Source organism: Hippocampus guttulatus, chromosome 7 (assembly GCF_054856545.1).
Source record: "Hippocampus guttulatus isolate MCC_2025c chromosome 7, RoL_Hgut_1.0, whole genome shotgun sequence".
Classification (NCBI taxonomy): Eukaryota; Metazoa; Chordata; class Actinopteri; order Syngnathiformes; family Syngnathidae; genus Hippocampus; species Hippocampus guttulatus.
Genome location: NC_141267.1, coordinates 13496469 through 13782306, shown reverse-complemented (window position 1 = coordinate 13782306; position 285838 = coordinate 13496469). Strand labels below are relative to the sequence as shown.

The 285838-nt window shown below is 41.7% G+C and overlaps 10 protein-coding genes, 1 long non-coding RNA gene and 5 other non-coding genes across 31 annotated transcripts; 2 read left to right on the top strand and 14 right to left on the bottom strand.

Moving 5' to 3' along the window:
* Positions 1-1291: 1291 nt before the first annotated feature.
* On the bottom strand, positions 1292-25001 carry eps15 (epidermal growth factor receptor pathway substrate 15). Of its 6 annotated transcripts, none has more exons than XM_086115417.1 (25): positions 24907-25001; positions 21964-22005; positions 21160-21249; positions 21028-21075; positions 20852-20947; positions 20676-20738; positions 20420-20545; positions 20074-20133; positions 19240-19470; positions 18868-19013; positions 17862-18018; positions 16801-16883; positions 15263-15335; positions 13439-13600; positions 12350-12547; positions 11861-12250; positions 11709-11789; positions 10727-10892; positions 10600-10644; positions 9716-10113; positions 9577-9646; positions 9422-9492; positions 8441-8576; positions 7911-8163; positions 1292-2373 (listed from the first exon to the last, which is right to left on the bottom strand). In XM_086115417.1, the coding sequence occupies exons 1-25, from the start codon at positions 24931-24933 to the stop codon at positions 2352-2354; spliced, it is 3234 nt and encodes a 1077-aa protein (XP_085971543.1). In that variant the 5' UTR covers positions 24934-25001; the 3' UTR covers positions 1292-2351. The 6 variants fall into 6 exon arrangements, with proteins under 6 accessions (XP_085971543.1, XP_085971539.1, XP_085971541.1 ...); XM_086115413.1 differs by having other exon boundaries at positions 7958-8163; XM_086115415.1 differs by having other exon boundaries at positions 7958-8163; positions 9577-9643.
* Positions 25002-25406: 405 nt separating this feature from the next.
* On the bottom strand, positions 25407-31216 carry LOC147202365 (calreticulin-like). Its single transcript, XM_086116024.1, has 9 exons — positions 30970-31216; positions 30122-30223; positions 29649-29852; positions 29474-29568; positions 28052-28261; positions 27869-27982; positions 27390-27533; positions 26542-26634; positions 25407-26456 (listed from the first exon to the last, which is right to left on the bottom strand). Exons 1-9 carry the CDS (start codon positions 31061-31063, stop codon positions 26241-26243), a joined length of 1272 nt encoding a protein of 423 aa, XP_085972150.1. The 5' UTR covers positions 31064-31216; the 3' UTR covers positions 25407-26240.
* A 776-nt stretch (positions 31217-31992) lies between these two features.
* On the bottom strand, positions 31993-40557 carry tor3a (torsin family 3, member A). Of its 3 annotated transcripts, none has more exons than XM_086115982.1 (15): positions 40074-40557; positions 39857-39897; positions 39010-39047; positions 38810-38889; positions 38621-38636; positions 38402-38447; positions 37936-37985; positions 37715-37766; positions 37509-37537; positions 36414-37318; positions 36223-36345; positions 35243-35508; positions 34641-34816; positions 34015-34139; positions 31993-33745 (listed from the first exon to the last, which is right to left on the bottom strand). In XM_086115982.1, the coding sequence occupies exons 10-15, from the start codon at positions 36586-36588 to the stop codon at positions 33498-33500; spliced, it is 1113 nt and encodes a 370-aa protein (XP_085972108.1). In that variant the 5' UTR covers positions 36589-37318; positions 37509-37537; positions 37715-37766; positions 37936-37985; positions 38402-38447; positions 38621-38636; positions 38810-38889; positions 39010-39047; positions 39857-39897; positions 40074-40557; the 3' UTR covers positions 31993-33497. The 3 variants fall into 3 exon arrangements, with proteins under 3 accessions (XP_085972108.1, XP_085972107.1, XP_085972106.1); XM_086115981.1 differs by having other exon boundaries at positions 37936-37988; positions 38810-38832; XM_086115980.1 differs by having other exon boundaries at positions 38810-38832; positions 40074-40555.
* Positions 38515-38588, bottom strand: LOC147202364 (small nucleolar RNA snR60/Z15/Z230/Z193/J17). Its single transcript, XR_015101521.1, has one exon. It is a non-coding gene; the product is annotated as a small nucleolar RNA snR60/Z15/Z230/Z193/J17 (small nucleolar RNA).
* Positions 38896-38976, bottom strand: LOC147202363 (small nucleolar RNA SNORD79). Its single transcript, XR_015101495.1, has one exon. It is a non-coding gene; the product is annotated as a small nucleolar RNA SNORD79 (small nucleolar RNA).
* Positions 39962-40031, bottom strand: LOC147202362 (small nucleolar RNA SNORD75). Its single transcript, XR_015101522.1, has one exon. It is a non-coding gene; the product is annotated as a small nucleolar RNA SNORD75 (small nucleolar RNA).
* Positions 40225-40305, bottom strand: LOC147202361 (small nucleolar RNA SNORD74). The gene has a single exon (XR_015101520.1). It is a non-coding gene; the product is annotated as a small nucleolar RNA SNORD74 (small nucleolar RNA).
* Positions 40558-41226: 669 nt separating the features above from the next.
* trnas-aga (transfer RNA serine (anticodon AGA)) lies at positions 41227-41308 on the bottom strand. The gene has a single exon. It is a non-coding gene; the product is annotated as a tRNA-Ser (tRNA).
* Positions 41309-43901: 2593 nt separating this feature from the next.
* Positions 43902-73506, bottom strand: osbpl9 (oxysterol binding protein-like 9). 4 transcript variants are annotated; one of them, XM_086115531.1, is made up of 24 exons: positions 73386-73506; positions 72378-72428; positions 69186-69264; positions 62066-62142; positions 57328-57423; positions 55089-55136; positions 54579-54608; positions 54440-54490; positions 54031-54069; positions 51565-51658; positions 50761-50865; positions 49945-50104; positions 49724-49836; positions 49522-49640; positions 49314-49399; positions 48348-48528; positions 48166-48274; positions 47807-47917; positions 47666-47729; positions 47454-47594; positions 47280-47358; positions 45204-45295; positions 44967-45102; positions 43902-44824 (listed from the first exon to the last, which is right to left on the bottom strand). In XM_086115531.1, the coding sequence occupies exons 1-24, from the start codon at positions 73494-73496 to the stop codon at positions 44750-44752; spliced, it is 2247 nt and encodes a 748-aa protein (XP_085971657.1). In that variant the 5' UTR covers positions 73497-73506; the 3' UTR covers positions 43902-44749. The 4 variants fall into 4 exon arrangements, with proteins under 4 accessions (XP_085971657.1, XP_085971658.1, XP_085971660.1 ...); XM_086115532.1 differs by lacking the exon at positions 54031-54069; XM_086115534.1 differs by lacking the exons at positions 62066-62142; positions 69186-69264; positions 72378-72428; positions 73386-73506 and adding an exon at positions 60082-60585.
* Positions 73507-73799: 293 nt separating this feature from the next.
* Positions 73800-100544, bottom strand: abl2 (c-abl oncogene 2, non-receptor tyrosine kinase). Of its 3 annotated transcripts, none has more exons than XM_086115925.1 (11): positions 99942-100544; positions 86600-86764; positions 82832-83127; positions 82208-82480; positions 81877-81961; positions 81624-81801; positions 81361-81545; positions 81122-81274; positions 80924-81013; positions 80548-80724; positions 73800-78365 (listed from the first exon to the last, which is right to left on the bottom strand). In XM_086115925.1, the coding sequence occupies exons 1-11, from the start codon at positions 100156-100158 to the stop codon at positions 76564-76566; spliced, it is 3621 nt and encodes a 1206-aa protein (XP_085972051.1). In that variant the 5' UTR covers positions 100159-100544; the 3' UTR covers positions 73800-76563. The 3 variants fall into 3 exon arrangements, with proteins under 3 accessions (XP_085972051.1, XP_085972052.1, XP_085972054.1); XM_086115926.1 differs by having other exon boundaries at positions 86600-86761; XM_086115928.1 differs by lacking the exon at positions 99942-100544 and adding an exon at positions 86933-87142.
* Positions 100545-102607: 2063 nt separating this feature from the next.
* soat1 (sterol O-acyltransferase 1) lies at positions 102608-109371 on the bottom strand. The gene is made up of 16 exons (XM_086116703.1): positions 109249-109371; positions 108746-108900; positions 107663-107721; positions 107188-107336; positions 107038-107097; positions 106844-106951; positions 106457-106742; positions 106270-106348; positions 105889-105973; positions 105762-105807; positions 105538-105667; positions 105330-105427; positions 105142-105240; positions 104027-104162; positions 103788-103933; positions 102608-103686 (listed from the first exon to the last, which is right to left on the bottom strand). The coding sequence occupies exons 2-16, from the start codon at positions 108897-108899 to the stop codon at positions 103621-103623; spliced, it is 1701 nt and encodes a 566-aa protein (XP_085972829.1). The 5' UTR covers position 108900; positions 109249-109371; the 3' UTR covers positions 102608-103620.
* Positions 109372-110673: 1302 nt separating this feature from the next.
* Positions 110674-119474, bottom strand: LOC147202355 (uncharacterized). Its single transcript, XM_086115730.1, has 28 exons — positions 119428-119474; positions 119279-119332; positions 119042-119095; positions 118874-118957; positions 118134-118187; positions 117979-118069; positions 117583-117633; positions 117115-117168; positions 116972-117025; positions 116550-116657; positions 116407-116460; positions 116072-116125; positions 115926-115979; positions 115796-115849; positions 115634-115687; positions 115463-115516; positions 115321-115374; positions 115185-115238; positions 115049-115102; positions 114926-114979; positions 113997-114014; positions 113699-113761; positions 113455-113604; positions 112895-113039; positions 112694-112800; positions 111627-111710; positions 111348-111545; positions 110674-111037 (listed from the first exon to the last, which is right to left on the bottom strand). Exons 1-28 carry the CDS (start codon positions 119472-119474, stop codon positions 110885-110887), a joined length of 2109 nt encoding a protein of 702 aa, XP_085971856.1. The 3' UTR covers positions 110674-110884.
* A 16028-nt stretch (positions 119475-135502) lies between these two features.
* Positions 135503-225733, bottom strand: cacna1ea (calcium channel, voltage-dependent, R type, alpha 1E subunit a). Its single transcript, XM_086114792.1, has 48 exons — positions 225674-225733; positions 217304-217795; positions 196475-196744; positions 189707-189812; positions 189486-189625; positions 175367-175470; positions 174718-174876; positions 173117-173307; positions 171902-172005; positions 171474-171589; positions 171279-171332; positions 168184-168276; positions 167882-168091; positions 166788-166900; positions 166597-166709; positions 166392-166523; positions 166152-166221; positions 165931-166048; positions 165698-165765; positions 165349-165440; positions 160499-161368; positions 160046-160257; positions 159848-159959; positions 159018-159147; positions 158582-158641; positions 157192-157298; positions 156984-156995; positions 156149-156245; positions 155772-155932; positions 154687-154824; positions 153345-153546; positions 152686-152850; positions 151514-151636; positions 151352-151432; positions 150939-151124; positions 149273-149364; positions 148609-148783; positions 148402-148529; positions 145173-145269; positions 143264-143369; positions 142422-142529; positions 142235-142335; positions 141863-141969; positions 141604-141766; positions 141231-141359; positions 140744-140891; positions 140285-140454; positions 135503-139349 (listed from the first exon to the last, which is right to left on the bottom strand). The coding sequence occupies exons 2-48, from the start codon at positions 217789-217791 to the stop codon at positions 138846-138848; spliced, it is 7425 nt and encodes a 2474-aa protein (XP_085970918.1). The 5' UTR covers positions 217792-217795; positions 225674-225733; the 3' UTR covers positions 135503-138845.
* A 1212-nt stretch (positions 225734-226945) lies between these two features.
* Positions 226946-253327, top strand: cep350 (centrosomal protein 350). 3 transcript variants are annotated; one of them, XM_086115511.1, is made up of 39 exons: positions 226946-227273; positions 230452-230537; positions 230635-230678; positions 230887-230995; positions 231141-231291; positions 231839-232461; positions 232564-232677; positions 232762-232869; positions 233295-233411; positions 234713-235452; positions 235578-235696; positions 236508-237481; positions 237602-237737; positions 237996-238117; positions 238195-238328; positions 238652-238796; positions 238973-239136; positions 239266-239376; positions 239493-239567; positions 239687-239805; positions 240066-240137; positions 240227-240441; positions 240544-240734; positions 240952-241230; positions 241336-241485; positions 241578-241738; positions 242892-243014; positions 244517-244755; positions 245245-245435; positions 245591-245726; positions 246214-246374; positions 246466-246599; positions 246680-246732; positions 246815-247001; positions 247080-248454; positions 249194-249730; positions 250314-250460; positions 250550-250672; positions 251091-253327. In XM_086115511.1, exons 2-39 carry the CDS (start codon positions 230456-230458, stop codon positions 251244-251246), a joined length of 8817 nt encoding a protein of 2938 aa, XP_085971637.1. In that variant the 5' UTR covers positions 226946-227273; positions 230452-230455; the 3' UTR covers positions 251247-253327. The 3 variants fall into 3 exon arrangements, with proteins under 3 accessions (XP_085971637.1, XP_085971636.1, XP_085971638.1); XM_086115510.1 differs by having other exon boundaries at positions 246815-248454; XM_086115512.1 differs by lacking the exon at positions 242892-243014 and having other exon boundaries at positions 246815-248454.
* Positions 250668-260465, bottom strand: LOC147202352 (uncharacterized). Its single transcript, XR_015101366.1, has 2 exons — positions 259987-260465; positions 250668-251306 (listed from the first exon to the last, which is right to left on the bottom strand). It is a non-coding gene; the product is annotated as an uncharacterized LOC147202352 (long non-coding RNA).
* On the top strand, positions 257627-285408 carry qsox1 (quiescin Q6 sulfhydryl oxidase 1). Of its 2 annotated transcripts, XM_086115515.1 has the most exons (14): positions 257627-258039; positions 260785-260885; positions 262371-262419; positions 262980-263082; positions 263191-263281; positions 263387-263532; positions 267154-267288; positions 267356-267485; positions 273495-273617; positions 274799-274937; positions 277274-277450; positions 282838-282999; positions 283223-283414; positions 283528-283907. In XM_086115515.1, the coding sequence occupies exons 1-14, from the start codon at positions 257751-257753 to the stop codon at positions 283746-283748; spliced, it is 2058 nt and encodes a 685-aa protein (XP_085971641.1). In that variant the 5' UTR covers positions 257627-257750; the 3' UTR covers positions 283749-283907. The 2 variants fall into 2 exon arrangements, with proteins under 2 accessions (XP_085971641.1, XP_085971639.1); XM_086115513.1 differs by having other exon boundaries at positions 283223-285408.
* Positions 285409-285838: the final 430 nt, after the last annotated feature.

Here is a 285838-nt window from a genome sequence, read left to right as displayed (position 1 = left end):
ATAAATGTGGGCGGAACAGCCTGGCTTGTGCGCTGCTCTATTTACACAAATTACAAGTGAGCTGTGACGGGGAGTCACCACATGTAAAGCGGAAATTACAAGTGTTCGATCAGTCTAGAAATAGCAAGAGGTGAAAGGCAGGAGAGGAAGAGGCTTTATTTTCCTCTTCTCATCCCGAAAATCATCCTCGAAATCACACGCGAGTACACAATTCAAATAATATCTACAACGCCTGGGGGATAAATTACTGGATGGCTATTCATTGATCATGTTTATCAATAATAATTTGCAGGGGCTGAATGCAAAGTGGATTCACTACAAGTGTTTAGTTCAGAGGTGTCAAACTCATTATATTGCTTAATCTCAACATTATTTATTACACATGACATTTGGGTAGAGATTTTAGAAAGGATCATGGAAGTTGACACACATGATTTGCTTTTGCGGGCCACATAAAATGATGTGGCGGGCCGGATCTGTCCCCCGGGCCTTGAGTTTGACACCTGTGGTTTAGTTACTCAGATGCAGAGAGGCTGTTTTATTGGACACCAGACCTTGATTTTGTAAAAAAAAAAAAAAAAAAAGCTCCCAGCGATGGGGAAGCCTTTTCTTTTTAGTCCTCAGAGGAACATGAACAGCTGTGATGCAAGAATTGAAGACATTTTTTTTCCTTCTGAGTAGTGTAAGATTTTTTTTTCTAGATGCGAGCCATTGTTCAGCTTTCTCATATAACTGTCAGCTATCTTAATGCTAACAATTTAAAAACCATAACAAATCGCATTGGTATCACAGTGTCATAACCTTTTATGCCACGGATATTTGAACACAATGTGAACATATGTGCACACACTCCCAAGGCATATATTCTTTATCCTCTGTGATGAAAGACTAATATTACCACACCTTACTGAAGAGTTGTCATCGCCTCCATTTATATCGGTATGTCTGTATGATACTGCCCGCAGGTGGGCAGTGTCTATAATAAGAGCATCACAATGTCCATCGTATTATGGCAAAAACAGCTATGTCATAACGGTACTTTTTTTTATGAAGAATAATATAGGATCATTTTTTTTCTTTTTAGGAATCACATTACACATTGTTTTTCTTTTTGTGATGCTGGAATTAACTGATGATATTCCCACAGATTTAAATAAAGAAGAATTATTTGACCTGCAAGTGTTTAGAACTCACCTCAAAGCAGCACTGTATTTATCATGACAGTAGACGGTGGGTGATGTAGGTGTGTGCGCTGCCACTCAGACACTGAGTCACTAATGAGGGAAGGAGATAACTTGGAAGGGTTGTGTACATTTAATGATCTATGCATTCATTTGTTCCATTTTGCTGTACAAAGTTAGGAAAGCAGCGTTCAAGTGGAGTCTGTCATGGCGTTTGAGTAAAGACAGACGCAGTGGGGCTTTGAGAGCACAGCCCAACTGTCGCTAAACCAAACCTTGACGGTGCACCCTTAACTGACATCTTTATAAAATTAAAAAAAAAATAAACTAAATCAAAATTCAAGTTATGACAGTCTTTAAAAAGATGCTGCAAAACAACGATATAGTTTCTCAAATGTTACATTTAGTTTACATCTGCAAATATAGAGACTCCTGTTGAATCTTAATGCTCGCTTCATATCACAATTATTTGGATGCCGTTTGTTTTATGCTTTTCTCAGATAAACCATGCTGGGCTTACAGCCCGGATGTGGTTTAATATATATATATTTTTTTAGTAAGAACCTGGCATGCACTTCACATCTGCTTGTTGTCGTCGGGTTTGGGCGGGGGGCGGGGCTAGGGGGAAGGAGATAAAAATCACATTCAGTCATGATGGCTTCTACATTCCAGTTGGATGACTTTGACACATTTTTTACTGCTAATATTCTTCACAAAACGAGCAAAAGAGCTGTTCTGAAATGGACTGTAGTGCGTTAGGTTAGTGGATAAAGCTCTAGAAGTGTGAGTGCAGGTTTAGAATAAGTTACATTCTGGAGTAAGTCATAAAGGGACATAACTCTCAAAATCACTGTTTTCCCCGTTCATCCTCACAACAGGATGGAAAAGACAGTCCGGAGGACAACATTGCTTTAGTCCAAGAACATGCTGAATTAGTCCTACGGGGTCCCCAAGATGCTTTGGTTCTGAAACAGGCCACATGTGGCTGTGCCGGGCCGGGGTGAGGGAAAAGTGGAGGAGTGGGGTGTGATAGCCGAGGGGGAGAAGCCCCTCAGGAGAGTTCAGATTTGCTGAGAGCGATGGCCAACTCCAGGTCCTCTTGTTCTTGCTGGGTGAGCCTGGCCAGACGCTCTTTCTCCTCGCGCTCGCTCTCGCGTTTTGCCCACTCGATCATGTCGTCTTCCGTTGGGTACTGACACAAAAGACACACATAGTATGTTAACAGGATTGTGACCTGTGACTGAAATGTTGGTTGACGCCACAAAAAATAAAATAAAAAATGGTGCCGCCACCATGATCTACAGTAGTACTCCGATTTACAGGATTAATTCATTCTGTGAGCATGTGAATGGAAATGCCATTAATCTGTTGTCGCCTCCCTCCAAAAACAACAGACATTTTTATAAGGTGTTTATTAAGAAGGAAAAATGCACAGTTTGCCCATCATGATTAAATCATTGCGACTACTTCTGGCGTACACGACTTGGATTCCGCAGGACTATAATAGTATATATAGTCTATATATAATAGGACTATATAGTCAGGAAGACACAATCGAAGACGACTTTCACAACTACTGTAGGTGACTCAAATTGCAGTAATATTTAGGGCCCGACCGATTAATCAACCAACGTTGTCTCTTTTAAAGTTGCAAATTTATACTTTGTAATGAATGTACAAAATTTATACTTTGTAATGAATGGGGTATCCCCATTTGTACACCCGACGTTAAACTACATTTGATCCATCCAGACATCATCACACGATTGTCGCGGGTGTGCTGGATACCATCCCAACTGACTTTGGAGTAGATACAGGCGGCCCGTTTCTTCAAAAAAAGCCTAAATCGGAGCATTCGTATCTCAAGGCACCAAATCAGTTTTTTTTTAACACTGGAAAATAGCTCTCACAATGTAAAATCATTTTAAAAATACATCTATAAAAACACAACACTTAAAAGACAATGTAAAAAGAAAAAAGGGTTGATTGATATTACGACCAAGTCACACACACAAACATGCTGATCACTGGTGTGTTGTGTGCCTTTGGGTGTGACAAAAAGTCAATGTCATCAGTAGGATGGAGGCAAAGTCTGGGTCTCCGTTTAGCACACGGTTAGTTCCGTGTTAGCGTCTTTATTTTGTATTTGTGTGTTTGACTGTCCTATTCAATAAACGGCTCAAAGTGTATTGGGAAAGGTCGCTAAAAGTGACTCCGCTTGGTACCACCATCCTATAAAGTGTGTGAAATTCTTGTAACCTTGTGGTTGAACCTGCCTGCATCAAAATCCCTCATCACCTCTGCTGCTCACAGCACCCATATTTGCATGATCCTGATGCTGACTAAGATCACGTGACCTATTTGTGAGGACTACGCACTTTTCTAAAGCGATGTATGACAAAAATGCATGTATAAAAGATCCACATTAGTAACCCAACAACAAAGGGTTTTAAGCAAACAACTAAATATTCTCACACTGTTTCAAAAAAATAAAAAAATCCAGTGCAAAGAGGTCTCGCATAAAAAATACCATTCAAGGACGGCACAAAACAGCTGAACAAGAAACCAAGAACTTATTTTGTACATTTTTTCTCACAAATCAAGTCACTCACATTTTTAATATTCTTGTGGTGCTATATTTGTCTGTATATTATTCCATATCGACAAAAAAATAAAATAATTAGGCGTACTCACATTGTAGTATAGGCCACTAGAAGACCTGGCGGAAGTGGAACAAAAACGTGTCTGCCATCTAGTGGTGACTGGTAATATTACAATTTAAAACGACAGTTGACCCCTGCATTTTCATAGTGTGTAACCTACAGATTTGCATATTCATGGATTTTTTCATATTTTGGATATGTATGTTTTCATATTTTGTGTGTATCATATGTGAGAAAAGGACAACAGTTTTCAACAGTTAAGGCATTGAAAAAAAAATCCAAAACAGAAAATGACGATGGAGGATGAAAACAAATCATGCAAATCAACTTAAGTGAATTTAAGAGGATGAGGATAAGGCGTGACCACATAGCATGTGATCAGTGTACCAGTAGATTAAAGTAGGATCAAAATTGGGATGACGTTCCCTAATACCGTATTCCTTACAGAGAGTACTTCATGTTTAGTTGAAGTAAGGCGTGTTATTGCAGTAGGCCTTACTTTGAATAGAGGCCTTTCAGGGTGGAGAAACAATAACGTCTGGAAATGTCAGAAGGTCCAATTAACCTGTGTCCCCACCTGTTGCCGCCCAGATTTCACAGGGACTATACAAACAGGTACATTTCATTTGAACTTCTCTCAACTTTTGAATGCAAATATCCAACAATTCCAAGTGTCAGTGCTTAATGCACAACGTGCCGTTCTCTGAAAAGGAGCTGAATATTCACAAATGGGGCGGCCCGGTAGTCCAGTGGTTAGCACGTCGACCTCACAGTGCAGAGGTACGGGGTTCAATTCCAGCTCAGACCTCCCTGTGTGGAGTTTGCATGTTCTCCCCGGGCCTGCGTGGGTTTTCTCCGAGTGCTCCGGTTTCCTCCCACATTCCAAAAAGACATGGATGGCAGGCTGATTGGATGCTCTAAATTGTCCCTAGGTGTGAGTGTGAGTGTGGATGGTTGTTCGTCTCTGTGTGCCCTGCGATTGGCTGGCAACCGGTTCAGGGTGTCCCCCGCCTACTGCCCGAAGACGGCTGGGATAGGCTCCAGCACCCCCCGCGACCCTAGTGAGGATCAAGCGGTTCGGAAAATGGATGGATGGATATTCACAAATGTTTGATCCACGAAATCTTGCAAGGCCGTCCACTTTTATGCCTTTCTGTGACTCTTACAGTCTTCTCTGTTGCAACGTGCTCTTAGCCCGTGGCCTCTTCCACTGCTTGAAGCCTCGCTGTAGCAAGATAGCGTTGCTCACTTGTTACATGTCACCTTTCGGTCTCATGTCAAAATGTGAGCAGCACAATCAAGAGTTTAATACTTCTTTCCTGACTAATTCTTAATTAACACCTGTTGCAAATTCAGCTCCTTTTTACAGAACAGCAAGTTGTGCAAAAAGACCTTTGAACAGTTGTAACGTGCATTCTCAACCCAAATTAGGCACACCTGTATAGGTTACAGTGCATTTTAGGTTAATTGGGATATTTTACTATAAAGCCCAGTAGATTGCAGTTTAAAAAGGAGACCGAAAGGATTTCAAAATATTTGTGTTTCTTCCCCAAAATATCCTGTTGCCATGTCATGCTATTTGTATTTTTATTTGCGTGCCCACACGCGCCCCTCGATGGAAACGTGGCTGTGTCATAAAGGGAAGGACAGCTTCCGAGAGGTGCCATCTGTCTGTCACCATCAAAGTGTATTCTGGGGTGAGGCGTTGATTTAAATGAATGATAATTGAGGGATGGCATTTATTACAATGGAAGATATTTACATGTCTATTTGATTTAGTGTTGTAAAAGAGGCCCTAACCTCTCTATACTTCAATGCTATACACGTTTTTCCTTAAATAACAGCCGCTGCTTTAATCAAAGCCATTCGCCAATTAATAACCAGTTTCATTTAATGAGCACCACACCTCAAATAGCAACATTAAAATGTTTCATAAGCATTTCCTGTATTTTGTGATGGCGGCACAACTGATAATTCAACTTTCCATTATTTCAAGTGGATGGTGGGAGTGGGGTGGGGTTGGGGGGGATTGGAAGTCAACCACTATCACAGAATGGATTGCGATCAACTTTCAGGGGATTGCAATGTACTTGCTTTGAACGACATAAATTCTGTATGAAAATGAATGCATGTGGCACTGTCACGGTGGAGTTTAACACACTTAAATAAATAGATTGGAAAGTTTGGCTGACAGTCATGTTGCAAAAGCTCATGCGGTTACATGCAGATAGAAGCACAGAAGTCAAAGAGGGCGCCCTTGATTTCACTCTTTATTTAAAGTTTTCGATATAAGGACATGGACACAGACACACACGCACACACACACGAAAAGCACTACCTACATAACACACACACACGAAAAGCACTAGCTAGATAAGGAAAGGTGTGCAGGCATCATGCGGGTATGTGATCTGCGAAGGAGTGGCAGTAATGAAATCATGCATCCCACATTGCATTGCTACAATAGGACCTTTTTATCAATTTAAAGCAGTGCCATCAAAACTTTGTAAAATGTATTTCACTGCACTGCTGGAAATATGACATGTGCTGTACCGCAGACTCAAGAGGAATTAAAAATTGCATGATCAGTTGGGGTGAAGCTGTGAATTAAAATTAAGTTTGGATGAGACTTGCGATGGCGAATGAGAGCCAGACAAGCAACCTCAAATTCCTCCTCCCCGTCCTCCATCATCCGTCCATTCACTGCCCAGCATTCGTGCGACTGACTGGCATATGTAACAAAGCGTGCAAGACGTGTAGCATTGGTCCGTGGCCTCAACACTATTAGAAGCAATGAACTACATTCGCAACCTAAATTGTAATGTTTGTTCTCATGATTTTGAATTGTTTCTCTTCCTGTGCAGTACTTGTATGTGAGATTTGTTTTTGTCCAATCAGATTTGCTGCTTGGTCAATCTGATCTGCCCCAGGCCTTTCGAATCAGTAGTGTTGGTTAATGCAATTCAAACGACAGCGCTGCTTTGAGATGCAAGTTACCTAACTTATGAGATTTTCCCGACCCCTGTAGACATTTGGCCGATTTTTGACTTGCGATATCGGTGCTGTATGGTGGCCGTGAACTCAATTCAACTCATTTCACAATAAACAGCAGCGTGGCAATATTTCATCAGAAAAGAAGTTCCAAAAGGTTTAATGCCACCCGCAGTTGAAGTTTACTGTCAAACTGAATTCAAAGAGAACTTGGGGATTGAAAACAAGCAAACTACGGTGCCTTCAGATAGCATTAAGCTAGCGAGGGCGTAACAAATGGAAAATGCCATTGACATGTTAATGGTGAGCATCGACAGTTTTACACAAATGGTGGAACAACACATGTAGTCAGATAACTCTGGTCAACAGCAAATTTTAATGAGGCTTTAATGTGATCCTAATGTCTTCTCTTTTTCTAACATCAGGTTTTTGAGATATTTTAAATCTTTGTTTGTCAGCTAAGTGGCCCTCAATAACGTCATTATTTTTCTGTCCAATGACTGGTCAATTAACTTTGATCACAACAACGCCTCTGTAGCGATCAGAACCTATTCGCACCTTGAATAATCAGCATCTCATGTGAGTATGATGCATTTATTTAAATGTTTTAGTCAAGCTATGAGATAAATACCAACTCTGAATTGCTCCAGATGATGTGCCATACGTAGTATAGGTGCGTGCTGTTATATTGCGTTGAGTAATATTAATGGTTTCTATAGTCGTGTTGTGTTGGTTTTAATAGGTTGATTAAGTGGGGTAAATCACCGCTGAACGCCCGGGTACCCAAAGTATATTGTACAGTGTGTCATCACATCCTTAAATACAGGCGCGTCCAAACAAAACATGAATAATAATTTAACGCATTAATCTTTATCTCCCCCCCACTCAGCCCCACCCCCCAAAAAAATTCCACCACATTTATGATTAAGGAAAATCAAAGTATATGTAAGGAATGTGTCCACACAGTTTCCTGAAAGTGTTGATCGGTTTCTTGTGGCAATGGATGGAGGGATTGAGAGAAAAGCACTGACGAAAGAAGGTGTATGTGTGTGTGTGTGTGTGTGTGTGTGCCTACTGAGAGTCAGGTGGCGGTGAGGGAGAGGATGAGGAGGTGATGCTCACTTTGTCAAAGCTGGCAAATCGGTCAGCTTCCTGAACATGTTGACGAGGAGGGGAAGAGGGGGCGAAGGGGTCGGCTGCGGGATCCTTAGCAGGCAGGGAGGAGGAGGAGGAAGAGGAGGAAAACTCTCCCGAAGTTTGCGTAGGGAAGTGGCCACGTCGGTGGAAGGAGTCTGCGGACTCGGTTCTGGAGAGGGAGGCTCTCTTACCTGCGATAACCAAGCGAGTGCGTATTTTAGATGGTCACGCAGGCATGCTAAAGCTGCTTTCCCACAAGGGCTGACTGATTTTGTCATATAATTGTGACAATGAGATTTTTTTCCGATTCAATATGGAACTGTTTATCAAGGTCCTCTTACCATGCATTTTTTTGTACACACACGAGCAATAAATTAATCTGAATTCCAACAAACAATCCACTACATAGCGTTCCTCACTTCTGATTGAGCTGCTTGAAAATTGCATCATCAACAACTCTGTACTGACCTGGAGGTGGAGGTGGCGGTCTAGTGGGCGTACCCGTTTTGGGAGGCAGGGCTGGGGGAACTTCCGTGTTGGCGGGCTGGCTGTCGACCTGGAACAAGTTCTTATTGTTGATGCCGAACTGATCGGCGCCGTTTGACTGCAACATTCGTGAAAATGCATACAGAGAGCAACGTTAGGAGTTTAAATGATTCATTTTCTGGAATAGTCACACTCACTGTTCTCAGTTTCACTATGTTTTGGTTTCATTTCATGAACCAGTTGTATTTTTGGATTCTTCTCGATGTGAATCTCTGTTCAACATTGAGCTGAAAGAACACTCACTCACCATTTCTTAACCCTCTTTATTTAAACCAACAGTTGCTTCGAGAGCCCAAAAAAATACAACTGGTTCATGAAGCAAATTTGAAGCTTCACTTTCCCATCACTAGTAATTTTTATTTTTTTTAACACCCATCCATTTTCTAATCCACTTATCCTCACGAGGGTCCTGGGCATGCTGGAGCCTATCCCAGCCGTCTTCAGGCAGTAGGCGGAAGACGCCCTGGAGTGGTTGCCAGCCGATTAAACAAAGTAAATTAATAATAAATTAAATATTAAATAAAAAATACATTTATTATGTGAATAGATTTGACTTTTGTTCCTCATTTATTTTTTGGTTGTTCATCCAAGTTTTATTTAAAGTTTTGAAACCAATGTATAATCATGTTTATTAATCGTGATTTCAAGACCAATCAAACCAATAATGATTATTCGTTTTTCCATATTTGCTGAACGCTGTGGTGTAATTTACAGGCAGTAGAGACAGAACAATACAGTGGTAGAACATCGTGGCTGGCTGCGAGCTTGTGTACCATAATAAAAGAGACATAATGCGAAGTCATAGACAACAACAGTGTATCCACATCCCACTGGACATCAACTACTGTAAATTTTCTCCCAAAAATTTTGAGGCACAATCACGATGCTGAAAAAAAATATTACCTTCGTCAGGGCACTGAAGTCAGCAAAGCCCCCTCCAAATGATTCATTCCCAAACACAGCAGCAAACGGATCTTTAAACAAAGAGCACAATAAACATTTGTAACCTATTAGGTGTTTGGTATCCCCACGAGAAAACAGCATAGAAAAAGTCCTACCCGGGTCCGAGTTGGCGCTCACTGTGGTACCACCTGGAGCGAAAGGGTCATTGGCTGCTGCGAGGTCCTTCTAAGAAAAATAAATGTTAAATTAATCTAACATGAGTTTGTGTCTTTCAATGTCTTACAGTGGACTCACCAATGCCAGACCAGCGGTGGGCGGAGAGGTGCTAAACGGATCTTTGCCTGTGTACTGAGAACCAAATGGATCTGAATCACCAGTGGCGTTAATCGAGTGAGGGAACGGGTCTGATTGAGCTGTGTCTTTGCCCGTAGAGCTGAAGGGATCTGCGGCTGGTGCGGCTGGATTCGTAGGCCGGGAGGTGAAAGGGTCTGGTTCTGTCGCCGTTGCTGAGGCAGGATCGTTGCGCTTGGCCGCAAACAGGTCTGGCTCTGGCGCATCAGCGGTGTTCCCAAACGGGTCCGTGGAGCCACAAAAAGGGTCGTCTGAGGAAAGATGGCTGCTGGCGGTTTGCGTGAAGAAATTGTCTGTCGCAAAAGGGTCTGACCCTATGAAAGGATCTCCCCCAAATGGATCTGGGGGGGGGGGGGGGGGGGGGGGGCAAAACAAAACATAAAATTCTCTGGAATACGATGCAAGTTAATGCTGGAATTTTTTTAAAGACAATTTAATTTTTTTGGAGAACTAAAGCAAATCCCAGAAGGGGGAAAAATTCTAAAGAGCAAAACATGTTTTGATTAATGTCTTTGTTATTTGCATTTTCTTTTTATTGAAGCACCCAGGGTCCTTGAAAATTACCAGCATTTCGGCAAGAGCATAGTAACTAACACGAGATCAATCCATTTATTTTCTACAGCGCTTGTCATCAGCATCAGTCTTTATGCTAGTTTGACGGTTAAGAATGTTAAAATGCTGCCGGTACAGTTTATGAAGGATTTATGATGGCCACAGGAACAAATGAATTCACTTCACATCATTTCTTACAGAACCATCGACATGGAAGAGAACGTGTTAAACTTCGGAGATTCCAATGCATTTGGTATTTGCTTTCTACAACTTACCAGCAGTGTCCACTTTTCCAAAGAGGTCATCTTTAAACGGATCATCTATCAAATAAATGTCACATTTTCAAAGCTTCGGCATCAGAAGATAACAGACGACACATGGCATAGATCTGATGGGGCTCACGTTCTGTAAATGGATCTGCGTGGAAGAAATCCATCTCGGGCAGAGATGGCTGGCTGGTTTGGGCCGGCATAGCGCGTGGAGGAAGCGCTTGAGCTGGTAATAAGGATGGAATGACTTCTGACGAGGCTGCAGCTTCCTGTTTAACCTCTGGGTCTGGTGATGACACCTGCCGAAAAGTGTTGGCTTTGAGTCACTTTGGACAAATTCACGATTCACAACTTCGAAATCGTGATAACCAAAATGGTCCAGCATCACACTTCGTTCCCTTCCTGTTAAATTGTCTTTCGTTCCTAGATAACTTTAATGAATCAAGGGCGCCCTCTGCTGGCTAAAATACATTTGACTTCAACTGCTTTCAAGCGCTCGCACGACTTCACATGACAATACATCACAGCCGATGCTGGGATAGGATTGGAAAAAAAAATCTGTGCATTAGCGGACTTGCGCATACTGAAGTGTATGCGGAGGTACACTGCATTTTGTATTTTATTAATTCATGGGTTAGTGTCATCAAATTCCACAGGTGTGATGCAATGTCAAACAATTAATACCCTATAAATCAATCCATCATCATTATTATTGAATGGGGCGGCCCGGTGTCCAATGGTTAGCGCGTCGACCTCACAGTGCAGAGGTACGGGGTTCAATTCCAGCTCAGACCTCCCTGTGTGGAGTTTGCATGTTCTCCCCGGGCCTTCGAGGGTTTTCTCCGGGTACTCCGGTTTCCTCCCGCATTCCAAAAACATGCATGGCAGGCTGATTGAATACTTTAAATTGTCCCTAGGTGTGAGTATGAGCTTGGTTGTTGGTTGTTCGTCTCTGTGTGCCCTGCGATTGGCTGGCAACCGGTTCAGGGTGTCCCTCCGCCTACTGCCCCAAAGACGGCTGGGATGGGCTCCAGCACCCCCCGCGACCCTTGTGAGGATTAAGCGGATCGGAAAATGAATGAATGAATGAATATTATTGAATGAGAAGCCTTGACCTTAGGTGGGCTTGTTTTAGGTGACGCCACAGCATCATCTTGGGCTTTCGAGGACACATCAGGTGAAGGGTTATTGTGTTCCTGGAGAAGTCACAGAGGAAGGTGTGTTATGTCAACATTCAGACTGTTTAATTATCCTTATTGTTACCTACATTCACAGTTTTCTCCTGTGGCTTGGGACGCGTCGACAGAATTGTGTACTTGTCAGAGGGGGCCAAGCTACTATAGAGGTCATCCAAAGCATCAGACTTCAGTTTTTCCTCTTCTGGAGTCTCGGGGCGCTCTTCCTCCTTCTCCTCCTTCAATCCTTTCTCTGTTTGTTCTGAGAGTTCTTTTTGGAGGTGTGAGGGAGCAGCTGGTTCATCTTCCGCTTGCTCTTTAGGTTGGTCCTCCTGGAAGGGGTCCCTGTGGTAGAGCTCTGGCGTGGGCCCTGCCGATCCGTTGACCATGACAGGAGAGTCGTCTTCCAAAGCTCTCTTCCAGCTTAGCTGGGCTGCCATCGACCTCTCCTCCACCTGAAGGTCATTCATTCTGTGTTGGACCTGAACAGCAGTGCGGATAGAACCTTAAAAGTGAAGCGCAGTACGGCTAAAGCGACAATTAATACACTAGTGAAACAGGTTGGGACGTTTTAATCTGACCTGAGCAACTTGTGTGAAGGAGTCGCGCACAGACTCCTGCAGAGGTGTGAGTTGCTCCTGTGCGGCTTGCACTTTGTCCTGCAGTTTCCTGCTCTCCTCCTGCAGAGCTAGAAGCTCCTCTCGAGCCTGGACCAGGTCCTCCTCGTACTGACATATCCTTTGCTCCTGCTCCTCGTGCTCCGACTGCAGCGATGTAATCTGACGGAGAGTAAATTTGGGTCAATGATTAACTCATTCACTCCCAAAGACGTTTTTAAACGTCTTTTCAGACTTGGTCTAGAATTGGCTGGTACTGAATGAGTTAAAGACAAAAAATAAATCCGTCTGCTTTCGTGAAGGATGACAGAAATTAGAGAATAATTACTATAGAGAGGCTGAAAACAGAGGATATGAAAAATTAATTAATGGTTCTGAACAATTATTCAGTTTGAAAAATGTGCACAGAAATAAAATACCCCGCTCCCCTCGACCTTTGAAAAAACTGTTACTGCAGGCTAACAAATTTTAAAATATTTGTATTTTTATTATTGGGTGAGATAAAATACACTTCTTGCATTGTGTTTGGTTTTTGTTGCTGGATTAACAATGGCCATTTTTAATACAACATACAGGCACATCTCAATAATATATTATAACATATTCAATTTGGTAGCTCAATGAAAAAGCTGAAATTATTATACATATACATTAAATTTGTGAAAATAACTGATTTGTCAAAGTGAATTTTGTTTGTTATATTAACATTTGTTGGGATGGTGAAGTTTGATAATCAGAAAAAGTGTCATCAGTCATGAAATATTTCACTCTGTGTGTAGTGAAACCTTCCAGTCATTAAATGTACAATGACATTCACATTTTGAAAAAAACTGAAATATAGTGAGTTAGATATTCAAATTTCTGAAGATGTCCCTTTAATGATGATAAATTAAAGGCCAAATCGACAATCATATAAATGTACTCCTACCTTTGATTACAATATATAATTAAAATATGCTCATAACATGTATACGCCAACAACAAGTGTTTGTAATAATCTTTTGTAACCTGCTGGTTTTCAAGGAGGTGACAAAAGCCTTCTGCCAAACCCACCAGTTGGCTCTCTTGGCTGGTCTGCTGGCGAATGTGGGCCAGCTGCTCCTCCAGTGAGCCTTTCTGTTGGTCCAGCTCCTCCAAAGCCTCCTGGACCTTCTGACGCTGAGTCTGAAGCTGCTGTAGCGCCTCACTTTCTCTTGCGACCTCACCCTGCAGGTCCTGTGGAAATCATGGTGCTGTCATTATGGAACTAAATCGGCAACTCAAACTTGGGAAAAGTTTTTTTTTTTTAAGCTGTTTAAGGGAACAAATGTAAAATATGGTGGACTTGTTACACATAACCAGATTTCGTGCTCAGTATGTAACCATAATGCTACTAATTCTGCATTCCCCTGCCATGCTACCAGCAAAATATCATGGCTTAAGAGAAGGCAAACCGCTCATATATTGACAGTTAAACTTCACTTGACACTTGTGACTCATCTGCAGAGCGGAAATAGCAACGGGGGCTTTCACAGGAACGTTCACAAATTTTCATGATACAAATCTATTAGAAATCAAGATGTTAACCCTTACATTGCAGCTGAACTCATGGGTGTGTGTGTGGGGGGGGGTTGACAGAAAAAAACTAATTATACAAAGCTGAAATAGACAGTTTTACAGATTCGACATAATTTTACAGGTCTGAAATGAATTGTTGCATAGTAACTCTGTTTTATGTCCTTGAATGAGCATAAAAATGGCAACAGCTTCTCATTCATAAATCATCTGAACAAAAATAAGGTATTTTCAATGCCAGTGAAGAGAATACAAATATGGAACTGGATTTACACACCGAGTAACTCCAACAGTTTACATCATCTCAGTAACTGTTCATGTAAATATCATTATGAGGGCAATGGTTACAAAAGTCAAAAGCCCCATATGCTGAGCTAATTTATACCTGGCAATATTTTTATTTTAGGTCTGGCTATGGTCTGAGCAGAAAAACAGTGAATATGTGATGGGGGTTTTTTTAGCCCTGGAGAACCCACAGGGTCAAATTTGGCCCCTATAAATTCTGCTACTCAATTGCTACCCTTAAATCCCAAAGGGTCAAATTTGGCCCTAATCCTAAAAGCGTTGAATATTTGAAAAAACATATATTTTGGTGTTCAGTGAACATATTGCAGTCATTTAATGTATAATTCATAATTTTCCAAAGAAGAAAAGGGTTCTTGGGTTCTGCAGGGTTAATGGCAAAAGCGAGGATAGGTTCCCCAAAACAGCGAATATGTGAGGCTTTTATTTTAATAGCAAAAGCGAGTATAGGTTCCCCCAATACAGCGAATATGCAGGGTTTCGCAGACATGTTTCCAGAAATGAGAATTTCAGTTAACATCCAAATGTAGCTTCACTAGAAAGAAATGACAGTGAGCTGAAAGTTATGTGGGAGTGTGTGCAGGTATCAGGTCAATAATGACTGTGTAGAAATAGATACAGTGCAGTGAAAAAGCCAAGCAAGCAATCTAAGTTCCACATCAATACAAGAGTCCCTTGAGAATACTCCCACATTTTTCACTGACAGGCAACTGACAGACTGGCCCTTTAAGGCACTATCGCCCAAAATAGGGCTCCATCTGAGGCGTGAAACATTCCGACACACCCACACAAGGACACCAGCCTCTTCGACTCCGTTGTTGTTCATCAAACATCTGAGGTAGCTCGTGCTATTTCAGTATTTCTTATTTCAACAAAAGCAGTCACATTAAATATTGACTGTCCTGCCTAGAATGCTATCCTAAAAAGGCACGTGGCAAAAACAAGTATTGCATGTTCCAACAATTGCGATGTCAAAACCAACATTTAAAATTAAACAGTTGGTCAATAAATCGGTTTTACCTGGACCTCGTTGCTGCGCTCACTGATGGCTGCCTCTTTCTCCTTGATCTCGTCTTCCACCGTGGCTTTCTCCCTGCGGTCCCAGCACAACAGATAGGAACATTGAGCCAATGAGGACAAAGAAGGTATGATTTCAAGACTGCAACGCCACAGCCAACTCTCAGTTCGGTGTTCAGCCGCAACCCCCTGCTCTTCCTGGACAACCATGACCTTTGATTTAAATGGAAATGCGAATCAAATAAGGACAAGGCTCGGACGCCACGATGAAGCGGAGAAAGCGAGCTTGCGCTTGATCTGTCAAGTATGTGGGAGATGAGAGGTGAGAAGCAGAAGAATGGCATGAGGGAGGAGGAGTGGAAGGACCAACCTACATCCTACTCTTTTCGCCTCAAAATCTGTAACGGAGTTTTATTAAGGCAATTCTAAGTGCATTTTATTTTAATAGCTTGTGGCAAAAGTTGGTAAATTAGGCATTATGTACTGCACAATTTCATAAAATCCAATACAAGATCGACATCGAGAATTGATTGAGAGGTATTCATTCAACAACACATTTACAATCTGAACAAAGACAACCTTACATCATCTGCACGTCCATTAAACTTGCATCTGAGCATGTTTGTGTGTATATGCAGACAGGACATCACGCAACGCTGCCAATAAATTATTTTATCTTCTGTCATCTGACTCACCCTAAGATGTCTGAAATGCTTGACTTTAGTCCCGCAAAGTGAGATTAGTTTTTCATAAAACAAAGTTAGGACAGTGTCGACGTTTATCCTCAGACTGTCAGCTGTTTCTGTTATTTTGATATTGAACTTAATGCAGCTTCAATCAAATGAGTATTAATATCTTGGTAAAGACATTATTATTATCATTATAATTTTTTTGTAGATCCCATTCGTCTTTCATTTGTAGAGCATATATCAGTGTCTCTCACATGAGAACAGTTTCCACCAGTAGACCTACAGTACATATCCATCCTCTTCATCGCACTGCTGCAGGAAGTTACTTAAGTGCGTCCTCTTCTTGAGAGATAAGTGAGGGAGGCTCCTTCCCCGCATACTCATGAAAAGGGACGCAGCATTAAGTCATTTCTTGAAATTGATCAGCTGGAATCTACTAAGAAAAGCACACACCTCTTGCTATTCATGATTACAATATAGTTGGTCCAGCTTTCCACACGGGGGTATGGAGGCAGTGTGGTGAAGACAGACGTGGAAGTAGCAAAGTCCTTTGAATATTGTATCTTGAATTTGTAGCATTCAAGTGGTGGGGCCCAAAGAGGCGGAAGCCTCTGCTTACTTCATTAGTAAATCATTCTCGTCAGTTCAGAGTGTGTGGATCAATTCATGGAAAACACTGCACTCTGGTGGTCAGAGCAGATCATGCCATCATAGAAACAAACGTACTACACTTGAGGCGCCATATTTCCATCTTGAAAAATAACAGTATGACATGATGATTACCGAACAACTTAGGACTGAAATGTTTGAATAGCATCACTCGCATGACTTTTACTATCATACAAATCGTACCTTTGTAGTTCAACAATTTCGTTACTGAGAGAGTCCAGCTCCTTGATGGCAGAGAAGTCAGCTGCCAGGTTGGCCAAATTGTTCTGGAGCAAAGGAAGCACAGAGATGAGTTAATTGGAGGTAAGGAGCCAGCAGATGTGAACATGGGTCTGAATATTAGATAGCAACGAGCAAGTTACGTAACGGCACAAAAACACAAAATGAACAACTACACTGATGAGGTCACTGGTGAAGAAAAGTTGCACATGATAAAAACACGAATGTATGCAGTGGTCCTGTAATGGGCATCTAACCAGATGTGGAGCTAAAAAAACAATAGGAACAGAAACTTCAACACTTGTACTAAATGTATATTGACTAATAACGGTGAAAAAGAAAGTGAGGTGACTAATACGGAGGAATGAAATGGACAGCGTAAACTCACTCGGGGAGGCGGTTCCATCCGCATAAGAAGGGGGCAGAGTAAAAATGTGAAGTGCAGAAAGAGAGGGACAAAAAAAAAACTGTTGCAATGACAGCAAAGGAAAAACAAGCCAAAAAGTTTAAAGAAGTTTAAAAAAAGTTTAAGCAAAGCAGGAGAAATAGTGAAGAATGTACCCTTTTAGAAAAAGGATCCAAATAGGAACATCACTGAGCAGCACAAACAGGCACTCAGTTCTGACTCTCAAATGTTAAAAAATGTCATTCTGTAATTCTGTCAACAAAGGCTGATTTTTTTTTTGTCAAACAACTCCAAGCTAAACTAGTTTGTTGACAGGTGATCACAATTTGCACCATTTTGTGGTCAAAAATGGATGGGAGGGCTTTTAATTGATTGGCGAAATCACTGTTGAAGGCCCATATTGGAAACCCGGATTCGCATAGTCGCAGATTTTCTTTGTTCTTTTCAATTAAAAGAAAAAAGAAAAATCCAATAACAACATTCAATGGCCGTCAATCATATGCGGACTTTTGCTATTCACGGACCGACCCGGTCTCCATCTCCAAACAGCAGGGCTAAACTGTATGCTATTACATGAATGGAAACCAACGAATTGTGAAGTGAAATAGGCAAATCACACCTGTTTGATGTTAAGTCTGTCAGAGGGAGGGATCATCTCCGGGGAAAGGCTCTGCGGAGGCTCCAGACCTCTTGTCAACTTCTGATTGATCAGATGTAATGCCAGGGCGAACTGCTCTCGAGTCAGTTTTCCAATGTCGCCAATGTCACAGAGCTCCCTGAGGGAAGGACGGCGCGCAGGTTACACAACAGACTAACGATCAACGCCCACGGGTACGGCAGATCACAATTGTGTTCGACGATTATAACAGGAGCCAACAGAGCAGACAGACGCAGCAGGACAGAAAGTAATTAGGGAAAACCTATAAGCCCTGTATTTTTCCGGACCTCGACAGGCAACAGTGTCAGTTTTCCATCCAGGGACATTTGATTTCCCTTAAAAAAAAAAAAGACTAAAAAGGCTAATACGAAGGGGCATGGCCTGCTCAGCTTTAATTTGATCACGAGCCCCGTAAACATGTGGTGTGTTAATGTAGATGGGGGTTTTTTTCTAAAGTTGGTGAATTAAAATATATTCATTGATTAAATTATTATGTATTCATTTATCTAAAAAAATAATTTGTAACACAAAGATCTAATAAGTTATTTTATTGGATTTTGCACCATGTGAGGTTTTTAACTTCATCTACGAATGAGGGAAAATTCTTGTAGTGGACCAACATGCAGGCGCCCCACGTTCCCTTGAGCATTAACGTTTGCCCACCCTTGGTCTACACTAACACTTAAACTTACTTAAAATATGCTTCTCTATGTTACCCGGCTCTTCTTAACTCATTCATTCCCAAAGACATATTTATGTCTTTTCAGACTTCACACATTCAATCCCATGTTTTTCTTTTTTCCTAGCTTTTTTCCCCCCCAAGACTGAAAGTCTTTTTTTTTTTTTTTAAACGGGTCTGAAAATGGCTGGTACTGAATTAAGAGTGGTTGCTACTATACAATTTTTAGGAGCAATAGAGTTCACAACAGGTGAGGATCCAAATTGAAACAAGTTATTAGTTTCTTACCAGATGCGTGCCAGGGTAGCAGAAGGCAGCCCCGTTTTGAGAAAAATATCTCTGACTTCGGCTCCAGACACCAGGCCATCCATGTCTCCGTCTGTCTTGCTGAAGAGTTCGTCATATTTGGCTTTGTCCGCCGGCGACACCACCCACTAAGCAGATGCCAAAAAGTGCATTCAAGGAAAACGGCAACTCAAATGATACAAGCCAGAGTCGAACTATCTCATGCATGCTCAAACCGTAACATGATTTACCTTCACATTCCCTTTGGTCTTGCTCTTTTGAAAAACACACTGCGCTATCCAGTTTGAAATCATTTTAAAACGCTTGACACAAAATTAAGCTGTAATCGGCAGGATGGACCGGTAGCGTACTCACAGGGGCGGCTGCTGGCGTCGGGGCAGGAGCCGGGGTGGGTTTAGGGGGGTGGGGCATGGCCTTAGAGCCAGCATGGGAGGCGCGACTGTCTTTGATGGAGGGGGGCGAGGGTAACAAGGGCATCACGGGAGGCACCGAGGGTTTTTTTCTTTTGGAGGGTGGAACCAGGGGAGGCGGGAGAGACATGGGAACAGTTTCTCCTTCCAGGGCTCTGTACACCAGATACATGGCCTGACCGGGCAGGTTGACAATAAAATGCATAAAATATGGTGAGAATTATTGTTCCAACGTTTGAAGTTCTCACACTTGCAGTAAAATAGTCTACAGATATGGATTTTCACAACCTGTAAGCCGTTCAAAACAAAATCTCATATTCAAGATAACAGAACGTAACGACTTTAAATAGTGGTACAGACAAACTATAAACAGATGATTGAAAAATGCCGCTCACAATCACGCCGTTTTAATTAGCTGCGTTTCTGTTTCACAAACCCGCCAGTCTTAGAGAGTGCTTCTAAGACTGACATCGTGGGCAGGCTCCCGAAACAGAAGTCTTGTTTCACTGGTGTTATTTCACAATTTCTTCGACTGTATTTGAAAATAGACTCGCTGAACTGCTTTTCATCATTCCGCAGTAATGACAATAATGAACAACCTTAAAGTTCTCAGTGTGAGATAATTTGACGCAACCGCCACTGGACTTAAGCGACGAGCCCTCCCACAGTGTCCATAAAAACACAGCATTATTACCTAAACAGTTTAAACTGCTCCAATTGGATGTCTGATTGTATATCGACCAGATTCACAGTAGTGTTTGCTATCCTCACTTCTTACCACAGAGAATTCATCTTTGTCCAACATGCCGTCTCTGTCGATGTCACTGAGCTCCCACACCTTCAAAACAAAAATCATAAACATCATTACAAACTTGTGTAGAATGTTAACCGACACATTCATTTTGTCACTTCCTCAAAAATATCACGCCACCCTTAACTTAAGTAATAAGAACACAACCTTTTTACTTGCTTCAGCATAGTGGTGCATTTGCTGATGTTGATGACGCGACTCATCAAATTATTACAAGTAAATTGGAAAACTCGCTCAATTTCCAAAAGCGCATTTCCCAAGTGGAATTCCTTGCTTTACAATAAGTTAAAACAGCGCAGCTAGCAGCTCATACCCGGCCCAAAATGTCGACTGGCAGTTTGGAGTTGAGCAGGACAGGCTTGACTTTGTCTCCTGTTAGCATCCCTCCGACCGGACCAAGGCTGTCAAAGATGGAGTCAAACTTCAATTTCTCTTCAGGCTGAAAGAACAACAACATGGAAATAAATAAATTTTACATACAAATTGTATGTTTTGTGTATTATACACGAAGTATAGTGGTGACATATTGCAGCTGTTTTCTTTTCTTGGTAAGGAATTATAGCGAATACCTTGACGACCCAGGCAAGATCAGTGGTTAAGGCCCCTGCTAACAGCGGGCTGCTTGTGTCCTGCTGGGAACCAATTCAACTAGCTTCATTATTTCATGTAGGAAGAATAATAATGACTTCAAAAGTGAATGTAGGCACATGTATCGGATCAGTGATTTGTGACGTAGCCGACTTACAAATTTGGGGGGTGGAACAGCCACATTAAGGCTCTTGAGTGCCACCTCCAGGCCATTTTGAGCACAAGCCACCAGGCGTAGCGCGATGAAAAATTGCTGTGGAGATAACATCAAATTACAGTCGATCATTTTGTCAAAAAACTAAAACAAATGCATACATTCTAATGGCCTTCTACCTGTTTGTTGAGAGAACCCTTCCGTTCCGAGTCAGACAGATCCCAAATCTGCGGAGGACATTTATTATTCACCAACAACGCACGGGTAGGCAAAGAGCATCATTTAACAGGTCGGGTTCAGGCTTGGCTTACCTTGCCCAGAACCACGTCTGCCAGGCCCGACCGCTTCAGGAACAGAGCTGCGTCAGCTGCTGCCACTCTCCCGCTGCCTCTGGGATCCACCTGCAGGAAGGCACGCAAAGCCAAAGATATAATCCATTAGAGATAAATCATAGTTGTAACATTCTGCATGAGCCAAATTGTTTTGGTCCACAACAGTCACCAAAAGCGAATGCAGTTGTTTAAAAAAAAAAAAAAAAAAAATGTTGAGAATGTGGGAGCCTCAGGCATTTAAAACAAGACTGACAAATAAAACCAAAGCTCCATTCTCAGTCGTAGAACAGCATCAGTAAGCAGCCTTTCATGATGGCCACAGCCCTCTGCCCACTGTCATAGTGGGCAGAGGGCCGCATAATTATTTCATAGTCTGACTTGCTGTACAGGAAGTAAGAAGTGAAACATGATTCTATTATATGAAGCTAATGTACTTCAGCAACATGCTCCCACCAGCCACAACATTAGGTCCAGAATATGCGCACAATCGAATGAGCTCAATACTAATGCAAAAAATGATTCAAAGCGGTATCCTTTTGTTGTGGTTGTACAACATACTGAGAGTTGCTTCCAGGTGTGGTGTTTTCAGCAACTGCAATAACATGAATGTTGTTTAATTAATACCTCCATTCGATTGTGCAGGTGTACCTAGTGAAGTCTCAGTTGAGTGTATAACATTTGATAATCCCAATTCAATCGATAGATTGTAGATGGGTGATTTTTATTTTTTATTTTGTGCTCTTCATAAAATAGGACTTTGACACTGATAATGTATGCTCATACCTGCCGATAGTATTTGTCGTAAATGGGATTTCCACTGGAGAGCTGTTGAGGAAGAACAACAAACATTTATTGAAGGACTGCATTGATGGACACCCATTTTAAAATCTCTTGCAAAAAACAAAACAAAACAAACTTTTTCCTTTAAAACAATCAGACATTTAAAGTGTAGGGTAAAAACAAAACAGGCTTAGTGTCACCCTCTTGAACGACGTGTTCTTTACCGTAATTGCTTCATGAATTAATTCGTAACTATTCTAGTCATCAAGGGGTCAATCCAACGAGATATTTGGATTTTTGAAGAAACCAAAGGCTCTGCTAGACTTGTTTTGTGAAGAATGAAGACATTCTCGTCAATGCATGCACTTTTAAAAGGCTACGGGTCAGGAAGCCGCGGCGAAAGAGTAAGTTGGCGATGCGGCATGTCTTCCGCCGCCACTGCCCCCAGGCTAAGGGTAAGAACTTTATATGTTAATAGATAAATTGATGTATAAAAAGGTGTAGTTTCCTTATTACCTAACAACAGCATAATGGATCAATGATTTGCAAGAACGCAAAATAACACAACTGAGGATATACTGTATGTCATATCCTCCCAAAACTAGTCACTTTCCTCTTTTTCATGGCTGACCATCCACAGCTGGGGCAAAGAGGAAGTCGGCACTTCCTTCTTCATATACCCGATGTGTTGATGTTCTCTTAAGAGGAGCAGGTGCAGCGAAGAACAACACAGCGGCTTGCGTAATGAGCGCCTTGCACAACTTGCCAAAATCACTCCAGTAAAGCAAAGATCTTCTGGATCTCTCAGTGGCGTTTGGTTGACCACTTAACATTTAACGTTAGCAACTCTCAATTGACAGCCGAATAACTGGGCACTCACACTTCACTATGGCCAAGCCTGTTTTTTCACACAATAGTGTGCCTGGAACTAATTGTGGCTGCAAACAGAGTCATCATTGTACGAGTTTGTCCACTTGATCTTGACTGAGCTGTCAATTATGTCGACACCTCCAGAATACTTCACATGACATCGTCATATTGAGCTGAACAGTTTTGAAAAATAATAATTTTGTGCAACGCGACCACAGTCTGAACGGACAGGTTACATAGAGCCAACCTACAGTATATCTCATCAAAAATATTTCCTCCAAGAGAGCTTGGGAGGTTGATGGACAATTGTCTGTGAATCTGCAATGTTGTTTTGAGTTTATATTTGATTTGAACTTAATCCCACTTGAAACATGAAGCATACAGTTTTGTGGCGATAGCGGTAATTCAGCCACACAAACGGTTCATTTATTATGCGTGGCAATAAAGTGAAGTCATCTTTAATAGACGTCTCCAAGAGATGATGACATCGAAAAACCTCAATTCCCCAAAATATTTCTGGCTCCTCCCGCATCGATCCTCTGTAGATATGAGATGATGAAAAGATACGGCCCTACAAGCTGGACCAATTTTAGTTGTGTTGGGAGTGACGCGGTTTCTTCTTCTGCGCATCAGGGTCACTTTAGGGATACTATGTAATGTGAATGATTACACACAAAAAACAAATAAATAACATAAATCTGAATCGGATTTCAATTAAAAAAATACTAATTGAGCATTACGTTTTTGGACGGCATGTAAAACTCATCTGAAATTGTGAATGAAAATATAACATATTGTACATGTATTTTCAGAGACTATTAAAAAAAAACAATAGAAGTGCTTGACTTGCATAAACAGGCCCATGACTTTGCAACTATAGGAAAATGTGGGACACACGGTGACAAAAATTGAGAATCACCGGTCTAGTAAAACCCTTGCTTTAATTCACTGCGATTAACTGGATTAACCTGCAAAAAAAATGTTCCTCAATTTTAGAAAGTTGCACATCAAATGAAGTAAAAAATAAAGGCTGCCAACCAAAATGAAGCACGGGTTTTTAATTTCCCAAACTGCATCTTTTGAATTTAAAAAAATGCATTTTACTACTTTCCACTGTCAATTTGAATACGATTAACTGTTCAGCCCTAACTTTTAACATACTTGGTCTGTAAAGGTGATTCTGATCATTGTAGTTTGTAATATTTCTTGGGAAATAACTGATCATGCATCTTGTTATTTTGTATTTTGTTTTAAATCAAATTACTCACCAGTTACTGTGTAGTGGACACACAGTCAGTTTGTTTGCTGGCTACCCAGACGACAACATTGCCCGAGCTGTCGCAGCAATGAACCCACTCAAGTGGCATGCACTCGGCTCCTTTGTGTTGTTAGAGGCAACAGCGGCTCGGGTAGCACCTCGTGGTGACACCCGCAACAAGACTTTTTGACAGCTTGGTCGCCAAAGCCCACTCAAATGTCACAAGGGTGGCGTTTACTCCTAATCGCAACGATAAACGACGGTGTGCTAAGAGAGGCTCGAAAGTGGAACTCCAACAATTATCGACCCACGTTGTCGTCTTTGCACTTCCATAACGCAAGCAGACTTAATTGTCCAGAAAATGACAGTCCAAAACAGCCCCCAGCACTGCCACACATGTCACGTTCACGCCACTTCAAGCACCAGTCAATAAATACGCAGTGAAAACAAGGCCCTGGTGTGTCACAACGGGCACTTTCCAACACAATTAAAAAGGAAGCTTCTCAAGAAGACGCCGATTCTCGCAAATGTCATAAAGCGGATCCAAAGCACTGCATTCAAACTAGCTGGGAGCTAGCAAGCTAGCTAGCTAGCCTCGCCCTTACGCAGTCCCCGAAGAGACTAGGCACAAACTTTTCCCAGTCACAAGCAAAGCACTGTAAACTTCCCCCCGAAAAAAAAGAGCAAAAGAATCGAAACGGGACAGCGATTTAGTGCGCCCGAGTCCTCTGCAGATACCGAAGGGTTTCCGAGCGGAGAAGACGGCGGACACGAAGCGCTGGCTGCCGTCACAAGTAGAGTTCGGACGAGAGTGTTACCTGGGTCAGAGTCAGAGAGGCGGCCATAGTCTTTCTGCTTCCCACTGCTGCCTTCACGCAGCGCTGCTGCCCTCTCAGGCTCGCACACACGCGGGCCGTGCGAAATCCTGGAAGTGGACTTTCACTACGACTGGAATTGTTAGACGCGTCATCGCTCTTTCGGGTTTTGACTTTTTTGTTGCTTTGACTCATACACTTCCATCCTAAAATTCACCAGCATTATGTCAATTTAAAGTAGACATTGTAAATACAGGATTTCGAGTGCTCCTTCAAGTTTTTTATCCTTTAAAAATGCCAGTACTGTATCTTATTTGGTTAAACTTAGGTGTGTAGACTTTGCATCCACTGTAGGTGAGACCTGCAGTTGACTGCGAACATTCCAGTCAGCTGTTCAATTTTCTCCAGGTCCAACTTATTTCCTTTGGTTTTCCCATGGGATTTTCAGAATATTTGCAAAGGTATAAATGAGTTTCAAAAAGAAAAAATATATATATAAGGACTCAAGGTGTGGTTGTTTTTATTGGACAGAACATAGTTTTTCATTTGCACTCAAACGACAAATCCCCTCACTTAAATTACCAGCAGTATTAGTACAAAATGTTTTTTACAAAAAGGATCAGCGCTCGGCTGCAGTGTGCATCCGGGATGAGGAGAGTTGACTGCATACACCAAACAATGACTAAACCTAACATGAACAGAAGCTTTCCTGATGCTGGAGTGCTTCAGAAAACGATTTAGAAACTAGTCATATGTGCACAAATGTGGTCATAACTGTACAGTGCAAACGTATGCAAGGGATTTCCTCACAAGTTTAACATCCCAACTGGGAACTACATCATCAGACTTTTAAGGTCGTATCTTCCCTTGTTTGATGTGATGAACCTTTGAGCAAGCGCTTGAAATTTGGGATTGACAAAAACAATTAAAAATAAAGACAGCATCACGAGACAAACAAAACACATGAGGTAACACAAACTTTTTTTTTTTTTTACAAAAACTAGATTTGTCATGTGTCACCAACAACCCAGATTTTGGCAAAATCAGTCTAGTCCTTAACATACACATTTGTTTTGTATAAACTGCAAATAAAAATTTTAAAAAATTAAAATGTGGTTTTCTAGTCTGGACATTCACTGCGACATCTTCATTTCTAATCATATTTCTATTATAATCATCACAGTTTATAATTGTCATTGTTATTATGGTATAGTAATAATAATGATAGTTTTAACCCTCTCGGTCTTTGTAAACAAAACAAAACTCCTCCCACTGGGTGAGTCGTCTCCTGTGGTTTGACAGTCTGCTCTTTAAGCTGCTCCTTGCTTTTCAACTCTTTACAACTCATCCTTCATGGGGGACTCCGTGTCGTCTTCTTCCTCCTCCTCTTCTTCATTTTCATCCTCGCCATCTTCCTCCTCCTCCTCATCATCATCATCTTTTTCTTCCTCTTCGTCATCGTCCTTTGCCTCATCTCTCCTTTGCTTGTCCTCTTCCTCGCGCAGCTTTCGCTCCTCCTCGTCTTGACTATCCTTCATCTTCTTTTCGGCCTCCTGGTTGGGAATTTAAAATAAATACTATTGGGGGCGGAAAGGGGGAGGGAGCAGGGATGATAAACGGGAAACATTTTTTAGATACCTTGGTTTTGCCCCATGTGTCATCGCCAACTTCCTCAGCGAGTTTCGGGTCATTGGTGATCAGGAAATTGTCAAAGATGGTGCCGGACTTGACCTACAACATACAAACGCAATGTTAATGATTACAGATATTATTCAAAGCAGTAAGCATCACCATCATCACTTAAAAAAAAATTGTAACCAAGATTTTAGTGTTTTATTCTAACATTTGGACACACCATGATTTCTCCTTGTATTTGTGCAAGGATAAAAAAAAATCTTGTCAGGGTGAAAATTTGTTCAGTTTCTAAATCTTCGTATCAGATGTAGTAAACTTAATTTTTTTCCCCCAAAGGATTGGTCATTCTTTTCATCTGGCATGGGTTTTTGTTTTCAAAATTTTTTTTTTGCATACTAAAATTATTTTCAGACTCCTCGGCTGCAGTTTACATTCTCAACTTTTTAAAGTTATTATTGAGCCAACTGGTTGCCAAGAGAACCAACCAAACAAAATGATGTGGGCATCTACACAAAAAATATTGCACCTTTCTATTAAAAAAATATGAACACTGTTTACCAATTCAATACTTATTGGTAGTGACTAATAGTGTAATTCATATTTACTAATTGTTTATACATTTCATTCGCCTCCTAGCATGACTCCCCAAGTCCTTTTTAACTTTGTCAAAACATTGACGTGCCTGACGATAAACTTAAGTGATTTGTTTCAGTGATGGATCATACTTAATTTTTTTCCTCAATAAAGGTTCACGTCTTTGCCACAAAATAAAAACTACATATTTTTTAAAAAGTCAGATTTCAAATGAAATTGTCAAGTGTCATAGTCGACAGCTATGCATGGTGCATTACCTGCCACAGGTCCAGTCCAATCACGCCAATGCTGTCGTATTTGTAGATCTCAGAATCGGCAGTGTACTCTGGGTTGTCGATTTCGGGATGGATCCACTTTCCCTTGTAGGCGGGGTTGCTGATCTCTTTGGGCTTCCACTCACCCTGTTTAACACAGCACACACTGTTTAATTCACCACACAAAAAACAATTTTCTCCTCTTGCTGCATTGGCACCTGGAGGGCTGCAGCTATCGAATATTTTAAAAATTGTTATTCTACCGATGGCCCTAAAGATGTATTTGGCATGATCAAACAAAGCGCGTCTGTGAGGCAGAGGTACCCTTGTTGCCCACTTGGATTTACCATCCTCATGCTCCTTACGATCACATTTGGGACTTTTAGTGGGTGTGGCTTTAAAAGGCAGTGCCTGAGCTGGTGAGTGATGTGGGAGTCAGTGAATGATTGTTTCAGCCCTAATTACAGCTGCGATTCATGTACCTTGTATTCAGGGTTAGTAATCATAGGAGGCTCCCACTCTCCGTCCATCTCATCGTCCCAGTCATCCGGCTTCTTGGCGTCGGGGTCGGGAATGTTCTCGGCCTTGTCCCAGTCCTGTCAAATAGATTCTGACATAAGTCAAATTCCTCCCAGAGCTCATCCAAGTGGCAAGCCCGCACTCGCCTCTGGCTTGGTATCGTCAGGGTCAGGAATCTTCTCCCGGTCGTCCCAGTCCTCTGGTTTCTTGGCTTCGGGGTCCTTAATCTTCTTTGGGGGCAGGAAGTCCCAGTCGTCCTCCAAAGTGCCGGACTCCACCTTTTTGTTGTCGATCTTCACCTCGTACGTGTTGTCGGGGTTGACGATCAGGGTGTACAAGTGGGTAAACTCGTCATCCTGACGGGCAGAAAAAGATCAATGTGAGATAAAGTATACAATGGCATTGAAGGGAACATGGAGCCACTAATAGACAACTACAACAAATGAACCTCTCTCTTCAATTCATCGCTTTTCTAAAGCGCTTGGCCTCATTGGGTTCGTGGGTGAGCCAATCTCGGCGGACTGTGGGCAGGGTCCACCCTGGACTGGTCGCAAGCTCATCAAGGCAGAGTGAACTTACACAACCAGTAGGGGGCCCCCAAGAGTAATGAACAGGCAACCAAACCTTTTGGAAGTGTTGAGGAACAACGTATGGTCAATGTTTGAATGGAGGCAAGTTGATTAATTTTTTTAAACATAAGCAGGTGTACATTAGCTTTAAGTCCTAATTATTCCAATTCATAATTTTTTTTCTACGCCATTTCTATCCCCTTGTTTCAGGCACCTTTGATGAGCTACATCATTAAGTATTTAAGTGGTCGGTTAACATTTTATTTAAATGCTCAATTTTGGGCATCTTATTTTTAATAATCAATAATTGTACATTTTCTTGTGTGGCAGGTTCTTTGTGGCACTTTTTTTAGGCTTAGATGATATTCACTATCCCACTTACAATTTTATCACCTGAAATTATGTTGGAGATAGTCCGTGTGTGCGTGTGTGTGCTTTACACATTTCTTACTTTTACATGAGATGTCTGTATTAGGTTATTACAGTTAAAGAAAAGCAAACATGATAACGAAAGCTAAAAGTGAAAAAACATTTTCATAATATAAGAGTTTTACTTTGGATCATGAACAAACAAATCAGTGCTAAAGGTTACAGCTGAAATCAATCATGAGTATCTTAAAAGTATTCTATTATAAATATCTATTATATACTGTATGTATATAACAAAAGGTATTATAAAATCAAGTGCCTTGGAGTGCCGTGGAATACTTCAAGAGTCACCGATCTCAAAGTCCACTTGAGAAGTTTGCATTTTGGCAGCAAGGGAAGGAACGCATGCAAATAAAGCCTTGAATTTGAGTTTGTTGACAATAATGGAAACAAGAACATTTCAAGTCCATACTACAGCAGAATTTAGAACTTCAACACGATACAATGTAGATCTAATCAGTTGCAATTGTAATAGTTTTACAATTGAAATGAGTTGCAGATGTTTGTAGTTGCTACTTTCGCAAGATTTAGAGAAAGACCAAAGTGTTACACAACCAGTCGATGACTCACCTTGCATCGGATGTCTTTGTTAACCAAATGGTTCTTGCCCTTGTAGTTGAAGATGACGTGAACTTTCTTTGTGCCGGGTCCGCAAATATCAGGACCTACACACAGAAGTCTGAAATTCAACGCACTCATCTGTGAGGCACCCAACCTGAGGAAGTCCCTGACGAGCCCATCGTACCAAACATGAGATTGTAGACCGAGTCCCCGTGCATGTCCTCCTGCTTGAGGTCTGAGGGAAACACTTTGACGTAGCCGCCGCCGCAGTCGATGCTCTGCTCGTGCTTGACAGTGAACTGGACGACGAGGGGCTGGCCTTTGTTGCTGAAGTCGTCGAAGCGGGACGACAGCGCGTAGAAGCGGGCGTCCTGGCTTGTCTGCAAACCTGTTTTCATCAGATTGTGTCAAACGGCCTTGCATGTTGTATGCTAAGTCTTTTTGGAAAACAAGACAAAACACTAAACAAGAGTGGATGACTGAGAATCTACATAGAAAAAGAAGTAAGAGTTCTCAGCAAGCACATTTTTTTTAATATACTGTGACATTGTTTGGCTTCTTTGTTAAGTAGTCATACCTGTATCGGACTGAAAAAAAAAATGGTATCGAACATCCATTCATCACCCAGCCCTAAATTGACATGAGAAATCCACTCACCTTTGTCCTTCTCTGCATCCCCATAGAATTTGCCTGCTGTCAGGACAAACTGGCCATAGTCTGTTTTATGCTTGGACTCCTCCCAGCGACTCTTCCAGGCATCTACACACACACACACACACACACACACAGTTCACATTTTTTGAGATGGGACACATTCTGTCAAGGCCTACAGTCAGTTGTATTTAACTTAAAGTAAATTTGCATTTAATTTTTGGATTTTTAAAAAAACTATTCAGGTATAGTTCAATTTCATGCCACTTTTATGTGCAATACATTTTAATCAATTCATTTTGTTTAGTATATATTTTTTTCATATATTCAGGGGAAGTGTTACTGTTCTAACTGAGCATACTGTCACAGTGGCTTACAACAATCCTAATACGTATACTTAACACTTAATAGACAGTCAATGCATTTAAATGTTCGCCATGATGCTGGTACTTGGGAGAGGTATATGTGTGTATATAGATAGATAGATTTATTTTAAGGTTGGGAGGTGGCACAGCCAATGACCAGGGTAGGGAAGTAAAGGAGGGGGAGGGGAAACGCACTGTGATTTGACCATACGTGGGGGGAGGGTGGTTGTCAAATAAATTTGTGGCTGACACACACAAAACGTATGCAAAATTAAGCAAAACAGGAGGATTCTTTTAGAATATGAGGCCAAAAAAAATCACAATATGAAAACTATACAAAATTAGCGTATGGTAGGCTAATGGAGGTCCCATATGGCCATGCACTGATAAAACCTTATGAACACACTATAGTCAACTTGCATACAACGAAGATGGATAGCACATAATCAATAGATCAATGCAGTTAGATTTATCGGAAAATCAGCTCACCCCCGTCTTCAAATTGCTCTCGGAAATAGACAGTGGACTCGGCCAGGACATAGGCGGCCGACATGGCCAAAAATAGCAGCGACAAGGCAGTCATCGTGAGGAGAACCACTCCGTCAAACGAACTCTAAAACTAACACGAATTGTTGATATCAAATTTCTGCTCTTGTTCGACGCCGTTCCGCAGTGCCCAAGAGTCCGTCGGTGCCGCGCCGTTTCACTGGAATCAAGTAGGCTCGCCTCTCGGCTGGAAACAGATGTCTCAATCTGATTGGCTGTCAGCGCCGGAGCTTGGCCAGGAAGTCAGAGTCCTCTCGGCCAATCAAAACAGTGAAAACGCTGACAAGGTAAAGTTTAGCCAATGGACGAAGACCACGCGTTCGCTTGATACACACCCAAAGGAAGAGTGATGCGTTTGTGATACATTCATGGCGAAGAGTGATGCGTTCGATGCACAGCATTAAGTCACAATTAGAATATCAACTTTAAATGACGACGAAATCGTCATTACTGTTCTGTTCATCAAGTGTTTCTTATGTCACTGAATCTGGTCCTACACGAAATACAGCGGGCGTCCTCTGAAGTGTTTCAAAGTAAAATGTACTTAGTTGGACCTCATTCAGCATCATTTGTCACCTAAATTGCTTTGATATTGGCCTACAGATCATCTGTTTTCTGTCCCTCTACCTTTCTCTTGATAACACCTCAAACATTTTCTGTGAGGTTGACTGACTTTCATGGCTATTAAAGCAGATATTGGTAGTTTTGTAGGCAGGTGCCAAATCACAAAAAAACAAAATCAGTCTCTAAAAGGGTTGATGTTGATTCCTGGGAAATACCTTTGTCAACGGTAGACTTGATAGAAGACAATATTTAGGATTTCAATTTTTTTGAGCATCCACTTGTAAGTGCATTCATATTTACTAACACTATATTGCATAATAAACCTACTCGGTGTAAAAGTTAACACACCTCCCAGGATCTCAAAATCTCAAGTGTGTAGTGACCACAATTCTCACATTTAATTATGAGGACAAAGCACTGAGCATTTATTATTTCTTCATTTGGGTTTGGGGCATAACAGAAACAATGGGAGGTTTTCTTTTCATATTCGTACCGAGATGTGAAATTTAAAAATTCCAACAGCAAAATCACATGACAATAAAACATATGACCTAAACTTAACATATTCAGCACTTATAAATACATCAAAACAAAACACGTGGTAGAATTTCTCTTACCTTAGTAATTAAAAAGTATTTTTAAGTAATCATGAAAACATATTTTGATACAATGTATTTCAGTACATGAATTGCTTTTCAATATTACGCTCCATATTGCCCTTTAATATTACCAACCACAATACGTACGACACATAAATCGACAAAGAAAGTCAAATATACAGTAGCAACACTTTAAACCTGACCACATAAGTAGAATGCAATATAAAGATAAGTGGAGGGTGGTTAAACATTGTACTGTGCAAAAAACTCTCATTGAATACTAGTGACTCAAACGAAAATAAATCAACACATCCAGACTCCCACCAAGCTGAAATTGGTTTTGTGAAGGTATTTTCTTATACAATGTCACAATGAGGAGAGTGGAAAAAGAGCATTAAAAAAAAAGTGTCCCCATACTTTTTCCACAGTCTGAACAGTCGGGGAAATAATTACTTGATCCCTTTTGAAATTGTAAATTAGCTCCCTTACAAAGAAAATAATCTCCTGTGTTAAGCATCAACTATAATCGTTGTGCCAAATTAATCCGAGCAGATAGTGTATTGTTACTGAGAAGAAAAAAAATTAATTACCTTTCAGAGTTTTCCCCTTCAACATTTGCTTTAGCGCAGTTAAGGAGTTGAATCCATTTTTACCGGTCTTTCTTTACACAAGTCTAATGATGCTCCAATGTAAATTTCAAGCTTGGGGGGGGGGGGGGGGGGGACAGCTTCACTGATGCACAACCACCAGTAGATGGTAGCGATTGCCATTTTAGATGAGATCAACCAAGTTTCAGTCAACAGATGGAAATGGTTGCATTGTTAAACCTTTCTTCATTCTACTGTTTACAAAAGCACAAACATAAGGCGGACTCAAATTTTTTTTTTTCACGGTGAAAGGAGTGTCAATTATTTCATTTGGTAGATTCAGTGTGCATGTAATAATTGAACACATCATGTGGGTCTTCAAAAACTGGTGAATGGTTACTTGCCTTTCCATTCAATTGCAACATGAAAACTTTTACCTCCCTCTATGTGAGTAGGACTTTTTTTTCTTCGTAAGCAAACCTTTGATAATGATTTCCCCCACTGTTGTCAACCGCGTGGTGTTCGTGTCAAGCGAGCATCTGTAACAAAGAGCCGCGCACTCCTTCGCTCCCGCACGACTGATGCGACGGCCCTTTGTTCATCCCGCTCATGCAGGAAGTGCTCTTGGTAACCGTGCACAAGTAACCTGGAATTGCGTGTTTCGTACCCATAAGGGCGTGCACCGCACATCTACTCCAGACGTGTCTCTCTCTCATTTCTTCTAAGGAAGAAAGAAGTTGATCCGCTGAGGGATGGACTTGCATCCCTGGGCCGAGAACAGTCTCTCCTCCTTGGGAATGTAGAGCATGGCCTTGGCCACCTCATCCAGCGTGGCCTCGTCGGTCTCCAGGCCTCGCGCGCCGAAGGCGTCCTTCGCGCACAGCTTGATGTGACGGTACTCCAGAGGTAGGAAGGGCACGAAGAAGTCGATCAGGTGACTGGACATCAGCTCGCTATTCGAAAAACCGCCTGGAAGCAGAAAGAAATAAGGTCCATAAAATTCATTCAACAGTAACAAAAAAAATCAAAAAAAAATCAAAAAAAAAATCTGCAAGCATAACGAATTCTCAAATGATCAAACTTTTGACGCCTTGGGAAATTACCAGATTCCCCTTTGTGGTTCAAACGGTACACCTTGCTTAAGAAAGGTTAGGAAACACTGTTGACTGAGGCCAATAGGCACTGAACATGGATCACAAAATGCCCTTTATACAGTAAAAAGTGTCAGAAGCTCATACCTTGAGCTTCCATTGTTTCGGCTCGTAGTCGGTGTTCCAAATCCTCCATCCCGATGTCTTCTCGGTTCTGACCAGAGTGCCAAAAGTCCAATGCGACATCGTTGATCGCTGCTCCTCCGATATTACTACACATACACGGGCGAAAGCTTGGGTTAGCAATCAAGATTCATTACAGTCTTGACATTGGACAAAGGAAAAAAAATCCTTAGTCTTATGTTATTGATATTGTGACAGGAAGTTAAAAATGCCTTGCGCAATTACGGCTACCAAGATGCTACTTAATACGTTGCGTGTCCACTTAAGACTTTATGAACAGATTATATTTCTGTTCATCATTTCCAATGTGAAAAATGTGTCTATTGGGTTCATCATAAGCAATAAATGTGTCCACCAAGGAGTCATGTTGGTTGATTTGCAGTGTTAATAACATGAAGGAATAGAAATACTGTATTTTATAAATATAACTGAATTTTGTGCAGATTTGGATTACATATTAACCCCAAATCATTTAAATGAATGCAACAAACATTATAGGACTCAATACAATAGGCGGAGCTTTGCCCACTGCTGCTCTATGGAATGCCATTCTTGAAACGTGAAATGCTGAACCTGGAAGGCGATCCAACCTGAGGAAGAGGAAGATGGCCTTTCGGTAGTTGACCCCGTCCACGTTGTCGTAGTGGGCCATGTATGGTTTGATGGCGTCGATGAGGCCCGGGTGCAGTTTCTCGGCCTCATCGAAGATGAACAGAGTCTGGGAACATCGGAGGACGGTGTCCCGGATGGCGTCTTTCAGCTGACCCTAGAAAGTAGGGGTTGAATGACTTTTGGGAGTTGAGTCAACTTTGATAAACAATGTTTTTCCCAAGGTATCAATTTCACTGTTCCACGCGATGGTTGAAGTCAGTCGAAGCTTCATTTGGAGTAAAAGCTACAGAATCATGATCTTCGCGAGTGAGAGTTCAGTAAAAATGCTCATCTGAATTTGGACTTTCCACTTCTCCTGTGTAGTAATAGTTACCCAGTATCATTCTGAAATGTAGCACAGCGATTGTGTAACATTTGTGAACACTGGATGCCCCCCCGCCCCCCATAAAAAAACAAAAAAGTGTTTGATTTTGATGATTCCCGTTCATAGTGTTGTCATTCAACTTAGATAAAAGCTCGAACTGGCCAGTGACTTGGCCAATATGTTCTTGGCGGCGAGCCCTCACCTCTTGCATCTCACCTTGTACGTGTCCACCATCCTGGCGTGGTGAAAGTGAAACGGGGCGATGAACAGGCGGACACACTCGCTCTTCACCCCGTCACGATAAAGATTATCAGCAACCATCCGGGCCACAAAGTTCTTCCCGGTACCCGACCAGCCGTGGAAGGAGAGCGTGAGGGGCTTGTTGGACTCTGGGTGGTTGATGAAACCCTGGATTGCTTTCAGAACCACAGACTGGGCCAGGTGCTGCCCATGCAACTTGTTCTGGAGATCATGAGCCAAACCTACAAAAAGGGACACGACTTAATTTGAACTCCTTCATCTGGTCCTTAATTCATTGTTAAAAACGAAAATAAGGACTAAACTCCAGAACATAGAAACATGTGCACAACCTGACTTAATATTCTCCATTTTAATAAACCATACAAAATTTGAGATATGTTAAATGCATTTCAAGTGTGGAATTCTTAAATATATCAACCCTAAATAAAATATAGACGTACACATATCTTAGGTTAAATGTATTTAAAGACTTTGTACAATGAAGACAAGGCCTCCACACGCTTAATCAATTATAAAAATGACCAATTTGACAATCCGTTGTTTAATCGTTGCGCCACTCGACTGCACCGAACTGTGTCAAGGCCAAGTCACAAACACCAAAATGCCTCGTAATGAATGAACGGTGAGAATTTAATTTTTTTTTTACATTTTACTTCATGATATTACGGTGTGGTTAAAGTAAATACAGCGTGGCATTTCCCATATCCTACTTGAACGTTTTTGGGGGTTGCCGAAAGATTAGCAACACCACAGAACAATTTACAGTAATTGAGCTTGTCATCTTTTACCGGCGGACGTTTCGCAGATAAAAACGGTCGTAAACCGAGGAGCACATGATCATAAACGGTGCTTGAACGGAGAAAATATATATTGCATCTGGTCACAATGACACGCCACCTTTCAAATCAAGGAGTTTGACAATTGTAATGCACTACCAGTGATGTTGTTGGTCACCCTGCAGTCTCCAGACTCGCAGCACTGACCCAGGTTGCAGTACCAGCGGTACAGCAGTTCCGTGTAATCCTGGGGGAAACCGGCCCAAAAGTCCCTGGTAGGAACTGCCCATGCAAAATGTCAAGTCATTACAAAACAAAATAACATGTTCGTTGTCTGCTTCACGTCCTACCTTGCTGCGTCGCATCATCCTGGTGAGGCTGACACTCGCCCTCCCAAATGTTGCAGTAAATGTAGTTAAAATAGTACAAGGACGTGTTGGACAGCGTGTCCAGGTGGAAGAAGTGAGCGTGTGCGGGAGCGGCCAGCACAAGAAGCGGCAGGAGAGACACAAAGCGGGCAAACATGAGTGAAGAGGTCGGTCAAGCGCCGTTACTAGATTGCCTCCAATGAGAATGTAGCTCAGCTAGCTCGCTGCTCGGCTACTTCTACCGCACAGTGCTCGATTTACACACCGGAAGTAACCGACACGAAGAAGCCCCGCCTGCCTGCAACTATTTTTTACGTCAATACAAGCAGCGCTTTCCAATAAAGCACAGCATAACTGACGTCATGCAGCGACACGACCGCTTTGTACTTCACTTTACCTGGCAATGTGTATGTATTAATCACATGTTGGTTTTGTTTTCCGACTTGTTCAATAAAGATTCAAAAAACTTCACCTGGCAGACATTTGTGGGCATCTTTCCTGACATCAAGTGAAAAGATGCGCGAATATTTGAATTAAATCAAAATATTTCCAATTCGGACTCAATATGAAATAAACAAGACAAAACTCAATGTGAACGTCTTTTAATAACGTCAAACATCACAAGAGAAATTACAAAATAAAGTCTGTAGCCTCAGGTGACTTAAAAAACAAGTCTTGTGCTTTCACGTGTTTGAGTTTAACTTGCCACATGGTCCAAACAGGACGTGCAACCTCAAGATTCTAGTACGTTTGTTGCTTTTGCCAAGGTATCCTTGAGCACCGCCTCATCTCGAATGAGTTCAAGTGTCCCCTTACTGCCCCATCATTAATGAAAGCCACTTGTGGTCCTCCCACGTCTATGAAGATGCACACTTCCTCTTTAATTCCTACAGGAATAAATAAAACCATGAACCATCACTTTGCATAAACATTTACACACACAAAAAAAGCAGTTTACTGGCCACAAGTCAGAAAATATGGAACGGTATTGGATATAATCAGAGTTCATTTGGCAGAATCGATTCATCATGTGTAGGGCCTGTTTGTTTCGGTGATGAGGATTGAAAAGAAACCTACCGAGGTCAGCCAGTCAACTTGCAGTTATGCTGTAGATGGGAGGGAGAAATGCTTATTACATGCGAGTAGTAGTTTTGCTCAGTGTACAAAAGCCGGGTCACTCAGCAACGGATATCCACATTTTATTTCAGGTCAGACATTTGTTGGGACATCACTGAACCCTCTCTCCATTGGGTATTTTTATAAACCATTTGTTACTTCCTCACCTTCAATTCATCCACTTGATGGAGGGATCTACATGCAAGGTAGGCTCCGCTCCTGAGGGGGGGGGGGGGGGGGAGATTCAGTCAAAACACATCCAAGTGTTTCCAAAGATGTTAGCAAGCTGACCTTTCAGTTAGAGCTAATGACTCCATGATTTAAATGTCAGCAGCATTTTTATCATCACAGGTCAGTTGAGAAAAAATTAGTCCAAATTTTGATTTACCTGAAGCGATGACTTTTGCAGAATGCAGTAAACTCTCTTTCCTCAGCAATCTGCTTCAGAAGATTGAATTAGAACCTCCCTTTTCATTTAAAAATAAATAAAAGTGAAACTCAATCTGGGTCAGAAATGTGTTCGTCTCCTCAACTGGATCAGAGACCTGATTCACATTCATCATGCCCGACAGATTACGGCCCCATTCACAACCACCATTGCTCGTAGATAACCAAAATAGCGTTTTCACTTCTTTTGTGGTGTTGGCGTAATGTCATTCATTAGCTTATTAACATTCTGAAACTGGTGTCAACATGGACCATTGAGTCATAATTTCTTCTCATCTTTAATGATAAAGTACATTTTTTTTGTAAAAACATGTTCTGTAAAATTCCACTATTCTAAAATGTGTCGATTACTCAAGATCTGTGCAATGTCATGTTTTAATGGGCCTCCAAGTGCACTTTTAACATACCATATGCAAGTGAACGCGCAATTCTTTCAGCATAGCTTCATGATGCCTGGATGAGAGAAAAGGGAACAAATTCAACAGTGCCCCTTACATTTTTATGTGAACAATTTATTCAAGCCACACATCAGATAGGAGCGAAAAGTAGTCATCACTGATTATCCGCTGAACTATGAAGTCATCATTGTGCTAAATATAGTAGATAAAATATTCAAGTTGACATACCGTGCAGTCTTTTAACCTAAAAAAAGGGAAAATCAAAATTATAATCTCATTTTGCATTTGTGCCTGAGATGTTGCGCAGGCCAACATGTCAGATAGGGGCGAATAGTTATCTTCACAGATTATCTGTTGAACTATGAACTCATCATTTTAGTCAGCCAAAAGGTCATTAAAAAAATGCTAAAATCTTACCCCAATATAAACCAGGACGACACCTGCAATCAAATGACAAGACTAAGCACCAGGTAGCAGATGGCAGGGAAAGCAGCCAACTAAAACACCGAATCAGACAAAAGGTCATCTTTCACTATTTTTCAGAGAGATTCCCATTATGTTTTTCAAAGTCATCATCTACAGCTTGCTTTCCAGAAAAAAAATTCCAATAGTTTTACCTCCGATGTCAGTCAGGTGAATCACACCCAAAGTGGAGCTGTACAGGAAGAGAAGGAAAAAAAGTTGAGTACATAATCCTTTTCATACTTTCTTTAAAGCAATCGTTTGGCAGTGCCTCAGATGTCAACTTGGTGGGTTGGCTTTATCGTCATCCATCTTGTCAAGAGTAGCAAATAAATGTCATCATGGCAACAAAAGGAAACGCTTTTCTGCGGCATAGCTAATGTGCATCTGAAGCAGGGGTGGGCAAAGCAAGACTGGGGTCGACATGCAGCCTTATACATTCTTAATTTCACCCATGGAGCATTTACATTAGCTGCTGCACTTATGAATTTTCTCTCAAATCTGTTCAAATTCTCCTGCCAACAAACTCAGTGGTCAAATCCCGTGCAAGTAAAAGTGTAATATAGGATGAGCACACTGACGCCTCTCGTTATACATGGGGTAGAGAAAAGCGGGCTATATTATCTTAAAATCGTAAAATATGAAATCAAATTGTATCAAATATACAAGGCTAATTTTCACAGCGGCATCACAACTTGAGTTTAAAAAGTCAATTGCAGTAATTGAGTCAAACATTTGCCCACCCCTAACATACAGAGGACCCCACTACTCGCAGGATATATGGACTGGGTTGGCTTGTGAGTAGTGAAAATCTGCATATAAATTCTGTCCATTGAAACGCATTGGTGAGAAAATCCTTTACACTGATGAACTTTAAATATGTGGTTACCACAGAAAGAAAAAGGGAGCTGATGTGATATTCCCGAGTGTGCAGGGGTCCACTGTAATTTGAGTCAGAGCGCACCTTAGAGAAGCTTAAAAAAAAGAAAAGCCAGTACTGACCATCTTTAACGATTCCCGTCTTTGATGCGGCCTCCAAAACCCTGCAAGTAAAGTGGACTTTAGTAATGCTATCCACACCAAGTATTTTTGACCTCTTTGTCCTTTAGTCTCAGACAATTGTTCGTCAGAAATCACTTCTGATCACTACTCTTACATTTGAATGTCTTCATAGACTAAAAAGTCAACATACTGCAAGTGTTAAGGAAAAGTCACATACGCTTCAGTTCAGTTGCTTGCCGCATCTTGGGAGCCGTGAAACTGTAAAAATGAAAAACGCTTGTCAGATAGGAAATCGACTCAGAACAAACGTTAGCTTTAGCAAATGGGCTAACACAAAGCTAAAGTGTAGCTTCGCTCGCGGATGCGTCCCCACGCTGTCAGGGTAGTTGGCGTTTCTTCACATCCATTCAGATGTCCCTACCAACACTTTATCATCATATAGCAATGGGACGAAGTAAAACGAAGTCACATTTACGGGAGGTCGATAGGGGTTACCCAAAAGCGGCTGTTACATTTGCCTATAGCACGTGGTGCAGGCCTTGCAAAGTGCGCCACTTTAAACCAACATCAACCCGTTCCGCATTAAATAGTTCAACTTTAGACGAAAAGAACGAATATGATCGATTAACAACGACAAAAATGTTAACCGATCGAAATTTGAAAGCCTTTTCGACAATTCGTTGTGCGAGGACGAAGCTTACCAAAGTGAAGCGGAGGAATGAGACCGTGCAGCGGGTGAAGGGACAATTTATACGAAAAAATATTTTCCCATCAGCCCGTGCGGTACAACGTGGGCTGATGGGAAAATGGCAGCGGTAGCATTTGGCAACTTTTGTGACTAAACTAGCAACTTTTATTTCCCCAAAAGAACCAAGCAATGAATGTACCTATTTTAGTGTCGCACGGACTAATGGGAAATGGTCGGAGTGAGAAACATGAAATGCCATCCAAGATATTTTGTCGGCCAATTTTCAGACTACGAGCAACATTTTAAACGTTTTAATTATTTTTCTTAACACAAAAAAAAAAACTAGCAACAAAACTATGCTATCTGTGCTAAAATCGATGCACGATAACTACATGTGTCATTTCGGTCCCACCAGTGGTGAGAATGGCTGCTTTCTACATGAAAGTACCAATGGATATATTTAGTGAATTTTTCAACATTTCCGGTCAAAAACTCGACACTTGTCTATGTGTTTCATCTTTTAACAATCATTACCTTTGACTCCATCACCAAAATACCCGGTGGATTGTGGATGTTTTTTTTCCAAACACGTGCAGTCGAAAGGCAGTAAGGCAAATAGTTTGATGAAGACTGTTTAAATCGTTTCATGACTATGACGTCTTTGTCGTTGCTTCAAAAAAGACGTTGTCGGCAGGATTCGAACCTGCGCGGGGAGACCCCAATGGATTTCTAGTCCATCGCCTTAACCACTCGGCCACGACAACTGCGTTTCCATGTGAAAGGATATTCTAACTCAGAGATACAGATATTACTAGAAGGCGTACCGGATTTCTCAAAATTGCATTATTGATCATCAAGTAATTGCTTTTAAATGGTCTGCTGGAATTCACTGCTTGTTTTAGATCTGAGTGTGAAATCTGCTCATTGCAGAGGCGTATTCCAGAGCGATACAGGCCCACCACCACCCTAAAAATCCCGGGAAGTGGTCTTCATCAAACTATTTGCCTTACTGCCTTTCGACTGCACGTGTTTGGAAAAAAAAGTATCATATTTGCTTGATGTATTTTTTTTTCACGAGTAATAAATTTAAGGTGAGGACATTGCCCTTGGACCCTTCGATTTCTTCTGTCATTAAAGGCCTGAGCAGTGATTCGAATGCAGGGAGTCTTGAATTAGTGATGGGAATTCCGGCTCCTTTTAGAGAGCCGGCTCTTTTGGCTCGGCTCCCTAAAAAGAGCCGGCTCTTTCGGCTCCCAAATGGCTCCTTAGTTTTTTTGTTGCTTAAATTAATTTACTACCAAAAATAACGTAATATTATGCGTAAAATGAATTACCAATGCAAAAAATAGACAGTATATCAAATATTTATTATTTATATGGCTTTATGTATATTCTTCTGAACATACTCAACATGGAGTGCTACAAAAATAAAAACAAAGTACAAAGATCCATATCAAAACAAGGTCAACAAAAAGTTCCAATCTCCGAATGTGTATATTTATAAGCTTTTAACTATTTACAGTAAAACAACATAAGTAAGCTTTGAATACCACACAACAAATTATAAGTTAAAATTTGTAAAACAAAAAGAAGAAAGCAGCACCGAGGTAAAAGTTTTAACTTGTCTTTCACGAAGATTGGCATGAAGAAAAACCAAGTGCCTCAGCTTTGAGGGGTTGATCCTGTTTCTCCTCTCTGTTAATATTTGCCCTGTTTTGGAGAAGATTCTCTCTGAGGGGACAGATGTTGCGACAACACACAGCCAACACAAAATGGCTGAAAATCACTTGCAATCATTTTACCCAGTTCCTCGTCAATTGTGTTCTGTTTTGCTGGTTTATAGCTTTTTGCATAAAGTGGCTCATAGAGTTCTGGATTGTACATCTAGGCAGTTGTGACATTGCAGCAGCACCAACAGTTGCAGACACACTAGCACCTTCATTAATAGCCGGTTCCCTTGCTTGTCTTTTCTCTTCAAATTGTACTGATGGGTGGACTTTTCTGATGTGTCTGTGCAGGTTATTTGTGGAGCCTGATCGATGGGATATTTTAACCTTGCACAGTCTACACGCTGCCTTTGAACTATCAATTAAATTGAAATGAGTCCAAATTTCACTGCGTTTCCTATCCATTTTCTCACCTTTCCGCTTTCCACCGTGTTGTTTTTTTCGCTAACTAACTCTCTCGTCTCCTCGTTTGTCTTGTTTGCGTGCTGCTCAGTGTGCTGCTGTGTCTCTTCTCTAACCCCTTCCCCTTCTCTAAACTGCAGCGTGTGTGTGTGTGTAAAACCCTCCCCTTCCTCTTCTACCACGGATCTTGACCAATCACGTGCGGCTTTAACCGAAGGGGGGGGGAAAACAGGAGAAAAAAAAAGTCGGCTCCTATTCGGACCGGCTCCCAATGAGAAGCCGGCTCCCATCGTTCACTTCAAAGAGCTGGCTCTTGAGAGCCGGCTCGTTCGCGAACGACACATCACTATCTTGAATGTAATACCGACGTGCTTGTGACAGTCGAACAACTGTTATCAGCACACTGAATGAATTTTTAATTCACATTGTTTGATCGGTGAAAACGTGCAAGGATGTCAGCTTCTTTGCCTTTCTGTGGCGGTTTCCAAATTCACAGGCTGCATCCATTGAAGGCTGAATCTTCGGCCGCATGGCGTCACTTCCAGCGCGACTTTGACTCAAAATCTTAACATTTATTGAACCTGTCCAATTTCGCTACGCTTTATGCGGTCCACAGAGGCGACATGAGGACCCTTTGAAGGTATCGAAGGAACCAGCCTGCAAATTCTCTCCAGAATTTTGGAAACCACCTATGGTCGAGTTGTGCCGGAAGTGATGCCATGCGACCGAAAATGGCACCATTGAAGCACGCAGCTTATGAAATTTAGACACAAGTTCACATGTAAAGGTTAAAGTACCCCATTGGGCAACATCTCTTAACTTTTGAGTGTATATGATATTCCACTTTTGAGACTGTAATTCTCAAGTACTTTATAGTCTGTAAATTAGGGAAATCAGTCAAAGAAACAAGACTACTACTAATGTTCTTTAGCATATCCAAGTGGAATTTATTTTTGTATCTCATCCATCGCGTTTTGATCCAACGTCGACGTCACTGTAACTAAAGGGAAAAAACATTTGAGGTGAAGAGTAGAATATCCCTCAGTGTTCACAACTTAGTAAGAAAAAAACCCCTAAATGAACTGCAGCAGCACTACAAAAAAACAGCAGCGATGTTCTCATCTTTTTTTGGGGCTGTTTACAACTCCCCTTAGCAAGGTAATGCATACAGAACAGAACATCGTCATTATGGACAAAGAGGTCCAGTAGAGGAACAAAAAGCCACATGATCATTTGTTCATTTAATGCCTTCAGGTTACATAGAATCATATTCATAGGATTGTTCTATGTTCTTTCGACAAACATTGCTGATAACCTTTGGATTGCATTCATATATTTCTATCAGTGTGTTCCGATGCTATGGCTTGTATGGACTTTAACTGTGTCCTGCAATGAAGAAACGGACCAAACTAACTTGAAATGAGAGCAGAACATCAAACGTGACCATTGGATGTTTCCTTTAAAGTTTCATTATGCTAAAATATTTTACACTATTGCCAGAAAGAAAAATAAAAAAAGAATATATGCATCATATGTATATCTATATTTATATATAAACAACAGTTATAACTAGTTGCAGGCAAGCAGAGAGTATCTTCCCCGCCCAGTTAAGGTTCAACCATTCCACTAACAACATCATTCTTAATCACCACCACCATCATCCTCATAAGGCTGCCAGACTCTTGGAGGGGGCTTTCTTTCTTCAACCAGATTCCCTGAGATGTTCAGCTCTGTTTTATATGTGGAAAGGTTATTATTAGATTTCAACAACCCTGATGAAGGGAGTGGCCTGGCTGAGAACTGGGACCGCACCTGTTAAGGAGTCAAGCTTTACAAGTCGCCTGGGTGCATCTTAGGTACTTTCTGTTTAATTTCATTCGTTCCCATCATTTTACAGTCGGATGCAAAGCTGCATACACAATGCCATCGGCGGTCAGTCAGTCCAAGGCTCGGTGAACAAGTGGTCTTTGCTAAAGAGTTCTTATGAAGACTCTGCAGTGTGCGTTCAATCATAATGCATCTAGTGCGGGGTGGGGGTGGGGGGGTCCTGGGACGGGGGTATGTGTGTTGCTCCTCTCAGGGTCGAGGAGAGGCTAGTCTCTTTAAAAGTGGCTCGTCATACACCCAGCACTCTCCGTCCTCGTGGAATAGCTGCAGACACACAGAGAAGCAACACATTGTGGCAAATGAATCCATTGGCAAGTTCCCTTCCCCAAGAGTGAATCAAAGAAATAAATCCAAACGGCCATCGCTAAATGCAGCCCTGGTAGGTTAAAATGTCCGTCGGGCTCACCCTGGTCTCCCACTGCTGCTCGTTCTCCTTCCTCTCCCTGGCTTCCACTCTCTGTTTCTCCTCCAGCCGATGTTTGGCTTCTGTTGCAGCGTCGATGTCTTTGAGCTTCAGGTTGAGGGTCACGTCTCTCCAAAGTCTGTCGGGTGGGAGGGGGAGCAAAGTGATCATTTGTCTTTTTTTTCCCCCCTATGAGAGTTTTGTCACATACAAGACCGCCAAAAGGGTGAAATGTCCCACCTTCGAGACTCGTACGTTAGCTGATCTTCCAGTTTCCTGACTTTCTTCTTAATGATGCCCATCCTCTTAGTGTCAATGAATGATGTGTTCTCCTGCAATATATTTAATATTTCGGGATTCATTTTTGCTTTTCTGCTTGTCATTTGAATAAGAAATATAAAGTGACAATACAATTTGCCATTGCTTCTGATATTGTGTGCGAATATCAAAACGTTGAATTCCCTTTCGATGAGAGGAATATGTTCCGGACCCGCCAGCAACAGCTGAAAAGCAGCTATTTATAGAGCCCATATTAACAGTTTAAATACCTGAACCCTCCCACACAATTTAAACACACTCTCAGAGTAAACGGTAGTAAACATAGACCAGAGAGTTACATAGATTCAAATCACATTAGGGGTGTTCACGCGGCAAGATTTGGTCCGGTGCTACGCCGGGGCTGCCCCAGTAGAGCGTTCACACGTGCAAATTAGCTCCGGCGTAGCCCCTGAAAACAGCTTACACCGGACCAAATTTGATCCACCTCAGGGAGGTGGTTTAAAAATTTGCTCCGGAGCAAATGCTCGTTTGCGAAGCAGCACCGATGTAAATTTGCACGTGTGAACGCAACTGGGTTAAATTTGCTCCACAGCAAATGCTTGTGAAGAGTACGTATGGCGAGAATGCGTTGCTTTCGCGCTCTGTCGGTGTTAGAGTAATCTATGAGCAAAATTGTATCGTGTTTAAAGTTTCATTTATTTGGGCACATCGAAGCGTTTGGGTGCGTATCCAGCACCCCCAAATGCCTGCACACAAAGGCGCCGGCCATCTGGCCGGGGGACTGTTGAAGTCCACAATTAGCACGTCAATACAGGTGGACAACCACAGGGGAGAAGGCGACACTCGGTCACAAAAGGGGAATGAATAATTCGGGAACAGCGGTTGAGCAACAAAAGACGAGTTGAGAACACCCGTCGCGCCCAGACGACATTGACCATCCGCAAAGTCTACAACATGCTAATTCGATGTAGACCAGACAGAAAAGGCGCCAATGTACTGGTGGTTCAAGTTTGAAAAACAGGTAACCAATCACTACCGAGGAGCCGGACCGGGGGTGCGGCATGCAAACATCGGGGGCAGTGTTTTTCTTGTATTTTGCATATGTTACAATAAAATGTCGAACTCGTGGTGGCGGGACTCGGAGTGTGATCGCGGAGCAACTAACCGTCGTTCGCTCTCAGAGATCCGCTTCCGCCGATATTGAAGACAATTTTCCTGTGTGCCGAGTCATTTCTTTAACTTTGTCCGAGAAAATCTCTGACAGTCAGACTTCCGTCATGTGTTTTTTTTAATAACGACACAAGACTTGGCTGGTAACATCTTTCCTTTTGTAGGAGACTGGACTGTCTCGGAGTTGTTTGTGTAGTTTGTTCCTTTGTTTTGTGTTCACAACCCCCCGCCCCCCATATAATTTATTTTGTGATTTCCTCTCTTGATTTTCTGTTTGGCGGATTAGTGTTTGCTTTTCTGAGTGTCATTGAAGTCATCGTTGATTTACGTTTTCGTGGGCGGTCACTCTCGAGCAGAAGGCAAGGAGACCGAGAAGGAGAATGACGTGCCTGTCCAGTAGTCGCTTGAGTTGTGTATACGTTTAAAAAAGACCCAACACGACAGCTCATTTGTTTTCTGTCATTTTGCTCCGCTGCAGAAACTGCCGTGTGAACGTGGGGCTGCACCGACGCTGTGCCGGTGCTGTCACACTCAGCGGCTTTATACGTGTGAACGCTCCACACAATTTGCTGCGGTGCAAAATATATCGCAACAAAATACATCGGTGCAGCGCCGGAGCAAATGTGTGCCGTGTGAACACCCCTATTGGATTCAAATCCATTGAGCAACGATAGCTGCTCTTAGACGTCGGAATAAGAATAAAACATTTTCGGCTACAGTGGACAACGGTTCCGCGTTGAACAAGTCCGAAATCAAAGCTACAAAATCACAAACATTAGCCTAAGGGTGAAAACCTGTCTCTCAGCAGCGGGAAAAGAAATGTATTTTGACATGAGTAGTCTTGTGAAAACCTGAGGGAGAACTCACTCCTGTGGCCCACTTGGCAAACATCACTCCGTTCCATTCGCCTTCAATGGAGCAGAAAGACTTCTTATCATTTGGTGCACTGCGATAGACGATCAACAATACAGGTGATGATGCCATCCCCAAAAAATGCCAAGGGGCTTTTGAAGTCTGTAAATGAATCAGGGTTGTTCTTACAAAATCTCTGCTGTGATTCTGTGCTTCTTGCCTCCGTAGAAGGGTTTGGTGTGGAACACGATGTTGGCGCTGTAGCCTGATTTGGAGCATGAGATGTTGCACTCCCCGCCCAACTCCACCCAGGGCACGGTCAAAATGGACCTGCACAAACGGCTCAGGTCAGTCAAACGTGCGTGGACGACACAACCGCGGGGAAATGGCAAAGCACGCACCTGCCATATCCATTGGGGAAGTTGAGGATGTAATGTTCATCGTGCTCTAAACATGACACGCAGCCTGCACGGAGAATGTCACCAATTCAGTACAAAATAAGACAACATGAATGGGGAAAGTGTATGAAAAGTCAAACGTACCTTGTCCAATATTATAAACGCCTATCGACATGCCAAGGAACTTCGACTTGGTCCAGATGTGAGCATTGAATTGGATTTTCTTACTTAAACATTCTGCGTAGAATGCAGAAACTGCAAAAAGAGGAGACGAAGACATTTAACAATTTGGAAATTTTGTTCTCCAATTATCATAAGTCTGATTGCAAATTGACAAAATTACTTTACTCGCAAAGAATTACACCCTTTTTAAAAAAAAAAAAAACTTGAGTTGTGCAACAGACTCAGTTGTTTCCATATGGTGATAATCACCCCCCTCCTCTCACCCCCTGAAGTTTTAGATGACGTTCTACTGTATTTGGCGATTGAAGACTACCACTCACTGGGTGGATGATGAGAGACCTGCTCTGCCACAAAAGACACATTGTTGGGTGAAGACCATGGAACCGGACCATCTGATATTGTGTCCTGCACAGGAGCAGGGGAAGATGACTGAAAACAGAAGACGGCACATGATATAGACTGTATAGGAGCCTCAAAGAAAGAGACAGAGAGCTTAGCTCACCACGTTCGTGGAGGGCTCCTCAGTCTTGCAAGGCAGATCCCAGTGACAGAAGAAGACCTCTCCCAGAATGGGGTTATAAGGCTTCTTGGCCACCGAGCCTTTCCTGCCCGCGTGGAAGGCTGACAGGTACCATTTGACCACTTGAACCATGCGCTCACGGGGATCCGGCTGCTCTGCGATACTGCAGGTATTCAAAGGATTGCATGACTGTGCATACACAGAAACCAACTTTGGCAACAAGAGGTACAGTTCGGTGAAATTCAGCTCAGTCGGCAGACTTTATGCCATTGCTAGTCCACCCAAGCGTTAGTTGTGTTTCAACCTATGAAATGACCTGTCTTGCTCCGCCGTTTAGGTACTATACTGCGGCTCGTGCACCAATGGCCACGGAGTTGGATGCTGAAGATGCAAATGGTTTTAAACTTGGTTTAACCTCCGCTCTCCCGTAAAAAAAGCATTGTCTAATAGTGTTCAACTTTTAAAAAAAAAATTGTCACCCATTCTATAATTGTGTTTTGTTCTAAAAAGTGCGTAGCTTGGTTGAAATTTTCCTGAGTCGTGATGTTTGTGGAATTGGTGTTTTACAGCCCCAAAAGAACTGACATCATTTGAAATCTAAATATCTGGTTAATGTACTCAAACAAAATTAAATAGGCTTCATGTTGAATAAGATTTATTTCCGAAAATTCCCACAAAATGTATTTTAGCAAGAATGTGATCATTCTTAATCCATGTCACAGAAATGTCACTAAGACACTTCGGAACTGTTTTAAATTGACATAATGCGTGCGTCTCCTTTCCACACATCACTTTAAATTTTGAGAAATGATGTCAAATATTTGATGAAACGCAGTACTCGACACAGAAAATGCAAATTGCGCACTGAACCGAACACTGTACCGTACTGTTAGAAGGAATCAGTACATGAGAAGCACAACAGCTATGGCAGAGTTAAAGGACAGTTACCTTACAAATAAGTCGGGATGTGCAAAGAAGTCGGCATACATTTCTAACAAAGATCTCCTTTCTAGGATGAAGGTAGGCAGGACCACCTGGGGATTAGGATGGAAACAAACTGCGGCTCAGAAGCAAATCCAAACAGCCCACTGATGTTAGTTGTGAGTTCAAAAGCTCACAGCACGGATTGGCGAGGAGAGAAAACCATTGCCATTACCTTGGTGAGATCCATGCCCAGACGGACTTGCGAGAGCAGGTGCATGATGACGCTTTTGTGCTCCTCCACGGACTCGCCTTCACCATCATCGTCACGGTCGTCGTGGCTGTCAAACGGATCTGAGCACAACAGTCTCTCTGTAAAGTAGCTGTCTGAAAATTACAAAAATCAAAACCAATTGTTTGTTTTTATCTTTTTTAACCTGGTTCTGTGGTGCCATTTGACATGGTCGAGTTGAGTGATTCTGTTGTGTCTGGTCTCTTCAATGCCGTTTCTTCATTGCTGATGGGTGAGGCAGCTGCGGGTCCCGAGGGACTGAGAGCATTGAGACGGTAACGTTGGGAGAAATGAGGCCAGGGATAAGTACACAGTTCAGTGAAGTGTGGGACGTTGCTGTGACATGAATTTGTAGCAGCCACTCACTTCATACAGTGTTTGGGGGAAGTTGTGTTCTGGTAGAACTCGTCTGCGTCATAGAACTCATCCTCGCTGGAGGAATACGAGAAGTCTGGCACCGAGTGCGAGGGGAGGGGGATGAGAGATGGGGAGGTGACGCCGCTGTTGGGGCCTGATGGGCCGCTCCCTGACACAAGGATAATAATAATGCATTTTATTTAAAAGCGCCTTTCATGCCACCCAAGGACACTGTACAGACAATAAGAAAATACAATGTAAAAATTAGTAAACGAGATATTATATAAAAACAGGACATAAAATCTAAGTGTTAGCACGCAGGCTAGACATAACACAATGTCATCACGCATACTGTGACATTAAGCAGTCTTCTGGCAAAGCGTATAGATGACGGCTCTTTCTAGCATGCAGCCTTCTACAGAACAGGATGCAATTTAGGGCAGGGTGATATGGCCTAACCCCCCCCCCCCCTCCAAAAACACACACACATAAGATGGATGCATCATTAACTACATCAGCACCTCCTATATTTTGTTGTTGTTCTTCTTCCTTTCATGATTTTGCTGCTGTGAATTGGGAATTTCTCCATTGCGAGACGAATAAAGGATTTCTTATACAGTATATAGCTGCAAAAAATAAATAAATAGAAAAAAACCCTATTTGGAATAGATCGACCTGAGGGAAAAAAATAGAGAATTGAATTGATAAAATTGAAATTAATTGATCACAGTGATTAACTGCCGATCAACTACTCAAAAATGAACACAGCAGGGTTTGCACGTTTGGATTATTTCACTCATGCAAAAATATGTAGTAATGGTTCACCTGCGCTATTGGGAGTTGGAGTCTGCAAACTGCCCATCACGGTGACGACAGGACCAACAGGTAAGGTCGAAGGTCGCTGGTCCGATTTACACACCTGAGAAGTATCTTTTGTGCCGAAACAAAAATACAGATGAAGAGGAAAGGACACATGATAGCTTCCAAGAAGCTGTGATATGATGTAGAAACAATCAATCATATAGAAAGAAACTGCAGTCTATTTTAGTCTAGTCACACAAGTATCTGTATCGGCTGTTGAGTATCTTTGCCACCTCTTAGTCATTATTGGTGCCATTCATTCTCACCAGTGCCACTGTGCGCCAATTTATCATTCTTACTATGAACCTAATTTTAAGTGAATGCCATACTGTACTACGTTTTCTCAACCAGGAAACTTATAATTTGACAGAGAGTAAACTTATTGGTTGTTAACTCATTCACTCCCAAAGACGTTTTTAAACGTCTTTTCAGACTTTGTGTTTTTCCTGAAGAAGTATTTACGGTACTATATTTTGTTTGGCAAAGGTGGAGGGTTTTATTTCATCTTTAATCTTTCGAGGAGAAATCAGAGAGCCAGCATGTAATCTCCACGCTCATGAATCAGCAAGTGCATTCACTGAAATAAATGGTGTGTTGAATTGACTCCATTTTATTTCGTTAAGTGGTTGCGCACTTGAAAATAATCTGGTTACAGATGATTCAATTTCATAAAACTCCGACAAAATAAAATGGAGTAAATTCTATGCACCATTTTTTTTTTAAGTTGTAGGAAGGTGTGTATGCGAACAGGTCCGGCAGCTACTGTACCTGTGGGGAGAGTGGTCTGTGTTGGCATCGTGGTGTTGGCTACAGGAGTGTCCAAAGGAGGCTGGTAGATCCCATCCACAGGGTTGATGGTGCTCTAAGGGAAAATTGATTGGCCATCAATCTCATATCAAGTATGGACATCTGCCTGACATCAGCAACATTCACTCATGGTACTGCTGTTACACACTCAAAATGTTCATGACCACATATCCCGGGGTACTCGTGACTGGTCGATATTAATATCTATAACCACATATGGCTGCAGGCAAAGCCTCACTGAAAGAATATTTTTCACCCTCCACTGGGTACCAACTAGAGGTCAGCCTCATGGTAGACCCAAGTTGCAACAAAATGTGTGAACTCCAATATGGAACCCACCCCCTTGCAAGAGCAGATCAATTTCCTTTCGCTCCACTTCCCGGAATGACAGACATGAACAGATTTCATGAATCAATATGCAAACAGCAGCAGCACAATTACAGAGTACCTTTTGAACTCCGAACAACCCTCTGTATTAAAACAGATAATTGACAAACGCCTAAAATCAGTTAAAGTTGACACCCCTGCGGTGAGAACCAGCCGGGGGCAGTGTCTCTTGTGCTGGACAGCCATCAGCAGGGATGCCACCCCGAAGATGATAGGAGCCCTGAAAATGTGTTAGCCTCTCATTTGTTAGCCCCCCAAAAAAGTACAACACAAAGAGTTTAAAAAAATAAAAAAATACAGACAATGATATAATTTGCAGCCATTCTGCTTAATACTATCACTGCCCCCCCAAAAAAGAAAAAAGTATCCATGATTTGTTATCTTCTTTCCAGAAAATTTGTATACATTTTGAGTTCTTTTTCACTTTTAAACCTTTTTGAACATAAATGAATAATGAAAAAAAATAGCTGTACAGCACACCTCAATAAATGCTTGTGACAAGTTTTATCACATTTATTTTGTCATTAACTATGTAATCTAATGCTTGGCCTCCTGTGTATCTGTCTCAAAATCTTGAGGTGATTTTGCATTGGTGTTCACCATCATGATTGGCCCGTTGGAAAACAAAAGAAATATGATGCGGCCGTCATAAGAAAATGCCCCTGGCTTAGTGGGTCAAGCACAATTACAAATGTTAGTGTCCCAAAAATTGTGAATGCTTAGACCCAAACATTCGTCCTTATATTAATGTGTATCGAAAATATTTGTGAGAAGGCTTGAGTATACCACTCACACTCATGCTACCGTGTGTCGAAATCAAAGTGAAACAGTTGAGAGTAATTGTCACTGTGTCAAAATTACTCAGTGGTGAAGGTGTCAAGAGTCTGTATTGTAGGAATGCTAGGAGTGAAGCATTCAAAGCAGCGGGAGTTTTTTGTTTTTTCCCTCTCAGGCATTTATAATGAGCGTCAATTATACACGGATTTTCACTATTCCCACAAACAGCGGGGCAACGATATATTGTAATTTGACGGTGACATAAAGACATTAATGGAATATAGAGAGTGCAGAGACTGGCATATAACATTGAAAGAGAAAGTAGCAATAACGCGTGTCCAATCGACCATATGTGCACATTAGAGGGAGATCTCACAGATGTTCAAATGATTATAAAGGCGTGAAGGTATATTTAGTGCACAGCTTATGAAAAGAAAAAAAAAATTAAACATGCTCATCATTTAGAGACAGAACACACTGTGCTATTTATCGATAAATCTTTATTCTACGTAATGTCTTGGAGATTAAGTGGGATGTCGGCTCTTCCGGGACTCCAGCATCAAGATACACATCAAGTACACGTGGTGATTTGTTTTTAGTGCACGTGACCGTTGTTGGGAGCGGCGAATGTTTGGTAAAAAGATTTTTGGTTGTGTTCCAGGAAAATTCCACATCCATGAGCTTTATTTGACATGCATGCGGGGGGGCGGGGTGTAGTTAACCCCTCCTTAAATAACAGACATTCAAATTTTATCTGCCTGATAACGTGTGAGTTATAGAAAATGATAATTACATTTTACACTAAGTATGGATAGATAAACTGCTCCAAGGATGGCCGCCGAGCTATTAGTGCCAGATGGGTCAATAAGCAGGCAGCGTGCGGAGGATAAATCAATGGTGCATTTGTTGATTCCAGCGCAGTGCAGCCTTCCCGTAGTGGGTCCCGCACACAATGCATGCAAACACGTCATGGACAAACAATGCACATTTTTCCTTTTTCCTAACACACGATAGAGAATAGTTCCCAAACAGTAGTAATAAAGACTAAATCACAGATAAAATCAAGGAAATGATTTCAAAAGATCAGAGGAAATAGTGGCAGATGTGAGGAAAGGGACCGAGATAGAAACAAATCTCCTTAATGACGGCATGCACTAACAGATTGCGTCGTATCCACTTTCCTACAGTGTGGTGAATTCAAGTGGAAAAAGAAAGTTAGCAGTAGGTTTGATTTCAATCCTCACAGAGAACGTCAAAACTTACTATCAGTCCGTTTGCGTGTTGCTGTTCGTTACTTTGGTCCTTAAAATTTTAAGAAGACAATGTTAGACTACTGACGTAGATTTCATGTCATTTAGCAATTTGCCACATGATGCAATCTTTTCATCACATCACAAAATACGTAAGTACAGAGTAGATGGAATCATTGTAGTTTATCTAATGTTTTTTTTCCTCCCCACTTTAAAAGGTTGATGTGATGAAATGATTACTTAGGTTATAGTCTCAATGCCCGCTGACCCAAGTGGCAACCTAAAGCTGTTAACTACCCCAGAAATACACACAGATGTGGTCACATGATGATTACAGGGAACTGTCACACCCAAGCAGCAACAACACCCCAAAAAAAAAAAAAAAAAAAAAAAGCGAGCAGGTAGCAAGGTATCACACTTACCTTGGCAATTTGCAGCAGAACAATACAGTGCTTGATGGACTCTACCATACTCTGGGGGGAAAAAAAAGCCAGCGTAACAAGGAAATTAGTAAGCAAGAACTGAAATACAGGAAGGAAAGTGTGTTAAGTTTGGACTTACACAAGTAGTCTCCTTCAAATTTTCAATTTTCTGAAAGACAATATGTGAAATGCTATAAAATCCAACATGAAGAAAATAGTAAAAAAAGAAAAAAAAGAAAAAAAAGAAAAAGGATTTTATTTTCTGTGTGACCTTGGGAGTTTTGGGGGGGGGATGTTGACTGCCGATGTGCTCCGCTGACTGCTCGTGAAACGTGCTTAACATTCACATGGTGAGCAATTCCAGTGATAACCGGCCTTAATTCATCAAATAAAAAGTATTTGCCTTCGGGTTAAATCGTACCAAACTGGACAGCAAGCAAACTTGACTGCATGCCGATTTTGTCCGCACACATTCATAAGCTGTTTTGAGCAGCTCTTTGTTCCTTTGGCTTTTTGCTTTTTCAAATGAACCTTTTTGAAATGGAAAAAAACATCTCTCTTTCTTGTACATTCGTGGTCAGACTGCGTTCTGTGATTGTGGCCAGAAAAAAGAGAGCAGATAAAAAGGAGAGCATTTGCTGGTACTCACCCTGCGAGACTCATCCTCTTTGCAGTCCTTGATCTTCTCATCAAAAAGCTGGGAGAACGACAAAAATCACAATGAATTCACTGGCTGCATTTTGTGCTACTGCAACATGCTTCTCGGAGATTCTACTCATATTGCTTCAGCAATATATTTTTATTTTAAATGCCTACACTATTCCAGACTTTGAAGCCTATAAAAGGCGAGCAACCTTATCTTAATGGAGACTGTCATGCAGAACTATGTCGTTTGAACCGATGCCATGAATAAAATCAGGACATAGTGTGAGACCTCAGGTCGGCGAGCATCAAAGTATTAACTCTTTGTTTGTGTTTTGAATTTCCTTTCCTTTTATTTTTTGACAGTACGGAGATGTGTTGTTCAAGAATATTAATCAGATGTTAAGTGAAGTACCGTATTTTCACGACTATAAGGCGCCATTAAAAGTCTAAAATTTTCTCCAAAATGGACAGGACGCCTTATGATGCGGGGCGTCTTGTCTATGCGCTGAGTTCCAAAACCTGACTGACAGCCGACACGCTGTTTATATAGAGAAAAGGCGGAAGTGACTGTAGACAGGCATGCGGCAAAGAAGTCGGCCAATCAGTGAAGGGTGGGCGTGTATATATAATATATGGAGAGAAAGAGAGAGAAAAGGCAGACGTGAGTGACAGGCATGCGGGGAAGCAGGCCGCCAATGAGTGAAGGGTGGGCGTGTAAGTGGATGCTAAAGCGACGCTACAAGCAGGTACCAACACCTGTATAGAGTGTGGCTATGTGCATTGTTGCAAAACAACTTCGGTTTTGGTTTCTAAGAACCCCCGAAAATAAATTCTACAAAGAGACACGCCTACGAAGCTCAGTTCAAACTTCAAGCCATCGGTTATGCTTTTGGCATGCGTGCCCATCTCACAGCAGCGGTGAAAAACCAAGTCAAGCAAATGAACTCTGAGCTTGCCGTTATTACCGGAGGCTTGACTAAAGAACTCCAACCGCTGGACATCGGCATCAACCGGGCGTTCAAAGTAAAGTTGCGAGCGGCATGGGAACAATGAATGATCGATGGCAAACACAACTTTACAAAGAGTGAGAGGCAGCGCCGGGCGAGTTACGCCACCATTTGCGAATGGATTGTGGCTGCTTGGACGAACGTGTCTGCTTGCACTGTTGTTCGAGTTTTTGGCAAAGCCGGCATCATTTCTGTGCAATGAGAGTGACTGACAACGAGAGGGAACACGGCGTTTTTGATGGATTACCGGTACTTGCACAATTGTTCGATTCTGATACAGAGGATGAGGACTTTGATGGATTTCTGGGTGATGATTGATCGAAAAACGTGAGTACATTGTACGATGGCTAAATAAAATACAACGGAACTCCGTTTTGCTTCGTTGCCTTTCTAAAAACGTGTTTTTAGCTTGTATCTGTATGTCTTGGCATGCTACCGTATGCTACAAGCTAACGTGTTTTTAGCGTGCGCGCATGCATGCCGTATGTTTAAGCTGCCGTATGTTTTACCACTTTAAAATCGCGCCCAATAATACAGTGCGTTTTGTCTATGTGTAAAATACAGAAATAGCACCCATTAATGAGACTGCGCCCAACCATACGGTGCGTCGAATGGTCGTGAAAATACGGTACATTCAAAGCATTCTGACTGTAGTGTTTGTATGTGCATTATCTGTTATAATCTGTTGGACTATATTTTACACAATAGGACAGAAAGAATCACTTGGAATGGCGCTTTTGACTTTTCCTATTTTTTTGCTTTTGTTTTCAGGTCTTAACATGGTCATGGTCATTTTTATAACAGTTAGGAAAGTTGACATGATTTATAACATTTCCAGTCCAGTTTTATGATTTCCACAGCTATATCCTTGAATCCTTTTTTTGCCATGGCATTATGTCCAGTGGGGAAAAATTGACGATACCGAGCCAAATGTAGAAAACCTCATATTGTCATAGATAATGAGAATTTAAATGTGAGTTCTGTCAGTTTTTTTTGAACAGCGATTCATATTCATAGTCCTGTAAAAACTGTATCTTGTTTAGAGCTGTCACTATAGAATATTTTTAGAATGAATTATTTTATATATCTGTTTGGTTTTCGTACGATTCAATTCGTACGATCAAGGTTCCACTATAGAGACAAAAAGTATGGTAGCAACTCAAACGGCTAAGTGTGATATACTGCATGTAAGCGAGGTCAGCTCTGTGTGTTCCAAGAGGGTATTTGCTGTTCTACCTTTAACTGGTCAATCAGAATCTGTAGATAGGCATCGGCTTCTGTAAGTTTTCTGTCAAAGTCTTGGACACTCGGTACAAATCCCGTCTCCGTCTCCTGTGTTTGGAAAAAGGACATTTAAAAAAAAGGTTAGCAGATTATTAGGACAATCCAACCAAAAGTCTACACAAACATCAACAGTTTGGGAGAATCTTCCAGTAACACACCACACCGGTTTTCATACAAACACCTTTGTTTGCAGCCTTGCCTGTGCAACAGACCAGCAGGTCTGTCTGGGATCAGAGCATTCAGGTTCTCAGAAATACAATCAAGGCAACCAAGACAGGGCAGCTGAAAGTGTGTATGTGCGCCCGCAAATTGACCGCGCTGCACATAATTGTTGGTTGATTAAAAACAGACTTAATCCAGGCACAGAGCAATCCAGTTAGGGACAATTGAATTACATAATGCCCATTAGAAGGTCATCACAAGATGAATGGCAGAGAGGGATGAACTGGGGCATCTGTCTTGCTTTCCTTGAAGTACAGTGGAAACTCTGGAAAGTCAACCTGCAAAGTGGTCGAAATTTGCAGTGTTAGCAAAATGCTCTGGGAAAATATGCCCCAAAATCCAAAGGAGATTAATCCATCACCGCGCGTGGCATCAGGTCAGCAGCAGCCGCCAGAACGGAAACGGTGAGTGTAAGGAGGAAAAGTGTGATTATAACCATTAAAACAGAAAGGTTACTAAGTGCCTGGCTGCTCAGTGTTCTGACTAATTCATTGAACTAAACATATGTTAACATAAAAGGCATGGAGCTGAAAGCATAATGACATACATGAAAATAAGGGGACGCCAATGGCAAAATCACTTTTTCTTTCATTTTTATTCCTTTTAATTTATTTTATTTTTTACTTAGACTAACTTATAAGTTGAGCAGCATCACAAAACAGCGTGTGCTAGCCTTTGGAAGTTCCACTCTTACCAGAAAAACTCAGCTGACACAAAAAGAGGAAAAAGTGCAGATTAATGTGCACAAATAAGACTTCCCTAAAAAAAACTACACGCGCACGCGCGACCACACACACACACACACACACACACACACACACACACACACACACACACACAATTGCCTCAAACAACAGAGAAAATATATTAAAATCCAGGCAGATCATTTCGCAAGAAGAACAGCAGATGTTGGGTCTGCTGAGCAGCCGGCCACACATTGCACAGCAGCACTCACATGGAATCCAATCACGTAATCAAACCTTTGCGGCCGATACGCCTGCTCTGATTTTGTTCTGTCGCTCAGTGCTGGCGTGTCGTGGACCTGCAGGGCTTTTTCCTCCTGCTAAAGTGCATCTCACGGGGACGTGAAGAAAAGCCATGAGCAGCCAAACGCCGCCCTTGTCATCTATTTAAAAGTAAAAAGTGCACTCTCTTTATAGGGAACAAAGTCTGTGCTAGCTCAGCTTCCATCAAGCCTGCGGCGAACTGGCCAAACTTCCTCAAAGGGGGGCAAAGGTGGTTTCACTGTCAACATGACGGGAAAAAGTAGGTGGCTGCATTGGAGCCTGAACAAAAAGAAATGCACATCAACACTACTGAGGTCAATTTACGTGATTAAATGCATTGAACACTGTCATAATATAAAGCGCTGTACTTATCCAAACTGCGCAATCATTTTGACGAGCGAAACAAATATGCGGCGGCACGGTGGAGGAGTTTTGCACATCCACCAAACAGTTCTGAGGTTGGGGGTTAGAATCTGGACTCGGGCACTCTTGTAGGGAGTTTACATGTTCTCCTCGTGCTTGCATGGGTTTTCTATGGGTGCTCTGGCTTCCTCACAAATTCCAAAACATGCATTCGCGCCTGAGGACTCGAAAGGGGTGTTCACACAGCAACTTTTACTCCGGTGTAGCACCGGGGCTACCCCCGTAGAGTGTTCACACATACAAAGTTATACCGGCGTGGCCCCTGAAAACAGCTTAAACCGGAGCAAATTTAACCCTGCTCAGGAAGTGGTTTAAAACTTTACTGCGGAGTAGTAGTATAGTTTTCGATTGCACCTTCCCTTTAAGTTGTTTTTGGAATTTGTAAATTGTTCATTCTTCACATTCAAAGAAAAATTCCATTTTAAATCTTGTAAATGTTTGAAGCCTAAAATGTGGCAAAAGGTCAAAAAGTGGGGCTATTCCAAAGTGAATGGAATTGTGATTAATCGTCCTGCTTTTTTGCCCAATAAGAAAAATAGCCCTCAAGTATTTTATTAAAAACAAACAGATAATAGAAAGTAATGAATTAATCAGCGAGTGCGTCGTGATTTTCTGCATTCATTCCTCTTAGTGTGCATGGTTAAAAGATACCAATGGTTAAAAGACACCCCAAATTTGGCCGAGAAACAGCTCATATATCGGTCACAAGTCAAGTATACAATTACAAAGCTGCTGTTTTAGACTGTAAACACGATTCTGCAGACACGTCACATGCTCACACCATCACGTTTTCTTAATATAACATGCACCGGCATGCCCCTGCACTCCCCCTTACTTCACGGAAGATGTCGTCAAATCTGTGAGTGCTGGTGCCACATTCACATTGGGAAAGACTTCACACACAAAAACAAACTCACACCACCAGACTTGACAAACAACACTGCTCTCACACCCTGCCCCTTTTGTGTTTATCTTTCCATGTTTGTCCCAACACCGCACTGCAAACGTTTTAAGTTGTTGCTGTGATGCAGAAATGTTTTTGTGTGTTACTTACAGGGTTCCGCCCTCCAATAGACATGTTTAAACTACGCAGATTTAGTCCATCGGGCCATGTAAACCTGACACGGGATTTTTCTTCTGCCTCTTGTTATGCACCGTCATTTCCCTCCTCCGACAGCAAACAAGGCTCTGGTCCAAGTTGGTGCTCTTTCTCACTCTTGCCTCCTCCCGCTCTTTCTTAAAGGAACAATAAACTCTTGGGCTGCACCGCAATACGACAATATTCACTGCAGCAACCTTCAGAGCGAGTCAGCCAGGCAGCCACAGTTGATCCTGTCTTATCTTCTATCAGCAGGGCGTTTAGTATGAGACAGAGTTAATCCGCGACCCTCTCCTGGCAGGAAAGGCGCACTTCCTTTCACGTAGGCAGTGGAGAAAACACACGAAAGGAGCAGCAAACACTGACAGGGGCAAGTATCACTAATGTTTGCTCCTATTGGCTGAGGCAGCCGGGGCAGATGTTTGGTTGGACCAGCAAGCAGCTCCGAGATTGGAAAGAGTGCATCACATGACGCTATGACAACAGCATAGGCCTGTGTGTGCGTGTGTGTCTGTATGTGTATATACTGAGCAATGCACTTAAGCTCATCAGAAGGCTTTACACCTCAATGGGCGTTGGTGGTGGTGGTGAAGAGCAAATAAAGAAGAAGAAGAAAAAAAAAGGGAAGCATTAACAATGGAACCTCTTAATGATATGATGGAATAAAAATACAATTAGGTTTTAGGGAGGAGAAAGAAAACTAATCTTGGTCATACAACATCAACCAACCAACCAACAAACAAATAAATGCATAAATAAAACATTTGCTGGTCCTGCATGCTTTAAACAAATTCAAACGTATTAAGTGAAACAAACTATTCCTTAGTGCTTGTCCTTGTGCACACAACACTCCAAATAAGAGTCAAACAGTGCTTGTTTCAAGATACTCGAGTTACTCCCAGTTGATGTCTACTGTAAAACTGACACACAAAACACCGCCAAAAATTAAACCATGACTATTCAAACACTCAAACCATATAATTCCTTCTAAGAAAAGTCCACCAAAAGTCCACTAAGCTTCCTGTGCCATTTTAGATTCCTCCACATTGTTTCTTTGTTTTTAAGAGTACACAGACAAGTCTGACTGATGTTAAGCTAAAACCTCTTCTGTCCAAATTTGTTGACCAATCTGGTTAAGAACACAATGTGCTCATCGCAAAAGCTGCTCATTGGGAGCAGAGCGGAGGGGTTCAGAGTAGGCATAGACGGCAACAATGTAATTAAAGCCTGCCGCACAAGGAGTGCATCATTTCTGATGGCTTGACTTCATAAATCACACTTTAACATTCTGAAACGTCATAAAAGTGTAAAGATTAAAAAAAAAAAATTACAAGGTAAATACATTGTTATACATTGCACTGGGCCCACATCATTACAGTACCTCTGATGACGCATGATGGACACAAGGAAATGTAGAAGACTACCGCTTGTGCTTGGTTACTTCTCATTCACACTATACCAGACTTTGCAGTGTACATTCTGTTCTTGACTGCCGCAGTCTCTCTTAGTCATAAATTCAATTATGGAAAAAAAAAAAAAAACAATTCTGACACACCAGACTTTCTGTGTGGTGGTCGTGACAGTCCTTGACTATGTCACACTACACAAGGTAACGACGTTTGTTTTACAACTCATGACTCAAAGAATTGGCCACGACAGTGATCGTTTGCCTGCGACATGTCTGTCGGGTTCAAATCCGGCAACAATCGTGTAGTCTGAGCTCAGCATAAGACTGAGATCCTCCCACAACCTGCAGGATACGTGCATCATCTTTTCCAGTGGAAAATTGTAAAATACCAACAGGGAGAAATAAGAAATTTGCATTAGGAGGCATTAAAACCAAAACCCCGCAGCTAAATGGGTCTTATTGTGTCGGAATTAAAAGGATTAAAAACACACACTGACAAATATTTATAAAAACACATGCATGGTTTCCTACCCGGAGTTGGAGGGTGTGCCGCAGGATCGTTCCCTCTAAGGCGTGGATCCACTTCTCTCGCTCGTCTGCATCTCTGGCTGCGGCCACAAGCATACAGACACGCCCTGTGAGCTATATTTCTTACATGGATTTATCAGTAGACATTACATATTTGGACATTGAAAACATGCAGTCTGTGATAAAACAATCTAAGTAGACATTTTTAGGATGGCGTTTAAATTATGCACTGCAAGACAATCTGCACTGTGATGTCACATGCTTGAAATGTTTACATTTGGGTGAAATAGAGCAAGACAAAGCTACACCTTCATTGCACACACACACACGCACACACACACCACCCTCAAACAGGCTGACATTGAACATTGACCCAAAACAACCCGATAACATGGGCATGGCTTGTGGTACCAGAGGCACCGGGAGTGCTCAACACCGTCATTTAAATTCATGAGAAGAGACCATCCAACATAATCAGGTGCTTTAATGTGGACTATTTCAATTTGAAATGAGTAATTAAATGAATTTTAATCATGAATTCAATTTTGGCTTCTCAAGAGCAAAAACATTATAATTGAAGAAAAACAATGAATCTGCGGAATGACGTGGCACGTTTGCAAGTTCCCAAGGTTGTGGAAGTGCCCTGAATACACCAAGTTGTTTGTGTTTTGATGAACGGGTAGGTGGCTAATGAAGGTCGTTTTGAGCAGTTGATTTTTAGAAGTTGAATGAATAAAGTTTTGAAATCAATGAATAATAATGTTATTGTGAGTTCAACATCGATCAAAACAACTGTGGTTATTGTCTACGCCCGCCGATAATCGCTCAGTCCTAGTTTGTGGAAATGTTTCGAACAGGAATAAAGAATTTCACACTGAATTTACCTTTTCAACACAAATTTGTGCCGCTTCACTGGACTGCTCTGAGAATTAAGAAATAAAACATTTTGGAACCCCCCCCCCCAAAGAAAAACAGGTAGACATTTTAGATGAAACACTCAACCTACCGGTGTATGAGTACTAACCATTGCAGAAATCTAAAAAAATATATTTTGGCCATTGCTAATGCTAATAATTTAGGTTTGCTGTGGCATGTACCAGACATCAGGTAATGGTCTAATCCATTTGATATCAGCAATCGTAACACTAAGACGGCGCATCACCTGATGGATTGATGAGTTAAGACAGGCTGAACAGTGCCAAGAAGCTTTTGAACAAACGAAATAGACAGCTTAGGCTCAGGCCAACCCATTCAGAGAGCCCCTCGCTTCTCCCTCAGCCTAAATAGACTCTCCAGAGGAAGAGGTTACTGAGGCTAATGTTATTTAGCTCCATTCTCCATACATTTTGCCAGAGAATACAAGCTTTGACTAGCACATTTTTGGATTTCTTTTCTCCTGAAGAAAGGAATAGTGCAATCATGTTAATGTGCTCAGACACATTATGTCTTCAAAAACCAGACAGATGCATGAAAGGTTTACTTTTTAATGCACAGAACGGAAACAAGATGAAGGGGAATAAAACCAAGAGCATCAAACTAGTGTGGAAATTCTTTTTTTCTTAAATTCTTTAATCAAATATGAAATTAGACTGAAAAAGTTCCGAACCAACTTTGACCCAATGATTTGTGTAGCGTTGGTATTTTAGCAGCAACAATTGGTTATAATGAAGACAATAAATGTATTAATTCTTCATCACCACAGGCCAAATGTGGCTTCGCTGTGTAATGTTCTCACTACGCACACTTAATGGCAGACACTTCGAACTTCAAAAAAAGCATACTTTTGTAATGCCTCATGTATCCATCCATCCATCCATCCATCATCTACCGCTTATCCGGGGCCGGGTCGCGGGGGCAACAGCTTTAGCAGGGAAGCCCAGACTTCCCTCTCCCTAGCTACTTCTTCCAGCTCTCCCCGGGGGATCCCGAGACGTTCCCAGGCCAGCTGGGTGACATAGTCTCTCCAGCGTGTCCTGGGTCTTCTTCGGGGTCTCCTCCCGGTGGGACATGCCCGGAACACCTCACCAGGGAGGCGCTCAGGAGGCATCCGAATCAGATGCCCAAGCCACCTCATCTGGCTCCTCTCGATGTGGAGGAGAAGCGGCTCGACTCCGAGCCCCTCCCGGATGACCGAGCTTCTCACCTTATCTCTAAGGGAGAGCCTGGACACCCTGCGGAGAAAACTCATTTCGGCCGCTTGTAACCGGGATCTCGTTCTTTCGGTCACGACCCATAGCTCGTGACCATAGATGAGGGTTGGAACGTAGATCGACCGGTAAATTGAGAGCTTCGCCCTTTGGCTCAGCTCCTTCTTCACCACGACAGACCGATACAACGTCCGCATCACAGCAGACGCTGCACCGATCAGCTTTTTAACCACATCGGTGACTTCAACCACAGAGATAGGAGAGCCCACCTCAGAGTCCCCAGGCTCTTCCCACGCTCTGGTTTTTGCCTCGGCGACCACCGAAGCTGCGTTCTGCTTGGCCAGTCGATACCCGTCAGCTGCCTCTGGGGTCCCACAGGCCATAAAGGCTCGATAGGACTCCTTCTTCAGCTTGACGGCATCCCTTACTGCTGGTGTCCACCAGCGAGTACGGGGGTTGCCGCCACGACAGGCACCAACCACCTTACGGCCACAACTCAGATTGGCCGCCTCAACAATAGAGGCACGGAACATGGTCCACTCAGGCTCAATGTCCCCCGCCTCCCCCGGAACATGGGAAAAGCTCTGTCGGAGGTGGGAGTTCAAACTCCTTCTGACAGGGGATTCCGCCAGACGCTCCCAACAAACCCTCACAATACGTTTGGGTCTGCCAGGACGGACCGGCATCTTCCCCCACCATCGGAGCCTACTCACCACCAGGTGGTGATCAGTTGACAGCTCCGCCCCTCTCTTCACCCGAGTGTCCAGAACATGCGGCCGCAAATCCGATGATACAACTACAAAGTCGATCATTGAACTGCGGCCTAGGGTGTCCTGGTGCCAAGTGCACATATGGACACCCTTATGCTTGAACAAGGTGTTCGTTATGGACAATCCGTGGCGAGCACAGAAGTCCAATAACAAAACACCACTCGAGTTCTGATCGGGGGGGCCGTTCCTCCCAATCACGCCCCTCCAGGTCTCACTGTCATTGCCCACGTGAGCATTGAAGTCCCCCAGCAGAACAAGGGAGTCCCCAGCAGGAGTACTCTCCAGCACACCCTCCAAGGACTCCAAAAAGGGTGGGTATGCTGAGCTGCTGTTTGGTGCATATGCACAAACAACAGTCAGGACCCGTCCACCCACCCGAAGGCGCAGGGAGGCAACCCTCTCGTCTACCGGTGTGAACCCCAATGTACAGGCACTGAGCCGGGGGGCAATGAGTTTGCCCACACCTGCTCTGCGCTTCTCACCGTGAGCAACTCCAGAGTGGAAGAGAGTCCAACCCCTCTCGAGAGAACTGGTACCAGAACCCAGGCTGTGTGTGGAGGCAAGTCCGACTATATCCAGTCGGAAATTCTCTGCCTCACACACCAGCTCGGGCTCCTTCCCTGCCAGAGAGGTGACATTCCATGTCCCAAGAGCTAGCTTCTGCAGCCGAGGATCGGACCGCCAGGGTCCCCGCCTTTGTCTGCCGCCCAGCTCACATTGCACCCGACCCCTTTGGCCCCTCTCATGGGTGGTGAGCCCATGGGAAGGGGGACCCACGTTGCCTCTTCGGGCTGTGCCCGACCGGGCCCCATGGGTGTAGGCCCGGCCACCAGGCGCTTGCCAACGAGCCCCACCTCCAGGCCTGGCTCCAGAGGGGGGCCCCGGTGAACCGCGTCCGGGCAAGGGAAACCTTGGTCCATATATTTTTCTCATCATAAGGGTCTTTGAGCCGTGCTTTGTCTGGCCCCTCACCTAGAACCTGTTTGCCATGGGAGACCCTGCCAGGGGCATAAAGCCCCAGACAGCTTAGCTCCTAGGATCATTGGGACACACAAACCCCTCCAACACGGTAAGGTGACGACTCACGGAAGGGGTGATTAGACTGAAAAAGTTCTGAACCAACTTTGACCCAATGATTTGTGTAGCGTTGGTATTTTAGCAGGAACAATTGGTTATAATGAAGACGATAAATGTATTAATTCTTCATCACCACAGGCCAAATGTGGCTTCGCTGTGTAATGTTCTCACTATGCACACTTAATGGCAGACACTTCGAACTTCAAAAAAAGCATACTTTTGTAATGCCTCATGTATTTAAGAGGAAAAATGTAAACTTCAAAAAGTAAAATAAATCTCGTCTTCAGCAAAACACATGAATTGGAGCGATTTCTATGTAAAGAGGTCAGGCTATTGAACTTAACGTTTCCGTTTCAAATGCTTAGCATCTGCTGTCCCCCATCTGTCCAAAATGCATCTGAATTATTCGTCCCGCCCTTTTCTTTCCTCATCCCTCCATCTTTCCAGCGGCTGATGTTTGTGTGCATGCTCCAGGGGGACGGCGTACCTATCAACACTGCCAAGACCCACACTGTGCTGCAATGACAATGCAGCATAGTGGGATGAATATAAATGCCGATCACATGTGTTCATTTGGGCTGAACGGCTCATGGGTAACTACCAGACAAAATGCTGGGGGGTGTTATTGAAAATTGAGCCCATGTGGGTCATATCAAGACACGGCACGGAACAGTCAGGAGGAGTGCTCTTGCGTCTGACAAAAGTGGACAGTGAAGACAGGAAGGATGGCGACGGTAGATAACAGGAGGTGAATGAGAGTGGAGGAAAAGGGGATGCTAAAAGGCTCTCAGGTAACTCAGACACCGCCAGCAGAGAGGGGCTGGTTAATAATGGATGCTCCTCTAAATAAAAGCACAGTAGAGACGGAGACACAATCGAAGCTGGCACAGCAGCTGAATAACAACTACACTTCTGCTTATAAACTGGATCGTCCCACAGGAGGCATCGTGCATTAATCCCAGAAAAAAAAAACCTAGTTAGCTAAAGAACAATTTGACAGGGGTCTGTGTGAGGAAAAAAATAAAACACACAGCCCTATATTCATAGTACTGAGGATTCAGAGGGACTGACAATCCAGCACCCTAGGACCAGGATCATTTTACTGCGACAGAAGAATCTCCTCGGCACAACATCCTGTGCATCACATCTCCTAGCTAAAAGCCTCTCTTAATGTACAACATATATCTCATGCTTATTTTCCACTCATTTCCCCAACAACAGCACATGGGATGGCCTAGTCAGTTTGGACATCAAATACCCGCCATCATCCAAACTAGGGGATGGATGTTGGAAAATAAATCATTTCACAGAAGTTGTCTTCATTTTGGGAATGTTATTATAAAAAGGGGGACGTACTGAGGAGAATCATATTGATTGCAGGAGTTGAACACAACTCAAAGGCGAAGTCAAATCTAAAATGTTATTTACAATAATATGTTCAATGAGCCCTCATGAGTTGAAACATGGCATTCTGACTAATCTTGTGTTTGCGGAGTATAACTTAAACAGCAAAATCCACTTGTTTTTATTCATCTCAGGGGGCTGGCTATTTTGCCACATGCTGTTGAAAGAAAATGATACCACAGTGCCTAAGGGCTCTGCTTGTGAATGTCACATGACCAAACCCAGAATATAGGTGAGCCATGACGGTCGTTACCCAAGCCCTTCGGCACTGTGAAGTCCTTTTCAGTTGACAGCAAGTGGCAAAATGGCCGCCTGGTGGGATGGATTAAAACAAGTGGATATTTCTGCTTATTTCATATTCCGAAAATGCAAAATTAATCAGAATGCACCGTTTTGGCTCGTGGGGGGTGCAAAGCACATACTGTAAAAATTACTCTTAACTTTACTTACTTAATGAATAGAGAAGATCAGTTAAGATTCTGAGATGAGTTATCATACCCTGACTTCAAACATATTTGTGCACAATTACTTCAGTCCTGAAAATGTCTCCACCAAATAAAATAAAACAGAGCATTGTCATACTTTCTCAATTAGCCAACAATAAGTGGATGTGTAAGACTGCACATAGCCCATTCACTATCACACCGGACTAAACAAATCTACCTTGCAAAGCACAAAAATACCCTTGAGCTGCTGCAACAAAACCAATACGCCTAAGCGACACAGGACACACCGCTCTGCCTGAACTATAAATCCCTGATGACACGTAATCAAAATCCTCTTCCTCTCCGTCTTAGTTGTTGACATGCATGTGGACCAAGCCAGGGGCGGTTTTCTCCTTACCCTTCCGTTTGTAGAACCACAGCATACAGCTTCGAAAAACAGACATGGGAGAGGGCATGGAGGATGTGAGAGGGGCAGGGGGCCCATGGACTGTGGCGGGTGGCTGCTGGTGATGAAATGGGAGGTGAGGTGGTAGGCAGTGAGAAGAATAAATGTACACCAGTGGAGGGATGCAAGAACGGATGCAAAGGAAACGGGACTGCTGCTAGCTCAAAACCTGGTGGGGTGCTGTAAGAAAAAGTGCCTGCGGTGCACTGGCTCGAGAAGAGGGAAAGGTTGGCACGGCTAGGATGTGGTTGCCGAGGGGTGATGCCGTTGCTGGGAGCAATTCCTGTCCCGATGGTCAGACAAACTGTGTTTTGTTTTTTTTAACGCTGCCAGGAGCGGCAGGCTTCTAGTGAAGGACGAGTAGAGGCGGCAGCCAGCGAAGACCTGAGCTCAGCTTCTAGCTCAGCAGTATTCCCTTATTAGTCCCAGAGGCGCAGCTGCACCACACACAAGCAGCAATCTTCGCACTCAGGAGTGCTGAGGAAAACAGATTGCTCCCTTGTTTCTGTTCCCGGAATCTACGCAGTGGGCAGCGGAACAAATCTCCTTCATCCAACTTCATGAGGCAAGGCCATGTTCCACTGGACGGGAGAAAAGCTTCAAATTGCTTACAGCACGCTTTGACTGTGCACGCTTCCTGGCATTCGACAAGACTGATCCAAGTCTTTCATAAGACGGGGAGGGAAAGGGAGCAAGAGTGAGAGAGACTGATGGGGCAAGCGAGCAAATGAACAGCAGCAATGGAGAGTGTAGGTGGGGGGGGGGGGGGGTAACCACAGAGAAAGAGAGCCGGCAATGGAAAAAGATGGCCAAATTAAAAGAGAGTCAGCTCACCTTGGAAATGGAAAGTCTTCTGGTCCACTGTAATGGTGAATGTGCTGTCGTCCTCGTCATCGATGCCGATCACAGCGCCCTGGGCAAGAGGAAAGAGTGAGCGAGCGTGAGAGAGACACGACCCACTTCACTTTCCTTTCCTCTCCTTTAGAAATTACCTTTCCTCCTATCTCAACTGCTTCAAAAAAAGCTCATCCCCTCCTGCCATATCTTTCTCCCTCACACGCACAAAATCCTTGTGCCCTTTGGAGTGACGGAGGGAGGAAAAAGTATGAAGAGGAGGGGGTGGGATTTTGGAAAGCAGGAGGAGGAGAAAGGCGGGGAGAGGAGGAGAGGAACAGACACACAAGGGACAGGCAGCCAACAGATTAAAAGGACTGCAGAGGAACAAAACTGCTGGCAACCTAACTGGGTGTGTGACTCACAGCTGCTTACTGCACAAACCAAGGAAGGGGCCGTAAATCGGCAAATCCTGACGGCTGGACATCAACTGAGGAGTTTAGCGTTTCATATTTATGTTAGCATGTTTCCTACCAAGTAAAAAATAAAAAACGACGACAGATTTTCACAAAACTGGGTCAAAGGCATGGCATGGCCTCAAGAAGAAACCATTACATTCTGATATGGCTTCAGGAATCTCAAGATACATTACTGTCAAGTCTTTCCCTTTAGATGTTACGCAGTTTGCAACCGCCCTTTAATGCACATTACTGCCTCCTACAGAATTGGAGTTGAATATTAATGACCATCCATAAAAATACAACTTCCAAGGTCCCGGTGGCTGTTGGGAAAAGTGGGTGTGTTTAGTCTGCCGGGGCGGTATAGGGGTGGCTTCTCACTTTATGATGTAGAAAAGTAAGGACCGAGTCGTTTTCTTGGACTGAGAGGGGCTGGTGTTTAGAAAGCAAGAATGAGCAGGATGGGTGAACGGAGAAAAACACCACTCTTAAGAGTGTTCTTAGTGACGAATTAGCATTTTAACATGGCTAAAAGATCAACAAAGTTGATTTTGTATGTGGGAGGTTGGGAGGGGTATTTTAAAGCCTCGAGGCAACACGTAAATCCAAAGGCACATACGAGTAGCCAGCAGGCCTGCCTGTTCTAACTGCTCATCAGGGGTGGTAAACAGGATATAGGAGTGTTATAAAAGTGATCATTTTAAAAAGGAATACTTTCAGGGATTTATGTAAAATAAAGTGCTGCAGATTCACATTTGTTTCCTACCTTGTGAAATCATTGATGATAATTGTGAGCAACCATTAAAACGATCAGTGTCGTCCTACGGGCATTTAAGGTAATTTCAGATACCCGTATAAAACTGGTAGCCAATTGCATTACTTAATACCCGAGAAGTAGCTCTTAGTTTAAAAACAGACTGGTGACCTCTGCTCTACATGCTGCTTTCTAACAAATATTTTGACAGGCTTTAAATAGTTCCCCCACACCCACAACAAAGATTATTTATAGTTACACAGAAATAACCAAAATTACTACAAATTAATCACAGAAGACAAATAAAGATAGTCTTATTAACATGTGTATAAATGAAATACACTTGGTAGCATTTATAGTGGATGTTAAAAAAAAAAAGAAGCAATGTTACAAATGATGGAAAAGATTAAAATACATCAGAGACGAAGCAAAACAATTCCATATTTGTAAAAACATGTAGTCTTACCTGTTACTCATGCAATGGAATGGAATAATATTTACTAGCTCCATTACGGTTGACCCAGTACAAACAGTCGGCACATAAGGAATGTTCCTAACCATAAAGGACCAAATCGTAAATTTGGATCAATAAATGACTGCAGGGCACAAAGTGTTTGACTTGGTTAATCATTTATTGAAGGGCAATAATGTAGTACTCTGAACTATAACCTCTTCACATCAATGGTTTGTTTAGGTTGTTGCTTGTGTGTGTGTGTGTGTGTGTTCGCGACTTTACATTCAAACAAGTGTAGCGTTCAAAGATATAACTGGACGAGACTGGCTTCCCCAAACTGGCATGAAACGTGCAAAGCAGTGTAAATTGGTTGAACAAAGAAGTCGCTGTTATATTCTTGTTAAGGTTATGTGGCAGGACAAAAAACTGCTACGCACTCAGGCGAAGGCGGTGTTTTGCAATGCTTGAACTGTGGGTGAATTTTTGTAAACTATGTGCATATCATGTTACAAAGCTCCACGTGCTGGAATGCACGTTTAATCACTACCTCAATGTCGCGAACTTTAGATCACTTTTATTTTAAGATTACATAATGATAATTGGCCAGCTTTAACATACTGCCATCTAGTGGCGGAATAACAGGCACAACAAAACCTTGAGGCTATCAAATTGGACAAAGTTGTCTCCTCATTCATTGCCATACCTGTCAACTTTTCGGAGCGCCAACCTGTATAAACTACCAAAAAAATCCTTATAAAGAGCAAAAAATCCTTATAACATACCAAAAAATTTAAATGTCAAAATAACGGCAACCCCCCCCACGAAATTTTCAATGATATTTATTGTAGATCTCCATAATACAATGTCTGGTTAATGTCTAATCATCATTCTACTTAGTGGCATTACTGTGTTCAGAGGTGTATTCCTGCGTTACTTTTTTCACCAACTCCAAATGCTGACCTATCGGCTCGAAGTTACAGCATCCATTCATATTTACTTTGGAAATGAAAGCATTCGAGTAGCCTAGCACTATTCTGGGCAAAAGCAAATGGAACTACCTGTTGGGGGGGGGGGGGGGGAATTGTCAGAATCCGTATGATTTGTGCGATACGGCCATATAGTAAGATGCACCACAAAATCCGTATGAACTATGGCTAAACCGTATGAGTTGACAGGTATGCATTACCCAGGGGCGTATTTAGTCATTTGGGGGGATACTGCCTGGCTGCTGCCGTCACCTAACTATAATGTAGCGAAATGTTCTACCAACAAGGCGACATAGTTTCAGGGAGTATAAAAACATGATGATTGAATATATTGGTTATAATATTACAAACAAGTTACATCTCATATCTGTTGAAAATCATGGATGTTTGTGAGGACACCCTGTGCCTGTAGTTTTCCCCCTCTTGTACCAGTGACTTCTTTTTCAAGGAACACGACAACAATTTAATTGAAACGTTTTGGGATTGAAGGTCCTTTTATGCAAAGTGTGGAATTTATGCCATTCACATTGAGAAACTTACCCGAAGTCGTACACAGCCTCTTCTGGACCCTCTCATCATCTTGTCCTTTGACTGAAAACAAATAGAACAAGCCTGTATTTACAAAACAGGGTTACCATAATCCATGCATAACCATTTCCTGGGGTTGAATTCCAAGCAAAACTGGATTTAAACGGCAATGATGCGTTCATAAAGAATACCGCAAACAAACACAGATAGTCTGTGAACAATTTGAGGTCTTCATGACTTTCTCATGATTCCTGGCATGACAGAGCTCACAGGAGGCACGGTTTCTGTCAAGAAACCACAAGTAAAATGTCTGTCTTTCTTGATGGATTTCTGCATGATGCACCACTACATGCACACCTACCAGGAATAGTATGGATTCAGATTAAACTTCACAAAGAGTTTCGAGAGAATCCCAGCTCGTCAACAAGCATGCTTCTGTGTGATTAATTGTTGATAATAACATTTACGTACCACACATAGGCACCTTTGATATTATTGTAGTACTCAGCTGGGAGCTGGGACTGTTTGCCAATGTGCGGGCTCGTCATCGTCATTGTCATGTTATTTATACTAAGCAAACAAGTAACATTTGCTATCGACTCCTCCCACTGTGTCTCTCATTTTTAGTTCAATTAGTAAACTGAGTACTGTCACACATTTATAAATAGTATTAAAAATGAACACAATTCTTTGTCGCTGAAGCCCCAAAACATTGAAAATCATTTGCAGCATCGCTTCTGTGTTAAAGATGTTGTCGATTTGAGCTTTTGCTAACAATGTAGCTAAGCGGAAGTATTGAGGAAATGATGCCACCGGATTGGCCAATTGGACTTTACTCAGCATCGTAATTGGTCCATGTGACGATCAGTCACCAAGCAGACTCGCCTGTTGTTGCCTGCGACTCCCCAACTCCTGACTAACACCAAAGGCCCTCATCACAACCAGCGTCAACTTCTACCATATAGCCGCCCACCCCCAGCGAGACGTTTCAGGGTCACAAACGGGAGAGAATTTACGTACCGTGTAGTAGGACAGCAGTCCGGCATTGTAGTCTAACACAAACCAGCGGTACTGCCAACCTTTCATGACGTTGGTCCACTTGCTCAGTGGCCCTTCCATGATAGACGCCATCTTTACAACACTGACGACTGGGAGGAGTCGGATATCCTTTGCAGTGACGTCGCGAGAAAGCGTTGTTCCAATCAATAAAGTTAATGAAACGTGGTTTTGCGCTTAGATTCATGTATTTTATTTTTTTATTGAAACGAGATATACCTGAGTATAATGCGTTTTATTTTTTATTGAAACGAGATATACCTGAGTATAATGCGTTTTATTTCAATATAAAAATTAGCCCTCATTAAAAATATATATTATTTAAACAGTGCTAAGCAACTGACATGAAAAGACCAATAAATGAACAGTGATACAATATTCATCAATATCTTTATTATTTACAATAGACTTAACACTGATAAGCAAAACTTCACAGTAATATATGTGAGCTTTAAATTAAAAAAACACCAAATATATATTTTGTACATTGAAAAAAAAACTATTTAACATTTGTCTTTTTTTTTTTTAATCCATGTGTAGGTTCACGTATTATGGCGTGTCTGACAGTGAACGTTGGCTTTCATTGCACTTGAAACACTTTGGTATAATGATGAGCTGTAGCTATATGTGTGTGTAAAAATAAAAAAACATGAGAACAACGAAGGCAAGTGCAGGAAAGATGATGCAGATGGAGCATAGTGAGGACACTTTGTGGTCAATTCAACATTGTTTTAGCTATAAGATGAAGAAAAACATGACCTCAAATTATTTTTTGACCCTGTTGCTCCCAATAAATTTCAAGGGTGGTGGCAATTTTATTTCGATCTTTGAACACACTATGTCACAGAGATGCACTAAATAGATAAGAAAATAGATCACCAAGAGAGAAATGACAGACAATAAGTTAAGCAGCTCGGGTAAGTCTTAAATGTGTAATTCAACAGAAATTTGGCACATGAATGTTTTTATGAGGCTGTAGATTCTTGAAAGAAATTTGCTCACATAAAAGGCACCAAGAGTCACAGAAAAATGACATTTTGCTTGATATTTGAGACTCACAGTATGTGTAAAGGTATGTGTTATGGACCTACAGTGTTTCAATGCAAATATTAGACTTTTACATACATGTGCCAACGATTTACTGTGTGAGGCCTTATCCAGTGTACATTAAGCTGTGAGCCTAAATGAACAACATGATCTCTGTGTTCGCGTGCATAAATGTACAATTCTTGCAGCTTGTGCTCAATAAAACAGAGCATCTCGGACTACAAATACGGGTCAGTGATTAATTGGGAAAGAATAAATTAATAAAACAGCACCTTAAGCGATGACATGTTCATTCTGAAGAATATTCAATGACTTCAGAACTGAATACGACATTCAGAAAGCAGTTGGATAGGCCTCAGTCTAAGACAGGGGTGAGAAACCTTTGTCCTATTAGGGCCAATTTATTTATTTTTAACTCTGTAGTTTTGTTTTTAGAACTGCTTAGCAGGCCGGATCAAATGTTCTCACGAGCCGTAGATCCCCCACCCTTGCTGTAAAACATCATCTGTGACTACAACATAAACCGTTTTCTGGATATGAAATAAAACAAAAAAGAATACCCCCCCCTGAAAAAAAACTGTGCTTTTAATTAAAAAAAATAATTTAAAATTCAAGTTCATATAGACATTCTAGAAATCATTTTCTTTAAATCAAATGTACAAATTGCTCATGTGCTGAAGACGGACTGCAGATTAGTCTATAAGAGTTAGTACTGTATGATTAGTGTGATGAACACTCAGTGTGTTTGAACTGGATTTCATAAATTGCTGACATGTGAGGAACTGAGACCACAGAGGCTACAAGGAGCCCTGCACTGTCAAGAACACACAAGGACACTTCGAAGGAAAGCTGTCCGAAGTGGCCTAGTGCGCTACCCTGTGCTCCTCTCGAGGATAAAATATGGTGCGAAAGGACATCCAAAGATCAATATTGAAATGCTTTTGAGGACGTGCTAGGAGTGAAATTCATTAATTTCAAATGCAAAAAACATTCAATTTCTTTTGAATATTGTGGGGAAATAAGAGTAAAATATTTAATTCCAAAATATTTGTATTTTCCGTTCCCGGATTAAAAAACAAAACAAAACGTTTAACCACTAAAAAAGGCTGTGGTTGATGCCACCACAATGTATTTAAAAAAAAACAAACAAACAAAAACAATGTGGTCTCCCTACCTGGTGGTGAAGTAGGTAAATTACAGTTATGAAATTGATTTGTACTTATAATTTCATGCATATTAAAAAAGGTGATATTTATGTCCCATACTGAAATCCCAAGTCTGTTCGAAAGTAGGGATAGGTAAAATCATTGCTTTACAGTAATAGTCCCTGTGAATTGAAAATATGTCTAAATTTGACACATCACAGAGAAGGGTGTTAACAATTGCAGCTAAATTTGAATGAATCTTAAATATTGTGAGGGAAAAAAAAGCCACTGCCTCTGTACTCTGCTTTGAAAACTACAGTGAGTTAATTGATCCCGTAGTCATTGAAAGGAAATTTAGTCAAATGCACATCCCTATTATAAAACACAGTGATCATGTTTTAAGTCAAACAACCTAAAATCTTGGCGATGTTGCCTATCTGTTGTAAAATGGCTTTCAAGAATTAGTTATGGTCCCTCAGATGCTACACATCGTGCAAAATGCTCCTAGAAACACATTGCACCCGACCCACAAGTCACACACTCATGAAACGCTGAGCTCGACAGGGGCAAACGACTGTCTGCTTGTCAGTAAGGCTGAGCACAATCGACACACTTAGCACACAAGCGGAGTGGGCTTCGACTTCAGCGACACACGCTTGACATTCATTTCATGATTATGGCCGGCGCGAGGCAAACATTTCACGTTTCGGACTTGAACCACGTTTGGTTTGGCATCACGGTAGTCCGTATATGTACAGGTCAGACTGAGCCGAAAGGAAAAGCCCACACTGGCATTTTATGAAACAACTGTTTGTAAACAATTAACAAAAAAAAAAAAAGATTATATTTTGTAGTGATTTCTCTGAGGTACTTTACACATTGTTCTCATATCCAAACGGTTAAAGAGATCTGAGAGAGAATTTTGATGTGGTTGTGACGGTTAGTGTCGGCTACCTCTGGACTACGTCGCTAATCTCTTTAATGCAACTGTGCAGGGTGTCTAGTACGCTGTTCGAGCCCACGCAACTCAGCCCTCCACCACCCGTGGACGAGGCCCTCAACTCGTGCAGGCTGAGCTCCAGTTTCCCCACCGCCTCACGGAAGGCAAACTTGTTCCTCATCTGAGGGATGCAGTCCACATAACCTGAGCAGTAGTCCAGCAGCTGGTGGCCAGCATCCAGCACTTGGCTGCTGGATGGGCTTTCGGAGCTGGTGTGGAGGACACTGCTCAGGCACTCTGCGCATTCCAGCAGGGCCTCGCGGCTGGCCCGCTCAGGCGGGACCCTCTCCGACGGCTGTCTGGTTCGCCGTAGTGCCACTTTGGAGCCAGCTGTGGAGTGTGAGGAGGAGGAGGCTGTGCTGGGTGCCCCGTTGGCCATTTTAGTGGACGTTGTGGAGGATGCAGGAGGCACTTGTGGTGGTGGCACTGACGGTCTGATTGTAGTCACTCCTCCTGACAACCGCCCCGACCTGTGGCCTTTTAATGTGTCTCCGTTGACTTCGACCGCTGAGGCTCCTACCTGTTCCTCTCCCTCGCCGCTGTAGGAATGTTGCATGCCACGTAAGGTCGGCGGAGGAGGCGGCGCGCACTTGGGTTTGACGAGCCGCGGCCTGTCCCGGTCGGCCTGGTGCTCGGACAGCAGTTTGAAGCGGTTCCCCTGAGAGTCCAGCCCGACGAGGTGCACGTCGCCGGGGCTGTTCTTCAACGTGGGGGAAATGAGAACCGGAACTTTGTGGTTGTGTGTTTGTGCACCTGCTGCGCACGATGATGCCGCTGAACTAGAAGTCTTAGAGGGGGATGACCAGCTTTGCTGCCTTTCCAATCCTGCCCCGCCGTCTTCTCTCCCCTCCCTCACCCGGGACACGGTGTCCGATTCACCTACTTCCCCCGTGACCACGGGCGCCCTCCCTCCTGTAGCAGTGTTCCGGGGTAGTAGCTTGGCTTTGGGCCTTTCCCTGATCTGCGCAGTGCCCTCATCCATCCTCCTGAGCAGAGGTTCATGGGGACGTGAAGCCCCATTTTCTGGCTGGGAGGTGGTTGAAGCAGTCCTCTCCAGAGGGGTTTTAGCACTGCGGTTCCTGGGTAAAGTCAAGGCAATACGCTCCAGGTCCGGCAACCCGGTTGACATTGAGGAGGTAGAATTGGACCTCGGTAAGGGTTTAGGCCCCCCAACCATGTTTCCACCATCCCCTGAGCAGACTGCCTTTCCTGTCCGCAGCCCGAGGGTCTTTTTGATAAGCCTGGGGGTAAAAAAGCCGGCGAGTCCTCCCCAGCTGCTGCCGCTTGTTATCTGTGAAGCAAGTCCTGCGCCAGAGGGTTTCTGTCCAAATGTAGCCCCACAGCAGCGCGACTGAGTCTGGGCGGGTTCGCCTTGGGAGTGAGAAGGGGAAGCAGAAAAGCCCCCTAAACTGTCCGACTGCGGGAGCGGAGGCGGGGGGCTGAAATCAGCAGTGGGCTCATATTTCTTGTGCGGCTGTGTTTCCATCTCTCGAAAGGAGCTGCTCCTTTTGGGAGGTGTCGGAAGGTTTTGCTGATGCAGGGAGGACGGAGAGGAGGAGGAGGAAGATGATGACGACGACTTCTTCTTGATGAAGGAGCTGAAGAAGCCAGTCTTGCGATCACGCGTGAACGCACCTGTGTCCAGTGCGTCCTCTAAAAGACTCCCAGGAGATTTATCACGGGGCTGCTGTTTTCTGGGGAGTGCTGGGGAACTGCTTGTACGTCCATCGCTTCCTAATAAAGACGTCCAGCCTAAAGAAGAACAAAAGAGGGAATTATTAGAATACTCAACATAAAAAATAACTACTTAACTCATTCACTCCCAAAGACGTTTTTAAACGTCTTTTCAGACTTGGTCTAGAATTGGCTGGTACTGAATGAGTTAAGGACAATTTCTGAATGACCACAAACCAGGGTACCCCAAAATGTTTCAGTTCAAGACCCATATTTAAATGTTGATACGTCCAAGGGCTGACCCGTTTTCCACAGGATGAGTCCTCATTAGGGTCAGAGGTGATTTGAAGCCTCTCCCTGGTGACTTTGGGCAAAAAGTGGTATAGAATGCTGGACTGATCGCCAGCCAACTACATTGGTAGGTGTCGAGACAAACAACTACTTACACTCACAATTTAGTCTTAACTTAACGTGCTTCTTTTTAGTATGGGAAGAACATGCAAACTCCACATAGAAAGGAGCAGACGTGCAAACCATTAGGCAAAGGAAATTATGTGCCAAATGACCCATATACAAGGTTGACCAAATAAAAATGTACTCTCAGTTTGGGAGCATGCTTAAGACTTTGAGCCTTGCTAGTTTCCCAACTTGACCCAAAAGAACTTCAATATGGTATGGAAAGTTGAATCCGCACATGCACGTTCAAACCATTTTACTGGATTTGGACTGAAGTTACACATGTTCAAGATGGCGTCAACTCGCATGTTATAAATGCCTTACAGGGCTTGTAAAAAGTTTGGCGACACCTCTATGGTATGGGAAGGTGTGCCAAACATATTTGATTAGTACTATACAAATACACACATACCCTTCCTATCCCGTGTCAAATGTATTATGCAGAATGAAACGTCCAAGACCGTTTTCTTTTGTGGATTTGTAAACTGTACTGCATGCTCACAGATATAAATGGCATTTAAGAGGAACTTGGTTTTTGTTTATCATTTTAGAAAGATTAATACTTTGTGCTTTGATGAACTTGAAGCGGGTCAATGAAGGACTTAGGGTGAAGCACAAAAAGACAACCACACGCTTGTTTGAGTCACAGACAAGCACACAAGACCAACATTTTATTATGTGAAAAAGAAAAAAAAATCTCTTTTCAGTCAAGAAAAGAGAAGGAACATTTGTGAGATTTCTACTCAGTAACAAGATCTAACTTGATTTGAAAAAGCAGTCATATTACAAGAGAATAAAAAAGAATCATACTCTATCAAAGAACAATAATGGGTGGAGTGAAAATGAAAATACTCTGAAGTGAGACAATTTGGAGATAAATGTGTCACGTGAAAACTGATTTAACAATTAGAAATATGTATCAGGGGAGTTCTCCAATTGAGGATTAGTGCTAAAATGGTTTGTGGTAATTCTGGAAGTGTATGATTCAGCAAAAGTAAATTGGATTGGGTCAGTGTAATTATTCAAAGGACATGCTCAGCTATCCAGAATAATGGCTGTATCTGGTGTCTGTTCCTGTGAAATAGAAGACTTTTATGGCGGGCAGATGCATTCCCTCGCATTTTTCTTTCATGTTAAACTGAGTACCACGTGAGGTGTTATAAAATGTTTCCCTTCGACAAGTTTTGTTTGGGCAGCATAGTGATGAGTGGTTAGCACGTACGCCTCAGTTGAGAGGTTATAGGTTTGAATCTCTGCTCAGATGTTCATCAGTGGACGTTGCATGTTCTCTCCGTGCTTGCATGGGTTCAATGAAGATTAAATTGCCTGTAGATGCGACTGTGAGTGCAAATCGTTGACCTTACGTGCCCTCTGACTGCTGGTGACCAGTCCAGCACATACCAAGTCAGGTGGGATAGGCTGCAGCTCACCCATGACTCTCATGAGGACAAACGCTATATAAAATGAATGGATGGATGTTTTGTGACACATTTGCATGATTACGTTCATGTGACTCCTATTACTTGGAAGTTTGACAGTAAAGCGAATTCTCCATCACTAAATAGGTTATTTAATTTTATTTGCACTGCACGACACGTGACCTGCCTAAAATATACAGAATTAGGAATGGACAGACACTTGCGTCGGAGTCAATCGGTGAGAAAAATGACCGCCCTTCGCCTCAGGCGGCGGGCTTGGCGACGCTGCAGTTGACTCTTGGCATCAAGGTGGCCTGGGACACCTGCGGGCTTGTAATGTGATGCACCCGATCGCTTGACAGCGAGGCAAGCGAATCTAGCTGTACCTGAGGGAACATGCGTGCCCTGGTCTGGCCTCCCGTCGAGCCCTCCTTCGATGTTTTCCTTGTTTTCTGTGTGCTTGTGGATTGTGCGGGATTTGGAGGGCAACAGGGGCGTGTCGAAAGAATGCAGAGGACCGCCATGACCGGAGGATGCTGTCTTACACAGCTCCTCCGCGACCTCTGCAAAAAAGAAATAAAAATTAAAAAATGGGTAAGATACACCGCCAACACCGATACAATACAACTTTTGAAGTGAAGGACCCCAGAAGTTGCATGACAGAATTTTCTGCAGAAAAAGAGCCTTAAAAACACCTGAGATTGAATGTATACTTTAGTAGCCTTGAAAATGTCTCTTAAATGTTTCCTTATGGTACGCTACCTTCTGAGATGCTGGAGTCATGGAACATTGTCTCAAAGGCTTGGTGGATTTCTGCGAACGATGGCCGGTCAAATGGACTCCACTGCCAGCCTAGCAGAAACAAAAATCATGAACGTGAGTTAAAGTTCAGGTTCAAATAGTGGTCACAATGACTTCATCATCATCTGAAGGAAATGTGTTTTAAAGAAATCTACTTACATGCCCTCATGAGTTCATAGACCTTTGGCGGGCATCCCTCTGGCTGTTCCATGCGGTACCCCTTCTCTAGAAGATCATAAACCTGAGACAGATCAATGCCTGGGTACGGAGACATGCCATAGGTGGCAATTTCCCACAGGAGGACCCCAAACGCTGTAAGACAACCACAGTGTAGATCATCAGCCATGTGTGCACGAGTGTAGTTGGAAGATAGAAATGAATATGTGCACAGTACTCACCCCATACATCAGACTTGATGGAGAAGGTGTTGTATGCTAGACTCTCTGGCGCAGTCCACTTGATGGGGAACTTGGCCCCAGCGTGTGCAGTGTAGGTGTCACCAGTCATCAACCTGCTCAGACCGAAGTCTGCTACTTTCACCACATGATTTTCACCCACCAGGCAGTTCCTTGCCGCGAGGTCCCTGATAGGAGAAACATGTGAAACTTGGGAATATTTTATTTGATTTTAAACAGTTTTGCACTGAGTGTTTGCTTCTCACCTGTGGATGAAGTTCTTTTTCTCTAAGTACTCCATTGCTGAGGAGATCTGCGTAGCCATGTAGAGCAGAACCACAGCATTCACTTCCTCCTTGTCGCAATCTCTCAAGTAGTCCAGAAGGTTGCCGTGAGGCATGTACTCCGTCACAATATAAAACGGAGGCTCCAACGTACACACGCCTGCGAGAGAGTCAGCTTTATAATCATTTTTAAGTGAGGGGAAATTCAAATGACAAAAATGGATAAAATACTGACCTAGAAGCTGAACCAGGTTGGGATGTTTGACCTCCTTCATGACAGCAGCCTCTTTTAAAAATTCCTCTACTTCCATAGTGTCCTCCTGTCATTAAAGAAGCGGGAAATAAATATTAATGTGATTATCAGAAGAGTGAATATCATAAAAATGTTCAGTGTAAATGATTATCATAAAAAAGAATGGCTTGAGCAAAGTCAGATAATTTAGGTGTATTACCACACCCTACCGGCAGGTGGTGACCTACAACCATATTACTGCTCAGGCGCCTTCATTAGCAGATAATGATGAAATTGAAATAAAAGTTTTGTATTTTTTGAGGGGATGCCACACCTTGAGTGTTTTGACAGCGACTGTGAGGTTGTACTTCTTCCACATGCCCACGTACACCTCACCATACTGGCCACCCCCGAGCTTGTGCTTCATGGTAATGTCGGTGCGCTCCATCTCCCACTTGTCGTGGATGGGTGACACGCCGTACACGGTGGGCTTGTTGCACTTGGGTGCTGGGTAATGTAGTGTAGTGACCAGGCCGTCGGCTACAGTGGAGTGGTGATGGACCAGCTCGGCCAGGGTGGCGAAGCGGCTCTCGGATGTCACATACACCTTGAAGGAGGAGGAGGAGGAAGGTGAGCGGGAGCCATGAGCAATTAAAACTACATTTCAAGAGAAGTGGAACAGTCCTGCAGTGAAACAAACAGGAGTTTGTCATATTTGTATTTTTTTAATACCGAACTTCATGTTGATGTTTACATTTTTGCTCTTGGAATGACGGCCTTGTTTTTCATAATAAATAAGAAACCAATTTGTTAAAATGTGTAAACCGTTAACCTTACAAGACTTAATGATGGTGAAAGTTTGACATCTATAAAGGATTCATTCCATTACCATTAATGGAAAATTACAATCCAAATCTGAACAACTCAAAATCACTAAGCACAAGCTGTCTAATGCTACCTTTCCATCTGAGGAAGTGTTGATCCGGTAGTGGTAGACTCTCCCCTCGTAGCGAAGGGAAATAGACAGCTGTCCCGGACTGCTCTCGCTTTCTCGGACAAGGAAGCTGCCATTGATGAGGGATGAAAGCAGGTACTCGGCGGCACTTCGCGACACAGGCCCATGGTACCAGCTGTGCTTCTCCAGGCTGTTTACAGGTGTGATGTAGTTGGAAGGGACCCAACCCTGGCCATTCTTGGAGCGAACCTCGCTCCACTCTCCATTTTGGTTATAGCCGAGCACACGCAGTTTCTCGCCTAGGCAACACAGACATGGAACTGCTCAAACATCTGTCGTTCGCCATGCCAATGAGTGAACAGCTTTGAGCAAGGATTGTTGTGCTTCTTGAAAATTGTCAGGCGTTATGAATAATGAGCAAAATTGTGACGAGTTTCTCATCACAACTTTGTGTCTCACCATAAAAAACAAACAAACAAAAAAATGAAAAAAATAATTTAAAGTATATAACCATTCAACAACAAAAATCACAAACTCAAAACTTGACCAGAATTACTTTGGGCCTTACTCCAGAAGAAATTTGAGATGGGAGGAGAACAAACAAATAAATGCAGACATAATGAAAGCATAATCTCTGAGTAAAGTAATAAATGGTGGGAAAAATAGGTCAAAATGACTTTGAATCCACCAGCCTAATCCTATAACTTCCCTTAAAATACTCAAGATGAGGAATCGGGATTAGACAGCCAGTAGACTAAATCTAATTACAAAACAATAAAATAAAAAAAGAAAATAAAAAAAAGAAAACAACGGTCTCAGAGACTCAACATGGACTCTTGTCATCAGGTAAGAATGTTGGTGAGGATGCTTTGGTGACAACACAAACAAACTGGGCGGTACGGACAGATTATGAGTTTTACTGAACTACATCAAAAGCCGTGCAACAATAATAAGAGCGAAGCTGCCATGCAGGCGCCGGGCAAAAGCAGACATGTCGTGACTTGGTGTCTCGTCTCCGTCTGTCTCTTGATGTCAGAGCGGTACAACGTGAGGGAGTGGAAAGGCGGACGATTTTCTCGAAACCAGAGGAGGGAGTGATTCAATAATCCGACATAGAGTTACTGCACCTCTTCACTGGAGATTATTTTGCAATCAAATTGTGGTCGGCTGTAGTTATTTAGTGAGCAGAAAATAAATTACGTAAACAGCTCAACCTATGTACGAAAATAAGAATCATGACATTCCGAAGAGCCCGAGTGTAAATCAATTTAGCGTAATGCCAAATTTCCCCATCTTTGGCCTTGGAACATTTGAATTTTATCGTAACACATGATTTTGCCGTTTCATGGTATTGCCGATAAGGTAAAGCAAAATGTGAAAAAACACCTCCCTCCAGAGTACATAATGCGGTGTAGCTCATCACCACTGCAAGGATGTCATTTGAGTTCATTGCCATTCTTTTTGAAAGAGGTCCATCCCCTAAGATAGTTCCTCCAATTATTAAACAGAACCTCAGCGTCCGCTGCGGGCCGGGTCCACTGTCCAGTGAGTCACAGTGAAAATGACGCATCATTTACACACTGTAAAGCTAGGCGTCCGGGAAATGGCGGTTGCAGCCAAGGAACAATTAAGATTGTGATGATCAGTGAAAAGAAGCTAAACAGACTTGCTGGGAATCTGTTCTTGTTCAGGTTACTGGGCCTGCATAAGCACACGCAACAATCTAAGGATTTTGTAAAAAATACAGCGTAGACCACTGTCACTATACGCACAAAACTGACTGTTAGCCAGTCTGCCAACTGACTGTTAGCCAGTCTGCCATTCTCTATTTTCCTCTGCAGGACTGGAAATAGTGACTGTATCCTTGCCTTTGGAGTGGCGAAGAGGAGATAATGACTGTGAGCAGCTAATTCCTGCTTGTGGTCAACTCCTCCTGGCTCAACGTAACCCACCTGTTGATGTAAAATTCCATATCGTCACAGAAGTAGAGGCATAATGCGGTCTTTTCTACAGGAAAGAATTTTAGACTTTTTTTTTTTTTTTGCTCGAAACCAAAATCTTTTCAAAAGTCTTCTCACAAGAGTGGATCTGTCATCGCTTCAAAGTAGGAACCAACTCCGTATTTTGTTACATTTTCCCTACCCATAGGTGTGTCATAGCCAGGTGTCCCAACGATTCTTTTCACCTATAGCTTTATTGACACACAACATTCCGATGGTATAACTGTAAACTGCGCACGAAACTGTTTGATAATCTGCCAATCAGCGGCATGGCCTGAAGCGTATTCGACTCAAGACTTACTTCCATGTTAGGAAATCACTGTGCCCTTCTGTCGCAACACACCTGCGTCCATAGAAGGTGTGGGAGGCATGTGTTGATACAGCAACACATCACGTAGCAACAATCCTTTTTGACGATGCAGACATGAATATACAGTATATTCTCTCGGACATGTAATGGCTGAATTTTGCAGCTGTAGGTGAACTCTAAAGCATAAATTCTGACTTATATAGAATGTAACACTCAGAGATTTGTCATCGGGGTATTCATTCAACAATGTTTCTTATTGTGGCTGCAGTTTACGTTGTAGAACTCGACTGCTACATAATTTCCAAATCAAATAAAATGCTTGCTCAAATAATCTAAATGAAATAACTAGGTTTAAAGGAGACCTATATATTTTTGTCTAAGATTCAAAACAGTTCCCACTCAGTTGCATTTCTGCAACACGTTTTCGGCTCACGATTCCAAAGATCTGTAAATATACATTTAAAAAAAAAAAAATCGGTCATAAAATATTGAGTATTCATCCATCCATCCATCTTCTACACTGCTTATCCTCACTAGGGTCGCCAATCTCAACTGACTTTGAGCCAGAGGCAAATTACACCCTGGACTGGTTGCCAGCTAATCACAGGGTACACGTTGGACCACAGGTGTTAAACTCAAGGCACAGGGGCCAGATTTGGCCCGCCACATAATGGTAAGTGGCTCGCAAAAGCAAATCAAAGATGTCAACTTTCATGTTGCTTGCTAATATCTCCTCCACAATTTCCAATTCTCATTAGTAATAAATAAGAGTGATACCGTAAGCATTTTCCTGTTACCAAACCCCTTCTTACTGTAACTTGACAATTGGTGAATAAACCATTATTCTTGACTTCTTCACATGGTTTCAGTCATAACGGCCTTCCAAAGAAAACGAACTAAAATCAGGCTCGCCACAAAAATGAGTTTGACACCTCTGCTTTAGACAAACAACCACTTGCAATCATATTCACGCCTTAGGAAAATTTACAGTCTACAATTAAACTAGGAAGCTTGTTTTTTCCCCCCAGAGTACACGGACAAAACCCATGCAAGCACAGTGAGAACATGCAAATGAATCTCCAACCTCACTACTGTGAGGTGGATGTTCTAACCACTTGTCGTTATGCTGCCCCATTTGAATATGTTGTTGGAGTTCTGATCACATATTTTTCAACATGAAGTCGAATCAATTTAGTTTGCCTCGGACATGTGCTGTGGATACCGTATTCATATTTCAAAGTAAGTCCATCTTATGTGATATAAGCTGAAACTACCGATGCAAACTGAAGCACTGTTATCTTTGTACACAGCTTTTGTTTTGGATCTTACATGAGAGTGCAGCTGGTAATAATAACATCTGTGTTATAAATAACTTATTGTATTCTCATTATTAGATTATGACTGACATTTGATTGGAATACTATCAAATTCATCGTAAATCATGATTTCAAAAGTGTTTACCTTTAGTGATGCTGAGCGTGTTGTCTCCACTGGCCACAAAGTCATAAAGTGCAACAAACAGGTTGGGGTCACTCTCAGCCGCCCCCAATAGGTTCTCCTTGGAGCTCCAGCGTACCGCTTCTGTCAGGGCCGCAGAATCTAGCCCAAATGGCCTGTGGAGAGCTTCTGGGGGGAAAAAAAATGACCAGAGAGAAAGAGAGACAAAAAGAAGGGAAATAATGAGTCTGGTGATATTAAACATCAAGCATGAGGGCTGGCTGCTGAAGCTGCACATGCATGCAAACACATGACGACTCTAAACTGGTTCCTGATCAAGCTGCCCTTGTCATCTACCTGGTTGTCCAGGCTCTGGACTCTGCCTCACACCCGTGCTGAGTTTCTGGCCACTAAGGGCCACCCATTCTTCCTCAAAACTGTTTGCCTGCAGGCACCTCAAAACCATTACTTTAGCAAAACGACTCTTGTACTGTACACCTTTCAGATCAGGTATGATGCAGGGTAGGACCCTGCGCGTCTTTAAAGAGTGCAAAGAGGGAGGGGCTCCAGAATAAGGATGAGAGTGACGCTACCTGACCAGGGCGCAGTGATAGCGTGTACCTAAAAACAACACCCACACCCACAGAGACCGACTTGCGATTGATGAAACAGAACATGAGTAGCAGATGAACAACGCTCAGCAGCTGCTGCCAAAATCACTGCGTGTCTGGACAGCTGCTGCAGGAGTGGGAGAGGAGGGTGTTGAAATTGGGCGACTGACAACAGAGAATCTCAGCACTGTATCTTACGCCTATGAATTGTACCGGTCATTTGATTTTGGGTTCGTACTTGTATTCATTTTGGCAGAAATTTGCTACTGACAGCAACACAACAACGTCCAAACTAGGATTTATTGAATGATGAGACAGATGACAATATTTGCCAGAATGAAATTCTGATAGACAAGTGATTGAAAGATTGATTAAAAAAAAAAAATACAATAACCTATTTTTTGAGTCCTTATGCACTTACAACAGTAAAGATGTGAATTACGGGTACAATGTGACTGTTTTGCATTATTTTGTCCTTTATTATTAGTCTACAAATTACACGCTGCATGAATAACGGCTGGACAAAGGGCTCAAAAGTGAACCAAATATGGAAATATACACATCGCAATGAATCATCTTTTATGTTCACTGTGCCAAAACACACCCAATATGCCCACCTCTGTTCTGGACCAGAATGCACTGCAGTGTGGCACTGGCTGTGGCACGGCTCAGCCACAATTCCCAGTACATCCTCTGCCGTGGTGTGGTTCTTTAGCAGCCCTGAAAGCTGTGGGCTTCTTGATTTGGCTCAAAGTAGCTGATCCTAGCATTGAGGGTGAAATGTTGAAAAAAACGAGTTCACCATCTCAAAGAGAGACAGACCCCCACGTAGTTTATCCACCAAAACGTCAGAAGCAAGAATCCAAAACCCATTTTGATACATGTGGAGAGCAGAAAGAGCCATGACTGATGCCCCCTGCGATGAACCACGCCGTGAGGGATGGCACAAATGGCGTGGGAGGGAGAGAGGATCGTAGACATATGCTTAAGTGGAGGTGGGGGTCCTGGGACTTAGGCAGAGAGTGTATCGTGAAGTAAGAAAGCCGAGAGCTGGGCTATGTGTGTGAACAGGAGTGTGTGGAGTGGAGTGTGAGGTCCGGACTACAGCTGCAGTCAACAGCAGATGGCTGGTCCTGTCCTCCTGGGAACGAATGAGTGAGAGTGTGTGTGTCTGTGTGTATGCGCCCGCCCGTGCGTGTGTGTGTGTGTGTCTGCAACTGCAAGCGACGCTGGGCCAACTGTCATAGCTGCTCTTCTTACATCGCTGAATATCACACTCTCTTTGAGGAATGTTTTTTTTTTTTTTAATGAGATTAATGCTGCACATATTCATAGGGCCGGTCCTAATATGAATTCCAATCCTCACTTTCAGCGTGGAAATAAAAAGAACACTTACTGATGAGTTCCAATCTGCCAAAAACAGTACAAAATTACATGAAATCATTCAAATAATTTAAATGCTTCATGTGACAGATATACAATATCACAGGTTTCTTTTCCATATGTCCCAACAATGAATGTCGTGCGTCGTAAGACGACCGTGACTGTGTGTGTCTATGTCGTTAACAAAGCACTGTGCACTCTGAAGAAACGCTTTGTGTCCAGCATACCAAAAGTTGGTCTTTGGAAGTCGGCACGCCAAGTCTGCTCAACACCGACTGAGACACCCGGAACAGAGGTGACCCGGATCCCGTGGCACACATTCGTGCCATAGATATGACGCATTTTGTGACACCATCTATTTGGCTCTCCAGGGACTCCGGCCTCGACGCAGCAGCTGCTTGTACAAAGTATGACCAATTACAGATTTGTGCATCTCTATATGATTATCATTTAGTTGGCCCATGTATTTTGTTGAGGAAAAAAAATTAATAAACTAGAAATGATTGGTTGTAGACTGTACGCCACTCTGCACCTTTCAATTGTTTTGTAACACTATGTATTTCCTGGTGCCGGTAATTTGACATCCTGATCATATACAGTATATCCCGACATGGAATTCTTGGCAACTTTCTGGGATATGACTCATAAAATTAAAATAAAACAAATAGCCAGTGGCCAAATACCACTGAAAATATCCGGTAGTATAAGCACTTTTCAAGAATCAAAATAAATACAACAAAGCGCTGCAAGTCACATCTAAGTATGCTTAGCATTTATCCATGAAAGGGGTTCATAATGAACTGTTTCAGAGGCTACACAAGAGGCTTTCAGAACAAGCTGACAAGCTTGTTCTGAAAGCCTGACTCTGACGTCTCAGTCTGACCATTTGGGGCACCATGTAAACGGAGTACACAGATAAGAGATAAGTTGTTAAGAGACAAAGAAGAATACACCGGTAGTTACATGGCTGGATTCTTTTCACAAGTAGATAAATGGATGCCATGCTGGCTCCGTGTGCTGAGCTGTAAATTAAGTGAATGAAAGCAAATCCCAATCAACGCTGGCATATTACTTACTAGAGTAAAAGAAACGGAAGCAATCTCTCAATAGAAACTGTCATGCATCTCTTCATGTCTTTTAGATTTGATATTGATTCTCGTTATATGGCATAGCTCGAAAGTATATGCATCATAAAAGCTTTTTAAAGACAAAACAAATCCTTTTCAGATAAAATTCGACCAAGTTGAAGAAGTCTAGCATGCATGCATGCATGCAAATATATAAAAATACCTTTTAATATTGATACCAGCTTGGCAGCCATCATCAGCCAGCTACAGTAAGTCTCGCTTCGTGAGCAAAATTTAATGTGTTCTGACTTTGCCCATGGGAATCAGTTTAATAGTTTTGCTTAACAAATTTCTAAAGTGTAACTAACTACTGTAATCGGCAAAGAGTTAACGCAACACAGAGTGCCCCTTGCCTCACACTTTTTCAAGGAAATAACAATAAAGTAATAGAATGTATCCTAAACCCATGGCTATGGGGATAAGTGATTATTTTTTAGCTACAAGTGAACAAAACACACACTCCACAACGCACATCGTGCTGTAGACAAAAGATGGCTGCCTGCCTGTCTGAAGCCGATACAATCATCCTCACATGCACAAGACATTACATAAACTAGATTTAGCTCAATGTGATCCCATGGCAGACAAAGACAAAAAAAAAGTAGTCTGATTGTTACAAGCAGAAGAGGATAAAGGATAAGCGTGAGTGCAGCGATTCAAGTCAAAATAAAACCCTTCTACTTTCTTTTCGGGACGGAGGTCACAGACACTTTGCTGATCACACAATACAAAAGAATCTCAAAATTTGAAAGTGGAGAATCAGAACAACGTGGAAGTTGCAAATTAAGCAAATTATGTTTGAATGTGGAGGTTCCAACAAAGAATACCCTGCAATACACGATTTCAGCAGCTTCAAATTTTTGGGGGGGGGGTTTGTTTTTGTTTTGTAGCCCTCCCGACTGACCAGAATCTGTTGTATCAACTATAACCTCACAAAAACGTCGTCTCCGTCCTCTACCATCAAGAGAGGCAGTCTACTCGCGACAGGTCATGAACACCAATAAACTCCGAGTGGCTCATCGTGAACTGGGGGGAATATTTGGCGCGGACAGCAACAGAGTGGAATTTTTCAATCAATTTTTACAAGTGCCCATGTATGCGCTCGTCTTGTGTCCACAGTTGAGTCATGTCCATGGAGTTCCGTACGTCTCCCTCAACCAGACTTGCACCTTTCACACATCCTGGTGTTGAAACAGATTTGAGCAAACGGATTTGAGCAATTGGTCTTGCCTGGACACACCTGTGAGTGTAATCGGTTCAGATTTCTATTCAGTTGAGATGTCATGGCGGGGGGAAACCCTCGTGCTGTGGACCAAAGGGTCCTCTAGGATGAATCGATAAATTATGCCTGGTGAGTGAGGTGCGAGGGTAGTGTGCTTAAGAGTTACTTTTATGATGTTCACTTGGAGTCAGGACAGTGTGAATGCGTAAGTGATGCCAGCTCACGCTGTGCATAAGTAAGTTATTGCATGAAAAATGGATCATGGTTTAACTGCCGCAGCGCTACATCATTGGCAAATATGACAGGGATGTAAGCAACATTGTACTTGACACTGAGCATATGTAAAATGGAATTTGAATCACCCCATTTAAAAAAAAAAAAAAAATCAATTTTCATCGCTAACTACCGACTTTGCCAAGTCTAGACAGTAAAGGTGCAGAAGAGTCCACATACTAAAAATTATATTTAAGACAGCAATCAGAGAGCTGCACAATGCAAACTACACAGAGACAGTAAAATACTACAGAATATCATTCTGTTTATCAGCTCAAGAGGATAATAGCAATTCACATTCAAAAATAAATAAATAAAACCTAATTTATGGTACGCTGGATTGCTGTTTAAATTCTTATGAATCCAAGATATGTGTGGCAAGTCGATGGATTGACTTTTAGATAAGATAAGAAAGCCTTTATTAGTCTCGCAAAGGAGAAATTCCCAATTCACACAAGATTGTTCCACAAAATAGAGCTGGATTGGTTATTAAAGCAAAAGCTTTCCAGTGACGTTGACTCAACTTGAAATTGATCTGTTTGCCAAATGGGGACAGCAATGCACAGTGACCTTGCTATTGGCCCACTAATACATAAGTCAGCGCAGAGACATTAGGAAAAAGTCAGACCACTCGTCTATGTCACTGGATAATCATGTGACAAGAGATCTGAAGTGTGCCACAACGATGAAAAAAGGCTTGACATCAATACTCGAACATCCAGTAGAGTAGACAGACACACGGCCGCAGATGAACACGGGTCTTATGAGCTACATGGCATTTTCAGACTACCAAGTTTTATGACTATGGATACATATTTTTCCCCAAAATATGATGGGACTCAGAAATCTATAACTTTGGAAGTGTTCTGCATTAGAATGTCTACAGTAGCAATTCTTATAGACATAATATACAGTCGTACTGAATTTTCCACACGAATGCAAATCAACTTAAGGGAGCACATTACAAGGCACGATTTACTGGAAACTCTCCAGAAACGCACACACACACACACACACACACACACACACACACACACACACACACACACACACACACACACACACACACACACACACACACACACACACACACACACACACACACACAACTTCTGGTGTGAAAAATGGAGCATGTCTGTATCAATGCGGATATGGATGTTCAGAGTAAGTGTGTGTCGATTCCAAGCCAATTCCGCACCCTGCAACCCAGAAGATAAAGCGGCAATGATAATGCCCACAACAGGCGACTGACCCTGAAAGCCAATCAATGTTTAACAGGCTTGGCAGCAGGACTTCCCCTCTCTGACACTATCTATTTTTTTTCCCCCACGCAGCACCATCACAGCTAAGCCTTGTAGCGAAACTGCTACTTAAATACAAGCCACTACAGCAATTTGGTTGGACCGCTCCCCAAAGTTGAAAACATTTTGTGTTCTTAGGATGACAGATGCATGGAATGGTTTTACCATCTGTACAGCCAACCATGCGCCGTTCTAATTAATCCCCTCTCTTTAATGATATAAGCTGCGAGAGAGTCGAGGCCAAGGACTAAAAGACTGTGGGTTTTTTGAGGAACTAAAGAAGCTTGGCTGGTAGCCGATGCAAAAGCTCAAGGCAGCAATGCAGTATTCAGTGACAAGAATATTCCATTAAAAATATATATGTATATATTTTTTTCATATCTGGCAAATTATAATTTCGATGCAAAATAGTATTAATTTCTGCGAGTGTTCCATATTTGTGGATGACTCGACAACACAAAAACAAAACAAACAAACAAAAATCAAGCAGATAGCACATGCTTTGGTGTTGACAAAAAATGAGGTGAAGCGAAAACCGGTTGATATTTCAATGTTCATGCATTTCAAAAACACACTATTAATGTCAATAAAGGGGTGTTCACACGGCAAGATTTGGTCCGGTGCTACGCCGGGGCTGCCCCAGTAGAGCGTTCACACGTGCAAATTAGCTCCGGCGTAGCCCCGGAAAACAGCTTACACCGGACCAAATTTGATCCACCTCAGGGAGGTGGTTTAAAAATTTGCTCCGGAGCTAATGCTCGTTTGCGAAGCAGCACCGGTGTAAATTTGCACGTGTGAACGCAACTGGGTTAAATTTGCTCCAGAGCAAATGCTTGTGAAGCCTACCAACGGTGAAAATGCGTTGCTTTCGTGCTCTGTCGGACTTCTGTCATGTGTTTGTTTAATAACGACACAAGACTTGGCTGGTAACATCTTTCCTTTTGTAGGAGACTGGACTGTCTCGGAGTTGTTTGTGTAGTTTGTTCCTTTGTTGTGTGTTCACAACCCCCCGCCCCCCATATAATTTATTTTGTGATTTCCTCTCTTGATTTTCTGCTTGGCGCATTACGTGTTTGCTTTTCTGAGTGTCATTGAAGTCATCGCTGATTTACGTTTTCGGGGGCGGTCACTCTCGAGCAGAAGGCACGGAGACCGAGAAGGAGAAGGACGTGCCTGTCCAGTAGTCGCTTGAGTTGTGTATACGTTTTAAAAAGAACCAACACCACAGCTCATTTGTTTTCTGTCATTTTGCTCCGCTGCAGAAACTGCCGTGTGAACGCAAGTGGGGCTGCACCGACGCTGTGCCGGTGCAGACACCCTCAGCGGCTTTGTACGTGTGAACGCTCCACACAATTTGCTGCGGTGCTAAATATATCGCAACAAAATACATCGGTGCAGCGCCGGAGCAAATATGTGCCGTGTGAACACCCCTTAATATGCAAAAGCTATACAATAACTATCACATCAACATACTCATCTGATCATAGGTCAAGTAACAGCTAATTTTATTACATGGGGTCACGCCTCACCTTACTTTTTATGGCCAATAGAAGTTTTTTTCTCCAATTTATTTAGTTTTTAAAATTCATGTTCTATTGGGTGTCTGGTCACAGGTAAAAATACAAATGGCCCCATAAATTCCTTTCTCATTATGAACTACTTTAGCTTTTTTTAATGAATCAAGATATCTTTTATTACTTATTATAATTATCTCTTTTCTTACTTATTATAACATAATCGTCAGTTTTTTGCTTTTGGTAAGTGGTGACATGCTTGCGCTGATGAAATGGCAAGTTGTGTTGTGATCATCCCTTTACAGAAGCCGCCCCCAAAGGGCATGTTTGTTCGGTTTGACATTGCATCATTAAAGAAAGAAAGTCATTTTCAAAAAATAATAATAATAATAAATTGCACCCGCCACTGGCTTCTCTCACCTGGTTGTGAGCAAAGCAACAGTCACGGTCTGCCAAGTATTTCATACATCACATCAGAAGCTGGCACAGATTTTACTGTGGTCTCTCAGTATCTGATTCGGACACCGTGGCTCTGTGATGAAGCACACACCATGATGACAACATTACACTTGACTGGGTTCAGCAAGTGGATGAATTTCACGTGTTCTGTGACTGAGATTTTCCAACACTGTACCCATCAAAACTTTTAACCTCCCACAAACACACTCACCGACATTCTTACCTACATCATGTAAGAAAGCCATTTTTTTCCCCCCCTCAAGAGGAGGTGTGGCCATGGCTCCTCCTGGTGGATAATGGCAGTCACGACTCGCTAGACCTAACTGACCAACTCGTTTTGGACAAATCTGGTTCATAAAGGCTTTATCATGTTCCAGTAGCTAAATATAGGCTATCTCACACATTGTGTTGTGGCTGCTGTGTGACTTGCTCTGGTTGGCAAGGCTTTAACACACAGTCAAAGGGAAAGTGAATTTGTCTCTAATCCAATTTTACCCTTGATGCAAATCGGCTTAAATCCATGGATGCCTGATCCAGGCATTCTAGTCTGGGCAGGGGATAAAGCCGCTATATTTCTACATATCAGTCTCTAATTCTATGCTCATTTAAGTTAGCGTGAACAACAGAGAAGTTGCAACAAATGATTTAGTGACTTTTCAATTGCTGGCGTACAAATCTCAGAGCACTCCAACCCCTTAAAGGTGAATTTAAATAATCAGGTAAATTAAATAAATTCCAAAAATGTGTCGAAGCAAATGATTCATGTGTCACAGGTCACATGACTAATATAACCAAGCCCCCAAACAGAGTTACTCCGCCCATGATTTGCTATGTAGGCCGGAAGAAGTTCTGCTATTTTCAAGTGACGGCTGGGTTACACAGAAAACCCTATTGACAGAGAAGTTACAGGGGGCTACATATTCCTTTAAATAAACACTATTTTGAAAAGCACCATAACCAGCTAAATATTTGATCAATGCACAAAACGGGCTGAGCTGACATGTTTTGGGGCAATTTGGGCATATTTAAAAAAAAAAAATACATCGTCTGTCAAAGTGATTACCGGTAGTTCCATTGGTCGGGGAACAACATAAAGGTTTACATTAAAAAAGTACTTCATAAATAAGGGACTGTGTTCTTTGTGACAATGCCGTCATGTCTATTGGTGTTGCTATGTTGTAAATCTGGGGCAGCATGGGTGCCCGCGGGTAGCAGAGTTTTGGAACAATATTTGATGAAATAAAACACATTTTCATCGCAAGCAGAATATTTTATGGCAGGGGTGTCAAACTAATTTTTGTCGCAGGCCACATTGTAGTTAAGGTTTCCCTTGGAGGGTCGTTATAAATTTTGGGAAACCATATAAATGTTTAATCACCTCCATATATTACATACACAGCGCACAACAAATTGATGGATAACGAGTTTAAAAATCAGAAGTCAAGAATAATGACTCTTATTGTGGATTACATATGACAATTTGAAATTTTGGCTCAGACTTCAGCAACCATCATGGAACTAGACATGTTTGATATGCTTTCACGAGCCACATAAAATGATGTGGCGGGCCGGATCTGGCCCCCGGGCCTTGAATTTGAAACTTGTACTTTATGGCATTATCAAGTACAGGTAGAGGGTGTTGGTGAGTACTTGTAAGTACTTGTACTTGTTCTTGGTGTGCACATGATCAGCGCATCCTGAGTAATATGTATGCCAGGACAGTAGTTCATTGGCATTGACGATCAATGATGAAACAGTCTTGTGACACGTTTTGAACACAAATGCTAGAACAGCGATGTGCTCCGCCTGCTATTGTTGAGTTTACACGGATATGGTAACACTGTTGTTAAAATAAATCAATAAATAAGTGTCAATTCAACATACATTTTCAAACACAGGCCAAGACAATACCATCCTATATTGGAGAATGGCAGCTTTTACAGCTAGTGCAAAGGGGCTTAGGCTTGGAGACACTGAGCCTCAGCAAGTCTCCACAAGTTCAGGATGCAAACGAAGAATCATGGGTTAATGGGTTTGTTAACACAAGACCTAAAAATCAGGCAGGGCTAGACAAGTGGAGGCGTCAATACAGCCACTGATGCCGTAATACTGCACCTCGACCAATACAGCAAAAGGTGAGAGTCCCTTTGTATCAGCACTTTGGTGTTCCATTCCATTAATTGAGCCTCTCTTTCTATTTGTGGTACTCTTTTCTGTCTGGTGGAGCCGATGAAGTCTTGTTGGGAAACAGAGCTGCTGAATTAATAATGCTCCGAGAGGGACTGCTGCACACCTGAGTTAGAGAGAGGAAATGACTCACCTTGTCATGAATGGATTAAGGGGGGGGGGGGGGGGGGGATTCCCACGTATGCTACAGCCATTAAAAAATCATTGTCATTATTATTATCGTTGTTGAGCTTGTTTTAAATTATGTTTAACGGGAACTGCTTATGCTCACAGAGAAGGCATTAATGGAGTCGGTCATTCATGACGGGTGAGCGAACACTAATCTGTTATGAAATAGTGGACTTTTTCAGCAAGATCAAAGAAAAGCTCAGCAAAACTTAAAAGAAAAAAAAATACACTGAGACCAGACAAGTTTTCAACACACTATTGTTGACGTCATGTTACTGGTCACGTTTGGGCAGTCATTCTGATTACACGCTGCAGTCTGCAAGATTGGTCGACTTCCATGTTGACGATGGATGGGAAAAACTGTTGGGGGTTTTTTTGGGATGGTTTTAAGGACAACATACAGCACTGACTGTTGCGCCAATCTGCTTTGTTACATTGCCTTACCAAGTAACACACCATTCTGCTATTTAGTCAGTCAGAGCTGCCTACCTATTGAAATTCACTTCCAAATTCACTTCGCTTTTATTAAGTGTACAATTATTCCAACTCTTGTCTTTTACACACTCTTTGCTCCCATCTCACGCTTACTATTGGTGAGTCTGCTGGAACGGAAAAATAATCACAGCAAAACACCTCTGACATAGCAAACAACGCGTGATAAATACGATAAAATAAAACCTTGCAATGCATTGAAGCCGCCGAAAGTGAACCGCGACATAGCGAGGGACTTGGCCACAACGTTTCTCAGCAATTTCATGCAAATTCTGAGTTGTTTTTCATTATAATACTGCCAGGCCACTAACCGTAAAAACCCCAAATAGAAAAATCGAAATCTGACAATCACCAAATAACTATACCTATATAATTTTGTTTCATTGAATCTACGAAATCACTGACTGACACTCCACGCAGTCCAAAGGGCAGTGATTAAAAAAAAAAAAAAAACCCAAAACAAAAACAAAAACCCAGCTTCTTTCACAAAGACTTACAATCCTTCATCACTGGCACCGCATTTTGATGAGAAAGAGAGCACTATGATAGCCAGCGGAAGACTTTGCTCCTCATTCTTTCTTAAGAGCCCTTGTTCTATAATTGTGAGCTTTGAAGAAAAAAAATCCTCTGCAGAGTGGCAGGCAGTATATGACTCCTATAAACACGACACTCTTGTCTCTCAGTATGAAGAAGCAGAACACTTGAATGTGTCTCCTGCTCTCAGTAATGTCTGTGCTTCTTGGGCTTAGCTTTAACCCAGCCAGGGACGGGAAATCCTATCCATTCCCCAAAGGCCCCATTGTCTTTATGTCCTTGTCCACTGCAGGACTGGGAGCAACTTTGGCGTACAAATGTGGCATGCCGTGCATGTATTGTCATAGCAAAAGTAAAAGCTGAAAAACAAGATGACAACATCGAAACTACCTAGCAGGCATCCTGTCATCTCCATGACATACTGTAAGTCTGAGCTACTATATAAAAGTGTCACTCTTTTGGAGAAGTATCAAGCATTAATAGATGTGGTAGCTGTGCAAAGTACCAACGTCATTACTTAACATATTCCAAGTTAATCAAAGAAGAAAACATATGTCCTTGTTGAGGATGAGATGACAGTTACTGTATTCAACCAAACATGCCCTGTAAAAATAAGAACCAAACTTCATTGTCATGCATACTGTACAATACCTCAGCATACGTTAAAACCTCAGTCCAGCAATCATCCAACAATTAATTTTGCACATTTGGTACTTTTCCCTTGTTTATCGAGGACATTTTTTTCCAAAAGAATAGTTGTTACCGCGCATTTTGGACATAACATTTTGGTGAAAGATGGAGCTTCACTTCAGGCCGCTGTCATCGTTGCTCATCTCCAGGCACTGGGTTGTGCTGGAATTAATATTTTAAGATTAGCAGCAAGCAGGGTAGCCAAAGCTACCTGTTATTCTCATCCACAACCAGCTCATCTTCTCATATAGGGACCCATGCGAACATACAAAAACTGTGTTGTTTTGTTGGCCGGATATTTCGCTGCAAGAGAGTCGAAAGTGCTCTTTGTAAATTGGCCAGTTGTAAGACAAGATGCGAAAAGCAGGGGATTCATGATTAGTCGACTACAAGATTTAGAACGTTGATTTAGATTCGTGAAGTCGATTAATTGGTTCAATACTGAGTGGGCGGGATGTCCGAAGGTGTCCCACGCCTCAGTGGTGTCTCAATGTTACATGCTATGGTTCACAAAGAGTCTTGGAATGATTTAAATTCCTGGCCTGAGATTCCACTATCACCATGTGAAAATGTAATAAAATGGCTAATTTGAAAATAATACAGTCCACTCAAGCCAGTTAATCGCTGCAAACTCATCTTCATAGCCCACAAATACTTTTCAGCATTTAGTTTATCTTTTAAAACTCATCTAATTCATGACATTAAAGGAAAGCGGTCATCCTACTAATCTCCCGTAAAAGGAGGACAGATGTTAAGATATTGCAAAAACAATTACTTTGGGGTAATCTTGAGTGCATGAGCGTAATCTTGTAACGACAGAAGGTGACCTAAATTATTCAGCGCCGGATCAAACGATGCATTCAGATTGCTGAGTGTGCTGTAACAGTAGACGCGAAGAGACAGGATGCAAGTGAGCATGACAAAACCACTCGTTATTGTAGCGCCATCCTCGCGGTGGCTCCTATGCGGAGTTAATGGGGTGGAAGCGCTCGCTGTTCAACCTCCGGAGGCGAGGATCACTGTTTACCGAAGCGACTATCAGACGATGGCATCTGAGAGGGAAATCATAAACAATCGAAGCCGAAAGCTACAAAAATTGGGCTTCCTCAATAATACTGTGCCTCCTTTTGGCATCGTCAGGTCACATGCGGCATATGCGTAAAATTAACACTCACGGTGTTATCTTATGCCTATGCATCCTTGCGAGATCCTCTCCAGTAATGACATTATAAAATCGGAGGAACAATAGGAAAGGAACAAGACCGAGTATAAAGAGTGAAGGCTTGCTTAAGATTTCCGCTAACGTCAAACTAGCACGTCCCTGCTTAGCCAATGCTACGAAGCTGCAACAAATATTAAACCAAGTCTACACACTGCTTCTAACAAACACTTGTTAGAGACTTACCTGAATGCTTGGTGAATATATTGATCGACGGGTCAGGCACGTTGATCGCAGTGGTCCTACCCGGCGGTGTGCCGGTGTTACTGCCGGGCTCTCGGGGTCTCCTCCCGGCGACGCTCCCCCGGTTCCCCTTTCCTTGGTTTGCTTGGGACGCGTGGGGCTGTGGCGGCTGCAGTCCGGTCGATGTGCCCTCACCGACGCGGCCTACCTGCTGTCCCATCCCGGTAGTTTGTCGTAAGGACGTTCGGGACCAAGCGAGCAAACCCCAGTGCGCCTCTGGCTCACATTCCCCTGCGCTGGAGGAGCCTGCGTGCCGAATAGCGTTCCTCAATACCCCTCCTCCTCCTTACGCTTCTCGCCGCTAACTATCCCGTATTAGCTGGCTTGGCTAAACAGTTAGCTGATGTTAGCAGCAATCACAGAAATCCACAATTTCCCGGGTTCTAAACAAAAAAACAACTACCCCTGCGGCGTGACAGCGAGCGTCTTTACACCGGAGAAACAGACGTCGTCCGGGCAGACGATGAGCGAGCGAGTTTTGCTTAAATGCGGAGCTTATTTCAAAACGCTGTCGCCGTGGTCCGTCTGCTGCGCGCCCCCTCTGACGCCGCCATCTTTACCGCAGAACAGAAGATGTGTTGCACAAGGCGGCAGGGGGTTGGCTAGGTTGGCTCTTGCCGTCCAACACATCTCCGGTACTTCTAGCGTGGGCCGACAGGCCCAAACATCACCCCCTACAGCCGGGTTCTGACAGTCGTCGTGTCACCCCAGAACCTAAAACTTTGCCCATGGTAACGCAAGAAGTTCAATTACGCTTGGCTCTCTGCAACTTTTCACTTTAATTATTGAAATGTGTTCCGTGGAAGCATTGGGTCGTGCGTAATAAATGCTCATTTGTGCGCACGAGTGAGTTCCCCCCAATGCAATTTCTGTGGCTCACGTATTAGAGATCAATATCTATGTAAAAATCAAACAATGTCGAAGACATTATATGGGTATAACTTCAAACCAATTGGATTTATAGGCTAATTAAAAATACAGAAACATGCTACACATGAAATGTCAAAATTACAACATTAAAACATTCACGATAGTGATTTTCCCTCTTCAACTGTTAAATGTTGTGATTCCGGCACCATTATTGAGCCAAGCTTCTTTTTCGAAAAATATCACGGCATACCTTCCAAAAATGTCATAAATATTATGAATACTGAAAAAAATGTAACCCCTCAATCTACCTTAGTATTTATACTCAATGTTAAATGTTAGAAGGTTAAGTGAACGATGGTAAAGTGGAGGTGGGAATGCCATCTAATGGAAGAGTATGTAATTGTTCTGCATATCACAATACGTCACTGTCATAGATAGATGAATAGATTGTAATTTTTGGACAAACTAAGTGAAATTGTATAATTTCCCGCGGCAACTCTGATGATCTCTCACAGCACACGAGTGTGCCATGACACCCTGGTTGGGAATCACTATTTTAAAAACATTGTCCAAGATACTGCATTTTGTTCCAACAAAAGAAACTTTGAAAGTTTCAGCAAATTAAGAGATTGTGGACATTTTCACATTTGTGGTAAATGGCCTTTCACTTGTGTCGTACTTTTCCATCGACAAGACACTCAAAGCGCTTCACTCAACACTGACGCGGGATCAAGAGAAATTGAGGACTCAGTAACTTGCTCAAGGACACTTTGACATGGTCTCAAGAGCCGAAGATTGAACACACAAACTCTTCCTCAGGAGAGGGGATGCTCATTCTATCACTAAGTCATGCCGCCCCACTGTGGTAATAGTTTGGAATTGCCATTCCAACAAGACTACACTCCATGCACAAAGGTCCATGAAGACATGGGTGAGAGTATGGTGTGGGAGAACTTTATAAGCATGCGCAGAGTTCTGACCTTAACCCGATAGAGACCAGAGACTCAGCCAGGCGTTCGCGTCCAATATCAATGTGACTCCTCATTAATGCGATTCTGCAAGAATGACCACGAATTCCAATAAACACTCCCAAACCTTGTGGAAAGCCTTGCATGAAGAGGTGGCGCCGTTATAGCTACAAAGGAAGGACCATGGATCAAGAATGGAATGTCGCAGCTCATATGCGAGTCAAGACCAACACTTCGCAATTTCGTATACAGTATTCGAAAACTAGGTGAAGCACTTTGTTTGTCCACGCTTTGAAAAGTGCTATATAAATAATATAAATGTACTCACTACACAGGTAAACAATGAGTGTAAACACGTATTTTGTTTGTTTTTTCCAGAAAAGTTCAAATAATAAAGAATGGATCTGTGAAAACGGAGACGTGCAAAACACATGGCACAATTATCTAATACAGGTGGGGTGGGGGGGGGGGGTATTTTGTAAACAAAAGTAATAATGTGTTGATCCTGTCAAAACGTTCTGGATCTCGGCTGTTCCTGAAAAATTACACAATGTGTAAATGATCGCGTTTGGTTGAAATTGGATGATTGTCAATGATTTCAATGTGGATGTCTAAAATGTAGTTAAATTAAGCGAAATAGGAACCAATGTTCACTGTCATATGGATATGCATTAATATAAACTTTGCATCCTGTTCAGACAATATTTTTCCGAGTGTGTTAAAGAAAAATAAAAATCACGTGAAAAAAATACATAGGTATTCATGAACACAGCGGATACAAATCTTTAATACAGCGACACCCTGTGTTCAAATAAAGCTCGGCAAGGTTTGCATTGCTATTTTTCAAACTTACAGATGAATAGATCTAATTATTTACAGTCACATACATCCTTCCTGCATTGAAATCCATTACGATTAGCAACATTAAACATGAAACAAATGATTGTATCACGTTGATAAGAAATGTCCACTCCGATGGTAAATTCTCAAATTAAAGCACAGAATTTACCAACATGGAACAACACCATGCCGGCATTCAAAGAACTCATTCTATACATTTGCCCTTAGTACTGAGTTACCATCAATATTATTCAAGTGTTTAAACATTTTACACAGACTGCGGCCACATAGCTGAAAGAATTGCATATAATTCGTTCAAGTACAGTATGTTGAGGATAAAATCTCATTTTGGCCCCCCCAAAAAAAAAAAATTCTCAATCATGCACAGTATCTGGCCAAGCCAGTTCAAGTTATATAGAATACATAGTTGACACAGAATATATTATCTTGAGATTTCTTTTTATAATATGCCATTTGAATGATCGAAGAGCCCAACTACCTTGAAATGCGAAATACCAAAGAAATTAAATGACCTTTATGATTCGGATGCAATTGCTGGCTTTGTTAAGTATTAACTATTACTTCATGTGTGAATGATTTGTACATGATGACTGGCCACATTGATGACTGGTCCTCTAATATTGACACAAGATGTAACCTCACAGTAGATCAAGTCAAAAGGATTGGGAAATTCATGTGTAAAATAGCGCGTGCATAAGATATACCTGTATATATATTTTTTGAAGACAGAAAATATAAGTAAGGCACCTGTTCGCATGGGGAATAAAGACATGTTGAATCTTTTCCATACATTCTTATGACAATTCAGTAGTAACATTAGTGCAATACACAAAGAAAAACAGCAGACACCAAAACCTAGGACAGTAACAGAAAGGATAGTCGATGAGATCACATGTCACAGTTGCAGTCCAGGTCACAGCCAGTTAATTGGTCATCACACTTTTCTGGCAGGTCCATGACCGAGGCTGCAGTAACTCTCGCAGGAAGGGCTGAAGCAAAAATAAAATCTTAACAATGTGCATTTTTTGTCAAAGCAATTATAGAAAACATGATTGGAGAAAAAACCCCCACATTACTAGTCAGGCAATACCTCTTTTAGAGGGCAGTAGCGCTGGGCATACCACTCCTGGGAGTACAAACAGATGATTACGCCGTGTCCCAAGAAGAGGGAAGTCCACATGATTATATTCCAGATGGGACCTTTCCTTTGATCATGGAGGATGAAGTTAAACATCACTGCCAAAAAGTGAATAGAATTGATCAATTTTTAAAGTGTTTCATAAAAAATACAGAAGAAAACAGGAAGCTGAAGGTGTACTGGTGTCTCACTTCCAAAGCACATAAACAGACAGAAGAGGACTGGATAGAAGAAGCCGAAGCAGATTGCAAGGATATACTCGTGGACAACTGCAGACAATGTAAACACAAACAGCATGGCTGCTGTTCGGAAACGCTTCTGGGAGATCTGGAATTATAAGAGACAAGTCAGAAACATTAGTGACAAGCTGGTTTGACTGCATCCACGTGGAATTACAGTGGATATAAAAACTCTACACTCCCACTGCTGTTCAAATGCCAGGGTTTTTTGTGACATCCAACAAGTAGACCAAGATATATAATTTCAAAAGTTTTCCACCATTACATGTGACCTACAGTATAACCTGTACAACACAACTAAGAAAAAAAAAGTATTTTGAGAGAGGAATTAACAGTAAACTCAAATGAGTGGTTTGCAAAAGTGTGCACACCCTCTTGAAGCCGGATGTGACTGTATTCAGACCAATCACAATCAAAACCATATTAACTGTGAGTAAGCACACACCCGCCACTATTTAAAGTGTGATTGATTAACCCCAAATACATTAAAGATGTTCCAAGTCTGCTCTTTTTGCTTTCGACCAGAAGCCTGACAGTTTTATGCGAACACTGACTGTTATTTTGAACAGGTTAGAATTCCTTCCTCCCTATCTACGGCACCAGTCCCATCTGAAATTCATTTGGTGATGAGCAATATTGTGTTTGTCCGAAACATACCTTTTGGAATTATGGCCAAAAAGTTCAACATTGTTTTTATCAGACCGTAACACATCTTCCCATGTACATAGGCCTACAGTGAAGCATGGTGGTAGCTGCATCATGCTTAAACAAGCTAGAAGTAATTATGAGCAGTTCCAAATAGCAGTCAGTGTTATTACATTTAATGTTTCAAAGCTTGAATATTAGTTTGTTTTAACAATTGTATGACTGCTAAAATATAACTGCTGTTATGTTATTGAGAATTTGCCATCAAGGTTTAATGGTTTTAACAGTGATTTTTTTATCTACATGAGGGAAATTGCAGGGTGACCAGAACTACGAGCAAACTTTAAAGGTTCTCACTGTGCACATAAAGCAGTTAAGTACAAAGATGGTTAAAAAGAAAAAAGTCACGCAGATCCACTCACCCAAAGGAAGTCCCGGTACACGTAGTGAAACAGCCAGTCATGAACGACGACATTCCAAGTACGGTAGTAGTTGGCAAAAGATGTTGAGTTCCACCAGTCCTAGGAGGTGGAATTAAAATGAATTCGTCCGACCAGTTACCGCATACACAGGAACTTCATTTCAGGAGCGTGAGCGGAAAGTGCGGCACCTTATAGAACATCCTATCGCCAAAGTGAAGCATCTCTGCAAATGCATTCAACCAACAGTGGAGGAAGGCAAAGAAACCCAAGAAAAGAACCAACACTCCTGTAAAAATCAACAAAAGAAAGTATGCATTGAATGTAGCGAAGGAAACACAATTGCGGCTAACTGGATAACGGAAAAGCTTACTCTGAATAATGAGTGTGTGATCTTACCAGGGAGGATGGAGTTAAACACGCCAAGGACCATGGCCCTCAGGTCAAAAAACTGAAGGCTGATGCTGCGGAACTGAGGGATGCAGAGCCGCACAAACACATAGTACGCATAAAACAGACAGCCTAGTACCTGTGAGGAGAAAAAACAATTTGGAATGGTAAGATAAATAGGCAGACGTGTACTATTAGAGCCAGACAGTGAAAGTTCAAAGACGGACCGGTACCTGGAGTAACTTTGTGGCCACATAGCCCCATCTGATTATTGGGCTCCTGCGTTCAAAAAATATGAGAGTTAATTCAGTTGTTCCATCTTCAGTTCTTCTGATATTAAAAAAATGATGCTGTGTTCACCTTGGATATTTATCTCTGTAGATAAGCGTAGGGGCAAACAAAAAGTAGAGATATTGAGAAGCATGAGGCACAACAGGGGTTGGGCCTGTACACGACAGAAGAGACTTATTAAAAACACACACACAGAAAATATCATTATGTTATATACTCAACTCGTATACTTAAACAATCCATTCCTAATTGGGAAAAATTAGAGGTTGACCAATTTAGGCAGTACACCGATCAGTGTGATGCAGTATACAAATGTCCTACACTTCAATAAACATCACTTGGTGAATAACAACAGTGTGAAAATTGAGCATGAAAATTGAGCATGATTAAAGTTTTTTAATACAGCTCATGCATTGGCTCCCATTAATACTGTATGGGGAAGGAACTTACTGGACTTGTCTTTAGCCCAGGCCAGAACTCTTGGGACATTCTCTCTTATAAAAGAGTGGGCTTTCATCATGAGTCTCACCTGGAATGTGCAATGGGCACAGCAATTTCTGTCATTCCATCCCAATTAACATTCCATTTTCAAAAGTAGCTACATTCGATTTGGAACGTTCCAAGACATGAAGAATACCTGCTCCAAGATGACGATGAAGCACGAGGCCGGCGGCAAACTGTTGACCACAACCACATATGTGGGTAAAAAACCAAGGCCCAAAGCTTGATAGAGAAGGAACGCGGAGCCAAACAGAAAACTGTAAAGCCTGCGGTGACCGGAAGAGCCAGACTGACTCTGCGTCCACAGCTTGAACAGGGGATAGGGAACCACTAAAACTGAAAGGAACATAAAGAGCCACGTGCACACCACCAGTGGGAACTGCCCAAATGCGTAGACCAGCAGGTCAAAATCTAGCACCAGTCTGGAGAGATAAAGCAGACAGGACAATCTAATTTATTACAAAAGTCAAGCAAAAATGGCATTATCTGTTATGTGAATGGTCAAACCCGTCTCGAATATTACCTGCCTTCATCGATGAAATCAACCACCAATGTACTGAGGATGAAAAGAACGAGCAGGGCAATAAACATGTGGTAGATAGTCCGGATGTGGTTCACCTCAAAGAGCTCACTGTAGGGGGAGAAATAACAGACTTGCGACTGGAACCACTTGATCGCAAGACACAAGTGTCAGGCGGTGAAGATTTCTTTGCTTACTCAAGAAGGGACCTGCGGTTGACAAACTGCTTGCCCTCGCCGTGAGGAGGTCGGAAATGCCTGGAGGAACACATGGCCAAACTAGTAACACGTTTTTTTTTTTTTTTTTGTGCTAAAACGTGAGCGTTGGCATGTACTCTTTGCACATACCCAAGTCTACTTCTCTCCCTGTCTGACAGAGGGGGTGAGAAGACAGCAGGCAGGGGTGCAGCCTCTACTCTAGTCGACTCCTCAATAAGACTGTCCATGAAGTCACTGACCTGGTTGTCAAATTCGTGCATCAGGTCCTTCTTCAGGCACTGAGGAGTGTCAAAAGCACAGACTAAGTCACTATCACTGATAAATAAACAAATCCTTTTACTAAAGTCACTGCTTACAATTCCGCCTAAGTTAGACATTACAGGGAAAAAGTTAAGCAATGTAGAAACATCATGGATGCAGATAGATTAGAAATGAGCATTGGTCAATTGCAGAAATTGTTTCGAGAGACACAAAGCTTCTCTGTGAGGACAGAACTATGATAAACGTTGAAGGAAACTTGACCACACGTTTTGATTTCCTGAGCAACTCATTCAAATGAGCACGATGAAGCTTCCCCTTAAAACAAATGACTTGCACTTCTAACCTCTGCTTTCCTTTTCAGTTGTAGCTTCTTGCTGATCATTTGCGCCACCTCAATTTTCCCTAAAATTAGAAAAGACACAGCATCCACATATTATGTGTATGTAGTGTGGTGCAATGGACAACGAGTATTTGTTTATTTGCGAATTGTAGCCGAAAAATAATTCTCTAATCCGAGTAATTCATCCAAAAAATGCACCGCCAAATGGCAAGTGGGTTAGAGAATGGGCTGAAACATAATAAATTTTAATAAATAAATGTTACTTTGAACTACAGTTGCGATTACATACACAAACAGACAGAGATGAGTTGAAAGAGTTCTTTATAATTTACAGTGTCAAAATTAAAGCGGTTTTACATTTTTTTCCCCCCTTGTATCCTGGGGCGATCTCTGCATTTTGACACAAAGTGATTAATTTACATGTTAAGAGATAACACAACCACGGTTTTGAAGCTTGCATTGTGGGAGATAAAAATTCTGGAAAATAACTTATGTTAAAGGCATATGCAAGTCTAGCATTATTTCTTCCGCTCACAAGTGAACAATCAAGTTATATTGTCAAACACTATAAAACATCATATCCAAAATCCCAGCACCTTTTAAACCTTGAAAACATTAAACCTTAAAATTCAAGCATTGTACACCGTTTTGGACACTTGAAGGGATGAGAACTGGATGAGTGGAAATCCCTTTCACACCATCCTGACTACAAATGTCTGACAAAGTGCAATTACATCCCCCGTATTCTATAGCACTTGTCGTTCTGAGGTGGAGCCTATTCCACCTAACTTTGGGCTGACAAACATCGTGTGCAAACGATGTCATCATTTCCCTTTCCACCTCATAAGGGCGTAGTGTTGATTCATGATTTTTAAGAAAAGTTCCGACATTTTCAAGTGCTCATTTTAGATAGGGACAATAGTTCACTCTCTTAAGCGTTTGTACAGCTGGGAATTTGCTCTTTAATCCCCTGCTGAATTTTCAGGTGTGAACACTCGAGTTAACATTGTGTGTGAACGCCCGATCAAACTTTTAAATTCATCAGGAGTTCAAAAGATGGTTACATTTCCTCAAAGTAATTCGTACCACTGCTGCTGATGTGATTGTCTCCAATGGACTGATTCTGATCATCTCCTAGGCTACACTGGCCATTCACTGGGCTATCCGGGTCAGAGAATGTGGGCATTTGGGCAAGGTTTCGGTGGCGGGAGCGCACACTGCTGTCATCACCATTCTCCATCCTAGAAAGCACAACAATACAAACAAACTTTTGTTTTCGAATCACAACTCACTATTGACTATGGACAAGAATCCGAAGGATTCGGAATGACGCGCAAAACGAGCCCAGTAAGACAAGTGAATCAGTTGCACATGACACTTGGACCGACAGCTAGCGGTTCAGTTAGCAAATGTAAAGCCAGTGAGCTGCCAGTCGTCTCACAGATATTGAAACACAAATTCCCCTCCCTTCACTGTCCTGCAAACGCTATGTCGTGCTCCAAGTGAGAGCTACACAACTTAGCCAAACTATTGTAGTCCAACAACAGGTTCAAACTCAACATTGATAGAAAAACGAATAAAACGCTCACGTGATACCGGGTCGGAAAATTACACTCCTGCGACTCCACGGAACTTCCCGTCTGCTGGACGCGTCTCTACGAATGACAACAACGTGGGCATTGAGCGACACTGCACACTTTCATTATTGCGTCAACAGTGAGCCGAAGATGACCGGTGAGCTCGACGCTCATTGGCTGACCCTCTCTCCTCCCGTTACGTCATCAAAAAAGGCGTCTTGTTCAGAATTCGTTATAAATAGCGGTGAGAAGTAAGGAAATACACATTCTCCGTTACTGTACAAGATTTAGAAGTAAATTTTGCTGGTGCTGTAGGCTACGGGGACAGGTGTTTTACTCCAGTATTTATTTCATCTATTTTTTTTAACTTTCACACCAGACACTAAATAATTCCGAGGATAGTAATTGTAAATGTGTACTGTTGTCAATAAAGGTTAAAAAGTAAAGTTTTTGTAAGTAATGTTAATACTGGCCTCTCCTCAGGCTTTGTATGGTTTTTTTCCTTAACAGTGTGGAGATGCGGTAAATAATGAGATGAGGAGACAAAGGCAAGTTGTGATTCAACACACAAAACCGTTTACAGAGCAAGCAGCAAGCAACTCTCCTTCAAGCCTTTCAGTTCTGTCATTTCTTTGAACCAGCCACTTCCCTTCAAGTTACAAGTTCGAAAAAAGACTACAGGAGCTTATTTCAGTTCCTGTCATGAGCTTGGAGACCAGTTGGAATGATATTTGAAAAGAAGCATTGCAGTTGCTGTTATGTTAAGCATGTCAAACATGATTAGATAAAAGACACAAGAGCACGTCTACAAAAACTGTGAGCATCTTTGTTATTTTGTGCCAAAATTTCCCCAGTGGCATTTTTCTGGTCAGTGATGATCACGATGAGGGGGATCAAGAATGATGTTGCATGCCAAATTCTATAATGAGCATATCTCCCCACGCAGTTTTACCTCGGAGTGGTCGAGTTTTAACTTGATTGTAAAAACTTAGGACCCAACGTGAATGAAGGCCTGTACAGCAGCCTGAATGCAACTATTTTATTCCAAAACCATTTGTATTTTAAACACTTTTGTCTTTTCCTAAATATGTTTTATACAGGTACTATCATCCGAACATCATACATGTACTTTTGTACATGTTAAAACAAAAACCTGTGTTTTGTTGATGGTGAAAACTCATTATCCTTCCAAACATGCTCAGTGAATATTAGTACTCGGGCCTCAGAATAATTCAGTTTAAAATAATATCAATCTTTGCGACTTGATTTTATAATGAGGTTTCAAGGTAACATTTCATTCTGGTCTTGCGTACAAAAAAAAAACAATACATACAAACATACAAACTTACTAAACATTCAATGCAATTTGAATATTTTGTAAGAGCTCTAATATTTCCACTCATATCAATATCATTTCAATAAATATCCACAAAATAAAGTAATACAATACAATACATCCTGATTTATATTGCGCTTTCACAACAGCTGCAGCTGTAACAAAGCGCTTCACAAAACAGTTAACAAAGTAGAATAATGAAAAAAGCAGTGCTCATGTACATTGTCGAGACTCCATACATTCGTTCTATAGCTATTTACAAGTGTTTTATTAAACACACACATGCATACAGCATGCACACACAGTCATTCGTCACAAGAAGCACAGGGGCCCCAAGTCGGCGCTGATCTCAGGGATGTGCGCCCAAGGTGATGTCGTCTCGATCCCCAGATCTCTGATCGGAAGTAACTCCATATCACCTCGATGTAGCTCTGTGCTGCCCCAAACCTTCACAACCATCTCCACCTGCAAGCCGACACGAGAGAGCATGAAACATCAAGTTTGATTTCGTGACACTAGTGGTGTCCAAATGATTCCATTAATCAACAACTAATCGATTGTCAAATTAATCGACAACTATTTTAATCATTGAAAAATCATTTCTAGCCACTGTTTGACTTAAAATTGTCCAGATCCTCTGATTTCAGTATCTCATCGGCATTCTTGGATTTCTGGAATCCTTTACGAAAGCAGACTGATTGTCTCTTGAGTTTAAGTTTATTTTATATATTAGTGACATGACATCCCTAAGTGATTGTTGGGAAGAAATCAATACCGCATGTCCTTGTGTGAACACCGTGGTGTGGTTTGAATGTATGTCTTTGCTGGAGTCTCCAAGTAAGTGGACAAAGTCGCTTGTGCCATTCTTCGAAGAGTTGTTGGATGTCCATCTGAGCGTCACACGCTGGAAAGATGTGTGGCTGTGTAATCGTAGAAACCTCAGCTGAACAACATCCACGCCAAGGTAATCAAACTATGGAGCATTCAACACATTCACATTAGCTCCGGGATAGATGCTCAAGTTCCTTTTTTAGTGCACAAAGGTCAGACTTACCTTGTCGGCACCGCTTTGCTGGCTAAACCACTGGATTTGTGATGTTCCTGACTGGCGCTCTTCTAAATTCCATCTGAATGCCATCTACACAGCAAAACATATCTATATTTTTTGCAGATATCTTTTTTTTTTTTTTACATGGTTCAGTTCACCAAGAGGTAGAAATTGACATCACACAACAATGGTGGCACCCATAGAGATGGTCTGAAAGACTGAAAATTCTATACAAACTATATTCAGCTGTCATTATTGCTCATTGGAAATTAAAAAAAAAATCACCATTCGACACAATCAATTCCTCTTTGAGAATGATGTGTGTATATATGGGTGAATTATTTTTGCATACAGTTAGGCAGTAAAATGTAGCTTCTTGTGGTTGTCAGCCATGTATTTGTTTACTGATGGCTGTAACAGTTAGAAGTCAGAGTTGTACGATCAAATAAGGTATTTCTAATTTCCCAGTTGTTTCAAATGCAGCATTACAACGATCCATCCATCTTTTCATATTGGTTGCCCTTATTTGGATCACAGGTGAGCTGGAGTAAATCCTCACTTTTTTTTCTCTCGCTTTTACACCTGCGTACAATTTAGAGTCTCCAATTAACATACATGGTTTGTTAATTGTGGATTTTTTTTTTTTAGCAGGACAAAGCGATTCAAGCCTCGAACGTACTACTATCCTCCCATGCTGTCAGCATTCCAACTATATAAAGTGAAAATGGAAGAAAAAATGGAATTTGGCTCCTCTTTGCGGCTACAACGCATTCCACTAGTTCTTTATGATGTATTTAAATGCATCTGCGGGAATTTATGCCCAATGATAAACTGAAGAGAGAGCCTGACTATCACACAATGTCGGTTCTGGTTTATTTCAAAGGTGTTGAGTGGGCTGATATCGGTGCTATCCAAGCATCCTTTCATGGACCTTGCAGACTGAGCCACAGTCGTGCTGGAGCAGAACCATAACCCATGATTGATGAAGTAATTCCCAGGATAATGCACATTTATCCTGCATCCTGAGTGATAATGACCATTACCAGGAGTTAGTGACATAATGAAAGTTTTACCTGCGAATGCAATGGGTCGATGCAAGTGGTTCCTCCTGCTGTGAAATTGCAAAACACCCTCAAAGCGTCATAGGGACAACCTTGGTTGGGGTCCATGTAAAAGTAACCTGAAAGATAATGGCCTTGAAAGTTTGCCCATCACTTACTAGCAGTCCAGCGAGCCGCCATGCAATATGATTAAAAGCCTGCTTGAGCTCTCACCATCATTGAAATGTGGGTGTATGAGACCCAGCTCATAACAAGAGGTGCCAGGGTCGTCTTTTGTGCCTTGGGGCCAGCTGAAAAACTCATCATCTGCCTCATCATCCAGATAGAATTTTATGTCAGGCTTCACTGGATTTGGCTCCTACATAGGAATCCATTATTTAGTCAAGTCAGATGATGTTGAAGATGATGGAGATGATGATGATGATGAACATTCACTCAGACAGTGCAGTAACTTCAGGTGTACAACTTGAATAGTAGTGGTTGTATATGTAGTCGTGGTGGAATTAAAAGTCGAGTAAATGAGAAAAGCTCCTCCCCAGCTGCTTTGCTGCACTGTTTAAGAGTTCCTGTCTATCTTGGCCATGTGGTCTATGGTCACTGTTTGTTTTATGAGGGAATATAAATTGAAGTTAATACGTGATGCTATTAATTCAGCATTGTGAACCACACACAGCCCACTCTACTCCACTGCAGTCAGGCATAATAAAATGACACTCACAAATAATGCAAATAATGTTCATAGGGGAAAAGTAAAATCTTATACAGGTACCTACTTTTTGTTGTCCTTCCTGTATCTGGAGTGCTGACTTGTGTCTCCTTTCAGGCTCTTCGTTGAATTTTCTTAAGTTTTCTTCGACTCTTTCAGCTTGTGTGTCCTCAGATTTTGAATGAGATCTACTTTTGCCCGGTAAACCTGTTTTTCCCTGACAGTGGAAATGACAGTAAAAGCCCTAAAATTGAAAAGTACCATTCACAGCTTCTCATATAGAATTGTTTTTTAAAATCTCCAAGTCTTACTGGGGGTCCTTGTTTGCCCTTTATGCCCTTTGTTCCACTGGTGCCTTGGATACCTTTCATTCCCTGGAAAGGGGCAAAAGCCAGGTGATCATTATGCTGGGGTAAAATGATATTTTTACTGGCTGCCCAGTTCATATTAGCAAGATTGATCACAACTGCTAATCTAATGGTGCATTACATTAGCCAAACAAAGTGGAACATGTTATAATTATGATCCTCCCCTAAAGACTATGATGGAATGAATTGTTCGACGCTGACCTGAACAGGACAAAAAAAATAAAAAATCACAAACCCTCACCTTCTTTCCAATTTGGCCCTACAGGAAGACCGAACAGGATTAAATGCAAATATGTCAAGTTGCTATTTCCAAGAAAAAAACTTTGCACTTTAAAATAAGGGTGCCCTCATTAAAGGCTCACACTCGAGTTATTAACTGATTTCTCTAAATGTATTTAATTAAAAACAACGCTCCCTTTCGACAGTCATAAAGGAAGGGAATCAAACTTGTGCTTGAATACATTTGCCAAATAGTTAGAAAACGTGTTTATTTCAAGTTGCTCATGAATGATTTGTAAACAGTTGAGTCAGACAAACCCTTTCATTGTATTTATTCAATTATTTATACATTCATTCATTTATTCATTTGTTTAATGTATGTTAGACTGTATCCTGGTTTTCAATCTGTTTGAGTATTTTCGACAGTTTTGGTAGTGCTTTTGTTATTTTTACATTTTCAGAGTTTATTGAGCCCATGAGATGTTTATGCAATTTTCCTCACGAATGATGATGTTTCCTGGCAGTTTTTTATCCTATGTCTTGTTTGCACTCTATTCCACACATGTCAAACTCAAGGCCCCGGGGGCCAGATCTGGCCCGCCACATCATTTTATGTGGCCCGCGAAAACAAATCAAAGATGTCAACTTTCATGATGCTTCCTAACATTGCAACCAAAATTTCAAATTCTTATGCGTAAGAAATAAGAGTAACACTGTAAGCATTTTCTTGTTATCAAACCCCTCATTTCAGTATCTTAAACAGTAGGTGAATAAACCGTTATTTTTGACTTCTTTATATGGTTTCAGTCATAATGACCCTCCAAAGGAAACTAACTAAAATCTGGACCGCAACAAAAATGAGTTTGACACCCCTGCTCTATTCTATCTACTACATTTAAGGTCACCCTTATTGTAAAGTGGGAACACAAAGTCCTTTGAAACATAACTTACAGAGTGCCCAGGGGGCCCTTTACGTCCAGGTGGACCACGAGGTCCAGTATCCCCCTGTGAAAATCAACCCGCTCACGAGTCATACAGAAAACTAACATGAACTAAAATAGAATAAAAATGTACCTGCTTCCCTTTATGCCCTGTGACACCTTTTGTACCTTGCAGACCAAAATTCCCCTAAAATGATGACAGATCAAGTCAACATCCTCACTCTATTCAATCTAAAAGTTGATGTTCTGCTTAAAATGATTTAAGCCACCTTTATCCCCGCTGGACCAACTGGACCCAGAAACCCTCTCTCACCCTGGAGACCCTGTGAGTGAGCATAAAATGGATAGGTGGGGCTGAAAATTGCTCTTTTGACAACCAATTATAGGTTAGTTGAATAAATCTACCTTGGGACCTCTTATTCCTATATTACCCTTTTCTCCTGTCAGTCCAGGGATACCCTGGATCAAAAACAGTTTTTGTACAGAACATGTATTTATGTTATGGTAACACTGACATCAAAATCACAGTTTGAAATAATTCCTCTACCCTCGGCCCCATCGGTGTGGGAGGTCCTCTTTCTCCTGCCGGTCCAGTTTCGCCCTAAAGGAGTGATTTAGACGTGGTATACTTATGGGAGTATTTTGTTTCGTGCCTGTCCCCTATTCTGTTACGGCCCATTTAATTCCATCTACAAACGCCACTGTTGACAGTGCTTACCTTAATGCCTTGTTGTCCAGTGTTTCCTCTCAGACCAGGCGGTCCAGGTGTTCCCTGAGATAGTAAAGATGAAATTTATATTTTTCATGAAAAATGTTTGCCCCCCCCCCCCCAAAAAAAAGAGGTCAAAAGTAACACAGTGTTGTGTTTACTATGTTTTACCTGTTTACCAGGCCTACCCGGTGGTCCAGGTTCTCCTTTTGGGCCAGTATTTCCCTTTGGAGATTACTTTAATTCAGTTTTTGGAAAATTATTGAATATTACATTTAATAGAATGACATATTTTGCTTACTGGATAACCTTCATTACCCTGAACTCCGTGTAATCCGTCCAAACCATCCAAACCCTGAAGATAAGACAGTCACCAGCAGTGTGCATCTGTTTATTTGCTTTGATTTGTACATAATGTTTGTATGTATTGCATTTACGGATACTTGCAGGTATTCCACGTCCCCCCACAGGTCCTCGGTCACCTGGAGGGCCTTCAGCTCCCTAGTAAAAAAAAAAAAAAACACCTCGTTAGATGACACATTCAAGAACAATCGAAGTTTCTTCTTCATTCTTTCACGCATGATTTAATTCTCATTTAAACATTTTTTAAAGAGAATTTCAGGAAGAATTCAAGGACAAAGCATTTCATGATGTATTCATAAAAACAGGGCAGACAGTACAAATTGCTTTGACTAGAGTTATGATGATTAGTTTAAAAAAAAGAAAAACTTGCCATCATTTTTTGTTATTAATTTTCTTTATTAGTATGCTGTCTGACTCACGGTTTTTCCAGGCGCTCCTTTGTTACCCTTATTACCAGGTTGACCTGACAATCCCTTTGTAAAGAAAACATTCACATTATGGCGCACAACAGCTCAACAAATCAATTAGATGTACTGGAACACGAGCATTGTCATTTTCTCACAGTTGTCCCGTGAATTCCTTTATGTCCAAGGGGACCAGGAGGACCAGCGGGTCCAGGCCGACCTTTAGAACCAGTAGGGCCAATAAAGCCAAGCCTACCTAGCCTACCCTGAAAATAAAAAACAATCAAACAAAAAAAAAAACACACACAAAAAACCCCACAGTTGTGCTCTTTGTATGTATGTAACATATGATTATCAGTTGATATATTATGTGAACTCAAATATCTCACCATTGTGCCCTTAGTTCCTGGTTCTCCTTTCGCGCCCGTTTCACCCTTTATTCCCTGTGTAATTCACGAGGTTGTTTACCAAAAAAAAAAAAAAATGCAAGTGCGTCACTGTAGTCAGAGTAAGTCACTACCGGTAATCAATAAAGTATGCTTGTCCAGAGTGATGTGTGCATCACATTGTGAAACCTCACCATGTGTCCTTTAACGCCCGGAGGACCAAGCTGACCCCGCTTTCCACTGCTACCCTGATTAGCATAAAAACATTCAAAACAAAATAGAATCAGACACCAGCTGATTATCCACATAATATTTTGCAACAAATGTTGTATTTCACCTTTGGTCCAGTATTCCCAGCATTGCCATCAGAGCCCATCTTGCCTGGAAAACCCTAACATACAACAGCAACAACAAAAATCGAAAAAAAAAATAGGTCTCAAATATTGATAATCAATTAAAATGGTAAAAAAATGGTACACACTGCAGGTGAGTAAATAAACATCTCCAACCATTTGAACGTCTCAGGAAAAACGAGACCTGAACTTTTTCTTCCGGAAAAATACATTGAATACTTAATAGATATTGCACGGCAACATTTATGGTGGTAATGTGACTCAAAGAAAAACAAATGAACTGCTTCCAGTTGGTATATTAGAATTGGAGAAACCAGAGTGCGTGAGGAACAGTTTACAATAGTTCAACATTGCTCACGATGACAAACTCAGCTGATAGTAGATGACGTAAAACACTGTTCAATTGTGGGCAGGCACACAGAGTGAAACATTCAAACTTATCTAAGCCTTACCGGTGTTGATGGACCAATAAGGCCAAGGAGTCCGATGCGACCACGGGAGCCCTGAAATGAGAGGATGTAAAGTTGAAGTTGAAAAAGTAATCCAGCTCACATCATTCCTAACGTAGGTTTTTGATGCAGCTTTGTACAAGGCTTCAAATGTCACCGACCTTCATGACTGCTTTTCATTCATACTGCCTGAGCATATGAATTGTGAATATTTTGTAGAAAGTTGTACAAAAAGTGATTCATGCATGTGCAAAATAGTCCTAAATAAGCAGATTTTTGCAGATTTCTCGCTTAGCTTTAAACTGAACCAAGACTCAGGGACAAAGTATTGTGAAACAGGACTGGAAACACTGAATATGCCAACATAAAACACGACACTAACTGTGTGTCCCTGAAGACCCTTCTGCCCTTTGCTTCCGGGTTTTCCAGTGTCCCCGCCTGGTCCAAACTGTCCAAGCATTCCTTGGAGACCACTTTGGCCTGGTGCACCCTGAAAAACCACTTTCATTACAAACATAATAGTCTCAACCCAAACCTCCAAAGACTATACTAACCATGAGTCCAGGAGATCCCTGTTTGCCTCTGTACCCCTGTGCCCCAGTATGCCCCTGTGAGATGGGACACAAAAGAGAGCAGACAGAGCCAGTGGTGATTACTGAAATAAAAAACAATATGGGGCAATATCATTGCGGTTTGTAGAACTGAAAGGTATACAACACTGTTTTATTCAATTATTTTTTTATTGGGCTATGTGTCTGATTGTGTGGAGCCTGTGCATGAAGTAGTACTGGTCAGTACTTTCTCAATGCCGATTGGCTGTTGCCAACAACTTGAATAGGGCTGGCCCGGCCTGAAATAATGAGGGCATGATGACTGATGAATTGATGTGGCCACCAATATATGCTAGCTATTAATTTATTTAGAGTTTGCTATTCTCACCTGCATTCATTGTGTTAAGTACAGTTGCTAAATGACCATTGTTGCTCGGTCTCATTGGCAGATTCAGAAAACATTTGGAAATATGTTTTAGCTTTTGGATTTGGATTCCACCCCCCCTTAACTTTTACCATCTTACTTTTATATGCTGCTACTGTAAAACGGAATGTTCCAATTGTGAGACTATTTTATTACATTCTATGAAAAAAGAAAACATAAATACAGTAACAATTCTGCCCTACATGGTTATGGATACTACATTTTATGTTCACTGGTGAGAATATTTTAACTCCCACTAATGAAACATCAAGCATTTGAGATGTGTTTTAATAACCTGTTTTCCTTGACGGCCCTTTACTCCTTCAGGACCTCGGGCACCTTGGTCACCTGCAGCCCCCTTTGGACCTTTCTGACCAGGGGGGCCCTTGCTTCCTTTATCACCCTAAAATAAATATCATCAACATACTTGTGTATGTGCATGCAATAGATTAATCTGCACACATTTATTTACAGCACATGAACTCACTGATGTGCCGTTTTGTCCAGGTGATCCCTCAGCCCCTCTATGTCCAGGTGGACCCTAAGAGGAAGGTTCGGATTGAAGACCACTTTGACAAAAGATACAGGCCACTCAGACCTATACCGTCAGCTAAAGCTTATGGACTAGAACTACAGATTTATTAGTAACCTTTCCCATTGAAATTGGGAGAGAGGATAATTATTAGCCACACAACTGAAAACAACACAGTCATAATCTATCTACCTCCTCACCATCGAGCCCGGCAGGTCCTTCTTCTCCGACAATTCCTTTAGTTCCCTAAAGAAATATAAAAATACCACAGTGAACCCCCCACAAAAAAAGGTATGTATTTACTGTTATAATATACAAGCACAATCAGCAGAAAAGTCTACCTTGCCACCTTTGACTCCAGGTGGGCCAATTGATCCTTGAGGTCCATCTTTACCCTTAACATAAAAGAATAAAACATCACTCTGCTTCCTGCCTCCTAGATTTTTACTGTATGTTTGAAATGGAATGCTTCTACTTATGAAATTTTTCTTTTTCACATTTTTCTGGCATTTCCTTTTTCATAGATGTTAATAGAGAGGCGACAATTGAATGCACAGTAGACATTTAACAAATGGTACTATAGTGCACTGAACCATTGGTTTTAATGAAATAAAAAAACATTTGAACTATTAAAATGCAAATGTATCACCAGTTTTTAAAATGCTCAGTGAAATTCTAATGTCAAGTGTAAAAAAACAGACTTACAGGATAGCCTATGACACCAGTGGGGCCAACAGCTCCTCGCGACCCCTGTTCACCTGGATGGCCTCGTGGACCAACCTCACCCCATGGTCCAATGTTACCCTGTGTACCCTGCGATTAGAGGAAAACCCAAAAGGATTTATTGTTATTGTTACACAGTATACTGTATGATTTTCTACATACAAGTGGAAATTATTGCATTTAATTAAAAAAAAACAATATATCCATAGAATTAAATATTTTAAGTAAAAGAAAATAAATGTAAATAAGACACACCACAGAGAAGTGTGTTGTTACAAAGTGCCAAATTAGAATGAATACAGAATTTCTTTTTTTATGAATAGTTGGTGATTATCATACTGCAGGTCCTGTGTGTCCTCGTGGTCCTGCCATGCCCATCTTGCCCTGAAAGATATTGGGATGTGATGTTCATGAAGACGCAGCAAAGACAATGTCTTACATGATGTAATTGTTTTTTTCAAAAATAAAGTTGAAAAAATAAAAAATGGAAAATACACATGATAAAACTACAGTATACTGCTAATACATTTGAAAATAACACTATATAGATGCTTACTGAAGGACCAGGTTTCCCTCTTGGCCCCTTTTCACCTCTCTTGCCCTTCCCAACAAAGAAAAAAAAGCATTGAAATGAAGCATAATGTCAACTCAATCACGATACGGAGAAATAAAATCTAAATGCAGTGAACTTGGTTTGAATTACCTTGTCTCCTTCCATCCCTACTCGTCCCTTAAGTCCTTGTTTCCCTTTCGTCCCCTAGAACAATATTTTCAACAAAATGTAACATCGTCTCCCTTTCAAACCAATTTGTTATTTAGGATCCCAAGTAGTGTAGTTTCTCACTCTCTTTCCCACTGTCCCGGGTATTCCATTCAGTCCTGTACTTCCAGCTTCTCCCTGGAAATAAATATTGCATGCTTACATAGCCGGGATGGTGAAATGTGAATGTAAAAATTGCACATTACTGTACTCACATTCATCCCTACAGGTCCCTGTGGGCCACTTGCTCCTGTCTTCCCTGAAAATCCCTGGCAAATGTTAGCATGGATTAAGACTATTTTCACATTCGTTGTGAACATTCATTTCATGGTTTGGCACACTGCTCTTAATTTCAGGACAATAAACTCACTTTTGGACCTGGAGATCCAGTGTCTCCGGTTATCCCGTTTGTACCAACAGCTCCCTAAGGGAAATAAATCTTGTCATTGATTATTATAAGACCAATTCAATGGAAAGCAATCCAAATGCGACTGGTTTTACCATGGCTCCATCAATTCCATCTTGTCCTCCAGCTCCCGAATAACCTCGTAAACCCTAACAAGGGAAACCAATCCTTTCTTAAGAGGAAATTAGAAGACTTCATTCTAATCATAAACTCTTGTCAATTGTCACCAAGATTACCTTGAGGCCTTTTGGCCCACTTTGACCTGGTACTCCTGGCCTTCCCTGGACAGAAATGTTACACATGCATGAATTAATTAAAAAAAAAAAAATCCAACATTCATGTCATATTATATTGGTTTTGTTAATTGAAGTCCATAAGCATTTATAACTATTATGAAATGCATACTGTAAATAATCTAATAAAGTATATGATGCAGATTTATAATTCTATTATTTATACATATTTTTATTATACAGTATTTTATATGATCATATATCAAGAAAGCTTTAAATAATGTAGAAAAAATATCGCTTTGTAATTAAATAAAATCTCTCCGAAATTGGAATAAATCTAATCCCTCAAAGCAGGATACAATTTTATTATTATTATTTTAATTTTCTGCCATTTTCCAATACACCGTACAACCTCTGGTATGCTTATGACTCGAAATGCCTTGCAGCACAAAAAACTACAAAAAGCACGCTGGGCTGAATGGATCAATGGGATCAGGATGAGGGTCGCCTAAATTAAATTTTCAATGTGTGGCTGTTTTTAAGGAAACAATTTTTCTTCAAGAGGAAACAAAGGTCTGCAGTACGGATCAAGGGATCTTTTTTTTTTGTAGCTAATGCTAATGTGATGAAAGATGAGTAAAAGTCGATTAGTGATATTGATATTTTTAGTGTAGTACAGTGGTCCCCAACCTTTTTACACCACTGGTTTCACGTAAATGTGGTGATGCCGTTGCGGGTTATTTAAGAATAGAAAATGTCATTAGCACAGAGTTGTTGGCCAATTGCAGGGCACATATAGTGTCAGAGAAAAACAACAAATCAGATTCACATGCACGCATGTGGACAGTTTAGTGTCTTTAACCTAACATGCATGTTTGTTTTGAAAGAATTGCATTTTGACAAAATCATTGTTTTAAGTGTGCGAGTGAAGCTCGGAATAAGAAGTTGAGACACATAAGAACCTTAATACCAGGTTCTCCTTCATGCCCTTGTTCTCCAGATTTTCCTGTCTGTCCCTGCAAGAAAATAGAACCAAAACAACCAAATATAACTTCTATTTGACAATAAAGAAATGCCTGAAGAAAAACAATGCTTTGCGGTGTGTTGTACTCACAGAAAAGCCAGGCATTCCTGAAAATCCTGAGCGACCCTCTCGACCCTTTGAGAAACATTCACATGATTTATTGTTCCATATTTATTGAGAAGTTCAACTGTTGTCCTTTTGTGGCCAGAAATGATTGGGGAACAACGAAACAGGGACGTATCAATTCAAAACAATTATATAAAGCAGAGCTGTTTACATTCATCATTATTTAACTGTATAATTTTGCTCAAACTACATTCAACTAAGTCATTTAAGGCATCCATTGTTCGTGCAATTCCCTCAGTTGCATTGCTGTCAAATAAATGTCACACAAAAATTGGCTGTCTTTCATACAAACATGATTAATATTTCAGCTGACTTATTCATTGTCCAACCTTGTCTCCTCGTGTTCCAGGAGTTCCCTGAATGCCCGTAGGCCCCCTATCTCCCTGCAAATACACACATTAGCTTAATTAAGGTCATGCAAAACATGTCCATGAAGTCATGAGTTGCACAACTTCCCTCAACAGACCTTCGACCCATCCTTGCCTTGCTTGCCTTCCTCTCCCATGATACCATCAATTCCCTGGAGAAAAAAACTGATTGTTTTAGAGTTTCTAACTCGAACATTGCACAATTTCATCTGTCAGTTTATACCCACGCTGGGTCCATCAAGTCCTGCTGGTCCCGTTGGCCCTCCAATTCCCTCAAGTCCCATTGGGCCCCGACGTCCCTTATATCCCGGTTTACCCGGAGGCCCTGGTGGCCCCTGCGCAAAAACAGAACAAAAGATGTTGAACATTTATCAAGCTTGTCAGTCAATTAACTCATTCATTCCCAAAGACGTTTTTAAACGTCTTTTCAGACTTGGTCCAGAATTGGCTGGTACTGAATGAGTTAAGGAATTACTGGAATAGTAAAACAGGAATCCAGGATCTGAAACAATAACCTACCACGTCTCCCTTAAATCCTGGATCACCTCGTTGACCACGCGTGGCTTTATTTCCCTGGATAATTCCCAACACACACAAAAAACGAGAGACAAAAAAAAAGGGTGGTTCTTTTTAGCAAAACACAAAAACATTAAAACAGAACATGAAAATGACATAACTTTAAACATTTTAGTCAATAGTGAAATTGCTTTAAATAATCTTACGGGATCACCTGAGGGTCCAGGCAATCCTGCATTCCCATTGGCTCCCTGAAATAAATGACGTGAAAACCACAGTTGTCTTAAAACGAATGAATGAATTAAAGTTTATTTAACTGTCTTGTTATCTTACATAAAGACCATCAGGTCCAGGTTCCCCAATGTCTCCTTCATCTCCAGGACCACCCTAAAAAAAGCACAGTGACTCATACTGTACGTATATGGTGACTGGAAATTAATTATCACAGTTTGGGTTGCTATACTCACAGGGTCTCCCTTTGGACCTGGAGGTCCAACAGGTCCGGGGTTCCCCTGGGGAAAAAAATTTTACTTTAAAAATTAATTAAAATAAAAGACAAAAAGTGCCACGGTATAACTTAAAATAAAGACGCCTCACATGGATTGTCTGTAATTCAAAAACCCAAAGTTAGAAACATAATATTGAATTACATGTTCCGTTGATGTACAGCGGAACCACTAAATTTGAATGCTCTTGAAGTTTCACAAACCTGAGTTTTCCTACTGATATTTTCGTAGATGAACACATTTAGAAAGGGGCGTTTGCGCTGTTGTGGGAGTGTATGTAGCCGACTTGCTTCCCAGCCAATCATTCCATTTAAAGTCAGGAGGTGTGTCTTTGAGATTGTGGAAGGGGAAATAGATTCACTGGAATCCATGCGGAAGATCAAAATGCGCAAGTTGACCGGAGCGATCACATAAAATCGCTACTGTGAAGTGGACCCTTCGAGACTGCAAAGATCGGTAATGTCTGTGTGAAAACAACCGCGCCCAAAGCCGCATATCTGCGTTGGTCGCAAGGAGTGTTTTAAAAATATCGTGCAGTAGTAATGTATTCTTTTTCGGCTGGTTTATTCTTTTCATACTTGTATGACGGTTAAAACCACTGCTATTTTAGTCCCTGGGATGAGCAAGATTTGACAATGCGTGTATATTGCCTCGACACTTTGAGCCATCCTTCCATCCTTCAAAGTACCAAAATTTGAGAATCATGGGAAAAGACTGCTGCTGAGAGGATTCACTGTAAGTCCAAATCAGTGTACTGAATATGGTTGTACATCTTAGTTTTACCTGAGGTCCACGTATTCCAGGAAATCCAACTGTTCCGACAGGGCCAGGCTCCCCCTAAAGACAAAACATTGAGCGATAGGTGAGTTCTATGTGCTGTTGTTTGACAGGATTAAGAATCTATTAACAAAATGTTCATTTTGGTTCATCACCTGTGGTCCAACTGCTCCTCTAAGATCAATTTCACCTTGTTGACCCTGAAAACAAACAGTCACCTCATGAATATCTGACCAATCATTTCTGTTTTCTGACTAATATTAAGACTTCTGGTTGTGAACTTACAGGAGGTCCCTTTACTCCTGGGACACCTTTTCCACCTCTTGGGCCCATTTTGCCCTATGAAGTCACATTATCTCATAGTTATTAATAGAGGACAGTCTATTTAACACTATGTTAAATGCAGAAGAAGAACTTAATTCCCACTTCATTTTTTTACATACGTACACGTGGGCCTGGTGGTCCGCCAAAGCCTATTGCACCAGTCGGTCCCTGGAAACATTCAAAAGCATATTTTTTTCCTGATCATGTACTGTATAAAATACAGAACAACTGTTATTATAAATGCACTTCTGCGAAAGGAAAAAAAATGCAATTCACACAAACACTAAAAAAAACATAAAATAAAAGCAACAAAACAGAGAGTAAAAACCGCAGCCAATCCAGTCATTGGCAATATCCACCCATCCATTTTCCAATACGCGTATCCTCACAAGGGTCGCGGGGGGTGCTGGAGCCTATCCCAGCTGTCTTCGGGCAGTAGGCGGGGAACACCCTGAACCGGTTGCCAGCCAATCACAGGGCACACAGACGAACAACCATCCACGCTCACACTCACACCTGGGGACAATTCAGAGTGTTCAATCAGCCTGCCATGCATGTTTTTGAAATGTGGGAGGAAACCGGAGTACCCGGAGAAAACCCACGCAGGCCCGAGGAGAACATGCAAACTCCACACAGGGAGGCCAGAGCTGGGACCTCTGCACTGTGAGGTCGACGCGCTAACTACTGGCCCACCGGGCCGCCGTCATTGGCAATACATGTTTGAAAAGTTCACTCATTATATGTTCCAGTTGTCACTGACCCGGGGTCCTGATCTTCCGGGGAAACCTGGAGGACCCCTCGCTCCTGCTGCTCCCTTCAAAGAAAAGACCGATCAGGATTTTGTTTGACTCATTGGACATATAAACACGCAAGAATGATACAAAACTAAAAAAATGAAAAACACGGAAAGGATCATCTACAAATGTCTTAGTTCAGCACAGTTTATATGTTCAAAGTGAGTAGGAAGAAGCAGAGCACCTATCTAGTCCTACCCTTTATTCACTACAAATTATTAGGTTACTCATATAGCGTAATGTATCTTTTAAGAAATGCATAGTGAAGTATCTAGAATGTACCAATATGAGAAAATGGTTTGAGGAGGTGAAAATTAAACAACCAAAAATGCTTCTTTGGCCCCCCCCGCTCTTGGTCTCTGCTCCTGCCACTTGACTTCCCTCCTCCGGAAAACATCTCAAATGGGCTAATTTCAGCAAGCATCATGATGTGTAAAGTGTGCTATAATTCTTGATTCTCTGGGGATTTTTTACAAAGCATGCCGCAGACATGTTATTGAGACAGCTGGGAGATGTTTTCAATCGTTTAAAAAAATAAAATAAAAATCACACTATGTCTTTTAAGCACATAACTGTTGAAAGTTGTCTTACCAAGTAACCAGGAATCCCAACGATACCTCTGACACCTTTATTCCCCTGGTTACAATAAATGAAAGATGACATTCACCGAATCACTGCAATACATAAGTGTGTGGTGGATATTCTCTTCAACCTTGTTTCCTTTTCGACCTCGATTGCCTTGTGGTCCAGGCTCCCCTTCATAACCCTGAAGGCAATGAAAGCACATTATTAATCAGCAAAAGTCAATAAAAGGCATTATTTTTGCTGTCTCATCATACACATCTCCGAGAAACAAGTAACAGTTCTCAGGTGGTTCATCCTTTTTTGTGAGAACTCTTTGAACGCTGGAAGTTCAAGACATTCTTACCCACTCACCCAGCTCCCCTTTGCTGCCTTGATCTCCATTGTAGCCTTGGGGTCCCTAAAAAAGGGAATACATTGAAAACAAAAATGTCAAATTCATCTTGACAAAGTAGGTAACCTGGAGCATAATACCGAAGTGCCCATTTTCAACACGATAATCTCATTTACTTGTTTCGGAGAGATACCTGTTCTCCGGGCAAGCCTGTGGGTCCTGGTTCTGCATTCTCCCCGGGAGTTCCATCGTTGCCTGGCCGACCCTGTGGCCCTGGCATACCTTGTGGCCCGGGGACACCCTGAGGCACAAAGCGCAAAATATGACTGAGGTTGTGAATATAAGACAGTTTTATTTGAATGATTATTTTATTTGAAGTGTTACCTACAATTTTTCCTTGAATTCCTTTCCGGCCTTTCTTCCCAGGATTTCCAGGTAACCCCTTTGAGAAAAAATTAGACACATTCTTCATCTTTTAAATAGCTGTGTTATGATTTTTTTTTTTCAGAGATTTGAAAATTCTTCCACTCCAAACTGAGCCAAGTAAGGCTTTGGGGAATAGAAAAGTTTCTTCTTCAAAGATTTCTCCCAAAGTTAAAAGCAGAGAATTGGTTCTCAACTCAACTCTATTTCTAGAGCACATCAAAACCAACCTTCGCAGCACACAAAGTGCTGCACATGGAGTAAACATTAGACGTGCAAAAACAGTCAGTTAAAACAGTAAATTCAGAATATAAAAAACGTAAATACCATCAAACACTAAATTAATGCATTTCTTTTCATTTTAAAAAGTAAAGTTGGTATTAGATATAACAAATACTCACAAGTCAAGGACACATTATAATTAAATAAATACATTCTTATAAGGCTACTTACAACTGGTCCCATATTTCCACGAGGTCCAGGAGGTCCTGAAGGCCCCTTAAGCTTCTGAGGTTAAATAAAAAACAAACATGCAGAATTACGATAAACAAATAATAGAAAACATGTTGTTTCACTTTCTCAAGTTAAACACAAACCGGCCATGAAGAAATCAGCTTAATGTTTTTTTTTTTCTATGAGGAAATGAGACGAAATAACTCTCATTCTTCCAGCTGCCATCATGAGTGGCTCACATTACTATCCAGCACAACAGAAGCAGTTTTAAGCTTGAATACCTCCCACTCCTCCTCAGATGTTTCAAATACAACAATAGTGGGCATCCCAGGTGGACCAACGGGGCCCATGTGTCCAGTCTGTCCAGTTCTTCCCGTCATGCCTTGATAACCCTAAGAGGGGGAAAAAAAGAAAGTACATTATGCACTCAATTATTGCCATTGTTTGTACATTTTGCATAATGACACAGCGCAAATTCAGTATGTAAACTGTAAATTATTACCACATACAGTAAATTCCAAGACAGAATCAAACTGACACTGAGGGGAAACTAAACCTATACTGCCCGCACTGAAAATCAGGTGCGTGAGTCACTCTACAATTAGTTAGATAAAACATAATGTTTTTAATCCATCACCCACTTTGTCTCCTTTTGGTCCTGGAAGTCCTGGTAGACCTGGTGGACCCTGAAGAAAAAAAAAACACACACACACAATACAATTAATAAGTGTAAAAAAAATGATTATTGGTGATTACAATAGTATTTACAGAAAATAAATTGAAATGTCTTACTAATACATTACATATAATATTATCATAGTGTCATTATTAAACAATAGTTTAGGAATGAAAATAACAGCAGCAACAATATTTCTCTTTCTTTTTTCCTTCCTTCCTTTCAAAACGTTTACTTATTATTACAGTCCGTCAAGGGGAAATGCAGCATACACTTGACTATACTGTATATTTTGTGTTGCTCACCACTACTACTATTAGTTGCAATAACAGAAATTGCAACAGACTGTTATTTCCATCACGTACGTGTATATTATTGAAATATATATACAGTAGGCGGCCCGGTAGTCCAGTGGTTAGCACGTCGACTTCACAGTGCAGAGGTACCGGGTTCGATTCCAGCTCCGGCCTCCCTGTGTGGAGTTTGCATTTTCTCCCCGGGCCTGCGTGGGTTTTCTCCGGGTGCTCCGGTTTCCTCCCACATTCCAAAAACATGCATGGCAGGTTGATTGGACGCTCTAAATTGTCCCTAGGTGTGAGTGTGGGCGTGGATGGTTGTTCGTTTCTGTGTGCCCTGCGATTGGCTGGCAACTGATTCAGGGTGTCCCCCGCCTACTGCCCGAAGACGGCTGGGATAGGCTCCAGCACCCCCCGCGACCCTAGTGAGGATCAAGCGGTTCGGAAAATGGATGGATGGATGGATATATATACAGTACACGCATTGTACTTAGATTCATTTTTTTTAATCTAAGGTGAAATACCACCATTTAGCCGTGGGAGGGGGCCATTGACCACCTCTCTCTTGCTCGCTCCCTGCTCACGCGCACACACACACACACACACACACGCACACACACACACACACACACACACACACACACACACACACACACACACACACACACACACACACACACACACACACACAAGATATTCCTCTTCAAAGTACAGTAGAGTAGTTCCTTTCAAACAGAAATCCTTTTCACTCTCCCATCCATAAATGAAATAATAGTACAAAGCATAAAATTACCATTTGACCTTGGGGCCCTGCTCTGAGTTGTTGTCCATCGGATGTGTGTTGAGGATGCTGGTTAATCGTTGTAGGAGCATTCAGTGGCGATTCATGCTCTGATTGGAGGTCTTTTCCAGGGATCAATGGAGTAATATTGTCAGTTGGCGGCTCATGTTCCTCAGAATGTTGACTATGATTACTGACTTCTTCCTCCTCCTTCTTTCCTCTCAAGTCTTCATCGCTGTCTGTTCCAGGAAGCTCTTGCAGTCTTTTTTCAGTTTCTGTGTCCCGCTTCTCTTCCACTTTCTTGTTGGGTTGTTCCTCAACCACCGTTTCTCCTCCAAGTGTACTTCCTGCTTCGCTGCTGCTGGAAGTGGGAGTCGACACATTTAGGCTTGGGACATCCAAATGCTCCTCTGCCTTTCTCTCATGAGACATTTCTCCTCCTTTTGTTCTGAAGACCGAGATAGCAGAGACTAGCGGTTCCTCTGTTGGAGGTGACGATTCTCCATCTTCAGCTGATAAATGGCTGCTGGTAGCCACATTCCCAAAGTTCATGGTGGTGTCTCTAACTTGTGCAGAGCTCACTGAACTTGTTGATTCTGATGAGGGACCTGACACTGTAGGCCGTTCTGGTTGAACGCCAGGACTTGAAGTAGCTGTTCCGTAATTTTCCAAGGGCGACATGTCCTTCTCAGGTGCACCAGATGGAAGAAGAACTTGCGTTAAATCCTGATTGGATGAAAGAGTTGCCGTCCCTCTCCATAGGGGATGCATTAATAAAGCATCCGGTTCATTATTGCTATCTTTCTTTTGTTCCCTACTCAGAGATTTCATTTGGAAGGTTCCTAGATCCGTTGGGGTCATCTCAGTGGATTTAGCATGTATGTTCACACCTTCAGAGTTTTGAAATCCAGCTAATATCTGGGTCATGTTGGATGATGGAGTCGTCACCTGATTGAACATGCCAAACTCCTGAAAAAGTTGGACACAAAAAAAAAAGAGTATCACTTAAAGTGGCATCAAACCCAAGAATGTGTTTTACAAGAATATAGTATGTGTGCCGGCACTCGTCAAAACACGGCACTTGAATTAATATTACGGTCATGGAATAAGACTTACATGCACTAATTCAACAATTCAAACGGCTTCATCGACCAGAAGTAACATTGAAACAATTTTACTGCTTTGTCTGCTGTACTTGAGTAAGTCTGGTTTGTAAAAAAAGGGATCGGTAAGAACAGTGTCCGGTTGTAGCATTAAAGGCCATTGTGTACATTTTTTTTTTTGCCTTTGAAAAATATTCCCCTGTCACGAACTTACCCAAACTTATCGCTCAGAGCTCCAGTGGCTAGCCACAAGCTGCTAACGATAGCAACTAGCGTGACAAACTGTATTATCTAATTTCAAAACAATGACAAGTGAATTCCAGGATAAAAAATGAATTTCTGACCTGTATAATCAATGTACAGTAAAGTCATAGTCATACATGTATCAGGTGAAGTTTACCACAGTGTGGTAAAAAGTAAAACTACTTTGGGGACACCAACAAAAAGTAAATGAAGATACGTTTACCTCCATTGCAGGAATAAATAATGCCTTGCACGTCATAGTTTTGCAGGTACTGCACTCCAAATTATGTCATCTTTCATGTGTTCAACTTCCACTGTTGTTGCGACAGTGCCTGAGATCCTGCTACTTAGTCACCAGTATCACTCACACAGACATTTCTAACTTTTCATTCTGTAAGCCAAACATGGCAGAAGCAATGCTTATAAAGTATATACGGAGGGCGGCCTGGTGGTCCAGTGGTTAGCGTGTTGACCTCACAGTGCAGAGGTACCGGGTTCAATTCCAGCTCCGGCCTCCATGTGTGGAGTTTGCATGTTCTCCCCGGGCCTGCGTAGGTTTTCTCCGGGTACTCCGGTTTCCTCCCACATTCCAAAAACATGCATGGTCGGCTGATTGAACACTCCAAATTGTCCCTAGGTGTGAGTGTGGTTGTTCGTCTCTGTGTGCCCTGTGATTGGCTGGCAACCAGTTCAGGGTGTCCCCCGCCTACCCCGCCCGAAGACAGCTGGGATGGGCTCCAGCACCCTCCGCGACCCTTGTGAGGATAAAGCCGTTCAGAAAATGGATGGAAGTGCATCCATAACATAAAACAGAACTAACTGTATCCACTTTTTGTGGCATTTTTGTTTGGTGGTGCGCCGTGAGATACATGTTCATCTAAAATATGCACCGAAACGCCATAAAGCTTGGTAAACAGTGACTCCTTATACTTGCACAAAGATCATTTTAAGACATTTCTTTCATCATTGCTCAGTCAGAAACAACTGCTTTGAATATAACATGTATTTGCCACGACAGAATGCACTGTACTACCCCAAAATATCTTACAATGTTACAAGTCAGCACAACGTGAAAAGGACAACTTTGGGAATATTACCGAGCCATACAGAGGGTCTTTTCATCAATCGTGAGATTTAAAAAAAAACCTCCTTGCATGTGCATATGAGGTGCAGTTAGAGTCCAAAACAAACTGCTTTTCAGAATGTCAAAATCGCCTGAGATAAACTCTTTCCAGACACACAGACAGACAGGAGCTCTGCCATCTCAAACACTTGCAGACACTCCGAGATGGTAACTGTGAAGTCATGTCCCTCTGCACTAACATGTCATGAATAAACAGCACATCCAACACACACGTGCACACACACAGTAACTATCAAATGGATGTTGTAGTACCCGATGCATGAGACAAAATGACACTTTCCAAGAGTTTCATGGCTCACCTCTGTGCCTGTCAAAGCAGAGCAGCTGAGGTCGTCATGGAAACACTCCCGTTTGACCAGTGTAGGACCTCCCAGCACATGAATCATCTGCTGAAGGGTCCCCTGAATGCAACATAAAACACACAGTTGGACACAAATGAGCAAAACAAAGTCATTCTGTTGTGTTGGTTATGATTTGTGCTTTTGTATCGATTGTATTTCGTTTTGTTCCATGTTAATGTCTTGTTGTCTCGTGCTTTTGTTTCATGTCTGGCTCCTTAAGATTTTATGTCCAGCTACGCTCGTCTACCTTATGTCTTGCGATCCGCTCCCGTACCCACTTGTGTCTTGTCCAGGTGTTTCCTCGTTGTCTTCTTAGTTTACTTTTAGATCATTTTATTTCTGTATGTAGTTCCTGTTGGATTTTACTACATATCCTAGTGAGTTCAGTCTGAGGGTTTGCTTCTTTTAATAATTTTTTTTTCCCCGATTCATTCAGTTTCTCAGAAATTCATACGTCCTGCATTTTCTTTTATTTATGTTTTTAAAATTAAAGACTTTTTCAGAGCACACCTGTATTGGCTCACTGCTTTCCTGTAATTCGGTCCTCAACCTTTCCAAACCTTAACACTGTATAGTTAGTTTAATTTAAAATCACTTTATTTGTTGCCGAATAGTTTCCAAACAATATCGTTCCATCCTGTACATTAAGTGGCTAAAAATTGGATGCACCCACTACATATAAAAAGTGGTCATCCGATTCTTCTGAATGTGTTCTACTCACCAACAGACGAATTATGGCTGGTAGAAAACTGTTGTTGTTTGTTTACATCATCTACTAACACAACATGTGGAAAAAGATGAAATAAAACAGCACCTAGCGAATACAATTTGCAAATGTAAATGGAGCTATTGTATATTTTAGTTAAAGATTGAAAATAGAATATGTAGAAATTAGAGGAAAGAAATAACTTTTAGCTTTTATTTTGAAATCTTGAAAACCAATTTTGTGGTTGGAACAAGCTGAACAGTTGGAATGGTTTGAATCGGTCAAAATAAAATGACAGGACAAAACAGGATTTTATTTGGAAAAAATTGTATTTTGAAAAGCGGATTTTAATGAAGTTACTTTTCGGTTTCTTGACTTAATAGCTCCCTGACAACACCATTCCTAAATATTTTCAAGGTAGGATTTTTTTTAATGACTTGTCGAGAACATAACATTTCTACAAAGAGTTGAATCTGTCAAGTTTGATGTGGAAAATATGTTACTTACCTGCTGTTTAATACAAACATAACAAAGTCAATATTATTAGGACAGGCACTGCCTAAAACGATGACGAAGAGTAGCAAAAGTCTACATGAGGCGAAGACATGATTTCCGTGTAAGGTAAAAAAAAATAGCATTCTCACATTCCTTATATAGATAACTAAAATTAAGCTCGTAAATTCAGTCGATGTTGTAATAGCTGGAAAGAAAGGAGGAAGACTTACAAGGGTCAGTAACAGCATCAACATTCGCATGGCTTCGGATGGAGACTCCTTCGTGGGCCGCTCGGACTTATAGCTTGGCTGACTTGGGCTTCTGTGGAAGCTATGGGTCTGACACACACACGCGCACGCGCACGCGCACGCGCACGCACACACACTCTCTCTCTACAAGGGTTACTGAACAGTGACCTCTGACAAGGCGAAACAATTTTGAACACCACTAAAGTACACAATAATGCATACGTTTAAATTCTCAAGATTATTCATGTCAAATCATACGTCCAGTTTCAGTGGAAAAATAACTTTAATAACTCGGACTTTAATGGATTATCATTGGCCCGAACTGAATAGATTTAGTGGTGCAACCATCCTCGGAGGGGGTTTTAATGTCTGATATTCAATTTTGAGTATGGGACAGTTTTCGATGACAGTAGACTTACTGTTGGGAAGTCACAGTTAGTAATCAGAATGTCCAATATAAACATCTTTTTTTGGCTCCCTATGTCCCTCCAAGGCAGAAGTAACACAAAATAGAAGAAAGTAGATATTCAACTCAATATGTTCCAGTGCCAGATTTCATTATATTGCTCTCAGAAAGTCCACCTTTCTAGCGTAGCGAACCTTTATTTATCCATGTCATAGAGATGACGACTCTTCTTTACCACATTCATGTTTTTGGCTTTGCTTGCCATTAAACTCCATCTTGAGCCTTCTCGCATTCATCTTCTGTCTTGACGGGAAGGTCGGAGGGCGAGGACTGTGGTCCAGGTGAGGAATGTGACATGAGAATCAAAAGAGCGCATGACGGCTGCCTCACTGTCGGCTCAAGATGGATCCCACTTACGGTAAAAGATCAAGGGGTGAGAGGGAAGTTTGGGGCCTCGACCTTCAATGAGCGTTGACGCCAGGGGGCTTCTTTTGATTGTGCACATTTAAAGGTACTAGTGAAAGACACATATTATATCAACAATGCATCTGGATTCCGCTGCCATGATTTATTTTTTTGATACTCCTGACCAATATCAGTGAGTGAAAGTATTATATTTAACAATACATAGACACAGACAAAATACCGTCGGTGGAAGAGCACCAGGAGAGATGAGCTTGCTATGCACAAAGTGCGTTTCTACACTTTAAACTGCAAGATTTCCCTTGCGGATGATGTAGACAGTCATGTATGTGATGTGGGAAATTGGAGACCGCCTTGCACCACGTATTTCTAAGTATCTGTACTTTTTGTCAAATTAAAGGCTGGGGTTTCCATTCTTTTTGCCTTTCGTTGCAGTACTCCAAATGATTCTTTCATCAATGAATGGTGTTTTCTTTGTTTTACCCATTTGAATTTTAAATTACGATCATTGATAATAATAATTCCAGGACTTTCTAACTGGGTTTGGCCAATGCTATTACATAAATAAATAGATTTTCTCGAGAAACAGTTCTCTGCTATTTGAGTTGGTTATACATCAGCAAAAAATACAACCCTGTTAGCCACATGGTCCAATACCATCCATCCATCCATTTTCCGATCCACTTATCCTCACAAGGGTCGCGGGGGGTGCTGGAGTCTATCACAGCGCGTTGACCTCACAGTGCAGAGCAACCGGGTTCAATTCCAGCTCCGGCCTCCCTTTGTGGAGTTTGCATGTTCTCCCGGGCCTGTGTGGGTTTTCTCCGGGTACTCCGGTTTCCTCCCACATTCCAAAAACATGTATGGCAGGCTGATTAAACACTCTTCTTCTACCTGTCACTCTACATTGCTGGCATGGATAGATGAACAAAAATACATCATGGATTTGATGATCTCTCACATCACAGCAATGTTGGGAAAAAAACGGTCTCATTGGTTTAACTTCTGCTGTTAGTGGACCAACCAGGACAGCTCAATTGTTGTGTTTGCAGTCAACAATGTTGTTGACTCAAACTATGTTGTTTCCCTACTTTTTGGGCACAATCAAAAGTGTAAAAACCATTTCAGGCTGTCCGGTGGGATACATTGATACCGAGTTGAAAATATTTGATTTTAACAATGGAGTCAATAATGTCACCATGAGAAAAAGACAAGTGATCTTTCTTTAATGATCACGTAAACACACTTTAGTCAAAGTAAGACGAGCATTGTGACTGAATGCAAATATGAACAAGTAGATATTTTGTACGTTTTATACAACATATTCAAGACGAAAACTCTCGTCCAGGAAATTCTGGCTCGAGAGGCAACTGTTTCGGGCGAATGTTCTCAGGCACATATGAGGCTGTTATGTATATACACTGACATTAAGGCTATGTGCACACATAGGCGGGTATTTTTTCCATCTTTTTTTATCCACAAAAGATACAAAATAAAAGAAATGAGACTAAACACAAAGTTCAAGATATTAGCTATTAGCTACTATCAGCCTGATGTAAAAGACAATTTTGGACAATTGGAACATTAAATAAAGTCATTTCAGAAAAAGACAAAAACATTTTTTTAAAAAAAACCATGATGGCCAGTTAACTCATTCAGTACCAACCAATTCTGGACCAAGTCTGAAAAGACGTTTAAAAACGTCTTTGGGAGTGAATGAGTTAAGCAAAACTAATTGGCAAGCGGAAAAATGCATTCTAGGGCTGTCAAGAGCATGCCAAAAGCAGCAGCTAGCACATTAACCCCAAACTAGAAGGCCATTTGGGCCAATTAGAAGGCTGAAGACAGTCATTTGCAGAAAAGGCACAGAAACGACAGCAAATCAAGTAACAAAAACAAACAAACCAAAAAAAACAAAACGCTGTCCTTATGAACTGTTATGCATTCGCAGGCTGTCATGAGCATGCCACAGCAACAGGTGGCGCCATATCTTCCAAAAATGCAAGGCAATCTTAGCCAATGATAGTGTACAGTATTCTAAAAAGCAGAAAATGATCACCTATGGACAAAAACGTCATGCACAGTTAACAAATGGTGGACTATAAAAAGAAAAAATCACCACACAAGCCGGTAGAAGGGACACATACACCAAAAAAATAATAATAATAAATAATAAATAGGATGAAAAAAATTGAATACAATCTTCAAAGAAAATTGACAGGTTGTGTACACAATTAGTTCTGGAAAGTCCAGGAACAAAAGTCCATTGTTAGATAAACAACAATTAGCCTATTGTGTGTGGACAATAGGCTAAAATAAACACACCAATATATATTATCCAAAGAATACCCGCTGTCAGTGTGGACATGGTCCAAGGTTAAGTAGTCAGCTGTTTGCTCTGCTGGCTGAAGATGGACACGAACATGTGTGCCACACAAACATGACCATTTCTTTTCAGTTTAGGAACTCCAGGCAGCTTGTGGATTCTCCTTCTGACAAAGTCTCCTGTTCACATTTTGGCTACTAGTTCAAGTTATAGTGACCACTATAGATCATGAGAACAAATACACCGCTTTTAAACAGTGTTGGAATGTGGTAGGAAATGGTACGAACCTCAAAAACAAAAAACAAACAAACAAAAAACCCCCCAGCATGAATCCAGTGATACAATCCCCACCATGGACACGGCAATGACAAAATACAATGACCAGGTTGGATTCCTCTCAAATGGTTTTGCAACAGATGTAAAACGTGCTCTTAATCTCTTAATGGCACACATCCTTGATAAGGAAGAACACGTGCTGGACTCTATGTACAAAAATAAGACGGCTTTACGGGTTGATATGGTTAAATACATCAGATTTTTTAACAATGACATCGAGAAACATACACACACCTTCACTCGCTACAACTTCATTTTGCTGTACTAATCCTTGATTCATTGCTGGCTCGAGAATGCAAGAACATAGAGCTTGTTTGGGTCAAGAAGGCATTTGTCATCATCCATGCACACATTTTTTTCACAGCGCTTGTCCTCATTAGGGTCACGGGTGAGCTGGAGCCTATCCCAGTGGACATTGAGCGACTTGCAGTGTACACCCATGATTGGTCGTCAGACACTTGTAGGGCACTGATAGACGAACAACCATGCACACTCACACCTACAGGCAGTTTTGAGTCTTCAATGAATGTAAAATGATTGGTTTCGAGGAAGAAGATGCAAATGCTACAAGGAAGGCTAGAAGAGAGATTTGATTTCGGACCTCAATACAGTACTGTGAGGCAGAAGTGCTACTCACAATCCCGCCGGGCCACCATCAGTTTCATTCTGGCAAAATTGGTCCGGAATGAACTCGAGCAGATGCTTCACTGCAACCTCATTCCAAAGCAGCAGTCGCCAACTCTCTGAAAGTACCGACTTGGTACCTTCAGAGAGTTTTTTTAATTGGTCAACTGAAAGAAGTTTCATTTTGAAAATCTGGTGGATCCACCTGTGCCTCTGCACACTTCATTCATCTCCGTCACATGATACAGTCACAGAAAATTGAGCACAAAATAACGATTTATCGCAACAGGTGATCTCAGACATCTGTGTGTAATATGTGATGACAGGCATACAAATGAGGCAATGAAGCCTTCATTAGCTTGCTTATATTTCCATCAACAAATAATTGTCAACCGGGATTTTCTGCAATGATTGCAAACAAAATGATTTTTTTTTTAAATTCAATAGTTCCTGACTACTGAAATACTTCAGGTGTCTTTGTTGTTTCATTACCCCAACATGGGAGCAGCTAGTTGACGATTACAACTGCATTCAGTGTCATGGTGAATTGTATTTTCAATCTTTTTTTTTTTTAATCAATTTTGGTGTTCTTCCATCCAAACGTCGCTTTATGTGAAACTGGTCCATTGGGGGGTGGGGGACTAAAGTGGAGTGCTACTTCAACCGGGACCTTCCCGAAATTACCTTAACAGTGGATGAACAGAATTGGTGATCCAGTCATAGAAATTTGGCCTCTTACATGGATTACTATCCACTTGTTTTTTTTAGCTTGCTCTCGTCTACTATAAAGTCTATTTATCGATGACGAGAGAGTAGCATGTGACCAGTCTCTGTCTGTCGATGGCGCCACAGCGCTGTTTACTGGCATTGCTGAGAATTGCGGCCAATTCTGGAACAGATTTGAAAGGTGCTGTACAAAGGCGGGATGTGTTGAATGGACTGGCCACTATTTTCTGTTTGTTGAATCCGGGATCTGTTGGTTTGAAGGTCCGTTAAATCGAGGTTCCCCTCTATACTGAAGGCCCAGGTACTGAATGTATGGCCTGCCTTTAGATTTCACCATTAAAACCAGCCCAGTGATTGAACGAAATTGGACCCACCTGCTCTAGGCACAGCAAGAACACACAGAGAGCAGAGACAGCAAACAATGCTGATACGGCAGTGGTGGTTAGTGATGAGAGAAGATGTCATGAAGCGGTTCGAGGCAAGTGGCGGCGTTACTACGAGATCCGCTCCTCCTGTACATGGACTTCCTGCTTATTTTAGCAGCGGTCATCATCGTCTGTGTCACTCAGCAGCTCGTCGTCTTGGCTAGCTTGTGCCAAGTTCTTTTGGAAATGTCCATTGGGGACCTGCCAGGAGTGTCTGAGTTGAGGGGCTGAGCTGATGGCGTTGGCACGTCCCAAGCTGGTCGCCACGGCGGTCTCAAAAGTCAGGTGTTCTTGCCTCTCGCCGGCTTGGCCTCCCCTGGGGTCCTCGTGAAATGGCAGGTAGGGCTCTGAGATGTAACGGTGGGGAGACGGATGGCTCGGGCCGGACGTCTGACATGAGGAGGACTTGGCCTGCTTGGAGGGGGCCGGGCCGTCTGAATGCGGGGCGCGTCCCGCGGAGGAGGCCGGTGGTGCGCTGGGGGGGTGGTCTCGGCACACTAGGGGGGAGTACGAGATGTGAGGACGAGGGCGGGAGGGTGTCTGCGGGAGTTGGCGCCGATTACGAGGGGTGCTGGACTCGGAGGCCGAATGGGCGGGGCCGCCTGTTGTGTTGACCTGAACACAAAAACATGTTCATTTTCGATATGGTTATTATTATTATGAAAACCTGATTCAAAATCAGGCGGCCCGGTAGTCCAGTGGTTAGCACGTCGACTTCACAGTGCAGAGGTACCGGGTTCAATTCCAGCTCCGGCCTCCCTGTGTGGAGTTTGCATGTTCTCCCCGGGCCTGCGTGGGTTTTCTCCGGGTACTCCGGTTTCCTCCCACATTCCAAAAAAACATGCGTGGCAGGCTGATTGAACGCTCTAAATTGTCCCTAGGTGTGAATGTGAGCGTGGATGGTTGTTCGTCTCTGTGTGCCCTGCGATTGGCTGGCAACCGATTCAGGGTGTCCCCCGCCTACTGCTCGAAGACAGCTGGGATAGGCTCCCGCGACCCTAGTGAGGATCAGGTGGTTCGGAAAATGGATGGATAGATTCAAAATCAGCCCCAAAATATTTAGAAAATTTTACTTGCATCTCTGATTTAAAAAAAAAACAAAAAAAAACATTTCAAATTCTAATGCCCGATTTGAAAGCCTAACTCTGGCCTGAAACCTGAACCTTGTCTTGGAACCCATACTTGCAGCCCTAATTTGAAACCATATCGTGAATCCCGACTGCGAGACCGAAACCATGCCATAAAATGCTGATTTGAAAGACTTGCCCAGTCTGCCACCTATACCATCGCTTGAAAGCCTAATTTGAATTCCCATCTCTGGCTTCAAACCCTAATTCGAAATTTGAAACTTGACACGAAACACAAATTTGAAACCCAAACCTGGTCTTCAAACGCTAATAGGATGCCTAACTCTTTTGTTTATAACTCAAACTCCATATTGAAAACCTAAACCTAACTAACATGAAATCCTAATCCATAATTTCATAACGTTCATACCTTCAAAGCTTACCCCGGTTTGAACCCCGAAGGGAATCCTGTCACAGTCTCACCTGTCTCTGCAAGGACTGCGGGCATCCTTCTTTGGGCGAGAGGGAGCGTCTCCTCTCGCACGACGGGTCTCGGCTTCGCTCTTCAGAGTTACAGCGGGACACGTCTGGAGACAGTAGGTGGCGCCGTTCTTTAGACCGCCCCCTCTCATGACTACTTTGATTGATTGAGCCTGTGAGTGGAGTCACATTGTGACGTTCACACGTCCAAAAAAAAAAAAAAGTATCTTTATTTTTTCACTTATTAGATAAACAAGTGTGCTTGTAGTCCTATCCCAGCTGACTTTGGTGAAGAAACGAGGTACACCCTGAACTGGTTGGCAACATATAAACAAACAACCATGCAGCACTCCCATTTACACCTACCCTGTAAAGAATATTCAATTCACCCAACATGCTGGAGGCACCCAGACATAAACTTCTAAATATCTAATTTGAGTAGGTCTAAAAACAAAATGTGACCTCTGTAGCTCTTCTGTCGAAGTCTGAACGTGTTGTCGGGGCTGACTCTCTCCAGGGAATGTTGCTCTTGCCACAGGCGATTCACACACTGGTCTCCGATGGTGGAAAAGGAGCGCTTCATCAGCTTTCTGTCAGCTGACATTCCAGGCTGCAATGGCATAGAGGCAGTTGCATGGAAAAAAAAAAATCGTCATCATGGCTGAGGCGCTTTTGGATCCAGCTCGGAGTTGGCTATTTTGACCAATTCGTGTTACTTTTGACCCGACAGTTTTAAGAGTGGAGAATATAGATTTAGTTTCCAACATGCCAGGGCATCGCAATAAGTAAACTATAAAACTTCATTTCAAAAACGATATTGGCAATCTAGCGGGGATTTCCACGTCAAACAGATCGACAGGTTCCGCCCCAAAAATCGGTGATGTAACAGGGGTGTGAACGCAATATATCGGGGAACACTAACACTTTGTATGAATCTTGTCTTTCCTACCTGTGGCTCCACAGCCAGTCTGGGCATGGAGGACGCTCTGATGGATGACACGCGCTGAGGTGACCTGAAGACTATTGGCTCTTGCCTTGATTGTTGTGTGACTTGGTTATACTCGACGACATCGGGCACCTAAACAAATGGAGACGACACATAAAGGCACATAAACCGTGTTAGCCATTCTAATTGGGTGCAGACCATGGACGGTTCGATCTACCATCCTGGACCTGTCTTAAATATACAGGTATATGGTCATTCTAGCTGTCATGGCTCAACTATTAGTAAAAAAATATAAATAAAAATAATGGAAAGAGTCAGAAGAATCAATTGGAGTTGTGCAGCTAAAATATTGATTTCTTTAAGAAAAAGTCGTTACCAGTGTGTCTAAATGGTGGTGGTGGTGGTGATAAGGGAAGTAATAACGGTGGTAAGGTGGGTAGTAATCATCATTCTCCTCTTCCTCTCCGGAACGAGATCGTGGTTGCAGGAACATATCTTGCGGGGAGATAGGGCTGAGGGCCACAAAGCCCCCTTTGGTGCTGCAGGGACAAATACAGAATACGGGCAAAAGAGGAGATTGAGGGTTTGTGAGGATCATAATTGTGCAAGTGAATAATTGAAAGACGCATATTTACAGAGCTGATCCTGCACTGTGGCTAAGGAAGGAGAGTGATTTGGCATTGCATATGATCTCCTGGGGCAAGGAGGAAGCATCCATCCGCTGGAACATGGGAGCGTGTTTCTGCGTGGAGGAGAGCAGGAAATTGAAAGATGGATTCAGTCCAACTTCAGCTGACGTATTGATATAAAATCATGTTTTCCCTAACATGATGGATAACGGTGACTGATAACTGTGATTCGGCCATAATCGTGTTGCCCTAATATTCAGCTTGTCCAAAGAATGCAAAAGCTGCATGTTGTCGCCATGAACTCCAACTATAATATTGGGAACCCCCCCCCCAACAAAATGTGAAAAATTACTTTTGCGTATCTAAAACAAAATGTACTTGTTCCTCCAGTTGCTGTCGGAGCTTCTTGGCCTTGCTCTGCTTGTAGTAGTCCATGATCATCATGGCCGCGTAGATCTTTCCTATGGTCATGTCACTAGCTGAGGAAATGAAAACGTGTGAGCTACTTTTAATAGGCTAACTAACTAACTGCTAGCACACCAGATTAATTTAATTCAAACATCACCTTTGTTAATAGGAACCAGAAGGTCCAGCATTTTCTGAGAGAGGTGAGGCCAGATGACACTGATTTCCTTCTGAAGGTCCAAGTCCATCTGATTTCGATCCTCTCCTCCTGTACATACGAGCGGTGATGACTCAGCATTAGTAGTGCTCCGCCAGATGGCGCTGTCTTCCTTTGTTTTAATATGCGCTCTATATTTAATAGAGCAGCAATTCCGTTGCAAAATATGAATACAATGCAATCAATTTGAATACTGTCGAACCTAATTTTGAAGGAACTATGTGGAAGTGAGTGAAAGCGCTTCATGTGGTCCCTTGCTGCAATCTTTTGGCATCTCGTTGCTAAGGAACTATGTTGAAGTGAGATGAGGGGCTTCATGTAGCGCTTTGCTGCCATCTCATAGCATCTGTAACAGTTTTTAAACATATATTTTTGGGAGTAGGCGGTGGGGGGGGGGGTTGGTCCCTATCGCCCAAGTATAACAGGGGAACACTGTTTCATAAAACATTTAAGATGCACTTGTACATAAGTTGTCCTTGTAGTTGAGTAATTTTCTAGGAACAAGTGGCTGGGCACAAATAACCCCTGGGCTCCTGACAATGTTATGTCTTGTTGGAACATTTCGAAGACGACATTGTAATCTGGATATGCAGTAAACTAAGCAGATGGATGTGGGTGTGGAGGGGTCAACAGGAACTGAAAAAAAAAAAAAGTAATCGGAACTTTTTGTTCATGTCCATGTCAATAAAAATGTTTCGGATGAAAGTATCACTCTGGAAAAGACATTCACAAGCTACCATGAATTTCAACTGATGAATTGTGAACGTTTTGACTTTTCTCCTGACCTCCAGCTAGCTTGACTTCCAGGGCGGTACGGATGAGGGCCATGAGGGTGGATGTGAAGTGGACGGACATGTCCTCGTCCACTGGCATGTTCATCAGGACGAGTCTCTGGGGGTTGTAGAGACATACAGCATCATAATCAGCAAAGCTAAATCACAAAATGAAAATTAAATGGATTTGTTTTTAAAAGCCCATGACCCTGAACAGGATAAGTAAAAAAAAAAAAAGAAAAAAGAATGAATTAACTTTGGAAAAAAAAGTCCAGAAGTGCTGTGGTGACAAAGGAAGAAGTTAAATCTTCTAATCCACTCGTAGGATGTGAAATTACAATTGCAAAGTGAAAAATGAGAATATTATCATGGTTTTCTTGAAATATATAATGCAAACATGTCATATATGTATATATAATGGTATGTATATATGATGAATGTACAGTTTATTAAAGTCACCACAGCCATCATTCCAGAGTTTCAAACGCATTGAATACGAGTGAATTCACCAGCCACAATACTCGCTACACTTTCAAATAATTTGATCAATAATATCAAAACCTTGACAAGGACAACAATACTAAATTCTGACTGACACCGTCAGAGGCATGAATTTAACAAGTTAATTATGGTGGTTACTGTGCACTCCATGATATTGAGAGGTGTTGCGCCGATTTGGATTAGTGACATGGGTCAGGGCAAAATTCGAACCAGTTTTCAGTGGGATGCGATGCACTCCCACAGTAAGAAGCAACATTGTTAAATTCAATACCTCTCTGACTGTGCCAATCCCAACAGAATATTATGACACAAGACGTACACACGCACACAGATACGATGCTGGGCTGTGGCAGAAGGCACATGCGCAAACGATATGGAAGAAAAAGAAGTATGACGATGACAAGATCGAGCATGGGGATTTTTAACAACTGCCTTAGAAAAGAACTTTCTTGAAATAGCCACTAACAGCAAATAAACAATGTGGTACACACATCCCGATAGTCTAATTTCTCCTAAATGTGCATATACTGTATGTCTCCAAAAAATGAGTACACCAGGGATCAAATCTTTCTCCCTTCTCCGTTGTTCTCCTCGACTCCTTAATGGTGGGAGATGCTAACATGTAAACAGAAGAGCGAGGAGGTTGCAAATACTCTAAACATATTTGATTGAGCCACAGACACCGTGATGTGAAACGAACCAAAGGCCTATTAGGAAGTGACTTGACGCCCTGTTGCCAAATTTATTTTGTATTTAGTTTGTATTTTAAATTTAAAAAAAAAGTGTGCTCTCTTTGAACACTAACTTTTTCTCATAACCTTTTGAGTGTTCAAACTTTGTTTTTAGCAGCCGAAAGTATGCAGTGGGCCGGATATGACCACCAGGCTGGAGTTTGGACTCCCCTGAAAATAAGCTAACATTTAGCAATGACTCTTCTATTTCTTAATACTACTACTACTAGTAGTAGTGCTATTATTACTCCCATTACTACTTTTTCTTCTTTTATGTATTTTCTGTCGGTCTGGATGGCACCATGCTGCTGCCCACTGGTCAGTTTCTGTATTACAACAAACTTTTTGGATTTGGGGATTGGTGATGTGTGTGGTGTGCTGTTGGTAGAACACAAGTAAAAGAACATACTTTCTAATTTGTTTCCACAACATATGCAGGGTCTCGCACAGTAAAAAAAAAAAAAAAGCAAACATTGTGAAAAATCGGAATGTGTGCACCTCGCTGTAGTTGTCTGTCATAAAGCAATGGAAACCAAGCATTTCATCCGCCAGCGAAGAGACATTACTGCTGCAAATGAACAATACAGCGTCATACAGTCAACGGAAAATGCTTTCTAAGCAAATAAAATGGAAAACTTGAAAAGCGCTTCCCCTCAGATACACACATGAGCAGCCTCTTTAAGGTCTACCTTATAAGCCACCTTGGATGGGCATTTCTTGCCAAGGCCAAGGGGTGGCGACATGTTGGTCAACATCTCATACATGTCAGTGTAATGGATGCGACCACTGCGGGTGCCAGGTAGTCATGGAGATAGGAGGAAGTAACGGAGGGAGAGGAAATGGAAAAAAAAATATCACAAACATGGAAGTGAAGGGGAAATAACAGAATGGCGGAGAAACAAAAGAGGATTATTCCAGTGCATCACTTACCAGGACAGAGTAAAGTAGGTTGCATTATTTCTATGCTAATATGAGGGCATAGAAATTTCCGAGGGAAGGGGAAATACTTCAGAAAGAATGAACAAAGGAATGACAGCCTGGATCTGGTGCAAATGACATACTTACACGCTGCATGTGAGTATGTGAGATCTTCAAACCAGATCTACAAGGTAGAAAGAGTCAGGCTTCCCGCAACAGGCTTCGCATTTCAATTAAGCTTCCAGTATTAGAAATCTCATGTGAATGCTGAGAGATGCTTTTGATGCCGGGGCATTTATTAGACCTTGACTCTTGAGTTAAATCCATGCCCATGCATGCATTTCAAATCATATTCCCCTTTTGAAATGAGTTGCAATGCCGTTTAATTGTTCAACTCCCAAAAACTATTTTTTTGTATACTTTTTTGAAGAGAAATAGCACAATTAATTTATTGCCTTTTTTTTTTTTTTTTTTGCTTTCCTCACTGTCAGTGTTGTCAATGTGTTCTCCATCATTTGATAGACAGAGGTCCACAGTTTGGAAATTATTTTACCACCTTTGGTATAGTTAGCATGAACCCTTTCAGGGACAGCGGTTACTACAGTGGACAGCTTATCATGTGATCAGGTAACAGGGTGCACGAAAGGGTTAAAGGGCTCACTGTATTGTTGTTGATGGCACATTCGGGTATATTAACTGGTACAGCTTCATTTTCATGCGAGGGCAAGTCTCGTTTACTGCGTTTGGGGATTTGAGAGACTGAACTACGCCATGCTAGGCGTTCCAGCGCCCAGAGGGCGCTTTCTTTTACACGCCACTGGGCATAGCTGTCAATTTGGTGGTTGAAAGTAGACTACTGTGTTCACGCCCACAACGAGGCAAACCAAACGTGTTTCTACGAAACGTGTTTCTACGAAAATATCAAAAGAAAACTCCACCCATGCTAGCAGTTAGACCACGTAAAGCTAGACTTCTGCTGGGCATGGTTATAGACATAGGAGTTTCCTCTGCCTGAGTTTAAATCAATTTAATAAAGATCCTGCTATTGGGTGAGAGGAATAACAATAACCAGAAACACATATGATAGAGGTGCCTATAAATAAATTTGAATATTGTATCCTAAGTATACCAGGACAACAGTATCAGTTATTTAGGAGTTTAGCAAAAAAAAAAAAAAAAAAAAAAAAATTGTTTCAGCACAACACTTTTAAGAAGACTAATTCCTACTTCATTTCAATACAAAAAAGGATTAGGATGGTTTATAATTTCTTGAGCCGATGAATTGTTGGTTCTCGTTGGCTGCAAGCATCAAACTGATTAAAAATGTAATCGTGCATTATATCACTCGGAATTGAACAAATGAAATGAAACATTCGCTGATATTCAAATTTAGGGAGCTGCACCTGCATGTACTGCTCGAGTGTAGCTGCTCATCTCTCTGCATTCACACAGTGATGTGTCCACATAAGTTTATGTGGGCACGGGGAGTGCCGTCCCTTAGTACCCTGACACTGGACTGTCATCATTCTTTGACCATCGCACCGGAAAAGCACACTCCTAAAAGAGTCAAGCAAGGTGGTGACAGTCAGTGACGACGAAAGAAGAACAGGGAAAAGGAAGAAGTCAGCGAGGGCCCCGAACGGCGGAGGCCGAGTAGGTTTTTGTTCGTTTGTTTTGGGGAGAGCAAACCTTGCATGCCACCCTGTGGGGGCAGTTCTTCCCAAATCCCAATGGAGGTGAGATAGAGTGCACAACTTTGTACATCTCCTTATAGTGGATCCTACCACTGGAAAGAACATAAGAGTCTTTAGTTTTGGGTCAGTGCGGCTTCACAGGCCACGTGGGTGACAGACAGAGGCCTTATTGGAGGTTGCTTTCAAGAGTTGCAACACATTTTAAACCCTCACTGGACACTTCATTAGGTACACAGCAGTCAACTAATAATACCGAAATCGACAAAGATTGTAACATTCAATGGCGAGAGCATGGAGGAATTCATTGAAATTATGGTACAGTATTAGTTTGCAGTGGCGGAGAATTCTCTGCACCCACGCCATTTTTGTGTGTGTGTGTTTTTGTTATTGTTGTTGTATATTCAAGACAGAGTAGTAGTGCAACTTTGGAATGAATGTGTATGAATCACGTCTGATTTGTTTGTGCCATCACAGTCAGCCCCAAGTTTGCCATTCAAACTCCCCAATGGGTGTGGCTGACTTTGTTATTTTTACCCCCATGGGTCTTTGGGGCAGTTCTAATTTAGCCAGAGCAATTCCATGTGTGCCCTCCTCCCTCTCATTCGATTTCAGTTGCAGTTGTTTGTAATTACTCACAAATAATTGGTTGAAGACATTTTAAAATAGATAAGCATATCCGGTGGTCGGAGAAAATCGCTTGCTCGGTCATTTGTGTCCATTATTGTATCAAACAAATTTGATGTCACACTTGTACTTGATGTGATTACAGTGATCCCCGCTATTCACGCTGGATTGGAAGCCCTGCCACAAATATCGAAAATTTAAGAGTAATTGATGCCCATCCAAAAAGGTTTGGAACTGTCTATGGATGCCACAAAATGGCAGCAAAACACTTTTTCTATGAGACAAGGCTCTGGCATGACTAAATGAAGCCCCTCCCTTCAAGTCAACATAGTTATATGTAGTGGCATACAGTAGATGCCAACAGATCGTGCCAAAGCAATTTGTCTATTAAACATGACTTTGGCCTGAAAGCAGAACAGTAAATTGCAGTGACTAAAGGAGAACAGGTTGCCTCCAAAATTCTACAAATAGGCGGATGTATGAATGCCGAACCACAAATATGCAGGTGTTCACAGTCAATTGTTGATCTCAGTATCTAATGAAGTAACCTGGCAGGGTCTCCATTCCCGAAATGTTCCTTCATGTCATCACATCTTAGTAAAGTACTGTTTTATTGCCATACTCGACTGCAAATGGGATAATATAATACACAATAACATGAAATGGTTGAACAAAGACTGACCAGGCAGCCCGATCGTACTCCCCCCAAATTCGGACAAACTCGTCCAAGTGATGGGGGCCCAGGATGGAGGAGTCTCGAGTCAAGTACTCAAAATTATCCATGATCACAGCCACAAACAAGTTCAGCATCTGGACAGAAAGATGGTGAAATATTTTTTTCACATGTCAGGGTACTGAAAGGAAATGAGTGTTTGTTTTGTATTCTCACCAGGAAGGAGCTAAAGAAGATAAAGGACACAAAGTAGAAGTAAGCAAAATCTGAGCCGCAGCCTCCCTCCTGCCCGGTGTTAAGTACAGGTAAGGGATTGGAGGGGTCCGCCTCACACCGCTGCCCACCCAGACAGGACAACATGATTTCCTGCCATGACTCCCCCGTGGCACTCCTGCAAAAACAAATTATTATTATTTTTTTTAAACAAACATTTATTCCACCTCTTTCTTCCCTCAGTATCACACACAACACTTAAGGAGTGAAGTGCTTCACTGCAGCATCCATCAGCTTCTGACAACAAGTGGCCCCTGGGGTACTTTGAGGAGCATAGCCTTACCATGGTCGCCTAGCAACATCATCCCAACAACACTTGAAGTGCTATAGTGGAGCAGTGAATGTGAACCGCTGGGCCAAGCACAGTGTAAAATGTCATTTTGGATCTTGGACTCCTTCCCAGATTGTGTCGCATTCAGAATCCGAATGGTGTTTCATACCAAGGGTGTTTAAAAAACCTCATACAAACCTTCCTTGAATATTTCATAAAAATAACAGTTTAATTAAATGCATAAAACTTTGAAGACATACATTTGTGTTATATTCTACCTCAAATAAAGAATGAATATTATCGATTATTGTTAGAGGAGCATTTCATGCCCTTTACCTGAAGAGCAGCATCAACGCGCCAGAGAAGCTCTTGAAGTTATTGTGCCGGTTAATGTGCGTCTCCTCATTCAGCTTAATGTTGCCAAACACCTGATTCACAACAAGTGACAAGTTAACAAGCGACAATTTGGTAATTGAAGTAGAACCTCCAAAGTCACACAATTCCGGGACACCGATTGAATTCCAAGTTGTCCTGATTTCAAAAGTCTCGTGGGAAATGATTTAAAGTGAATTAGGTGAATTGTTCAAGGTTAAGTTGCTGCCATCATGAAAACTTTGGAAGTGTACTTGTGATTATTCGCATTCATCCAGGTCATTCCATTCAGCACCCTCCCCCCGAAAAAAAACCCCTACATTAAAAAAAAAACAGCCCTGTATTGTAAATTATAACTATATAAAAAATAAAAGAAAATGTTAATTAACACACACACACACACACACACACAAAATGCAAGTGTTGATGTGACGTTAGGAGCCTGCCGTCAATCAGGTTGGCGGGTTTGAAAATATCTTCCATGCTCCTTGTGAGTGTTTTCATTGTATATTTGCTTGTTTCACTGTTTTATTCAATCAATGATCAAAAGTGCAATGGCAATATTTTTTTTGTTTCATTCAATCAGGGGAATACCTCAGGGTCACTTTCAAATTCAAATTTTGGCTGGTCACAAAGCAAAGAAAAAAAGACCAAGCAAGCGACAGTTTAGAACTCTAAAAAGTCATAATTTGAGACACTTGTATGCCAAGGCACCACCTTATGTGGTTGAAGTCATTGATATTGCTCATATTGTAATCAGCTCGACCCTTTTCCGTATTGCAATAACTTCCTTTTTTGGTTCTTATGGTTATGATCGCTCATTTCTGGTGGTATCACGAAGATGACTAGATCTTTTGATGTCATGCATGATGATAGTGAGAGCTCCCAATATTTGTTTGGTTTTGCTTGTCTCCCCCCAATCATTTTGGTTGAACTCCAACTTTTTCCACTTGTGGGGTCTGTTTGACTTAGGAGGATCCACTATACATAACAAACCAACTAGTACATTCATAAAAACAAAACACAAACATCGGACTTCAACAATTGCTAACAATACATTTATACACACTAAAAAAGTGACGGGTTGTTCTCCTAACGCACTTGCTGGGTCGCTGTGGATTTTGAGCAGGTTGGTTTGGTGAATTATTATGACCCAGCAGATTCGGTTGAAAATTGGGCTGGAAAGCTGGAGCGGGTCACCATTTTGAACAGTTTTGTGTCACATACTGAAGATTACCGTAAGTCAATTCAATGCACGTTCTTAGAAAATGTTGATGGCGACTGGATGTCAGGGTTCAAATTGTGGTCAGGGCAAAGGGCAACATCTAACTGGGTCCTTTGGCAAGACCCTTTTCACCATATGCCAATTCCAAGCCACTGCCGGTGCCAAGCCTGGATAAAAATCAGTGGGTTTTGTCAGGAAGGGCATCTGGTGCAAAAACTGTGCCGGATATTTCATGCGAGTGACTCGCTGGAGCAACCTCTTCTTCTTTGCGAACGTTGGTAACAAAAGATTTTTTTAAAACTATGGCTATACTGATAACCTGGTAACCCATTCCCAACCGCTTGGTAAGCAATTTGAGCCAAATTGGGTTACATTTAACCCAGACGTTTTAATAGTGCGTCCGACCTGCATTCCAATGATGGCGTAGATGAAGAAGAGCATGGCGATGAGCAGGCAAACGTAAGGCAAAGCTTTGAAGGACTGCACAAATGTCCACAGAAGGATCCGGATGGTGTAGCCTTGTCTCAGCAGCTTGATCAGACGTGCCGCTCGGAACAACTTCAAGAAACTCATGTTGAACGTATCCACGAACTGGGGGTGGGTGCGTGCAGTCAGAAACACATGGGAGACGGATTTTCGGAAAGCACATTTTGAGACAATAACTGAACTCACAAAAATTGTCCTGTTAAGACATTTTCAGAACATAAGAATATCATTGATTCTCTCTGAGGTGTGATTAAAACAGTTTTGAGTTATGATGATGCTTTCTCTCTGACTGTCTGTATGTCTGTCTGTCTGTATATAAATGCACCACTCACCTGCAAGTCTACTACTATCTCAGTGATGCTGCCGAGTACGGTGATGAAGTCAAAAATGTTCCACGTGTCTCGAAAGTAATTCTGTGGAGACACAATAGACGGGGCTGGATTCATTTTGAGACAACCACCGCACATGTCACGTGGAGGTTTGTTCCTCCTTACCAGAAAGCCAAATGCCATTATCTTGAGGACGCACTCAATGGAGAAGAGAACGGTGAAGGCTGTGTTCAGATGCTTCAGGACAGCTTCGTAGGCGGTCGGGGCTCCGGGCGGGGCTGAATAATACTGAAAACACACACATACACACACAGCATTTAAAACACAAGCAAAATGATCTTCTGACAGCTACAGGTTGATGGAAGATTCCTCCAGAGGCAGAAATAGCCGCCAAGTCTTTTCACCCCTCATCTGCCCGCGAGATAAAAAAAAAAGAGTAATTCCTCTGGGGGCGGCAGCTACCGTTAATGAGGTCATGCTAAATAGCAGCCCCTGGACATTGGGGATCAATATTTAATACAGGCTGAGTCATGCTGCGTCGGTCTGTCTGAGCAGTCCAGAAAAAGTAGACAATTTGAGGAAATGAATTGCAGCGAGAGCTCTGGAGGAAAAAAAGGGCAAAACATTGAAAAAGGAACCAATGAAAATATCACGGTCAGGCTAGAGGTACTTACTGTACGGCATATGCACGTACTTGCCCGGAGGTACACTTCTCTCCATACATATCCCCCCCCCCCCAAAAAAAAAAAACACAAAAGGAAGATTACCTGCCTAAATTTTGTCTGTCGTTTAGGAAATGACTTATCAACTGGTACTTAGATTTAATATAAGAAAAGATAATATAACCTTTATTTGTCCCACACTGAGGAAATTTGCAGTCTACAGCAGCAAAATTGGGGGCGGGGGGAATTAAGCGTTTCATTGCACAAAATAAATGTTTCAGAAAAGAACTGTACACAGTTCGATATAAGTGCAATATAAAATAAAGCATTAGCAATATATTTGTAGAATAAATATAATAAATTAGCAATAGTATAGAAAATGTCCCATGGTTTATAAATTGTAAAGTTTTGAAAGCATCTTTTGAAACACAAATTACTTGCAATGAGCATGTAGAGCACAATGCTGAGGAGATCTTCAAACTGTAACAAAGATTACCGTAGTTTTCCTTGTACGCCGCAATCGCTTGTTATGAATTTAACCCTTTCAGGGACAGCGGTTACGACAGTGGACAGCTGATCACGTTATCAGGTTACAGGTTATCATCTTTGCTGCATGAAAGGGTTAAACAAGATCGAGACGTTGGACGATGAGTGCCTGGCTGTGCAATCTTTCACCTTCATCATGAGTACGATGGTGTTGAGAGCGATCATGGCCAGAACGGTGTACTCAAAAGAGGGCGAGACCACAAAATGCCACAGACGGTACTGGAACGTGTGCCGGGTCTGAGGCATGTAACGGGTCAGCGGCTTGGCACTGATGGCAAAGTCGATGCACGCCCTCTAAAGTGCAAACAACAGAAAGAACAGTGGAAAGGTAATAGAGCACCAAGGATTTCTGCACATTAGTGTTTTCCTAAAATAGATCATGTTAAATGGGAGTCAGCACACACCCGCCACAATAAAGCTCAGTATGTTCAAGTTGGCAGTTGCTGACATTTTTTTTTTTTAATTATTATTGTTTTTTGCTTTCTTGCAGGAGCCTGAAGGTTTTGTGCTATCAGTGACTGCTATTTGGAACTGTTCATAATTCCTCCCCCCTTGACGAAAACTCCAGTTCCAGCTGAAGCTCAATAAAAAAAAAAAAAATACAACAAACAAACATCATTTATGGGTGCATTAGTAAAGGAATATTACCGATACTTCAAATTTGTTATATTATCCAAGGGAATAACATTCAGTTGCCTGCACACTCTGTTATGGTCTGCTGCTGAGCCGAATTCCTTGTTTTCTTACACCCTGTGATGGATAAATAAAATATGTCTGCTGTCCTTCACCTCATTCTTCTCCAGGCTGCACTCTTCCATCATCTTATCTCCCTGCTCCTGGAAGGTGATGATGATAAGGGCCACAAAGATGTTGACAAAGAAGAAAGGAAAGACCACAAAGTAGATGACGTAGAAGATGGACATCTCCATCCTGTTGCCGTGGCTCGGGCCCCTGTCCTCCTCAGTCACGTCCACCGAGTGCTGTAGGACCCTGCAGGACCACCATACAGCACTTGTTACCATCAATATTAAAATTGCAACCTGATCATTTTCTTCTCTGCTCTTGAAAAATGGGCACTGTATTTCCACTACAGTTCTTTATTGTACTGTATATAGTCGCCTTCTTATGGAATATCCGTATTATCACAGTGGCAATCAAAACTAAACATCTTTGTAAAGGATTTATGATGTAGCCCTTGAATTGGATCTCATTTGCTTGTTGGTGTATATAATCCCCTGCTGCCTTGGGATGCAAGTTTAATTTGTTTGTGACTGTAATCATACCGCCAACAGTTGTATCTTTCCCTAATGAAAGGAATGGGGATGCCATTAATATCTTCCAGAATCCCCCAAAAGCCAACCCAATGTGTCTTGAATCCGAAAAATAGCACCATTTACCGGTAATATTATAAACACAGTAATGATTACAAGAGAATGTAAAGAATTAAATTTTTCCTACACTTTTCTTCAATTCAATGGACATTGTGCTGCTTCTTCTAGTGGGAGGGCTTCGGCCATCTGGCAGTAGTATAATCTCGACATCCTCCTCTGTAAGTGGCACTAATATTTGTTGTTCTTCATAGTGGATGAAGTATATATGCCTATGAGTATTGTTATATTGTCTGTTTACATGTGCTGCTCCACCACGTGTCTGCAAATATCCGTTGCTGAACACTGCAACACTGATGGTATTAATTCGCTGTCAAGTGTGCTTTGCATTGTTTGTTAGCATTAAGTTTAATTATTATTTGCAAATAAGAGCAAAATAATTGGCGAAACGGCAGCTTGTAGCTCCTAAAAATAAATAAATTAAAAAACCTCAAGCCGTCGGGTCACTTGCATTTCAACATACCTCCGTGTTAAATATTGTAGAATTTGCCAAAATGCCGCGAGTTACTAATATTCTTGCCAAAGTCATTCCTGTTCAAATGTCCCCCTGGCATTTAATTTTTAAATTAAACCATTAAATAGACGTGGTTAATTTACAAGCCTTGTCAGTGAAATATAGTCTCACCTTACAGTTAGATGAATGGCAAAACCTTTCTTAAATGACTTCCATAATCATGTTTTGTTCATCAAAAGGTCTGAAGGTGAAATTGCTCATTAATAGACGGCGCACGGAGAAACTCACTGCGGCCAGCCCTCCCCGGTGGACACGGTGAAGAGAGTCAAAAGAGCCCAGACAATGTTGTCGTAGTGGAACTCGTGTCTTTTCCAGTCCCGTTTCTTCACCTCTTTCTTGTCCTTCCCGTAGTCTATATAGTAACCTCTGTACAAGAGGACAGAAGACAAAGATTAACAAGGAAGAAAACTATCCAGCATTTGCAATGACAAATCTCAGACGTGTGAGGTCATCTGTGATTAAAAAAACTGCTTTAAAATCACGCTGATGTGACACAAGCTGCTTTTAAATAGCACAGCCACGTTTGCATATGCATATCCAGTATGCTTATATTTACTGTATATAATTCACTCTGTACTGTATGCAGTCCATTTTTTAAATTTTCTTTTTTTTTGTGCATGCAAATACTTGTTTTGTTTTTCTGGTTTCTCATTTTCATAATTTTGAAAATTGTCAATTTCTCCATTGTTAGACAAATAAAGTTTTTTTCTGGAATTTGACCACAATCTTGAGGAACAAATGCCTCTAAAGTTGAACAAGACTTATGATTTTCACTGCTTTCTCTTACTTTAATATTAACGATTAGATCATGTGAGCAAGCAATTTTATTAATTCAAAATGAATTATCAACATATGTCTCAATCTTACAAAAATCCAATTATTTAGTTCTTTATTCAGTTATAAATAAATACAATTGCTTATTTTATGTATACAGCACATGTAATTCTGTGGAGGGCTTTGCTTCTGCCCTTTAATTTTAAACCCTGCCCTTCATTTAAAAATTTTCATTTTATTTTTGGGAATTTCTAAATCTCCTTGTGTATTAAGGCTGAAATAAATCTTCAATTAATTAAGTCAGAAAAAAAATACCTGCAGTTAAATTTGCACTTGGGGCAATGTGCAATTTTTTCTTTCGGATAAATAATTGAAATGATTGATCTGGAAAAATGGTGGTCTTTTTAACTGACATTTTGGCATGCAGGTACATTTTCATCGGGATATCATATTACTGGCTTACTGCTGCCTTGACGAGGACACGGAGCCACTGGAAATATGCAAAAGAGTAAGAGAGTGAGGCGAGTGAGAGTTATTACTGGCAGTCCTTCTCTGTGTCCTTGGAGCTGTCGTTGCAGTAGAAGAACTTCCCCTTGAAGAGCTGCACGGCGATGACAGCAAAAATGAACATGAAGAGCTTGTACACAATCAGGATGTTGAAGACGTTTTTCAGGGATGTCACCACACAGTCGAACACTGCCTGCGGGCGGGAGAAAAAAAAGTCAGGTTTTTCCACAAAGAGATGACTGCAAAGGTGGGAGGTGTCCATCCATTTTGTAGGTCAAGCTTCAAAACAAATCATGAAAATATCTCGAAAACCTGATGTGCTGGAAAAAAATAAACATTCTTGGTTCGATTAAAATTAGCTGTTAACATTGTAATCTATACAAAACGACTTAAAAGCAGAAGCTCTGACCTTGAGTTTAGGAAGCCTCTTGATGGTCTTCAAGGGTCTGAGTACACGTAAGACTCTCAGCGATTTGATGGTTTTAATGTCTCTTCCTTTGTTGTTTCTGTGCAAGTAGACAGTGTGAGCATTAGGATGAAGTAGCATGGTAAGCATCGCATTTGATATACAGTGGTACCTCTACTTACGAATGTCTCTTCAGACAAAATTTCCAAGTTACGAAACGCCTCAACAGCAAAATATTGCCTTTTGCTATGAAAGAAATTTCGAGATACGAAAGGTAAATATACAGTCTGGCCTGCTGGTCGCAGCTCCGAGTTTCATGAACACAACATACCGTACTTATAGCTGCTCCGCCATTGGCTATGACCTAGCATCTTCCTGGCATTCCATTGGCTAAGAGGGACCGCTACTGTATGTGTCTGTGTATGTAGATAGATAAATACATAGATATGCGTCTATGCAGCGTCCTTGTCATTCACCCCTCGGGCCATGAGGCGTTCCGATCGTTTTACGTAAATGTGAATCACCTAGAAAAAGTGTTAACCAGTCAGATGATCGCTCATTATGCTGATGTTTGCCTTGGACCTTTTCGAAGGATTGTTAAATATTTTGATGCATTTTTGTGCTTAATAAAACATTTATGTCTGAATTTTGGGGGGCCTGCAACGGATTAGGGCATTTACATGGAAAACGCGTCTCTACTTACAAAATTTTCTAGTTACGGAATTTCTTACAGAACCAATTAATTTCGTAAGTAGAGGTACCACTGTACTTTTTTCCCCCTCCATGTTAGCAACATTTTCAACCCGATATGACATATTTTCACGTGAAGAGTTCTTACCCCATCACATTGCTGCAGGCAGTCCCACAAGGTCACCATCCAGAGACGGGAAAGACAGAGAGGGTCATGCACATAAACGATTAGAGTGGAATATAAAAGCTATGCTTGCGCCACACCCACACAGAGCAATGCACAGCAGAAAACCCCAAAAGCAGCTTTGACATGAATACGTTTGAACAGCACAGCCTGAATTAAACATGCAACTGACGTGAGGGCGAAGGCCACCAGAGCTCCAACGACCACGATGAAGTCCAGTATGTTCCACAGGTCTCGGAAGTACGAGCCGTCGTGGAGGATCAAACCCTGGTCGATCATCTGAGGACCAACAAGGATGTGACATTCGGAGCCATAATTTAAGGAACGCTTCCCCGAATGAGCACAATAATAGACATCTAAACAACGGTGTCAATCAAACTACGTAAACCATTCTCTGTGTCAATGATTGTCATACAAGGAAATGTTATACAATGGTACATTGACTTACAAGAGCCCCAACATGGAATTTCTGTGCTGCCACTGGAGTGACGCGAAAAGAATTGACAGTGAGAACACTTATTTTCATCCTTGGAGTGCATTATTAGTGTGTTGCTGCCAAATTTTAGTTGCTACCTCAATTTGGGTGTTCGCATGGCTGACGCTATTGTGTATGAATGACATCCAGCTTCTCATATGCCCGTTAAGACGCAATATCTGTCAGTCAATATGTGTTGTTAGGGTGAAAATTGGCTTCCGTTGCAGTGGAACGCTCTCTCCGTATATCATATCATTGTTTTATAAAGTAACTCTGTCAAAGTTTTTATTTTGAAATCATCATTTCATGGCAAGGAAAATAATGGAGTTTAAGAAATGGGAATTAACGTTCAGGGGAATCATGAATAAATCATGTTTTGCCATTACCGTCACTTAGTATATTATGTTGCTTATGCACATTGACGGCCTAAATGTAATTCTTAATTGACGTGTTGATTCTGTCCTGCCTGTTTCTGTATTTTCAAATTCCGCTCTTGTCAAGTTTAAGAAGGGCAAAGTACTTTTATTTATTTTTAAAATAATCGTCCGATTAGCCTGTTATTGGATTTTTTTTTTCTGACAAATATCGAAATTTTGTTCTGACAAATATTGAAATTGGCCTAAAAAATAGATTTTGCAACACAGTGCCATTTTTTTCTTCATTAAAAACATCTCATGAATATTTAGCTTTTTCTGTGCGGCATTTCAAATGATTTCAATGGGAAAGATGCATTTGACGTTAGAATTACAAGCTTGGTCAGGGAACAAATTGAACTCAACTTAACTGAATCCAACTGTATTTATAGAGCACAGCCACTGCTGTATACAAAGTGCTGTACGTGGAGCAACTCGTAAACTACTGTACTGTCAGGCTAACAAGCTTAACCCAAGCTCCACCTCGCCGTCTCATTCATTTTTCTTTTTCAATTTGTGATTCAACTCTTTTTAAATATCGGCTGTGACATCTTTCCATGTCTTTCCTTTCAAAAAAGAGAATTGCCCCAACTGGATTGCGCCAACCATTCCAGTTTGCCTCCTGGCATCTTCTCACTGCAAAGGCATCGCTATTCATTTGCACAGTCACTTACCTTAATAATCATTTCAAAGGTGAAGACGCCAGTGAACACGTAGTCAAAATATCGCAGAACCTAAACGAGAGCACAAAGAAACACGTCGACAGAATAAACTGCCATTAAAAAGTAAACTTGTGTCGCTTTATGAGAAGGTAAAGCTCATTTCAAAACTCGAAGGCTCTCAGCTTGTGCTTTGAAATGTAACAATCTCTTCAAAACATAATAATGACATCTGAAAAAAAGAACTTGCCAGACTAATCACAATTTCATTGTCTTCCTCATTAGCTCTCAGTTGCGCCATTTTGCAAAACAACTTTAGGGAATGTAGATCAAGAGTGCTGCACCCCAGGGATTATTAAATTGCTCTTCAGGATAATGATTCATGACAAGGCGTGAAAAACAAAATCAAACAAACATAAATAAACGAATTTCCCTGTATGGATACACAAACCTTATTCCAGTCTGAGGTGGTGGCGACAGGGTCCTCAGCAGCAAGTGCGATGCTACTTGCGGCAATAACCAGCAGGATGGACATTTCAAAGTACCTGAGGTTCACCACGTAGTGACATGCTCGTCGCACCCTGAGGACAAGCACCAAACAGCAAAGAGAATGAAGCCACAGCAAGACTGAATCGGGGTCTCGGGAAAAAAAAAAAAAAAGGATCTGACTGAAACTACATTGTGAGAAATATGCTTTTTGGCCCGCTAAGCTAATAAAGCTTTTATGATTTTATATCAAAATCTGCGGCCACCGGGGGTCCATCATTCCCATATTGCACCACTGCTGTTCGAACTTGAAATGAAAAGCTGTAGATGAGCGATTCTCAGCCATCATGTTGCGGCACAATAGCTTGTTGTGAGAGATCAAAATCAAATGATCCAATTTAACTTAATCGGGACGAATAAAGTCAATGGTTGTATGTTCATGAAAAAATGATTTCTTCTTTTTATATAATACTGCAGGGTTAAAGGGCAAGTCAAGTCAGAAATGTTCTTGACAAAAATGAGTTGTTTGAGCCCCTACTAGTCTAAACACAGCATTCTTATTAATATTGTGCTTCTGAAATATGAATTAAGGCATAAAAAAAAGCCCTGAGCAACTATGATGTCATTTTCAGTCGACAGCAAGTGGCAAAATGGCCGCCCCCTCGGATGGATGAAAACGGATGGATTTTGCACCTTCATTCAAATTTCACAAATGAAATATGAATCCGAACGCAAATTATCCAGGGCAGTTTTAGCGGTGCAATCACATACGGGAAGTTGACCACGAGAGCTTACGGGTTGTCCGGTTTGAAGATGAACATGCTGTCAGGCGTCACATTGTTGACTGCTTTCACGTCGTCAACCTCCTCCTTCTCAGATTTGGAGATTTCAGGGTCCTTGCTATTCACTGCAGAGGCAAAAAGAAGGGAAGGATGTGCGTGATGATGGTCGAGGCAGTCAAACCTGAAACAGTTTGCAACATCTACCAGTTACCAGTGATAGTAGACAACTCCATCGATGCCTCCATGTCGGGCATCTCCACGATCACGCTGGAGCTGAGTTGAGATTTATCCAAGTCTTCTTGGTTGCTCTCTTCTAAAGCAAGTGGACACGTTTCTTCTTCCTGAGGGAGCTCTGCCTGCTTTTGAACACCCGCATGGCTGTCTGGGTGCACACTGTCCACTTGCTCATCTTGCTCACCATGCCTGAAGACATACCCCGAAAGAGTCTCAAATTGTCAATTCCACACTTCTCAAGATTGGCATTTACTGGAAACTTCCTTACCGCAGTAATAGACAATTTTTTTTCTTCTTTAACTCAGGTTATATATGCTCCCAACTTTGTTACTATTGTGATAATCAAGTAATCAACGAATTGATCTTGAGGATAAGCACTACAGAAAAAAGATGAATAGATTGAATACTTTACTGGACGATTTGTTCTCACCTGTTCTCCTCAAGATTGGGTTCCTCTCTCTTTTCGCTCTCCGCCACTTTCTCCTCTACTGTTGTTGGAACCCTGTTCCTCTCCATGCTCCCATCTTGACTAACCGAGCGATTCGCGGACTGGCTTCCTTTCCGAGGAGATGATCCCTGACTCCTAGCCCCGTTCTGACGACTACCCAATGCTTTCCTGCCCCTGATCCCGCTGGCATCACCGTCGTCCGGCGGTCTGAACTTCTTTACAGCCCTGTGCTGACGATCACCGTTCAATCTGGGGCTCTTTCGCTCGCCGATCACATTGTGAATGTCGTCAACGTCAAGGCTGGGCTCTGGTATGGACTCAGAGGGATTCTCAGGGATGAGACTCAAAGGGTCCAATATCTCTGCGGGTGGCGCTGACATGGGGGGTTCGGGAATGACACCGGAGAGAACAGCTTCAAAAGATATCTCCGTGGAGGTCTGGTTCTTGGTTGGTGATGTCAAGTGATCTACAAGGGGGTCCGCCTGGCATCTCACACCCTCTGGTGGAGTGCTCTGCATATCCTTGCGGTGCAGGGACTGCGGACGACCCGGTTGAGACTGGGCCGATGCAGCAGCTCCGTCCTTCTCCTCGTTGGGACCGCTGAACAAAATCTCCCGGCTGGACATCTGGCGGTGTCTCCGCAGCTGACTGGTCCTCTGCTCCCACACGGACATGGTCATCCTCTTTCTCCTCTCTCGCCTGGACATGAAAGAGTTAGACGGGTTGAGTTGCGGGAGAGGGCGGACCTCCTTGAGGCTGCCCTTTGCCTCCTCCAGGGAACGGGAGTAGGTAGGACGGCTGCGGTGGATGGCTCTTTTTCTGTACAGGTAGGGACGCCTCCTACGGCTTCCTCTGTGGACACAAGGAGAAGACGTATACATTTATCACATCGAGTAGCATATTTTAGAAAAAGTGAAATTCAAAATGGCTAATTGAAGATGTTTTTATTATATTCATTATGAAGTCACACAAGCAATGGAGTCGTCATTTTTTTCCCTTTTTTTTTTTTTCCAGAGCAGTTTTAGGTTGTTAGAGAAGAAGAAGGAGCGAAGAGGTGCATCTAAATGAATTAGAATACAGTAGAAAAGTTCATTCACTTCAGCAGTTCAATTCCAGAAGTGAAACGCAGAACTCAGATCTAATTTCTATTTTAACTCATTCACTGACAGCCCCATGGTAAAACAATGGACCTTTTGACTTCTTTCGCCATCAATGGCAGTGAATGACTTTGAAAAATGATTTCATTATTTCCTATGCCATAGAGTGGACCCACGTTATTTGCGGAGGCTAGAGACCAGGCCAGTATAACTACATCGACATTTTTTTAAACCATGAAGAAAAAAATATATTGAAAAAGTCTGTGAATAGCTCGGTCTGTGTCAAACTCCAAATAACCAGGGGTCTACTATTTTCAAATATGTATAATGCAGAGTGCTCTGTAAGTGCGGTTATATGTTCAATTAAAAGATACGTTTGAATGTTTTCTTTTTTTTTTACAGGTTTTATATTGGAAGTAGTTAACTTCTGTTTCAACTTGTGTGACAATTATGGGAAAAAGAAAGAAAAGTTTCTATCACGCAAATCATCTTTGCATATCTCTTTTGTCATGAAGGACTTAGCATTTATTATTTTAAAATTTTTTACGCTTGTAAAACGATTAACACGGTTTATTTGCATTATATCCTACGGGTACATTTGTTGAGCAGCATTTCGGAATATGTTCGACTTCAAAACTTTCCGCTGAATTTTATTCACATGAAAAACGATGAAAACGGACATGCAGAGCAGACGTAATCAAATGCCTAAATAGTAACAACAAGCCATTTAATTTCAAAACGAGACCATTGATTTATTGAATCTGTGATGATGTTTTTTTTTTGTGGGAATTGCTGCGTGTGCTTTCAACAGAAAGAGTGAAATGCAGAAGGGAGTCGGAGGCACGAAAATAACAAAATATGTGATCTGGAGCATGAAGAGAATGAGGCTGGTGTGTCGAAGTCAGTGAAAAAGGTAGAGCGAGTGTGAGTGAGACATTCACAGAGGTGAACGGTAAGTGAGCAGTACTGTGTTACTTACTGGAGCGTGGACTCTTGTGCGGTCCGTGTTATCAATGAGCGATTGGTTGAAAACAAGACATTAGTGCTTTGGGTGAGCAGAGACAAAACAGGCTGGGAGACACACAGCAAAAGATGCTCATTCTCTGAAATAAATCAAATGGTGTTATTTGGTCGAAAAATGTATTTTCAGAGCGCGTTAACCAAACTGCACAATATTATTTCTTTAATTATGCGTGACTATTGAGACATGCTCTCACCATGCTGGAATGCAATGGAAATTTGCCAGAACTCAAAATCAGGTCTTTGTCTTTAGAAATGGTGAAGCAGCATGCGGCTCATTAGCAATGGTTAAAAAAAAAAAGAAAAGAAAGTATGTTTGTGATCATGAGGTGGCATTGTTCAGTCCAATTATGACAGCAGCCGCTTTGTTAATCAAAAGTTTTTCCACTTTTAATGACAATAATGTGGAAAATATTGCCATAGCACATAATAAAATGCAATGTTGACATCTCTCTGAATGAGCATTATTATCCTTTTTTTTTTTTGGTAAAGGCAGAAAACCTTTAATACAGCTCTTTCATTGGATCACATGAGATTGTAGCTATTGTTGTGGGTGGTAGAAATATCTAATGATGGTTGATACAACACAGCATATCAAGGGGTGTATGTGTGTGTCAATTGTTCTCATCAAAAAAATTATTTTTTTGGGTGGGGGTGTCTATAAAGGATAAATGGCAATTCCGCCTTGAGGTGAAAATCAAAATAATGAATGTGCAGTTGGAATAATGCCAGTGCTTGCCTCTCATCATTCACATTCACATTTCTCTCCAAAGAGAAATCCAACCGGCGCAACAATTCAAAATATAAACTCGTCATACTTTGGTGTGTGTCTCCACTGGAGCCAAGCGACACATTGACACAAACAAGATGACTGTCCTATCTGCTCAATTAGAAAACATTCATAAACATTGAGAGCGGAACAATGAATCGAGGGCATCTCGGAATTTCACAATTAACATCATGTGCACACAAAAACATGGACAAAACAACAACAAAAACAGAAAGATGGGTAGTGCAAACACAGCAAGGTGTATTATGTTTCCAAAGTTTCAACACAAGTTTCTGGATGCAGCTATGATCATGACCACCACCACCTCCAAGCATTGACGTGTCCTCAGGTCATGCTTGGCCAACTTAATGCGTGAATTCAGGTCGAAGCACAATATTCCGAGGAGGGTGCACGACGGAGGAGCAATTCAAAGTCTGACAACGGCTCAGCAAGGGCGCTGCAATTTATGATTTTCTTCCCCTATTATCATGCCAACCAAACACATGCAGAGAATTTATCTCCAGCCTCCATCCGACATGCCGCGAACGTCTTATTTTTATCTCCTGCCGTCATGCAAGTTTCTTCAAGGTCAGTAGTGCACCGGCTATTGAAATGAGATAAAGTTCAGAGCGTCCTTCGGGCATACAGATGCTGGTGTATCGCTGTCTTCTTCTCTTCCGGTGGTGACGACCATCCGTCACGCTTGCTCAGCTCAAACGAATGCGCGTTTCTTCTTTTTCAGCCTGCGCCGTCTCATTTGAATGAAAATATCAATGATAGGGGAAAAAAGAAAAGCTCTTTCGCATGCCCATTATAACAAATGTGTTTCTCGTGCATATCGAGTAAAAAGCAGGCTACAATCCTGTCATGCACATGCATGCGCATCCACCACCGCACACAACGCACCATCTGGAAACCCGACCACGAAGGAAACATGGTTCAGTATTTCCCCAAATACGATACAAGACTTCACATCGTGTATCAATGTAAATATTCTTCGCACCGCTGTTCAAAAGCAAGATTTTTGTGATCTCAACAAATCAGCACAAGATGAATCATTTCAAACCATGAATGTAGCCTAACCTGGACAACTCACTGAATTCTGCATTTTTTATTTCTAGTGGGTAAGTAAAAAAAAAAAAAAAAAAAAAAAAGCAACTGGACTAAAAAAATGGCAAGCCTGATTTGAAGAGTACGCACGCTGATCCAGAGCAGTGGGCGCATGATTGATGCAGCGCTCATGTCCAGTAAACATACTGTTATTCGTCTGTCTATCAGCATACGGAATGAGTATATTTACTATTCATTCACCCTTGATGGGCGCCGAGGAGATTTCACAACGCCTGAACCGGCTGGAATTTTGACAAGAGCGGATCAGGATAAGACATCGTTTGACCACTGACCGCGTTCTATCACTCTCACCATCAGCAACAGACCATGGCCAACGATTTGTGTCGTAAGCTTATTCAAACAGTGTCACCGCAAAGGGAACATATCATCAAAATCAAACAGGATCTGGTGGAATTGTAGATACGGACAAGGCAGTGCAGGATTTTCCACATACAAAATGAACCCTGCCACACACTTTTATTCACCCCGCATGACCCAATAGTCATCTCTAACAACAATATTGCTGACTAAAAACCCTACCTGACACATCAAGTGCAATTGTCTCCATGACAACACGATAAAACTATTGTGTAATGAATATCCACTCAGGCAAGGACGAAGAGTGAGATTACATGCCAGCAAGTCTGTACCAAATCCTTGGGTCTTTTACCCTCCCTCCATAACGACTTCATCTTACTAGTCAGTCATGTGGGTTACGTTCTACAGTATGTGGACGCTCACTGCAGTGGGGGAGGCAATAACGAAGAAGATGAGGAGAGAGAGAGAGAGAGAGACAGAGGGAGGCGATGTGGAGGTCAGGCGGATGGAGGACTTACTCTGAAGACATGAAGGAGGAGAGTGGGCCGACCTCCTTCGCCTTCTGGAGCGCATGCTTGTGGTTGAAAGCAGCCTCGGCTTCCTCCTCGTCCTAAGAGCGAAGAAAGAGTCGACTGTGATTTCTCTTTTTTGGCTAATGGTTTGCAAATCCAAGCGACGGGTGGAGAAAAAGAGAACCTGCACCGTCTAATGACATCCGCCTCAAGAGTATTAGTTGGGAGATGAATAGCTTTCTGACAAAAGTCTGTGTAATATTATCTTCGGAATGGTCTTTTTTTTAAAATATCCAGTTCTTGTAGTGGATCTCATTAGAATGTGCATGTTCAATTAATATTTGTTGGGTTCTACTTTAGTGAGCTCTTGTGCATTAGCCAGGTTGTCCACAGCAATAGCCAAGAAGACATTCAGCAGAGTGTCTGGTCAAACTTGAGTGAAGGAAAACACCATTCCTGTTATTTCAACAACAACAGCACCAGCGCAAACATTGGTGGAGACTCCACAAACTATCCCGTAGCTTCAATTATCAAACACTGTTGGAAAGCTGAAACCTCAACAAGGCGGAGGCGAAAGAAAGAGGATACAGTTCCCAAACAAGGTCAGAACGATGAAGTATATCGAAGACCACATGCCAGACTTGACTCCGCCTTGAGAGCGAATACCGTCGTACATCACCTCATTCCAGTCCTCGCCAGTCAGGATCTGACAAACAAGAACAAATGCACAAAAAGAGTAGAGTTTATTGACATGGTTTTTCTCCAGTTATGGGTCTGAAATAACATTAGCGTGACATTGACGAGCAGACCTGGAAGACAGTCATGATGGCTGCCGGGAAAGTATCAAAGTTTGTGGGAGTGTAGTCCTCAAAGATGAACCTTTGCGGGCCCAGAAAATTTAGAGAATTTAAAGAATATATTGGATACTTTATTGTCCGCTTGAGAATAACTGTGGAGGCTGTAAAACTGAAGATGAATTACCTCCTGCAGAAGTAAATCTTTACCTAAGCGCATTTTCTTGGATGTAAAGACGGACTCCTCGGTGTTACCTGCCACCGAAGAGTTGCATGCCCAGGAGAGCAAAGACGACAATGAAGAGGAAAAGGAGGAAGATGAGGGAGATAATGGACTTCATGGAATTCATCAGCGACACCACCAGGTTCCTCAGAGACGCCCAGTACCTTCACAGGAAATCAAACGTTTACGTGAAGTAGGAACCGATCGGGTTTTTCTGTCAAGTAAAGATGTACTGACTTGGTGATTTTGAAGATCCTTAGCAGACGAAGAGCACGCAGTACGCTGATGCCAAAGGAAGTGCCCGGCCTGAACACACCCCAAAGCACTTCAAAGATGCTGCCAACAATCACCTGTGGACATCCAAAGATGGGAAATTAAGATTTTGTACAAGAAGAATAGGGATTGAGGAAAGGAGATGGGACACTGACGCTGCAGTCGAAGCAGTTAAATGAGGAGTGGAAGTAGAGGCGGGGGCCCAAGCTGTACATCTTCAGGAACATCTCAGTCAGGAACAGAGCAAGGAACAAGAACTCTGCATAGTCTGGAATAGCAACAGACACTCTCATATTAGCAGAACTAAATTATGCTGTGACTTTGAAGCAGATTTATTCTCCTTATTTATGTCGTGTATCTCCTTCTAGCATTTCTTTTGGCTGCACTGCTTTCAACTGTATATGTGGATGTTCTTTTTTTTGTTGTTGTTGTATCAGATTGCAGTATCTTTGTGCTTGCAAATCTAATCTGGTTTGGGTGTCCAGAATCAGTCGTGCTGGCTGATGCGATTTAAACTATGTTAGCGAAGGGACTGCTCCTTGAACCAACTTCATGTATGCTCACAGAGCCAGCAAGCTGGCCCACATTAATGTCAACATAGTTCCATCCGCTGATCGGTTGGTCAGAGCAAAACCTGTCACGGCCAAGTTCAACTCTTACAACACATCTGGAGTGATCTGTGAACATTAACACACATTTAACAATCAGCTTGTCCAGTGAGTACACACCGAAGCCTGCCATGAACAGCGCCGCAAATTTGTGACCAACTGTGAGCACCTCTGTCAAGGCTAATAATTGCCTCACGGTGCCACAAGATGGCAGCAAAGCACTATATCAAGCTACTCAACGCACTTCGTCATAGTTCCTTGGCACCAAAGCAATACTTTTAGATTAGACACGGCTTTGACTTTGATACATGGAAGCGAAAAAATGAATTTTTAATCAAACGATGCAGGATCGGTTCCTTTGTGAGCGTAAATGCGCGGAAAAACTGTATGATGCATTTTATATATATTTTTTAAAAAGTATAATGTTATTACATGAATATTGAATATGAACTATTCCAGATGTAGTTGGCAGTGTTGTATGCTGTTATATTGCATTTTTGTATCGTATTGATATTCTCAATGACTGGAACGTGATAATGGTGGTATTAAAAAAATAGCTTGACGATGGCCACGGAAGAGGATTCTGATTCTGATAAAGTCAGGCAGCCCCTGCTTCAACACAATCAGAAAGTGTGACTCACACAGAAAATTGGACAGCCAGAGCGGCTGGTTGTGGTGAACGATAGCCACACATAGCGTGTTGAGAGCCACCAGGCTCAGCACCGTCCAGTAGAAGGTGTGCGTCTTCACCACGCGGCGGATGGAGATCCGCAGGAGGCGTTCCTTGCGGCGGAAATACACCGCTGGTCCTCGCCTGCCGCTCCTGAAGCTTTCTCTAGCCATGGGGATGCCTTGAGGGGAAGCAGAAAGGAGTGGCGATGTCCTGATGCTCAGTTTGAGATGAGGATGGTCACCTGACAAAATTGGCAAGACTTCTACTCACCCACAGAGGAAATATCCCCGTATTGCTCCTCTGCGGGACCCCGATGGGGCGACTCCATGCCTCTCTTTTTTATAGTGGTAGCTCTCTTCAGCACTTCACATGGAGCAGCATCAACACAACCAACAGATCAGTAAAACACTTTCATCACGAAGCAGAATTTTCATGTTGTTGCAAACCAACAAACATGACAGAATCTATACCCATACCATGCTAAATCAAAAAGTAACTCCACTTATAAGAACTGAGTCGAATCGTTCCGTTTTAAAATCGTCACGTCCTTGAACCGTATCGGACGCCGTATACGGCCAAACGTATTGAATCGTCTTCTGTAGAGAGATGCACACCGCTAAGGCAACACCGCTCCGAATTCCACATATCCATATCACCTGGGAATGTATGAACAGCCTTCAAGCGAATATTGTCTTCATTTGGAAAATATGCGTTGATGTACGATAATAGCAAACCTTCCTTGTAATTGTGCATGTAGATGAGTGTGTCAACAGAAAAGCGCCATTGTCCTCAAGCCTGGCTAACAAGAAACAACCAGTTGTGTCTCCGCAATTGGGGCAGTGCCCCACAAGAGGCAGCAGAGGGCGCCATTTCTCCGATATTTTAATTTACATTTAATACAGAGGAGTGATGCAACTGTATAATTCATTCATACATTCATCTTCTGAACCGCTTGATCCTCACTAGGGTCGCGGGCTGTATAATTCTGTTTTGTTAAATTGTTATCACAAAGAGATCTACTTGTCACATAATCATAAACGTGCATTGAGTGCTTTAGTATTTCTGACTTGGCTCCTTTCTATGTAGTTTGTTATTTAACAGCCTCGTAAGCATGACAACTACGACATTATCTAATATCCAGATAAGTCGGTTATGATTGAACTCCTATTAACCAGTAAGCGGGTGCACAAAAGAAGAATGTGATCAGGACTCGACCTCCTATTAGTGGTCTATTTCCTGATACTCTATTTATTTATTTTTTGCATGTAATATCTTCCCCTCCATGAGTGTTCAAGGTTAGCATGACCAATATTTTGTAGGATTTGGCATTTCTATTTATGTAAAAATAATAGATTACTAAAGTTACTTTATGGTCATTTAATTAGTTAAAGTGATTAATGAGAGCAATGGCAATAAAATTGAATTTCATGAACTAATGAAAAATCACAAGTTGAAATTGATGAGAACAAATTCCGAGATCTCTTTTCGTATATTTCAATTGACATCATCAGTCACACAGAAAAAACCCTTGGTAAAAACCTTCATGCAAAACAAGGCACGTAAACACGCGTTATCAGAAGATTCAACCCAACCCCAAACAAAATAAGACAACTGACATTAAGGAACGCTTTTACGCGTGATACGCTAATGCCAGTATCGTTTTGGCCGAAGGGGAAAAGTTCATTGAAGCTCATTTACATGACAGTTGAAGGAGACCAAAACAACAATCCTCTGATGGTCACTTAATGATCCAAACAGCTGAATGCCATTTGCTGATCTCTCTCATCGCAATGCATGCTCCGAGACAGTTTGGCAGGCCATGCAAATCCATGTATGACTCATTCTATCCATTGATGATTGGCAATTGGGAAATGAAAAATGAAAATGTGACTCATTATTTTAGTTGTTTTTAAAACTAACACAAAAATGCATTAAAAAAAAAAGCTTGATTTTTCCCATTTAAAGTCAGATCGAAAATGTGACCATGAAAACCGGACCACGGGACTGAGTTTGTTTTTATATTTACTTGGTCATGTTTACCTGACCCAAAATTTAGGTGACGGATATTAGTAAAGATACGTTGGCTTTAGTCGCAACAAGCAGTCCATTATTACACCGCTTTTCAACGTACACCCCTTTTCCCCACGATAACGTTCACATTTCAAAGTCCCGATTTCAGTTAGTTCATTTTCCAACGTCTGAATTGTGCAATCTCTTATCTTGATTGATACTTGGTGACCAAATTTCAGGTCACATAAACCCGACCAATTACATTTTGAAATGGAACTTAGTCTTGGGAGCTGTTTTTCAACTCAAATAATTCAACAAAATAATGAGTCAGTCTTTCATTTTTCAATTGTCATTTTTGATTGAAAAATGGAAAGAACGAATGATACACAAATCCGTGCACTTGTTCGAAGATGCATTCTCATTCCGTTTCAAGGAGTGTCGACGTGCATGCCAGAGTGCGTGAGATGAGTGCAATTTGACCTTTTCGGAGTTGGATGTGTTTATCATTAGATTTACCGGTAATCCTTTCTTACCCATCCTCCTCCTCCCTCTATTGCTGAATATAGTGCTCAATATTAGCTTAGGGGCTTTTTTCATAGGTCTCTAATCAAACACACACACACACACACACACGCACACGCATACACACACATACATACGCATTGTTTGCTAAAGGTGTGAAACACACTCGCCATGCAAAAGCACTTGCATTTCGCTTATTTTTTTCCAGACTGGTGGTCGTCAAGGCAACAGCAGAGCACCACCTATCTTTTCAATCAGAGCTACGAGAGAAATTGCATTCGTTCTCATCATAACAGCTGGTCCCGTGGTCTAATGACGCTCCAAAAGTTCATCCCACGAGTACGTGCGCATGTGGCAAATGGCGTGGTGAAGTTGAAGAGGCAGCAAGCAGATAGGAGGAGGGGGTGCTCACCATAAGCGCTGCCTGCGCTCCACTCAGGGAGCCTCCTGAGAGCTGCCAATCAATCAACATTTCATAAAAAGTCTTGCTGCTTCAATCAGGGGGAAAGGTCACAGTCATGAGAGTATAGGCACCCGGCTTCCCACTGGCTAGCGTGCCACGATGAGCGCAAACATTGTGCCGTTGGTGGACTCTTCATGACACGTCACTGCCTTAAACAACGGCCACTCAGCATGATTGGAAAATTACACTCTTCATTTTCCAGTGCAACATGGATTCGACATGTAATACAGAGCGGAATGGCCAAGTAGGAGCGGCTGATGGACGATCAGTTTTCATTTGCCGAAAAGGCTGTTCTAATTGAGACCAATATGTTTGAGTCATAAGTGATGCAAATCTATGTGAGATCAGAAAGCAAAAAATGCTGACTTACCATCCAGGGCAGAGGGTCCAGGATTTTTATTTTCCTCTGCAAGCATTACTTCTTCTGGAAAAGAAGATCCACAAATAAACAGCAGATAAAATGCTCATTTTGAATCTTGAATTTTGTATGTGTTGGTTTGTCCAGACTGCGGTAATCAACCCCGTTAAATTTATTATTGTGATGTGGAAGTGAAAGCAACGCCACCTGCTCTGTCGATCCAGGCCCGGTAACCATTGAGCTCTCGCTCAATCTGCTGCTGGCGTCTCAATTTCATGAAGGCCCTGCGGTTCTCTACCCGCTCCCTCTCTTTGGCAAACTCACTGCAAGATCAAAGCCGAAACGGAAGTGTTACTTTTGTTCAAGGAGAAGATACTTTTCACAACCTACAATGCCGCTAACTATTCTTGCGGCTTTTCACGTTTACTTCTGTATGTGGGGTGTAGCATCGATTCATGCACCGTTCACATCCACGTGTATAGTTTTTATTATTCATGTACACTTGGCCTATACATTTGTGCTGCTCATTCTGCTCAGTCCCATTGCGCACGATGTTATTATATTATATACCTGTACCACTTGATATTTGTATATAAATATGTACCAGGACACATGAAAGCAAGAAGTGTGCGTACCCAGAAAGGACTCCCAGCACCAAGTTCAAGACAAAGAAGGAACCGATGATGATGAGCGGGATGAAGTAGAGCCAGTTCCAACTGGGACCCAAGGCATCGTCGGCCTAAGGCGGGAAAACAAATCAGAACACAAAATGGGGTTTAGGTTCAGACGGGTGCTGATGCTTTGCGATTTTGTCTTTTATTCGTGTATTTTTGATCTTATGCATTTTAAGCAGGTATACTACATTTTCAAGACATCACACAACGAAGACAATAATGCAAAGGTTTTTATTGCTGAAGAAACTGTCTTTATTACCACTTTTACTTTTTTAAAAAAAACTTGTTTTGTTCATGTTCTGTTAAAAAATATGGAACGATTTTTCTTATTCAAAACGCACCCCTCCCGTAAATGTACTAAATTTGAATATAGAGTTGTGCTCATGTTTCAAACCGTGGTGAAATTTGTGAAATATTGGTTAATTTTGGGGAAAATATGTCGGCTGATGCAATCGCAACCAGATCATTATTTTCTGTATTGCTATTTTGCATTATGACTGCGCTATTCTGAAATGCTTTGAAGTTTAATTGAAATCGAACTAAACAGTAAATGTGTTTTGCCAGATTAATCAAATTTATGATTACAACTAGGGCCTGACTGATTTGGATTTTTAGACTGACCCCAAATCGAGGAAGAATTAAATTCTGATCAACGATTAATCGGACGATTATTTTAAGTTACATAAATGAATAAAATAACTTATTTTTGGCCGATGATTTACAGGCAGAACATTTGACTGTTTTACAAAGTACTATTCTTTGTCCTTCAGTATTTGTCGAAGTTACAACACCGAGAATAATCGGAAAAAAATTGGATGCTTTATTTATTTTTGCTTATCTTTATATCCTTCTATCCATTTTCCAATCCGCTTTGTCCTCACACACACACACACACACACACACACACACACACACATATATATATACAGTATATAAATTTTGCGCTGAGGTCATTATGTTTGTCCTATATTGTCATGTATTAATGTGTTTAAAAAAAGATGCAAGATTTTTGCAGATTTTACAAGAGATTATATCAGCCGATTAAATGGATGGAGGATGGAGTACAATACTTGCACACACCCATTCACACAACATCACTTCCAGTCAAACTTTCTTCCTCAATCTGGCGCAGCCAAAGACGGAAATAACAACATGGAAAGAGCGTCCCAGCCTTACATTGTAGAGCACAGTGGTCCATCCCTCCATGGTGATGCACTGGAAGACAGTGAGAACAGCAAACAGGATGTTGTCAAATTGCGTGATGCCATCATTGGGGCCTATCCACATGTCGCTGCAGGTGTATTTGGCCGGACACTGGCGCACACCACATGGGAACTCATATTCAGAAGAATCCACCGTCTCGTTTTCTGCATGGGTGCAAGGTGAAGAGACAAAAAATAAAATAAAAAAATACACCATTACTGCATGTGACTTGGTTTTGAGAAGTCAACACACCTGCGTTCAGATGCCAAGCTTTGGTGAGATAACACAAAGAAAACAAAAACACATGTGCCCCCATTAAAAGTTCCTGTGCTTACTCATATGAAGCTCAGATGTTCTAGTGGGCTTTTCCTGACATTTTTTTGTTTTGAGCAGAAGCCCGTTTTGGGCTAACACTGACTGCTCTGTTCACAATCCCTCCACAGGTAGGTATAAAGGCAATGCTGAATGCACAATAGTTCAAATATGGCAAAAATAAGAAGCAGGTTTGAATGCACAGGACATCTCTGCCGGTCTGGTTTGATCCAGTCACTCGGTGGATTGTGATGCTATGTGTGCACAACCACGCATGCATGTTTAGAACAATGGTGATACAACCTAAAGGGTTATGTAAATATCGGTAGCTGAAGGTCAGCATTAAGGCAGCCAAATAGAGCTCCGTCGTACCTCTTTGGATTTAGGTTGTGCAATGCTGTTTTCAGCTCAAAATTTGAAAATGACTTTTTCATCTATTCACGATGATGCATTATTCATGGGTTTTCCAGCTACAAATTGCTCCCTTTTGTTTCATTCATTCCATTGGGGAGGGCAAGGCAGAGGATGATTTCTTTTCTTTTTTCTTTTTTCAGGACAGCTCAAATTAGTGCTTGGAAGAAGAAGCATCTTAAATAACAGTAATATCCGGATGCCACTGGTCTGTTCCCTCACACATTTGCACAGCGTGATTTGTAGCATCTTTGTTCGCATCTAAAAATGGGACATTACAACTCGAGTACACATCGTTACCTCTCTGTGGGAAATTGCTCTTGGAATTATCTGTGACTATGCAGCTAACATGCCTAGCTGATTATAGACCCCCTCGCCAGTTCATAAGGCACACCTGAACAGGCATAGGATGGCCAGATTCAAGCCCCGAAACGAACTGTGAAGCAGATCTGCTAAATGCACGACAAGTCTACCGAAGCAGCCCTTGAAAAGAACAACTTTGTCAGTTTGACAACAAACTAAATATTTATTACTTTGGTTTCTAGTGGTTGGTGCTTACATTGTATAGTCCACAGGTTCTCAAACTTTTGATATCTAGGCAGGCACATTTTTTCCTAGTACGTCAATTGGATGGATGGACACATAAGAATTTAAAAAATTGCCTAATTTTACTGAAAACCCCCCAGATGCCTTACATTTGGCTCCAGGAAAAAAAAAGCTGGTAATAACATACCTTTTGTCCAACTTTATTAATCCTGGGATGTATCGGATACACCGCAGTCATATTTGCGCTTTTAATTGGCCCATACCTAAGGTCAGGAGAAATCATTGGATGTGTACTAAAGCCTAACCGAGTATTCCAGGCTGCGGCGTGCAGGTGTGGTGCAGTTTGCCGCTGTAAAACTCCAAGCCGATGATGGCGAACATGAGGATCGCAAAAAAGAGAAGCAGGCCGATCTGGAGCAGAGGAACCATGGCCTTCATTATGGACTTCAGGACTATCTGCAGACCTGAGACGAGAGCATAAATCAGTCACAATGCGCACACATTTCAAATTGATCCTATTCTATTCTTTGTGCTTTACAAACATGATAACGCTCTGTTTTGATTGGCACAGTCAGAGAGCTAATCATTTAACCACAGAGGGAACGTGAGTAGTTTATAAATGGATTGGCTGTCTTCTTTTAGGAGGGGAGGAATCTAGCTTTGTCTGGCATAACGGCAAAGCAATTTCCAGAAACTTTAAAGATGATCTTAGAAATGTGAGCTAGTTGCTCAAATTGTGGGCTATTTGGAAATTCAGATGAATGTACCTGATAATGTTACAAAAATATGAAAAAAAACATGCATGCAAAGTTTTTCTTTTTGCAAAGAGCATACCAGGGTAAAGTAGCTATGAGTGAATCTATTCGTGAGGGATCATAAATCAGTATCATGAATAAAAATAATATTGGCGGGATGGATAGGCTGCGCCCCCCCCCCCCCCCCCCCGATACTCACTAGGGATGCCCGAAACCAGTTTGAGTGGTCGCAGCACTCGCACCGCCCTCAGAGTCCTCAGATCCACAGAGATGTTCATATGAGCACCTGCTGCAGCCAGAATCCTGATCAACAAAGAGAGAAATGTGGAAAGAGGAACAAAAGGCATGATTGTTGGGATTGAATGCAGGAAGAGGATAGCCTTAAAAGCACACGCAGTGTGTCGGAGGAGGGCTGCAGTGCTCTGATATGGACCACGAGGATGTGAGATTCTGCAGCCATAAACAACTGGGGGGGTTATTTGGGGTTGTTTTTGGCTGTTTCCCTGCGTGTGGGAGGATACGCTGTGGCAAGTGCTAGTTTAGGGCAGAACAATGAAAGCGTCTCCGCAGCGTGAAACCACATGAACCTCATGGACACAAAGTCACACGTACACACACATAGACAATGAGTCTTTTACGGCTGCACAAAGACTTTTTTTTTTTGGAACCTGCACAATAACTCCAAACTCTGACTTTTAACACCTCACAACGGGAGTCCCATGCACATTCTAACAGCATTTGGGTTATTTCATCAAACCAAATGATGGGTTCTTTGCGTTGGGTCAAATTTCTGGGTTATTTCGCTGAGAATTAAAAAAACAAACTCATAGATCAAATTACGTAAACATTTACATGGCTGATATTGTAACCCAATTCCTGTGTCGATTGCATTGGGTCAAAGTTTCTGAGAATAATGAAATACAGTAGCAGAGTTACACATGCGCAGATCCGAAAAACGTAGACAGTCGGCAGCCATGACGGCCAAGTGGTCAAGTTTACGACATCATACAACATAATAATTTTAGTATTGTGGGATTTCTTACGTTTCTCAAACAACAATTGAGTCGCTCAGCCACAAAGTAACATATCATAGTTTATAATCGACCATCAATAAATGAAATGTACTCTAAACTGGTTGCAGACTTGATATCAAGATGTGGAATGTTGGGAATGGAAACTAATTTGTGTTAATAGGCAAGAAAACTGAACTTAGCTTGATGCCTGCGAACACACAGCCACATCTGTCATCAACACATCACTAAGCAGAGATCAAGTGTGACCATAGTGACGTGATTATTGTGGGGAAATGTGTACAATAAATAAATAAATGATAGGCCAAAGTGGCGAAGCAACAGTTTCTGGTTCCGGCGGGCCGTCACTGGAGATCTTTGTGGCCAGGCACCGATGAAGTAGACTATACATCATCTAAAAAATGTAGCTGGATCCAGATGATTTTATTATGTGCAACCACTTGACAAAATAAAATGTGGCTAAATTCATCACATTGTTGTTTTTTTTCCAGTATAGTCAATTTTAAAAAATACTTGTAAAAAGATTTGCCTAATGACAGTCAACAATATAAATGCATTATGGAGTCATTCGGAATCAAAAGAATTTGAATTCAGATTTTTCTTTTTTAAACCTAACCCTTTTATTCAGGTTTGATTTACAGTAATTAAAAGAAGAAAAGACAGGAGGTAGAACACGTCGGCCTGACATAAGTCAGACGGGGTGGGAAGGACTGAAATAGCTCCTCACCATCATCATCATTATCATCATCACAACAAATATAGAAAGGGAATTATCCTCATGAGCTTCACACCTCCAACTATCCTCCCCCCTGTGGAGTTTCCCTCTCAGCCTCATTTGTTCCCAAGCTCTTTATCTCCCTCTCACCCTCCTCTTCTTCTTCACCTTCTACTTGGTCTCGCTTTCCACAACTCTGGTTTGTTGTTGTTAGGGAGGGGCCGGCCAGGCAGCCTCCTCAGCCAGGGTGCTCTGCACCTCACACCTGAGACTTGTTAGCTCATCACCCACCTGTTGCCTATCTGCTCGTTTGGACCGGTACAAATTGACTCACAGACCATTCCTCAGTGCAAGTTCGTGCCGTCACCACGCCAGTGGACTCTGTTGCCATCTCCTGCAGCTTTTTGTTCCTTGTGTGGACATTTCCTTGTGGACTCCTCGTGCTTCTTCCTGAGTGACTTTGTGAAGACTCTTGAATAAACTACGCCAAGTGTTGGCTTCCACGATACCTGCCTGTTGTCGTGCTATTGGGGTCACATCCAAACCCTAACAGTGGCACTACGTACAACCTTCCGGAATGGCCTCAGCGACGCCGTTAAGGACCAGCTGGCCACCCGGGAGGAGCCCGCCTCCCTCGATGAACTGATCGATCTCTCTAGCCGTATCGATGGACGGCTCCGAGAGAGAAGGCGTGATCGAGTATGGAGTAGATCTCTGGTCACTCCCCAGACACCGAGAAACCACATGACAGCCACCCCTCTCCTCTCCACTACCCCTCTGACATACCCCGCTACATCCCAGGCCACAGTAGTTGAGGAACCCATGCAGCTCGGACGCACGCGTCTCACCCAAACTGAACGGGAGGCCCGGTTCCAAGCCGGCCTCTGCCTCTACTGTGGTCAAAGGGGACATCTAATCAGAGGCTGCCCCAACCGGCCAAAAGATTAGGCTCACTAGGACCCCGGGAGATCCTGGTGAGCCGTCTAACTTGTTCCCGTCGTCCTGCCCCACCAAATCACCTGATCAGCGTCACTCTGGCCTGGGCTGACCAGCAACTCACGGTAGGGGCTCTCCTTGATTCAGATGCTGATGAATGTTTTCTGGACTCTGAATTTGTTGCTCAGGCCTCCATTCCGGTAGAGACATTGGAGAGACCCCTCGAGGCCTTCGCGCTCGATGATCGTCTCTCCAGTGTCACTCAACGCACCTGCCCGGTTTCTCTCACCATAGCCGGTAACCATGTCGAGACACGGTGGTTTTTCCTAATTCAATCTCCCTTAGTCCCTGTGATTTTGGGCCGCTCCTGGTTCATACAACATGAGCCACACATTGCTTGGTCCTCCGGGACTATTCTGGAATGGAGCCCCTCCTGTCACGCCCATTGCCTACGAGCCGCGAATAGTACCTTGCTCCACCAGGCCCCCTGTGTCCCCCCTCCCGATCTCTCATCTGTTCCTCCCGAGTACCATGATCTTGGGGAGGTTTTCAGCAAGGCTCAGTCTCTCCCCCCACACCGGCCTTATGACTGTGCAATCGACCTACGTCCCGGGGCTACCCTCCCTAGCAGTCGTCTGTATAGTCTCTCTCCCAGAGAAGGCTGCGATGGACAAATATTTCGGAGTCGTTGGCGGCAGGGCTCATTCGGCCCTCATCCTCCCAGGTGGCAGCTGGCTTCTTTTTTGTGAAGGAGGATGGTGGCCTCCGACCCTGCATCGACTATCGCCAATTGAACGACATAACTATCAAGAACAAGTACCCCCTACCGCTTATGAACTCCACCCTCGAGCCTCTCACTCAGGCTACTGTTTTCACTAAGCTGGATCTCAGAAACGCCTATCTTGTCCGGATCCGGAAGGGGGACGAGTGGAAGACCGCATTTAAGACTCCCCGTGGCCATTATGAGTACCTGGTAATGCCGTTCGGCCTCACCAACGCCCCTGCGGTATTCCAGGCACTCATGAATGACATACTCCGCGACATGCTTGACCGGTTTGTTGTGGTCTACCTTGATGACATTCTCATCTTCTCCAGGTCTCTAGAGGAGCATGTGCAACACGTGCGGCAGGTTCTCAAGCGGCTCCTTTGTAACCGGCTCTTTGTCAAGGCTTGTAATTGCAGCAGAACCTCCGCCTGTTGTCTCGCCAACGCCGTCTGCTGGTCAGCCAAGGCCTGCACCACAGGCTGAAGGGGCTGGATCTGAGTCTGAAGGTCCTGTAAGGCGACGGAAGTGTCCCGTAATTGCTGGGTGTGGGTAGCGGTCAGGTGAACCTGGTTGGTGAGAACATCCTCAATCAATTCAAGACCAGACTTGTCTGTGTCGGCTGGGGTCGTCATGGCAAGTTCGTACTGTTAGGGTTTGGATGTGACCCCAATAGCACGACAACAGGCAGGTATCCTGGAAGCCAACACTTGGCGTAGTTTATTCAAGAGTCTTCACAAAGTCACTCAGGAAGAAGCACGAAGAGTCCACAAGGAACAAAAAGCTGCAGGAGATGGCAACAGAGTCCACTGGCGTGGTGACGGCACGAACTTGCACTGAGGAATGGTCTGTGAGTCAATTTGTACCAGTCCAAACGAGCAGATAGGCAACAGGTGGGTGATGAGCTAACGATTCTCAGGTGTGAGGTGCAGAGCACCCCGGCTGAGGAGGCTGCCTGGCCGGCCCCTCCCTAACAGTTGTCAGGTCATCCGGCACTTCCTGCACATCTCTCTTCGCTCGCGTCTTTCTTCACGTCATTAGTGTGTCGTGGCTGCTTTTTAGTTGCTAAGGAGAGAAGTTCTCAAAAAATGTCAACCTCGTTTGGTTCAGTCAGTCAGTGGATGGGTGAATCTCACTCCCAGCATCCACCACCAGCTAATAAAATGTTATCTTGATGTCCTTTACTAAGCAAATGTTTTTGTGTATGACTTGTTTGTTCATGTTGGACTGTTGGATATTCAGCGGCAATTAAAACAAAACAAAAAATATGAGTAGCCTCGCCGTCGCTTGTGCGCAATCATTAAGTATGACAGCTTCGCAGTCTGGCAGCAGACGGTGCCACATGTAAATAAGCCAAGGGAGTAACTTGAACTGGCACAAAGCAATTTGGCTCACATTTTGTGTCCTCCCTCCTTTCCTCACTCACAGGCTGTTCGTTTGTTTGTTGGGGGGTTGTGTGCATGCGTGTGTGGCGAAATAGCAAGTAAGATCCAACAATGTTTTATCCACAATGAGATGATTACAATAAAATTAAATTGCTGCCTTGTGGTGGTCCCTTCTCACCAACCAGCTATAAGTCTGTATTTTCCCTTACAAGCCACCTCATTAAACACATACACACACGTCTGAGAGCCAAAACAACATCTGTAACTGAAATTTTGCTTTTTCAACGATAAGGCTCAAATGTGCAAAGTTGTCGGTCTAGTTTCGCTCTTACAGGAGAGAAGAATGATTTCACACGCGTTGCCATGTACGAGGTCTGATGACAAACACCTCAGCCTTGTGATCAGAAACACAATTGTTAACTTGGAACCATTTTACATTGCAGACTTGTACAGTGTCTGTATTGGAAAACAAACAGTATATTTATTATTTTTGAATCGTTGTTGAATAATTTTCTTCTGTCATTTGGATGGCGTTTCTGGGAGACAACATGCCCGAAAACCTACCGTATTTTCTGCACGAAAAAGGCACACTTAAAAGCCTTCCATTTTCCTAAAAGCTCACAGTACGCCTTAAAATCTGATGCGCCTTGTGTACGGTCATAACGGTAATTTATCAACCCCAAAATGGCTCCTTGCTAGAGACACGCAGAGTTCAAACTTAAGGCGATCGGTTTCGCAGTTGAACACGGAAATAGAGCAGCGGCAAGAGAGTTCAACGTTAATGAGTCAATGTTATATCTTGCTGTTGGTTAAGTGAACTGTGTCGCTGCTTTATTAAATTAGTTTTACTGACATCTGATCGTCGCTATATAAATCAGGGTGTAGTGTAGTGTTCTGTTGGCATTTCCATGAGTATAGCTTCATCTAGTGGATGCATTGTAGATTGCATCTTATAATGCGGTGCGTCCAATATATGAAAAAAAAAATACAAAATAGGCCATTCATTGAAGGTGTGCCTCATAATCCAGTGCATCTTTTAGTGTGGAAAATACGGTACCACTTATTGCAAACGGGTATATATTTTGATGGAAATGTACCTGTATACATTTTAGGCGCACATAGGGGGTCTTCACTTATGAGTCATTGAGTTAAAATAGTATAAATAATATCTATTCAAGAGACTTCCATGCTATGACAACGTGGCACTTTTAGTGCCAGCTTGAAGCCCCTGCACACATGCTGGCTGTCACATCAAACCTTTCCCCTGCCTCGCTCTTCCTCCTCCTCCTCATCCAAGAACCAGATTATTCATGACTACCAGGTTCACTGATCCATATGAAATTTGGGGTAACGGACAGGTCAAGACCGGATGTGCAAAAAGTCTCAAAAACTAACAACTGAAATTGAACAGGAAGTCGGCCATTTTGCAAGCAGCCACCTTGGCAGCTTTTCGGTTAGCTCATTATTTCATGTTGTCGTGCCAAATTTTATGTGTTGAGTTTAATGAACACGAAAGCAATTAAGCAGAGCCAAAAAAAAAATACGCTCACTGTATTTTCATGACCTTTAGATTTTTAATGCCATCCCTTTTTCAGCGGTCTCTCGTAGACATTTGTGTGAAAAGTTTCGGTCATCAAGCGAGGATCTTCGTGAGGTCCACGAGGTTGTCCACTAATCAGTTCATCCTGGGGTGTTAGTGGATTTGTGGGTCAAACACAAATTAATTTCCTCTCAGCCTATTACGTTTCCAAAGCACTTAAAATAAAATAATGTAATGTAGTTGATTAATTTGTTCCAGGTCAAACTATCACCATCATAAACCTTTGCTAATGGTACAGATTTATTATGTACTATATTGCACTTGTTAAGCAGCTCTTTTTTTTCCATTGGTCAAGATTGAATAAAATGCTACAAATGTATGAGTCACATCAGCAGTGCTGGAGTAGTAACAAAATGCATTTAGTCAAAGCATAATGGATGCATTACTTTTGTTATAATTACATCCATAATGTATAGACATTCCATGTCCCTATCTCAGAGTGGTCACCAGTAAATTCAAGGTACATATAAATGTAGACAAACAATCATTGGGTGAAGTTTTCTGTCTTTTGGTGTTTTACAACACTTTGGACAGGTACAATTGGGCATACCGAGGAATTTGTTTGTGCAGTTGTGGGATGGAAGTAGCCTTTTCCCTAAATTCCATTAAAATCAGGGCGGTCAGAGCGCAGAAAGCCCTGCACTTCTGTATAATATTGATGGTTTCTATAATTGCAAAGTGATAGTTGGCGGTACGAAGAGGTGGATTGGGTTAGATATGTCCCTACTGAAGGCCAAATACACAGACCACCACTGAGTAAGTCAATAAAACTCAATATGGATGAAATGCATTCCACTTTTATGTGGCACATGGTGCTCATAACAACTTCTCTGCAAAATTTAAATATCCACTGTAAAGCATGACTTTGGTGTGTCATAAAACCCTTTGTTGTGGACAATTAATGTGAGCACTTATAATTCTGATTCGTTAAGCAACCCTGAAATGGTTCTGCTGTAAATTAATTTCTAAAGTCACAAAAAAATTTACACTGCCATTTTTCACAAAGTCCCATGAGACCTCAGACCTGCAAGCATCAGAATATTAACACTGTGGGCTCTTTATTTGTGCCCAGTTCAAGCCTACAGTTAGGAACGGATGGCTCTGCCGTTGTGGGCGTGAACACAGCTAGCTAGCTACAGGAACAATGGAAGCGTTTTTTTTTCTCATTCCTTTTAAAGCAGGAGAGGCGCCCAGTGTTTGACATAGTGAAAACAGAAAATGACTCAACGGAGATCACGCTAGAGTCCAGCCCAGGGGTGATTTTAAAAATATAATAAAGATGACAATATTGCGTTCAATATATCGATTTCTACAAAGAGTGATTGGGTTCATCATACATTCTAGCACACACATTTGCAGAGCTCAGACTATCTGCCTGCACCTCAATCAAATTCAATTAAATCGTGTTGCACCACCTGCACCACAACTGAGACCTGCTTCCAGCAGGCGTATTTGGTAAGTTAGTTAGTTAGTAAGTTCAGCCATGCTGGGGGCATGTAAAAGAAAACGCCTTCAGTCCAATGGCACACACAGCATGGCGTAGTGCAGTCTTACAAAGCGAGGCTTGAACCAGCATGGAAAACAAGATGCTCCAGTTTTTATGCCGGTTCGTAGATCCATTGTCTATGAATATAGAGCCTGTGTCTCACTTTTTCTTTGACTATAAGATGAGGCTGTTGGGACTGTTAAGACGCATGTTAAAAGAGAAGATGATTACAGACCATAAGTTATGCGAAGTTACGTTCATGAAAACTGTGTGGGTTTGATATCCCAGCTCGTCAGCTAATACTGTCAAGGTCAGTTAGGAGGACAAAAAGGGTCGGATTGCATCAGGAAGTGCAAGGCATGAAAACTGCCATGAGAGTGACTCCCCGTCGTGACCCCTGAAGGACAAGCCCAAAGTCACAAGAACATCAAAGAAAGATTTAAACAATATACCAAATTATATTAGACAAAAATATGTTTTTTTCATCTAGGAAAAGTTGCTGATTTTGAACTCATGAATAGAATGGAAGGAAAAACAAAAGAGTTACATTGTGTTTATATTTGGGCTGAGTGTTTATTCGGTGAATAATATCTAAAAGTGCAGCTACTGTTGTGGCTGGTGAGCATATATTAACTCCTCTAAAAATGATAGAAAATACTGTGGTTGTGAGATAAGATACGGGGTTTTGGCATAGGATAAACCAGCCTTGTGAATCCTCCGAAATGTTCAATTATAGCCGCTGTGACACTATTGGCCCGCGGTACAAAGGCGGGGGTGGTGTGTGTCTTGACGGAATAAGAAACTCTTTGTGAAGTCCTACACTTGCAGCGCTTGAGCTCACCCTCAAATAAACTGAACCCATCTTCACAAGTTACATCATTTTTAGAGATGTTATGCAAAACAAATCAGTCCATGTGTCGGCAGGAAACAATACTGCTGAATTAAAAGGAAATACTGTGTTTGACAGCCCTGTGACTGTTACTATTTGAAGAGAAAAAAAACAACCCTGGATTTTTGTTCAGAAAGCCTTCAGCAAATAAGAGGCATATTGCAATTTATATGTCTATTTGCTTGTAATTTATTAGGATGTAACACTGTAGTGTAATTACTGGGATTCATAACAACCCAAACTGAAGGGACACTTTGGCTTTTGTTGCAATTCATTGATGGAGCTCCAGGTTTTCTTCACAGGTTAGTATTTCATCAAACATGGCACATCTTTGTTATTCATCATGAGATATGAGGCATATCTCACCTTGGGGCAGTGCGCTTATGTCAGCTTCTATCTGGGAGCTGAATCAGTGAGCGCACACGCACGCACGCACACATAAACACACACACTGTTTCATTCTTAAAATTGTTAAATTATGTTCGGAGGTTAGAACAGATTGATGGCATGCCCAGTCATTTCAATGGAAAAAGATGATTTGAGATATGAATGTTTTGAGTTCCAAGCATGGCCATGAAATTAAACTCATATTTCAAGGCACTACTATGATCCTGGGTCACGATGCAATGACAGAGATACACTTGTCCTTAGTGGACTGTCACATGGTTATTATAAATGACAACAATTACATATTGCGGTTTCAGTGTAGCAAAAACAAATGCAAATTAATCTTGATCCTTGCCTGCATGATGGCCACTTTCATCTCACTGCAGCACTTCATCCTCTCTGATCACAACCAGACTGAGACTGATGTGACAAGAATGCCCTCGATGGGCTTTGTCTCATGGCCCACTCAGCCTCTTTATGGTGGCATGAAGAGGAGGGGGGCAAACCGGGACAGCAAGCTTGTTAGATGATCAATTTTCTCAACAACACCACCTGACTTGAGTCTGGATCGAAGCTTAAAGAACGACGTCACTCACCAGACACAAACACACACATTATTGTTTTTCACTCACGATCCCACATTCCCGTGACAAATGCAGTTGAACGCAGTCGTGATGGCAAGGCAAGACAAACGTGCACTGACTGCGCATGGTGAGTAGGGAAGCCAGTGACAGCCTGACCTGGGGCGGGGTCCTCTGTCACCACGGCAACGGCTCTCAGGGACATATGCATCCCTGCTGCATCCCGCCCATGTCATCAATTGATCTGATGACAGAGTTGGAATACGATTGGTGGAGACAACTCTGCCATTCTCTTGTCCCTTCCTCTTTTCTGTGTGTGTGTGTGTGTGTGTGTGTGTGTTCCAGGTGTACGACTGCCAAGCCGACAGAAGGTGTTGCTGACATTGCTGGTAGTGCTCCATTTGGCACACACATTGTATTTTTAACAGTCATACTGTGTATTCCTTTGCCGATGTAAAAATGATCGACACTTTTCCACAACCGCTCAAAACCTTTATAGTCCCTGCAAATAAGATCAAGCAAATCTTTCCAGATATCTTACGGTGTTTACTCCGTTTTGAGCATCGGGGTGACTTGAGCAGGCGTTGGGCGTCACCTCCTGCCAACTGTTGTCATTGTAATGCGGGCTTGTCACTGAGCAAGTCTGCAAAGGTGCCAATTAGCATGTAAGATCACGCATGGACACATTTTTACCATTTCCTGTGGCTTAACCTCTTTTTTTATCCGCTCCTCTTCAACATGTATCTCTTTATTCATCTCTTTCACTCTCTCGTGATATCAACTCGTTTTTCTTCTGCAGTTTCAACTCTAAAAACACACTTCGAAAGCTTGTCTGCATTTCCTTTTATACCTCATGCCCCTCCGCCCCGCTCGCCATCTGTGAAATATACAGGACCTCATAAAGCATTGAGGCATCTCTAGAGAAGGAATAGTTGCCCGCAGTGATGATCCAGCGAGCAAAAGCTTCTGTCAACACAAATATCGTAGTGTGAGTCAGGGGTTAACACTGAGAGAACGCGCTTTATGTCTCACTCACGCATGCGGGAGTATAAAAATCTACTACATGGTTTAATCAGGCAGGGATTTTCCCTGCATGAGTCACATATACAGTAAATCCTTCAATGAAACAAATTTTATTTCAGATGAAGTCGCCCACAATGGCAACTGGCCCTTCTTGTAAAAGACGGTTTTTAACATCTTTTAGTCTTTGCTACACATTTCTTGCTTTGATTTTTTTTTTCTTGCCATTTGTTAGTTTTAAAACATGTGCATATTTAGCTTTAAACTGTGCGTTTTTATCCTGGATCTCTTAATTCTTATTGTAAAGAGTCATAGAGTACTATAAAAAAGCTCTTTCAAATACAGTAAAATGGATTATTATTTATTATTTTTACTCTCCAAAAGAAGTGCTGGTTAGTACAAGTAAAATTCAACAGTTTGCATGCTTTTTTAAATTAGCAAAAACTAAGTAAATGATGGAAGGATATATTCATTTCATAGCTTCCATTAATAATTTACATTTTTCAAAATAACCACCATCTCATATTTCATATTTCCACTAGTTACAACTTTTCAGTACAAATCCCATTAAATATAGGAATAAGTCTCTCTCTCTCTCAAAAAAAAAAACCATGGCAGTCAATTAAATGTCGTGTACGTGCGCGCTTGTTTAAGAGACTCTGCATCTAATTACTAGTTCACTGTCAGCCCTGTCTGCTCGCCTAATATCATCAGCGTAGTCATTTGGTGTATAATGAGGCTGTGCACCTCTTGTGACATGCATACGTGTACTGGAATGGAGGGAGATGCGGGAGATGGAACATTCACATGGCGATGATTCTGTAACTCCTGTTCCCGCATAGACCATTTGGCCAAAGATCTAGCAAGCCACTTCGTGGAAATGAATGTTAATAAAAGAAGACCTGGATGATCATATCATGTCAAAGTTCCCCAAATAGTTGATTAACTCAAACCCACGCTGTGCAAAAATGTCTTGCCGTATTTCTGCCAGGTAACGGCCAGAATGTAGCCCACCAATACGGCAGTTCATTAAATTTCATGTGCAAGCGGATGCAAACGCAAATATGCACACAGTGAATGCCTCGGTCTTCGGGGCGGAAATGTTCCAGGCTTACCAGAAATAAATGAAAATATGCGATATAGAGAGACCAAATTATTTTGGTAATAGTTTTACCATCCCCACGTGCCTGAAACACATTTAAACGTGATAAAACTTACTTAATAAACATCACTAAACACGCACAAATTATGAGCATAAAATGGACAGTATGTACAGTTTTGTCGGAGAGGGTCTGTGTTTTCATATGAGCCTGAAAGAGGCGGGGCTTACAGGGTTAGCTTGCGGGAGGAAGGTTCTTTAACGTTCAATGAACGGTTGAAAAGCGCATCAGCAACTCTCCTTTCCCACACGCAAGGTTATTATAGGAAGCATAGTTTACGATCAAATTCAATTATGAAAAAAAAATCAATATAAAATATAGATCAATGCTAGGTTAAAAATATTATATTTTAAAATAAAATTACCCAAATTCAGCCCTTCTTCTCCAGTCCCTATTTTGAAGAAAATATTGACTGTATATCAATATGGACTGATATGAAATACTTTTATTGTGAAACTATTTTCAACCACGTCACCCAGCCCTAATACATCAATTAATTGATATTTAATCTTTCACACAGAAAATCAAGGCCAATATGCATCCCGAGTATAACAAATACAAAATGCACATTAAAATTAAAACAAAGCTTTTGGATGGAAGGATTTAGGCAAATCATGTGCGCAAGAGGATTCTTAATAAGTGCTGCTGATCTATATGCATAGCAAGTCTGATTACAACACACGTCAACCCTTGGGAGAGCCTCTGTGGTTTTACTCCTTTCCCCCGTTTGTGCCCGTGCACATTAGAATAATCCATTAACAACTGCTTGTCTCACTGTGTTTTAATTAAGCTTCTAATTCTGGACCGACAGTAACTTCTCCTCATGCCATGTCAATTGATCAACAGGCTACAGCGAGCCTCGCCGCCCTCCTCATTGTCATCTGCCCTCCGACCTCGCATCCTTCCTCTCTCCTGCAGCGACAAGAGCATCCTTGAGCCCAAGCCTCAATTGGACTCATCAATAATGGAAGACGCCGGAATCATATAGAATTCTCTAAGAACGCCGCCAGATTCTCATCACACTTTATTCAAACTGTTGAATATTTCATTCGTGTGTGCAAATATGCGTGTGTGTGTATCCATGAGGTGAATATGCTTCTTCATTAGGCACCTTCTTTGATACCTGAAAGCTCTCATTGCTACTATGTGCTACTATGCTCTAATGCACAGGTGTCGAAGTCAAGGCCCGGGGGCCAGATCTGGCCCGCCACATCATTTTATGTGCCCCGCAAAAGCAAATCAAACATGTCAAGTTCCATGATGCTTGCTAAGGTCTGAACCAAAATTTCAAATTGTCATATGTAATCCACAATAACAGTCTTTATTCTTGATTTCTGATTTTAAAACTAGTTATTCATCAATTTGTTTTGCGCTGTGTATGTAATATGTGGAGGGGATTAAACATTTTTACGGTTTCTCAAAAACCATAACGGCCCTCCAAGGGAAACCATAACTACAATGTGGCCCACATCAAAAAGGAGTTTGACACCCCTCCTCTAATGTGTGGATGGTCTGCAGAGTATAACCACTTCACAGCTCCGTGTAGCTCTGGAAACACACCAAGCTTGAATTACCAGACACTTCGTGGTGAGCATCTCTCCTTTATGAGACCATTTAATTCATATCTCGAAACACCGGGTGTGTTACAATTCAAGTACAGTACTTTCTAGAGTGGAACAATTCCATTTGGTTTGATTCGGTGGGATTACGATTCAATTTGATAAGGTAATATATATGTGTGTGTATGTATGTATATATATACATATATATATAAGGGGTGTGCATACGTATATGATTGAAGGGTGTTGCATTTAAAATTTGATTCGGTTCAACTCTATGAGGTCATCTTTTAAATCAAAAATGATTTTTCCAAATTCAAAATGTTTTTTTTTTCTTAAACACCCCTACCTGATACTATGAATCCTACCCATTAATTTAGGCATGCACTTTTGACTAAATGTCATTGATTGACTGATGGGAAAATGAACAACTGCGTTCATATTTTACCAGACACAATATTGTTCGGTCCTGCATTTGCAAAAGTATTTCATAAAGATCGAGGCACTGTAATAGGTTGGAAAATAGCGAAACATTGACCAACTTTATCTAGTCATTCATTTTCTATAGCGCTTGTCCTAAAAAGGGTCACGAGTGAGCCAGAGCCTATTCCAGCTGTATTTGGAATAGCGACAGAGTACCCGTGCTCCTCCAACCAATCCAAGGGCACAACAAGCAACCAGTGACACTGATATTCAGTCCTATAGAGCATTTAAAGTCTTCGGTGAACCTCATATTCAGGTTTTTGCAATGTGGAACAAAGGAAGAGAAGAACAGGAATGCCAGAGCCCGCGTCGCATTGACTCACCCACTGAGCACCACAATGAAATCCATGACGTTCCACCCATTCCGAAGGTAGGAGCCTTTATGGAATACGAAGCCCAGGGCGATGATCTTGATTCCCGCCTCCAAACAGAACATCCCAATGAAGTAAGGCTCGGTCTTCTCCTATTGATGCAAAGCAAGGGAAAGAGTTTTAATCAACATCACAATCTTAAAGTGTAGTTGAATGTTTACGTTATGCCTCACCAGTCTCTTTGACATTGGTGTTTTGTCCTCTCCGGGTAGGTGTTGCTCGAGAGCCAGGACGATACAGTTGGCGATGATGGTGGCGAGGATCATGTACTCAAACGGAGTGACGGGAGGAAGTTAAGGAACCATTGCTGTCTCGTTTTGGAAAAGCGTATTCATTTAAGGCAGGCAACAAAACATGGTCAATAAATATATGAGATCCAATACAAGAGCGGTATCTAAAACGATGCCTAAAATGAACTAGAATGGTTTACCGTCCGACCCAGTTGATTGAACAAGTCATCAAGTGTCGGGTGATACAGTCCCACTCCAGTCCAGCAGGAGCAGTAATGTGCGCTACAATATTTTTTCATGACAGTTTTATCTCGGAATGTAGTGGGTACTTGCCCCACTTTAATATCAATCCCAGGGCTTCAGAACTTTGAGGCAGGTGTTCTTACGACGAGGTCTCCTTTACTGCCCATCGAAATCTACAAGGACAGTCATAAACATACCGCAAAATGAATACCACTGACTGTGTCAATCAAAATTGAATACAAGGTTTTTTTTGTCAAGGCAAAATGTACAGCATAAGCTCTTATTTTGTGAACGTGTACCGAACATTGTGTGCAGTGAGTGAGACCTGGTCACTTCCCGTGAGTGCATTCAGGCGTGTGTAACTGGTAACCACAGGTTTCATACCACACTCAGCTCATATGTCACGCCCCAATTATTCCTTGCTCCCCTCAGATACCGACTGCTAATATAGTAAGTCACATTGGCATCGCTATTACAAAGTCATTATTGTAAGCTAGCGACAGTAATGCTGTTATGTTACTGTGCCTCGGTAGAAGATATAAAAGAGGACAATGAACCAGCCTCGTTATGAACCCACTCACATTGAGACCTTATTTGAGCTGCAAAACCCACTGAAGTTGTGTCCCTCAAACTTCACACTCTGTAGGAGAGGCAGAAGCAAGGAATGAAGAAAGGCGGCATCAACGAGGTAATAGGGATGGAAAGACAGACGAGAAAGTGATCGGGACAGAGGAGATAGGCTGATGCTTGCGAAACGAGCGAGTGAGGAGGAGGAGGAGAAGTGGGAGGCAATGAGACCAAATTAGGCTGACACCGGACAGATCAATATCGCTCGGCTGGTGATACCCAGCGGGTTTACTCGGGGGCATTTGAGCAATGAGCGGCTGAACACAAAAAGAGCCAATACAAATGTTAACATCCGGCAGCTCTCACTTGAACCTGGGGCTGCTCTGAACATTACATTGTAGCTCAGGGGGGGGGGGGGCTGCAACACATTTGCGAGGCCATCAGCGAGCAGCAGACAAGAAAAAAAAAGTCTTCATTTCACATAACAGCCGCATCAGCGTGAGGTGCTGTCTTTTTTCTTCTTGTATTTTTCATCTCACGCCGATAAGATAAATGCTACCTTCGTGTCCTTAAACAGCAGTCAACAGGAGGGAGCGACGGAGAGAGATGTAATGGAGGGAGGAAGTAAGGGGGGGGAAGCAAGATGGAAGGAGGTATCCACGGCAACAGGTTTATCTTGGAGCCAAAAATCAATGCCCCGAGGTGCTTACTGGGGCAGTGTAGTGTCTTTTCTTTTTATTTTTCTTTGATAAGTTTTCTTTGATTTCGTTCAGAAAAAAAATCATAAATATGAAAAGGGTCGCTTATAATGTCAGAGAAAAAGCATGGGACTTTCCCAGAATATTCTATGGAAACCTGTGATGATTCAGAGTCTCTCCCAGGACAGAACGCTTTGTTCTGTTTAGAAAAAAAAAACATTTTGTTCCCACTTTTTTTGTCCTGTTAGGTTTTTTTTTTTTCAATCTGTTCCTGATCCTGCAACACCAAGTGAGTTTCTCAGGTTAATAACTTACTCAACAAAGATGTTGGCTTTCTGCTCATCCACCCGCCCAGCTGGGGGACCCTTCAGCCCACCTTGGCGGTTTCCCGTGACATCACCATGGAAGCTTTCTTCTGTGATTACATGTAGAGTTTTAATCAATTAATCAACAAAATGGGATGGAAAAAACGGCAAGAGGATCGAGGCCAAAGGTGTCCCCAATCATGTTTTTTTAAAAGGGAAAATTGACTTTTTTAATTACATTTTACAAATGGAGTTCTACCATGACATTAATTTGACAAGTTAATTTTTTTTTCTATGAAGCTGCTAACACCGTTTTTTGTTCATCAAATACACCCCCCCCCCCCCATTAAAATTGTCATGATAACGAAATCTGTTATCATTAGTGGTCCAGCAAGAGATGAGCCAAAATGACAACTGGCTCATTTCAATCAGAAGGTACACACACATTTCAGCCAGACTAAAAAATATGGGGTGTAACGTGTACTACAGTAGGAAGCATTTTGACGATAGCCTGTCATCGATTTGTTTGTGAGAAACTGTTTTAAATTGTGAAAACAAAATGCATGTTTCCTTTGTAAACCTAAACGTTTTACATTGTGCCGACATTAGAAAAACATTTACAGTGCGTTGAAGTTTAAGAAACACTCCATTCTTCCCCGAGTGCTGCGGTCTCACGTCTTGTGCAGATTCATCAGTCACACGGCTCGTGAGCGATCCTGTGAGTCACACTGATGCTCGCGCCGTGTCACAATTCCTCAAAACACGCATGTAAAAATAGACACAGGGACGGGCCGCAGAGACGGGCCGCGATGACTGGTGCAACTGTCAATATGCCAAAGCTCCAGCTGGCATCCACACACGGAGATTCTTAAGGTGAAAGTAGAGAGGGAATTGATGGCTTCTTTGCCACGCGGAGTGGAAACAATGGAAGTGGAAAGAGGCGGACAACAACTTTCAGCTAATGATAGTGAAGCTGAGCTATTGAAAAAGAGCGTGACATTAAGAATGATTGCAACTTAAACGATGTAGCATTAACTATATTTGACACAGTCATCCCCCTCCGACGCATCACCTTCACACATCAGCGGGTTGCTTCTGAGAATCAATTTGGAAGATAAATGCAGTCACCCATCAGTCAGACAGCTCTGTAAGTCAAAGTCAACCCTTGCGTAAATTCTCGCCAAGAAAAAAAAGGGGGAAACATCCTTAGAGTAACAGGAACATCTCCCTTTAATTTGCTCTGTTATAGATGGACAAATTTAGATTTTTGTCATAGGAAAAATGGAAATAGAACAAACTTACAGAATTTACTGGATTTAGGAAACACACTTTGGATGTAATTGTCTCCCCAATAATATAAGATGAGACCGACTCATGAAAAAGAAAGAAGCACAGTACTTTCATGGTCCACCACTAGATGGCGGCACATTTTTTGGGAACACTAAAATTGACAGAAGAAGAATAAAAACAGAAAGTGATTCAAATCAGCCTAGTTTTTGCTGTCTCGTTCTCTTTCATCCAACTTTCTCGCTCAGAGAAGGCGACAGCTGTAGGGTTATGTGTGAGATGGGAAACTAAGATTCTTGGTTTGGAAAACAGTCAGATTTGTTAACTTTAAGGGGAACGGATTACCGTCGTTAAATTGCCTTGTAATACTCCAATGCTAACACTTAATTGTGTGCAGAAAGAAGACTGCTGGAGATTTGTTTGTCTTTGTTGTGAGTGTAGTCCAAAAGCTTTTAGTTGTTATGTTTTGGATGAAATTGAATGATTATAACATTAGCTAAACCTTAAAACCTTTTTCTGCAATGACTTTATATCAAAATATAGACAAAGCAAAATATGTCTGCCGTGTTTATGGGATGTGATATGGCAGGATTCAACTTTTTTTGTGGGGGGAGGTGTATGAGATTTCATCAAATTTTGTAGTATTTCACACTATTCTGTATATTCACATGAGAATACATTGGGTTAACTCTGCGCTTCAATAAACAAAAATGGACTAATTTGTCACACAGAACATCATAAAACAGCAAACCTATATGCTTACATTTGTGGAAAATAATGCGATGAATAATGCCAAGTATCAATGATTTTAAGGTGAAGTCTCTCAATGGGGTACTTCCTACTTGAGGGAGACCCAGGGGGGATCAAAAAGGGAGGAGCAGCTGTCAGTCTTCAATGCTAAATTCATCCCGGGTGTTTGGTTAGAGCTACTTCCTCTCAGCATTACCACCAACATCAGACAGATAAGCCGCCATGAATCAGTCCTTGCCCACAGACAGATCTGTTCTCATATGCCTTATTATGCTGAATAAAACAAGCCATGTAATTATGTTCACTCCTAATCGAGAAAAAAAAAAGATCTGAAGATGTCACTCATTCATTTCAAGGAACACTATTCAACTTTGGACCAAAGCTAACATGCGTCGATCCCATAGGGGCCCGTATATTATCACCAAGCCAATATTGGCCATCATCATTGCTCTCGAGGGCAATCTGAGTCTCATGTGTAGCAAAGATGGAGCTTCAGTAAATTGGGAGCAAATAGGTGCGCTCCTTCTTCTTTGGATTTTGGTAATACTGTACCGCAAAAGGAGGTGTAGCCTCTCCAAGGGTGTAGAAGAGTGTACGGAAAGCAGTAGAGTAAGTAAGCAAGCAATGTATTTGAAATGTATTAGCTAACCGTATAATACAGTGAGTGACGACTTCTCAATGGTATATGGCACAGCGATCAGATATCGTTCCATATAATTCTTCTTAGTATCTGTTCATGGTGCACAGGAGAGCTCATTAGATGAAACAGGACACTCCCTCCCGGGTAGCACATGAACCTGCACGTTGGTCAGTCTGCTTGTCTGTCACTACAGCGTATACAACACTTTGATTTAAAGCGAAATGGTATCGTGACGATGGCGCAAATACTTTCATTGGTTGATAAAACAATCGAGTTAAATTGAAAATCATTTTCCTCATTGCCTGTTGATTAATATACATTTGAACTCCGTTTTTAAACATGCCGATGAAAGGGGGAATTCAGAGGAAACAACAATGGATGACAGTTCACAACAGAATGCTTTTTTTTTTTAAGCCAGTAGTGGGCCATTCAGTTATTCACAAGGCTGCTTTTTGAGCATAACAATAGCTGACAAAAGGCCACACCTGGACCGGACACCTGGCGAGCTGCACCAGAAACACACACACACACGCACGCACACCAATCCCGATTAGCATGTGATCACAGATGGAATAATAAAGTTGCTTCAAGGGTAGTAAAAAGTAATAAATACACACCAATATATAATGTAATAATACTCTACTCTCCAAAGGAGTGGCTGTGTGTTTGAGGTATTGTATATAACCCGTAAAGCAAGCGCTGTAGAGCTGTGTAGGATTTAGTTTCACTGAGTCACTATGCACACAATGGAAGCATCCACCCAGCAGAATCAGAATGGCACCACCCATTTGACCATTGGAAAGAGGAAGAAGCCTGCTAACGTACACAAATACATCAGCTGGATAGATATAGTAGAGAGACAGACAGAGACAGACCGACAAATAGATGCTTTCCTCATCCCGGAAGTAATTCTTGTGGGTTGTATTTGCAGTGGTGAAGAACTGAACAGTGGAGATTTGTTTGTAATATTTCCGAGTATTTTGTTCCCTCACGTTCAATTACTAAATAACGTGAACACATTTTTACGACAATGATGCAGTGCGATTCGACCAGCCTAAAACACGTGTCTTACAATAAAGTCATTGAGAGATCTTCTGACACTAGAATAAATTTATAATCGGATTTGGATTAGAAAGTCACTTCATATTTTAGTGGTGAAGAAGTTCTTCCTATAAATGTAAAATCCTTGGGTGGGCTGAAGCCTATTCCCGCTGACTTTTGCGAGGGTGGGGGAGGAAGCGTGGAGACATAAACATTGACTTTACATAATTCCATATCTTAGAAACAGAAAAACAAGGCACGTCAATATACTATGTTGGTAAAGAGGAATCTATAATTTGGTGTGATTTTAGGTTAAAAAACACAAACAAAAGTAATGCATTTTTATAGGTCAAGATTTGCAAATTTCCTGGTTTGCTTGCAAAAAAAAAAAAAAAAAAGATTCATTTCCCAGCCAATGCCAGTCCCAAGCCCACAAAAAAAAAAACAGTGTCAAACAAATGGTGTGAGTGACTCAATGTGGCGTAACCAGTCCAGGCAGTTCCCCATCTCTCCCCTAAAGTCAGCTGGGATAAGCTCCAGCTCACCCACGGCCGGAGTGAACGTAAGTAAAATAAAAAATAGATCAATGGTAACAGAACACCATCCACAATATATTTAAGTTTTTTTCATATGGCGCATTGTGATTATGTCCATGTGTGTGTACACTCCTTAAGTTCACTTCCTAAACTAATACGACCTACACCGCCGCAATCATACAACCACAATGAGTATTCTTATATTAGTGCAGGCTACATCTCTAAAAGTGAGCATCATTATGTTTAACAAGTCTGTTTGGTTCCAATAGTGGATTCCACCACAGCGTGTAAGGTACCTAATAAAGTGGCCGGTGTGATCGATCGTCCACGCTATCCATGGTGCTGAATTTTACGCGTTGCTTTGCGTCATCTCTTGTCAACAGTTTTAATCAGTTATTTAATACAGTAGTTGACATATTGTTCGATATATCGCGCTAAAAATGCGCATTAATATGTTTGACAAGCCTGGTCACTTTGGGTCAAAGTGGATCCCATCAGAGTGTGCGTGTGTACCTGATAAAGTGTCGGTGCAATACCGGTGCTGAATCTCGCGCATGGTTTGTGTTGTCTCTTGGACCAGTTTGTAGTAGTTAATGATTTTGTTCGGATATTTGTCGAGCTTTAAAAGCAGCATAAAAGGATATGGCCACTCAGTGATTTTCTTGGCATACTTGCGGACCTCGTTGTCCTCCCCAAAGATGAAGAGAGACCTGTTGACGGTGAAGCAGTTCTCTCGGACGGGGATTCGGTTGTACAAGGCCATGGCGCGGGCACGCTGCGCTTTGGTCATCTTGAAGGCTGCGGGGGACACGCCACCTGTGGACGCGGTCGCTCCATCGCGGCTCCTGTTGCGCTCCGAGCCGCCGTCGCCGGTGCTCAGCAAGACCGGAACGTCGTCACCGAAGCGGGCCATTCTGTCCAGGCAAAGAAGAAGAAGAAGGACGAGGAAGAAGCAGGCAATGAGGGAGGGATGAGTCGGATCGAGGTGATTAAAAAGGGCGCGGTGCTGCGCCCGATTGCTGTCCGTGACCAATCAGTCCATTATTAGTTTCCGCTAAGAAAAAGACATAAACACCTCTTCAGCTTTGTCTTTTCGTGCGGTCAAAGGAAATAAAAATAAAAGCAGCAAGTTGACCACACCACTTTCCACTGCTGTGCGTAAAACCAAAACGTATCCTGGGCACGCGCGTTCAATATCCACGCGCACCCTTAAAAATCCGTAAGAAGCGGCAACAGGTCACATCAAGTTGAAGATATTTGAACTACTCCGGCAATTTCAGTGAAGGGCGCTTCGTTCCTCGTGCCCAAAACGCACTGGAAGAGAAATAAACTTTGGCATTTCTCCCCCAAAATAAGCGAGACGAAATGCATTGGCAGGGAGGGAAGCCACCTCTCCTCCACTCTTTCCACGCACACACAAAAAAAAAAAAAATCAGGAGACGGGACCTGCACGACGTGTCTTCATGCAAATTACCATCACGCCCCCTTTCCCTGGTCCAAATGCACTTTGGCTTAGCAACGAATATGCAAACAATTACTGTTCATGAAGACCCAATGCAAAAGAAACCTTTGGATGTTGCATAAAGACTGAGGAGGTTGTTTGATTTTTCACACCGCATTAATACACGAGACCACAATAAACCAAATGTCAAATGTACATGTAAAAAATAAAATAACAACAAATAAAATAAAACCAAGATGTGACCATAGCAAATATATTAAATTCCATTCTGCATGGTGAATGCAGCTCGCATATCAGGAAATTAATCACTTGTTATTATTTCCTTAACAATGTGAATGACAGCATCAATTGTGTCAATTTACAGGAAGGCCAGGGCCGGAATCGAACCCTGCGCCTTTGCACTCTGAGGCCGACGTGATAACCATTCGATCACAGTGCCACCCCAATGGTAATATTTGATTCATATAACATCATACATGAAAAGGAAAAAAAAACATTCAGCTTTGAGTAATGAAATCATAATGTAGGCCACGGTAATCCCCAACCATTAATGGTACACTATTCGTGATCCTCCATTATTTGTTGAAAAACGTACCCATTTGTGTTTAGTGCTCTTTGAAACACCTAAAGATGCCACAAGATGGCAGCAAATTCCTATCTCAATCGGAAAGTAGTACATTTTGTCAGAGGGCGTATTTTAACGGTTACTACAGTGGACAGCCTAGCATGTTATCAGGTTACAGGTTATCATTATTGGTGTAGCATCAGAAAAAAAATTCTATGTATTATTGTATTCATATATTGTATTGACAATAAAATATGACTTCCTGTATCTGTCATCACTTATGTCTCACGATTCACGTCAGTACATGCAGAGAAGACACAGGTGGCTAATTTCAGAGTTGCTGTGGCCTCTTCCTCGTTAGCACACCAACATTCAAAATGGAATATGGCTTTTTCCTCGCCGGTAGATGAGAGGAACACCATCCACAACAGGTCCCCCCGGATGCAAGTGTAATTGAAATGAGAGTAAAGGATCGCGCTACATTGTCCTCATGTCAGGCTGAGAGTGTGCAGCACTCGCAGCTTTTTTTGGTTGAAAGGTGAAGAGGTTATTATGGTAATTAAGTGTTGCCGGCGGGAATGATTAAGGACAATGGAGGATGTCTACATCCTGGGGAAATTGGCAATGAGCAAAGCATTTGTAGCCTCTTCCATGCATATTGATTGTTGAAGTCGATTTTTTTCTACCTCTTGCTTTAACAAATTAGCCTTTTCTGACAACTAAATGGGACTTTGGTGTGTTTAAGCCGTTGTGTCATACACTGAGAAATTTTGGAAGTAATCATATCAATTTGAATAGATGTGAGGTTGTGAAAATGCCGTCTCCCTGCCACAAATTAATATTTCATTCTGCAATCATGCGCATACACACTCACACAAAATCTTTTCTGAAAACAGTTTGGGTTATTTTTGACCCAACTGTTTTTTGGACTTTACTAAATGTACACATATGAATATGTGAGGGCTTCACCGAATATTTTCTGAAATACAATTCACAACAAAATAAGATTTTTATTTGTATTTCTTGTTTTGTTTTGCAATCAGTTGCCCACAACCGTGACAGGTTTTTGCCTAACTCAAATTATCCTCAAAATGAGGGTAGTTTTTAGCGTGGTTTTTTTTTTCTCCCCCTCTCCCTCCCTTGTGGTTTCTTTCTGACTTCCGGGTTGAGTGAACGCTGGCGCGTTTTGGTTGCCGCTGCTCAACCCATAATGTTTTGTGTTTTTTGTTATTGTAAAGTGTCCTTGGGTGTCTTGAAAGGCGCTTATAAATAAAATGTATTATTATTATTATTATGGAAAACAAATAAAGGAATAAAACTATGTGACGGTTAAAGAAACTGCAGGTCTTGTCACTTGTATAGTTTAACAGGTAGGAGGTTGTGACGTCAAAGAAGGAATGTATCTGTGTGTGTTTGTGTGGTGTCAACACATGTTCATCTGCGTGGCGGACATGATGACAAGCATGGATGAGGCAGACGCTGTGCAGATAAGCAGAAAATTTATATATATACTGTATGCATATATATATATATATATATATATATATAAAATGGTGTCAGGAAGCATATTTAGAGAGAACTGAGTAAATGATTTTGAAAACTATTTTACACATTTTAAATATGCAATTGAACTTTCATCCCCCCCACCTCATCTACAAATGGTCTGGCTCATGTCTATTTTAAAACAACTGATGGCCACCGAGCACAAATGTCACTCCATCGTTGCATCTGACAATGTCTTTTAAATGCTTTAACCTCAGTGCTGATTATTTCTTGCCTGATTTGAACTTGGTCAGTTTTTTATAAAATGGCACTTTCAGGTCAGGCTAATCGGGAAAGTTTTTTTGAGCTTCACATTGTATCAAACCGGCTGTCAAAGTAGTTTCCATAGCGACGACACAGGGGAAAGGTGCAAAATAGGTATCCTCGTTCCACATTTCATGAGAATATATTGCGATACAAGGCAACTTGGATGCTTCGATATACAGTTCAGTAATTTTATTCATTCATGAATGTATCTTTATCAAACAAATTATCAATAGGCTACATTGCAACACTGATTAATTAGTTAATTTGTTTAAACACTCATCAAACACTTTATAAGGTACATCTGGAAATCTAATCAATTTCCGTAGACACGTTAATCAGCAATGATCAGGTTTAATATGATTTGAGATATTATTTTCACTCCACTGTCCTTTGATTTTGCTACACGTGAACAATGAAGTGTTCAAAACGTATCTCTGTGTGAGTGGTCAATTAAAATAGTAGATGATTTACATTATTACCTCCCGAACAGCTTCAATCATCATGGAGCATTAAAGGCATATTATTTCATGCATCGAGTGTTGGAGCTCATTAGACTACGCAGGTGGCCAACCTTTAGAAGAGGAGCCTCATTCATTTTTGATCATATCTAACACGGTGTTCAGATGTGGCACACTGGCCAACTGGTTAGCACAACATGCTGGTTCAAATCTTTGACCTAATGTGCTTGCTATAAATAAACCCAGCATTAACTCTGTCCCCTTTGGACCCACCGCTGCAGCAATTTCACCTGATTTGGGTTACTTTCAAAACAGCACTTTTAAGTGTGTGCACTTGTAGGCTACAATCTAAATGAAATGGATGCAAAGATAGATAAAATACAGCATTTTAATCTGCACCGCAAAAGTAAACAAAGGTCAGTTGCTTGATATGGAGTCAAGCAACCTCTGTTAAAATTTCACACAGGGGTCAAATACACAGAGCAAATCCTAAAAATCCACTTGAGGTTTGAACAGAGTAGCAGTGAGTCACAAGAGCATGTCTGCTATTCTTTGTTTTGCTAATTCAGATATTGGTTTCACTTATTATGAGCTCCAGCTCTCCTTGTCAGCAACTCTCCAAAGAATACATGATTGAATTTTTTCTCCCCCCTCCTTGCGTCAAACTGAGTAAATCTGCTCCTACTCCTCAGACGAATATTGGTAGCAGCACGGGAGACGACATTTTCTGAAATGTGTATTTCCTTCTGCTTTGTACTCCTCAATTTAGAAAAAAAAATGTGGCTTTGTTAACTTCGCCTCATACAGTACATCAGTTAAAACTTGGCTTTCCAAAGCCACATTCATTTGTCGGTGACTATACGAGTCCTTGAATTTTTCTGACGCACCTTGCAAACAATGATGAAATAAATAATGTCAACCATTTTTAAAATTAGCATATAGCGGTCAATACAAAGCTTCCTGTACTTTGGTTTGATTACATCAATAGCTTATCATATAGTGAAGGTAAAGTGAAGGGTTGTGAGCATTTGGAATCGTAAAAGATATGAAATGATGTGATGGAAAATGAAAATGACAAAAATAAATATGGACCTTAACGGTTCTAAGCAAACATGGTGAAGCGGCATTTTGCTGTTATGCCGCGTGCAAGCGGAATAAACTGCCAATGGAAGTGAAGTCAGTTTCGAGTGTAAATGCTTTTGAATCCAGATGAAAAACTATGCATCCAACCCATGCCTTTGATTAAGGTCTTTTAAGCACATTTTTTAATCAATGTCACTGGACTGTCTTGATCATTTTAGAATTTTATCTTTACGGTCTTTAAATCTTTTTTAAAGTGTTTGTATGCTGTCAGTCTTTGTTCATTTAGTCATTTTGGAAAGCTACTTTTGTTTTCTCCGCTTTGCTTTTGAAGATCTTGAGCGGGTTTGTATGTAAATGATTCTATGTTTTGCGAAGCACACCGAGTTGCCTTGTGTATGAAATCCGATATATAAATAAAGCTGCCATTCCTTGGCTTGCCTTAAAACTCAGTACTACCACCAGATTATTCATAACACATTTAAACCTATTTTATAATTAAGACAGAGCAGTGCCATTATTTTCTATAGCTGGAGCCTACTCCAGGTACAGTAGCTAGCTTTAGCGAGGAGCAGGAAAAGGTGACCAAGTTACAAATGTATTTCAGCTCTCAAGTCACAATGTAAGACAATTTTTGTTATTTGTCAATGAAGATACTGTAAAGTTTTCAAAAAAGATTAGCCGTACTTCTCCTGGTTTAAGATACCAACCACTTTAAGAGAATTGTGATCCAATGTAAAACAAAAATACAATGTAAATTATCCTGCAGATGCAGCCAACGGGAACGCTGGCAGACAAAAAAACGCTATAAGGATTATAAATTGATTTTGATTTTGTTTCCACACCTTGAGCCGAATAGAATGAAAAAAGAAAAACATCATCTGCTGAAACTAGGTGCCAATACTTCTCACATCAGATTATATTTTTAATACTATTCTCCCACAAACCCCCAAACATACCGTCTTTAAAATGTCAACATCTGTCATTTGGACGAATGGTTCGCTGCCATTAAAAGTTCCATCCAAAATGTGGCCAAAATTGGACGGTGAAGTGGCGAAGCTTGGCCAAACACAAGAGCGCAGTCGGGCTACAAAAGGCAGACCTATTGATGTGGCCACATGAAGGGGCTAAAGGTGGTGCTTGGGGGGACTGGACTATATTTAGCTTCATTGAGATGGTAATGGTTGGAACATGAGAGGACCTTGCATATGCAGCTTTGCTTCAGAGTGACATCATAAACTTCGAGGGATGGTGGGAACATTTATCTATTTGGCTTCATTTGTTTCCTATACACTTGCGCTCTTCATTGTTAATTTCTTTGTTTATTAACCTCTTCTATATTTGCCCTCTATTTCCCCATTTTTCTACCCACCTCAGAATCCTGCTTCTTATTGTTGTCTTCCTCCTCCGAGTTTCCTAGCAACACAACTGACTTGCCCTCTCTTCCAAGCCCCGTGAATTTGCTGCCGTAAACCTACATGATAATGAAACAACCTATATACGATGCCCGCGGGATGCAGATGTCGAATGACGGCTTTTCTTCAAAGTATGAAGCTAAACCCCTTTCCACCACATCGCATGCTCAGAGGAGGGCACGCAACAGTTTGTTCTTGAATGCAAAATGTGTCGGATGCTCGATTTATTGCTCAGTTTGTCCTCTGTCATGTATTGTCAAGTGTAGACAGGTCTGTGCCTTTCCAATACATGTCCAATCAACTAGTGGACTACAATGAGTCTATAGAAACATCTTATGTATGATCAGCGGAAACAGGATCCATATGAGGTCATGTTTGATATTCATGTAAATGGTGTGAATAGTTATGTCAATTTCTTGTTTTGACATTAAAACATTTGAAAAGTCTTTAAAAAAGTATCCATCAACCATTCATCCATCATGCGAAATATAATAAGTCATCGGGTCTTGTGTCAAACTGTCAGGGCCAACATGAATTTCATCCATTTTGTTGTATGGCTGTAACAAAAGGTGGTAAAAATAAAGCTCGTGGCTAATTATTTGGTTCACTGAGCTTTACTAACCTTACTGGAGTCTTCTATTTTTTTATGGTAGTTGTAGACTTGTTTAATGCATTGACAGTTATGGGTGCTTAACTACCCATGTGTGACTTGCAGTTAATTATTAACTTCTATTTGCAAGCCATGTGCCCATAGTGGGCAAAGATGAGTGAGCATTAATAAGATGAACTAAATGGGTTCGTCAAACACATGCAGATTGAATGCAATTCTTTTTCAAATTAAATACTGTACACTGATGTTTGTTTCATTTTGTACATTTTAGAAAGAAGTCAGCTGAGCAAGGCAACAGGCAAAAGAAATGAGATGACTCCCTCTAGTGACAAAAGACAATACTACATTGATATGATTTAAATTAGTCTAAGATTTGAGGAACAACTTTTTAAAAAAGTAAAATAAAAATATATAATAAACCAAAATAATAAGCGGGTTTTAAAAGAGCTTTAATTTGTCTTCAATTGTGAACTTAAATTCAAGTCTATGGTATCTTAAAAATGTTTTATAATGGAAGAAATATGAATACCTACCCTCTATTTTATACCACACATTAATGGGAATAGTTATAAATTACATTTTTCGTCATAAATACATTTGGGAAATACTGTACATTTACATGATATGAGGAGCTTGAAGATCAATGCACAAAATGTTGAATGTTTAGCACTGCACCAGTAAGTGCAATGACAAATTAAGTGAAACAATACTCACCTTGAATAACTGCACCAATAAAACAAATCAATAGATTTTCTGCTCAGTGCCTGTTTTAGCTTTGATGAAGCAGACACCACACAGTAGCGCAACAATGCAGCCTGAAATCTGTAGTAAATAAAAAGTGTGTTGATGGTCGGCCTGGCAGCACAGATCGATGTTCTCATATAAATTCTCCAGCAATGTTGGTGAAGATATTTCTGAGCAGATGGCAGCTGGACAACTTTCTTGGATTCACCGTGTTAACAGCAACAAAAAAAGAAAAAAAAACATCTCTAGGTTTTGTGGACTAAAGGACGGTACTGCTGGCCCCAAAATGTTTTGAAAACGTTTTCTATTGTGGAATGCATGATGTGTCAATCATTGGCTTTTGTGGAGTTGTCCTCAAAGACATGCCTTGTCCAAGCTCAAATTAATGAAAACCCACTTGAGGTCATCCATGGCCCAAGAATATTTAACCCTTTAATGCCTGAGTTTGATCAAGGAATAGCCAGAAAAATCTAATGTTTGGGAACTGAGATGTTCATTAACCCTTACAACAAAATCCACAAAAATATTTTTGCCATATCATGTTGTTTTAGATATTTGTTGTATTCCATTTATAAGCACTTTGTAGATCACATCTGAAAATGAAAATTTGGGGAAAATCATATTTTAAACCTGCAGTATCAAATTAGATACAGATGATTCAATGTAATGTAAATAATGAGTTACATAATGAAAATGCATGTATCAAATGTGATACAAATGGCATTACAGTATAGGGTTAACTGGCCATCAAAAGCATCAACCGCACAGCTGGGGAGCAGATATCGTACGACATCTAAGATGACTTTGCATCAAGGACACTTCTGGGGAAAAATAAAAGTGAGCAAGCTAACACTGAACTTAAAAGAAAGGACACAAAGCCAAGTGATTCCTTATTTGTACAATGGAAGACCTTGTGTGTGTGTGTGTTTTAAATTCTGTTCGTCTCCTGAATTGTTTTTTTCTCTGTTGCTGTATTCTTATGGACTTATAATAAAGAAATTAATCGGCGCGTATGTTGGTGTGTTGGTGCTGGTGTGGGCCGCCATTGTTGGTCTCGCAATGGGTCTCAATTATGTAGGACGCCAATGCTGGTTGTCATTATCATGTGATGACAGTGACGTAATTGATCATCAAGAGCATCTTCTGGAAACGATCCCACTGTGTTATCATCAATGCCTAACTGGGGGTTCACATTAAACACACTGACGTTCAAATCATATCAAGACATCAGCGATGACCACGATCATGAATGGGCCTGCGCATGACGTCACCAGTGCGCATTATATCAACAGTTCCCATTGGCACCACTAGGGGTCACCGCTAAGTCAATAAAGTCCGTTTTTTGCTGCCACGCTCGATATTTATGAGCATGGAGTTTGCTTACCCAGCACCTCCTTGTCGTTTGTCAAAACTGCCCCCTTCTAAAAGGAACATAAGTCAGGCTGCTGCAATATTTGGGCTCCTTCTTGTTAGCGGCGGGGGAGTACAAACTGCAAGTGATGAATTGCACTGAACACACACTTGGACAGGCACATGCGCCCGCGCGCGCGCGCGCACACACACACACACGCCTCATGTCTGTGGCTTTCAGAGGATCAGCCTGGAGGAATGTTCAATACTGTCTGTGGATTTTGATGCTGACCACGCACACGAACTATGTACAGCCCATAAAAGCAACAACATCTGAATGGAATCCACTACAAACAAACAACACTACGAAGAACCAATAAGAACCAACAAGCATTACACACTGACAACACTGCTGCGGGGCTCAAAACAGCTTCAATATTGACATTTAACCTGTATGAATGAAGTGCAAGCTCTTTGACAGAACAGTGCACATGCGAAACTAAAAGCATTAAGGCACCACTATTGGATTATATTAGGTATGATGCGTGTTTTATGCCAGTTTACATGGGATGTCAACTCAGACAGAAGATTGGTGAGAGGCGAGTATTCCCTCCTCCATCGCAAGTGTAACGTTCCAGACCACCCCAGCAATTAGAGCAATCCAAGATGTGGAAATACCCAATTTAAATACTTCCCAAAGCATGTTTTTGTAGTATTTATGGCATTTAATTTTTAAGTGCCAGTTAATTCCATTACTGGAGGAGTAATTCAGATAAAGGAGTAATTCAGTAAGACATTTCAACGGCCAAGGATAGGAAGCATGTTTTTGTTGATCTTCAACAGGCGTGAAATATTGAAACATTACTGAACAAATTTATAAATACGGTGTAAAAGGTGTTGCTCACAAATGGGTCAAGAGTTATTTAAAAAACAGAAGGTGGTTTGTCGAATCATTTTTTATGCATCTACAGAGAGCGTGATAGGCTTCTCAAATCCGTTCGCGTCAAAGATTGATAGTTTGGAACGTTCATCCACAGTTTCACCAGTGGCCGGCCATGCATTTGGTACCAGAGCCTTCAATGGAAACCAAACTTAATCCACCTCTTAATACGACCATGATCACATTGCAATTATAGAAACCACCAATACTAAAAAAAAAAAAAAAAAAAAAAAACACTTTTAATCAGCACACAACTGTGCCACGTACACCATTCGGAGCACTTCAAAATGAATAATTATCTAAGAAAGTGCAGAATGTTACAGATGAGATTTTCGAGTCAAAGTTGTCTGGAACAGGTTTCGCTCTGACCACCCAAACAGAGGAGAGAAATTTGAAAATCTGATTAGCTAAAGAGACAGTCCCATTGTTAATACAGTTGGAATTACACTACACTGTCCGCACTACTGACTTTAAGACCCTGAGCGGATTAAATCGACATGGCATCAAATCGAGGCCGGAATCTGATTGGATGAAACGTTCGACATCCACAAACATGTACTCGGAGCAGTACTGCCAATAGTGTTTGTAATCAGCATCCGATGTGCTCCATTCTAGCAAGTGAGCGATCAGCCGATCCAGTGAGTTTAATAATTTGACATCTAATCAACACTGATCTATGCAAGTCGTTAGACAACCGTGCTTGTTTGGACTCGTAGTTTATCTGAATGTGCAATGCAGGTCAGGGCGTGTGCCGCTGCCGTACATTTTTCAACGCGAGAAGCCACAACCATATTTCACAAAAGCACTCCCTCGGAGGACGTAGGTGTTTGTCTGGAAAGCAGGGCACGGCACCCAGATGCATGGTACCAACTTATTTAGGTCTGATCTTCTAAAAAGGACGGGGATTAAAGGGAATGAGGACCTCCTGGTGAGATGCAATCTAGGGCAACTAGTAATGCTGGAGCTCTGATCTAAACACAAGTAAACAAAGACAAGCGATGGTGGCGTGGTCAAAGTACTTATTGATCGTATTGTATTTATTTATTTATTTTTGCTTAGCATGTCTGAGGTTAGAGGTTTGCATCTCTTTCCCGTGTGACGGGAAAAAGATGTGTGGGGTTTCTCTGGGCACTCTGGCTTCCTCCCTATTCCCAAAATCATACGTTAAGTTCATTGACAACTAATGCACAGAGAAATGTAAATGTAAGCACAAGAAGGACTTGCAAACACCACACAACACACAGAAACGCCGATATCGCTAGTACTTCTGATACATGGCATTTTTATTAAACCAATCAGAGATAATTTTTTTGGGGGGTGGGAATTTATTATTGGATGCCTAAAATGTTTTATTTTGAAAAGTGACCTGATTGTTATTGTTACATCTTTCTATGACTGACTCTTGACGCAGGTCAGGATGCCAAAAGTCTCAATCGCGTCATGCTAATATTAAAAACAAAAGTTCGCAAAATGAGTAAAAAAAAAAAAAAGGATTTATTTGGTATGGTTTGCAGTGCACTTGAGTCAGACTAGGTATTAAGTGAAAAAAAAAACTACTCTGAGTAACCAGTGCTTTTTTTTTTTAATTAGTGCCTGAATGACGAGAAACAAAAATATACCGGTTTAATAGGAATGATTTAAATATTGCCCTACTAAATCACCACATGCATTTACAGTTTCTTCTCTACCAAAAAGTAAAAGCAACAGGTACAATTTATTCATATTGTTTTCTGATAGAGGCTGAATTGTGATGTTATATATGTGATGTACTCGCAGCAATTTATTAACATTTACGAAGGAGCATGATGGCCACTCTGAAAAGAAAAAAGGGTTACTAGTTAAAAATAATCTTTTACTATAGTAGAAAAAAAATCATCACTGTGCTTCTTCATCTACAAAGTCAGTGTTGCAATCCAGCGAGTATCTGTAGAGCTTCCATTTATTTTCCCACACAAGGTCCTCTGGTCCAGTCATATCCGCCACATTATATCAACCAGCCACTTTATATAAAGTGTCTTGTCAGGAACTGAGTGGAAAACCCACACTCCATTTTGCACCCCGAGGCAACATGTAACTGAAAACTCAGACACGGTTCTGTGATTTCACTGTTTCTGTCTATGACGGTCACAAACAGGGCCATTTTGTGACAGCTTATTGCATTTTGAACAATTGGAGGGCACAAAGATTAAAAAACAAAAAAACAAAACAGGAAGTGGCACTGAGAGCACAAAAGGTGTGCTTCTTCCTCTCCTTTCGGCCTGTCCCTTTTCAGGGGTTGCCACAGCGAGTCATTAATTTCCATCTTTCCCTGTTCTCTGCATACTCTACTCTACTCTGACTCCCAACTACCTGCATGTCTTCCCTCACGGCATCCATGAATCTCCTCTTTGGCCTTCCTCTCCGTCTCCTACCTGGTAGCTCCATCTCTAACATTCTCCTACCAATGTATCCACTGTCCCTCCTCTGTACATGTCCAAACCATCTCAGTCTGGCCTCTCTAACTTTTTCTCCAAACTTTCCTGTCCGAGTTGTCCCTTTGAAGCCCTCATTTCTGATCCTGTCCATCCTTGTCACTCCTAAGGAGAAGGACCTTCACACTTCTGCAAATTAATGAGCATCTGAGCAAATCAGCACGCTAGCACATCTTCTCAATGAAACCACCATCCTGGACATTATTGAATTGATATGTCATTTTGTTGCATTGAAAATGGCTTTTCAGCGTGTCATCATTAATAATTCACTCGTGTCAAACAGGTCTGACATTTACACCACACGGTGTGTTTGTGTGACACTTAACAGGAAGACGATAGTGGAGGATCATTCAACTGTGACAGAATCTTTCTCCGTCAGTCTCAAGTTGAATGAATGAACGAATAAATTAAAGTAAGGCAATCGAAAAAGAATTTGGCATTGGGTGTGTGAAAACAATCAAATTGGGAAGAATGAGAAACTGTTGCTATGGTGGCTGGCTTGCCTTGCTGTGCAATTAAGACCTCGGAAGCAATTTCTCACACACACTCACGCACACACCCTCGGCTTTAAAATGTAAATAAGCAATTGAACAACTTTGTGTAAAGCACTGCTTTGTCCCTGCTGAATATCTGTCGGGATTGTGGATCAACAGACTGCACACTTGAGTGCCACTGCAGAGGCTAATAACTGAGGGGCAGAAAAACACAGAGACACACAGGCCGAACCCAATAAGGTGGTGCCGTAACACCTTTTGTGCTCAAATACAGAACATCGCTTTGAACCGTCGCTTCTGCCGAGCCATCACATCATCCGTTGAATGCATCGAAGAATCAAATGGTTAATTGCTTGAGCTTAGTTTTGCTTTGAAAATGACCATTCTTGACAAAAACTATAGATGGTAAACACTGGCTTGCTCAGAGCTATGCTGTCAAAGTCAGTGTGACATTATTGTAGTGCCTCAGTGTCACCCAAAAATTCAGTTGACAAAGAGGAACAGTAATCTAACAATGACATTTTCTCTTCTTTCTTCATTCTGTAGCTATTTGTTCAATAAAGAAAGATGTGTGCCTCGCGCATTTTCCAAGTTTTCCAGTCCTTCTCTCCAAATCTCTTGTTGAGCCTGATTCTTTGTGGCGATGATTGTCACATAAACACACTGACTGAACTGAGGCTTTCCATTTCACTGACCTGAAGTGAGGGGACTTTAAAGGCATGTGCCTATTAAAATTGAGAATTCGACTAAATCCGAATTTTTGACTTTAGAGGCTCCACTATAAACAATGTTCATAACTTGACTGGTTTCAAGTAACACGCAACTTGCATTGTGTTCCAAATAATTGGGCATGGAGGATTCACAGGACTGGATTTAAAAGTCTGCACGCCCTCTCTGTACTGTGCTAAGTTTTTGTGATATATATAAAAAAAAAAAAAGACTAATCATTTCTAAGTGACCTATAATCTGTAAAACCAAATGATTTTTTAAAAATGGTTTTGAAATGGAAAGTAATATTTTAACAACTGAGATAATGCTTGCAAAAGTATACACACCCTCAAACCCACCATAAAAACTGCTGCTGGTTGCACTTTGATCCATCGTACAAAAAAAAAACCTTTCAAAAGCCACTAATGAGTAGGAGTACTTAGAATGCTGTATTTTTGTGTCATTTTGTAAAATCAACCAATATAGACTATTTCGAAAAGAAATATTGGTGTTGCTTCAAAAAAATGTGTAAATATTATAGAAGCAGGCATGATCAAAACATTTTATTTACTGTTGCATTGATTGTTTAGGACAAAAACTTTCTTCTTAATCATTTGGAACAGAGTCCTATTGCAACAGACTCCAAAAACATGGAAGATATGCCGTGGTTGATGTCATATAATAAAAGATCAGCGTTAGCAAAGCCAGTTCGTGGAGTAAATTCAGCACAACCCTTCTAATCATTTTGAGAACAGACTGTGAGGCATATGCTAACTGGCTTTGCGACACCGCATTACTTAAAACCAGATCATGTCAAGCAGAAATGGTATATTAATTGAACCGGCCTAAAAACTTTAAACCATCTCTGAAATTGCCTCGTCCTCAATGTTCGCGGATGGATAATGAGGCTTGTGGTTCACCCTGCAGGGATGGGGGGGGGGGGGGGGGGGATCCAAGCCTGAGCTGTGAACAGTGACTGGCGGATGCTTTATGGATGACCAGCGGCATAGCCAGAGTGTTCCAATCACATTGTGATCAGAAGGCATGAAGACCACACACAGGATCCCTTCCAAGGCGGTGAACACTCCTGCAGAGAATCGTTATCGCAAAGCATCCACAGCCTGAAAAGATCACTACGGAAAAGCCAACGCACACATCTACGGTGCCGTACAATATATTGGCAACAGCAACGATAACGTGCTGGTGTCTTCACCTTTCAACTATAACCACCGAAGCTTTCCCACTATATCACCCATGAACGGTTGCACAAATAGTTGATTTGACAACGGTCAGTGTGTTTGCGGTATGGACATGTACGGGCAATACTGATATTATAGGGGTTGCTGTAAGATCAACCCTAATGCGATTTTTAGTGTGGGCAACAAAACGGCAGGGTTGGTGCTTGTGTGGCCATCAATTATTATGGCTTCCTTGGAAAACACAGAAAAATGACAGAAGCAACAACCAAGTGCAACACTCTCTGGCCACCCAAGGGAAGATTTTGATAAATGCGGTTCTGTGCGCCCTACTGCCATTTCCACACATTTGCATTACACTCAGGCATTTCGATGCTCTGATCAATACATTTAGAGTGGCCATCACTCTAAATGCCTAAAGTGCTGATCCCATTGAGTGGCGGGAATAATGTTAAATAATCATTCATATATAAATATTTGATACTTTTGGTATAATCGAGATTATTGCCACACCTTGGCGCGCAGTCACAGTGGCAGAGAAGTCATTGTTTGTCATACCATCCATAGTCAGAGGTTGAATGACATAAAACGTGCATACACAGTAAGTACTCACACCTACGGACTTCTGTCAAACCGAAATTCCCTCACCCGGAATAAAAACCTATGCATTAAAATTTTAACTACGATATTACATTGACGATCAATTCATAACAACGGAAGTTCCGGGACCCGGAAGCCATACGGTAGCCCGCAGTAGGGCAAACTCAAGCAAATCCCGCTCGATACGACGGAATAACTGTGTCCCCCCCGCTATTCATTTAATCTCATTGGATCCAAAACAGCGACATATGAGTGACTCTATTAGCATGAGTTTTACTGGAATCGCGAAAGATTTTTTTTATTTCATTCATTTACATTTACGTCCTGGAGATTGTGGCATCCAAACGAAGAGGAACAGTAATGACGGTGGAAGAGAGAGTGGAATGCATCCGATTAGCTGCTCAGAGTAAATTGCTTGTGGCTCGACGGAGAGTCGAGTAAACGAACGTTTCCTGGAATGCTTTACCTGTCATCGTGCTAAAAACCTTCCGCTAACTGGACCGCTAATTAGAGAGAAGGCGCGTTCCATCGCGCTAACTATGGGACTTCGAAGCGTCCCGTGGCTGGCTTCAAAAGTTCGTTGCACGACATCAGCTGAGCAACGCTGTCTTGTGTGGTGATCGACGGGAGGTCAAGTTAGAGACAGTGAGTGAGTGGGAAGAAAAGCGACTAGGTTTGTTACTAGTCTCACTTTGTAGCAAAAAAAAAAAAAAAAAACAGGAAGAAAGACAGACAAGCAGAGAGACGAACCCACCGTGAACAATGTCTGAAGTCCAACCGATTGTTATTGTTCGCAGCCGTTTCTAGCTAGTGTCCAGTCCGGCTGTGGCTCAGATGCCATTCTAATCACAGACATTAAACCAGGGCAACATTAAGTACTGTTATTATACGGAGTGATGAAAAGACGTCATTACCATTCGCAATGTTACTCATGCACGATCCCCAACTACACTCTACAAACAAACTACAATCTGGTTTCATTTGGGAATTTAAATCGACTTCCTCTGTATTTTAGGAATTCGTTTTTTTTTTCTTTTGATATTTTATTCTTGATTTTCATTCCATCTTTAGTGTTTCGCCACTGGGGACTGATGATAGTTTGGTAGTTTATAGTCATGTCACCATTTTCGTATTTCATTTCTTCACATTGTTTCGACTAAAAAGTCGTTTCTTCTACAAGTTTGATATGCAAAGTGGCTAGATGAAATAGTTTGAGTTTTTTTTTTTTTTTTTTTTTTTAAAAGATCTGGCATGGAACCTGAATCAATCAAATGAAATCCTCCGCTGGGCAAGTCTCCACATCAACTCACATTATCATAACTTTTTTTTTTTTTCTGAAATCATCCTGGAATTAAAACAGATGCACATGTTGGCTCAGGTGCAACAGTTCTAATCCAAGCCACCATGAGGACGTGGCTTTGCCTCTCAGCAGACCTGAGAGGTGGATGTTCACAGTCGTAACACATTGTGACTCACTCGGGTCTTTCTCCTATCAGCTGCAGTGGCATCCATCTGACATGAATGTATCACTTTAATTCTAGCAGGCAGGCCAGAAGACAGTTACCTGCTCCATGACCAAACATTCGTACAGGCCTCATAGTCACACAGTTGCCCCAATCATCCATTTGTCGCATGGACTCGCGCGTTAAAAATCAGGAGCGGCGCAGCGTTCGATGGACAGATAATGATTTCTATGTAATGCACTGCAATGCCTCAAGAGGGAAAAAAGAATCAGAGCACATTTTCTGGGATAATTTTGTTTGCGTGTGTTTGCCTCATTTTCAGTTCCCATCAGCTTTCTGTGAAGAGGCACGACACCATCTGTCCCTAATTTGCTATTCCAACAGTGAAGTTGGCATGTTCAGATATAAAGAAAAGTTGACTCCCTTAGTTGAACAGTGAAAGAAGCCGATAGAATTGCGACATATCTTGTATAGCAGAGATCATGCATAAATATCGGCATTATTATTCTAGAATCTAAAATCAAAAGGCTTATTCTTTCGAATACAGTCACAATAAATGCCATATTACGAATCTAAACAGGTATTTTAAAATTTATTAATATCCTTTTTTCCACATTTTTGACTTTAATATTACAATTAATATAACACCTTGGAAAAATACAACTTGTAAGATTTTGCTTTGTCTTGACAAAATGTTCTTGTCAGAATACAACTTTTTCGATAACATTCCAACTTTTTGTTGCAACAAAATAATAACTTATGTATTGTAATAACTGTCGGCAACTTTTTAAATTCTATGGGATTACTTATACATAGTAGTTATGTTTATTTCACGTTAGGATTATGATTATTCTTGTAAACATATCTCCCTTCTTCAAGGATCCCTGGACAAAAACAAAGAGAACCCCCTTGCAAATAACAGCAAAAAAAAAGGGGTTTTCTTGCAGATTTTTAAATTGCCCTTTTCCATACAAAACTATGGATCCCAATTCATTTCAAGATGATAAATCAAGAAAATTCTTTCAATGTGTGAGTCGATATTTAGTAATCATGGATCCCCATCTTCATTCATTTTGCATCAACACCTCCCATTAAACCTCCCCGATGCTGTGTGTGTAAGATATAGACGTCAACTCAGCATGGACTGTGGCATCCTGAGCCTGTGGCGAGGAAGGCGGGTCGGGCACCGTGGGGGTCAGGCCCACCAGAGGTAAAGCCCCAGCTTCGGCAGGGGAAGCAACGCGGGGGCATCAACCCTTGCCATTCAGTTTGAGAATTCACAGATTTTCACATGCTATATGTGCAAACGTGGATGTACAATTCATCCAATTAAGCATGCACTCACCATACCGACAAAGATGGTATTGATTCAAAATAGAATATTGATCGGCTAAAAAGTCTTACACTATAAAGAGAAACCACATTATTACAGAAGTGGCTCGGACAACCGTGCATGGCACAGTTGCTGGAATGACACCCGAATGGTAATCATTTGTTTTCCAGTAACATCACATGATTACAATCTGGCAATGAACAGAGAAACTAACACTAATCCATACTTTACTGGTATCAGGGGAGCCGCAAAGACTCCTCAGACCAATTAGAGCTAAGCATTGGTTGAGATATTAAATATCTACAAGTCCAGGGCAATGCACAGAGACACACAAAACACACACCCACACACAGTCAATAATTGGGAAAATTGTCAGCGAGTTTAGGTGCATGTGGGTAGGTGTGTCTATGACAGGGCTGGGCAATTCATTTTGCAAAGAGGCCACATGAGAAACCGGAATGCTCACCAAGGAATGCTGGAATGCGGAATGCTCAACCTTATCTATATTATTTTTAATGTATTCAGAAAAAGCCCACGAATGGACCAGCCGTTCAGGAAACTCTCAAAATTCCCGATGCCCACCACACCTGTGAACCTGAATGACCAACAAAAACATCTTTAATGCTCTGGAAAAAGAGGTCATGGCTAAAACATTATTTCATCTGCTTATACTTTCATGGTGCAATTTGGAGTGAATAAAAATATCTTTGTCTTAATTGAATTCACTTCTTTGCAGGTAATGCAAGTAGAATTTAACTAGCTCAGTGATTTAGTAAAACCGCCTTTCGCGAAATTGTACGTTACCTACCTCCTGAATATGTCATAACCTCTGCCAAAGACAGACAACTGTAATTAGAACACGTACAGTGAACCCCAACTCTTCATGGAGAGAGGGACCAAAGCCTGCTGCGAATAGCAAAAATCCACAAGTAATTGACACTCCCCTTGAAAGGTTTATAAGAAAACTATACTGTAATAGCCTATAGGTGCCAGATGATCTCACAAAACATTGCTTTTGTCGAAATGAAACTCCTCAACTTAGTGCATCAGACTTCCTTGTCATCAATATGCCAAAGGATGGCGCCAAAGTAACACTTTGATCGTTTTGACCTGGGCACAGGTGAGTGCTAAAGTGACAATGGAATACTGTTTAAGATCTCCTTTATTTGTCCCACACTGGGGAAATTTCCAGCCTACATCAGCAAGAATGTGGGTAGAAAGAAGAAAGAAGAAAAAACAAAGACCGTTCAATTAAGTGCAATATAAATACAAAATGGATAAATCGCAGTGCTATTTACAATTGATTTTCACATCATTTAATTATTATTATTATTGTTATTATTTTTATTCAGCAGCCTGACAGCAGTCGGTAGGAACGAGCGTCGGTATCTGTCCTTCTTGCAGCGCGGGTGTAACAGTCTCTGGCTGAAGGAGTTACCTAGTGCCGTCTCCCCCCCAAAGTGTTACAATTTGGTACTGGTGGCAATTACCCGGTATGTGCTTTTCCCAGCCTTTAGCCACTGACATGAGTGTTTATAACTAGCTTCACAACTCCAGTCAATGATTGATAAATCAAATGCAGTATAAGTGGAATATAAAATGTTTATCGATGGGCCCCCTCTTCTCCAGTAATGACTGTAACGTCTCAATGACTGACTTAACTGTTTATTTTAAGACATCAATTCATCTTCCATATGGTTGCCTGTTAAATGGCATCTGAAGTCTAGCACAGCATATATCCAATACAGACACAACCTTGTTTTGCCATCTAGCTTCGACCAAATCAGAAATGGGTTGCTGTCCACCAAGCAAACATTTCACTCACTGACTTGCTGCCAATAATGAAAATGATATGAATAATCCATCCATCCATCTATTTTCCTATCCGCTTTATCCTCACAAGGGTCACCGGGGGTGCTGGAGCCTATCCCAGCTGTCTTCAGGCAGTAAGCAGGGGACACCCTGAACCAGTTGCTAGCCAATCGCAGGGCACACAGAGACAAACAACCATCCACGCTAACACTCACCCTCACCTAGGGTGAGTGTTAGGGACAATTTAGAGTGTTCAATCAGCCAGCCAAGCACGTTTTTGGAATGTGGGAGGAAACCGGAGAAAACCCACGCAGGCCCGGGGAGAACATGCAAACTCCACATTGGCGCCTAACGACTGGACCACCGGGCCACCGAATAAGCAACATATTTGATTAAATCATAGCTAAGTATTATGTACTATAAAAGTCCATCAAAGAGGACCCATTTAAAGCGCATAGTTCCAAAATAGACGGGTGGGTGCGGAGGGTCTAAGCAGGGCTACAAGTGTGCCCCTCCTCTGGTCTACAACGTCTTCGCTCCCCGACACCTCAAAACCAGCCTTCAAGTTTTGTTGCGATGTGCTGAGGTGTTTTTTCCAGATGTCACACACTACCCCACCGGCAGGTAAACAAGCTCTTGAGTCGAACCACCTGTGGCTAAAGACAAACTATGGCAGGGTTTGCTTTCTGGACCTGGATTTGACAGGAGGATTTGTATTTTGGCCATCGCTGTGTTTCTTGGATGGGTTGAAACTGTCAAATGAATTTCGGTGCTCTGTACGTGTGACATGCAATGATAACATTTGATTTCCACTAAACAGAATACTTCAACAAACTGACGCACAACACAGAAGTCGATAAAACCCATGCATAACCGCTAGTACCACTATGATAATATTTATGCTAAGACCATAAATGAGAACACACATTCGACAAAAATATGTTTGAACAGAATGATACTTACTCCCATTCCTTGCGGCGTGCCTGTGGAGTGCTGTGGATCTTATGGGCCTGGTGCGCCTTCACTATGTCCTTCTGCTCGATGATGCCGCCCCGACGTCTCTTGATCACATTGGGGCTAATGGGCAAATCTCCATCAATCATCAGCAAGCTCCCTCCAACATCAAAAGATGAGGTCACATCCAGGGTAAGGCCAGCTCTGTTTTGGTGCGGAGACCCCGGCACGTGGGAGAGGTACAGGGTGTCGCGGCTGCTCGAGAGACTGTAGGGCTCAAGGAGAGAAGGGGAGCCAGAACACAGGCTCGAACCGCCAGCCGGTCCAAGCCGATGCTTCTGCCAGCTCTCACCGTCCCCGTGGGATGAGTGGAGAATGTGGTGTCTTGGGGTGCTGTTGCCACACACGGGCTCTAAAGCAAGACCCAAAGCACCCTCTGGGCAATGCGGTCCTCCTGGAGGCCTGGGTAGGCCCAACGTATTATGATCGCCTGTCATCCTCCTGCATAAATAAGGAGAAAAGAGAAACAACTGTAAATGAGGAAATCTATTATTGAGAAATACTATAACTGCAAAGTCATTTCAATACCATTTCTCCTTTCCGTGTTAGTTTTACTGTGTGAAATAGAATCTCATATAAACTGTAAAATATTTAGTATCAACATTGAATTGTGTGCCAGCAAAATCTGAATAATACAATGTTTGTTAATACAGTATACAAAGTACATGAAATCATTCCCTCTGGCACAAATACTGTACGGTATGGAAGCGGTAAGCTCGGAAATTAGCTCACGCAGATGTATTTTGTGCTATTTTTTGGAGGGGGGGGGCTTTCATGCTACACCTGTTCAAAAGAAGTGTTAGCTTTGAACATGGGTATTGTGTTTAAACATAGAATAATGAGAGAAGACAAGAAAAATATAGTGACACTGTGTGACGTTGCACAGTGGTGGAGGACCCCAAAAAGCAGGCAGGAGAGAGGAGCAGGGTGTACTTGAAGAAGTGTATTGATAAAACACAGAGAAAACAAAATCCAAAAACAATCATAGTCCAAAGTAGCAAACAAAAACAGCAACTGAAGCTAAAACAGAACCGTGACCAAAACATGACCGAAACAAACCTGACAGTAGCCAAGAGCAAACAATGACCCGACAATGAGTGGTTGGGCTGGGAGTCCTTTTAAAGCACTAATTACCTAATGACCAACAGGTGTGCAGCTGCAGGGGGAGCCCTACAGTGCCACCTGTTGGTCCCAAACCAAATCATGACACACTGAACCTTATACAGTATTAAGTGAACACCCCCCCCCCCCATTCACAGCACTAAGACTCCATTGTCACCTCCACATCATTTGCTCTCAAAGTTAGGCTGGAGGGGGGGGGGGGATTCTATTCTTTGGTGCAATTTTCAGTGAACACAATGGTCTTTTTACCCTTGACAAGTGAGAATGAAAAAAAGATGCATGAAGAGCAGCACACATTATGCCTTTAACAACACTTAAAACCGCAAGACTTTTTTCGTCTAACAGTTAAGATAAAGATAAAATCCTGTAGCGTTAAAGTTTTATGGTTTCAATTTCCGTTTCTTTGTATCAGAATGGCATCAGAGCCAATAAGGGCTCTGAGGTGATGATATATCATCATTGCAGTATTGCTCTAGTACTTCAGAACTAGTCAGCATTTGAGCTGACAAGTACAAGTCAGGGATTTAGATATTTTCATTTAGTTTGGATTTATCGGGGCTACCATTAACACTTTAATGCCTAACCCATCAAGGAATATCCAGAAAAATCAGATTTTTGGCAACTGAGAAGTTCATTAACCCTTATAACAAAATCCACAGAAATATTTTTGCCATATCATGTTGTTTTAGATATTTGTCGTATTCCATTTATAAGCATTATGTAGATTACATCTGAAAATGAAAATTTGTGGATTTTTTAAAATTATTTTTTTAATTATTTTAAACCTGCAGTATCAAATTTGATACAGATGATTCAATGTAATATAAAGAATGAGTTACATAATGAAAATGCATGTATCAAATATGATACAATTGGCATTATAGGGTTAAGCAGGATGAAACCAGTCGGACAAATAAACACTACGGTTTCCTCAGAAAAAAACGTGAATACTGAGGAAAAAAATCTAATTGAAACATTAAGGCTCTGGTGAAAACCAAAATGCCATGCAATGCGACTTAATTTAAATAATAATAATAATAATGAATGAAGGAGCCATTCAGAGTGTGGTTGCGTGCCGGCCGGCAGATGCCTAACCCTGTGTTAGGTTTAGCAACCAACATCTGTGGATCTGAATCAGGTGGATTCAACTGCATTCAATCGCCTGTCACCATGGTAACACTAACTTAGAATCTACAGTGATTACGACACCTTTAAAGCTGCCATGACAGCCCCTTCTGTTGGGAATGGCTTGCCCAGCCTTTAAATCAATAGTATCATAAATCAATCTGTGCAACACGCGTTTGACTATTTCAGCCACACAATCTGCTGCTGTAGTTTCTGACTGATGAAGTCCATTACTTCACACACTTTCAATTTCTTGCTCTGTAATGGCAGACAGAAACAATGTTGTTGCTCTGGAAAGCAAAGCGTAATAAGGTTACATGTAAAGCCGCTTGAGTTGTGGCAGATTTCATTTGAAGACTTTTTCCATGAGAATGAGTCCATCGTGAATACTCACTCTTCCATAGACGTGACTGGATAAAAACATAAGACGCACAACAATTTACTGCAGGTCTTTTGGCCCAATGTGTCTGTCTTGGAGTGAAAGAGATTGATCTTTTGAAGCCATTTCGAAAATTACATTTTCAAACTTAGTCTACAGTGGTGCCAGCACAATCAGCTGACATATCAGGATGCTGGATTTCAGAGCGTTTGATCACACCAAGATCTGAATTACCGTACTTGCAGTAATGCATCACTTTGCTGATGACACAAATTCAGTTTTTGTTTCCCTCGATTCAAATAAACAATGAAAGCTTTCAAGTGGGCCAAGGCATTAACTGAATATGGCAAAGAAAAATGTAATTTGAATAAAAGGCACAAGGTTACTTATTCATCAAGTCAACTCTTGTCAGCTCGTAGGAACACCTTACTAATCTATGAGTAATCATACCTGTCAACTCATACGGTTTAGCCATAGTTCATCCGGATTTTGTGGTGAATCTTACGTATATGGCCGTATCGCACAAATCATACGGATTCTGAACATTTCCGGGGTTTTTTCACCAACTCCAAATGATTTGGAGTTGGTGAAAAAAGTAACGCAGGAATACAACTCTGAACACAGTAATGCCACTAAGTAGAATGATGATTAGACATTAACCAGACATTGTATTATGGAGATCTACAATAAATATCATGGAAAATTTCGTGGTTTTTTTCTGCCGTTATTTTGACATATAAAATGCTTTGGTATGTTATAAGGATTTTTTGCTCTTTATAAGGATTTTTTTGGTAGTTTATACAGGTTGGCGCTCCAAAAAGTTGACAGGTATGAGTAATTGAAATAAAAGTTAGGTGTACAAATTCCTACAAAGCATCCACATTTGCCACCCACCACATTAGTCGAGATGTATCAAAAACAAATATAATGCTCAGTTTTGTAATATCCTTATTATTGTGGTTTTGGTAGCAAAGTGTGCGTAACGGTTAGCATGGCTGCCTCACGGGCTGTATCCAAATTCACAGGGTGCGTCCTCCGAAGGCCGCATTTTTGGCCGCATGAAGTCACTTCAGGCGCAACTCGACCGCATGCGATTTCCAAATTCTAAAATGACAATTCGCAGGCTGGGTTCTTCGACGCTTTCAAACACAAATATTACACAAAGCGTTAATAATCTGTCACGTCTTGTCAATCTTTATCCTATTTACATACTTTTGGTCTTCTCCTTTCGCTTGCTGCTTGCCTCTGACTCCATTGTGGTAACTATTTGTTTAACCAGAACTCAGTCTCACGTCGACAGTGTGGAACTAATAATAATAGTAATAATAATTCCCCCCTAATTAGCTTTTCAGGAGTCTAGCTGCTGATTATCCTTATTCACAGAGCTTTCTGTGTGCCATTACACCGTAAAAGTCCATTCAAAAGACTCAATGTGTTGACAACATGACCAGAATCAATTGCTTTTTTTCCCTTTTTTTTTAATGCTCTCAGCTGTATGTCCAGGTGTCTGCACGGTCGCTAATATAGAGTGATGGAGGTTCTCTGACAGACGAGAGACCTGTGTGCACCTGCCGTACTCAGACGTCAACACTAGAGACCCATTACACATCACATCTCATCAAATTCAAAAGAAAACCAACATGAAACCTGTCCAACCTGAAATACTTTATGAATTTATTGAATAACACCTTGCTAAGCAACAAGGTTAGCAAATATGACTCACCTTCCAATATAAGTCAAAGGCGAGTTATTTTGTGACACATAAACTTGGTCCCGACCGTTTGCATTTGGTGAGCCAATTAATCAACAGTGTTGCTCATCGATGAGCCGAGGAAAGAACGCAGCCGCCTATATGCAGCTTGCTTTAGTCACCCATCTAATGATGATATAGTTAAAAATAATGGTTAAATGTAGTGCTCACTGTGGGGGATAAAATGAAGAGATCATAGACTGAGCTACCGTAATTATTAAGAAAACAAATGACTTCTCTTACAAATGTGCTGATTGAGTATCTAAACAGCATTTAGGCATTACTACGATATAACTGGGCGTGAGAATACTACATTGAGCTAACTTTAAGCTGAGCACAACTATGAACTTGCTCACTATACACCACACCTTAGTGGACTTCACACAAAAGATGGATCCACTTTGCAATTATTAATTTTTCCGCTGAGGCAACTGATGAACTGTCAAAACAGTTAAAAATAGTTTCATGATTAGTACTTTGATTTGTCCCAATGGCTTGATCAAACTGGCCTGTCTATTGCTTCTCTGCTTGGGTCTTCCACTTCTGCCACCATCGCCACAATAGGTGTGACACTATAAAGTTGAAGCTTGTTTTGTCATCTGTTATTCCACTATCCTACTGATTGCCACGGTATTGTTTCAGTATTGGTATCAAACTATTTTTTTGTGAGCAAAGTATTGAAGACAATTTTGCTTTTATGGTGGGAAGAGTACCTGTGGAGTTTTGCTCCATTATGAGGTCCAGTTCTTCCACACCAAATCCAAATCTAAGCATGCCTTACTTGAGCTTGCAGAAAATGACCTTCCCCAAACTGTTCCCAAAAAGGTGGAAAAAGAGCTCTGCTAAGTGTGTTTATAAGATGAAGAATTGAATCTCTGATTGAATGTTTTTTTTTTGTGAGTCCACACCATTCTTTGCGGTAGCTTCCATTTTCTTCAAGTTCCATTAACAACAACCAACTGCTGCTGGGGCTTATTAAAGTTTCATGTCGCTGTTGCCTATTGCATTATAAACACTGAAAGGCTTTAGATTTGATGGATCAATTGGTTTGAAGTTTGCTTTGATAGTGCGCTTTCTGTGCAACTGATGGCAAGACCCCAAGTTAATAATTCATTGACAATATTAATATCTGTCAGATAGCACTTCAGTGTTGAGGTTTAAAATATAACATCAACTGGAAGTCGATTCATTTGCTTTTAAACACACGATGAAACTCGCTCTCGAATTGCCTTCGTAACAAGAAGTAATTCATTTAATTTAATGAAAGGGCGTGCTACTTGGCTGCTCCGGTTGAATATGCATTGTGTTCAAATGTGGTAGCCATGGTGCTAAGTGGATTCACGTGTCCTAGCCAATGGTCATGGTTTTCCTATTGGGTACACCCATCGTATGATGAAAAGACATTTCTCAAAGAAACCCTACTGTGGTGTTGACCTTCATGAAAACGGAGCCATTATGTAACACCGGGGACATGTTGTATTGCTAATGATCAACGCTACTAATAAAAGCTTCATACTGGCCAATCACTGGAAGCCATGGTGAGGAAAGAAATCATACTGGGCTGTTCTCTGTACTTTTGAAAAGGATTTGACAGCTTGTTACATTTAGAATTCACTTGCAAAAATACAATGTATTCAAATGTTTTGCACAAAATTATCGGTGGAGCATACAATATTGAGGAGACCTACTGTAATGTGGAAAATTATGGTTAAAATAAAATGAAAACCTGGAAAAAACATTTTTTCTTTCCTTGACTTTTCAAATCTAATGCAGCCCACCAGATTTAATGAGTCATTCATTGATTACCATAATCGGTCTGCCCTTCATAAAACAATGGGTCGTGGGTAAGCAAAGGCACACCTGTGCAATAACTATTTTGTGCAATCAGCCTGGTGATCTTCCCCACCTGTGAGGTGGATTATCTCAGTAGAGGAGAAATGCACGCCAGGCGGTGTAGACATTTGTGAACATAAATTGAGGGAAATTCCTCTTAATAGGCCTTTGGTATACAGTACATGAAAAAGTTTTAGCTTTGAGTCCAGCCCATTAACAAAAGTGTTGCATTTATATCCTTGTTCCGTATAAATGCATTTAGGTTTTTTTGGTTCTATATTCTTACAGAATGAAATAAGTGGTATGAAGTTCTGCCTGACTCAGTAGTGAAGATAGCACATTTTGGAGGAGTTTGCAATATTCATTTTATACTTTTCATTACACACAGATGTGTGAACTGTCAATAAAGACAGAAAATGTGCTTCTCATTCTGGAGCAAGTCCTTGGAATTTCATTCATCTATTTTCTCATGTGCTTATCCTCACAAGGGTCATGGGCGTGCTAGAGCCTATCCCAGCTATCTTCGGGCAGTAGGCGGGGCACACCCTGAACTGGTTGCCAGCCAATCGCAGGGCACACGTAGACCAACAACCATTCGCGGTCACACTCACACCTGGGGACAATTTAGAGTGTTCCATTAACCTACCACGCATTTTTTTGGAATGTGGGAGGAAACCAGAGTACCCGGAAAAAACCCACGCAAGCACAGGGAGAACACCCAAACTCCACATAGGAACGCCGGAGCCAGAATCGAACCCTGCACATCTGCACTGTGAGGCGGACGTGCCGCCCCTTGACATAAAGATGAAAAGGTTTGGCTTTGAGCACTGTAAACAAAGAGCCACTCCTGATGAATGGTGAGTACTGTTTATCAATAAACTAAATGTTCCATAATCTCTTCCACAGGTTCATTTTTGTGCTAAATAAATACACAGATTTTACATGTACAGTAGCTTTTCTTCCACTAAGGGTGTTCTTTAACCTAGACAAACAAACCACATTGAGAGTTCAGATGAGACTCACCCAAATAAATTGGACTGGAAAGTACTAAGTGTGAATGTGATGTAGTCATTAAGCAGTATTGACGCAAGCAGTGGTCAGTGTGCCTTCAAGTGCAGTACACCAATAAATCAATGCTGGTACTCATAGTGCCACTGCAGTTACGATGTGAGGAGAGTCCAAAAGAATTTAAAAAAGTACACCAATAAATCAATGCTGGTACTCATCGTGCCGCTGCAGTTACTATGTGAGATGAGTCCAAAAGAATTAAAAAGTACACCAATAAATCAATGCTGGTACTCAGTGCCGCTGCAGTTACAATGTGGGGAGAGTCCAAAAGAATTAAAAAGCCAAGCAGTGATGGTTTCTTGTAACAGCGTTGTGCCTCCAACAGTCTGCCAACTCCTGCACTGATTATTCAAACTGCCTGTCTTTATTGCCACGCTGCCATACCATGGGAATATAGACTGTACTCGCTCTAATTGATTACTTGAGATACAGGTAACCAGAAAAGGAAACAAGTTCATGTTTGTTTGTGAGTGTGTGTGTGTGTGTGTGTGTGAGTAGATTTACCTAAACGTGTACTATTATGCATGCAGAGAAACAAGTCAAAATTTTCTTTTTAATTATTCCCCTCTGCGGCAATGAGGTCTGCATTTCTTAATTCCCGAGCTCTAACTGGGTGTGTGCCTTCCTCAGCACGTGTCAGTCACAAACAGCATTTAATTGAGGTGTGTTTCCATCATTAAAGAAAATCCGTTTGTGTTTAATAATTCAGTGTTTGAATAAATAAAAACGACGAAATCAACCACCTCTGTTTAACAAACATGTTTTAATTTAGTGAAGTCCAAAACTCTACATTCCTCCGCATTTTCCCCTTTTCCCCATGACAATAAAGAGTATCCACATGAGTATTAAAGCCTAAGAGAACGCACCTTGCCAGTATTTGGCACGCATTTCTACAAACAAATCATGAACACCTTGTTCCGCTTGAACGCAACTCAAACATCCCAAAATTGACGTCTACGAACAGGAAACTTTTAACCATCCATCCATCCATTAGCCGAGTCACATATATCACAAAAGATGCAACATACATTAGATTTCATACCTTAAAGTCTTGTCTTTTCGGTCGATGAACGGCAAGCGTGGCAGCGGCTTCCAATGCGTCCGACAGCCTGTCGGCGAGAGCGCAGAAGGGGTTTGATTGGGGGGCTCAGGAGGAGGTGGCGAGGTTCGTCATTGGAGCCCCTTTTACTAACTGAAAAGAAGACCCAGCGCAAAGAAACAAACATTCACACATGCAAGCAAACAAACAAACAAGTAAATAAAATCTGCTCACACATTCGTAATTATCTTTCAAATACTTTTGGTCAGCTCCACCGTGATGCATTTGTGTATTTATAAGTCACCTGTAAGCCCTTCCTGCCTAATGAATGTTACAATACAGTACTGTATTCGTGTGAATGTAATAGGAATCTTGACCGCAAGATGGCAGTAGACGCACGGAAATTTCTCATACAGTAATATAACCAACTCCATGCATGAATCGGTTAATTATTGATTTTGTTTAATTTGAATTGATCTCAACGCAAGCTCTGTCTTTCTTTTCAATACTTTGTTAATGAGAAACTCCACTCAACTGCCATACCTAGTTAAACGAAAGAAATTATTATTATTATTATTATTATTATTATTATGCATCCATCCATTTTCTAATTTCCTTATCCTCACAAGTGTCGCGGACGTGCAGGAGCCTATGCCAGTTGTCTTCGGGCAGTAGGCGGTGTACACCTTGAACTGGTTGCCAGCCAATCGCAGGGCACACATAGACCAACAACCATTCACGCTCACACTCACACCTTGGGACAATTTGGAGTGTTCAATCAGCCGACCATGCATGTTTTTGGATTGTGTGAGGAAACTGGAGTACCCGGAGAAAACCCATGTAGGCACCGGGAGAGCATGCAAACTCCACACAGGAAGGCCGGAGCCAGAATCGAGGGAAAATTGAGGGAAATTCCTCACCCTTCACCTCTGCACTGTGAGGCCGGCGTGCTAATCAGTAGACTATTATTATCATGATTATTATTGTCCTTTTTTTTCACATTTCAAATGCTACAATTTGCAAGATAGTGTCTGAGACTATTTACATTCATTATATATTATTGCATTAGTTTTAGTCCTGAATAAAACAAATACTACAAAATGGAATTCAGTTTCAAGATAATGGCGTAGGCCACAAAGTTAACCCAAAGTAATAATAATAATTTTAAAAAAATGCTTTTGTTTTTCATTGGATTAGATTTCCCCTTTTTTTCGACGCGCCAATAATCTCGCGATATTTCGGTGAGTCGCCCGTCACAAAGCGCCCCATCTTGGATATCTCGTTTTCTGTGGTTCCAAGAGGTTCATACCTTTAACCCGGCAAGATAAACTCAGAAGCGGGTAGCCAATTTTTGTTTCCGGAACACGAACAAAATTTATTTTTCTTCCCTGGGAAATCTCTCGGACGGCAAACATGGCTGCGCGTCGCTGAAAAAGTTGCTATTTTAGCACAAGTGGTAGTCCCTAGCTGCTTGGAGCTAACATTAGCAAACAGACTACTGAAGCGATCTGAAGATTTTTTTGATGATGTAAGGACTTTTTCTTTCTCGAACCCATCAGCATAATCATGGACGTCTAAATGATTCGGACCCCTATCTTTAACGGTAAGCATTGTGTCTTTTATCATTGTTTTTTTTAATCAGAATTAATTCTCGGCTAGCTCAATTTTGAACTCTTGAATTTCCTGGGCCGGCAAACATATGAGTCATATTAAAGTTAGAGGTAAAAAGAGTTGGTGTTGTGATATTTACGAGAAAATGCTTGAGGATTTAATCGTAGACCATACTAGTAATCATAGCTGACCTTTCGTTCACACCCTATAAAGATTATCGACAGGTTTAAAAAGCCCCGTTAAGGAAAAGTACTGCCTACAATTTAAAGGCTGTAAAAAGAGTTCATCAACAACTCTTGTGAAACGTCTTAAAAACGCAACATTAAAAACCTCACGGGGATCATTCCTTCCCGTTGTCATGTTTGTAGCTAAGCAACTTAACTTTTCTTAACGACCACTGTCCGCTGAGGTGTGGTTGTGTCTTCATCTACCACTTCTTCAATTCTTCAGGATAACCATGATAATACATGTGCTGTTCCCCCCACCATCTTATGTTAATGCAGAAATCAGCAGGAGTAATCAAAAATACAGTTAGTGGCTTCATAGTTTCAGTTTTGACAGTCCCGTTTATATGGACTCAAAACTGATAAGTCGAACACGTAAGCCGCCTGCATTCAAAAGTGTAATCACTTTTTTTAAAAACTCCTATGCCACCACAATATATGTGTACTAGTAGGACTGAACAATTAATGGAATTAAAATTGACATGGGAGGGGAAAAAACCCTGCTTCATATCGTTGGTTGGTAAACTTTATTTTTATTTATATTATATTTATTCATTTATGGAGTTTGTAAATATGTTTAGATGCTTAAGAAGTACAGTCATATTGTTTGCACGTCGTTTAATGCAACACAACAAGTTGAAGTGATACATTTGTTTTGTTTATATTATTGTTTTGATCAGATTTATGATTTACTGTTTTAGATATATGCCACACTTGTTTGGTAAAATTTTGCGATGTTGTCGTGATCATGTAAGACTGCACAATTCTAATGGATGTAGGTAAAAATATTGTTTTTCGTATTAGTTGTTCATTTGGCTTTATTTTACTGTAGGCCGATTTAACAGATTTGATGCTTTTAATATCGTGACATGACAACAATGATATTGTGGCAGTTTTAATATCACATATTGCCACCGTATTGTATCGTTGTTTATTCTGTCCACAAACCTTTAAATAGCAATTTGCTCAGTCTTTGTTAGCTGTTTGTTAAATATCGTGCTTGTGCAAGAGTTGCTCACGTGCTTGCGCAAGGCTTGCTCACCTGTCAGTAAAGTGGTTTAAGGTACAGCATACGCATCATACATGACTAAGCTGGAAATGTAACTCGCACCGGGTGTTTCCTGCTCGCTCTGTCAGAAAGGGAGTATGCGCAGCTCAGGGCAATGTCATATGATTCATATGACCAAAGTGCATGACTTTTCTTTTTTAAAAGTCCCTTTTAAAAAAAATACAATCTAATCAAGTTTTCTCCGACAATATGAGCCAGTGTGGCCGTTGAGAGGGAAAGGCCCTCACAGGGTCCCAGCTTGGACTCTATATGGCTGCTGCACTCTTGTATTACAGGTCTTTTTAGGCAAACGTCACACACATGACATTTGATAATCTTCAGTTTCACCCTCCCTCATGAAAACCTGCAGAGGTGAACACAGTGTTGTAAAACCAGTTTTAAATGACAAGTTGACATAACTGTGTGCCGCAGAAACTTAAGTGTTGTCGCAGAAGGTATATACAGTCATAAGGAACCTGCTAATTTCATATACTGTACTTGTTTGATTGGGTTTATTATGTATTGACATCAAGGACAGTCTTATCTCTTATTGCCTCCAGCTGGCTCATTTCCTTGTTTGAAACTGCTGACTGTTCCTTTTCTCTTCTTCTGTATTGTTCTTTGTTTTGATTTTCATTTGCCCTTTTGGCTGTTGATCGTCAAACTTGAAACAAGGTATGCGGTTGGTGGGCATGAGCTGTCCATGCAACGTGACCGCGGAAAGTCCATATCACTGGTATATTATTGATTATCAATATTAATATCTTGAATGTTCATATCCAGATATCAATAGGGTAACAATACATTGCCAACCCCGAATGCAGATAATACTGTAGAAGGAGTTGACTGGAATTCCCAACATACCTTGAGCTGCCCCTTTTTCAAAATATGTTAGTTCATTCTATCGTAATGTAGCAGTTTTCATTGTGAGTTCACCGACCTCGTTATTTATTAATTTACTTTAGCTGTTCAGGTCTCGCGGCCCGGTGGGCGACTCGTTAGCGTGTCGGCATCACAGTGCAGAGGTTCAGAGTTCGATTCTGGATTCCGGCCTCCCTGTGTGGAGGTCGCATGTTCTTCCCGTGCCTGCGTGGGTTTTATCCGGGTACTCCGGCTTCCTCCCACATTCTAAAATATGCATGGCAGGTTAATGGAACACTCTTAATTTTTTTCCTAGGTGTGAGTTTGAGTGTGAGCGCGGAGGGTTGTTTGTGTCTGTGTGCCCTGTGATTGGCTGGCAACCAGTTCAGGGTGTCCCCCACCGACTGCATGAAGACAGTTGGGATAAGCTGCAGCATGCCCGGCCGGCCCTTGTGAGGCTAAGCGGATCAGAAAATGGATGGGTGGATGGATGTTCAGCTCTCCAGCCTGTCCCTAATTAGTGGCATTTTAATCCTAAAATTTAAAATGATGCAAGGGAATTTTTCATCTACTCATGCTTGTGTGAACAGAAAAATTTCAGGTTTGTTTGTTTAGTTATTTTTGAAAATGGTATTCTTGACCATATTTTGTCATAAACCAACTTCTGCTCCTCACTTCAGCCCATTTATCAGTGAATATTGAAACTGAATTGAGTGCTTTACTTTACAAGGTGACTTACAGTGACATGTCATGAAGTTAGATTTAATTTTGTACCTTAGGTTTGCTTGTGTGGTGGCAATTCTTCCCTGGTTTGTTGTTCAACTTGTGCCATCAGTGTGGTACTAGCATTGTAAGTAAAAGCTTTTCTCCATCTGATCAAGCGGCCACTGTCATTCATAATATTCGTCATATATTTAGTGGTTCATTTGAAATCCTTGACGGTCGTGTACTGAAGCAAACATGTTGTTGGCCTATATAAGCAATGACCGTATTAAATACCCAGTGTTCTACATCTCATTGTCTAACCTTGTCTGCAGGTGAATGGGTGAGATGAGGAGTAGTAAAAGGGCTTTGCCCCTTGGTGTCACAGTTCATCAGCACACAGATCACAACGTTGATACAGGTTTGTAATCAAACACACTATTTAATTTTAAGTAGTTGATGTGTCTGGTATATCACATTTGATATTCATTGTCATAATTATCTTCCTCTTTCAACAGATTTAACAACTGCATGGAACAGTTTGCCTCAGTCCAAAGCCGCTGTAAGTATACATAATCCATTGCATCTCCAGTGCAGCTTTTACTGTTACAATGATTAGGGTGGTGTTGGTGATGTTGTTGCCTTTTATTTTGCAATATTCATACAAAGTGAGATAGTAATTATTGATTTTTAACAAAGACAAAGTTGATACTGACGTCCGTGGACTAATGACAAACCACAGAGAAAATGATATATCATTATTCGTGTAGCTGCGACGAATAGAAAACCATGTGGAGGCCGTTCCTGGGACAACAGCACTCCTCCTCTCTGTTATGGACCCGCCCAAGAAGAAGATATCTGTATCGGTCCGCAGCAGAGGTTGGTTATTTCAACATGTTGCTTAATTATGTTCCTAAAAAATTGAGAATCAATATATTCAAAATGGTCTTTATATTTTAAAATAAAAATTCCTTAGTTTGTTTTATTGTGTTGGGATATTAAGATTGCATTTTCATCATCACAGATGAGACGAGGGGGTCCTCAAAGTTCAAAGAACATTGGCGGTCAAGTTCCAAAAAGAGACGCTCACGCAGCCCGCTAAGAAACGCCACCCAAGACAGCAATGTCAGCCAGCACAACAGTATGGCGCTCAGGGAACAGCTGGCTTCGTACAGGTTGGGATGGACAATTTGTACAAATATTTCTGTCTTTGTCCTGTGATGTTGTTTGTGGCTTGTTGATGTTGTTTGTGCCTTGTGGTAATCCAAAATGCTAAAACATTGAAATGATAATGATTTTAACTCACATTCAAGTTAGGAAAATAAACAATTCCAATGTACTATTATCTACTATTATAATCAATACCTGTAACACATTTAAGAAATGTAATGAAAAAAAGATGGTCAAGTCTTATTCTGTGAACTGAAAGGTATAGTTGCAGTTGAGAAATTCAATGTCATGTCACCTTAAATGCCATCCAAGGAGAAATGAAGAACTTTGTCACAACAAAATGTTGTGTCTCTTAGTAATAACTCGTTATCACATGAAATGTCCATTTTTTTTGGTGGGTACACATCTACTGTAATGTAAATCGATGAAGCCATGTTTGCATTCTAAAAGCGACCATCCAAACAAGATGTCAGCCTCCATATGTGTGAATGTTGAATTAAGACTAAATCTTGATCCTCTTTGCTGATCCAACGTAATCTGGTTTGTCTCCAGAGAGACCGCCCCTCCATCACAACCCTCATCTCAGCTGGAGGCTTTCACGCCGCAGTCAATGTCAGGGCATGTGTCCCCATCCTCAGACGCTCCGTTGAGCAAGCCCGTCTACCATAAAGACTTTTGGGACAAGCACACAGATGGGACCCAGGACATCACGCACTCTGAAGACAGCACGGAGGTCTGCTACCTCAATGACCCGCCCACTGTAGACACCCAGCAGATTTCTGCTAACCCATCACATGCAACAAGTGCAGTCCCAGCTATGGAGACTTGCAGTCCCGAGGCACAACTCACTCGTCGCAGCATGGATATTCAAAGGTCCAGTCAGTTTCTACCTCCTGCCTCTGACTTGATATGTAGATGGGAAAGCACTCCTTCCACCAGTCCAGGCTCTGATTCCCAGCGTTTGGAAAACCTTAGGCGACATCAACCGGATGATAAACTGGAAAAGCTCAAAGAGCGTATTCGAAGGCAGGTAAAACATCAGGAGGAGACTGCAGAAAAGGAAAAAGTGTTGGGCCATCTTGAGCAGCCCATAATATCCGCCAAGAGTAACAGAGGCGGCACTACAGCCAAAATAAGGAAGGTAGCAGCTGCACCACAAGCGCCTACTTACAAAGGTATCATACTCACACTTTATGACAGTTCTTATTATAGTAGCAACACAGTTTTGCAATAAATGTTCTGCAAATTTTGATTTTATTTGTTTGCTTCTTCCTCAGGCTTCAGCAAAACTGAGGCCAGGACCCGTGCTTCCCATGGGAATGCGTTAAAAGAAGAGGATCTTCACAGTTTAAACAAGGACCTGCGAAAGGACCCATTAAAGCGGTCTGCTGGTAAGACACAACATAAAACTTTGATGTAAGGAGCGAGATACTCGGCGGCAGAGGTCTTACATGTTTATTGTGTTTTTGTTACAGGAAGCTTGGCACCCAGGCCGCAACAGGAACGGCATCATTCTGTAGAGGGAGAAGCGAAACCAACCAGGAAAATCCACAAAGCTGCCTCTGGCCAAAATGCAAAAACAGGTTGGAATAAGGATACGTATGGACTTTCATCAAAATATAGTTAACAAGCGTGATTGTTTTTGTGCTCGGCATTTTGATAGGGACAGGTATAGACACACACTGTAGACAAGTATTGCATACCCTTGTTGTCTGCCTCACGTCGATGGTTTCTCTGGTTTTTGCTACCTCTTCCGACTTGATTTGTTTGAGTTCATTCATGAAGCGTGGTTCCATAAATAGCTCCAGAATCTGTAGCCAAGTTCATGTGATTCTTCCGATCACATCAAACAGAAGCTTGTTTGTCTACATGTATCTGGATTACCAGGAACTACTTGAACATTTCTGTGCGCTTTTAAATGGTATTTTCCAGAGATTTTAGCACCTGTTTATTATATCTGTAATTGCACTTGACAAGCGAGTACATTATTAACATATTTTTCTTGCAGTGATTACCCCTGCTTCCTGGCGTGAGGGCTTGAAGCTGGTAAACAAGATACTTGGTACCGCTCCCAAGCAATCCAGGGTGAACAGGCACCATCTCGAAGACAAACCGCACCAAACAGGTTGGGGCAAGTGAACTCTTCAATCCATACATTATGCCACAGACCTCTTTTTTTTCCTTCTTCTTCTTCAACTCACATCAAGCCATTGCAGTATAGAGAGCTGACTCAGCCCAACTCTAAACTTGCCATCTTTGCTTTATCTACACTGGAGTCCACCCATGAATTTGAAGCTGTTACATACATGCCCTCTGGTCTTGTATGAGAGTTTGAATATCTAAATACATGGCATGCTAGCACACTTAGACAATGCAGCTTTTATAAATAACAAAAGTTCCTAAGTTGATGACTGACTATATCGTGACATCCCCCTCATCTTATAAACTTTGTCTCTACTGACTGCCCATGACCAGCAGGAATTGAGGTCGACTGGCTGTTTCGGTTGGGTGATCAATGAGGCGTAGCCTGATTTGATGATGAGGTTGCGCCCACTGCTGCCGGCAAAGACCCTAGGGAGTGGCGGAGTAGGATTGGCATCCAGTGAATCTTGGCTCAATTTAGGGTGGTTCACAACTGCCTGGATTCGATTCTTTAAAATCAAGACTGTGATTTTCGATTTATCACGGATTAAAGTTGGCATGGCAACTCCCACCCAACCCCCGTTACTTCAATATGCTGTCTTTACTGTATTTTCACGACCATACGGTGCACTGTATTAAAAAGTGTAGTGTCAGTTACGGGTGCTATTTCTGTATTTAACAAATACACAAGGCGCATTGTATTATTAGACGCAGTCATGGTAAAACGTACGCTAGCTTAAACTATTCAGTAGCATGCATCCACGCTAGCGTATGTTTTTAAAAAGGCAGCGGGAGCAAAACTGAGTTCGGTTGTACTTTAAGTAGCCACTAAAATTGTTGGAGAACGTTCGGCGAATGTTTGCGACGAACCCTGATGAGAACTCAACATATGCTACCTTTGCCAACACTCAAACGTTGACCTCTCAGTGGGATACGGGCCTCAAGTTTAACAAGTACCTGCAATCAGTTCTTCAACTTTGTCATCTTGTTTTTTAAACATCATAATGCACTTAACATATTTCATTGGAACATTTTGGACAGAACACAGGTCACTATTTGAGTGGAATACATATTCAGTATATTTGATTTGAGACAACAATATTGTGTGTGTGGTTATTTTTTCGGTCATTCAAAAGATAGTTCACCCTTTGCCCTTAATATTGGAATTAGTTGCTCAAACAATTTGTACCACTATAATGAGTGCATCATAAGCAATTACTGGGTTACCTATGAGCTACATTGTATTGAAGTTCATATTCTCACCCTCCACCCTACTGTTAACAGCTTCCCATCGGCGGTCCACTGTCGACAAAGGCTCTGAAGCAAACCACCGTCCTCGCCCTAGAAGCACAGACAGGAGTCAAAGTGCATTACAGGCTCAATCCAGAAGCCACTCCACCTCCACTTCTAGCCCCTTGTCTGCTTGTCAGGACAAGTGCCCAGTGCCTCTAGGCAAAGACCTCTTGTCAGCAGACATCCGGGCCATATTTGATGACCCACTGCTTGAATGCAAGGCAGCTGAAGAGGAGGAGCGGTCTCGGACAAGATCTGGGAGAGGTAAGGGTGGTCAGAAGGGGAAAGCAAGGTCATTGTCTCAAACAAGGACTCCCCTCTCCTTCTGGGGAACAACTGTGCCAACATATGGCCCCTCAAGAGGGTGTCATAGTGCCAACCCCTCCCCACATCGACCAGGGTCCACCAGTGTGGCTGAAACTCAGGAGAAGAAGCGGCACTATGATTCAGACAAAATCCGTCAGTACATTGTTAAGCAAAAAGAAGAAAGAAAAAGACGACAGGCAGAAGAGAAGAAGTCTTTGAAAGAGGAGTCAGAGAAAAGAAACCAGAGGCTTCAGGAGCTCTACAGAAGGCAAAAGGAAATGGCTAAAACTGTAGTCACTCCCATCGAAGCAGCTGGGGCCCCTTGGCAGAAACGATATAGAGAAGAGACCTACAACCTTCTCACAATGGATGAGACCCATCTTGGAGAGGCCATTCAGATGCAATCTTCTGTGTCAAATCACCTGGTATGTACACTATTACAAGCATTGAACTCATTTGTTCCATTTTCAAACAAATATGCCGAAAGAAATATGTTGCAGAAAGTTTGATGAAGTGGCCGCCTTACTCCTGTTTTAACTTTTCACCACAGAGACCAATGTACCAGCCCTCTGGAGAGTCGGACAAAGAGAATAAGAAAATGGAACTACCACAGAGCCCCTCAAGCAGTGACAGGTCTTTGACTGATCAGCTATCTCCTCCACTACAAAGGTAGATATATGTGAGATGACCCAGTACCATCTACACAGAAATAACAAGTGGGATATGCTTGGTGATTTCTCAATTTTTAGAGGATTGTATATATGAAGCTACCATACTTTGTCATTGTGTCCTTGGGTGTCTTGAAAGGCGCTTATAAATAAAATCTATTATTATTATTATTATTATTGTGTCCGACAAGCCTTGTGACACCGCGTTCATAATTTACACAACAGTTCGTCAGTTACAGTGGAATATTGATGTTGTAATCTGGTCATGTTTTGTTTCTCTCCAAATGTTTTAGTGGTAATCTCTTTACTCAAATGATCATATTTAAATTAGGGCTGCAATTAACGATTACTTCAGTAATCCATTGATTTGTCAATTTATTTAGTTGATTAATCAATTAAAGAGGGTCCATTGCTATATTTAAAAACAGGACATTATTTCACATTGTCATTCCAGAAAACACAGAAACATAAATTAAGATTCAATTACTGGTTTGGTCCGTCATGCCAGAAAATTGATCAATCAAAAATGTCAATTGTTGAAAAAGGTAAAAGAAGATTTTTGCAAATGTTTTATTTTTACTCAACACAAATCTGAGATTATGGTTGAGAGGCTGAAATTCAGTGTATTTGGACAACTTTAAATAAACAAGGACACAAAACGATTAATTGATTTCCAAAGTAATGATTGATTCATTTGATCATAGATTAGCTTGACTTTAAAAGAATTGTATTTCAGTGTAGTCTGCAGGAAATAAATTTGCAATGACTTGTGGCGAGCTGCTTACTGCATCTATTTGGCATTTCTGTTTCAGGGGTGATTTGGATGTTGGAGTTACTTCTCGACTTAATCCTGACCTCAGCCCAGCTGTTCAGTCTATCTCCGCCTCCAGCGCTGGTGCACTAGGGTGTACAATTTATGACCCTCTCCTTTCTCAACCTCAGAGGCTGGAGAACACAGTGACGGCTGGTGACGTCAAACCCACTTTTGCTGAAGCCCCCACCTGGTCTCAGTCAAAGAGGTCCCGTATTGACGCCCTCAAAGCCACAGCCATCTCTCTCTCTAATCGCATTGAGAATGAAGCCCGGCAGATTGCCCGGGTGGGAATCAACTTTGGCGAGGCAACTTCTTTGGACGCAGATATTTTGGCCCCGAGGTCCACTCGGGCTGATCTTGATGAGAGAGGCTTGGCGTCTGGACCTGGCACATTTGAAAATGCCGACTTGACATCGAGGCTCCATAGACTTATAACAAACGCGGGTCTTAGTCCATACAATAGTGCATCTCTTCCGGGAGCTGGGAATTTGCACACCTTCAAAGGGCAGCCACAACAAATTACACCTGATCGAACAGAGCGCTCTGCTTGCAACTATGGATTGGAAAGGAACCAAGTCAATGGCTTAGAGAGAACAGATGACATGCCTCATATTAGACCCTATAGAACAGCTGAGGAGAACGGGGAGAATAGGACAGATCTACATGACTCAAGTGGTGGTTCTATCAGTGAGGGTACCATTTTGAGTGAGGGGAGCTTCAGTAAGGATGAAATGAGTCCTCCTCACCCTCCCACCAATCATGTTCTGAGATTGGCAGATCACGCCAATGACTGTCCTGGTCAAAGAATGGAAGCGCAACGCCTCACTGACTTCCAGAAGGAGGCCGCCAAGTGCTTGGCCCTCACCTCACAATTAACGCCTCAGAACTGCAATAAAATGCCCTGGGAGGAGTTGAACAAAGGAGACCCTTTCAGTGTAATCAACATTTACTTAAAGAACCTCAATGTTAAAGGTTAGTTTAGTCATAATTACCTCTGTATGACCCTGCCTGGTGCCCGGTGATGTTGAAATTAAAGGATAGTACTTGCAATGTCCACAAAAATATGAATTTGTCCTTGTCTTTCTCCCACAGTGAATGACGGGAATTCCCCATCTTCTTGCTCTATTCAGTCAGGAGGGTCCCACAGAGATGCAGCAGTCTATGATGATGACTTTGTGTCATTTCATAGCATTAGCCAACAGTCAAAGAACACTTCCAGTCCACACAGGTGATTTAATAAATCTCTGCTTTTAAAATGAACCACCAGGTGGCATTCATGCCACAATTGGAAAACTTTTTTTTTTGAATGTATTCAGGATTGTTCAGTTTGATAAGTTTTAAGATTTCTTTGTGTTTTGGTTTTGTTTCAAATAAATGATCATCTTCAAACTCTATTTGCAACGTTTCAATTGGATAGTTGCAGAGGTTGTTCTTGGAATTGCTTTAAGAATGATTGGTTTGTGATGTTTCTGTATCTTACTTCTAGTGGGGCAATGGAAAGTAAAAAGTCTCCACAATCCCGAGGGAGACTGGCTTCGCCTTCAGCCTTTCCTGATTTGGGTTTGTCGCAAGCAGCAGCCTCTCTCATGAATGATTGTCGAATAAACGGTAGGCTCAAGCCACAGGCAAACCTTTTCTTTAATTGTGTGCAATTTAATTGTCTCCTCCTCAACCTTTCTCTTCAGGTAAACTCCAGTATTCACCGACTGCCCTGCAGCAGTACATGGCAGCAGAGCTCAAGTACCAGGAGTCCATAGAGGAGTCTTTGAGACAGCTTGGGGATGTGGAGAGACTGATGGGTCTACCCATGGCTCCGCAGGTTAGTGCAGAGTTTGCCTTAATGCTGAAGGCGAAATAGCATTTTTGGTTTTGTTCAGAATTGTCATCATTTATGCCGCATTATTTATGTCATTAACCCAGATATTTGACATTTGGCTGCTCACAATTAAATGACTTTTATTTGCATTGTACTGTATTTTTTTTTAAACTTGTAATAATCTTTGGAATTGCAAGTGACTAATTTTTGGGTGATTCAGATGTAGAGTAACAATCTGCAGCTCATCCATACATACTATTAATTTAATTTCAATAAATAGCAGTATGTGTTCCTCACGTCATCAAAATGTTCCCTCAACATTGCAGTCCAAGCAACAAAAGTCTCCACCATCAAGAGGACAAATGACTTCTCCTTCTGGCTTTCTGGGCTCTACGCCAGCCGCAGATCTTTGCTCGGAATCTCCCAGAAATGGCCTCAGTGCCGGGCCCAGTAAAAGCAGCAGGGCCACAGGTAAATAATCACATATCGAATACATTTACAAAAGATTAAATAGCTTTAACCTTTTTATCGGGACTTTTTTATATATATAAATAAGCTAGACAAACGAGTTTCTGTTTTTCCAGGCTCGTTAGTCATGAGTCAGCATCACGCATGAAGCTTCTCTTCTTCCCCATTCCTTCTTTCAGGTAATCTTCAATATTCTCCGGCCGCCCTGCATCATCATATGACAGCAGAGCTCCAGTACCAGGAGTGCATAGATGAGTCCTTTAGACATCTAGGGGATGTGGAGAGGCTGATGGGTGTGTCTGTAGCCCAGCAGGAGAGTCCTTCATTGGCACAAATACTTGAGGTAAAACAAGGCCATGGTTTTTATTTCATAAAATAAGGACAAATTGATTATGTTAATATATCCTTTTATACTTTCAATCTCTTTAATTTTTGTTAAATGGCAACCTGCCTTTCTTTTTAAACCTCATAGGCCAAGCAGCAGAAATATGAGAATGACCTTTATGAGCAGAAGATCCAGGCTGAAAGAAAGGCTTTGGAGGCCCAGCTGCAGCGTGAAGAAGACAGGCAAAGAACGGCCCGGGTACAAATTCACATTCAATACTCCTCAGCTGATCTTTTACTTTCTTCTCAGCAAAAAATTACCAGTTGGAAATATGAAGAGATTCATGTTTAAAGTGCCGGCTTGTTTTTGGACAGGCTCATGAAGAATTGCTGGAAAAACTAGTATTAACTCAAAAAGAGACGGCCGAAGCAGCGCGTCACATCAAAGAGGTTAGCATACTGTACTTTGACACGGCTGATTGATTGTGGGGTCACAATAATAAATGCATGATTCCCACTGTAAACACAAGCGCCCAGTATGTCATCAGTTTGCAAAATGTTTCTACCAGTTGACAGATCTGGCACGGACTCAGATCGAAGGAGCTCTCGCTGTGTCCGTTGTTGCGCCCGAGTCTTCGATTCTGACCAAGCACCATCGGGAAAAGCAGAGCCAATCAGATTCCGACAGGTAAGACCTTTCTTCAAGTCCTAGCTCACCAATAAATAAATTAACTACATTTTAACTCATTCACTCCCAAAGACATATTTATGTCTTTTCACACTCCACACGTTCAACCCCAGATACTTTTTTTTTTTTTCAAATTTTCCAAGACTTAGGGTAAAAATAAACAAATAAATAAAAATGGGGTCTAGAATTGGCGGTTACTGAATGAGTTAATATTACACAGTTGAACACTCAAATTTAATTTTGTTTAATTGTGCTTCCAGCTTCCAGAGAGAGGAATCAAGTCGAAGCCTCAGTCAGACTGACTCACGGCCTGTGCAAAGATCCAATCACATGTACTAGCTGTACTTACATAACACAAGTCTCAGTTAATTACAGTAGACACGAGGAGCAAAGTATAACCCCCCCTCTCTCATTTCTTTAGTGGTGCAAACGATAGCTGTCCCAATAGCCCCTCACACACATCTGCGGAACACATCCAGGAGGTGAACAAAGAAGAAACAGAATTGGAATGGAAGAAAGAACATGACAAGCAGGCAGAGAGGGAACCGGGCAGCAATTCAGTAGAGGAGGAATGTCCCACTGCGGACAACGACTCCCTCTGTACTGAAAGCATCCCCTCTGTAGCTGATGACAAGGGTACCACATAAAAACACATCCCAGTCAATTTTGAGCTCACAACTGCATTCCATCATGAATTACAATGGACAGACACTGCAATATGCTTGTCTCGTTTCTCAGAGTACTCTTTCAAGTTTGACTCGTCAAGAACGGAGGATGAGGTGGAAGAATGCTCCTTCAGCTCTTTGCTGCCCTCTAAGGTGCACCGCCGCAGTTCTTTGGAGAACAGGTCACACCTCCACGAGGATTCAGAGGATGAAGCTGTAGAGGACAACTCAACACTCGTCTCAGGGTCACATCATGGTACAAAGGTGAGAGGCCTGTTCGTGCAGTTTTGTGTGGCCACTTCAATGGAACCATCTAAGATTGGCCAAGAAGCTCCACTTGTGGATGTACGTTGCGTGTGTTCCCTCACTGTCTCACTTCCTTTGAATTCTACTGTTTAAATTTAACTTGCCTTTTATTGTGATGTATAGATTGTCTTTTCACCAACCGTAGACTCAAATTATTTGCCTTTTTCGTCCGCAGCATCAAAATCCAAATATGTCCTTTTCTGGTGGAAAGGACAGCTTCTCCCGGTTCACCATGGACATGGTGCGTCAGCACATGAAAGACGAGGATCTACGACTGCAGCATCAGAACGCTCTGCTGCGTCTGCGCCAGAAAGCTGTCAAGGAAAAGATCAGAACTGAGCTGGCATGGCTGGAACACCAGAAAAAGCAGCTGAGGAATAAGGGCGAGGATGACAAATTGCCACCTATCAGAAAGAAGCAGAAGGGCCTTTTATTAAGACTTCAGGAGGAGCAGGTAATTAACAGTTAACACCACACGGGTATCCTAATCTAATCAGCCATTGCTTTGCGCACACATATATATTTTTTTTAACACAAATGATGTTGTAACCCTGGTAAGGCTGAGATCAAGCGTCTTCAAGAAGCAAATAAAGTAGCGAGGAAAGAAAAGCAGCTGCTGTTGAAGCAGCAAGAAGAGATTGAGCGAATGAGGACCTCAACACAGAGACTAAAAGAGCGTCTCAAGTCTGCTGGTGGTCAAGTGCCCCCTGTACGTAGTACAGTAGAACCGTTGTCTCGTCAAGAAAAAGTTAACTGAATTTTTTAAACTAAAAAAAAAAAAGTCCTCCATCTGTTCTCAAGGAGTCTCCAGTGTCAGAAACGCCTGTGTCAGAAGCAGCTCCTTCCAACATGAGACCTACCGATGACAGCCGCACCCCATCGCCATCGCCTTCCGTCTCTGCTAGCGAGACGAGCAGCATCATGCAGAAGCTCAAGAAGATGCGTTCCCGTATGGATGAAAAGTAAATGCTCTTCTTCATTAATTCAATCGTACTGAATTTGATTTTGCAAACCTCCCTCACCCTGGTTGTAATTATCAATGCTGAGTGTTGAGAGAAAAAGAAAAACTGATTAGAAACTAAACAAATTTAAACTAACAGTCATTCATACTCTTTTTCTTATGGTTGTGAAAACAATGTTGATCGCTCCATCACAAAGCTGTGGGCATAGGGGATCGAGAAAATCTTGAGCTCTGGGAACATTTATCCTTGTTTTTTTTTTTTATTAGCTGACTTTTTATTTGTTTTTATAACCCATATTTTGCTACATCTGCACCATACAACGTGACTGTTGTGTTTTATTCAGTCTTCCGAACAAAGGTTGTTTTTTGTGCCCGATAAACAAACTTGGTACTTGTTTTTGTTGACCAGTAGCTGCATGTGATTGGAATTAATCTGTCTTTTTGTCTTGGCTACCAGCTTAGGTCATGTGATTGCAGAGCCTTTTACAGCACACAATTTTTTCTGCAATATAAGACTTCACACTTCTGTCATGGCTATTTTAGCTGGGTGATATTATGATATTAGCTTTGCAATTATTGATATGGCGTTAACCTACCGGTACTTGAATGGTAATCAATATGTCCGATATGTTTGGAAATACTGTACTGTAACAGACAAAACAAACAAAACTGAACTTGATCAGGCTTTTTTTATTGGGGAGCTTTGTTGTTGATCCTTAGAATTAATTATTGTCTACTTTTGTGTTATTTTATGACCACTGGCCTGTTTTTGCTCATGACTTTCTCCCTTTTGTGCACAGGGTCTAAAATAACACACTAACAATCACTTTCCCTCCAATTCACAAATTGATCACGGTTTCTCATATTCATCCTCCTGAAGCCGGCGTGGCGGCCCCTTATATGAATAAAACTTTATAGTTAATGCATGTGTCAACATTAGAAAATTAACTCTATTCCAGTGGGCAGCTGAATGTTTCCAATGACACACAAAACACACGCTCATGTGGTTCTTTTCTCTCCCTCTCTTCCCTTTGTCCCCTTGTTTTGATTATTTTTATTTTCCTTTGTCAATTCTCGTCTTTTCGCGTTTCCCCTCCATTTCTCTTGTCCGTGTGTCTGATTTGTTTGTTTTGTTGCATGTTTGTGTGTTGTAGACACTGTTCTCCCGTCCACTGCTTTTTCTCCGTGTTCACAGCCCAGCACTGGGCTTCCCTTAGTGTCTGTCTTCCCAACCTTCATCCTAAATTCCAGCTCTTTATCTACAACCAGTTGGACAGGTACTGTGTAGTTTTCCCTACACCTTCCGCCGCACTTGCACCTAGCCTGGGCCCCCCACCCACAACTCACATTCATCCCCTTCCTCTCCCAATGGAAAAACCTGGCACTGGGCCGTCACAAGGGTGTGGTGGAGAATGATGTCTGTGATGAGTTTGGGGTTTCTGAGGTTTCAAGGTTTTGGTTTTTTTCTTTGCCAGGATGGCATTTGTGTTGAGGGTCGTTTTAAATGTCCAAGGAAAGATGCGTTGAAAAAGCAAAACTTTTGACAACTTCACATTGAATTTAAAAGGTTTTGCAGGACTTTAAATGTAGTCACACAATTTTTTTACAGCAAATACGTATACTAATGGACAGTTGTTGATTTGGAGAAGGTCAAAGGTTATGCATATTTTCATTGTACCTTTCCTTGTTGGATGGGAAATCTTGACTGCATTCTTCAATTTGTACTTATTTCTTTGGTGTTGAATTCAAAACAATCTCTTTCCATCTCGGCTTACAGGTTTGCTCGAGTTGCAGATTCAGTTTCTTTATACTCCAACTGTGGCAGTCATTAGTACAAAAGGTTTCAAATTAAGCCCTACTATCGCATGAAGTTAAAAGAATTTTGTTTACGCAGAGTGAAACCAATATATCTTAATTGTCCCTCGATTGGCTAACTGTTGCACAGCTTGGGCTAATAAGTACAAAGCCGTTCTCTAGAAGAGAATAGGGTGGTGATTCTTTACGGTGTGGCATGCCGTTAGTTTGAATTAGGAAAGGAGAATAGCCTTTAAATTCGATTAACACTAAACATTGAGGCATAACAGCATCTGTGTTGAGTCAGCGCATGATCCAACTTGTATATCTGACTGGTCCCTTTATATTGTTTACAGTCAAGTACTTTCAATTTATCAAACAAATGAAACCCGAAATGGCTGTTAATTAAATAACAGTGTATCATCAAAGAGCACAAGACACTTTATATCTCGGTCAATACTTTGTAAAAATAACAAGTGAAGTCTGATCAATATTGAGTTGTGAAGAGTATGAAATGTACTAAATTTTAATGTACAGTAGGACATTTCAGCCTGATACTACCGTTATGCAAAAAGAAAGTGTTTTATTTTACTAAATGTGCACTTAGGCATGCAGTGTCTCAAGGATTCAGTTTGTTGCTCAAATCAACCGTTTTTTTCCCCCTTGCTATTTTGTAATCACCTTTGGTCAATGGGTCCTTCTCACTTGTATGACTGTTTCATTCGAGCAAGCATGTCTGATATGAATTTGCTGTGAAAACAGTTCTTGGAGATTTGAATCTGCCTGCTTTTTGAACTTTTTTGCTATGCTAAACGTCTTTCTCCTACCTGTACCTTGTTCATTGCCGTTTTTCCTGGTTTGCCCATACTAACTCTCGTATTTCTTCTGTCTTTAATGCCATCTTAATTTTTCTCCCCCCCCCACCCCACCCACACACTTCTCTGCATTGTTCTCTTTTGCATTACTCCTACCATCTACCTATTAGATTCCTGACTAAGCGGGAGCAGCAGTTGATGCAGAGGCGTCATCACGCTGAAGAGCTGCTGCAGTGGAAAAAGCGTCTTGATCAAGAGGAGGCAGAGGTCCGGAGGATAGAAAAAGAGGCCCTGGCTAGTTGGTCAGAGGGCGGTGCTGTATCGGAGAATCGGAGCAAGGCCGCCTTGAAAATTATCCCCAAGTCCCGTCACCATCGAAACTCAGAACCCAGAGCAATCAGCCAGAAAGGTGATAAAATTCATTAGTTGTGGCATAAGTGACTTGTGATTAATATCAATAACACTGATCAACAACAAATTTTGATCAGTGATGCTTTATCTGTCCTTTAATGTATTTTTGGTGCTAATTTTAAAAATTGCTTCAGCACATCAGGTTTATGAGAGCTATTCCTAAGTTTTACCTATAAAAGCTTGCACAGTAGGTAACTTATCATGTGTTGCAATTAATAGCTTTCACATTTCAGAAAGAAATCTCCTTAATTCATTAATATTACTAAATATATTACACAATATATTATTTTTATGAAAAAAAACAAAAGCAGATTCTGAATCAGCACAAAAAAAAATCAAGAAAAGTTTACTTGCATCTCTGATTTTAAAAGTCGACCGGCAGTTAACATTTGTTGACCAGTGTAATGTATCAAATTCAAAAGCATCTGTTGGTATAGTAGGAGGGGGAAAAACGTGACTGTACTTTTTCATGTGGTTTTATTTTCAGAGTATGTGACTGAAGACGATTATTCTTCAGCAACATCCGAGTGCAGTATACACACAGAAGGACACTGCCAGGAACCAAGTAGTCCATCCTCAGCACAACCTGCATCATTGGCTGAAATCACGCTTGCCTCGAACCTGAGCAGCCCTCCAAATTATATTGAGGACTTTGCTTCCCTCACACTCAGCAAGCAGGTTTGCACACATTCATTTAGCTACTCCAAAATGGTCTTTACATTGAAAGTCTGTCAACATAAAAATGTCTCTGCAACATGTTGTGACCTACAGTTGTTGCACACTGATATGATCACCCCAAAGTAATAAACTAAACTTTCATATCCTCTTTTCAGTCTTCTCCAGTCAAAGGCAGCCACAATCATGCCTCTCCCCCTGATACCAGCAGCGCAAGAAACATGCAACTTCACTCTTCCTTCCAACTATCCCAGCAGGCCCCAAATAGGCCAACAGAAACACCTTCACAGACTGGTGAGTTTTACAAAATAGCATAGCCTAATATGATAGCTTTGCTGTTGCTCCAAGAAGTAGGTTGAGGACAAGTGGAATGGGTGAACATAAAGAAGCTGCACAGCTTGCACTATGTAGTCAGTTACAATGTGATGCTGCAAGCAATTTCCACTGTGCAGCAGGAACAGAGATCACAAACGGCTTCACTCAATTCAATGAAAAGATAATGGGGGAAATAAATCTACAAATCACCAAATTGGTGTGGTTTAAATCACAAACTCAATTTTAAAAGTATGTAACTCTAAGTGAGTTTCTGTTGTTGCATTACGGTGGATTAGTTTGACAAGTAGCTTAAAAGTGAACTTTAGACATAAAGAAAACATACTCTAATCTCTAAATAATTAGGTTTTAGTTCGAGTGGGCCCAAGTTGGATTACACTTTGCTAATCACAGGAGTCTGATTTTGCTCACAGAATCTGTGATGTATTTTTTTGCATTTGCTTTTCAGAACCCATTTCAGAGCAGAGTGACATAGAGGGCCGTATCAGGGCCCTGAAAGAGGAATTGAGAAAACGTAAGTCAATGGCGAGTAAGCTCAAAAGGGAGCAGAAGATGAGGCAAAAGGAGCGCCTGAAGGCACAAGAGGCCAGCCTGCTGAAACAACTAGAGGTAAATACCGTGCATTTTCTTCTGGTGCAGTGTTTGCCTTTTTTTTTTTTAACAGTGTCATATATTTGCCCTCTCTCCTTTTTATTTTCAGAACTATGACAACTTCATTGGAAAAACTAAGGCAGAACTAAACAAAGAACCGGCGCAAACTCCTCATAGCAAATCTCAGAAGAAAGATTCTACATTAGTTGAAGGTCAATCCGATTCCTCCTCTCCTGTCAAAAGGTACACACATTTGTAATAAATCAATTTAATTATTATACGCCAGTTAGAAAATAAACTAAACTAAAACCATCATATTTCAGCTCTGAAACCAGTGAAATACCCACTGTGGGGCTGAATTCATCATTCCACCAAAGTACATTTTTTTTTTTCCTCTTCTCATATTTGTTTATTGGTGCAGTACTGAAGTTTTTGACAAATGTCTCTCCCTCATTTAGATCGTGATATATCTACCTTGGCATCTGACGGGCTCAATGTTGAAGCTGTGTCACCATCCCCTGTACACAGCGGTCCAGATTTCCTGACCTCGGGTCAAGAGAGGTGTCAGTCACCAGACTGTACTTTAAGACCCTCTACTGAAGATGCCCAGTCACAAATAATGGAGTCTAAGAAGGATGATAGCAGGTTGGAAGCACATTCTGCTGCAGCGACCCTCATCGCACACGCTAATGACAAACCCACATCCATTGATCATTCCTGTAGACTGGACTTGGATATCATTTCCTCAGGGAAGGAGCCAACGATAAGGGATGTCCAGGCTTCTTCTCCTCTGGCAGATTACCAAGATGATTTTGAGTCATCGGCACCTTCCTCACCTAGGAAGGACCAACATATTTCCAAGCCGGATACAGTTTGCCAAATTGAAACCAGGTCTACCAGTCAAGATGAAGAAATTGAACAGGAGATTGCTGAAGACTTGAGTCACCATTCTGTGACTAGTGGAGCAAGCCATGAATCTGGTCGACTACTCGATCTTCAGAAAACTGAAGAATCTAACAATGAGAGTCAGAACATTAATTCCATCTCCCCAGCACCTGGCTCTCACTCTCATAGCCCTCTCCCTCTGAGTCTAGATGAAATGCCAAGTTACAACATTGGAGACCGTGTTCTTGTTGGTAATGTCCAACCTGGGACACTAAGATTTAAAGGTTCGACCAGCTTTGCTGGAGGCTTTTGGGCTGGTGTGGAGTTAGACAAGTCTGAGGGGAGCAACTGTGGCACCTACAATGGCGTTGTATACTTTGAGTGCCGGGAACGTCATGGGATCTTTGCTCCTCCTGAAAAGATCACTCATTTGTCCGACAAGTTTGAGATCTTCACAGATGCTGACGACTCATACTCCGATGATGCGCTAGATCCATGTGACGATGAACATAAAAGCAATGAGGAAATATCGGAAAAGATGCAAAGTGAAGAAACCTCTCATAGTGATGTATTGATAGAGTTCACAGATGTAGTCACTAACCTAGAGCAAAACCTCAATGGCCAGGGACGACCAAAAGTGGAAACGCACCTCTCTTCTCAACATCACAACCAATCCATACCACAGAATGATCAGGAGCTAACGGACAGACTCGAGAAAGAAAATGTGCTGGATCAGTATTCGCCACTAAGTAAGGAGAAAATTCCCATACTTGAGAAGGACGACTCTCTTGACCAGTCCACACCAACAGACAGTCAAGAGATTTCTGCATTAGCTGAGGAAGACAATGTGCCATCATATAGTCCGGACGTTTCTGCGGTAGCTGAGAAGGAAGAGGCGGGCCCAGATAACCAGTTCATCTTTTCCGAAGTTTTCCATGAAGCTGGTGATCACAAGGAGGCGCAGAAGGATCAAATTTCTCCAGACATATTAGCAGATAAACTACTAAGTAACTTTGTGATTGACACCGTTCAGCAATTGGTTCAGATTAAAAGGGCTAAAGAGCAGAAAATTGAAGCTTCCAATCAGATCAATGGAGCCGTCGTCTTTGAGTCAGAAGAACGAGGGCTCAGTTCACTATTGGAGCCACATGATGGTCTCTCTTCCTTTTTACCAGAAGACGAGCCATCGTCGCCAGAATATTGTAACCGACCGGTGAGTCAGATTCTTCACCTCAATAAATCTGAATTAAAATGTGATCCATTATAATAACAGGAAACATTCAAGTGTTTTAAAATGTCGTTGATGGGAGTGTGTTCCTGAAACTGGACAAGTAACCACTGCAGGAAGAAAGTATAATAGCTTTGAATTAAATTCCCAACAATTGGTGTTTGCGTAAACTGTGAACAGCAAGCTCCGTGTACTAGTACACCGTCATGAAACACCCACACAATCAGATTTCATCAACTACAAGAGCTGTACGGGGGAGCCAAATATTTGAAATGCCTCCTGCACAAAGGAGTGCACTGCAACTACAATAATAAATACGTTCTTAATTCTGACCATTACTGTATTTGCAAAGCTGTGTCGGACGTCATTATTAGCGTGCATATGCATTTATTGTATTAGAATAAGCGGTAAGTGATAGGAACTCAGTTTCCCTTCCCTCCCTTTTTTTCAGCTGCTCGGCTTACTCAAGTACTGTTTTTAGTTGAATAAGTGATGCACAAACCCATGAAAGATTGTGCTTTCATGTTTAAATAACAGTGCCAAAGAGTAATTTTTGAGATGTTACAGACCACTGACAAACATAACTTGTTGATTTGCCCTCTTCAATTGATTTCCCCCCCCCCCCACCAATCAAAGTCCAATGTTATGCTGATGATCTGAAGTGTCTAATTGAGCATAGAAAGAATAAATGAATGCATATAAGAGCATGTTTCTTTTACAACAGGAAAGTCCAATTTTGGGAGCCAGTGGGCAAGAAGAGCTTGCCAAGAGACTTGCTGAGCTGGAATTGAACCGTGATCTGCTCGATGAGCTCGGCGACGATCAGGATTGGTTTGATGAGGACTTTGGCCTCAGCTCACGGAGGGAACAGCAGCGACTCCAACAGAAGCAGAAGGGCAAAGAGACGAGGCTGGCAGCAGGTGCGGGAAGCTCTGGTTCCTCAGCTGAAGATCCCCCAAGGGGACTGGCATCGCACCCAGATGGGGACCAGTCAGCGAAGACGCCACCGAGACCTGCACTCCCTCTTCCCCTGCCCCCTAAACTGCCAGAACAACCTGCCATGGTGGTGCCCCACTCAGCCGGCGAGGTCGAAAAGTTGGTCCATGTTGCCATTCAGGATATCTGGAAGAGCTGTGGCCTTACAAAGGAAGGAAGGGTTTCACTATCACACGTGGCCTGCCCCAAACCTTCCCAAGAGTTTTTGACTGTTGAGGACAGAACGGAAGACCAGGAGGCCCTCTCCATCCGCAGCTACAAGCAGGTGAAAACACGACACGCAACACATGTGCTTCATACCTGCCGAATTACTGCAAACTGGACTAGCATCGTCGTTTAAAAAAAAAAAAGGTTATAATTGTCCTAAAGGAGAAATATCCATCCACCCATTATCCAAACTGCTCAGTAATATGTTTGTTTGCCTCTTTCGCTAACACTTCAATTCCTTCACTTGAAAATTAATTTTGCGCTTGCGATGCACCAAACCCTCTTTTAATTACCACGGTCTGCAACACTTTTATTTATACGCCAACATTGCGCACAGTCTGGTAGACTGGGTCAATACACCATTTTGCACCCACTATTAGAGCTCTTATTAAAAGTTTGCAATCTTCGTAGGTCACCCGCACACACCCATGAACAGCGTGCAACCTATTCAGGTGAAACATTCAATTTAGTGCCCACTTTCTGGGTTCACATTTAATTGTTCAGCAGGCACTGCAGATAATCAATTGTAGTAAATTTTCCACGATGGTGAAGTAAGGTAGACAGCATTTTGTTATGCATAGCGATCAAACCAAACTCTTGTATACAAACAAATAGATAACAAAACACCTGTATTCCCACAGGCTGTGTATGACTTGACGTGGGAAATCCTCCAGGAAATCTATGCTGAAGACCCCAATGCCAATCAGCCCGAGTGGGTTAAACCACAACGAGTCCGACCCGCCTTTTCCCACAGAGTCAAGATGCCAGGAGACATCAGTAAAGTACAGGTATGATTTGATTGTCTCCAAAACACCACCACACATTTAAAACATTGTCGCTCCCAAAAATCACGTACATTTGATTGTCTCTTGTTCAGGAATTTGTAACAGAAGAAGTTCTAAAACTTTACGGTTTGACCAAAACCAAGAGTAAAAAATCTGACTGGCAGAAGATGCTGAAATTTGGTCGAAAGAAACGAGACAGAGTTGATCAGATACTGGTAAGTATTGTTTGTTTATTGAACATGTAAAAATATACAGGAATAAATTGACAGAGAGTGAAGATAAGTAAAATTGTTTAAAAAAAAAAACAAAAAGGAAAAGGAAACAGTCATCATACAGCACAATCATGTTCAAGTACACACATTATCTTCGCATACGAGCCGAAATGACATGCTTGGACAAACTGACGTGACATCACACACAGGGCTGGGCGGTTATGGAAAAGAAAAATAATAATCACGATTATTTGGATGAATATTGAAATCATGTAATACTTTTATTGCACAAAAACTGCAAACAGATGAGTCCCCCCCCCTCTTCAAATAGCCCCATCGTTCAGAATCAGTGGTTTAGGAAGTAATTCTCGAAACAGTCTTGAACACACCACAACCTCTGCCCTGTGTGTTTGTTGTGCAGGTCCAGGAGCTCCATGAGGAGGAGGCTCAGTGGGTCTGCTACGAAGAAGATGAGCTGTCAGTCAAGATGCAATTGGCCGACAGCATCTTTGACTTGTTGCTAAAGGACACCGCCAACTCGCTGAGTCTCATCACCAAGAGGGCTGCCGTCAGTTGAACGTAATCCACTTTAAATGTCGGAAATACAAACAAGGGTTTGAAAAGCGTCTTAGAGTTCCTGAGAAACAACAAAAACATACATATATGTATATAGCAACCAATGTAGGTAAACAGTTAGTTGATCAGTGGCACATTTTCTTTTATACAGTCTGCACTACAATCAGTGATGTCATTTTTCACATTTTTATTCGAAGTCATTGTGTGTCGGGGAGCGGGACATTTGCCGTAAACTTAACTTACTGTCAGTCATGCTCCCTCCGTGGGGGGCTTTTCTTGTTTTCCAATAAGATATGTTGGACTTCAAACTTTGGCGTCTTGTAATATGCTTTTAATTTCCGTGGCTGAAATGTGTCACTGATCGGAAACATGTAGACTGCTCTGTATTGGAACGCCACAGATGCAATATTGTGCAAAACAAAGTATTTTATTTATTTTGTAAAAAAAAACAATTGAATAGAAGAGAAAGTATCCTCTGAAATTGTGTATTCTTCTGTCAAAATATAAAAGGAGCGTTTAAATGTTTTATCAAAGAATCTGAGGATGTAACTTTAAAAGCACAAGGAATATGAACGTGGCAATAGACTTAATGTCCGAGATTAAAGAGAATAAAAAGAACGTTTTTCATATTTAAGAGTCACATTAATGACAATTGTGTCCTACTTTTGTGCTGTGTGTTAATATTAGCACTGTGTGTTAATGGCAACTATCCATACAGCCTGCGAGTCAAATACTACTGATTTCCTTTGAAGACTTTTTGGCATTTCTTAGTCGCTTCTTTTCACCGATATAGAGCAGGTATAGAATGCTCTCAAGTAGATACACTACATATTAGCATACAGTGTGAAAGTGAGACACCAAAAAAATAAAATAGGATAACGTACTGCACTACGGTACCGAAATGCTGGATTTGAGCCTTTCTCATTCTTAGTAATTTTCCTTTCTACGACAAGAGGGAACACCTGCTTTTCTCAAAGTGCATGGTTCGCACAGCGACTCCTCATCCTCAGTGCTGTGAAACATTTTAAGATGAACAAACAGCAGCCAAGAACGTAGCCCACATAGCCAGGTGACGACGGCGGTCAACACTCTGTTCAAGTGCCTCTTTAAGTTGTTCGAACACTGTGGTTTGATGGCTCAGCATGTTTTGGACCTCCTTTGAATGTCATGTTTTTCCAACTGCTGTAAATGATCTTGTTTTTTTTATTCCTCTTCTCTAAATGGCGTACCAAGTACAGCCTCATGACTTCAGTTTGGGCCTTATCACTCCTCGCATGTTTGAGCTTAGTGTTTGTTTTTAACCTTCTGTGTTTCTGTGCCTCAACCTGATGTACGTAGAGACAGTTGAGCGGTTACTATGACACGCTAAAGACTCTCCGATCGATTATTATTATTATTTAAATCATGAACACCCCCGTCTCGCTTTCCACTCTGCAGGCCTCGGTGTGACCTTATCTTGAACCAATAATTTTCTTTCTAGCTCGTTATTGGCTCGACGGCTCTTTCCTTCCTGACCCTTTTTAAGCTGAAGTGACCTTAACTTAAACCTGTTCTACCCTCAATGTTTTTTTGTTTTTTTTTGTAGTCGCTGGTTAGATCATGATTCCAACCTCAAGTCTCCCAGATTGTCTTCTTGAATTGATTGTATATTAGAGAAAGTACCCTTCTCTGTTGTAACTATGCAGTGCTTCCTGTAGTAGACTGAACACCTTTTTAGACTAGACCCCTTGTCTGTCTTAATTCTTTCATCGTCTTGGTGTAGAGGAGAGCCTTTTCCTCCCTGAACCAGGAGATGAACCAAATATTTGGTCCTAGTTAGATTTATTAAATGAACCCCCATTCCGCTATTTTTCCCCTTTTTATTGTTTGAAATGTCAATAAATATTTATATTAATATGCTGTGAGTGTGCACCAAGTGCACTTGGCTTGTAAAGTACTCGTTTTGGGTGTAAATATACTGTAGCCTATCAGGCCCTCAATTTCTGGAACCTCGGTGATTGTTGGCGAATGAATGGTTTACTTTGCAAACATGTACATAATATTTGTAGACTTTGGAACTGTAAATAAAGCTTTGTAAAGCAACACTCTGGCAGGTTTTTTTTTAAACGACACATTTCAATACGTGCAACGGCATCATAAAATGTAAGATTTGCATCAATCACCTGGTGTGGGTGGGCAATATAGTGGAAGTGCGTGTGCAGCGGTTACCTCACCAATGTAGTATTTAGTGTACAAGCTGTAAAATTCCTTCACAACTCAGATGGTTGTTTCTGTTTGTCGCCTTAGTTATTTTACTCTGCAAACTTGCACATGCCTAATCACATACATTGAACCCCCATGTGTGAACTGGCAGTGTTAAGGAAATGATCTTTTTAAACGGCAAAATATTAATGTAACAATGCCTTAGAATCACCAGATCCGTTCAAATTCAATGAGCACTTTTCGAAATTTAGAAATTCGAGAATTTTTGAATGAATTTAAATCCGGTCTTTTTAAGATCACCTATTTTTTAAGATCACTTACTGTTCCAGCAGCTCCTATATTTTGTTGTTCTACTTCTTCCTTTCATAACTTTGCTGCTGTGAATTGGGAATTTCTCCATTGCGAGACTAATAAAGGTTTTCTTATCTTTTCTTATATATATTGTACATTACAGTATGTCCATTTATTACAAGGAAAACATTTTTACCACTAGAGGTCACTGCATGTCATGGATTAAAAATACTTTCTGCCTTTTGTCAGATCAATTTTTTTACTTGGGGGGTCACCAGCATCCAGTTTCCAGTATCGTCTCATTGCATTTAAGTGTGTTAACTGACCCGCAAGAACTAATTATGCCTGTATTATTTACCTTGTGCTGTAAATATCCAATTGTAATTTTTTATTTTTCATGATTATATGCAACAGCACGGTTGAGACACGGATCCAACATTTGATCAAATGACGAGTGATTCCATTATTTGAATTGTTTGTCACATTTTCCTGACAAGTCTGAGTTTAAATCTCTGTTCCGAGCTTGCTGTCGAGTTTGCATGTTCTCCCAGTAATTGTGTGCACTCCGGTTTCCTCCCACATTCCAAAAACAAGCATGACAGTGCTGATGGAACACTTAAATTGTCCCCAGGTGTGAGTGTGAGCGCGGATGGTTGTTTGTCTCTGTGTGCCTTGCGATTGGCTGGAAACCGTTTCAGGGTGTCCCCCGCCTACTGCCTGAAGACGGCTGGGATAGGCTCCAGCATGCCTGGTGACACTTGTGAGGATAAATCGGATTGGAAAATGGATGGATGGATGTTCAAGTGTTCATTGTTTCTGCACTTTTTGTACTTTGCATTCTGTCACGGGAGTTGAACTGCAAAATTCCACAAAATGTCCAAGAATGTTCACGTTTATGCCGTCATGCCTGAAACTTGCCGATGATACTCTTAGCCAGGTGCCCCCTTCGGTCTTAGGTACTGTTCACCTGATCTTTATCTGATGTCAAAATGTGAACATGATGAAGTGGGCTGTTTAAATTCAAAGACAAAATGAACCAGGAATTCCAACCCCCCTTTGAATTTTGCTGTTCAGCTCCTTTTTAGAGAACAGGAGGATGAGCGTGCGTTCAAAACATTAACAAAGGTCAAATTAAGCTCAACTGTACAGGTTTATAGTACATTGACAAACTATAGAAATAATGTGGCTCCGCAATTGTGCACACCCATTTGCAAACAGGGTGTGCACACTTGTGGATGTGTTGAGTATGAACCAGTCACACTCAAACTCTTAAATGAGTCAACACAATTTATATAATAGATGACATAGATATCATAGATTATCTCAGTTATTTATACTGTACTTCCACTCTCGAAAAGAGTCCCCCCACTCCCCCAATTGAATTGCACAGGTCACATTAATGTTTGAGAAAGTTTGAAATTTAGCCATGTCTCGTTTGATACATCACAAAACAGACATTTTAATGTTCTAAAAATAGCTCACCAGTGATGGGACAATTGTGATTTCCAAGGAAAGACAGATAATTACAGAAACAAAATGTTGCATATTGATATTTGCAATGTTCTCCATTGTGGGACAAATAAAGATTTTCTTACCTAAAGGTATATTTAACTGTGCTGATTCCGATATGTGGCACGCTAAAATTCTGATAATTGACTAATCGACCAATTAATGAAAAAAAAATCGAATGAATAAAATAACATCATTACTCTGTTAAAACTTACAACAATAACAGTACGAAATACAAGCAGAACGTTTTGACTTTTACAAAAGTTTGTCCTTCACCATTTGTTGAACATTAAAATGGAGGAAAATTGGAAAAGTTGGCAGATTTTTCCACCGATTTGGGGGGTAATAATTGAATGTCGTTACCTTTGTCTTTAATGGTTACAATTTATTTTCCTGATTTTCGACCATTTTAAAACAGGTAATAAGGCCAGTTAAATAGGTCAGGTCCTAATAATACCAATACCTGTATTAAAAGTCATTTGACCACATTTCTTATTTCAGAAGAGCGTATGAAACTGGTAGCCCTTCACATTAATTATTTCCCAAGAGGTAGCTCTCAGCTTCAAAAAGGCTGGTGATCCCTGATCTAGACTCTCTGCTGTACATATACCGGTAATGTATGTGCACACAACAATCTTGAAGTGGAGTTGACAGGTTGGGCACATAATTGGTTGTTGGTGTCTTCATCAGCTTTTCTATGATTACAAAACCAAATCGATGTCAGCAGGACATCGGTGGCAAAAGTCCAGAGTCGCTGGCACATGATGTTGCAACAACAGAGCACATGCACACAACTGTCACCAAATTGCAAAACACTTGTTTGTTTCTCATGACATTCTGCACTTGATAACCTTGAATTCATGCAAATAACAAAAATAGGCCAGGTTTTCACCACACAGAACACCATTCCACCATCGTCAGAGTGAGGGTTGTGTGTTGTCTTGTGTTTGCTGTGTCCATGGATATCATACTGCTGACCCATTTAGAGTGTGCTAAAATGACATTTTAGTGACAGACATACAAGTAAAATAATAAGAATAAGAATAATCCAGAAAGTACCGTAAATACAGCATTTTGCAGTTCATAATCCATCCATCCATTTCCTAAACCGCTTGTTCTCATTAGGTTCACAGGTAAACTGCAGCCTATCCGAGGTGACTTGAGAGGCAAGAGGCGTGATTTTCAACTTCTCATTTGATCTGGTTTTTAATCATTATTTCTTTGCCAATGTAGAGCAATATACACTTTTGCCTTGTGGATGAAGAGTGCAATACAAATAAATCTGCCTTGCCTATTAACCGCTAAATAAATACTAAAGTAAAATATGCACGTATTACAAATATTTAGAAACCAACACAGAGTACTGTAGTCTGTTACTATTTTCCATCATGTTTAATATCTTCGGGACCTTTTCTACACTCACTGACCTGTGCTAATGCAGTATTAATTAAAGTTGGCAGTGGTCTAAACGTTTTTGGTTAATCCAGGACAAATCTTTTGGTAAATACTGTTCAGTTGTATTTAACTTTAAGTACAACTAATTTGCATTTAATCTTTTAAGAGGCGCTTGTTTTTGAAAATGTATTTAGTTACAATTTATATTCAACTTTAATATGGGATGTATTTGAATTACATTATTACTGTTTTAATGTTTCTGTTTTAAGCAGCGTTAAAATTCAAATTGTGCAGTGTTGCAGTCACCTGTGGAAAATTTCTGCCTTATTTTTTTGATGAACACTTGGGTGTATTGCATTTTAATGTTGTTGGTGATGGTGGTATTTTTTTGAATTGACACTTGGTACAAAGTTCCAGAACCAGCTATTACTTTTAAATGTACCGTACAGTTTCCCTGTTCTTATTTTGAAACCCAGATGTGGCTGCCTGTGTATTGCCGAAATTCGTGAATATTCTGAATTATGAAAGGTTGTGTGATGAGCTCGGATTAATGTATTCTGTGGTGTCGCTTCGCATATTTATGTGTTAAGCGCTGCCAAATTTGAAAACCAAACGAAAGTTTTCGTCGATAAGATGTAGTTGTCGATGGTTCCTCAATCTTCACTATACGTGACACTTGCGCTCCCTGGTTCGTGTCCATCCATTTACCGTAAAGGCAAGTGTAAAGGCACAGGAGGAATCGTGCTACGCTTGCATACCCGGATGTGGATGCCTGTGCATTTCCGCAAATCGTGGCTAATTAAATGATGTGTTGGTCTTTGATTAATGTAAGAGTCTTTGTAGTCGTTTCACGGATATCCCATAATTTAGCCACAAACCGGTTTAAAAACCAAACGAAATGACGTTGAAAAGAAGAAGTCCATGGTTGGTCATTGTACGTGACACTTGCTGTCCACAGGTCATTTCCGCCCATTTACCGTAAAGGGCATTGTAGAAGCGCTGGCGGAAGAATCGGATGCAGTGCGTGGCAGTCGGCAACTTTCTGCTGTGTTGAAAAGTTTCTCTCAGTGGTGGTGAACCTTGCGTTCGAGTGACACAACCGGGGAAGATGGCGTGGCACCACAACTGTGCCACGTCCCGATTTAGCGGAGAAATCAACAAATACCCCCGACACGTCGCCGTGCTCTGCCTGACATTTTGTCTGCTTCTGCTATCCTCGGCGGCGGAGGCCGGACTGTACACGAAGTCCGATCAAATCGTCGCGCTGTCGTCGGACAATGTCAAGTCTGTTTTGGTCAACTCCAGCTCAGCTATAGTGGTGGAGTTCTATGCGTCCTGGTGTGGACACTGCATCTCCTTCTCGCCCGTCTATAAACGTCTGGCGAGAGATATTAAAGGTATGTACCAAACTGCACCCATCACTAACACTATATATACCTAGCTATCTATCTAGCTATCGTAGCTGATCGTATGCTATCGTTGTTATGGCATCTTATCGCATCTCATCGTATGTGTTGTATTTACCTTATCTGATCGTCACGGTGTGCTGTGTTATCTCATCTGATTGTATGTTGTTTTGTCGTATCTTATTGTATTTTGTGTTGTGCCATTAAATCTGATCTCATCTTATGTCATGATTTATTCTGTTATTTTATCTGATCATACTATAACGCCCTCGTATATCGTTAAAGGATGACACAGTCACAGATTTTTTTTACGTTGCTTTCTTCACACAGGTCAAGGGCTGAACAATTAATTGAATTCAAATCGACATTGCAATAGAGTAGAATGCATACTTTTAGAATGGCATAAGCTACAATTTGGGGAGGGGGTGATTCATTTTGATTGCTCGATAGTCTTTATTTTATTTATTTACATAGTGTTTAGGTAGGTTCGGTGCTTAGAAGTGCAGTCCATGTTTACAATATAATTTTTTTTCATGAAACATGAAAAGCTAAAGTTGTAAAGCCACAGTTTTGTTTACATTATTGTTGTAATCTGATTAACTGGCCAATGTTTATGCCACTCTTAATAAGAATTTTGTGAAATCGTGCCAGTGAATGCTGGAAGCACTTCACGGTGTTACTAAGTTTAGTTAACAACTCTATTTGAAGTAAGTAGACATTTATTTTTCAGATTAAATCATAGTTCATTTGCCTTCATTTTAGCTTAAGCCTAACCTGTAAAACCAAAACATTTCCAATAAATCTGATATTGTTTATTGTAATAAATATTAATTTATTGCTTGTGTTTTTTAAATAAAATTGCATTGGAAGAGGACTTTGGAAAAATAATATAATTATTTATTATAATAGGGAAAACATTACATTATTTTTCAAAATTGTTTAACCCTACGCTAGCGGAAGCATAGTCCACATACATTCAAAAGCTCCTATCGTTAACAACTCATGCTTAGTCACTGCACTCACTGACTGACTGCTGGACTTGAATCTTTTGCACATTCATCTGAAATGTTCCTTGGGTTGCTTCACAACTGCCGATCACCAGGGCGACCCTTAATGGCCCACACTCCTTCGAATGCAACCGAAACAAATGCAAGTAAAGAGCAATGTCAAAGTTGATTTAGTGCAACTATTTACAATATGTAATATCTTATCGTAAGGGATCTCACTATCGAATATTTTTAGAATCAGGTGTCAAATAATTCGATTAAAACATTGCATTAAAGTTTATTGCAATATTTTTTTTCACGTTGCTGTTATATTCACTTATTGTTGTTTATTTGCTATTGTTGAATGATTTAACAAAGGCAAATAAGTAACAATTACTCAAAAGTAATATCACATGAGAGGGGAGTGATGATGTACTCACCAAAAACGGTGAGCTACTTTGGTACTGATCAATGCGATGGTCTTCTAATTTGATAAACACTCCTCAGGCTGTAGGTTCAACTACATGCAAATTTCACAGTTGCAATTGACGATTATTTTCATAGTATAAGATAAGATAAGAAAACCTTTATTAGTCTCGCAATGGAGAAATTCCCAATTCACAGCAGCAAAGTTATCAAAGGAAGAAGAAGAACAACAAAATATAGGAGCTGCTGGAAAGGCAGCCACTCTCGCGGCGCCATTTTGAAGTCAAAATAACAAAAATAACACAACACAACACATAGGACACAGACAGTCGTGCAATCTTCACCACTTTTCTGCATTCATATTGTTGTCTGAAGCAGTTATAGATGAAAGAGGAGAGGATCAAAGTGTCCTTTCACCAGTGGGTCAGAGACGTCATGCTGAAAATGTGCACACGTCTGCTACAAGCTAAGTTTTGAAAGCAAACATGAAGCTGTAGCGTCCATTGATGAAAAGAGATTCGTTCACCTCTCCTGTCCCACGTAATCCGCTTCAAACTCCAAGCCGTGACTCCCAGTTCCAAATCCGCATCGGCACTCCGTGCTAACGCTCCTTTCTTCTCATCGTCGGCTCCTCAAGACTTAAATCCATCCAGCCGCAGACCGTTCAACAGCACCGATCTCTCCGCTGAACAAAGCGGGGCTGTGAAAAATGCTGCCAATTACAGGCGCAAGACACAAGCGCCCCGGGACTGTCCAGCAACGACAGTCAAATGGCGCCGACATTCCTCCCAGTCAAAAACAGTGCTGGTATACCCATGCTGACGAGAAGGCGCAACCACCAAGCACAGAGTCTCCTCCTTGATGAATGTCGTGGCCAAAAAATGCTGAAAAAAGTCCACATCATTTCCACACGACGTAACAACAAAAACAAAGTGACAAAACAAACACAAAAACAAAAAAAAAAGCAAGGCTCATGAGAGCACTTGCTGACGGCTGCCTACTCGGGCGCCATCTTGACTTCAAAGTATGTAGACCATTATTATTTTTTCCATAAATTCATTACAATTCAGAAAATGGGGAAGCATATTGGTCATTGTTTTCTAAAATATAAGCAGGTGTCTGCAAATGTTTTATTTTGATTAAGCTGCTTACTACAGAAATCAGAAAATATTTACTGTCGAGAGGCTGAAATCAGAGGATTTCAACAATAAGTTCAACAGTGGCAGCAAAAAAAAAAAACTTTTACAAACATTAGGAAATGGTCTGTTATAAAATGTGGCCTTTTTCGACCTGCTCATAATATATTTTGTGTTCTGTCTTTCAGAGTGGAAGCCTGCCGTTGATCTGGCAGCCATTGACTGTGCTGATGAGAATAACAGGAAGGTCTGCATAAGCTTCGGCATCAGAGGATTTCCAACTTTGAAGGTAACATGAGTCCCCTACAAGTCGCTTCTACTCATAAAGTTCATATCTTCCAGGTTGAGCTTGATTCCAAGTGAAGTTTTAAGTCATTCATTAGCAAGTTGAAATTTTTGGCACCGCCTCAGTGCTCTGCTCTTCTTGTTATGCTTTAAATAATTAGATGGGGTTTAGGAAAGCATTTATCATTATTGTGTGAGCTGTCATTGGTCACAACCAAGCCCTTTTCTCACAATACAATGAACATGATCCAATCACAGAGTGAAGCGTCAGACTTTTTCCACCTGACACTACAAACAAGTATTTTAAGTTCCAGTGGACCAGAGAAAGGACAAAAGCTTCAATTACATTTTTTATTTTATTATAAAAGTTATACCCTAATTTTAAAGCAACTCGATGCAAACTATTTAATCATCTTTGTTATGATACATTTGCATAGTAATAATGACACGGATGTTTCTGTGGTTGCCATGGCAAATCTGGATCACCTATACTTCAGTAAATGTGTTGTTAAAGTGTAAATGCTTTTAAGTCCGGTTTAAAAACACTTTTTTCCCCAATGCCTTTGATTTGGGTGTTTTGAAAGCATTTTTTAAACACATTTTTCCAAAATGTTCTTGCATCATATGTTCTTCTCGTAATTTTATTAAGCTCCTTTTGTTTTCTTTACTTTTCAATCTCTTGAACTCTTTTGTTTGTAAATGCTTTTAAATGTGGTGCATTTCATTCTGTGAAGCACACCGAGGACTTCACGAAAGGATTATGTGGAGTAAAAATGGAGCAAATGGATAGTGTCTGATCCACACAAGACGCGCAGATGGGGAAATACGTCACTAACTGAGATACCAAGCAGAATGTGTCTCGGTGCGCCAGTGGTATTTGTGCGTATTTAAATGAGGCAATAATGCATACATTTGGCGGAGAAATGACCCCACCTCTTTGCAAATGAGCCTCATTGATAAACAACATCTAATTCGCCAACGCCAATAGCCACACGCAGTTTGAGTGATGCAAATAACGCCGAGAAAAAGCTGGCGCAAATTTGGCGCTCCTCTGTGGAAGCCTCTTTTTTTCAGGGGATGCATTACGACCTGTGACATCTGAACATTGTGAGCAAATGCTTCACATGCACAAGACATGTCCTAAATTACATACCCTTCATAAAAAAACAAACAAACAAATCCCTCCCACCCCTTCAACCCTTTCATGCACCAATAAAAAAAACAATGCCCCCCTAGTGAAGTTGAATGGAACAAAGGGCTCCTTCTTTACCAATCCAATCCATAATGAAGCTTCAACATTACAAGTCATTTTAGGCAGTGGGGATTTAGGGGTCGAGGCGGGCAAAGGGGGATGGCTTTGTGCCAGCCAAACGTTACACAACGTCGCTTTGCTTCTCTCATGGCTATGTGAGGACTTCCCAATTTGATCTCTCTGCCTCCTCAGCCCTCAGTGTAATCCAAAACTCTCTTGTTTTGTTTCACCTCTCAGTTCTTCCACGCCTACAGCCGGGAGGATTCTACTGGAAAGGCCTTTACAGGTATCATTGAGCACACAGAGCCCATTCATGAATACATTCACTGACTTAGATGCACCTGCACATGCCCGGAAAATGAAATCCAACATAAGAGTTGTATCAGGTATTGTGCCTTTACACATTTTTAACTGGCATTTATTATTGCGGATGTAACTCGGGGCCAAGGCTGCAGACTCCATATTGTCACATTCTGTCCCTAAAGTTTGAGACAGTGCAAATACATTTGGCTGTTTCTTTTCTTTTTCTTTATTTACATTACTCACATCAAATCTTTGTGGCTCCACTTTTGAGCCTAATTATTAATGTTATTGCACAAATGAGCTGACACTTTTTACACTGACGACTTGGCGGCGAACCGAGAGGGAGCTAGTTTACCCATGAGGGATGAGCGGCAGCGTCTTGTCAGTTTAGTGAGCACACAGTTACCATAGGCCAATCCGATGTGGATTAAATATTAATGTTGGTTTATTTGCGGCTCATTTCGCGACTGGCTGACCGCTGGCACTGTTTTAAAACAAACAGTAATGTTTAATGTCCCATGTTTGATGTTCACCGACCTCCAGGTTTGCTCCATGACGTCCAAGGCCTCCGCCACTACATTGTAGATCTAATGGAAAAACACCAAGACCCGTGGCCTCCGGCCTGCCCTCCACTTGAACCCACCAGGTAGACAAAAAGCTCACCACCACACGAGAGGCCCCCTTTAGCTCCTTGGGCAGCTGTGGCTCAGTTGGCAGAGCAGGTCTTCCAGTGACCTTATGTTTTTATTCCTAGCCAAGCTGAAATCGACACCTTCTTGGAGAACAACAACGTTCGACACTTCGCCCTGATCTTTGAGGATGTAAGCTCCTACATCGGCAGAGAGGTAGCAGCCCCCGTCCGTCTCCATCAATTCTGTATTGTTAAAAAACAAAAAGGCTTGGCATCACCCACATTCTCAAAGCACATCAATATTCCTTCCGTGCATTAGGTGACCTTGGACTTGTTGCAGTTTGAGAACATTGCAGTGCGGAGGGTCCTGAGCACTGAAGAAGACCTTGTAACCAAACTGGGGGTAACCGAGTTCCCTTCCTGTTACCTTTATTATCCTGGAGGCAACTTCACAAGACTCAAAGTGTAAGTTAGTCAAAAAACAAAACAACAACAACAACAGCAAAGCTGTTCCTCAAAAAAAAAAGTTATTCTTAGCCTCGACAGTACTAGATTTATTCCATACAAAGCAGTTCAGCACACCATTTCACACTGTATTGCAATAATTGAAAAAAAAAACACTTAAAAATATATATATATATTTAAAAAACAGGCCACGGTCACAAAATTGAAATTTTAGATGTGCAACTGGGATTCTCTATAGCTGAACTCCATATGTGTGTTTGACAAAAATAAAAAAGTTAGTTAGTTATGCCGACGACTTGATCGGCCATAAAATCGGCCATGATCCTCGAGAATCAATGAAAAAGCCCCAAGTAACATCACAGACATTGTCTTGTAATCTGTGTATCCTGTTTCCAAATAACGTGCATCAAGCAGGAACATCCAAATGACATTTTTGGCTTTTTCCTCCAACATCTGTTCACAAACGTAGTGATCTTCAGATTTCTGATAACAATATGTTAATCACTTGCCGGATGGAGGAAGAGCACCTCTGCTTGCAACCTCGTTATTTATTCAAATGTGAAGGGCACAGAATCGTTTTAGGTCATTCCCAAACATGACTCATGGATTGATGTCACTTTTAACGGTAATCGATCGGACAGCGGCCACTAAAAAAAATTGTAATGAAGGATTGTCATGTAGCCTCGGCTGTTTGGGCTCATAAATCGACGCAACACCAATGCATTGTATGGCCAAGTTCCAGCTGCAACTTCCTGTTTGCAAATTCGCATTCATTATAAGCAATAAATTGACAAGCGGCAAACAAAACTGACTAGCAATTTGATTTAAATGCTTGCTGATAGCCAAAATACGTCATGTTTTGTGTAACCTTTATATGCAGAAGCTGCGAGCAGAAACATGGTTCTCTTGTCGTAAATATATCATCGTACTTAATTGACAACCGAGAAGGACACTTTTCAATACATTATTAAATAAAGAATAGACCAAAATGAGGCTTTGAGTGGCCCCTTGATTAATATATGATTATGTACAAACCCTGAAGGATCTTCAGAAAATGCGGATAAACATTCAATAAACGTTGTCCACGAAAAATGGAGAATTGGGGCGAAACAAAGCCTGAGGACAAAAAACATCCAAAATGTGATCAAATATCTAAAAGAAATAAAATCCATCAATGTTCTAATCAGCAGGGGCCAAATTGTGAATATGCAGTGGTTGACTGGAGTTTTAAGTTTTAATGTCACCAGTCACCACTGGATGGCAGACATGTCTAAGTTGCACTGACACTGGATCTTATACTGCCCTTACGACAATGTACCGGTAGGTAGGCCTGATATATATATATATTTTTTTTAAATGAAATGCAGGACTATCGTCGTACCCATAATATTAAAAATATTATAATACAATAGAGCGGCCCAGTCGGCGACTCGTTAGCGTGTCGACCTCACGGTGCAGAGGTCGTGGGTTCGATCTCGGCTCCGGCCTTACTGTGTGGAGATTGCATGTTCTCTCCCTGTGCCTGCGTGGGTTTTCTCCGGGTACTCTGGTTTCCTCCCACATTCCAAAAACATGCATGGCAGGCTGATTGAACACTCCAAATTGTCTCTGTGTGCCCTGCGATTGGCTGGCAACCGGTTCAGGGTGTCCCCCGCCAACTGCCCGAAGACAGCTGGGATAGGCTACAGCACCCCCCCCCCCCCTCCCGCGACCCTTGTGAGGATAAAGTAGATCGGAAAATGGAATGATGGATAGATTATAATGAGTCAATATTTGGAGGAAAAAAAATTACAAAATGAGTTCTTACACTTAATGTTGGTCGGTGTTCTGTAGTTTTGTGCCGACCTTGAATGTTAATTTTTTAACCGAGAGAGCCCTTTGCACTGGGGGGAAAAATTACTGTGTTTATTTTTTGTTTGCTTCACATCCTTTGTTGTTTGGTTAGCAGTGTGGATCTTATAAACAAGCATTGAAAAATGTTTTACACTACATAAAAAGAACATGTGTGTTGCACAAAGGCAGCCATTTTGTCCATATTTAGAAAAGCATTTGTGTCATACACTCGGGTAAGCAGTGCATGATCTTATTAGAAATTTGACTTTAGAGTTACATTACAAGAATGGGGAGTTGATGTAGTGATGTGTCTCAATGCTTGTCCATATTCTGTAGTAACTTGAAAAAAAGCTGCATGTACACCCTCACAAAACCGTTGGGGTATATTCAGTTTACCTCCACCAATACCCCTACAAATGTATTCCCATTGCATTTTGAATTGTTTAGCACACAACAAGTTTGCGTCCTCATTATCTGAACCCTATTCATGAGACTACTTTTAAGCATCTGGCCTCTTAATGGGATCAGAGCATCAAAATTGCTCCCATTATTCACCATCATAAAGCAGCGCCCATCGTTCCTCACCTCGCAAATCCATCTGCCGCTCGTGCCTCTTTGTCTGGCGCTTTCAATAACTTGGCATGCGGAAGAGGACTCTTTTTAGTTGACAAATGCAAAGAGGAAATGATTTATTGCCGATGTATTTATTCCCCCGCCCTCCCCCAAGCCCCACGTCCCCACTGTTTCGACCCCCCCCCCCCCCTCATCTCCATCACTGTACAAGCGGTGGCAAGGTTTTTTAATTTCTTGCATGAAAACAATGCCATTGCTTTTCTGGCTTTACCTGCGCGGCGGCAGATGGCATCCCATCATCGTTTGAATGTCTGATTGATCCTGGGAGAGACGCGGTCGTGTGTGTCTGTGTGAGAATGCGCACATCCGTCATGCATGTAATGCGCGCTGCTCCCTGGTGGATGTGTCCCCTGTCCCCCGTCTACGCTGACACCAGCCCAGGGGAACGACTGGATAAATGGCTCTTCTCCCTCCACATGTGCAACTCTCTCAGCAGGCCCACCGGTGTAATTGAGTCCCCGGGCTGGTGTGAGTGAGCACCGGCCTCCTTTTAGCATCCATTCCCCTTAATCCCACCCCTTTCCAGTCTTTTGTCCATCTCGCACAAGTGGAGAAAGTCAAATGAGGGTCCAAGAAGGAGACGTAAACGAACAAGTCCAAGTGATGGCGGAGGCTGCGGCCTTTTAGCGCGTGGGCTTCATAATCGATGATCCCCTCCCGTCCGTCCGCGCGCTAGCCTGGCACCATCTGCTCCATCGTCACAAATGTTTTCCAGTAAGTGTGTAAAATATATGGCCACACAAAGCGCAAAAGGCTATCAAGCATTTTTATAACACTAGACTTGAAAACAAAAAGAGTCCAAAGCGTTTTGTTGAACAATCCCGACTCGGTGAATAAGCTGCACGTTGCCAAATGTGTTGCTTGTAAATGTCTCGCTCCTCCTGGGATTTACTCTCTAACCGACCAGTCATTGCCAAGGCTCGAGCGCTGGAGTGGCACGATGAGGTCCTTGCCTGCAACAAGCGTTTTTAACCAAGTAGGGCAGAGTGTTTCCGTTTGGTGTCGAATTGTAGAGGGTACCACCAGAAGTGAGTGACTGAATACTCATACCTGCACTGTGCTCTTTTTTAAAAAAATCATAAATTCATCTCGACTAATGATGTACAAAGGGAGCAAAGTCTTGACTTAAAACCTGTTCCTCCCTCCATCCCACAGCAAAATTGAGGCCCGTATTTTCTACTCCTACGCCCTTCAGGGGCTTCCTGGGGTGGTGCGTTCAGGGAAGTCCTTGCCGGCCAGCACAGACCACATCGGCACGCATCAAGAGGAGCTGTGGAGACCTTTCAACAGGCATGACACGGAAAGATACTTCTCCATCTTGCTGCAGTGCCTTCAACTGCGTTTAATATTTGTACAGGTCCAGGGTGTACATGGCCGACCTGGAGTCGACGCTGCACTACTCGCTGCGGGTGGAGCTGGCTGCTCATCCTGTCATCACAGGAGAGGCGCTGACTTCTCTCAGAAAGTACATCTCAGTCTTGGCAAAGGTGGGATAGAGATAGAGTACCCCCCCCCCCCCCCCCACACACACACGGATTTAGGCTCATTATTTTTCACTTTTCAATATTTAATGCAAGCTGAAATCTAATTTAGAAATATCAGTAAAACCTAATTTCAGGAAGCTCACCTAAAGTGAAAACAGGTTGACCATGTTTGATTTCCCCGAACTCTCCAAAGCGTTTACACACTTTAAGCTGTATTTATTCCTTGATTATAAATGTCGTGGGTTTTTATTTTCCACTCTACTTTTTTTTCAGTGGGAATTTGTGTGTTGAAAACATCTGCTTCATGTAAAAGCATGGTGCAGTTATCACTCTCTACCACTAGATGGAGAGTGAGACAGTAAAATGTCACAGACTCAAGACTGAAAGCGTTGAGGAGCACCCCGGCATTTGAATAAAAGATTCACGACTACTGGAGAGATGTATCGAAAATCCAGCTCAAGTTAATGCCAAACGGCACAATGCAGTATAAGTGTATAAGAATGCGCAACCTCCGTACTAAACATACGGCTGTATCACAATAAATTAGAATATGCAGGAAAATGTCATGTATATTAATACTCGTGTTTCATTGAAAGCGTGAAACTCCTACAATCCAGGATACTGAGTGAACTATTTCACGATGTAGTATTTTATAATTTTGCTCAGAGTTTACAAACAACCAACATTCACTCTGTAAAGACCTGAGAATATTCCATAAAAACAAGAGTTTTAATTGGACCTCTATGAAGTAGTTCTTTATGTATATGATAAATCGAAAAGAAGAGTTTCACCTTTGAGTTGAATTACTGAAATAAATCAACTTTTATAAGATATTTCAATTCACTGATGCGGGTATTTATGTATTAAAGGTGTAACAAAAAATTATTTGAACTGGAAAATCCGTTTTGATTTACAAGATGTGAGCGCACCAAATAAGAGTCGAACCAAATAGAATTCTTCCACTTTAAATTGGAACAAGATACGTATCGAATCATTTTGGAGATATCTTTTAAGGAAATGCCACATGTACAGTAACCTCCTGACAAATAATCCTACAGACTTAAACCAAATTAAATCACTACACTTTATATATAATAAATAAATAAACCATCCTTCAATTGTATTGCACCCCATGAATTGAGGATACACATAGAATCGTCTTCTATTGGAGAGATGCACAGCCGTTATCTACGTATTTGTTTATTTTATATTTATTCATGTATTCCAAAGTTTAAATGTTGCGGTATACTGATGTTCCTCAAGTGAATGAATAAATAGAGAGGGAGCGTAAAGACTCTCATGGGCATTGTTGACCCTCTTGATTTTGGCTCCCAGGGGTATAGAAGCGGGCCCGCCATCCACAAGCTTTGCATTGATCCGCCCTTATTAGAACCTCTCTGGGACACCCTCGTGCCCTGCCTACTACTCCTTCTCCTCCGGATGATCTCACTCATTTGATACTTTTGACTATTTTACCTGACTACAAATCTTCCCCTTGGAGTTGTCATCCTCTGCCTGTCCTTTTTTCCCCCCCTGGGATCCTCTCGGAGGATTTTACAAACACCACTTGTCTTTCCTCTCCCTTTTCCCGCTCGGGCGGTGACTCTCGTCTTGCGTCCGAGAAGTGTGCCAGCCAGGCAAACATGTTGCAATGATGAGGTCTGACCCGCTCGCCTCGTCCCTATTGGCCATACACCAGGCTGTCTCACTGCCACCAATCTCCCTGATTATATCTCACTCTCTAGGGAGGCCTTGTAGCAAGCTGCTGTGTGTGTGTGTGACTGTGCGGGCCACGTGCCGTGGCCTCCCATTAGCTCCCGTTTGTTTAGTCAATAGCAGCAAGTCCCAATGGTATTTTTAGCCTGCCACCCCCTCCCCGAACAGAGTGGCCCAGCCGCCAGTCGGGGCTTTGTGTGGCTAAGCCGGCTGTCATGGTTGTCCACTTGTGAGGGCCCTTGTTGACGTTTGAGCGCTCTCACGACAAAGACCAGCCATTCATCCAGTTAGCTTGTTCGGCATAGTTAATGTAAGACAAGCGGGGTGTTGGTTCTGATCAGGCTCAACAATTGGTGAGCCAAATACATGACCGCTGTCTTATTTGTCGACTTGGTGTAAATTTTGAACTGAATTGACGAAGTGAAGTAGGTGACAAATATTTGTTGATTGAGGAATGTCCTCTTGGATAGATGACACAAGATGTAGAAATGTGACACTGGAGCTCAGTGTGTGAGTCATGTGATTAGATTAAAAGTGACTCATGGTGTCCTACGTGGGGAGAGACTTCAGTCATGTTCCAAACTGATGGCGCTATGCTAACTCTCATTCTGATTCAAGCACCCTTTCTCATCCCAAAGGTGTTCAATTATCCCCCTCCGTACAGATTAATGATGCACAAATAACAATAAAGCAAAGGCTAAAATAAATTGATACAATAAACGGTATCAAACCTCCAAAGATCACCGAATGGTGACAATGTTGGATTGTCGTATAAACATTTTTAAATGTTGCTTGGCACTGTAAAGTTAAAATTCTCTCGGAATGCTGATCAGATGGAAATAAAACCGATCCTTTTAACACGTATTATTTTTGTCACTTTGCCAAATCTGAATCATGTTTAAAAAAAAAAAAATCATACCAACATCAATGTGGACCTCACCAAAATGTATGGTGGTATGGAAAGTGTTTCATAAATATAAAACCCAACTATATATTTTTCTTTTTGCTCCTACTAGCTGCTACAATTCAGACATAATCCAGTTGCACACAAAGTTTTGGGCAAACACACCCAAGAACACACAAGCTAACAAAACATAACATCCTTGGCAAAAGTCACGTGATTAAAAATGTATAGAAACATGTTTTCGGGAAAATAGTGCGAAATGAAAAGGACGAAATTGCAGCCATGCACAGAACGAGGAAGGGAACACAAACGGGAAGGGTGTTTTTTTTGTCCCCAAAACAAAATTCAGAAAGTGTTTTTGGGTGCCCGATGATGTTTTTGCGTTAGCAAGGCTTACTGTGACATATTATGCTATTGTCAAGACCGTGTTTAGATGATTAGTCGCCGTTTTATGGTAATCTCCCTTTGTCCAAGAATTCCAGGAAATGTTTGTTCTTCACCGTCAAACCTTAATTGCATTTCCAACCAAAGCATGTTCACACTGGCTTGCGCTTCCCATTTGCACACGCTCATGATATTTTACTAGATTTACTGTCTTGTTGGACTGAAGCCGGATTTATGAATCCTCTCTACATGTATCTGAGGATTAAAAAAAAGTGGATCTTGGGATGCATGCGAGCATTAAAGGGAGTTTTTTTTAGGGATTATACCACCAACTTGTTTTTCTTGAAAAGAAGCCCACAGGGGGAACGGATGGAAAGATAGGGGCCATCTAAAAGCATGCAAGCTTCACATGTCTGAGCCCAAGCATCAAGTTCATGCATTTTTACTGAATTCCTGTCATACAGTACACCGCAAATACAAAGTGCTTGAAAAATATGACTCACCATCCCGGCATATATTGCAAAGTGGGCTTGGTGCGTGGGAATCTCCCGTTGGGATAAATCCGTATTTTAAAAAGCATTCCTGATACTGTCTATTATATGTAGCCTTCTTTTTCTTGAAAGTCGGAGGCTCCTCTTCCGTCTCCTGGCCGGGCCTTTTTCCGCTTTCCAAAGACGTTTGTTTTTTTACTCCTTTCGCTAGCTCCCTACTTTCATTTTAGCGATAACCTATCACGTGACCGAGAAGCGCGCCTTGACCTGCGTCAAAAGTGACACACTGTAGATGGATGTAACAGAGAATCCGGTCATTTTTCAAAATAAAACATCTTTCAGGTTCCGAAATGAATAAAAAAAGAAATAATGTAAGTTATTTATTCTTTCTGTGCGGCCCCGGTACCAAATGCCCCACGTACGAATACCGGTGCGCGGCCCGGGGGGTTGGGGACGACAGATGTAAGTGGTTCAGCACCATGACCCAGTAGAACATGGTGAGCTTCTGATGGGATCACTCGCAGCATCGACACATGAATAGTGTTGCTTTGGTGATGCTGGGCTAAGCCCATTACTGGCAAACACCTGCCTCTTCGCTTCTGCTTAAATTCATATGACTGTTTAATGAGCTTTCCTGACTGGTTGTTATTCAGACCTCCGATCCACACCTAAACCCATTAGGTCACTTTCCCAGCAGCAAGTAGCGGACACCAGGCTCCTTTGTGTGTCCCTTTACACACGCCGCCATGAGTGTGTGTGGTGACGTTGTTTACGTGATTGCAATGGAACGGCCTAAATTCGAATATATTGGTCAACCGAGATTTACAATATTTCATTATTTTTGCTACCGTTTGGAACATCAGCAGTCTTCCAAACATTCCCATATCCTGAATTTTTCTCGTACGTATAAAACTGTCAACAAAATGCAACACGCAAACCAGGCTGAGTGGGTTAAGTTAAGTGGCGTGTCTTCCAGATCCTGTTAAAGCGTGATGAATAGACGAAGAAGATTGTCCCCATATGCAGGTGCACTTAGGTGAACAGATGGCGGGGACAAATAAAAAGGAGTACATTTTTGGATGACGTTTTCGAAATCTCCTCTGAGACTCATAGCCGGCTCTGTCTGCTGTTGGCGAGCACTCACGGTAGTCATTTTAAAATACCCATCGTATATTAGAAGAAATAATACCTGCCCGAGGTTCGGAAGCGATTACAGCAGTGGTAACCATGGTAACATGCAATTCGAAAAGCTTGTAAATGTGTTTATTTGTGAGCAAACCTACTGTAAACCATTCCAAGGTTGATTGTAAGAACAGGAAGCACATTTAGCAGACACTCATTAAAGTCTATGGTGAGTCTTTTGTCAGCGTCTTTAATGTGAAGAAGAGCTAGGGCCTGTTTGCATTTAGTCTGTCATCAGCGCTCTCAAACGCCCATCCTCGCCGTGTTCTCACTTTTCCTGGTGACTATATCGTGTTTCATTCTTGGGGCATCACCATGGTAGCCATGATTTGAAAAGATCTAAACACACCTTGCGGTGAAAGCTCCCGCGGTTGTTTGGTGGTTGTTAGCGGCTTAGGAAATGCATCTGAACCAAGGAAGTAGCTTAAAGGTGGAATTCTTCCGGAAGTTGCTGAGATGGAAAATTTTGGTCACTATTAATTACCGGTAAGCTATTCCAGTGCTTGATGTGCAATTTGTGTGTGTCGATACTGAACCGGAGGATGAGAAAGGAAGGCTTATTCACGATACTGTAATATTGTCTTAGATAGGCCAGTCTTCTGTTTCCGTTTTATTTCTATTTATTCATAAGACTGCCCCGTCGCCCTTTCTAACCGTACTTAGTAACTTTGACATAAATTCAAATAGACAGAAAGCTGTGTGAATGTAAAGAACACAATTTTTATTATTCTGATATGTCATTCTAAGAAGGTAACTAAAATTTCAAGCTACAATGATTAGATTTTCAAGCCCTTAGAGGATTAAAGGTTGCAATTTTTACCGAGAATAATAGCTTTAACACCCATTCCGTGGTTTACAGATTTTAATAAGGAGATTAACATTTGTTATTGCTCTGGTGAATCTTGATTGTTTGTCCGTGGTCAATAATTTTCACATTCTTGACATTGTGGTGATATTTTCTGTCAGCGCAGTTCATTCCAGGGGAAATGTTTGTGGATTTGCAAAATTAGACCATCGGGTAACCATAAAAACAAGGTCATGTTTTTTATGTGGTACTTTTGTCCAATGCACCTTGCTGTGTAAATCTTGTAGCTGACACCGATGTTGGAGGTGGCTCGATGTCTTGTCAATGTGACCTTACCATTTACTAGAGGGCCTCTTGGGCGGCCCATCTTTGAGTATATAAACATTAATTTGTCATGACCTTTGCAATATTGCTCCCGTTTAGTTGGGTGATGCAGATTTTACAAAACCATGGCCTAAAAATTTCTGTTACAATTCGCCATACATCCCATCGTGTTGGACTCCATACAGTATTCTTTGTGTTCTCGATAGTACTTCCCAGGCCGCCCCATCCTGATGAACCTGTTGAAGTCCCTCGATTCATGGCTACAACACCAGACTGGTGACCAAGTTTCATATCAAGCGTTCAGTGAAATCCTGGAGAATTCGACACAGGTGAGTTGTGACAGAATAATACACACAAACATCTGTAAGGCAAGTTCATGAGGAAAATATGATCCTGCAAAATCCAATTTTAGTCCACCTGCATTTTCGTCCAATTGGATCCAATACAACTTAAGGCCTCAGAATAATAAAACCCAGTCAGACAGGAAGTACAGCGGACCTTTCGCTATTCTTGGGGGATCGCTACCGATCTGGCCCGAGGACAACCAAAATCTTTGCATCATTGCCAGCCATTGGGATACATTTGGAGGAGTAAATAAAATAAACGGAGAAGTGGCATTCTTCAAACAGCACTGATTATCATTCAGTATGCCGTTTCCACACATAAAGATAAATAAATAAAATATGGTGAAATCAGGTGGGTCAAAATAAATAAATAAATACCCCCACCCCAAAACATCTGCAAATATTTGAATCCCCCAGCTGCCAAACCGCCACTATGCGGGGGTTTACCCTAATGTAAAACGAGAATTGTTGTGGTGGTGAACAAATGATACTTTCACTCAGTATGTGCGTTCAAAAATAAAACTAACACACAAGGAGCTTTTTTCACAGCAGCTGGGTTTGCCCAGCTTGACCAAAATGCAAGCTGGCTTTCATGAACAGTGAAGATGAATTTCTCTATCTGCATTTTTTTTCCCGGTCAGGTCAGTCAAAACTGAGCTTTGATTGAGATTTTTTAATGAAGGTCCGATTGTCTGGAATGAATTGTGCATGCATCCCCTGTGCAGCCCCCTTGCAAATTGAAAGAGTCACTTACTCAGATCATTAGCTTTTAGCTGTCCCGATCAATGGATCAATGAATCGATGAGAAGGTTTGAATTGACTTCACTTCCGAGGAAATGGACTTCACGCTCACCCCAAATCTTTACTATTGACATGTGAGTAACCCTGTCAGTCACGGCAGCGACGGCAATAGGAGGCGGCTAGAGAAACGACTTTGTGTCAGAGGGAATATGTTGTCGGATTCGGTTGGTTAGATATCCCGACTGCCTGTGTTCATTAGTGCAGGGCCGAGCCATTAACCTGAGATTGACTTCTCATTGATCAAGAAAACTACACGCTGCAGCTTTACATTAAGTTGAACAGGTTTGGAGATGTGGGAAGAGAGCCACAAAACGGTGGTCCTTTTTGAAAATTGTCTCTCAGTCGTATGTTTTTCTCTCTCTCAGGTTCCAGATGCTGCCTTGCCCGAGGGGGTGAGGTGGGTGGCTTGCCAAGGGTCACAACCCCACCTTCGACGTTATCCTTGTGGCGTGTGGACTCTCTTCCACCTTCTTACAGTGCAAGCCAGGAAAGCTGGTGACTCAGGTGCAGGCAACTCACGTGTACTTTGTTTTACTATGGGCCATTTAGAGTTCACGCGAAGAAGAGGGGGTCTTAGAATATGTCTGCGGGGCCGAGAACTTTGTCCACAAATTAGCCTCTTTTCACAGTGACCTGATTTTAACTTGACACACAAGCACACACAAATCCAACCACAAGTGAACACAGAATACACGCGCCTACTTGGAAACAAACTCGGCATGAAATAGACTATTATGCACTCTCTATCTTTTCGTCACTGCTGCATTGAACCTAATTGTGACTGTGCGAAAATAGATGTTAGATTAGTGGAATGTGAGTGGTTAATAAAACAAGGCAGATGACTGGTAGCTCCACTTCTAGCAAGCATGTTAATCTCCCACTTCATCTCACACACACACACACACACGGGGGGGTTAATCCTGGAGTTTATGGACCGTCATGTGACCTGCAGATGGACCAGCGAAAAGGGGTGTCCATCTGGTACCCCACGGGCCACCATCTATCTCACACGACAGATACGGGCACATGCAGTAGTACCCCTGAATATGACATAAACCTCATGCATGAACTCACACACTGAATGCCGTATTACAGGTGTGAATTCGGCACAGTCTTCCCATTGTCCCGGCATGCTCTGCTAGCGGCTGTGCGGTTTATAAACCCGACGAGGCGGTTAAGCCAAGAACAAAAGCAAACTACTGCCCGGAAAATATGTTTGTGGACTGTCGAGATTCTGAGACAACAACCTGGCAACCATTCACACAGAGGGTTAACTTCCTTTAATCTCCAGATTGGGTATAGATTATTCATCTCAATATGGGGTTAACCCAGCTCTCTGTGACTCCCGGCCCACAAAGCGTGGGAATCCAGGAAGCCGCAGCACAAGTTTGCAATTCACAGCGTGATTGTCGCCGCCAAGGTACCGCTCTCAGGCATCATTAAAATGTTAATTTGATCACGGTACACGATCACAAATCCAAATAGATTTGAACATACCATGTCAATCCCGATACCATGAATTAGGGATGTGCGGTATATATGGAAGACTGTATAGATTATGCCTCCGGTGTAGTAGGTTTGTGACCAATTAGGATGACATCATCATATCTGACTCAGTGTGAAAATGGCTTGAAGCGCATTTGACCACAGAGCTGTAAAAGAGCGGTCAGACGTTCCTGCATCGACGCAAACCGTCCTTTCCTGCCTCCCCGGCTACTCACAAACTACCGTGGAATTGCTAGCCGCTAAACTAACTTGCTCCACACTAGCTAGGAGGCTGGCTAGCTGGAGTGGCTAAACACTGTCCTGCCACGATACAGTGTCACTCCTCAACAAAAACGAATCCTCACTTCCATGTCGGCGAGTAAGGTACATTTCTGGTAAATACTGTTATCACAATAGGAAGATGAAGAGTAGCTAATCATGCAGCACACTAGTTAAAAAGAGGCAACAAGGGAAGAAGAAGAGGAAGAAGCCATGCTCTGAACAGCAAATTAGCATTTCAATTAGTGTCTAGAGCAAGGAGGTGTCAAAGCCCGCGAGGACTGTGAACCCCCAAATAATGTAAAATTGATCGCCTCATATTACACAAACTCACCAACTGAATGAATAACTCATTTTGAAATCAGAGACCAGGAAAAAAAATCAAATCTATTAATTTTAAAAGGAGGGTTGGTAACAATAAATGCTTGCAATATTTTTAAAAGTGAAGCCAATTTGCGATTTGGTTTTTTTTTTTTAAGCAAGAAACATGAAGTCGATGCACTTAATTTGCTTTTGCAGGCCACATAAAATGATATGCCACATCCGGCCCTCGCTCCTTGAGTTTGCCACCCGTAGTCTGGAAAGAAAATAATAATTCAACAGTTACACAGGAAAACCGGAAATGAATCAGAATGTTGGCATATGTCAGCCAGGATGAGGAGCCTCATTGGTCAAAAATAGTTTTGGACAATCAGCATTTATAATATCGGCACTTATTTAGCCCTTATCCCCACTAGGATTTACTGGATTTACGTTTACAGGACTTACTCTGATGAGGCAATTGCGAACAGATTCCTTTTTGCATTTCTGACCTGGGAGCAGACAACTAATAAGAATAAGCCCTGTGAAAAAATGGATGGATGGTTTAAGTGGTGTTACCAATAAGAAAAAACAAAATACAGATTTGAATGTGCACTGGCATTGCTTTATTGAGAAAGTACGTCACACAGCGCTGGAAAGCCACCTTACTTTGTTTTATTGCGGTTTCAAAAATGTCAACGTTTAATTTCATTTTTACCCAAAATGAAAACAAATGTGGAATTTTTATGCAATATTAATTCATGAATCCCCTCCAGATCCCGCGGAGGTGCTGAGTGCGATGACAGGCTACATCAGCAATTTCTTTGGCTGCCGGCCATGCGCCGAACACTTTGAGAACATGGCCAGAGAGAGCCTGTCGGAGGTGAACACTTTTACTGACTCCATCCTCTGGCTTTGGGCCCGACACAATCGGGTCAACAACAGAATAGCAGGTAAGAGCGCACATTCTGCTAGTTGTGAATCAGCACATGTACATCTTGAATTTGTCAACTATATATTCATCACAAACCCATTCTATAATTTTATGATATATCTTCAAACATGTTACATGACTGTCTTTTGACCGAGTCGTACTACGACTTCCCTCCGCTGACCTTCACGGTTATCTCACTGAGTTTGTGCGGAAGATTTAGGCTCCAGCCTCGTCACATGGTCAGCGGGTCGTGTTAATACGACTAGAGACGGTGCTGGGTGGTGGAAGGACGGATCCTCAGATCAGACACCAGCTGTCACTACGTCTTACAACCCCCCCACCATGGAAGCGTGGCGCTGCCAATGTGGAGTAAAAACGTAAATACGTTTGAACGTACTCGCAATTATGTTTGACTGTATTTGCCGCTGAAAATATTTTTGCTCCACATTGGCAGCTGCAGGCTTCTGTACCCCAACCCCCACCTATCATTGGTGTTTGTGTCACCCATTTTCTCCCTGACCACCCTCGAGAACTTCCAGCCCGTCGTCCTTCCACCCCATCACTATCGCTTGCCCATTTTCTCATTTGTCTCTCCTCCTTTAGTTTGCCTCTGCCCACTGTTGTCTTGCACCCATAAGCTCCTCCTGTTTTCGTAAGATTTTGAGGAAGCTGGCTTGTCTCCCTAACGGGAAACTTTGAAAGGATCAGAATTATCCAGTTGATCATTTTTTACTTGGGTCGTAGTCGCACAAAAAATGGAATTGTATTTCTTGTTTTGACTAACATTATTTGGGTTTTGACCATTTTTCGATAACTGCATATTAGACCACTAAAATGTGTTTTCTAGAAGACCTTTTAAACATCGGTTACTTGTTTTTGCCTCACGTTTTTGATGTCATATCAGTATATATTTTTTTTGTAACAAATAATATGCATATGGGACCTCCGTTTACAATTTGGAGTTGGTTGTGCTCTTTCTTTCTTTCTTTAGCTATATGACTGGCTATAAAAGAACGTTTTAGCATGATCTGTTGCTTTTGTATGCTTTTGACCATCCAAATGTTTTTTTGTTGGTATGGACTTAAATTTAACTTGGAGTTGATCAAATATATGTTTGTGTTGATAGTCTGCAGCACTGAATGCAAAAGAGGGGGGGGGGGCACTTTCTACTCTTGTTTAACTTTATTACTAAAGTATATTACTCTTAAAAAAGCAAAACCCTCCTCCCTCGTCTTTGTTTCCAGGGATGTTATTAGGCCCGGCGCTGTCATTAACACCCCACTTTGTTAAATCACTGTCTTTTGTTTGTACGGACCACCCCCCTCTTCTATCACTGGGACAGCTTGTGTCCAGAACAGCAGGGGCTAGTGGGACACCCACCTCTGCGTGTGTCTACTCCCCAGACACTTCAACACTATTCAGACCCCCCCGGCCACCCAGACCACTGCACACCGCTTCAATCCGTCTTCTCTCCCATTCAGTCTCCGTTGTCCCTCTCTCTGTTGCGAGTAGACCTCCTCTCGTCCCCTGGGACTTATAACCTCCGCTTGACAAGTGATAGCACAGCACCCTGGCAGGGTGGCTCCCCCAGGAGCCAGGCCTCTCTTCCGTATCTCTCTCATCGCTCGCACACACACACACACACACACACACACACACACACACACACACACACACACACACACACACACACACACACACACACACGCCAATTCCCAGGGCACTGTGAGACAGCAGGTGGCAAACACCATGACACAAGCACCAAGCCACCCGATCCTCCCATCCTCCAGTCGACCCTGCAGACACGCACACACACAGGTTGTGGCGTGTGCTAGGGGGTGTTGCCGTAGTAAAGGGTTACTTGTTTCCACTGGGGATCAGTGTGAGGAGTCAAAAGCAAAGGGAGGGAGGAAGGATGCGAGCGTTTGTGCTCTTTTGCCGCACTCCGTTCCGCTCTCTCTCTCTCTCTCTCTCCCTCACGCAGTCCCTCCTCTGCTTTTTCTATTTGTATTTATTTGTTTATTTATTTTAATACCCCAGAGTGAAGCTGTTCAGCTGGCCGCCGCGCTCCGCCTTTCAGGAGTGGCCATGCATGAAAGAGCAGCTATTTGTAAAGCGGCTGAACAATTAATTTAGCTGGCAACAAAGAGGCCCAAGGGCCTTCTGACACCGCCTCGCACGGGCCACATTAAGAGTGGCGGCAGCTCAGTCCTGTTGCTGCTTGTCAAGAGGCTGAGAGGGAGACACATTTCGACACACTGCACTTGTAAGTCAAAGTGTCACTGTATTTGCATTGGTGGTGTACAAATGCATTATATTAAGAATAATTTTTAAGAATTAAAATTGATGAAACCATTTTTTTTTCCTCAGCAGGACAACAAATGCGAAACAATATAAAATAACATTGAGCTACTAAAAATCAACCGCTGAGGAATGATGAGTAGACCTTAAAATGTAAACATGATCATTTTAAAGTTATGAGTCCCGCATATGGCGTTAACGTCATTGCTACGCTGAGAGGGTGAGAGCAGTGCGGGATTGGCTCGAAGCGCTTTGCACCCTAGCCCACCCAGTACTAGAAGTAGTACCTTGTCGTACCTGCTTTTTCCCCATGGCAAAGTGTCAATGTCAAGTAGAACTGTGTTGAGACAACAAGGTACCTAGCCGTGGAAAAAATCGGGATCATCATAGTGGTCCAAGTTCAACTTGTCTTATTGGCGTCGCGGGGTGAACATGCAAACATGACACAGGAGGGCCTGTAGCACAAATTGAACCGTGCTCATCATGCACTCTTCCACCACGTTTTGTGTTTGCGTGTGAGTGTGTGTGTGTTTTTTTAGATAGTTGACTAAATTACACTTAACAGCTGCAAGGGCAGCCAAAGCGTAAACCAGGGGTGTCAAACCCATTTCACATTGTGGGCCACATACGGTCTCGGTAGATGTCAAGTGGGCCGGACCATTAGCATTACACCATACTCTGCTATAAATAACCAAAATATCATGTCTTTCCTTTGTTTTGGTATAAAGAAGCATTGGCACATTGATACCGTCTACTGTGTTGGGTCTGTCTCAGTGACAGACTGAGACTGCTGTTTTCTTCTCTGAACAAAACAATGTTGTCTTCTACTCTGATCAAAACAATGTACCCCCTAGTGGATAATCCATGAATTGCGTTTTATTAAAAACATTCATTCTCTGTCTTTAATGCATTTTTTCATTTTAAAATTATCCTGTGGGCCAGATCGAACCTCCTTGGGGGCCGGTTCCGGCCCGCGGGCCGTATGTTTGACACCACTGGCGTAAACCGTCCCTTCATTTGCATCAGCTCTATGGCTGCATGACGCTGCATGGTAGGTGATCCTCACTTCACAGAGTCGGTGCTGAGGAAGCTAGTTTGTCTTGAGCAATACATATTTATACCTGATGAATATGTATGCGCTAGCAGTGATGACATCCCAGCGTCGGGCCGTGGTGGCAATCTCAATATGGCTTCTATGGCTAAAGTCACCCTGGCCACAAACCTGACAGTCTGATTAGAATGAGGGGAGTGTGCATGCGTGTTCCATCTACCTGCTAAAATGTATAAAAGCCCCCCCCATCGACCCCCAACTAGCCGCTTACAGGCTCACAGGCAGCAGGACATCCAAGACAGGGTAAAATAAATGTATCTTTTATGTAAAGCAGCGTATGGAGAGTCCATACACATGTGCATATCATTGAGATTCTTGCTGAGCAGCATCGGGAAAGGGTTGCGGAAGAGTGAGAAAATTGGGGGCTGGTAAATTGACGGTGCTGTAAAGTGACAGAGCTGCCATGTGCTCGCACGCACACGCGCACACAGTAGTTTGTAGGTGACAATAATTTATTACGCATGTGTTTGTGTGAGTGTGTGTCCATGTGTATATGTGTGTCCTTGCGGGTATTAGTGCAGTTAAGTGTATCCATATTTCTGGGTACACATGTTTACTTACCAGATATTTTTTGTGAATTCTGTGACATAAAAGTTATGGCTGGGTGAACAATCAATTTTATGGATTGATTCAAATTTTATTTGTCAGGGCAGTCAGGACTTCTGTAGTTCAAAGTGTGTTCTGGGCTGATATTCACTGCTTACACTAAGAACATGGCTGCGAACAGAGAGGAGCTAGTAGCCTCAGACAAAAGCACAATCGTTGTTAGCTGTGCTGAGCAACTTTTCTGATTCATCTAGCTTCTATTTCGCAAAAAAAAAAAAAAAAAAAAAAGACAATCAGATATTCAAAACGTGTGGTGGGATACATTTTGGTCAACTATGGACAGGAATTTCTAGTCTTTGAATGGTACAGTACTTAAAAATGTAAACACCTGAGACTTCACCCCCCACCCCAAAAAAAAGTGTTCCTGAATACAAAATACACCGTCATGCTAATTTTATTTTATTATGTAAAAGTGTGTTGTGGTGCTCATGTTGCTGGACGACAGTCTACTTGTTACTGTAATCTTGTGCCTGGCTTTTCCTATGGTTTCCAATTCCAACCAAATTATTGTGAATGCATGAATTTTAGGCTGTTTCATTGAGGTTAGTGTGATGCTAACAGTCAGCTAAAAAAAAGGAAAAAAAGACTAATTCATCAGATGATGCATATGTCTCCTCCGAGGCTTTGGTATCTCTCATGTTCAATTTGAAGATTGGACTTCGCTCTGAAAAGGGCTGCGAAGGGACCAGACAGGTGGTCTGCATCAGTGAGGGCTTCTGCCTCATGACAACGCGTGTGTGTGTGTGTGTGTGTGTGTGTGTGTGTGTGTGTGTGTGTGTGTGTGTGTGTGTGTGTGTGTGTGTGTGTGTGTGTGTGTGTGTGTGTGTATGTGTATGTGTATGTGTGTGTATGTGTATGTGTATGTGTATGTGTATGTGTATGTGTATGTGTATGTGTGTGTGTGTGTGTGTGTGTGTGTGTGTGGGTGTGTGTGGGAGTGGGGAAGCTGTCTACTTTGGTCACATCTATTATCTCACCATCCCTCCCACTGGGACATCCTAGAAGCCCATTGATCATTGTTAAGACGCACATACACACACACACACACACACACCAATAGCAATCCGTAGATTACATGCACACAAACACAGACAGGTGATTTACATACGCACTCTTAAAAGACCGACATGCACATATGCATATAGGCCCAAAGATTTATGGAGGCGAGTGACAAGATGAAATGGCTTCAACACAGATTGCATCCAGTCGTCGAAGCGCTCGTGTCCTCAAATCAAACGTGCCAACGCAACAGCGTGCAACATCTTTACGTGACCTTGTGCTTGTTGAATGGTTTCTTCATAATAATCTTGCAACTTTGGTACACTACATATTGATACCACTTTGGGGTTTTTTTTCTTCATAAAATACTCTTTGTCCTTGCCTTTCAGGTGCTTTGAGCGATGACCCCAACTTCCCAAAGATCCAGTGGCCTCCACCGTACGCGTGTGCAGACTGTCACGGCGTGAAGGAGAATGGGGAGCACAAGTGGCACACCAAGCAGGTTCTGTCCTTCCTTGAGGACTACTACTCTGCCAAAAGTATCCTCACAGGTGCGGTTTAAGCGCCATTTTCCATATTGTCTCGTCTTGACGCGAGAAACATTTTTTCAATTGTGGGAGATGAAACATGATGTTTATACACTCTTAGGCACAAGTTAGAAGCATAGCTAAAGACGCCACAAAATTTAGAACTAAGAGGCCTTCAACACACTATATTTTGGGGTTCCACCGTATACTGTTGTGACTCGAACTGGTTTTTATTCCCCCCCATCAGACTACCTGGAAGACGAAAGTGAGGTTCTGGCCAAGCAGAAGGCAAAACGTGTCAACCTGCAGGCTCAGAAGCGTGTCGAAAGAGAAGCCAGCAAGGCCCTGAACCCTCCCAATCTTCTTCCTCCAACGCAAGCTTTGATAGAAGAAGAGGAGAAAGAGGAAGTGGCGGCAGATGAAGAAGAGCAAGTGGAAGGTAAGACCCTTGAACCGAAACCCTGGGCCACATCGGAAATCAAACTGGGCTCGGATCGGCAACATAATGTCAGGAGGCCGAGTATCGTGGGGATGAAAGTGCGAGATGTGCAGGAGGACATCGTGGACCTGGACTTGTTCGCCAACCAGCACTACAAAGCCCAAGCCATGCAGGTGGCCACCTCCAGCCGAGTCAAACAACGCACCCTGCAGAGGAATCGGGAGAAGCGAGACTCCGGGCCCGCGTTCGGCCTGCGCATGGAGCCGGACGCCGGGCTCGGCGTGGCGGCCTTGGAGTCGGACTTCGGTTCCGACGAGGGGACGCGCGTGCTTAAGCGAGAACTGTCGTCCCAGCGCTTGGGCGAAGACGGCGGGCCGGGCCGGAGAGGCCGCTGGATGTCCATGCTGAGCATTGGCTTCTCCAAAGTGGACGTCAGCCTGTGCGTCATCCTCTACTTCATGTCCTCCATGTGTCTCCTTGTCATGTACCTCTTCTTCAAAACCCGCCTCCGTTTACGGCGGACCAAAGCGTCACTGCCTTGATCTGAAGTGTGGGCCGGCCGGGCCCTTCCAACAACCTGCGATGTGGCGACCACATCCACCTTTCCTTGCTGGTCTGGTTCTATGCTTCAAGTCACATCTAGTGACTTCCACTAGCTTTTCAGCAAATGACCTACCGTGAAAACTTTGTGCATATATGGATGTTTATTTTCATCAATGAGTCTGGTGTGAATGAAGGAGATCCTTTTTTTTTTTTTTTTAATTATGCCATGAAGGACATTTCAACACATCTGCAGTCAATGGAACTACTTGAACTTCTCTCCGGTGATTCCACAGATTTCTTTTTTAATTGTATTTAGCTTTATGAGCATTTTATTTCAGATTTTCCCAGTGTTTCCCAACCTTTATTGAGCCAAAGCGCATTTTACAAAAATCACCACCAAACAAAAATGCTTGCTCTGAATAGCTCAAATCTGATAACACCCCACAATCCCCTCCCCATTAAATGCCACAAATCGCCGCTTTAGCGAAATGAAACTCCTCAACTCACGCTCGTTTCTTTGCATGAAATTGCCACAAAGTGGCCACAAAATACTACTACTGTCTGAAGCGCTTCAATTCACTTCAACAAAAAGTAATACCGGTACTTTTATTTCTTTGGTCTGAGTGCAAAAACATTCGGTGAGTTTTTCATTGAACACACTGGACAGGTTTCCCCCAAATGAATTTGCAAAATGCAGGACCGCAAATATGCAGGGGTTCACTCTATCCTGAAAAAGTTGAAAGTAAAGCTATTATTCTTTTGAATTGCAGCAAATAAATATATAGATTGATTGACCCAAATGAGGGTCAGTGATTCAGAAAATTAACCACAATAGTTCTAGCGGAGGATTATGTGATTGTTGATTCTGTCACTATAAATCGCTGGCATAGAAAAATGGACAAAGATACATTATTTGTAATAAATAAAAAAATGTCAGACAAGTTAAATAAAATGGAAAAAATTACAACTGATAATCTCTCACAGCACACTCATGGTGTAATGAGATACAGTCTAATAGCGGTATGAAAAAACATCTTTTAAAATTTGTAAACATGCCTCCAATTGGAAGGAAATCTTTGATAGTGCCAGCGTACCTAATGAAGTGCCCAACGTGGATATTTGTTTGCATTCTAAATACTCACCACTGCTCTTGAATTACAAATTGATTTCCATTCTTCTTTTTTTTTCATTCCGTTTCACTGTTACACTTTAATTACCGTTGAGACCATGAGCCACTTGTCTTGCAGCTCCTGCGTTTCAAACATCGCATCCGCAACAATGACATCACATTGCTGAGTCGTCAAGACAGAAACTGTGTTTATGTCAAGTGGACAGACTATTGACAAAGTTGTTTTGTTTTTTTTGTTTTTTTAATTCTGGACAGCTCATTTTGAATGTATCGAGAAATGAAACATCTCTATCGTCTGTGACATTAAAAAGTGTGACCAGAATACTTGTTATTGCTTTGCACTCGCAATGCAAAAGGAAGCTGGGTGTGCATGTTAAAATGGGGAGGGGTGGGAGGGGGTAAAATCATCACAAGGTTGAAGGAAAAAGCCTGTTGCCATCTGCTGCGCAGCACAGGCTAAATCCTAACAATTTCATTGGGATTAAAGCAAGTGAGTAATCCTGCTTTCCTTTAGGGGGAGAGATTACCCTTGAGGATTAGCTCCCAGGAGATAATAAACTTTATTAAAACGCAATCGGCTTTCACGGGCCTTCTTCCCCTCACACACACTTGGAGGTGGACTCCGACGGGACCCCTCGGTGGGGGAAGAGGGGTCGAGCTGGATGAAAGAGTGTGCGAGGGATAAATGGATGGCGCTCCGATGTCGTCGGGATTATGACAGACTCATCTGAGGGGACACTTGTGATCTTGAG

Coding starts and splice junctions, on each gene's coding strand:
- eps15 (XM_086115413.1), bottom strand. CDS start 24,933: ATGGCCGCCTCTCTGACTCTGACCCAG. Junction 19,471..20,073: donor ACAAAGATGAATTCTCTGTG/GTAAGAAGTGAG, acceptor CTGCCCGGTCAG/GCCATGTATCTGGTGTACAG. Junction 8,577..9,421: donor ACTTCAGTGCCCTGACGAAG/GTAATATTTTTT, acceptor CGAATGTTGCAG/TCAAACGGCGCCGATCAGTT.
- LOC147202365 (XM_086116024.1), bottom strand. CDS start 31,063: ATGACTGCCTTGTCGCTGCTATTTTTGGCCATGTCGGCCGCCTATGTC. Junction 29,569..29,648: donor GGTCTACAATCTCATGTTTG/GTACGATGGGCT, acceptor TTCTGTGTGTAG/GTCCTGATATTTGCGGACCC. Junction 28,262..29,473: donor ACAAAGACATCCGATGCAAG/GTGAGTCATCGA, acceptor TCTGCCCGTCAG/GATGACGAGTTTACCCACTT.
- tor3a (XM_086115982.1), bottom strand. CDS start 36,588: ATGTTTGCCCGCTTTGTGTCTCTCCTGCCGCTTCTTGTGCTGGCCGCT. Junction 36,346..36,413: donor GGATGATGCGACGCAGCAAG/GTAGGACGTGAA, acceptor TTGCATGGGCAG/TTCCTACCAGGGACTTTTGG. Junction 33,746..34,014: donor CGAAACAATGGAAGCTCAAG/GTATGAGCTTCT, acceptor TTCTGCTTCCAG/GCGGTTTTTCGAATAGCGAG.
- osbpl9 (XM_086115531.1), bottom strand. CDS start 73,496: ATGGCGTCTATCATGGAAGGGCCACTGAGCAAGTGGACCAACGTCATG. Junction 50,105..50,760: donor TCCAACTCCCAATAGCGCAG/GTGAACCATTAC, acceptor TCCTTGTGTCAG/GGAGCGGCCCATCAGGCCCC. Junction 47,918..48,165: donor GGTCTCTCATCATCCACCCA/GTGAGTGGTAGT, acceptor CTCTTTTTGCAG/TTTCTGCATTCTACGCAGAA.
- abl2 (XM_086115925.1), bottom strand. CDS start 100,158: ATGGGACAGCAGGTAGGCCGCGTCGGTGAGGGCACATCGACCGGACTG. Junction 83,128..86,599: donor CACGCTCAGCATCACTAAAG/GTAAACACTTTT, acceptor TGTGTTGCCTAG/GCGAGAAACTGCGTGTGCTC. Junction 82,481..82,831: donor ACACTTCCTCAGATGGAAAG/GTAGCATTAGAC, acceptor TCCTCCTTCAAG/GTGTATGTGACATCCGAGAG.
- soat1 (XM_086116703.1), bottom strand. CDS start 108,899: ATGGAGAATGGTGATGACAGCAGTGTGCGCTCCCGCCACCGAAACCTT. Junction 107,337..107,662: donor AACTGAAAAGGAAAGCAGAG/GTTAGAAGTGCA, acceptor GACACTCCTCAG/TGCCTGAAGAAGGACCTGAT. Junction 104,163..105,141: donor TGTACCGGGACTTCCTTTGG/GTGAGTGGATCT, acceptor TTATAATTCCAG/ATCTCCCAGAAGCGTTTCCG.
- LOC147202355 (XM_086115730.1), bottom strand. CDS start 119,474: ATGGACCTCAAGGATCAATTGGCCCACCTGGAGTCAAAGGTGGCAAG. Junction 115,239..115,320: donor TAGGAATAAGAGGTCCCAAG/GTAGATTTATTC, acceptor GCTCACTCACAG/GGTCTCCAGGGTGAGAGAGG. Junction 112,801..112,894: donor ACACCCACATTTCAATGATG/GTGAGAGCTCAA, acceptor ATTATCTTTCAG/GTTACTTTTACATGGACCCC.
- cacna1ea (XM_086114792.1), bottom strand. CDS start 217,791: ATGACAGGCGATCATAATACGTTGGGCCTACCCAGGCCTCCAGGAGGA. Junction 171,590..171,901: donor GTGCTGGGAGTCCTTTCTGG/GTACGCACACTT, acceptor TTGATCTTGCAG/TGAGTTTGCCAAAGAGAGGG. Junction 159,148..159,847: donor ATCTTCAAACCGGACAACCC/GTAAGCTCTCGT, acceptor GCTTGTCCTCAG/GGTGCGACGAGCATGTCACT.
- cep350 (XM_086115510.1), top strand. CDS start 230,456: ATGGGTGAGATGAGGAGTAGTAAAAGGGCTTTGCCCCTTGGTGTCACA. Junction 233,412..234,712: donor AGACAAACCGCACCAAACAG/GTTGGGGCAAGT, acceptor TACTGTTAACAG/CTTCCCATCGGCGGTCCACT. Junction 245,436..245,590: donor CCCTCACACTCAGCAAGCAG/GTTTGCACACAT, acceptor TCCTCTTTTCAG/TCTTCTCCAGTCAAAGGCAG.
- qsox1 (XM_086115513.1), top strand. CDS start 257,751: ATGGCGTGGCACCACAACTGTGCCACGTCCCGATTTAGCGGAGAAATC. Junction 260,886..262,370: donor GAGGATTTCCAACTTTGAAG/GTAACATGAGTC, acceptor TTCACCTCTCAG/TTCTTCCACGCCTACAGCCG. Junction 262,420..262,979: donor TACTGGAAAGGCCTTTACAG/GTATCATTGAGC, acceptor ACCGACCTCCAG/GTTTGCTCCATGACGTCCAA.